The 243793-nt window shown below is 39.3% G+C and overlaps 11 protein-coding genes, 2 long non-coding RNA genes and 1 other non-coding gene across 22 annotated transcripts; 8 read left to right on the top strand and 6 right to left on the bottom strand.

The window, feature by feature from the left end:
- The first annotated feature begins 1066 nt into the window (after window positions 1–1066).
- slc28a1 (solute carrier family 28 member 1) lies at window positions 1067–7831 on the top strand. Its single transcript, XM_051382367.1, has 18 exons — window positions 1067–1199; window positions 1438–1517; window positions 1606–1682; window positions 2086–2177; window positions 2315–2504; window positions 2606–2747; window positions 2988–3101; window positions 3690–3764; window positions 3871–3951; window positions 4076–4156; window positions 4360–4485; window positions 5651–5781; window positions 5874–6042; window positions 6363–6539; window positions 6687–6768; window positions 6868–6966; window positions 7056–7161; window positions 7339–7831. The coding sequence occupies exons 1-18, from the start codon at window positions 1196–1198 to the stop codon at window positions 7457–7459; spliced, it is 1947 nt and encodes a 648-aa protein (XP_051238327.1). The 5' UTR covers window positions 1067–1195; the 3' UTR covers window positions 7460–7831.
- A 1-nt stretch (window position 7832) lies between these two features.
- On the bottom strand, window positions 7833–21428 carry alpk3a (alpha-kinase 3a). 2 transcript variants are annotated; one of them, XM_051382365.1, is made up of 15 exons: window positions 21121–21428; window positions 20539–20818; window positions 20073–20105; window positions 19579–19700; window positions 18959–19076; window positions 17466–18810; window positions 12281–14738; window positions 11843–11990; window positions 11146–11273; window positions 11019–11054; window positions 10630–10904; window positions 10434–10522; window positions 10114–10331; window positions 9987–10035; window positions 7833–9904 (listed from the first exon to the last, which is right to left on the bottom strand). In XM_051382365.1, exons 2-15 carry the CDS (start codon window positions 20676–20678, stop codon window positions 9568–9570), a joined length of 5496 nt encoding a protein of 1831 aa, XP_051238325.1. In that variant the 5' UTR covers window positions 20679–20818; window positions 21121–21428; the 3' UTR covers window positions 7833–9567. The 2 variants fall into 2 exon arrangements, with proteins under 2 accessions (XP_051238325.1, XP_051238326.1); XM_051382366.1 differs by lacking the exon at window positions 20073–20105 and having other exon boundaries at window positions 21121–21427.
- A 1495-nt stretch (window positions 21429–22923) lies between these two features.
- On the top strand, window positions 22924–31368 carry malt3 (MALT paracaspase 3). Its single transcript, XM_051382361.1, has 15 exons — window positions 22924–23039; window positions 23311–23384; window positions 23475–23599; window positions 23861–23999; window positions 24178–24353; window positions 24574–24670; window positions 25610–25645; window positions 25778–25981; window positions 26844–27021; window positions 27182–27256; window positions 27457–27584; window positions 28922–29071; window positions 29684–29838; window positions 30433–30549; window positions 30675–31368. Exons 2-15 carry the CDS (start codon window positions 23342–23344, stop codon window positions 31011–31013), a joined length of 1962 nt encoding a protein of 653 aa, XP_051238321.1. The 5' UTR covers window positions 22924–23039; window positions 23311–23341; the 3' UTR covers window positions 31014–31368.
- A 1817-nt stretch (window positions 31369–33185) lies between these two features.
- Window positions 33186–33257, top strand: trnah-gug (transfer RNA histidin (anticodon GUG)). Its single transcript has one exon. It is a non-coding gene; the product is annotated as a tRNA-His (tRNA).
- Window positions 33258–34368: 1111 nt separating this feature from the next.
- LOC127352945 (FERM domain-containing protein 5) lies at window positions 34369–94023 on the top strand. 4 transcript variants are annotated; one of them, XM_051381854.1, is made up of 14 exons: window positions 34369–34777; window positions 74587–74691; window positions 76220–76262; window positions 77006–77084; window positions 79457–79554; window positions 80353–80476; window positions 81526–81613; window positions 81766–81854; window positions 82573–82636; window positions 82750–82841; window positions 83804–83878; window positions 84909–84977; window positions 85178–85284; window positions 88579–94023. In XM_051381854.1, the coding sequence occupies exons 1-14, from the start codon at window positions 34676–34678 to the stop codon at window positions 89163–89165; spliced, it is 1722 nt and encodes a 573-aa protein (XP_051237814.1). In that variant the 5' UTR covers window positions 34369–34675; the 3' UTR covers window positions 89166–94023. The 4 variants fall into 4 exon arrangements, with proteins under 4 accessions (XP_051237814.1, XP_051237817.1, XP_051237815.1 ...); XM_051381855.1 differs by having other exon boundaries at window positions 34370–34777; window positions 82759–82841; XM_051381857.1 differs by lacking the exon at window positions 84909–84977.
- A 75-nt stretch (window positions 94024–94098) lies between these two features.
- Window positions 94099–103112, bottom strand: blm (BLM RecQ like helicase). 2 transcript variants are annotated; one of them, XM_051381853.1, is made up of 22 exons: window positions 102754–103112; window positions 101924–101984; window positions 101185–101833; window positions 100935–101070; window positions 99980–100083; window positions 99750–99864; window positions 98981–99660; window positions 98579–98755; window positions 98338–98456; window positions 98115–98228; window positions 97893–97991; window positions 97654–97802; window positions 97446–97552; window positions 96992–97152; window positions 96690–96885; window positions 96292–96482; window positions 96050–96194; window positions 95735–95934; window positions 95141–95336; window positions 94927–95049; window positions 94647–94851; window positions 94099–94517 (listed from the first exon to the last, which is right to left on the bottom strand). In XM_051381853.1, the coding sequence occupies exons 1-22, from the start codon at window positions 102846–102848 to the stop codon at window positions 94352–94354; spliced, it is 4188 nt and encodes a 1395-aa protein (XP_051237813.1). In that variant the 5' UTR covers window positions 102849–103112; the 3' UTR covers window positions 94099–94351. The 2 variants fall into 2 exon arrangements, with proteins under 2 accessions (XP_051237813.1, XP_051237812.1); XM_051381852.1 differs by having other exon boundaries at window positions 101185–101984.
- Window positions 103113–104613: 1501 nt separating this feature from the next.
- Window positions 104614–107939, bottom strand: ctsh (cathepsin H). The gene is made up of 12 exons (XM_051382276.1): window positions 107762–107939; window positions 107613–107644; window positions 107323–107428; window positions 107164–107234; window positions 106980–107084; window positions 106563–106649; window positions 106395–106450; window positions 106210–106291; window positions 106043–106111; window positions 105857–105963; window positions 105000–105125; window positions 104614–104916 (listed from the first exon to the last, which is right to left on the bottom strand). The coding sequence occupies exons 1-12, from the start codon at window positions 107823–107825 to the stop codon at window positions 104847–104849; spliced, it is 975 nt and encodes a 324-aa protein (XP_051238236.1). The 5' UTR covers window positions 107826–107939; the 3' UTR covers window positions 104614–104846.
- On the top strand, window positions 105019–105920 carry LOC127353208 (uncharacterized). The gene is made up of 2 exons (XR_007881249.1): window positions 105019–105143; window positions 105777–105920. It is a non-coding gene; the product is annotated as an uncharacterized LOC127353208 (long non-coding RNA).
- Window positions 106990–111221, top strand: LOC127353207 (uncharacterized). The gene is made up of 2 exons (XR_007881248.1): window positions 106990–107103; window positions 109270–111221. It is a non-coding gene; the product is annotated as an uncharacterized LOC127353207 (long non-coding RNA).
- Window positions 111222–111993: 772 nt separating this feature from the next.
- rasgrf1 (Ras protein specific guanine nucleotide releasing factor 1) lies at window positions 111994–131996 on the bottom strand. Of its 2 annotated transcripts, none has more exons than XM_051382274.1 (27): window positions 131295–131996; window positions 127529–127635; window positions 127078–127225; window positions 125454–125546; window positions 125116–125369; window positions 123501–123580; window positions 123189–123382; window positions 121724–121833; window positions 121305–121423; window positions 120611–120771; window positions 119685–119748; window positions 119194–119336; window positions 118994–119076; window positions 118663–118911; window positions 116779–117149; window positions 116564–116683; window positions 115312–115482; window positions 115020–115126; window positions 114718–114830; window positions 114535–114595; window positions 113804–113907; window positions 113619–113703; window positions 113326–113523; window positions 113144–113223; window positions 112932–113049; window positions 112771–112839; window positions 111994–112121 (listed from the first exon to the last, which is right to left on the bottom strand). In XM_051382274.1, exons 1-27 carry the CDS (start codon window positions 131568–131570, stop codon window positions 112029–112031), a joined length of 3771 nt encoding a protein of 1256 aa, XP_051238234.1. In that variant the 5' UTR covers window positions 131571–131996; the 3' UTR covers window positions 111994–112028. The 2 variants fall into 2 exon arrangements, with proteins under 2 accessions (XP_051238234.1, XP_051238235.1); XM_051382275.1 differs by having other exon boundaries at window positions 116779–116894.
- A 37752-nt stretch (window positions 131997–169748) lies between these two features.
- On the top strand, window positions 169749–173700 carry ankrd34c (ankyrin repeat domain 34C). 2 transcript variants are annotated; one of them, XM_051381516.1, is made up of 2 exons: window positions 169749–170060; window positions 171052–173700. In XM_051381516.1, exon 2 carries the CDS (start codon window positions 171056–171058, stop codon window positions 172640–172642), a length of 1587 nt encoding a protein of 528 aa, XP_051237476.1. In that variant the 5' UTR covers window positions 169749–170060; window positions 171052–171055; the 3' UTR covers window positions 172643–173700. The 2 variants fall into 2 exon arrangements, with proteins under 2 accessions (XP_051237476.1, XP_051237475.1); XM_051381515.1 differs by having other exon boundaries at window positions 169750–170060; window positions 171005–173700.
- LOC127352819 (retinol dehydrogenase 13) lies at window positions 173366–178029 on the bottom strand. Its single transcript, XM_051381518.1, has 7 exons — window positions 177740–178029; window positions 176561–176701; window positions 176283–176474; window positions 176005–176166; window positions 175720–175836; window positions 175410–175614; window positions 173366–173958 (listed from the first exon to the last, which is right to left on the bottom strand). Exons 1-7 carry the CDS (start codon window positions 177810–177812, stop codon window positions 173862–173864), a joined length of 987 nt encoding a protein of 328 aa, XP_051237478.1. The 5' UTR covers window positions 177813–178029; the 3' UTR covers window positions 173366–173861.
- Window positions 178030–181827: 3798 nt separating this feature from the next.
- Window positions 181828–193807, top strand: idh2 (isocitrate dehydrogenase (NADP(+)) 2). The gene is made up of 11 exons (XM_051381517.1): window positions 181828–182065; window positions 186933–187024; window positions 187644–187809; window positions 188694–188854; window positions 188964–189107; window positions 190113–190249; window positions 190537–190688; window positions 190845–190957; window positions 191247–191344; window positions 191428–191520; window positions 193395–193807. Exons 1-11 carry the CDS (start codon window positions 181957–181959, stop codon window positions 193477–193479), a joined length of 1350 nt encoding a protein of 449 aa, XP_051237477.1. The 5' UTR covers window positions 181828–181956; the 3' UTR covers window positions 193480–193807.
- Window positions 193808–194032: 225 nt separating this feature from the next.
- znf710a (zinc finger protein 710a) lies at window positions 194033–200843 on the bottom strand. Of its 2 annotated transcripts, none has more exons than XM_051381513.1 (5): window positions 200738–200843; window positions 197190–198710; window positions 196320–196511; window positions 196050–196224; window positions 194033–195632 (listed from the first exon to the last, which is right to left on the bottom strand). In XM_051381513.1, exons 1-5 carry the CDS (start codon window positions 200780–200782, stop codon window positions 195463–195465), a joined length of 2103 nt encoding a protein of 700 aa, XP_051237473.1. In that variant the 5' UTR covers window positions 200783–200843; the 3' UTR covers window positions 194033–195462. The 2 variants fall into 2 exon arrangements, with proteins under 2 accessions (XP_051237473.1, XP_051237474.1); XM_051381514.1 differs by having other exon boundaries at window positions 197220–198710.
- Between the last annotated feature and the right edge of the window lie 42950 nt (window positions 200844–243793).

Below are 243793 nucleotides of genomic sequence, written 5' to 3'. Positions count from 1 at the left end.
CTGAAAGCTGTACTTTTAAAAAATAATGAATGTTTATTGTATCCATCAAGACAGACTGAGCCCCCACTGAGTGTTATGAACCATGGACAAACGCCATTTTATGAGGAATCAGATTATTTGTGTGTAACAAGATCACAATCAAACAGCAGCAAGTAGAACAAATAGCTGCCATTATATCCAATCACGAATCGTCACCCTGAAAGTAAAGTACAAATTGCACTGCAATATATTTAATGGCCCAGATAACAGCTTTACCTGTTTTGGAGATGACGTGATTCTACAGCGAATACTCAGTGTACTTATTCTTCAGAACAATCGTTTAAAGAGATTCTTATGTGACATTGTTGACTTTGATCCATAAAAGTAACTGTGTGTGTATCACAGTGCACATAGCATATAACTTCACATAGTTATAGTATCATCTTTCATAATGTGTGCTATGTTTTCTGAAATTACAAGATGACTAGTTCTATCTTAAAAATAAAGTTTAAAGTTAAAAATAAGTTTATTTACTGTTTAAAAATGTGAAGGAAAACTAACAGCATTTATAACTTATAGTATAATATACCTGAATGTATATCTGTAATAGAGTAAATTTAATATTGATATAAGGGGAAACTTATCGAATCTACCACAATCTAAGTATATGTGTAAGATGTTTAATATAGTTTTTGTGCACACACAGTAAATTATCTAATTTTAGCACATTAAAATTAGAAAATAAAAGGTGCTTTTGAGTCTTCATCCTCATGTTGTTGAGTCACACGCTTCTGAGAAACCTATTTTTAGAAACTCTTCTTTGAAAATAAGAGCTCAAAGCATGACTTTTTATGACTTACTTAGTTGCATTATTCCACTATGTTTTCCCCTGTATTGTCACATATCAGTGAATGTATATTATTATATCTGTCAACAAAAATTCACATCTTATCATCTGTTGCTCAAGGGATTTGGTGAACATGGTAAACTTCACGTCCAATCGAAGGTTGCTTCATAAGGTCTATTAAGTCATCTCTGTTGCATTATCACACTTATCTCACTTATGCTTACGTCCTGTATTTCCTGAAGCAGATCAGAGTGCTACGTAACCTGTCTGTTAATTAATGATAAGACGCTTCATAAAGGACAGAGTATTTTTGCCCGCAGTGATTTTTTACAGCACAGCACTTGGCAGTCGGGTTTAGGAGGACGCACAATGAGTAAGCCATTAGCTCTGCTTTTTCTTGAATAAAGCTGTTTGTTTTACAGTATTTTTGTACGCCATTCTTCACAAGCTAAGCCACGAGGACTCTTGTGTGGACTTATTTTAAGGTTCTTTTATCTCACAGTGTACATAGAAACTCAGCTTGTCACTTGTTTTGCATTCCTGGCTGTTGAAGTTGAAGCTGCTTTCCCAAAGGCTGCTGCACAGAAGTGAACAATGATTGTGTTTTTCAGCGGAAACCAACGGTATTCAGCTCAAAAACATAACCCATGCCAACGGAAATGGCGTGGACAACCAGGCTTTTGAAATCGAGGTATGTATTACATAGGCTATAATTTTTTAAGAAAATGGCACTTCACAATATTTATTTTTCTTTAAATTAAATGCCTTTATTTTCTTAGGAGGACAACATTTCTGATACAGGGAGTGTCAAAAGGCGGACTAAAAAGACTAAAAAAGGATTGGGATCATACATAAGGTGTGTCAGTTCAAGTGATTGCATTTTGGAAAACAAAAATAATAAATGTTTTATTGGGGGTGCAATATTCGGGGTGCAATCAGTATTAAACAGGTGCACCGTATTAAGCCTCTGCAACTTTGATTGAATTTCCGCTAGGCTATATGTAAATGTGCAGTACTGTATGTGCAGAATTAAAGTACATACAACAGAAAATCTGTGTAGTTTTATGTGCAACTGTGAAACTTTCTAATGTATTTAACACAAAAAACAGCTTTGGGGTAAATACACATTACTTGATATTTAATCTATAAGTATGTGGAAGACAATATTTTTGATTCACTCAAGTGAAGGATATTTCACATATTCAAAAGTGTATTTTGTACACAGTTTGACCTTACTTCTAATTTATCCTGTACTTCAGCCAAGTTTCCAAGCCGATTAATGCCACAGAGGATTACATCAAGGCTCACTCAAAAACCTTCAAATATGTTGTGCTGGGTATACTTGGAGCAGGTAATATTACAAGTCTGTTCAGTTGTGTTAAAATTTTATAAGCAGTAGCAGTTTATTGTCCTGCAGACTTTGACAAGACAATAATAATCACATGAACATGGACAATGATTTTTAATCAAACTTTTTCTGTTCTGTAGGTTATGTGGCGTACTTCATTGCAGCCTGTGTATTGGATTTCCAGAGAGCCACTGGTCTTGTAGTCCTAACCAGTTTGGCTGTCGTTGCTACATCCTATGAACTTTTGAAGGAATACAAGGGAGAAAGCATCAGTCGGTGTTTCAGACCGGCAGTTAGATGCTTTAAATCTAACTTGAAATGGATAAAATGGTGAGTAGATGTCTTTCATTCAGTTGCATTGTCCTCAGTATGATAAGCTACGCACAACGGAGTCTGTTAATGAGTGAAGGTGTGTTTTATTGTCTTTTTAGGGTTTTCATTTTAGCGGCTTTGGCCTTGTTTGTGGTGTGGCTTGTCTTGGACACGAGCAAGTATCCTCAGCAGCTTATCTCATTTGGAGGTGTGTGCATGTTCGTCGTGCTTATATTCCTCTTGTCAGCACACAGGACAGCGGTGAGTTTTGCACTTTAACAACTGACTCATCTCAAGGATGAATATTGACAGTGGTTTCGAAACATGCTTGGTCATTATCTCACAAGTTATCTCTGGTCTGTTTTGCTGAGACTTGTGTATCATTTGGCCTTGTGCCTCTATCATCTTAAGGTTTAGCAGAAGTGCTTCCCTGCAATAGCATACGCCTTTATGGAGACTCCCTGATAGTCTAACTATTTTCATTTTTAAACACACTTTTAGGTATCATGGAGGCCTGTGTTTTGGGGTCTTGGGATGCAGTTCTGTATTGGCCTTTTTGTTATAAGAACACAACCTGGACTCATAGCTTTCAAATGGCTCGGACAACAAGTGCAGGTATTACACTTGGATGTTATAATAAATAGATGAATAATAAATAGGCAGTAGGAATGTGTGTGACCTGAATATATGAATTATATGATACACTGCGATGATATTTACACAAGCTTAGACATAAGAGACATACCATTTAATACCTATTTGTTCATTATAAAATCAATTATTATTGCAAATTGCTGTGAAATGTGTGATCCATCATTTTTAACCAATCATCCTGAAACTCTTTGTTTGCGCAACAGACTTTACATGGCACACAGTGTTTCTTATCTACTAGGGCACAATATTCTTAGTGAATCATACATGCTTATCTTTAGAGCTACTTTATTATGCTGTTCACCCTCATCCAAGGGGTGAGTTATAACAGAATGTGTGCACGTGCATTTGGTCTGTTAATAACTTTTTAATGTAAAGTGAAGTATTATGAAGCTTTAATTCAATTTTTGTTCCTGTTCCTTCCTGTTGTAAAAATCTAAATAAATTTGTAATTGTGTCATAAATGTCATAAATGTATGGAATACGGAAACCAGTAATCATTTATAAATAATATAACATGGGTTATGCTTCCTCATTGTCCTATAATTACAGATATTCCTGAACTATACCAAAGAAGGGTCAATATTTGTTTTTGGGGATCTGCTAGCAGACATTTTTGCCTTTCAAGTAAGTGGATGAATGGATGTATTTGTTCTTAAATGTTGGCACTTAACCAAGATTATAAGTTATTAAAATTGAATGTGTTTAACTTCAGTTTTGATTTCTTCCTCAGGCTTTGCCCATTGTTGTGTTCTTCAGCAGTGTGATGTCGATTCTTTACTTTTTGGGGATTATGCAGTGGCTCATTCTGAAGGTAGAGAAAGGTTAAAACTTGTACCTTACAACATCATAGGTTCCTGTAGGTCTGTACGTGTATATTGCTTACTCCACTGCAGTGACAAGCTGCGACCAAGAGCCATGTGTTTTTGTCCATGCAGATCTCATGGGTTATGCAGATAACGATGGGAACCTCTCCCACAGAGACCTTGAGTGTGGCAGGCAATATATTTGTTGGGCAGGTATGTCTGGGCAAGGCGTCATGTCTTTGCAACTCTTTCTTTTCTTTGACATTACTACTGTGTCTACATTATTAAATGTAATGAGCTACAGTACTTACATTTTTAAATACATAACCTCTAACACTAACTGCTATAAAAAAAAAAGAACACTACATTTCTTCACCCTGCTTATTTACTTTTGCTCTATTTTTTCTGTGCATCAGACTGAGGCTCCGCTGCTGATTCGCCCGTATTTGAAAGACATGACAAAATCTGAGATCCATGCTGTTTTGACTGGTGGATTTGCCACAATTGCAGGCAGTGTCATGGGGGCATTCATCTCATTTGGGGTGAGATTAAGCTGTTTTTATACCACCACATAATCCATACAATGCTAATAAAACTAGATTGTTCTATCACACGTCAAATAAAAATAGATTCTGCTTAACCTATTATTGACCAACAACAGTAGTAACAATAGATACACAAAATTTGCTGTGGCTACACATGACAAAATAAATTTGAATTTCACATATTTAGCATGTTTTAATTGGCAGCCAAAGTTGTTTTTCTTTTAAAACAGAGAAAATCACAACAATGTATTTGACACATTAAATATCGGATTTACACAGGATCAAAGCAAAGCACATTATTGAAAATGTAAGTTGTTTTATATCCAGTGGTACCATATAGCCCTTTAGTTTTTGAGATAACCACATTTTATCCCAAAGAAATACTAATATCTCTTGGGTCTGCACAATGGCAATACTGGACCAAGAAAAAGCAATGATGAGATTATCATTTTGCTGCATGTCAAAAATGATGAAAATCTGAAAGTCCTAGTCTGTTCAAAAGGTGTTTTCCTTGAAAACAAAAACCCAGCTACTTGTGACTAACAACAAAAAAAAAGATGAAATGTGCACTGTGGCCATATACTTTGACCAATTAAAAAAATGTCAGTGGATTTGTGCTCAGCTCTGCTGGTACTTTAAGTGCTGTAAAGGATATTATTATAGAATTCCACTTTAGAAAAAAAAAAAAAACACATCTAAAAAGACAAATAACAACAATAACAATCAATATTGTGGTTGTTAAAGTAGGTAAAAAAAGGTTTATGTTTTCTTTCAAACGTTAGAAAATGTAGGTATGACTCTAACATCAATGTTGTGTTTTAACAGTATATTTGAATAATTTTATTTTATCTCAGAAAAAAGCTGCACATGCATGATATCTGTATGTTACAGCCACAAAATAAACATGTTGGCCTCACCAGTTGTTACCAGTAACATATAAAGCAAACACTGTAACCTGATAATTACTTTTAAAGCAAAATTATTTTATTTAGTAAAACTGCAATATTCATTTTGTGATGGTTTTGTTTAGTTAATTGTATTGTTTAAACAATAAGAAAGTCTTGAAATCATGCAGAATATCATATACTGTATCTGTTGTTGATTCTTGCAGTAACTCTACCACAGTGCCTTGAATTAAATGGCATTTCATTGTATTTTGCAGATTGATGCATCTTCCTTGATATCAGCCTCTGTGATGGCTGCACCTTGTGCCTTGGCCATCTCCAAACTATCTTACCCAGAGACAGAGGAGAGTCCCTTCAAGTCAGAGAAGAATGTTAAAGTGTCTTGTGGGTATGTATATCTGTCCCTTCATTTATTCTCTTCCCGTTCATGATTTTTCTACTTTTCTCCCCCAATGAAATTAACTCCTTTTGACTCCCTAGAGATGAACAGAACATTCTGGAGGCTGCTAGCAGTGGAGCATCTGCTTCAATCGGTCTTGTTGCTAACATCGCAGCAAATTTGATAGCCTTTCTTGCCATCCTCGAGTTCATAAATAGCGCTTTGCGTTGGCTTGGAAGTATGGTGGGATATCCTTTACTCACATTTCAGGTAAATTTGAGCAAAAGACTGATAGCTCAAATGTGACCTTTTGAGAATCAGAATTTTTGTTTTATTGTGTTCATTTTGCACAAACGTAAGATTAAAGGGGGTTATCCAAACATGGTGGTCAAATAATAAAAAGCTAATAAAAAGATCTATAATAAACATTTAAATAAATAATATTTATTTTGTTATGATATTTCAAAATGTAACTAATTCAGACATCCATATATTTATTAATGCAGCCATTTCACAGATTTTGCTTGCTTGTACTGTATATTTAGTGAGTCTCTCAGTATCCAAATAACCCTCTCTCTCTGTGTTCATAGCTGATTTGCTCTTACGTGTTCATGCCTGTGGCCTTTATGATGGGAGTACCATATGATGACAGTTTCATTGTGGCTGAACTAATTGGCACAAAGCTCTTCGTCAACGAGTTTGTGGCTTATGAGGAATTATCTAAACTGAAGGAAAACAGACGCAATGGAATTGAAGAATCGATATCTGTGCGTAAACTGGAGTTTGAATATTGTCACTGTGGGTGTGCTACAAGCATGAATTAGTATTTTGTGAGCACTGCAAAGAAACGAAATTTAAGGGAAACAATTTTAACGCAAAACAAAATTACATGATTTGGTTTTTTCCTGTTTCAGATTCGATCAGAAATAATAACCACTTATGCACTTTGTGGGTTTGCCAACTTCAGCTCGCTTGGTATTGTGATTGGAGGCCTTTGTGAGTATTTCATCATCCTATAGCCATGTTTAGTTCTGCCCCAGGATTCTCTCTCAGCAATGACATCTGACACAGTATTTTCTTTTCTTTTTCTCAAAGCCTCCATATGCCCATCCAGAAGAGCAGATATCTCATCTCTGGTGTTGAGAGCTATGCTCACTGGGACATGTGTATCTCTAGTCAATGCTTGCATTGCAGGTAAGAGCTTTTGAATTAAACTGGAAGAGCACTTTAGCTTGTTTCCTGTTGTACTGTACCTGAGTAGCTTTTTCACTTTTATTTTTCAGGGATACTCTATGTTTCTCCAATTGACTGTGTGAACCTGTTCAACGTATCTGCCTTCAATGCCACAGATGTAAATATACAATCTTGCTGTGAAGACCTCTTTAAAAAGTAAGCATGCACATTTTAATTCTAAAGATATTTTTTGGTGGGTGGCTTAAAATGTTAGGAAAAACATCAGTGACTCACAGGGTTATTAGATACTTGAATTTAACTTCCACTCTGTTCACTTAGGCAGTATCTGATATGGGGTTTTTGGACTTACATCTCAAATTGATTCTTTTGCAGCACTGTAAACAATGGGACCGTCTCATTTGAAGGACTGTGGAGCACAGTAGAAAATGCCACTGTGTTTTTCTCTAAATGCTGTCAGTGTTGTGATCTCTCTGCTGTGGACGTTTGTAAGTAGAGGAGAAAAATACATGCTGCAGTGTCTGTTTTTATGCTGTACTTACAGTAATTTTTCTCTCTGTGTTTTTATATTTTTGTCATAGCTCATGTAAAAATGTAAAGTCTATATACATACTATGTTTTAAAGATGAATGTAACTTTCATGTATTATATTGTAAATTAATTCAGATATTGGTTTGTATTTAAATCCAAGGATTAAAAGGAAACAGCTTCAGAAAAATACCTCAGGAAATATTCAGGCATCAACAGTTTCATGAATGTCAATATTTAAAATTAAATTGAGTAACTCAGTAATTTCATAATGTTATTGATAATTATACACACATACTGTCATACTTTATGAAAAAATAAAAACCTATGAAAACGTGAACTATGCTTGGACACAAATGTTTTACATATTTATTTTTTAAAAATTAGCTGACATAATGTGACATAACAACGACAGCACACATTGTTAACACACATTTATTCTTTCTTAATTAGTCATTCATTTACTCACTCGCACACTCACCCACGCATTTTACATTTTTCTTCACACGACTTTAGGTATTTAGTCCTTTGACTTTATGTACACATAAATACAACCATTTGTTTGTCGTCTGCTGATAAAAATTTTAACCTCATTGCAACATGTTTTTATAGAATTAGGGTTTTCTGTGTTAAACAATCATGCAATTAACTAACGGCATCTGAAGTATTTGGACTCATTTGAAGACTCTCACTGATCATTAACCAATAATACATTTCAGAATTTCCGAGAGATTTCAGTCAGTTCTGTATTAATTGTAAAAGATAAGTGACTCCAGTTAAAATTTAACCATGAATACCTGTGCACACTCATGAGATAACAGACAGTTTTCATTCTTACTCCTTAAGTCCATGCTGGCTTTGTAACCTAAAAAAAAGAATAGAACAAATAATAATAGAACAAAAAGAAAAGGCAATACTTAAGATTGGTATGGTTTCCTTCTGACCAACTGCACACAAGCAAAACTCACCACTCTCTTTTTCAGCAAAATGTGACTTGCCATAAAACTTGCAAGGCAAGGAGCCTTTCTTAATGATCAATAGGCTTCTGAAAGCTCTGAGTTTGCTCTTTTGTTTATTTTGTTCAGTGTGCCATTATCCCACAGTACATAGGTCAGGTCAAAATAACTATCTGGAACTCAATTAGCAGCTTTCCTTTCTACTCCTGTGTTTGCCATGTCAATGAGTGTGAGCATACCATAATTAAAGAGTTTACTGGTAAGCCCATTAGTGCTCATTGTTTTGACAATATCATTCAACAGCATATATTCTAAAATACTGTAAGAGGACTGATTAAAGACACAGACACAACAGATACAAAGAGCTCAAAAACAACTCAAAAGTAATGCCAAAAACAAGGTGCACGCAAACATCTTTGACCTAAAAATGGTGCTGTAATTCAACAGCGTGAGCAGTTCAAATGCCAACCATAAATAACATCTCCAAAATAAACTTTATGTCCTACACATACTGTACAACACAGATAAACATGCAGCATCTACTATGAATACATTACCTCAACCCCCTGTGTGGCTGTGGGTTTATTCTCCATAATGCATTAACTCAAACCACTAAATTGTCGACATTTGTTAAAAGAAAAGAGCAAAACTGTATGGTTCAGTGATGATGAATTTGAGTTGACAAATATTGCTTGCAGAGTTGTTTGTCCACTCATAGAGCTGATAAGACTCTGAGGTAAGTGTTTCAAACCATTTAATAGTGGTATGTCACCTGTTATGTGGCCCAGTTTTAGCTTTTTTTTCATACTGTTAAAGTAAAAACACAGATTTTGTTGTTTGGTGTCAATGAGATATAAGGTCAAAACCCTTGTACCCATTGCTCCAAATAGTCTCATAAACCTTTTAACTACAGGAAATAGCTGGACGATTGATGGCACCGTAACTGTAATGGCAACTGAGTTCACAGTAATTCTTTATGACAAGACAGGTCAACACACTATTCATTTTCTTATAATCTTACTCTTCAAGTCCTTGCTGGCTTTGGTAACTGGAAAGAAACAGGTAATACTAAACCATTAAAAGTAATAAAATCTTGCTTGACACAAAAGAGCTTCTTTTCCTACCTCATTTCAAGAACGTCAACAATTTCTGCAGGCTTGGGTTTGGCACCTGATTTATTGTCCTCTGTCTCCTGCACTTTTCTAGTTACCTTTGGGCTAGAATTTGCCTTTCTTAACATCTGAGGGCTTTGTCCTTTCCGCTGCAGCTTTGGGCTGTTAGAGCCCAACTTGCGGTTGAGCAGGGGGCTCCTAGAGCCCTTCATCTTGGTGGGCTGCAGACTATCCATAGTCTTAAGTGGTTGTAGGCCAAGAAGTCCACAGTAGTAGTTGCACTGATGGTGTGTCAGGAACTGTTCAAATACTTCAGGAGAACCACGGTCTGTTAGTCCTTGGTATCTAAAAAACAAGGGACAACTTTTCATACCAACTATTCTAATAGAAAACAATAACAGTTGCATGTATTGATATAGATACAAACCCTTTTGACTTGGTCACAACTTGAACATTTGTAATCTTCGTTTCAACACCTGTAAAAATAGATCACAGAAGATTAGTAATATGATCAATACCACAAATAGATAAATGACCGCTTTAGGGTGTCTTACCCTCCAGCCGAGTGACCAGCAAATTGCCGTGCGTCCACTGATGGATCCAGTGCTGGAAGGTGCTGCATTTCTGCTCCACCTCAGAACCAGTTCGTGTAATTAGCCTGCCTTTAGGATCCATCATACAATACTTGAGAAAGACACCCTTGATATCAGCCTCCACTGTGGCATATGGCACAGAGTTTGCAGGCCGGTACATCAGATACTGAGGAGTCACTCTGTGGGCAACACAAAAATATAGTGAGTTTATGGCAAGCAGTGTTGTACATTTTAACAGGAATCAATTATCAGATCTACTGTGTAATAAGGGTGGCACTTACTCTAGTGAAAAGCCAAAGTTCTCATTAACTCTTGCTTCAGCAGCAAAGATTTTACAGTATTCTCGAATCATGTTTTGGACTTTGCATTCCTGGCAACACAAAGAATTTAATTGAGCATATTAGTGTACTGCAGTTAATCCCTGGGAATTTATTGGTAGCAACTGACCAAATAGCAGACAATAAATCCATTACTTACGTGTTTAGTAATCTCTAGATTCCTTTCTGCAAGGTTGCTCTCCTGTTTGGTCCCGTAGGCAATGGGGTTTTGAATTTTGATGATGCAGGCGCTTCCAGACTCAAAGACAGGATCCAGTCCATAAATGACCTTCACTCTGCTGGCTTTGTGAGCACAGCCCTCCCCGATGTTCGCCGTCTCGGTCATGATGCGGCCAAAGTACCTGTCACCCCAGGTGCCACAGTTGGCCAGGCCTTTGGTGAACTGCAGTGGGGTCATCTCGATCTCCTCTCCAACTAAAGGAAAAACACAACCCAATATTTACAATGAGCAGCAATTTACTGACAATGTGTAAAAAAAAGAATAGAACAAATAATAATAGAACAAATATTTATGAGTGAAATATTTACCTTCCAAATCATCTCTTAATAATATCTCAGACAGAACTGTAAAATAGAAAGAAACACTCATAAAAACACTACTGATACTATAAGATTCAAATTTCACACTGATTTCTCCAGGCATACTGTATCTTACTGTCTACACTGAGCAGGAAGTCAGTGGTGTCAGTCCCATATTCATTATTGATGGAACAGCCATATACCCCACAGTCTTGGCTGGATGCTAGGACAATAGCCAGAGCTACTTGGCTTTCATCTCCTCCACTTGAGGATAAGGAAGGGGAAAAACACATAATCATGAATATGTCAAGTTGATTGGCTCAGAGTTATACCTAACTTCAAAGATTCAACAAGATTCAACAACAACCCACAAGGTGTCACTGTGAGGCAGAAGGTCACACTGTGTGGCAGTCTGCTGACACAGCAGCCAATAGCACATATATAGGCTTTTAATGCTCCCTGGAGATGGGAAAAATATTGTGTCAAGTTACAGTTTCTGTGTCTAGCCAGAGATTCACCTCTCTGTGTCACAGCTGTGGGGTTCACAGTCACATGAGTGCGACGTCTCTGCAGTGAGAATATGAGAATGACAGAAGGCCATGGGATGCACTCTGAGGCCCCAAAAAATCTTGTTCATCCTTGTAGAATTATGGTTTCATATTTGGAACCTGTCCATTTTTATGCTGGGTGGAAATCCTCAAAATAATAGCAGTGAAAAAGGTGACAAGTAATAATGTTAATACAAACTGAATACCAGGTGATTTTGCTGTTGATTTGTGTTACAGGTGGTTAGAGTAGTGTTTGTGACATTGTAAGACAAGAAGGGGATTTACCTTCTCTTCACCTCTAGTATTTCCTCCTCATCTCTGAACCACTTAACGGTGGAGTCACTAAGCACATTGAAGAACTGGCACCAGAGCTTCAGGTGTCCGGAGGCATCCGGGAATGGCTCTCCCCTGATTTTGCGGATGACCTGTGGAGCTGGTAGTACATGAGAGACAGAAGGGGTGCCCGACAGGGGGGCTAAAGTAAATATATACTGTACTGGAGAGTGGAGACTTTCTAATGTTTCCACTTCCTCGAGCACCGGTGTACTGATTCGACTCCTGCTGACAAACAGCAAAGTATTTCACAGAACCACTATTGTGATATTGTGATATTTAAACAAACACATTGATACAGCCTTAAAGGGAAACATGCAACTTGTTCCCACAACATAATATCTTTACAAGATTTTAAAAAATCCTAAGGAATGAATGATTGATTCTTACCTTTCAAAGGGTCTAGCTTCTTTTCAGCAGGTTTCTCCTCTCGTTTGGTGCTGACTGGCTCTTCTGCGGGAGTCTCCTCCACGACTTTTGGCACCTCCAAGGTGACCTTTCTGCGGCTCAGCAGGGGAGAGCGCCTTTCCATTGGTGGAGTATTTTGTCCTGTGGAAGCTTGTAGTAATGCTGCTCTGCGAGCCTGGCTGGGCGACATGTAGGGGCTCTCCTTCTTAACTTGAGTATCTAGCGCACCAACCACTGCTCCCTCTCCATCTTCTTTAGGTTTTGGGATGAAGATTTTGCGACGAGCTCCGGAGGCCAACTCCTCAGGTGTGGCAGAGCGTATGAGGGACAGACTGTCTCTGCGTTTCAGCCGAGGACTGCTTTCACAGGAGAGGGATGATGTTGGTGTTGAGCCTCCACTCAGATCTTCGTCTGCTTTGTCACTCTGACGATCACCCACAGTGATTACAGGGATAGCCGTCACAGCCTCATTGTCTGAGTCTGGAGGAGCTTTGGACATGAATTTCCGGAGACTGGCTGGACTCAATGATGGATGTGTTGGGGGTTTAGAGGACAGTCTCTCGACAGACGATCTGTTTCTTTGGAGCTCCTCAACAGAGACAGAACTCTCTGTTTTGGCCTCTTTAAGGGGTCTTGTCTTCAAGATTTCAGGGACAATGTTGTCTTCTGTTGTTTTACTGGATGATGGCACATTGTTACCAACGTTTGGTGTTAGAGCTTCATATAGCATTGAGAGACTGTTCTCTTTTACACTCTTTTCTGCCATTTCTTCTTTTTTCTTGTCATCATCATGCCTTGTTCCGTTTTGCTTGACAGCTGAAGTTTCTGTTTCTGTTGACTCAATGTGAGAGGACAGATTAAGTGCAGAATCACTTTCGTGACAAGTGACAGAGATCGGTGGCACCACAAACAAAGGCACAGTTGGAATTTCAAAAGACTGTGGCGTATCTGAAATGTGTCTGTTTGCACTTGCATCGTCCTCCTTGTCATCAGTGCACGAAACATTTATCACAGGAATTGATACAAAGTCCATCTGAGGGAGCTGTTTACTGCTTTTAGGAAATGGCTGCTCTCGCTCAAACATTTCTGTCTCATCATCTAATTGCGCAACTTCCTTTGTTTTCTCTGTTGGTAAGAGGTTATAATCATTCTGCATACCTTTCTGTGTGGGCAACAAACTTGAAGAATCACTCATGCTCTGTTGTTGGATTTTTACTGCTGACACATGAGTTGCATCATGTTTTTGCAAAATAGCAGACTCTGATTCTTGCTTGTTTAGTGCCAAAATACTTAGTGGCACAGTGTGTTCTTTTAGCTCAGGCTCCATTATTTCAATTTTTGGGATTACAAAATGTTCATTTGGGTTCACATCTGGCACAGTTGGTTTAGTATCTGGGGTGTCTTCAATAGTAGATATTTGGATTTGTGGAATATTCTCTGAGGGCCAACCCTGTTGTCTCTCACTGCTGTCTTGATGTGGAGCATTACTGTGTTCCTCCAAAACATTAGCATTACCTTCCTTGTTTTGTGTCACTGAAAGGCTGTTTGATTCATCAAACTCCTCTTCTTTCACTGGATTTATCTTTTCTGTCTCCTCTTCGAACTGTATGCTCTCATTCCTTGCTTCAGTGCCCTCAGCTTCGAAAATGTCTGGCTCTTGTGCTTTTAGATTTTTGCACGAATTAACTTCTTCTAAATCTTGCAATTCAATTCTGTCTTCACTATCTCTAAAACCTGAGTTTGAACTCTCCAGTGCGCTGACATTGTGGACTGTGCTTTCCTCTACTATAGAAGAACTGCATTCTTGCTGTATTTTTAGGTCACCCATCTCCAAACTCTCTGGGGCCGCAGTGGGCGGAAATCCTACATTCATTTCCTGAATCAGTGAAGTACTTTCAGTCGCTTCTTTTTCGTTATATCTCTCTACACTGTATGCTGCTACAGCAGACAGAGATGCAAGCACCTGATCTGGTGTTTTAGATTCACATGGCTCTATTCTCTCTTCCAGTGAAGATGTTGTTAATTCAGTCATTTCAGATCTGTTTATATCTGAGCACGGCTGTTTGTTTGATTTCACTTCTGCTTTCTCTTCCTCACATAACGTATTGGACAAACGACCCCCCTCTGTGTCTGGTTCACTTTCTTTGTCCATCTTATCAACACTCATCTCCTCATCTCGCAAAGTCCCAGTGGGTGCTTCTCCAAGGCTGGGGCTGTCTGAGATAACACTGTGGGGGGGAGTCCCGCTTTCTTCCAAACTAGTGAGGGTGGGTGTGGGGGAGGATTCCTCTTCACAAGGGGGTTGGGTCTGTGGTAAGACAGATATATCTTCCCTGGGTGAAGACTCATCTCTTGCAGCATGGTGATAAACTACCAGACAATCTGGCTTTTGCTGGCATATGGAAACTTCTGTGATAACTGAGTCTACCTGAGATTCAGCCTAATGGAAAGTAAACAAATAAAGCATTTTAGTACTTCCTTGCAGTGTTTGTCTTTCTCAATAAAGTCCATGAAACCCACATACCTGACACTGCTGGTTTTGATTCTTAGCCATGCAAAAATATTTGTTAGTGGTTAAGAGACCATATAGTACAACCTAGTGGAAAAAAACATTCAGTGTCATGTTGAAAATGTAAAGTATTTTTAAGAAGCTTGTTACAACAAACCTACTGCAGTGACCTTTGACAGTGTGTTACATTTTTAGACGTGTTTCTACCATAAATCAACAGAAGCATGAACACTGACAGAATATGACAAATGTAACATTGCAACGCAGTGTTATAGCCTTGAAAGAAAGGAATAGCTGTGAACAAAGTTGATCAGGCAGACAATAAATAGTTCAGAAAATAGGCAGAACAACTACAGTGAGTCAATATATTCTTGTGTTTTATGATCTGTCAGCTAATTTCAGCAACTGCTTTACATGTCACGTGCAAGGTAGCTGAAACCAAGTGTTTACACATGCAAGAGTCCAATAAAATGTTTAAATAACCCTAAACTTTAACAAACAGGGTTTATATTTTCTTACTAACTAACTAATATCTATTTTGTACTAACTTTTATGTATTATGCAAACAGTTAAACTGAGTTTAAAAGTGTACTCTTATGTGTGCCTCTTATGTTGAAACACAGACAGGGGAATTCCCACATGATTTACAAACACAAAGAACTTGCTGAGTGAGACTGAATGACAACTCAAACAAGTCATAACATGTTTGATTCACATAAACCTGCACACAATGGGATATTATAAAAAATCTTAATTATGATATTCCTGAAAAAAAATTACATTTGAGTATACATAAAGTATAAGTAAAGCTTCAAGCTTCATATAGAAGTGTTGTTGGGTTTCCCCCCTACTCTCCCCGTTTTTGCAGTTCACACCATTACAATTAATAATGAAGAGTAACGAAGGCACATGCCGCCCTCGTGACTACGTGTTCGGCCAGCAGGAACCGCCAAGAAAAAAAGAAGTTGCTGCTTTCGATGGAAAGGAACTGGTGTCACATTTAGTCTAAAAATGAAGCTGTGGTCTTCACTACACCTTGGTGCTATAGGTGTCACACTCACATGAGAAAACATTATTCAGATAAAAGGTCTGACTTCCTCCAACCAGTCATCCAGCAAGTCTCACATTATCACATCACCATAACAAAGGTACAAATGTAGTTCCACATTATGGATTTACAATTCATCTGCAGGTGCTATGTTTAAACGTAGCAGTTCCCTTTTCCACATGTCATTGTGCACCACGTTTTGGATGTTATTGCACAATGTAGAATTCAATACATATGCTGCATAAGTGCATTTCACCGAACAAAACAATTGATAAACGCATAACATATTTGGATTTCAATAAGTTATAGAATCTTATTGTCTATCGGCAATAACAGACGTTCAGTGGAATTTTGATTTTGATGGGTTAAGATAACCACATTACCTTTTGGAAATTATCACATATTATCACACAATCGTACAAATTTTTCCCAACTATCTCAAACAGGCAAATTAAAAAAAATGTGCAGAAACAGGAATAACCTTCTAATAACTCTAAGATTTTAGTGATTTTTTAAAATGTGCAACTAAAACCATATGTCTACAACTTCAAGTTTAGATTGGATTTTTGAAGTGTGTCTAACATTTAGCCATTAGTTGGCTTTCAATTTAAAATGGCCATATTTTTTAATTATTTTCATAAACTATTATAAAACTCACACAAACAAATGTCACTCTGGCACCAACAGAGACAATTTTTTCTTATTTTAAAAGAGTTTCAGTTCAAATTAATACTTCAAAGAAAAACATCAAACAAAAAAAAATTCAGTCTCACAGTCACATGTTCAAACTGAACTAAATCAGTGCATCCTAACATTATTGTTACTGTATGGGCGCTTACTGTACAGCCCGTTAATCATAGCATGATAATCCTAATACCCCACACACGACAGACATGAAACAATTCTCAAAACAGAAGTACTACCTTCTTCCCTCTTCTCTAGACTAGATGAGGAAGCGGTTTATTTTAAGAGATTGTGGGGTGGCAGGGGGGAGGAATGTGTCCAATGTGACAAGGCCCTCCTTTCATGCTCAGACCTGCGGCAGAACTCACTCTACTCCCGCTCATCCATACCACACGGCCCTCTGACATGCAAAGCCCTGTCTGTAACGTGAGAGCCGCCTCTGATATTCAGGTTTCATCACGATCTCTGACGCACTGTTGTCCCACTCATCATAGCCAACATCTGAGTTATTCTCCATCCTATTTTACAGTGTGCAGTGTGACACAAAACATCCCCCACCCCCACCTCTATTAGGTGAAAGTTGCCCCATCTTCCCACACTGTCTTGCGTTCTTGAATGATATCAATGCATTGAAACCACAGTCTCACATGGCTGACTCACTCCACCAGTCGCTGATTGCTGATATTATACTGTATGTTTAAAAGTGGTTGCATTGTCTGACTGTTCTACACTGCCCCACTATGAGTTGTTTCTTATCTACCACACTTACTACCAGCAGCCGTTCAAAGCCTAAACTGTGCCATAGTTGACATACTTCAGGCTTTGGCTCTGAAGTAGCTCATCTTGTACTATCTTGTCACACAAATGCAGTCTATATATAACTCTCAAGGGTGCAGCCAGCTGCCCTGCAAGACCCCTGTACGTACCTCAGTGAGAACTTGAAGCCCAGACAATGACATTTCTTCACCTGGACTGCTGCTCTCTGGGCTCACAGACACCTCCATAGCCACCACAGCATCATCAGCCTCCTTGGCGCTCAGCCCGGTAGACTCCTCTACGTTCTCAGGTGACAATATATGAGCTGGTGGCAGGTCTGTGTGTAGAATACTTTCATCATGCTTATGTTCATGTGGCTCCAGTGACGCTGACTGCTGCTCTATATCCATTGTTTCTGAAGGCTCCTTTGGTTTACCCATTTCCATAGGCACAACATCTTCTATCAGGGGCTTGCACTCTTGTTTATGCTCTGGTTGCAGCCGCAATGATGGTGGTGTTTGCGGTTGTGGAGGGAACGTTGAGGCATGCGAGTGGTCAAACTCTCTCTCCTCAAAGTGATCATGAGAGTCCTTCTTACTCTTACCAAAGAAGAAGTCTTTGACTGTGTGAAGCATAGAGGAGATGGAAGCCTGGATGTGGTGGTGGTCGTGATCCTTATGAACCTTGCTGTGATGTTTGACTTCTGAATCATGTTTTGTGGTGGGTACTGTGTGCGACATCACCAACGACCTTTCCCTTTCCTCCTCTCTCTCTGTGGCCAATTCATGTTCTCTCCTTTTCTCTCTCTCATACTCTTCCTCTAGTGCTTTTTCTTTTTCTTCTCTCTCTTTCCGTATCCTCTCTTGCTCTTTCTCTTTCTCTTTACTGGCATTTACAATAGGAATATCCATCTCTTTATGTTTCTCCCCTCTAGGTGAGTTGAGTTTCTCCTCAGCAGCCTGGGACTGGAGAGTCTCTGCCAGAAAGTGTGCCAAACTGATTCCGCCATCATAACAATTTTCCCCTCCATTCCCCATCATATGACTCCTACTGTTGCTGCTGCTACTGCTGTTAACACCGGCATCTACTCCATTTGAGATCTTTATTTTCTTTTTGGCCAAGGTTTTCTCGGATGGAGAAAGGTCACTGTCTTTGACTGTGTCCTTGTCTTCAGAACTAACTCCATTAGGCTCTGCAGAGGCTCCCAGTTGTTCCACAGCCTCAGGCTCCTTGACCACTGGGCTCTCCTCCGGCGGTGGGACGTGCCGCTTCCTCTGTGGACGTTCTGGGCTTCTCTGCGGTTTCTCTTTCTGCATGTTTTCTTTATCCTCCTTCTTGGGCTGGATTTCCAAATCGTTCTTCTTCTTCTCTGCTTTCTGCTTCAGCTTGGCAAAGAATCTCTGGTGAATCTTGTACTCGTTCATAGTGCCAACTTCCAAAACTCCCGAGCAGGAGACAATACCTTTGCTATTGCTGGCTGAAACCTGATAGATGGCTGCATCATCCAATGTGCAGCTGAAAACAAAAACACTTATTACACTCATTTCTCACATTGTAGGTACTCTGACAGCGTTATGACATTTACAACAACAACAAATAAAGCAAACAAACAAAGATACATTTCTAATCATTTATATTATTCTAACAAAGTTGTATTACATACTTGTAAATATGAAGGGTATGGGTTTTTCCATTACGACGAATTTCATATTTTGGGAGTCCACAGTATCGGTCCATTTCCATATCATCTTTATACCATTTCAGTTCTGGAGCTGGGTAACCTAAAGACATAGATAAACTTTAATGAACTGATTGCCTCTGGGTTACAAACAATCCACTCCGAAACACGCCACAAATCACTATGAAAGCACTATGAACATTTGTTACACTGGGAACATGTCCTAAGAGACAGTTTGCACTAAATACCCTTTTTATTACTGTTTAAAAGCGTTGGCATGTGTTTTAGGCTGTTGCATAATTTTTAGGATGTGTCACACAGGAACAGCTGCTGCTGTTGGATGGGCCCACCCATCCAATCTGCCTGCAGTCTATAACACAACATCTTGTAAAAACCAGTTTTAATATTATACGGCCTGATGCGTTTTTATGGAGCAGTTCAGGAAGAATAAAGCAGTTCATTCTGATGCCTTCCAAGTGAAATCTTGTTTTCAGATTAGTCACATCCTGTTTCTTTACACCACAACAATCTGAAAAGTTTCATTTACTCCAAGAAAGAACAAGCAAAGACATGCAAATGAAAAAGGCTGTTAAGAGCAGACCTACCTGATACCACACAGGTGAACTTCACATTACAGTTTTCTGACACTGCCTTTGATTTCAAGGTGGTCTCAAAGCAAGGCTGTATGTCCTCGGTCAGCTGAGCCATGACGCTGCACAACGTGCTCCTGGAAGTTAACGCTATTGCATTAGAAAGTCAATTTCTTGCTTTCAAATAGTAAACAGTTTTAACACTTGAGTATCATTTCAGGGACCTCTTCACCTCAGTACATTCAAATTGACTTGCTCAATTAAGAGGACAAGGTTGTTAATGTAAATTTTGGTAGTGTGAAAGTGACACGGGGACTTGTGAGATGTCAAGCAAAACAAAGGTGTCAATCCAACACTAAAACCGATGTTCATCACTAAAACTGAACTGAACACGAGACAAACTGGACACTTACATTTCAGTTCAAACGTTGGTAGGTTTAATTCTTAGGGTAAACCAGTTTTGTGGTTAAGATGTTAGTTGGGAGGAATGTTTTAAAAGTATGGATTACCTCGTTGGCCTGTAGTGAGAATACCTTGAATAGCTATTCAGAGAGGAGGCAAATGAAGGGACGTCGTGATTAATTAAGATCTGCGTATATGGAACCAACCTACATAAAATAGTTTAATAACTGCCCCCCTCTTTGATAAAAGGAGCACATTCTTATTCTTATTTTTTGAAGATCAGAAACAGAAACACGATTATCACTATCGATGTGATAAATGTGATTTGTGACCCACAATGTGATATGTTGAACAATGTGGTATCATTTACTCTTTCCAGGTAAATTAATTTAAGTATACAGAGACATTTCTGGTCATGTTTTGAGACTGTTACTTAATCTGCCTGACCCAGATGACCTTTCTTGACCACCATGCAATGTTTTTTTTGTGTGTTTTTTTTACACAAATCTGCTTCACAAGAAACAAAGACTTACATGCTCTGCATATACAGGGATTATAGATAAGGTTGTTTACCTGTTTTCAGGCCTAACATTCGAGAGGTAAGTATTGCGGCTTTCTGAGCGGCCATTGGAAGAGCTGCTGTCCTCCTCATTGAAGCTGCTTGTCCTCCCATTGCCAGAATAAGTGCGAGTCATTGGCCTTCTGGAAGTCATCGTCCACTGAAGCAATTCACAAAAATGTTTAAATCCGATATAAATGTATCACCCACAGTATAAAGCTACTTTGTGGTCACGTCCAAAGCTTGTTCAAGGTTCAAAGCTCAGATTTAATAGTGTTATCCATGTAAAAGCCCCTGGGGAAGAAAAAAAAAGGCTTCAGAATGACAACAAAACCTGTTGTAAGTCAATCAGACAAAGTATAAGATACACTCTGGGTTATTTGCTTGTACAAAACGCAAAGCCTCAATGCTCTTTCTTTCTAACCAAGCAAAGTACTTACATTGGAGCAAGTTATAAATAGGCTCAGCTATCAGGTTGTGGAAAGGCTGTTAGTGGTCAAGCACAAACCTTAGATAAGTTATACACTTGTACGTGCTAGGAATATAATTCAGGTGTTTCTCGGCCTTCTTAAAACCTGGTAAATCTTCCAACTTACCACTGAGATGTTGTCAGTGTTGCTTTAGAGCCAGAGTCTGTGAAGAAAGTCTCTGTAACTGCCTATCATAGACACGCATGTGTTGCCAGCAGGGGCCTATTTATAGCAGCCCTACAAATAGGTGCAAGAGCACATCAGAATTTCTGAAACTAGACTTTAAACTTAGCAAAGAAATTTAAAAACTAAACTGAATTCATAGTAACAGCTAATCATTTAAACCAGAATACATTCCTAAAAAGCTGCCATTTAATCAGTGGTCACACTGTTAAATATGCTCTGCTTTGTTTTGATCTGTCCTAATAAGTTGAAAAAGAGTGTCCCATCTTAGTGTGAAGCTGTAGTGGATTGGATGTGGACTTGCAAAACATGTCTGTCTAATATGGTTTATGATGACAACCAATGGTTTATGTCCGCTTTGCTCAAGAGTTGCTTAAGGACAGCCCCCCTGACTTTGTATTGCAACACATGGTCAAAACATAGAGACCCCCTTGCTCACATTTCAATATCAATGAGACAAAAACAGGCTCAGCTGACAAAATCTATACTTTGATTTAACGAGGTGAGGGTATTTTCAAATACTGATTTATTTGTTATGTTATAGTTTTCGATTGGTCTCATTTATTTGTTATGGTTTTAGCTCGTTCTTAAATTGTTTTAAGGTGATAGTTTTTTACTAGGATGAATTGTTTTATACAACTGGATTTAAAATTGTATTCATGATTTCATAATACCATTTCTATCTAATACTGGTTTGTCTGCAAGTCACTGTTGTATACTGGCACTCTCAACTCTGAAAATTAGATTTCAGGCTTACTTGGTCGTTAAAACTTTATTTAAACCTAATACCTTTTTGTAAAAATGCCTTACACCTAGCTCTATGTCTGCAATATGAAAGGGACGCTAACAATAATACATATTCAATAATATACTTAAATGTATACAAAAACTAACAGACATTAACAAACATATTATTTGAATATAGTTTATTTTAAATGATTTTCTAAATGGTCAACAAAGGATAATAAACTCTTTAAAAGGACTGGCAGATTATATATTTAAAGACATAACATATTATGCTGTTTAAAAAGCCAAAACAACCAAAACACAAAGTTAGCCGTACTCGCACCCTGCCCCCTACCTACTCATTCAATCCCAAACATGTCATTAACTCACAGAACATTTGACATTATAACAGAACATTACTGCAGGGTCGCTACAGTATAGCATTTTTACCCTTCTACAATGAGATACTTTTAAAATATTTTACACGCATCTGAACATACAGTATAAAGGTCATTTGCTATACTGTTGGGCAATTCGTGAGAGTGAAAGGTTGTTTTCTGTGTAAACAAGCCAAGAATAGAAGATTTAGAAGAATATTGTGATGATGGTTTGTATTTGATCTTTTTGTCATTAATATAACACAAAGCAGACTGAATCTACATTAGCCTATGATTTCTCAGTCTCAGTGAAAACGCAGTGTGAGTTTCAAAAACACATTTTTGTCCCTAAAATCAACCCCAGCCTGCGATTGTACAGTACCTGAAAAGAGGCCAGATTGCTCATTACCGTAATGTCACGAAAAGTGGTTCTACCGGCCTCTCCCTTACATTCTTCCTAAAGACTTATCCGGCGTTAATTGTTTTTTTTTTTTTTTAGCTGTTTTTGAATTCAAAACATACTGTTATTTTCAAATCAAAATCAATATAGGCTATATATTGTTCAGCATACCATAGGTGAAAGGCTTTTTATGTTTTATTAGATGCTCCCATATTATGGGCTGGTCGGTAATATGTGCGGGTAAGCAGTCTCGTTCCGGGAAAGGGAAGAGTTTGCTCAATAAAATACAAGTTATGAACATTGAGAGGAAGAAAACATACTCAGTGCGACAGAGTCAACTGGTACGAGGCTGACGGCAGGTATACATACAACATGTGTATTTAATGGAAGTTTTACACTTTGTCATGTATATATTAGGACATTTCTAATTGAATCTACAGCATTGTTAACTGCGGTGTACATTAAAGGCTTTACTAGAAACGAGAAGTTAGCTGAGATTAGACATGAAGTTTACTGCGATTTCCTGTTTTTTAATAATTGCTTCGTTTTCGTGGTTTTTCGATTTGGGCCGGTACAATAGGGAGTCCACTCAGAAATATGAATGTTAAACTTTGATTTAACTTCCCACAGTCTGGTGTAAGAAGAAGCAGAAAATGCACTGATGACTGGATCCCGACCCAAACCCTGTCGAATAATGATCAGCGGTATGTTATATCTCACACACCACCTTCCAAATATGCTCTGATTTTTCTAAAGAAAACCAAGTGTGATTTTTCTCCCTGGATCTGTTTCAGAAATTGTCATAGTGCGACATCCTGTCTCTGTGTGTGTGCCTGTGAACCATAAGGTGACTCTGAGCGTCCGTGCTGAGGGCACAGGCATCCTCAACTACCAGTGGTTCACTGATGATGAACAGGAGGTATGTGGATTTTACTTCACTGTGTGTTACTGTGTGTATGAGCTCATAATGGACATTTTTATTCTGGTGTACTGAACAGGTGGGTGTCTTCTCATCAGTGAAACCACCCATTTAAATAAAGGATTAACCAGCTACTTAAAATAACAACTTAATAACAACGTAAAAATGTAAAAATGTTATATGGAGAAGATCTTTGATACAGTCTTGCACAGATTTAAAGCTTGGTTATAATAATAATAATTATTATGTTTTGTTTTCAAGGTGTGTGGTGGCACTGAAGCAGACCTGACCATCAGAGCTAAAAAAACTCAGCTCTATGTGTGCCGAGTGAATGACCACTTCTGTAACTGCGTGTTCAGCGAGTGGGTTAAAGTCAAGGTGTTGGACATTGATAAGTCAGGTATGCATTGTTCTGTTTTCATGTTGATTTATACTGTAGTAGTGTGGTGGTTGTTTTTCATACTTGCAGCATGGCCCCAGCCTGTCAGCTGGTAATTAATCAGTTTTGTGCCTTTTGCTAGTTTATTGCTGTGGGTTTGAATCTCTCTCTCTCTCTGTCTCTCTTAAAATATCACCAGGTTTGCCAGTGCACTGGCAGGGGGAACCACACATTGCTGTCAACCCAAAACCCCAGACAGTCCGAGAAGGTAAAAAAGTCACTCTCCGTTGCACTGCCTTTGGCATCCCCACTCCACGCTATCAGTGGTACAGAAATGGACAGCCGCTGCTGGACAAGACTGGTGACACTCTGCAGGTAAGGAAGTGTTTACAAACCTCAGTGATGGGTGCCTGTGTAAAGAACACAGAATCATATTTACTCTGGATGATGCACCCTTCACCAAACATGTGATTCATTTTGAAAATGTGGTTAATATTTTGCCAAGTTTTGATTTATGGTTGAGTAATCTTACATGTGCGGGAATAGCCAGAAAGACAAACAGTGGTTGGAAGATAATTTATTGTTGTATGTGCAGATTGACCATGCAACAGCTGAACACGGAGGATCATACCTGTGCTCCATATCTAACGTGCTGGAAGAGAGATGGACTGAACCAGTTGATGTTGACATTGGTAAGTCATAACTGAAACTTTTATCAACTTGGTGAAAGTCTTTCCCCAATTGTATAATTAACCCCCCCCCCATTTCGAAAAAAGATAACTGTGATGATAAAACTTTTTGTTACACTGCTTTCATTCCACTGATTTAGCACTTAGGCTTTAAGTTGTTTCCATTATGCTGGAGGTACTTTCCCATTTCTACAGAGTAAAAAGGAAGTTGTTAGACTCCAAATACTACTTGATTCGTGCCCTTCACACACACAACAGGAAAATGATACAAAGTGAAACTAGAGGTACTGACCCGCATGTATGCCACCAACCAGTCAAGTCAATGTCTTTCCAGACTCATATAATAGTGAATACTTGGAAAGAATTATATAAAAGATATAAAGTGTATTTTTTGGCTAAAGTACTTAAGGAAGTTATCACTATATATATATATATACAAGTGTATTAACAGTAACACATCTACTTCATTACTATGTAAAGATGATTTTTTATATAGCGTATAGCTATTAAAAAAATTGGTATTTTTAGATGTGAAGCCTCTCTATGAGCTGTAGATGAAACTCGATCACAGAGTCATGATTAGCTGGGTGTGCTGCAATACATTTGCAGTCATGTGATTCCAATGACGAAATTCAGACAGAGGCAGTAAGTGAAAGGCAGAATGCATGAGATGAAAGGCCATGCTGTGCTAGTCATTGTTTACTCATTGTTTCGTCCCAGTCAACATGTGTGAAATCTGGAATCGCCCAGTTCATTCTTAAATTATGGCAAAAAAAATATTTTTAATCATTGTTCGTATCCCATTAAACATCTGTGTGAAATACTGTGTGTACAGTGCAAATCATAAAAATACTGTATGTGCCCTGTGGACTGAACCAGAGTACTTCAGATTAGATGTCGAACTAAAGATTATGTGCTTCTCTCTTTTTTTTAATCCTCTAGTGCAAATGGATCAGCTTCCTCCTGCAGTACTCACAGGTACAGTTTTTTATGAAGAAACTTTGTGTCAATGCATGCTACTTTAAGTGTGCTAGAGAGCAAAACTACCATGGTATGTCTTTGAATTTTCTTGTGTTTTTTAATCCAAATTCTACTTTGACTTTGCTTTAGCCACTGATAAAGTTGCCCTCCTTATTGGCAACCTGAATTACTCCAACCACCCTGACTTGATGGCCCCCATTATGGACGTACATGAGCTGGCCAACCTCCTGCAGCAGCTTGGTTTCAGAGTGGTTTCGCTGCTGGATCTCACCAGGGATGAGATGCTGGCCGCTATTGACAAGTTTACTCAGCTCCTTGACAGAGGAGTTTATGGTGAGTATAATTTGCCGATACAAAGTTTCCTTTTCTGAAATAGCTACGTTTGTCAGTTGATTCATAATTTCAACTGCACTCCTTGGAAAAAAGCTGACAAAGTAATTTGAAGGATCTGAAATATAACATCGTAACTTCCTTTGTCGTGTTTTGTGTTTGTTGTCTGTGTACTTGTCATCAGAAATGCTCCCATGGGTATAGTATCTTGGTTTACACATATGTGTGGCTGAGTGGGCAGATCAGTGGTAAAAAGAAGCTTAAGTGATGTTCACAGCTCTGTATACTATGTATGGCAGTTTTTGAATACCTGTAACACTTTGAGAGGGTAGATTTACATAGTATTTGTAGAGGTTAAAGGACAAACAGTTATCTAAACTTAAGTCTCTCTGCGTGTGATAATCAGTTATATAGTCTTAAAAAAGAAAGTTGGCAATGTAGTCAATGAAAACATTCAGCTAGAGCATGTAGCATCAACAACTAGTTATATTTTTTTATTGTTATTGTTCTGTTATGTGTTGTTATGTGAAACTCAGCCACCACTATTATTTAACACACACTTTAGTCATAGAGCTGTAATATGAAAATATGTTGACAATGAAATTACTTTCTGATACTAACCTCTAGTTTCTTTTTTCTAATAACAAAAAACAGGCAGAATTGAATAAGCTTGTGTGTGTGAAACATATACTGCATAGAAATCATTCTATTTGTTCCCCAGTGTGATCTTCCTCTAAGCTGCTCCAAACATTACGTATTATTTATCCCAGGATTGCAGAATATATGCAATGCAGCATGCAATTACTACAATTCTTATGCTCTTACAGCTGCAACTAGTAACTGTATATTTTACCACTCTTGACAGGCCTTTTCTACTATGCGGGTCACGGGTATGAGCACGCTGGGAGGAATTACTTGGTCGCTGTTGATGCTCCACAACCGTACCGACCCGAAAACTGTGTCTGTGTGCAGAGAATCATGCTCAGCATGCAGAAAAGACACACTGCACTGAGTGTAATCCTACTGGATACCTGTAGAAAATGGTAGGTGCAGTTATTCATTTCAATTTCAAGAGATAACAGTGACACATGGACTTTCACATTTTTATAAAATGATTATTGTACTGTCCTTATGAGTTGATTTTGTTATCAGGATTTATTTTATTGCTTCCTTCTTCTGAAAACTGTATTTTACTTTCTAAAGGTACAACCAGGATTGCATACCTTCATGCATCATGCCATTGGGACCCAGTGGGAACACTGTTTACGGTTATGCTACGTAAGTACTTCCTTATTACTTGTTTTATAAATATTTCAACTCACAGATTTAACAGTGCTAGCACAATTATAATTGGCCTGCGAGCTGAATATTTTTTTGGTCAACATGCTATAGAACGGAAAGGTATGTATAATTAAAAAGCAGAACTAAATCTTTTGCAATTCCTTTTTTAGTAACATTTCCTTGATTAACCAATGCAGATGTGAAGATGCTGAGGCATTTGAGGTCCAGGACGGGGGCAAAAGTACTGGAATCTTCACAAAGTACTTGAACGCGCACATCCTACAGTCCGACAAAGTCACACACGTCTTAGAGAAGGTGTCTGAGGGTAAGTACTTAATATGTATATATGTAGCCTACGAATATATATCTTGCTTATCTTGCTATAACGAGGATAAGTGTAATTTGACCTGCTGTTTTATTCAGTAGGTGAGTGGACATGTGGACATCATTAGCGTTTGTTAAATTGAAGTATAAATCTACTTCAAATCAACTCAAAAAGTAAAAAAGCTTTTCAGCTTTTTATTTTGACTTTTATCTATTCAGTAGGTTGACGGCTCTTGAGGTCTGAGGGTAACCAGATCTGAAGGAACAGGTCGTTCTTTGGTGTGCTCGGTGGACCACAGACAAGTTTTATAATCGTTAGCAAATCATTTTAGTGTTGTTTACTCAGGACTTGTAAGTATAACTGTGACTGAGCCTGGGTGGGCAGTTTTCAAGTTGTCCTGTCTTGAGAGGATGTTTGTCTGTTTGATGGGTCTCTCTGGTGGAATCATTTTTTTCGAGGTACCGTTAGCATGTGACCTCATTCTCTGGAAATTCACACTGTTGGCTAGAGAACAGCAAGAAACCTGAGAGCCGCAGAGCGCAAGACAGCTGCTCTGCCGTTTGGGCACTCCCTGCCACTGCTCTCATGGGTTCACTCACAAAATCAGCTCTAGCAGGACAGGACGCCCTGCTGACAGCACTCTGTGTGTGTGTGTGTGTGTGTGTGTGTGTGTGTGTGTGTGTGTGTGTGTGTGTGTGTGTGTGTTACAACAGGATTTTTATCCTTTTAGCTCTTTGTACTTTTTATTTGAAATTCACAATATGGGCAGTAACTTAAAATTCCCAAGCCTGTGTTTTTGTTATCTGCACATCTTGTTTGGGACTTATTTAAAGATGGAGAAATACATGTACATCTTCTCAAAAGCCAAGCATAAATCTATACTAAATTACTTGAACATGTTACTGCATTGAATCTTGCGAGAAGGGGTTTTCCGAAACTAATTCACTGCAGTCCATTACTGTGAATATTACTATCTAATATTTCAAAGTTCCCTTAGTTCCTCAAAGCCAGCCATGTGAACGTGATTAACCTTTTTTTTTCTAAAACTCTTGTTCCTCTCTTCCTGCTATTGCAAAACTCAGGCAGTCCAATGATCTAATAGTATGAGTGCACAGGCTGTTGTGGTTAATGATTTTATAAAAGTTTGAGTAGTTAATGGAGCGTTTTTCTTGACATTGGTCAGAGTGGGCTGAGTGAAATATTGCAAAAACACCCTGGAGTTTTTTTATGTGAACTTGCCGTAAATCATTTTAGTGTTGTTTACTCAGGACTTGTGCCGTGTCCTCAGATCATCCGGCATCACATTTAGCTGCATTGTCTCCCTCTCTTTACACCAGATCTAGGCAGAGACCCTCTTGTCACAGGCAAACAGGTGGTGGAGATCAAACACACCCTGAAGGAACCACGATCTCTTGCAGATCCAGTAAGGACCACAGGCCACACAAGGGAACTACACCTGCGAGATGCCTGCTGGAGACAAGCAAATGGTAAGTCGAGGAAAAATTCCCCAAGCCTACATGGTTTTTCCTGTTTACTAAATTCCAGGTAAAATTGCATTGAAGACAGGATATGTAAAATACACACACACTCCAAATGTAGTTTATTTTCCATCAAGTTAACCACAATTCCATTTCTTGATCAGTTGTTACCTTGAGTGAGACCGAGAGATACTGACCTGTTTACTCTTCCTCACACCTCCTACACTTCAGCATGTGATAAATCAAGTGCAACTCATTGTGGTTTATAGTGATATTTTCAGCACCATGTGCACCAGCTTCTCATTGTATTTGATGTATCAAAACAAGAAACCAGTAAATTTTACAGAGTGTCTAATAACAGTAAGTTTACCTATAACACCTTATAACTTTACTTTGTTAATTGACTGAAACCCTTTTACGGTGGAATCTTAATATCTTGACTTATCAGTCAATGAAAGATAAAGGAGTTGAAAGTGCCTAATGCGGTTAATTAAATCAGCTGCTATTTCTCAGTAATTTATTGCCATAATAATACAAAATACTAGTAAGTTAAACATTTTTTTTTTTTATTTTTAGTCTTAATTTAAAAAAAAAACAACCCTTTTTCATATCTCCTTTCAGAGCTACCACGGAAGAAGAGCCTGATGTTTCTTTGCAGAGTAGAAGTGGAAGTCAGCTTCTCAGCTATGTTCTCTAATGTCCTGGTGGCTTTTGCCACTGTAAAGACTACCGGCCCCCGAACCCAGGACTGCACCGTCACCCTTAGTAGTATACCTGTAAGTGTTTATTTTTTTACTAAAAAACTATCACCCTGTCAAGACATTATTGTAGCAGGGCCCTTTCAGTATTGATGAAGATGCACACAAAACACACTATAGTTAAATTATGAATGTACAGTATACACAAATGTCTCCTTCCTACTACATAACAGTTTTTCTGGCACCTTAATGAACTTGCTTTTGTAACAGTTACTAAACTCAGCACTGCAAGTTGTATCTACATCATAAATTCCACTTAGCTCACAGGACGCTGTCAGTTTCCATTAGCCAGCGGAGGTTTCTCAATGATGACCATTCACTCCCACGTTTCACATGTCTGAGGAAGTTTTGCCCATATATGGACTTCCTGCCTGCTGCAACCACAGACAAAGCAGGAAATAATAAGACTTATGTGCTGTACTTCTCTTAGTGTGTTACACGCACACTTTCGACCCATTTTTTGAACTACAGAATCTTGGATCATACTGACATCTAGTGGCTGATTATGATTGCATCTAGCAGTGACTCAATGCAAGGGCCAGTTTAAATGCAGGTTTATTGAGAGTGAACTGAGATGATGCTAATAAAATCTTTTATGTTTTGAATCCTTAGCCAATGGAAGACATATTTTCCCGTCCTGGCAGATCAGAGGAAATGGACTCACTACTGTTCAAGAAGTCTGATAACCCAGACTGTACTCTGCGACTATGTGCTCTTCAAAAACTTAAGGTATGCAGTCAGTGACATGTCTCCCGATTCTGTTCACATGAAGTGATATTTTAATATTTTAGCAAATCCTTACAAGACAGTCTGTATAATAAATGTAAAATAATTGTATCATTTGCCTCTCTTAGGAATCTCTGGTCATCAGGGTGGATCTACACTATACTAACACGGACAGTAAGTTGCGCCAGACAGAAAGCCAACAGGTGGACATAGGAAAGCCTCTGGTGGCATCCTGTAAACTGTACAAGAGGAATCAGGCAACATCGGCCAAGAGACAAGAAGGTGCTTCTGCTCAAAGTATGGGCAACATTTCAAGCAGCAAACCACTACTGCATCAGACTCCGGCTGGTCCATGTCGTCCTTTCACCAGAAAGGCAGAGTGTGCTGCTAAAGTTGCCGTCACAAGAAGCAACGAACCCGAAGAGAACGATGAGACTGAACTGCAGGACTTTATTCTTCGACCGTAGCTCTTTCTGGTCCCGTTATTGTAAATACGTATTCCAATAACTAATAATAACTGAGGGAATTAATTTGTGTTTGGTGTGTGTTACCAGCCTTCAATTCTTTGCTCAACACTGAAGAAACATTAACACTTACTTTTGTTAACCACAACATAAACTGTAAAATACTTTAAAAATATTTCTTTATCATATCTGGCAAGCTGGCTAGCCTAATTTATCAAATAAAGACCATTACAGTTAATAATTTATCTAATAAATACTACTAGTTTCATCACTATTGTGATTGTCAATCTTTTGTAACATGCTCATCTCTTTTACTGTGAAATCAACAGATTAAATTATTGTTTAAATGGATTACAAAGTCTTTTTAATTTTATTTTATAGACTGCATGTAAATAAATTATTATGATGCTAAATGCTGACTGAAAGAGGAAGTGAACAAGTGCGCTCATGCTACTTTTGGCCAAACTGCATATCATAAAGACCAAAGGACTGCATTTGCTACCCTCATTGTGTGAGGTTACCTGGACAAAAAAGGTCAGAAATGTAAAATCAGGTCAAGATTAGTTATGCTACGTAAGCCAAAGGAAAATACCACACTTCCCATTTGGGGTTTTCAGTGTAGTCTTTGGCGTAAAGGAATAAATGTAAAAGCAGGGCGCAAACAACAGGCGAGCCAGGGGGAGCTTGGCCCCTCTTAATAACACATGAGCTTCCCTGAAAACATGGTTCGTGAAACTTTGGGGGGGGGTCTCTAAAATATTGACAATATGCTATTTTTACCATGCATTTCTATTTTTCTGTATCTTTGTCATCATAGATCAGGTGTATTATTATTGGTTTATGATATTTAGTCTTATTTTATTTAATCAGGTTGAGATAAAACCTCTTTTTCAATGGTGACCTGGCCAAGAGGGCAGCCAAGTTTCAAGTCGAGTGCCAATTACCAACAACATATTACAAAACAAAAACAAATTATGCAGGATAAGAGCTCATTTCCACATATTAACCAGAAGGGTTAAATGAGCACAGAAACTAATTAACACAAATAATTGTGCATTGTAGCAAGAACATTTTGTAATAAAAACTTAGTAAGCTTTTGGTTAAAACTGGTTAGAGAGACGAGGGAGGCAAGATTAATCCACATAAAATAGACCAGATTTACAGATTCAGTCTGCACAGGTGGTACCTTTAAGCCTATTGTTGGATCCAACAGTGTAGGTATTATATACAAGTTTTGATGTATGTATGAGGGTAAATAATCAGTAATTCACAAGATACTGGTTTCCAGGCTATTCTATCCATCACAATCAGGCTAGAGAGAGAAAACTAAATCTTCTCAATCTGTGGGCCCAGTTGCAAGGCCTTTTAATTCTAAGGGGTGTGAGAAAACTTGAAATATATACACAATAAGCCTATATATTAGTATTTGGTTCACTTCTGTTAAGAAAAGTAAATGTGAATTGTCTAATAGAACAATGGCCAAGCTCCAGGGACGTGAAAACACTTAATTTGTCAAGAAAGAAGCCTATTAAGTATGTTTGATTGTTAAAAAAAATACATTAAAAAGACAAATAATTGTATACAAAATTCACTATTTGAGTTCATTGTACAGTTTTGAATATAATATGAAATATCCATAAAATAAGACACATAGTCATCAGTTTACTAAATGATAGAAAAGGGGGTCTCTAAAGGAAGAAGATTGGGAACCACTGCTGTAAGTCACAGTAAGATCTAACTATAGTTAGCACACAGTGCAAAAGTTACTTATAGCATTTTACAGTGTCAGGCTAGCGTCTACGTTATGTCGAGAAGATATTATTTAACGCTACTGTAAGAACAGCCTTGTTGTTTGCACTTTACTAGCTTATTAAAAATGTCCAGCAGACAAAATAAAGTTATCAATTTTAGTCCATTGTTATTAGGTTAAGTTAGTGAGATCTAAATAAACTTGCTAACCTAACCTAACTACCGTTAACTACGGATCTAAACTTTGCAAGTCCTGCTTCATTTTCTACAGCCTCAACCGTTTCCGTTACAATGGATTTATTTATTTTTCTGCAAGGGAACAGACCTTAACGCTTCCTCCTTTCATAATATCGTAGGCAGTATCTGATGGCACGCATCACTCTTAAAGAGAAACCGTTCGCTTGCCACACCAGTCCCAGTTAGCTCGCCGTGATCGTATAGTGGTTAGTACTCTGCGTTGTGGCCGCAGCAACCCCGGTTCGAATCCGGGTCACGGCAAGAGTTCAGCACATCTGAAGGGCCGCTGTTTTGGATTTAATGTATTCAATATTACAGTATTTCGACCGCCGACACAATATTATACCAATTTTATGTGAAATGTGGTATGCTTTAATACACACATTGGATTTTTTTCACGTCTGACTCCTCAACCATAAATAGTGTTTTCTGTTTGAGAAAATTTGGTAAACTCTAATCATAATGTTTAACTCTTTAGATTACGTGTAATGTTAGTTTGAACATGAGGGGGGAGATTTGAATCTAATGATAGCTATGAATTAGGCCTATAATGAATATAAAGAAGCCATTCTTTAATGCTGTATTATAGCCTACTGTATAGATAGATTTATTGTCCTCCATTGAGGAAATTTGTTTTGTTTTTTTACAGCCTGTACACACACAGAATATAACATTACAGGGTTGTTAATTTTTCTGGAGATCCTCCACCTCCTCTCAGAGACCCCCGAGGGTCCTTATACCAAACTGACAATTTTCCTCCTCTGGGGTCCACTGATGGCTGTTTAAAGCGCACTAACGACGACTGGCCTGCAGGTGGCAGTCGAATACATTCAATATTCACCCACTATGACAGGAATAGTAAAAATAAAAATAATGCCTTGCCCCCCCCACCCCCTTTCAGAGGGGCTTACCCTAAGTTTGAAAACACTACAAACTCATCAGAGTGCAGAGGTCACTTGAGACCAGCGGTATAGGTCAGTGTGGCACTGGTTTTGGCTTCTTTGCAAAGAATTGACATTGAAGCCATCAAGTGCTGCATATTTTTTAATCAGGTATTGCTTCTGGAGCCGGAGCTAGATAATATATAATATATATATATAATATATAGAGTATTTAGGCGTAATCACACCCCCTACCTCTCGTCCCAAAAAGCCTATCCTGGGTTTTTCTGTATTGGATGCACATGCACTGCAGTAGTTTTGCATTATAAATATTTCACAAATAAGAGGCAATTTGGGATATTTTCTGGAACTGGGAAGCTGTGTGTCAGGACAAATCGCGATGTAAGAGAAACAATATTGGATATTAAAGTGCAGAGAAAATGCCACACACCCAGTTGGTTCACTTTGACGTCAGTTTTCGTTGGGACCCGCCCGCTCGCTCAAGTGGCGGCGGTGAATGGTGAGAGATAATCCTCGGCTCTACCACAGACAACACAACGGGGGTTTTAAGCAGCTGCCTCTGGATCTGGATGCGGGCATCCTTGGATTCTGCTCGTAGCACGGGCCCACTTGCACGAAAACTTAACGGGACAACAATGGTGCACGCCTCGGCGGCTAAAACCGTGGCTGCTGGTCGTGTAGGGGACCGGGGATTGTGGTCAATGTGACATTCACTTGCACGCTGGTGTTGAGTTTATTGTTCTGGTCCTAGACGCAGAGCAGCGATTCTCCGAGAAGATGTTGAGCCGATTCATGAGTGGCAGCATCAGGAATCTTGAGCGGGAATACAGCTGCACCGTGAGACTGCTGGACGATACGGAATATACGTGCACCATTCAGGTTAGTCACCTGTCGACCACAGTTTGTTCACTCCGCAGAGCTCTGAATAGCGCAGCAATTGTGTCTGACCTGGCAGACAGAAAAGAAACGCGAGTGTTTGAGCAGAGGGGCAAGCCAGTGCCTGCATGTCCCGTTGCTGGTGTCTTCCAAGAGACATTATAGACCCCGAATAGAAATGTGTTGAGTTATTTCTGTCATTACAAATAGCAGGAGGAGGATTCGGGGGGAATGCATTTCCTTCACATGACCCTCTATTGCCAGAATACATGAGTGAATTTGGTGGCAGGACATGGCATTTCTTCAAGCTTAGGTTGTTGGGATGTCAAAAAAAACACATAAGCACATGTGTGTCTCTTAGCTTAAGGTAGCCGTAGTGTTTCTTGCTTGATTATTTCTTGTTGAGTCATCATTTAGTGTTGTTGCTTATGCAGTTTCTCTTGAACCTGTGACATCAATAATGCACATGGGGTATCCCATTGCTGCTCTGGAAAACATGCCTACTAAGTTACACAATGTAGCCCTTGTTGATCCCAAACTGGTAGAGGAGTAGCTTAAATGTGCTACGTGATTTTGATGCAGGATTGGATGTTATGTGTATGGTATTTTTTTTATTTTTTTTATTAAAAATGATCATTTACCACATTGGGAAAAAAATAATTTTGTATTGGATATTGACAGCTGAGACATTGTTTGTAAAGATGACAACAGAACTAGGCCCTGATATTAAAAATGACTTTCTCTCTCTTTTGTCTTGGCACTACAAGCATTGCTTTGATGATTGTGCAGTTTTATGTTCATGCTGATTTCATAAAAAGAGAGGGCCTGTCACATCAATTACAAAACAAAATTGTTCCCTTTGTAGGTGCTGTACTGTTGTAGGAGAGGGGTTAAAGGAAACCCTTAGAGAATTCCCTGACTAGTCGGCAACATGTAGATTATATCTACATATAGCATTAAAGACGCCCCATGACATGCCGAGAAAACATGTAACCTGCAGTGTAAAATATTAATAAAACATAAATTATTCTTGTCACTTTGATATTTGTTATCATTAGCTGGCGATACTGCAAGTGCTCCTCTGTTCTCCCACGAGCGGGCGTGAAATAGATACTGCAATTACTGTAGGATCGTGACTGTGTGCCCAGGTTGTAAACAGACCTGCATTTCTGCTTGGAGAGCTGAGCCAGAGATGGAGCTGGGCCAGATGGACTGTGAAGCCAGCAGGTGTGCTGTTTGCAGCAGAGTCGTGTGGTCTGGGTGGCTGACGTCAGCAGACTGGAAGGAGGGGAGTGGAGTGAAAGAGGAGAATGCTCTGGCTCTGCTGTGACTGTCTGGCATCCTGACTATCTTTATGTCTAACCTGGCCCTGGGAGGGAACAGGCTAATTTACCTGACTAGCCACACACCGCTGGAGCGTTTTTCCTAATGTAGTTCAAACTTTGCCCTTCCTTCCTTTCAGGCTTCTGGCAAAACCCAAAATCACCCTGGATACCAGGACACCTAGACTAGGGAATGCAAAGTAAGAGGCATAACTAGGTCATATATTCTCAGTCTCTCATGAGCTTTCTCTACCTCACTATGTGTTTCTGTCCTTCCCTCTTTCTCTTTTTCACCTTCCTATCCTGTTTCAATTGCACTCTGATCCCTTCCCCAAACAATTTAATGGCTCAAAATTTGTCCCTGACATGCGTTAGCCACTTTACTTCCTCTGACATTGAAGAGGGAATCAACTTCTTCAGTGACAGGGACATCACCGTGGTATTTGTGCTAATAAAGCCACCTTCTGCTAAAAAAATATCCTCAGCAGAAATTAGAAACACAAAATATGCATGCATCGCAGCCGAGCATTGAGGGCTTTTTAGAAGAAGGGCAGAAAATGTGTCCATTTTAAAGCAGTGGCAGCTGTAACTTAAGTTTTGCTTTAATGAATTATAGATCTTCCCACTATGTTTGGGGGAGGAAGAAGTGAGCACTCATAATGACACAGCCCTGTAGATTTAGCTCTCATTTAGTTGCAGGTTGATGGAAGTGCCTGAAATCCTCTATTGCCCTGAGGCCCCTTCTGCTCTCTGATTTTAATGCAATGCTGCGGCAGAGAGGCAGACTGAGACTTCAGCAGTGCCTCATATTTTTATCATTTACATGTCCGAATAACAGATAAATCAAGTGTGAAGAAAAGACCAAGTGGATTCACAAGACACTATAAATACAGCATTGACCCTCAATTGTTTGTGGGTCTGCTCCTGAAGCAAAAACCCAAACATTATTCTTATCTAGTTCTGTCAGATGCATTATTGATGAGTCTAAGGCATCTAAATGCAGGTTGTTTATCCCGAGTTTACTTTGAAAGTTCTTTCTCCCAGCTTGTACATAAAAAGATGCCTCAAACATGAATATATGTTATGTAGGCAGTTGCCAGGATATTCCTTCTGGATTTCTGTTATTAGAGTATTTGTATGTCTGTTGTCACATTGAAACAGTTGAAAAGGTATTGTGAATTTTGTGTGGGGAGAGGAGACAGAAAGACAGCGAGAAAGACAGCCTCTACAGACATGGGGAAACTATTGTTTATCCCTAAAAGGATTGTTCTGCTCTATAGAAAAGAGTAGGGTGTGTTTAAGCTCCCTTTCACCCAAGTCCTGTTGTTTCTGAGGATTTGGATTGTCTCAGGTTTTTGCTGATTATTATGCTTCAAATACTTCAATGAAGAAATTTGATGATGCAAGACGTAAATCATACCTATTTCCTCTTTCTCTAGTCTAGATCTGTTACACGCTCTGGAAACCTCCAATGTTTTGTGGATGTGCTTCTAATTAATAACAGATTTATTGAATGACTGTCAGCACAGTGATATGGCTCCTCTCTATTTTTGGCTTCCAACCCTGTGAAACCTGAAATTACCCTTGGGTTTTGTTTGAGGAAACCCCAACCATCAACTTTCAGGGCAGTGTCACTAAAAATCAATAGTAAAAATGTAAAAAAATAAATAAATAAATAAAGAGTTAGTGTGGGACTTTCTGCCCTTTCACTATTGCTATGAGGTCTGAGGTCTGCTGACATCTTGGTGGGGAGACTGTCGGGGGATGGGAGCCTGTGTGAGTGTATTGAGGGGTGCTTTACTCTAAAGCATGGTGCCAGGTTCTCAGCTGTTGCTACGGTGACTCCACAGTTACTCTTGACAAAATGTGAGATCACTCACTGGTCAGGATTCCCCTTCCAAAAGCCCTGACAAAGACTCTGTCGTTAGCACCCCCAGGAAAATCATTGGAGGGCACTGAGGTGACTGACGCCATGCCCACACCAACCAGGACAAGCTTGGGACTGTCCCACTGTTCCCCTGACACACATTCAGTCTTGTACCTCCTGTGATTTCATAATCGTCACAGATACTTTGTGCGTGGTGTTAAAGCCTACATGAATATTTGTTGGAATATTGGATAAGTGCTTTTAGGGCTGGGTATCTTTTAAAATCTTTCCATACTAGTGCAGATATAATGCCTAAGTGTTGGTACTAGTAAGCCATGTTGACATATCACAGTAGGAAAAGCACACATGTAAATAATAAAAGTAATGATTGCTGAATTCCATTTCGCTGCTACAGGGTCCTGGTGTTGGGCATGCTGACTCATGGTCAAACTATCTTACTTACTCAATTATCCCACACTTGAATAGAACAGCCATTGTTACTGTTATTAATAACACCTGTTATAAGCTGAACCTGCTTTTCCTACTAGCGGTGATGCCTTATTTTGAGAAGTATAAGCATGTTTTTTGGTAAAATCCTTCTTTCCTTTAACATGTAAGAGGCCGTCAATACTGTTGCCTTAGTAAAATTGTGTTGTAGTGTAGTGTAGTGTGTTGTAAGTGTGTGTATAATCACCTGAATATAGAAATCCTTTTGTGTTCATTACCTTAGAATTAGTTATTGATATCTACAGATGTTGCGGGTTGCCTTTCATGGAGTCCGCCATGTTGAGCCGGTTTCGCGGCCACCGTAGTTTTTCTCCTACACACTTCACAGCCCGTTATCATTCCCAGGTTGTTAAATACCAGCGCGAGCAGTGTTCAGTTAGTTGCAATCTGCAATTTCACTGCTATGTGAGATAGTAATTTTGTTTGCTATCAAAAACATATTAAGGTTGGCTGGATAACCAGCTCTTAAGTGCAATGGATTTCCACTGTTTATGTTTTCAGTGAGTTACTTGTGTTTTGTCATTGCTTTCTGCCTCATTGTATTTCAGTATACTCATATATATATAAACAAAACATTCTCGTCAAAATAATTGTGACTCAAGGTCAGAGGAAACATGTTTTATCATATAGTTGTTACAGTTATAGCTCCAGTGTCCTGTGTGACACCTCAGGGATCCCTGGTGACTGCAGGTCTTTGCTGACTTTACACTGTCAGGCCCTTGAGAAGTGTCCTTACAGTATCTATATATCTATCTATATACAACAAGTCAGCCCTGGTTAAAAAAGTGCATACTTCTGTGTGTGTCTGTGTGCAGGTGTGTGTGTTCAGAGCTCACATTGGCTGACACACTGTTGCTTTGCTTCATATGAATGATTAAAATGTGTGCTAGGTTTGAATGTTTCATGAGGAGTAACCTCAGGAGAACGTCACTTGTGTTTACCAGCATCACTGCGCAGCAGCATCACGATTGGCTGAACCTGTGGCGCATGGCTGGTTGCGATTAAGGATTACATCACTGTAGCGACTATCTATCTAAACAGCAGAGCAGGGCAGGACAGACCCGGCTTCACAGCCCTCTCCAATCTCCTTCATGGGTATTTGATATGTGGTAGCAGCCACTTGCCAGTTACACTTTAACAGTCACGTCTTGTTGATAATGAAAAGGCTGATGCATCGGGTCAAGGTTCCAAAGGGCTGCTGCTCTGTTGCTGCCTTTGGATGTGGTCCTTAATCTTCACCCTTGCGTTTCATTGCTGTCTCACTCCCAGCTCTGATTTTCCAGCAGCGTATTACAGGGAAATTAAACTTTGCCTGACCCAGGATTCATGAAAGAGTTTAGCTGAAGACGAGATGCCAAATGACTCTTTTGTTATGCACTCGTTGAAACATGAGCTCACGCGCATTAACACTTTACTCTCTCAGAAATGTCATCAGCTCTTTTGATGTGTTGCACTGTTGTATCAGGATGCTGAGGCCACTAAATGTGGGTGCAGAGCTTGTTTGGGTTCTTCTCACCAAATGGCCCTCTCATATTCCCCAGTGTCTCTTTGTGTGTGTGTGTGTGTGTGTGTGTGTGTGTCTGTGCGTGTGTGTGTGGGCTGGATGGAGAGCAGGCAGGCAGCCTGTCAGTGTGTCGGTAGCAGTCTGCTGAGCCCTCCATTGTGCTGTCTGGGATGTATTGTGTGACAAAGAGAAACAGAGAGGGGGCCTGAGGTTATGCTCCACCTGGAAACATGAATATTAAACTCCCCCTACCAAAGCAATATATTCCTGTGGTGACTGCTCTGCTAATTAGAGAAGTGGACAGATAAGAGCAGAGCAGTGTCGATGATCCTGTTCCCCCACCAGGCCAAGCTTCACTTTAAAAGGAGACAGCCTACAGCCATAGTAATGCAAACAGATTGCACAGCTTGTTGGTGATATTTATATACTTCAGTGCCCTCATAAACGAGTTAACATAGTGCAGTTCTTGGTGGGGAAAGGGAGAGCCTTGGATATATAGCTTAACTAATTTAAAAGGGGGGAAACCAGTGTGGAGCTAAGTTTTGATCAGATACAGATAATGAAGGGTGTTTGTAACCTGCAGTTATGATGCACAGGAATGATGCGCCACCTCAAGCCAGAGAGTTAATCAGATAAGAGTGTTTTTCAAACGCTGACCTCGAAAGTTTGTGAGCTCAATTTGGTATCAAACAGAATTTTAATTGCCATGTTATATCGGGCTCAGCATTTACTGAAGGATGACAACGTAACAAGCTTGGTTAATATTGGATACTGGGTTATGTTTTATAATGAGACACTTTTTGGGCAAAGCTATTTTTGTTGTGTAACTGGCCGAATGTTTTTGTTTTGGGACCCCAGCATGCTTAATCGCAGCTTTCCAGACAGCTGCTAATGGAGGGCACAAAAATGGGATTTTGTATCAGCAGTGATATAACTGATATAACTGGAATAAATTTTTTTGCCTCATTGTTGTCTCTTAATTTTAGTCTAGGGATTTCACACGTCCCAGAATACGCTGTTTAGGAAGATTTTTCTACAAAAACTTCTAATGAGTGTTCGGATTGATTATTTACTATTTATTATGATGTGATTGTTTTACTTTAGCAGCTGTATTACTGACCTGTGTGCCTTTCCAAAAGTTTTAATGTCGCTGTGTGCTGCTGTCCATAGTCAGACTTTACTTTTTGTCCTCTCTTCTCTATACGTCCTCCTCAACGCTGTGATCCTGTTTGTCTTTGGGCCTCGGGGCTCTCTGCTGTATGAGAGAATTCATCCTTTGTCTCGCTCTGTACTTCAAGGCCCTGTGCCTCTGCAGACTAATGAGGAAACACAGGGATATGCTCGTACTACTACACTCCGCGAGAAAAACAGCAGAACTGCACTTTTTGTTGACCAACAGCAGGCTGAGAATTTATCCATCTGCAGTATTTTTGTGTAAATTTAGATTCCTATTCTATTATCAGCTATGTGGGATTTTGTTTTTCATGGTAATAAAATCAGAGCATGCATGCATTTAGTCTCTGTCGGACCAACAATGTTGTTACTTGTGAATTATCCTTGGTCACGCTTCCCAATACAAAAGTTCCTTTGTGATGGAGATTAATAATAATGTGGGTGTCATCAGCACTCAGACCAGGTGCTGAACTGATATCAGATGTGGTCTGACAGCCGTGACACTCTTCTGTTAGCCAACCAGCCAAACAGAGCAGTGGAAGTCAGACAAGTACTGATATTGAGTGAGGTAGAGAGATTAATTTAATCTTCAACTCTCAGTTCAGTCTTCATAGCATCACTTAAGTTTGATGTCCTGCAAGGGAGTATTTCTCAAGAGAAAGAGTGAGCCGTTTTATTTATGAGACACATTTCTCCCCTTTGTCCTCCTGCTATTTCTCTCTTTCATCGCACCCTCATCTGCTCCACGGGTCACCTCTTTCTCTGTTTGTATCATCAAGCTTGTGGTTCTGCTGCACACAGCCTCACTGCAGGGTTTTCTGAGCTAATGATTGCCGTTCCTCCCCCTCTTCTTCCATCTCCCTCTCCCTTCATCCATTCCTCAGTGTCTTATCCCTTATTTGTCTCTTCAGCAGATTTACCTACTCAATGTGCTCTGTGGGATCTTACCTCTGTAATGTTTTCAGTGTGGTCGTTGCTGTTTTTCAGGGCATAGTGACAATGAGTTTATCGCTGTCTTCCAGCAGTGGCATTATACATGTTCCTGCTTTGCCTTTCAAATAAACAAGAAAGCCATTGCACATACAATTAATAAACATTACTTGATTGCTATTGATATTCTCTAATTAAAAATGTTGTATTGTATTCTCACTCTGGGGAACAAAACATCAGAGCTCATAATAGAGTTGGGATTTTGATCAGGCCAAGGTTAATTCCAGGGTTGACTGTAGCCTCCTCTTTTCAACGTTCATATAAACTAGATTGGTGGTTAAATAGAACTCGATTCACAGATCCTGTCCCTCAGGAATTTAGCTTCATAAGATTGAGGTATTACTACTTATGATGAATTTGTGTTGGCTGGATAATGTCACACATAATGTATTAGATAAAAGGTAAAAAGATCCTCAAACAAAGAGCTGTCAAGTCCTTTAGGCTGTGCATTCAGCATACAGAATTGCTGTTTGGTAATAGCTTAATTTCTTCTTATATAAACAGTACCTAATGTAAGCTCCGTATCCACTTTGTACATTGTTCTGTCTTTAAAAAGCAGTTAACTCTACCAGACATGCATAAATAAAACATAAGTGTAAAGCATGGAGACGGGGTTGAGAAGTTCAGCAGCGGACTAAATAGTGCATATAAGTTCCATGTTTTTAGCAGTGTTTAATGTGTTTAATGACGGTGTACCAGCTTCTGGCAGCTCAGAAATGACTGGTGTCTGATTTCACGCGCAATATTGGTTTGCCAAGAGGGGTGTGATACACAAAAGCATAATGTCATTTAATGTGGATGGGTCATGCCATGGTAAATACCCAGTCTACCTAATCATGCCGGTATCGGTGCTGTCATGATCTGGTATATCATATTGGCACATTGGTGCCTAGTGTGAACAAGTATAAGTGGTCCAATCCATCAAGAAATACAGGCGTTACAGGTAGAATATGACTTGATTTGATTTGCACTGATAATTCCCGCTGGTAATGTGGGTCGTGTTTTGTTGGCACACATTTAGCTCCTTAGTGCCAAATTACCATTGTTTTAACACCAGCACAAACAATAATAATAATGATAATAATAATCATGGGCAGCAGCAACAGTTTAACCAGCAGTACGGCAGCTGATTGGTCATCTTACAGATGTGGCTAGATGGCTGTAAAGAGGGCTGCACTAAGAAAAACAAGTTCTGTTCTCTGCGGAACATCTCACTCCTGCTCTTCTTTACTGTCTTTCATCTCTCTGTTCAAAAGAGTGACAAGACACGCTGTCTCTCAGGTGTACCGCAGCGCAGAGTTGAACAAATCCGCTTATGAAATTGAGAAAGGCAGAGAGCAGAGGAGCTTGAAGAGAGCCGTGTGTATTGGTGCAATAAGACGAGGCGGGCTGGTTGTTTTTGGTATTTAGACTTGAAAAATCACCCTTTGAATGTTTAATTCATCTAAGTCTCATTTGCCACCCACTCTGGATAATTTTCCTCCTGAGAAGGAGTTGTGTTTTCCTGGGTAGATAAATGACTGAGTTGCTTTATGAGAGTCATTATTTGTGTGCGTGAGTGTGTGTGTGTGTGTGTGTGTTAGCACTGCATTGCATTGTGTACGTGTCTGTGCATATATATTTGAATCCCATATCATCCATCAGTCAATGTTTTATTCCATCTTACAATCAAATAAATGCTTGGGTGGCTCCCGTTGTTCCACGTGTGTCTGGGCCTGCAGATTACACTAACGGCTATTTGTGCATGCAATCCGTCTCCTTTTCCTTTGTGTGTGTGTCAGCGCAGCAGTCAGAAGAGATGAGTGTCTCTGGAGAGGAGATAGATGAACACATACAGGAGACAAAGAGGCTGGCCAGTGGAAATACACAACAAGCCACAGACACAAAGCCAGCTGTCCACTGCAGGTTCAATTCAACAAATGAGTTTTAATTTAAAAAAAGTAACAGTAGTGTAGTGTTTGCCATTACAACATCTTTGTGTCCAGTTTGTAATGATATTTAGTTTTTTAATATAATAAATGAGGGAAAAGGTTCTCCCATTACACCGTTTTGTTTGTTTAGCATTTGTTAGCAACACTTACTACAAGGGCAGGCATCTACAGGCGCTGTTGCCCTTAGCTATCTTGGATTATCACTTGCTCCTTGTTGACATGTACGTCTGCAACAGTGTTTTTTATAGTTCAGCTGATGTACCATAAATTTCTGCTTCTGCTGCAGCCAAAGGTTAGCCTCAGTAGTCTTTTTTTGACATGTTTAAAATAGATGAAGCTGTGTTTAGTTTGCAAATAGTACATTTATTCTAGATGCTTGTAGTAATTTAATAAACACCAATGGGCTAATTTTGTTTTATTTTATTTTATTTTATTTCATTTTTTAAGGTATTTTTAGGTTTTAGGAGCCTTCGCAAATCTTAAAAAAATGAGTGTTTTGTGTGCTTTGTGTGATTGTTCCATTAACACCACTGTTGTCATGCTGTCTTGTTAATGAAGTCAGAAAAGATGGCTTGTAACATGATTGGCTGTTGGGAAACAGCAATGTTGCTGGTGCTTCTTTATTTCTCCTGAATAAGGCTCATACACTGCCTGCAGGTAGCAGCTGGAACAATTAATTAGTCAATTCATAGATTATTTTATTGACACAATGTTTTGATAATTGATTTATATAGTCACTTTTCAAACAAAAATGCCAAATGTTTGTAGGTTTTTGCTTCTCAAATATGAGAATGTGCTGCAATTCCCTGTCTTATGTGATTGTATACCAAAATATATCTTGGCATGGGACTTTTGGTCAGACCATAAAAGCAATTAGAAAATGTCACTTTGGGCTTTTGAAAGTACTTTTTTTAAATTTTATAAAATAAACAATTATTGAATAAAAAAAAAAATGATGATGAAAATTAGGGAATTAGTTTCATCCCCATTACTTTATTTCAGATCTAAGGCTTAGTAAGAGATTTCCTAGCCATTACATAACAGCATCATAAAGAGAAACCATAGGTAATTTATACCATTATCACATTACTTCTCTAAATTACTCCTGTGGCAGCCTGGAAACCAGCCAGGTCAGTCTCAATGACCAGAACAACCACTGCCTGTCACAACATATTTCCCAGGTGTCCTCACAGGCCACAACAACTGCTGGAAATCAGTTTAGGAAAAACATTCTCATTATTCTTGGTTCATTAGGTTGTGTGTCTGAATATGTTAGACAACAAGCCAAGATAGAGACTTGTATTTTGGATATCTCCTCTCCTTTCCTCTCCTCTCCTCAGTGCTCTCTGTATCCATTTGACTGCATGCCTCAGTGACCATAGTGGAGAGTGAGCACAAAGCAGACTCAATCACAGGCATCTTTTCATTTGGTTCAGAAAATTCCATTCTGTGTCGTATAATGTTTGTAATTGTAACAGGAGACTATTCCCACATCTAGCACAAGAAAATCACATTAGGAACAGCGTAAGCACTGAATAACTGCACTGCTGTCTTGAGGAAAATGGGTTTTCAGGCCAGGTAGTGACATGGGTTTAGGGTTTAACAGTTGTGCATATGATTGTCACTGTTAATGTCTCTCTGGGGGTGTTTATGTCATGACTGACTGAATAGAGCATCTGATATCTTCTGAGCCATCAGATACACTCCCTGCTCTCTGATATCTAAAACTACAGATGACTTGCTGCTATTGTGTCCTTTCTTGTGTTTTGTCTTTGTATTTCTAACCAGATTGAGACCTCTCAGTGACTAGAGTCTGATGCCAGAATTGTCTTTAAGATACATCTTTGTAAGAACTGGATATGGGATAATGGTACTTAAAAGCCATATTGGTTGCATAGTGTATATACCTCAACAACCCAACAATATGGGAAAGTAAAAATTCTTGTGGCATTTACAACATTGCAGAATCCATGAAAAGGAAGTACAAACTTTTTTGTATGGTGAGTCTAAGAGTATACAGCTAGGCTAGCACCTCTGGTACTTAGGCACAGCAATGCTTTAACTTAAATGCTAATGCTAGCATGAAAACCTAATGACAATGCGGGTATAACAGGAATAATGCTCACCATGTTCACCATCTTAGATTAGAAATTTTAGCGTGCTGACAGTAGCGAATTAGCACTAAACACAAAATACACCTGAGGCTGGAAGGAGTGTCATTAGTTTTTGCAAGTCTGGTCACAAATCAAAGTATTGGGCACATTGCAATTTTGACCTTATGATGGCGCTAGATGAAAAGTCAGGGGATCACCAAAGCCAGTAGGGTACATCATGTGGGAACCATGAAGCTAGTCTTCTAGTAGATATTCAGATATTTCAGTTAAACCAAAGTGGTGGTCCCTTGCTATCCCTAGAGTCTGGCCAAAAAATAACACCAGCATCTTAAGAGTGTCCATTTTTGTGGCATGCACATGCTTAGTGTATTGTGCTTTCTAATGTAACTTTGATGTTATTGAATACTTGAAGACCATGTGACAAAACACTGAGATGAAAAATGCCGTTTAGATGAAAACATGACTGCATTTGGCTGCAAAATGAATCTGTAGACAAATCTTCTTATTTGTCTCATTGTGTGTGGTGTGCATATGATATGAGCTGTGATGGTACTGAAAAACTGCAGAATTTGTACAAAGACCTCAGGAAATAATTTAGGCTTTGGTCGCAGCTCTGTGTCTTTGTTTTGGCTGAGTACACAGACAGAGGTGTGCCATATGGCAGCAGAATAGTAGTCTGGAGGGGATTGTTTCAACAGTGGTGCTTTCCTCTCAGTAAATGGTGTTCATGGAGCTCCCCACTGTCCCCAGGGTGGGAGACAGGTGCTGCTGAAGGGAATAAAGGGGCTGTTTGCACAGCTACCCAGCATGTCAGTCTCCCAACTCATTTGGAAGGAAAGAGTGATTGTTTGCCCCAGGCCTCTTTGGTTGCGTATAAAGTGCAATAGAAGAAACGCCTTAGTAGAGTTTCATATAATATGAAATAGTAAGAGGACAGTACAAAAACCCCTCACACATCTTCTCCTGTGTTTCTGTTTGCATAATATTAGACTAGATTAAATATTCAGCTTTTGTTCTCTTATATATGATATGCCAAAGTTGTTATGATAATTATGAAGCACAGCTATAAATCTAAATTGGAAACAGGGCTTGTTTTGCTAGATCATAACCCTTCATGTATCATAGGAGCTGTCCTAATTGAAATGCAATTACAGTAAGTATGGATCAGTCCAATCAATACAGAGATCAATTAAGTATCCTGTGGGCTGTTGGGACACTGATGATGCTGTGGTCCAGTTTGTGGTGAGCTTAGCTATTTTTAGCACAAGTCATTCTTCAGTGCAGGTACAGAGAATAAATTCTACAGAGGAGTTGGCCTAGCCACCTCCGCCCACATGCTGCCTCAAGCACAATGCAGAGCTAATGAATCATGAACACATTCTGTGACTATCATTATCTGATCTGTTGGTCCCCTGCGTACAAGCGCTCTGGGAAGATTTGTGATATATATGTTGGATTGATTGCGTTGCTCATACCGTGCTACAATTTTATTGCCTTTCAAGCCAAAGGAGTCTTAAAAGTTTACCTTGTTGCATAATATGATGCCTGTGGCCTTCTACAACAAGGCTCAAAGCAGCTGCTCCAGTTGCTGTTTTTTTTTTTTTTAGGCTGATCCAATGACAGCACTCATGACGTAACAGCATAAATAAGATGCAACACAACAAACATCTAATCAGCAGTAAAGCTGCAAAACAAACAAACTGACACAAACAAGTAAATTAAGAAACACTTTTGCCACTTTGACACCATAAATGCGACATAAAGAAATGTGATGCAAATACAGATTTAACATTCTGATATTACTGGAGATATTGGCTATACACCTAATGTTAGTACTATTGCACTCTTTCTAATAACTATCATGTTCATGGGTTTTATTTTTACTCAAAGTTTCTATTGTGTTGACATGCAGCGTTTCTCTGTTTGCTCGTTTTCTGTATTTGCATTTTCACTTCTTTATGCTGCACTTGTTCTTTTGTTCAAATTCGGAAATGTCTCTTTTTGCTCGTGTTTTATTTATTTGCATTGTTTTTTTCTGGATGCGATGTATGTGTCAAAGTAGTGAAGATGTTTTATTCATATGCTTGTATTATGTTTATTTGCTTGCATTTTCTTGCAGAGCATTGAGCTCTCTCCACCACTGTAATACATTGATGTTTACATGAATAGATATAAGATGTTTTCAGCATGCTTTGTAAGTACTTTATACTGAGAGCTGCTGGGAACCATGGTCCAATTTCTTGTGTGTGTTAACATGCTTGGCCAATAAATATGGTAATTGCTTTGAGCATTAGGCATCGTCTGATGCTGTAAGGAAAACAGATGCTGGTATCTTGTAGTATGATCAACTTGTAGTCTGACTTGCAAAACAAACTCTTTTCAGAGCACTATTGTCACACCTAGACATTACTGATGTTAATTAGGTTGCTCTATTCCTGGATATTTGGTTTATAGGTGTTGCTTGACTCAGTTTATACTCAGCACATTCTGCAGAGCGGCAGATTTCCCTCTTGAATGAATGGCTAAGTTTTGCTGCAGCATCTTCATTGACCATTCCTCTCATTCTCGGCTCCTTTGGGCTTTCCTGAAACGCCTCTTATACAGTAGGCATTAACTGGCCTCTATAATTAATGAGGGTTGCTAACTGAAGAGTGGCAGCACAGCTTTATAGAAAGCCCCCAGGAGTGCCCTTCAGGACATCCCATTACCCCTCTCCTTTGGTGGGAGCAGACTCTAACTGTCGCTGCTGGCTTGGTAATGATGTTTTGTGGTAGCAGGGTGAGGAGTGCTGTGGTCTGTTGGAGGTACAATCAAGTTGGGGTTATTCTTTGCTATAGCTACAAATCTAGTGTAACTGCCCTCAATACATTCATTTTTCTTTAATAAAATGTTGACTTATATTTACTGCATCAGCTGTGTGCCTTTTCATCCCTCTATCACCAGGGTCTGTAAGGTTGATTCTTAGTCATACTGCAGAAAAGTTTTGATCTTTACGCAGGGACATCATTAAAAACAAACAACAGTAAAGCAGGTTTGGCAGCCACCAGGGAAGTGATGAAATTGTGAGATGATGTGGCACATCCTCCCTTTGCATTAATTACATCATTGCCTCAGCCAGACTGTTTCTTAAAGTTGCAAGCGGATAAATAATAGATGAATGAATCCATAAATTATGTTTTTTTTTTTTATGGAATACTGGGAATGTTTGATATTCAGATAGTACTATTCTTTAACAGCAAATGGATAATGCACTCTCAGTTACATTAAGAAAATAAATGTTGGCCACTTCTCCTCGGCCAAAGCCAAGGTTGGTTATTGCTAATTTGGCAGAAATCAGCATATCTCTGATATTTCACAAGTTTTGAACTTTCATCTTTTTGAACTGTAGTGCGGGCAAAATATGAGCGTTTGAGTCTTTGCCAAGGCTGTGCCCTTCTGCGAATGGTGGAGTAATTACCACCCAGCTGTCAGGCCCTGTTTGCTCTGTGACAGTTGGCCAGTCTTCGCAGTCAATACTTCACTGCCCACTTCATTCACTGCAAACATCACCTTGATTTGATTTATCACCAAGACTCCTGTCTCTGAACCAAAGCACACAAGACGGAGCTATGGAAGATGGGCACTTTTTTTTTTTTTCTTTGATTAACCTTTCTTTCAGTCCTTTCTTATGACAGACGTTTTGACTTGCCAATCACTGGCGTAAATTACAACAGTAATTATTGCTGCATACCTTGCCATGTGGGCCTGTGTAATTGTAAATGCTGGCTCACTGGTATGACTTTCTGTTACACCTAAATGGAACAACATCATCATTAATCTTATAGAGCTGCAAAGTGTGGGGGGGGCTGTTCTGTAACATGCACTGCTAACAGCAGACGGAAGCTAAGAATTGCACTGTTGAGTAATACAACCTGCAGCTTAAAACACTTCACTTTTCATTTCTGGGTCACTTCTAGATGAATTCAAGTAACTATACCACCATCTTTTGTTCCCAACTGCAATGCCAAAACATTTTGAATCTTCTACCACTCTGGTTTGCACCTCTGACTGGCTTCTTCTCTTTGGCAACGGCAACCGAGGCTCACAGCTTTTGTATTTTTGATGGCCGTCCAGCATGCCAAAAGGACAAAGAAAGCAGGATTTTTGAGAAATAGAAATGTTATAATTAAAATGATGATCTTAGCCTAAACTTATAGACTCGTTACATTATCCCAGAGAGTCCCATGTTTCTATGTTGATAATACTGATGCTGTCGTTTAAAGAAATGTTTGAAATGCGAGTGCAGAATAGGGCAAACACTTCCGGCACCAGCTTATCCTCCAAAAATGTATGACTAATGAAAGCATTAGCTGTGAAAAAAGTCTATTAGGATCTCTGTTCATAGTTTTTGCTAAACAACACAAATCTCTTCTATGTCCGTCTCTGTTAGTGGCGACTGATGCACATCTTTGTTAATTCCTCAGGCTTTCTGCTACAGAAGGACATAGATCTATGATTATGTTTACATCATGGATGTATTAAACATTAGATAGAGCATCCAAACCGAGTAGCTCATCCCTTCCAGTAAAAGCTGCTTAGCCAGCACATAGCCTTTGCTGAAAAGGTACTCTTACTTACATGTCCATAATGCATGTGCATTGGTGTCTCTCTCGGCTAATGCTCCACACAGTCTCTGTATTTGCACTGGTTATTTTATACTCAAAACAGCAGCAGAGTGTCCTCAGAATAGAATATGTGCATTTTCTCTAGGCTACATGAGGTGTTCAACACAAGCATGTTTCTTTGGCCCAATTCAAACAGGCACAGGCATTTTTGGCAATAATGTACATGCTGCACATTGCATTTGTCCCTCAGGACAGTGCTTGGCATATTGCACTGCTCCACTTTTCCTCCTTGCGTACTCTAAACCACAGATAGTGTTGGCTTTATTTTTCCTCATGACTGACAGTAATCCTTATTCATTTTAACACAGATATAATATCACAGCCCTCTACTGTGTGAAACCCAAATACACAAGGTTGACCAGTTGGTCAACAAGACTTCACCAACTCACCAGCAAGCCAGGTACAGCATGAAATTGCGTCTAATACTGTATTTAGTCAGGCAGTATTATATCTCTATAGTGAATCTGCTCACAGGTTTCATCAAATTCCCTGGTAAATGTTCAGAAGGTGAATCATGAGTATATAAATGTTTGGAGATTCATATAATTGGTAGGATGACAGATGGGAGGAAATGAAGGCCAATTCTAAAATGCTTTGTAAATCTTGTCAGTGTTGCTATGCCGAGTGTGGGTGCTGAAGGTCATTTGTCAAGGTTATTGCCTGATGAGTCACCGTGGGGAGGCAGTGAGAGAAAGGAAGAGGGGGCACAGCAGACTGCCAAACCAACAATATAATATTATTTAAGCACGGTCACAAATCCTTCAGTGTGTCAACACTGGAGAAAGACAGATGATGCCTCATTCCTTTAGAGAATAAGGTCACATAAAGGCAGCAGAAATTGAATTCACATAGAATTAAGTATGCCTGATATTGAAAGTTGGTATTTATTTTGCTGCTATCTCCTTTTTTCTACCATCCTTGGAAGCAGAGGACTGATCAAGCTCCATGATCCTCTCACACATAAAAATTAGAGGTTTTATTTTGCTGTTGAACAGCAGAGAGATTGTGGGCAGTTGTAGCTGTGCAGGTTTAATCCAGGTTTTCTAGCTGTTGTGCATCTTCATCTCCACTTCCTCCAGCACACAGACCGATATGTTTAGATGACAACCCACTCTACAGGTTTATTTCTCTGTGACCCTGTTCTGATATCCAGTAGTGGATTATTTCTCTCAATCAAGATGTTTTATGTAACCACTAGCCTGAGAGGATTATAAAAAAAAAAATTCCGCTTTTAGAATTTAGTCCAATGAACCATGAAGATGCGGCCCTACTTTCATATGTTCTATGTGAATAATTATCCTTCTGGTGTGAAAACTGGTTTGTTTAAAGATTCTAAGTCATCATTGGACAGATGATTAAACATGTCTTCAAACATTTCCAAAAGAAATATGAGCTAGAAATGCTCGACCAAAATGCCTTTAAATTTGCATACGGTTTACACTGAAATTGATGTATAGCAGCTTAAACGTGCACTTATGTTGTAATTTGTGTTCTCATCTCATCCTTTATCTTTGGTGTTCCTGAGTGGCAGCCTAGGAAAAATTATATTTCCATGTCCTTGGAGTTCTGGGATGCTATAGCCCCTCATCACCATGGCAACTGCTCATTTCGTCATTGCTCTCCAGGTGTGCTGTGTAATGTGTGCCCAAACTCTCTCTGCTCCCAGCTACGTCTCACCTCATGTTGCACTTCTTCGCTCACCTCATGTAACACTCATTATACCTTTATCATAACAGCGCTAAATGTTATTCACAATTTAATGATTATCCCATGATTACGCCAAGCTTTTCCTTTTTGTTTTCTCACCATATCACCCAAGTCTGTGAGTTATCAGCATAGTTGACATGCAAGCTGGATACCAGACCGCTATCTCTGAGATTTTCTATTTGGCTTTCTAAACAAACTGCCATCTTCCCTTCCTGTATTTAGAAATTCAGCATGCCAGTAAAGACTGGAAAACAATAGCAAGTGGCGGCACATCACAGTGAGCAATACAGCCCGCAGATGAAAATCCACTTGTTCTGGTACAGTAATTAGTGCCTGAAGGGTGCAGCATTAGCGCATTCTGCTAATCCAGCACCGGTGCTCCAGTGGGCTCAGGGCTAGGAGAGTAGGACTGAATCCTAGTGGAGCAGATAGATGATGTGATCCGAGGGAGGCTGAAAGGGGCCCTGATCATTAAAAAGGCTGATTACATGGTGGTAATGAGATCGGCATTTTGGGCTCAAGGCTGGTGGTTTGCAGAAGATCCAGTTCTCTCTCTCCTCTTCTACAGCAGAGTTTACAGGGCTTTTGTTTTAAAAGTTTTTTTATTTTTATGAATTTGACTCAAGGTCGTGTTTCTCTGGAGGGAATTTAATAATCTCTGCACATTGTGTTGTGACATTGCCTTCATTAACCAAGATCACAGGACAAAATCCCTGCCGTCATTAGATGTAAACCTGTCCCTTTTTTTCACATGACATTTAATCTGTAAATCCTTTTTGGCCAAAGCAAATTACACTTTTTCCCCATACAACAACCCTGGGAAAAACTCGGGGTTCAGTGTTTTGCTCAAGGACAGTACGACATACATGTTCAGCCACCAAACCTTTTGATTAATGGCCAGCCTGCCTCTGAGGTACAGCCGCTTGTTATGAGAAATTTCTCTTTTGAAATTATGAAGGACTGCATAAAGAAAACTTGTAATTATGATAATACCAATAGTAATTAACTATATAATGTATGGTCACTTATTAAAATCAACTGTCTATTGTTATTTCTGTTTAAATTATTATGATCACAGAATCACATTAAGCGATGACAGTTAGTTTAAATAGGTGATGCATCATTAGCCTACCTTCATTCATCACTGTCATCACTGATGCCTGTGTGAGTGTGTGTGTGTGTGTGTGTGTGCCAACCCTCACTGTATTTCCACTGAACATATCCAGTGTGGACTGTGTACCTTCTGTGTTTCTTTGTTTGACTCCTGAAGTTTTACAAGACCCTAATGATGTGCCCATAGATCAGTATTGCCTGTATCTGTCTTGTCATTAAGTTTCAAAGAATGAAGATGAATGGATGGTTGTATATCCCCTCATTCATCCCAGAACAGGGATTACAATTTGATTACAAGTATTTATTAATTAGTGAAAGTCAAAAGCAGCAAGAACCTTGTTTGGCAGGATTAAAACAGATTTAGCGGCCGTGTTGTTTCTGTGGGATGGAAACAATTTAGCTCTTTTCTCTTTCGAAACACAACCCAAACCCCTTATTCCTCCAGTTGAAATAAAGCAACCAGTGTTTAAAGTGTGTCTTGCTTTTTTCAAATTGTCTAGAAAAATGCTGCACTGAGAATTGAACTGAAATCTAGGATGATCACCATGTATTTGACTTTCACTTGTTCTTTAAGTTGTTTCCTTACAAGCTGAAAATTTCTCAAGCCTCAATCAGATGTGTCATATTGTGATTTCATTCATACATTTTTCATCCATTACAAATAATCCCTTTTGCCTGTCATTATCCCTGACATTTTGATGGTGGGCAATCTGAATCGCACTAGAGGCACAAATTCAGGTATGCTGACAAATCTATCAGCATACTTCGCAGTTGCAGTTTTCCTTTGCTGACTAGGGAAGTTCTCATCTTATTGGCTGTGAGATTTTCATCTTACAACAGCTCATCCATCTAGAGCATAACAGCAGCTGCAGTACAGTGGGCAAAGAAGGTGGTGATAACGTTGAGACACACCTTTTGCTTCTGGGACCACTGCGCTCTATGCACTTGAGGTGATGGATGTTCTCTACAAAATCCACAACAACATCATATTCAGCTCAGTGTTGTTATGACGTGTAGAAGGGTGACTCTTATTTAGCTTTTAAGGAAATGTGTAACCAACATTAATACACAGTAATGTTGCGTACAGATGGAATATTTTTTAAGTTTCAGATTGCTGTCAGTGGCACTTGCTAACTGGCTCCGGACCATCTTCCACTGGGATTTGTACTGTCTTTACGCATGTGAGCACCACAAATATCTCAATTGGCATTGAGGATGACCAGGCAAATTGTTCTCATTTAACAGTGGAAAGCATAGGTCACAGGAATTAAAGACAGGAGTATTTGAGCCTGTCTTTAAATTTCAGACTTTGCACAGTATTTTTTGTGAGACTCACCAGGGAAGCTGCCCACTGCCTACAGCGCTGGATGACATCATTGCTCCCAGAGCTGCATGACTGAGTAGAGGTTGGAAATACAGGGGGAAAGGGCCTGCAGTAAAAAGTGCAGCCTCCCACGCCACCCCGGTCCCAGTTACACCAGACCACATGCCACCCCGTGCAGCCAAGCCATGCCATTCTAGCTTCCCCCTGGGCAAACAAAGACCCCTTTCAGGCCAGTCCCTACTGTGATCATGCAGAGCAGAAGCAATCTGTTCCTCTTGGCTGCTCACTGTGAAGTGACCCAGCCTTTTTCTTGCTACAGCTTTACTGGTTTGTGCACCACTCAACCAACCAGGCTGATTATGCTTTTTTGATTTTTCAGCTTGGTTGTGTCTGTCTTGAAAAGGACAAGAAGGCTGCGTAGAGCCATCTTCTCAAGTGTCAAGTGGGGCAATGCATCAGTGCATTCATTCATAGGTTCATAGTCTATGGCCTTTAACGCAAACCATAAACAAATGATTGTGACATCTTATGGGAAAACTACCATCGGTTTGCGGTGACAACGCTTTAAGTAGGTCCAATGGGGCAATAAACACAAGACAATCGTACAGGTTGTAAAAAAGCCACCAGTTTAGCCACTTTATGTGAAACAGAACGTGAATACTAATAATCCCTCATTGCACAGGAAAATCATGCATGTGCACAACTACACCAAGTAGAATCATTTCAAAATGAACAAATTCAGATTCTCTGATCAGAAAACAAACAAACAGAGGAAAATCTCTGGGAGTTGCAGCTCTTTTACTAGAAAAAAGTGAATGCAATAATTTGGAAACATGTTTCAATCTTCTGCCTATATGAGAACACTGAAATAAAAGTGAAATGTACGATGTAATGTCCATATCCTGCAGCTTTATAGCGTTTCTGTTAGCGAGAAAGTGGAACAGTAGCTGAAGGTATTTCGCTATTATTGAGTGACTTCCTGAACTCACCTTCCATTTGAAGGTTTAGGATGCTCTTGGGCCAAAATGCTATTTGCTTGACTGACAAGGTCCGGACTGGGCAGTCTGGACCAGCATGCACCTGTACTCCCATCAGCCCTCTGGGTTGATGTCACATCACCACTATGTCAGTCAGTGGACTTCCATTTCTCACTACCTGCAGCATCAATCCACTGGCCTCATTCAGTCACTGTCTGCAGTAGTCAAGGTGTTCAAGAAGCCTCGACCTACAAAATAAAAAAGGCTTTGAGCCCCCAAGACATTTTTAAGATTATCAGCGAAGCATTTGTTTGCAATAGAATGAAGAAAATTGCAGTCTTCTGGAAGACAAAAGGGAAATTGAGCACATTAGTAGCAAAGGAGAACAAGTGGAATTATAATATTTCACATAATAATGTTTATGCAATCAGTGGTTTAGAACCATAGTCACTGTAGATGTTTAACTCTTCTCCATTGACAGGTTGTGTATTGTTTAACTCTCACTCTCTTTTTATCAGTAGGTAATTTGCTCCTCATCTATTGAGCAAAATAATCAATTTCTAAGTAAGATGTATTTATCATGGAATTGACTTGATTGGTTGGTATTCTCTCTCTGTTTGTCAGCAAAGAGTCATAGCTTTCAGACCAGAGAACAGAAAACCTGACTTATGTAACCCAGCACTGATTTATTTTGCATCCCCCTGAGTATCAATACATCCATCACAGTATTTAAAGACTTAAAGAAGGGCTGATCTAGCAATACATTACTGATGAATATTTAGCATTTTGTATGAAAGGAGTTTTTGTGCTGACACTATTTCAGCTCTTCATTATCTTTGTGGATCTGGGAAACTTTTCTTGAGAGCAAATTCTCAGTTATGTTAATTATGTTCATTTGGTTCTGTGTATCCTGGTCAGTGCCTGCAAGTTTATAACAACTGTCTGTGAGAAATCTGCATTACCAAGGAGCTCTGCATTTTTGGTCACAGCCTACTTTTTCCACTGTGGTATCACAGTAAATGGATTAGAATAAAATTTTATCTCGAGACACTTCAAGACTCTCTCACAATTGTGAAGATGCAGCTAACTTAATTAGAAGTTGAAGATTTTCACGCCCACAGTGTAGAGAATAAAATGAAACATCGAAGTGGCCTGAACAAATGTCATTTCAGGGTTTGACTTCCAAAAGTTGTAATGTTATTACTGCTCTGTTTTGCATGTATTGCTAAATCATCGATCATCTTTCTGGTGTATCTTTCTATGTAGTGTGTAAATATACAACCTGACCAATGATTGTAGCAGACTGAGATCTCTGTTTACATGTATGCATTTATTGGAAAATAAGAAAATTTTATACAATAATAAGACGAAAATAATACATTTGAGCAGTTAAGAACATGAAATGTAAATAAAACATACCTCTCATCGTTGTCAGTTTTAACACCAGAAGCAGCAGTCCTGTTGACTTCATATTTTAAGTTGGGTATCATGGCTTAAAAACCCAATGTCAGATCACCTCAAAAAGCATTCAGCTACATACATATACTGCATCTCTAGAAGATGGGCCGAGCCAAACCAGCGTGACAGTACTTGAAATGTGACAAAGGCTGAACTAAGAGAGTGTCTGCTGTCACTGCCAAACATGATTGTTACAGAAATGCAACTTCAGTACTCTTCAGGGAAATGACATGCAAAAGTCTTTTTTTATGGTAGACTAGACCAAATCATTTTAGAGTAGAGTAAACTTTATTGCCTCCGAGGTGACATTGGTCTTGGGCACAGTGGTACAATCCGTTGCTTCACATAAAAAACATCACAAAACCATCACAAAGCCAACAACTATGCCAAAAACACGAAAGAGACACTTTCTGACACTGCAGTTTTCTGCTGTAAACGGAATGAGGAAACTATACTTTTAGTAATTTCTTCTTTGGAACACGTTGTCTACTTTTCCATTCCACTTCCACTTGCTTAGAAAATACACCTGCAGTCTTTGTCTTCTGGTTCAACATGGAATATTTAATTGTATGTGTCACAGAGAAATGGTGAATGGGTGTGTGCACTGTAAGTGCCGAAACAATGATACCCTCAACTTACAAGCAGCATGTTTCTGTCTTTTCCCTCGTAGTGTTTTCCATATTTGAATTATTGCTGTCTCGTCCAAGGCATTTGCAATGTTATGATCTATCAATGTCACATAATGGGTTTGGGGATGCCCCTTCAAATTCCATTTTCAACAATTTCAGCTGTACAGTTGATTTATGCCAGATGATACCAATCTTCTCGTTAAACCAGTATATTTATTTATATACCAGTATATGAATTCTGCTTTCTGAATATAAAATTAAAATAGTCTTCCTGAATATCCATGTTTTTTGCCATTATTTTCTTATGACCCATTTGCATCTTGATTAACAACTCTTTGCTCAAATGTTATGTTTTTGGGGACGCATGTCTGGGTGAGGCTGGCGCCTCATTGTTTTGCTTCAGGCGAAAGATTCTTTCAGAGCTCACTCGTCCCAATCTTGAGATGTCATTTTGCTGTCATTCTACAGTGAGGTTGAAAGCAATAATTTTGTGTCAAACAGATCATCTTTGATAAGACTTAAATATTTCAATTGCAAAGCTATTTAGAGTTGTGTCTTACTCATCTTACTTGTCTTTCCATTTGAAGTCTGGCACACTCAAATCAATACCTTATGTAAGCTGTGTGGGAGACAGCTGAAGATGAATTTGAGACTCTGTTACTTAAGAAAACAGAGTGCTATCTTTACATTGTGTATGTTCTGCAAGAAGTCGCCTACCTTCATTCAAAGGGCATGCATTGAACAGTTAGGCCCTGCGTAAGAGATGCTTGTAAAAAGTGCCGTTCATAGATACCGTTGTTGCTATGAGACTGTGGAAAACGTGTTTGAAGCACATCTATGTTTTGAGAAAAGTATTTTAATATATTTAACATCCAATGCTTAGGTTGGTGTGCACCAAAATTATGCTAAGCCCTCTGCTATGAACATGCAATAGTGTGCCCATTGAAAGCAATGCGAAGGTTTTCTGCTCAGCTCCCCTCCTGTCTCTTTCACTGTCGACTGCTGTCTGATCAGCTTATGAGGGACAATATTTTCACACGGCATGATTAACAGGGAGGGAAAAGGCCATGTTTGTCCGTCCTGATTTGTGTTAAGTTTTAGGAGGTTGAGGGAAGTAGTTAGGGTAATACACTCATTGTCAGTGATGGTTTTGGAAAGGGCACAATGTTTCTATCAACTGTGCTTCAGTGTGTCATGTTTGTTAATATATCCTCCTTTTACCTGCTCAGCTATTCGTCATTCTCTGCTGAAAAGCTGCTGGAACCCTTCGCGACATATTCAGTCTCTTACCACAGGATGATGCTAGATCCCATATTGCATGGAAGGTTTTTAACCTTCAGTCACTGTGGGGCTGTAAGACAATCAGCACCATGTGTCCCACAAGGAGAGCAAGCTAAGCTGCATAGGATTGAAACTGAAAGTCGGCTAAAAGAGTTCTCACAGCCGCCTTTTGAATGTTCTATTTTTTGCTCCACTTCTGGAGATTCATCCTAAGAGGCTTGATTTATATTAGCTTTACAATCAGATTGCTCTCAAAATACCAGCTTTTAATTAAGCGTGCAGACCAATTAAGTTGTGCTCTTCTTTGTTTGGTTAACCTCAGACAAGGTTAGGTTGCAGGGGCGTCCACTGTGACAGAATTTGTGCCCAGATTCATAAACCTCTCAGCTTCAAAGTGAACAAGCTGAAGTACTCCAGGTGCAGGTGACTTATACATACATTAATTGTGCCTTGTAGTAATATCTTGTGGTCAGTGAATGCAGCAGTGAGATGTAAAAAACACAGAGACTGAAACTTTTCTACTTTGGATGTCAAGAAGGTGTTACGCTGTTGAAAAGCAGCCTTTTAAATAAAAATGGGAGGTTTCATATGCTCCTATAATATATCCTTTTTGAGAAGAGATAGCACAAGCTTGTCATGGGATTGACTTCATTCTCACATTTTGTTCAACAGATGGCCAGTTTGTTTATTTTTGTCCTCCATAAAACATTGATCAAAGAAATATATTTCCAGTGTGTCCAATGTAGCTCTAACAGTGTCATAGATTAGGCAATTGGGAGACTTCTCCTTGAAGCCTCATAAATGACACCACAGTAAATCTCTCAAATAAGCTGTCACTCCAAATCCCCAGCCAACAACTCAACAGCACTTTTTAACTTGTCCTGCCTCGCTGTTTGGTTGCCAAGTACAGCACAGTGGGTCGTAGACAGCAGCCGCCCTCGCCTTCTTATTTAAACTCTTCATGGCTGTCACACTAAATAATCAATGGAAATAACATAATCTCAAAGAAAGGATTCTGCTCACTACTGTGTCTATAAGATGAAAAGTAAGTAGAGAGCTGTTTGGCCCAGTTTAGAGTGTGCAGTGTTTGCCATGAAAACTAGGCAGATATTACATCAGATTAGATCAAACAAAACAAGGGTTTATAGATTTTTGGAACATTACTCTGTTAAATCTCTTTCACTTAAAGTTCCAGTGTGTAACATATAATAATTTGTTATTTTCCTTAACTATGTAGTATGTAGAACTATGTATGAATGAGACATTAATTAGTTCGATATAAGTAGCGATCACAACGATGCGCTGTGATCCTCTCCCCGACGCTCTCTCGTACCACTAGTAGTAATAGGAAGGCACCGCATGTTCATGTTGGTTGAGGGTCTAGGGAGGGATGGAATTTTTTTGATTGGATACTTTAAAATCTAGCCATCTTTTGCATGTTTCTACTACTAGTTTTTCCATTACTGCTTAGTTGAGTTAAGGGGTTTCAGTTGGTTGCAATATGCAATACCAAAGAAAATTTTGTTTAAAAATATGTTTGGTAAAAATTGTAAAACGGTCATGCCAGTGGGTTTGATGAGGCCTAATGGCTTTGTCGCTTACAGTAAAAGGACTTATTACTGTGTCCTCTGGGAGTTTTCAAAGACTGCTCAGTTTTTTTAGGGCACTGGAGAGCTCAGTTGCATTGAAATGGCCTTTTCCTTCCCAGTAGGAGATCCAATTGTGTGTGACCAATATGATAATTTCCTAATATCCCCCATTACAGTGGAGCCAGGCATTACTTGGATTTAATGCGAGCTTCTGACTTTGGAAGGTTATTTTACCTCAGTGCAGCCCTGACAGTACTAGGCTTCAGGGAGCGCTGTTGGCATGTTTTAGCCCATGTTCTACATATTATTTGTAATGTAATATGACTGCTGTCCATTGTTTGAAGCAAGCTAAAGTGTTTTTTTTTTTTTAAATGTGTTTTTAAAAATCACTTTTCAGAGACTTCATCCTTGCCTCAGTATGGTAATTCTTTGCAGTCCACATTATGGCTGACATTGATTGTTATTTTCATCATTGTTTAATTTTCTGTTTAATTTTTCAGTTAATTGATTGATTTATACTTAAGTCTATGATTTTCAAAACTATGAAACATGTACATCAGAATTTCCTTGCGTGACATATTGCTTGTTATCTCTGACCAACACTCCAAAACGACCCCAACATTTTGTTTAGTATCATATAACAGAATAAAACACCACTTAACATTAGAGAGGAAAAAAATACTTTCACAATTAAATTACAACTATTAGATTTATTACTAATTACCACTTGTTACCAATTGTCTGTCAGATTTGGTATTTGTTGCAATTTGGCGCCCCAAGTTGCAAAACCCCTGTCGTCAATATGGACAACTATATACGTGCATTTGTTGCTAGCTAATAATACATACTAGTCCAGCTGCAAAAGGGCCACTTGCTGTCTGTCTGCAGCCTTTTATTTCACAAAGCTCTCGCGTACGACAAAAAGCCAGTCCATGATTTACAGACGGCTTTACTCTCCTTTTCTCTTCTTAGCTTCCTCCATCGGCATCCTCCTTGGTCTCTTTGTCTCTGCCATTAGCTATGTCCATAGAAGCTGCTGAACCCAGTTACATTGCCCGCTCACCCAGCTCCAGTTCTGGCATTAAGGAATGACAGAGGCACCATTCACCCTATTACAACTCAGTGTATTATCAAAAGGATTTCAAAACAGTTATTTTACGGTATAAAAGTTACATATTGTTGTTTTAAGAAACAGTTACAGTGAATATGAAGATCTTAACATCAGGCTCTGTCAGCCTATGACATTCTCCACTCTTTGAATTCCCTGTGCTGAACTGTTGCTTCCCTCTGGATTCAGTTTCTTCAACCATTCAGGGCAACATCTAGGGGCAGGTGTAGGAGGTTTGATGACCCACCAGATCCTGTCGTGTCATATGTGGGACTGCATTCTACAAAAACCTTGATTTTGTGAATCATTTATTGAGAAGATTGCGTCTCCCTTGGGCCTCCATTAGAGCACTGACACATAGGGGCAGTGGTGGGCCTTTCACGCCTGTATGCACAGGCAGCTAGTCTCCAGGGCCAAACAGCTTTCTGCATTTTTATGGCTGAATTCACCACTGGAAAGTGATCTTTCCTGGGGCTCTTGAGACAATGGAGAGGGTGAAGTGGCACCATGGAGGGCCCCTCTGCTCAGCATGAGATGTTTAAAACCGCTTAAGAGTGCTGAGAAATGAAGCTCAGCATCTTTCCACCAGTCAATCAAGAACTGCTTTTACACCATATACAGACCCAGATCTTCAAATATGTACACATAGTAAATCCGTCAAGTAGACAACCAACTGTGGTAGCTGTTACATTTTAGCAAAATTGGTTAACTTAAAAGGACTAAACAGACTGATTTAAAGTACACTGAGTGCCTCTGGCAGGCTGGACTCAGACGCAGCTACAAAATGTGTGGGAGGTCATTATAAATACTAAAGGCACAGTGTGTGAAATTCAGGCATCACTACAGTGAGAGGGCAACTGCATTGTTTGACACTAACAATATTTTTTAACAAGAAATCTAAAACTTTTGATGAGCCCTCCGACTACAACAGAACATCTTGTTGTGTAATATTATCATCCTCTGTGCTCGTGTTGATTATGTCCAGTTATCACAGTGATTAAAATGTCTTTGTCCAACCAGATACATACATACATGTTATACAGTACTAGGATTGGCCTGTTTAAATATATAAAATTGTCTACCATCACAGATTTTGCCACATGGTTTATAATATGATACAGTTATACTATCTCTTGATAGCTTGATGTGGTGCTTTGATTAGTATAGTATTGTGGGACAAATAAAGAAATATCTTATCTTATCTTAATTTGCTGGATTACCCCAAACAGACAGTCTTGTCTGGGTATTTAGGGTATATATGAGCTCTATATGAAAAGGGTCAGATGTTATGATTGAAAAACTTAAATATTTTGGAGGATCTACTGGCAGAAATGGAATATAGTATTTATAGGTACTGTATGTTTTCATTAGTGTATAATAACCTGAAAAGAAGAATCATGGTTTTCGTTACCGTCTACGGAGTCCACCATGTTCAGCTGGTTTGTTTTGTTTTAGGAGGAATGTTTTAGTATATAGAACTATGTATGAATGAACCGTTAAGTTGCTACAGTAGCCCAGAATAGACAAACCAAACATTGGTTCTAGATAGGGCCGTCTGTGTTTTTGTATGAGTTTCATGGTCACCATAGTTTTTCAGAGGCGAGTGGGTTGTCTACACCACGAGATGCCACTAAATCCTACACACTGGACCTTTAACTATATCATGATATCTATCAATATTGAGATATAAAATGACATACATCATGATAGAGGATTTTATCCATATCATTCTATGTTTTATGTTTCCAAATACTAAAAAAAAGAAGTCTGACAAATTATTTTTGGTTGACTGACTTTGGGTGACTTCCTCAGTGGGTCCACACTGTAAAGTCTGGAAGTGACTTAATCAGCAGAACCAGAAAAATCAAGCTTCCGCCTACTCGCTGCAAAAAAGCTTGAATTCACTCCAAAGGATTCTGCTTTCTTTGCCTGTTCTTGCTCAATTTAATGTGTTGCCTGTGACTTTACACCAGCAATCTTATCGCTTTGCCTTGTCAAATAATAGAGCCTCTGTATGCTTTGGGTTTGAAGAAACACAATACTGTTACAATACAATGTTTTTGCTGCACGGAAAGTAGGAAAGTTGGAGATCCTGTCTACAGAAGCTTTTACATTAGAGACTCATGCATTTACTGAAGTACAAAAAGATTACCCAACAACCTATGTATGACCTTTACCAAGGTGATAAATTAATCATAAGTGTTTAAAAGCTCTTAATTATGTAAAAGGGAAAGAAGCTCTCACCTGCTCTAACCACAAAGACTGTATCCGTGATCTGCAGATATACCAGAGACGCTGAGCACAACAAGAGAGCAGAGCCTACCGCTGCAGGTGTCACTCAAACTTTTTCAGTCTTTCACTTGGTTCCCTCCTGAGGAAACAAACAATGAAACCAAGAAAGGGCTCCATTACAAAGGATCTCTTCTAGAATTCCTGCCTCATAATTTCACGCTTATTTACATTCCCGTTCCTGCAATGAAACAAGACATAAAGAGGTCCCATCTTAACTCCACTATTGCTGTTCTGAAGCTATTTATTAAAACCCCAGACTAGGTGAAGTGCTTGTCATCACCTCTCTGGTCAACACTGGTTCTAGGCTCTCAGACAAGTTGACTGTTTTAGACAAGGTAGCCTCACAATGGACTAACTTAATGTGACAGAGGAGGAGTGTATCTCAGGAACAAACATCTCTATAGATGGAGCCCTGGGGCTTCTTCTTCACTGGAATCCAACTGATTCTGAAGTGCAGAACTATTCTCCACAGGTATCCAAACAGAAAACTAGTGTTCTGTATTTTTAGGAAAAGTGTGCAAACTTGTGGGAATAATATTAATTTTCTATCCTGATTTAATGATATTGAATTTTGTCAAATGCACAGGTAAGATGGAAAAAGGGCCATTCTCAACTGATGTTTTCTCCTGTGACTTCACTTTCAATCAGCCCACTTGACAAAAATAGGAGAGGCTGCGGCTGGAAATATCCCTCTTCAGTAATAATAGAAAAAGACCAAGAAATCAGAAGGGAAATTACAGTTTGACAGTAAAAAGATAACTGTGTCTGAGTGAAATTCTCTTCTTCCCAGAAACCCTTTGTCTTTCTGCCCTCCATCTCGTGCAGTGTTGCTTTTCATTAAAGATTTGACGCCAGCACTTTATTGAAGGAGACACACAATGCTTTAACCAGCAGTTTTGTTTGTGTCAACACATTCTTTAAGTAGCATCAAAAGGGACACTTTTGCAAGCGAACCGTTTAGTGTGATAAATAGGAGGAAAATTGAAAGCAGTGTTTTGGAAGTAAAATCAGTAAATGTGCAGATGAAATTCTCTTACACAGTAAGGCAATCAGTGTTCATCAGTGAACAGTCGGGAGGGGATCAAGAGATGACGCCAGTGAGCATGCGCCCTCACAGAAAGGGGGTTCCTATTATCAGCACTGTATCACCGATAATCATGCCAAACAGAAGTTGTTGTGGTATCGTTGATAAATTCAGCCTGGAAAATTACAGCTGCCTTTGCCTGACGGGGGGTTATCTTTTGCAAAGAGGATGAGGCTCATTGTTTAAAAAAGCACAGGGTTGAGATGCACTTTGGAAGTTATAGCCTGAGACCAATTACTAAACCACATAGTGCAGCTTTTAACAACTTCTCCCAATGAACCTGCTTGGGAATAGTTTCTGTTGAGGTCTAATGTTCTTAAATGGTATTTATGAAATGGATGAAAAAAACACTAAAGGCTCAGAGGCATTAACAGATACCCCTGCCAACAGTGCAGGGCTAATAGCCATTGATGAACAGACAATAGTCCAGAGTGTGTGAATTAGTCTTTGCCAGCAACTCAAATGTGCATGTCGACAACAACATGTCATGCCTGTGGGCTAAACCTAGATGTAGTTATGATAATACTGCATGCTTGTAAGACTGCCCAGTTCTCATTTCATGTAGAGGTTAACAGTGCGTGAGAACAAATGTCAGTTCTAAGGGGCTGACACACTCTGAATTAGCGACACTGAGTCATTGCCCAACAGCCTTTCATTAGACTGGGGGAGACCGAACTGGCGCACCAGAGCTGAAAATGCCAAAAATGAAGCATTGTTTATATGCTAATCCCAAGCATGACACCAATTGTGCGGCTCATTCTGTTTTAGGGGTATTTGTCACACTTTTTAGTAAGAAAACCTAACTGTTGTACAGAGGGGGAACTACTCATTAAAAATATACTGTATATCAGATATGTGGATAATGAAGAAAACATTTAAATTTAGTATTAAGCTGACTGAGCCAACCAGCCAACAAAAGAGCAATCCAATGCCTGGCAGATTTCTTATGTTATCCTTGCTTTGATTATTTAAAACATTGCTCTACATGGTGGTCTACAGAGGGTATATTTTGAAATAGTTGTACCCACAATGCTCAGCTTTTTTCGAGCAGCTGAGAGATGTGACAGAAAACCTATTAGAGCCAGGCTGGCAGTGTAAATCCATCACCGGTGGGCTGAAGGACTAATGACTCAGAAATCGTCATTGAGAAACATATTCATTTCCTCCCCTGCAGGGAGACGCAGAATCATTTAGGCACATGTCACAAACAACCCTCCATTAAATGCACATCTACTGCCACTTTCCACGTGCTGAGGGTACAGCCTGTCTGTATCTCAGTAGTCATGTACATACAGAGTGTTTTGCAGTGGCTATTTATGAATGACAGTGAACGCTCGTCACTTCAGAGTGATGACACGGCCTCTCCTTTCTTCCATCAGTCTCCTTTAAGAACCTGAGTGAACTTTACAGGATTAAATGAAGACTGTGGCAAAGATTTCGTCCTAATACTCCGTCTCTTTTCACAGAGACACAGAGGTTAAGTGTAATATTTCTCTTTGGGAATGATATATTATGGATTCCCTATGCTGGGTGGCACTCTGCCTGTCGGTCGATCCATCTTTCGATTTTGGTCCAGACTGAAATATTTTGGCTGGATTTTCATTAATTTTGTTTAGTAGAAATATTCATGTCCCCCTCAGGATGAATTGTAATAACATTGGTAATCCCACGACCTTTCCTCTAGTGCAACCAAATTTTCAATTTGTCAAATATGTTGGTTTATGACCAAACACCTACAAATCATATTCTCACCAGCTTGTACTTTGTGTTTAGTGCTAATAACCAAATGTTAGCATGCCATCAAATATAATAACATTATACCTGGTTTAGGGATGCAAGATATGGATTTTTCTTTTTAGTCGATACAATAACTGATAATTATCAGCTTCTCATGGCCGATACCGATAAGATAATCGATAATTTTGGTATTTAAAAAAAAAAAACTTAATAACCTGAAGTTTTTACACACCTGATGGTAAGAAAGGATAAGATGTAGAGAGCAAAGATGGATGATTTACTATCCATAGCTCTGACATGAACTAAATCTAACTGAAATCATAGTTGTTAATGCAACAAAAATAAACAACAGTTTCTTCAAATGTTCCTTGTTCATGTAAAGTTCATCAAAAAACTTAACAAACATAGTTTGGCTTTCACAGAATATAAAACTTATCAAACATATTAAGAATTTAAAAAATACATTATTATGATTATTTTGGACCGATAATTTATTGTCTATGATTTAATCATCCTAATAATTCATAATAATATAAATTTCCCAATAATTATCGTGCTTCCCTAACCTAATTAGTATTAGCATGCTAGCATTACCATTGTTAGCATGTTAGTATGAAAACATACCCATGAATATTATATTCCATTTATGCCAATAGATTGTCCTCAGTGTTACACACTGGACCTTTAAGATAGATTCCGCAGTTCAAATGGAAGATACATTTCCTTTATGAAGTGTAACAGCTGGCCTCGTTTTGCAGATCTCTGAATGGATTCTTTTTTATTTGTGTCAAGGTACAATAACTTTGGTCATATTAGCATTCATTTGATTAAATGCCCTGTGTGTCAAGCAGTGTTACAGCTAAACATATCAATTATGAATCATTTTTGAGGGGTCTTAAAGAGATGCCTTTGCATTTATCTGAATAGAACATTCTTCTATCATGAATTCCTTTTTTAATCATTAATTCTAGCTCACATTTCACCCATTCCATCTTTCTACCGTCGAAAGGCTTTAATAGCAATTATCCATATCGCTTTTTCCACAGCTCTCTTTTGCTGTACTTATTCTCTTGATTCATTACATTTCTGGGGCAAATCCTCACACATTCTCATTGATGGCCCACTTTTCGCCCAATAAGATTATACTGCAAACTGTTTCTCTGGTTCGCAGCATCATCTTGTACAAACACTCATAACAACTGCATCACATTATATCTGTGTACCATTAAACCAGTCAATTTCTTATGTGAAATAACTACCTGGAAAAAAAAGAAATTGTGGAAACTGTACATTTGCTTGTGGTCAATATTTCTTACATTTTTGTGTCTTTGCACTTAATGCTGTATTTTTCCTTGAGGCGTCACTCTTGACATCGTGATGTCAATGTTGTCTTGTCCTTTTAGCATCCGTTTTCATGATTGATGATTTATAATTGTCTGAGTGAAACATTTTAATCACTCATGAGATATTCTGTCACCATCTATTACATGTTCTGTGTCTCCTTCAGCTCCCCGGGGTTGCATATAAGTTAATAAACCAATTTTAAATCTGCCATTGAGCTACTACAATGCATGTCTGACCATATGCTGATTAACTGGTTCCACACCTGAAGGAGATATGCCATTTTTGGCCTCACCTTTTCTTTTTCTGATATCTATCTGGTTGCAGTAAATCGTGTCAAATGACATCCAATTAAGCTTCTTTCTCTCCTACTGACCAGTGGGTCCCTGTGAGGCTGATGTTGTTGATTAAGTTACTTCAACCATATATTGTCCTCATCTGCTCCTGTCATCCTCGGCTAATGAGTGTGATGTTTGCTGGCTTGCTGTGGCTCAATGGGAGAGGACAATTTTATAGTTTTATATTGAAGACGCTCTCTTTTTGAAGGCTGTATTGTTTTCCCCCCATTATCCACAGGAAGATTTGAGAAGTGTATTTGCACTAAAGAGTTGACTGTTTGACAATTAACCCCATGAATGCAGTTCAGTTCAGTCTTTTTTTTTCTTTCTCCAGTTTGATTTTACAGTAGTGTTTTAAAACATTCTTGGCATTTATTTTTTGAATCTACTGCTGCTGGAGGATTCTGGAAATAACTCAACTGAAGTGTATCACTACGCACTGGTCTTGTTTTCAATCATTTAGCCACAGTAATAATTTCTGTTGAAATCTGGTACTTAAGCAGTGTGCCTTGAACGATTCTAATGAAAACATACCTATGCATATTATAGTCCATTTATGCCAATAGAGCTTCCTAAATGTCTCACACTGGACCTTCAAACACCTGTTTGGTAATAACTGTTTATGTATGCAGTTGCTGAAAACATATTAATTTTATTGTTATGCTGTTTGATTAATTCATCTAGACCAGGCGGGAAGCTTTTCAGTTTATGACTTGTAAGAAACAAGCCTGATTTTGCAGTGAACTGTAAAGAGAGCTTCATATTGACTGCAAGCGCTTGTGGGTTGGCCTTTGTATGCTCCCAGTCCCAGCTGAAGTGGCGGGTTCATGACATGAACTCTGTGCAGCTCATTCAGGAGACTGAATCGCTCTGACACATTAACCAGTGCAATCGCTCAGCCTCCTGGGACAAAAGAAAGTAATCTGCTTATGAAACCAAACAAATCACCTCAGGGTTCTAGGTACCTTTAGCTTTACATTGCTCACACACACACAAACACAAACACACACACACACACACACACACAGTCAATGGCATCATGTTCCCATTCCTCCCACTATAAAGTGACACAATCTTTTATTAATGGTCTGTGCTCCTGTGTTGACATGGAGATAATTTTAATGATTAATCTGAAAGGAAAGTGTCCATTGTACACTGGGGGCTCTTTAGGAAGTAAGAAAACCACTGTGTTGTTCTCAGAAAGATCTTTTTAATTCCTTTGTTTCCTTCTGAGCCTGTGGGAGATGCAAACAAACATGGTTGAGACCTGCATACCCAACAGTGTGTGAGTGTGTTTAATGGGTGGAGCAAGTCAAACATTTATCACAATATTTTGATTCATTAATTGGTCACAAACTATTTAAAGCATACATAATAATGCAAAATAATGAATAGATACAAATGTTTTATTAATTATGCATGAGGCCATTTACTTGTTCGGTTTTTTTTATGGAGACCCGAAGTGTTAAGAGTTAAATAAATAGGACAATACAAGATGAATAATCATATGGATAAAACAAGCAAAAATATATATTTAATAATTTTGGGAAAAAGACATTTTGAAATAAAAATGCTGCTGAAATAAAATAGAAATTACCTGCAACAAAAGATGCAGGAATAACATTTAATAATAATAATGAGCTGAATTTTAAAAATATATTGGTATACAATTCCATGATTATATTTTCTATATTTTAACTATTTTAGCGCTTCAACTAATGATTGTTTTCATTATTGATTAATCTGTTTATAATCTTCTTGATTCATCGTTTACTCTATAGAATATCAGAAATCTACGATGACGTCTTCAAATGTCTTCTTTTCTCCGACCCACAGCCCAAAAACCAAAGATATTCAGTTTGCAATGATATGATACAGAGAAAGGCAGTAAAACCTCACATTGAATAGTACTGATTCATTTTCTGTTGATTAAGTAATTGCTTAATCAGTTACTGGTAGCAGATCTACATTGTTTTATTATGTATTTTTATTTCATATTGAACACGTTGGTTGTTACCATATCTATTAAGAAAAGGGGTTCCGGGTGCCCGGTTAGCTCAGTTGGTAGAGCTGGCGCCCCATGTACGGAGCTGTCTCTATCGAATAAAGGCAATAAAAGGCCAAAAACATAACTTTAAAAAAAAAAGGTTCCTAACCTTGGGATGGGGCCTCCAAAATGGGTCACAAAATGAATCTGAGGGGTCAAAGATGATTTTGAGTGTTGGAAATAAGAAAATAACCAAATTATGCAAAACCATAAAGATTTTTTGAGCAAGCAACTAGAAGAGAGCAGCTCTTTTTAAACTGAAAGGGTGAACATCGCAGTCTTGATGAATTCTGTATTTTCAGAACAAGACAGATTTTTTTGCTTTGCTATTGAAGCCAAGATCGATTGATTTACATCGCCTTTGTTTTTTGAATAACAGCTCTTGTTGCCTCAGTAGCAGGCAGCGACATCTTAAAAGATTTCTCAAGAGAAATGATTCACTGATGCTGTTTGAGACTTATTCTTTCAATCATTTTCTGTATAACTGGGATATTTGGCCACAGGTGATTTCCTAGTGAACAGACTTGTTGTTACATTTGCATTCTCACAGTTTATCTATTTTTTTATTTTTTATTTTGTGGAGAGGAGACAGAAGGGGTTCGAGGCTATGACTGTTTTTTAAACAAATACAAGACAGCAGGACTGGTAATTAGGGTCACACCTGGTCACCTAGTTGTTTTTAAAAACTCTTTCAAACCAATAAAAGCTTTCTTAAATCTGTGGAGGCTCCTGTAGGGCTATATTAAGATGCCAATCTAGGTAAGGAAAAGGTTCATTAGTGTTAATTAGAAATTTCAGGACTTCCTTTCTCTCCTGCAATCACCTCAATCTTGTAATTAGAGAGATCAGCAGGGGAATAATGCAGCTGTGCTCGGTGTGGGGCAGAAACAAAGGTAGGGGGCACCGGGGAGCAAGAAAGGGGGAAGGGCAGGGAATGCTGTTGAATACTAACAAACTTGCTTTTTACCTTGCAACAAAAGAGCAGATGTCTTTTCTGACTTGGTGTGTCCTCTCCACACAGAACCGTTTTTTAAATTTGTGGTAAGCTTTGTTGCTCCCTGTGGCTCCCTATAGCGGGGTCCTCGGCCTAATGATAAAGCCACTGGAAGAAGCATGCTTTACACTTGAAAAACATACATATTTTTTAACTTTTGTTGTGTCATTGTATTTTATGTGCGCACAAGCTGAACATCTTCAATTTAATTTACATTATGCAGAGTTGGCAGATCATTTTACATGTATACTTGGCCAAGAAATCAGCTTCTAGCTGGAGAAATGATGTCCCTATTCGAGTGTTTTTATTTTATTTGTGTGTATTCATGTTTTCTTCACTTTATCATGGCCCTATAACTTAGCAGGCACGTCAGATTGGTTAGTAATGTTGCAGCAAGGGAATAATCTCAAAGTGACAGTGGTGAGCACCCATGAAGCCTTTCAGTCTCGCTACAGAAAGGTCAGTTACCTCCAGTGGCGGCACTCCTATCGGCATTTGGTCACAGAGAGTCATGGTGGTTAAGGAACAAGCCCAACATCGACAGGCCTTTGTCCTAATGAAGTGCCTGTTATCTGCAGTCTGAGTAATGACGTGGAGGAGAGTGCTGCCAGTGACACTTCTATTTGCCGTCAGAGGGTAAACGAGCAGAGAGAGGAAGGAGGAATGAGTCGACCGACTATGCCTGACCTTGACCTCCTCATGAGTCATAATGATGGCTGAGACTTGAGTGGGCGTCAGACTGCAGCTAACATGTGATCTAGACATGAATATGACGGGATATTGTATTGATTTGAATACCTTAGTTTGAGGAATATGAACCTTTTTCTACAAATTTTCCATTTTTATGTAACAAAAAACAGTTGTATGTTAGCTGAAATACAGTTATCAGAGACTAATAATCTGATACCTACCTATCGATCTTTCTGGCTTCTTAAGGACCATACAAGCCCAGTATTCCCTGTTTTGGTCTCCACCAACTTCTGAGAGAAATATCTCACTTTTTAGCCTCTAAATGCTCCACTATGTTCATCTGCTAGTCACTATGTGTCTTTGCTATTTGGATGGGTAGTGCACATTTGTTTTATAAGAGCTTTTTTTTTACTGGAAACAGCTGCTTGAGGAGAGCACTGCGAGTGAACCAAAATGGTTGCAGACTGGAAAACCAAAACAATGAGTTTAAAGACGCTAAAATGCTTCATAGATCTAAAAGGAACTGCAGATTCAGGGAGGTACGTGATTACAAGGGACAGCTTTCACATTTGACCCATTATTCATGTAAAAATACATTAGTGCATTAGTACAGCTTTAATAGACATACAACAACTACTGTTAGCTTGTACAAAGATGTTAAGATAAGGAATACTGTGAATTTAAAAGAAAAAACAACCCTTTCCATTAAATAAAGAGTTGCTTTGACAGTCGCCTCCAAATGCCCATGAATAGTGTGAGAACTCATGGGTGTATGTGCCGACTGCTGAGCTGACTGACCCATTAAAGCACTCCTTCAAAAAATCCTCCATTGAGATGAGTCTGTTATGTGGCACGTGGGCCTGACTTCTCCCTGGCATGGAGGGAGACGGTGAACAGCACCAGCACTGGAGTGGCTCTCGGTTTAATGTTTCCTGATACGGATTAATCTCACCCACCTTCTAATTTCAACACGTTTACTAGAAATATGCTCTGACGCAATGCTTTAATGCCACATAAGTCAAAATACTGAAATGTCATAGACAGCACAGAAGTTTTACCTATTTAATTAAAACTATTTTGAGGTATGTAACCTTCTACAAGATGTGTCAGTGTACGTGAATTTACATAAAATTTCAGTTTTGCATATTCAGATTTTTCCAATGTGATGGTACTGAGTTTTCATGTTTTCTCTGTCTTTAACACTTGATTCTAGCTCTCCACAGTGACTGACACTGATTTGCAATGTGTGGCACCTCCGCAGCATTTGATTAGTTGAAGAACTGTCACTTATTATTCTACCTGGCTCTCCGCAGAGATGCGCCCAGTTGTAATCATCACTCTTCATGTACTTATGCAAATTATATCTGCATCCCCATAGGTGTATAAAACGCTTCCAATGGGAAAGTAACAAATTATAGCTCTTAATGTGTTTCTGTTCTGGCATCTTTTAAGAGGAGTTTCTAGACAGTGAATGCTATGGGATGTTTCAAGCATTATTAAGTGCTATTGTTGGATCTCTACAAGAAAATATGTTTCAGTCTGATTCCAGGATGTTCAGCAGTGTTATGCAGGTACATCGTTGTGAATAGGGAGGGTATCAGATATTTATTGGACACAGTGGAGGACAGCCAGACTTCTCTTTTTGACCTGCAGTATACACAAATGTTTCTCTAAGCACAGCTTCCTCATGAGGTCCAGAATGGAGAGTATTAGCAAAACCCTAGTGAGATCTCAGCATATTTAATCCACCCTCTCTTTGAGCTCCTCTTTTAGATGTGGATGGGGTTTATTCCAGACACTTCAGATGGCTCTGGCTGTGTATTAATATTGGATGAATCTGAGATATCTCTGGCAGGGTTTTAAAAAAAATCTGAAGCACATTCTGCAAGCAGGAATTATTTCTCATGTTTGAACTCAGGACAGTGGCTTTTCTTTGTTGAATCTATTCCTGGCCACATGTTCGAATATGTTTGTGATTTGTTTTCGTGGGCATGCTTGCTGAATTTCTGTTTTTCTTCTCTCCTATTACAGCGGGATGCAAAGGGACAGTATCTGTTTGACCTCATCTGTCACCACCTCAACTTGCTGGAGAAAGACTATTTTGGCATCAGATATGTGGATCCAGACAAACAACGGGTAAGTATATGTGTGTGTGTGTGTGTGTGTGTGTGTGTGTGTGTGTGTGTGTGTGTGTGTGTGTGTGTGTGTGTGTGTGTGAGTGAGTGTGTAAGCATGACAGGGAGTTTTTGTGTATACTCATGTGCATTTTTTTCTTATGTCGCGAACATTAAAGCCAACCGAGATATCATTGCTTTAAAATACTTTAGAAGGATAGGAAAACATGTTTTTGAATTAGATTATTCAACTTATACAATGAATAGCACAATATAGTATTCATATTTATAATTAGTTTTTTAAACGAACCAGTCCTGCTATTTGGGGCCATTGTTGCTGGTTTAAATCAATAGTTCGACATTTTGGTAAATACCCTTTTTTGCTTTCTTGTCGAGAGTAGATGAAAGCATCGGTACCACTATCATTCCCGTACATTTAGTATGGAGCTGGACTCTGAAGGCAATTAGCCTTGCTTAGCATAAAGACATTTTTGTTTGTGTCTGGATTAAACAAAGGAGATACAACATGTTTGTTTGTGAGCTTTAGAGGCGCTGATAGAGAGAGTCAGGCTAGCTGTTTCTCCGTACTTCCTGTCTTTAATGCTAAGCTAAGCTAAAAGCCTCCTGCCTTTAACTTTGCATGTAGCGCGTTTCCAAAACGTTTAACTATTCCCTCTATAATCCGCAAAAACAGAGCTGGAAAGCCAAACTTTGAATTAAAATTACAAGTTTAAAATCTGTGTTGTTGTATCCACTGCATACAAAGTAGAAGTGGTTGAACGTGAACTCAGAATGAATGTGTTGCTTATAAAAATCACATGCCTGGCTATACTTTAAAAATTGATCGATTTTGATTTAGTAGAGGAATAAGAGTAAGACTGCAGGCCAGAGTGAAAAGTTGTGTTTTTCAGTTTCTCTTATTCACGCCGCCTTTCAGACCGACGGTTGTTCCATCAGTCTCCTCTGCTGTGAGGCATGTAGTGAGCACTGCTTGATTCATGAAGTATTCACATGTTCACAGATCATGTTGTAGTCCTGCAGACAAGAGCCAAGTCCTGCTGATGCTGCATTTCCTACGCTGTCACTCAGGACTATTTTGGTGGTTGTTGCTGTGGGTGGGTTGGGTTGGCGGGAAGGCAACCTGGGAAAAAGATGGAGAGAGAATATGCTCCCAGACAGAATGAAGAGTCTGAATCTGGCTGTAGACACACAGGGCCTGTGTAATTGTCACCACCAGCAAGGGTTCACTGTAAACGTGTTGTCTAATCAGCCTTCATGCTCTAACAAGAGACCTCTGCTGTCATTTTCTGGCAAATTCTTTATATTTGATGCAGCTTTGGCATATTGCATATTGCTCGAACCGTGCTGCTATGACAACATAAAATAATATAATTTGTGCCAGGAACAGGAGTCAGTAGTAACAGCTGAGCAACATGACAACTGATATTGAAAGTGTCAGTTCAAGGATTTGATGTGTGGATAAGGGAGAGAGGATTTTTTTTTTGTGAGATTTAATTATTTGCATTTATCTGTTTTTCTTTCTAATGCAGCACTGGTTGGAGTTCACAAAATCAATTTCAAAGCAAATGAAATGTAAGTACTTTAGGTTTATGTTTATAATCTTGGAAGATGGGCGATCAAATGCTCCAATGAATGCCTGAATATATATTTGAGTCATACGAGATACCGTACACAAATGATTAATCAAATGATTAATCATTTGTGTACTTTTAAGTTAATGATTTTTTTTCAAGTGCAATTTGCTTGTTTTTCCCGTTATTGTAAATTCAATACTTTGGGGTTTAATACTGTTAAACAGACAAAAAAAGACTTCACTCTGGGGCTTCTGTACCTTGTGATGGATCAGTATCATTATTGTTTTAGGGATGATACACATTGCTCAACAGAAAAAACAACTGTCATTAAGTTTGCCTAGAAGGCTAATATCCATCTGTTGTCCCAGGCCACACGTCAAAAGGCAGCCTAAAAATATAATAATATAAAATGTATGTTTTATAAAATGTAGATATACATACATACATAATAAATATACACAAATAGTACAATAGTACCAATACATAATGCCACAGGATAACATTGTAGTTACTGTAGCTATAATCCATAATAAATGAGTAAGTAAAGACCATAAACATGCTTCTCTAATAAGCTTTTTTACATTGGAGTACTCAACAACATTGAATCTTCTAATTCATGCAGATAAATCTATGTCCCAAAACAATTCTGCTGTCTACCGGAATCTCCTGTTGATTGTTTGATCCCTTTCAATGAAAGTATTCTTGTCCATGTTTTAAATGTTTTGTGTTTGTTTCCTCCAGCTCAGCCTCCATTCACCATGTGTTTGAGAGTCAAGTTCTACCCTCCTGAGCCTGCTGCTCTCAAGGAGGAAATCACTCGGTATGACCTCCTGTTGTTGCTTTAACTTCAGATGAGTTGATAAGGACTCTGCAGCTTCAGCTTACCTTTGTTTCAATTTAAGAGTAAAGAAGAGAGGCAATTCTTTCATAGGGATACTCATTTGACAAACGTGAGAAAAGCAGTTGTGCTGTGGTCCTTGTTTCTTTATTTCTTTATTTCAGATTTGTCTGAAGATTGTGCTCTAAAAATTTTAAACAGAATAAACCTATCTCCTTCTAAAACATTATTTATGGGCCTTCATAATTACAATGCCTGAGTACTTTACTGTCTAAAACATTGTGATAAATATTACACAGAACACAGTTTGCGAGAGGAGTTGTGAGGCAGAGAGGAATATAAAAGCCTTCCCTTGTAGCTTAGTCTCTGAAAAACAATGATTAGAACTAATTAAACAACATCATGTCCGATTTTTGTGTATAAATGCACACATTTAGTTTTTGTCCCATGGTTTTGCCTTCTAAATATCTTCCTCTCATAAAATTGTTTTCAAATAAATTTGCAGAAAGGTGAAAATGAAAAAGAAAAAAAGAGTGACCCCTGCCTCCAGATAATGCTGAGAGTATCTGGTATATGTGTGCATGTGCCGTTTACTGATGTATCCATCACTGACCAGAGTAAAGAGGAGACCGCTCGCTATCTGAGGTGTAATGAGTTGCCACATGTAGAGTGTACATAATGAACAGAGCAGCTAGAAGAGATGGGGGGGGGCAAAGGGTGCTGATTGAGAGTGGAAAGGAAAAGGAGGCAGAATGAAAGGCTGGGGCGTGGGGGTGAGGACGAGAGGGAGTAATACATGATGATGAGAGTGGAGAGGGCAGACCACAGAGGGAGGGAGAGGGTAATCAATCACGTGCAAGGCTCATTCAGTGGGAGCTCCCTCTCGTCACTTTGCAGAGGGATCTTTTTTAGAAAGCACGTTAATGCCATATAAAATATTCTATAGACACCAAAAACAGGCAGCTTTTCCATTAAATACATTTTGACTGGACATAGTAGGAAAAGCACAAATGTTACTAATGACATTAACAATGACTCTGTGCTATTCAAATGTCCCATTGAGCTAGCATGTACAATAGCAGGACCCTTAAACTGAAGCAGCTAGACAGAATTAAAGCATCATTCATTTTATTATTTATGCCTCTGCTTTTCCTACTGTGACATGTATACATGTCCTATGTGACATAGGCCTATTCAATATTATGCATTGCTTGGATGCATGGTGTGTTTCTGCAAAAATAATTTAGAAATGTAATGGTTAAAAAAATCAAAATAATCAGCTCATATCCTGACTCTTGTCTTTCTTTTTTTTTCTTTTTCAATCAAGTAATGGTTTGACAAAACTGCTGACATGAGAGCATGTATGACAGCATTAATGAAAACGTCGCTATTACAAATCCATCAGCTCCACAGTCAGCATTTATCAGTACAGGCTATCAGGTTACTGATATTTACTGACATTAATCAGCAATCTTTTTTAAATATCAGTGTAGATGTACCAGAGTAACCTCAACAGCTAATTTCCCCATGTTCATAAAATAGAAATAAACTAAAAATAATAATTTAAGAGCTTATTTACCATGTACTATATAGATAACATAACTTGACAGAGTGCTTCGTCTGTGAGTTCATGTTTGTATTTAGTCATCAGCACTGAAATGTATGTTGAAATAGTATTGATTTATTGTTTTTGTATTTGAGTAAACAACATAGGAAATGTAAGCAGTTTTTTTATGCGTTTTTCCTCCCAGGAAGTGTTATTAGCCCTTTGTGGAAATGGGCTAGGTGGAGGGGAGCAAGTCTGCCTGGCTGATTGTGAAAAACGAGATGAATGTGTAATTTCCTCTTCAAGGTTGGCAGGGGTTGTGAAAGATGAATTCTAATGATCTAACTGAATGTGCTGTTCTTGCTTCTAATAAAAATAATAATTAAACAATAACAATAATAAAGGTCATCACCATCATGATATATGTTTCAGATGTTGTCTCAAAGTAAATTTCATGCTTATTGGTTTGAGTCTGAAACTAGGCTGGAGAAGCACTGTATCAGTTGAAGCTTTCCCCTCAGGGCCTTCCTATCCTCTTCCCCCCCCCAATACAAAACCCTAATTTCTGCTAAATCAAACAGAAATATTCAAACCACCCATAGGGAACGTGAACTCAACAGCCTTTGAGGTTTATCAGGTTTGTTGTTTTGCCGCTCCTAGTCTCTTCTTATTGTTTTATTCCTGCTTTTTTTCGCTCGCTGGGAAATGTAACCGGATGAGTGGTGTGGGGTATTTATGAATATCATCAGTATTCTTAAAAGCAGGCCTGTCAGACCATTTGACGTGCTTTTTGTCCTTTGGTTTGTAGATACCTTGTCTTCCTGCAAATTAAGAGAGACCTCTACCACGGTCGGCTCCTGTGTAAAACCTCGGATGCGGCCATGCTGGCTGCTCACATCCTTCAAGGTAATGGAAAGTGACAGATGGAAATTACTTACGCCACTCTCTGCTTCGCACTCTGTTCATGACCTCTGTTTTACCATGCGCTGTAGTTCACCAATCTGATGAATACTGCCAGCCAAGCAAATAGATTTTTATGTGGAAAGAAGCTAAATTAGGTGATAGCGTGAGAACGTACAGTATAATGTTCCTCAAATGATATGTCTGCAGTGTTTTTCTTTTTTTTCTATTCACACATAAGATTGTCTATGCTTTAAGACATTTAATAAACATTTCACAGTCATCGGCTGTGATTTTCTGATATTGATTCTAAAACTCAAACAAAGAGGGAGGTTACTCTTTACTTTGTATGGTAGTTACTTCAGTGATTTGCACACTAATAAGAAGAAATCACGCTCAATTATGAAGTCTTTGAAGTGGTTATCTGGCATCTTATCATCACATAAACAAACACAACACACAAGGTTCTGGTGGCAGGATAACATCACAGAAAGCACTGTTTGAGGAGAGGCAGGTCCTCTGGAGGAGGGGCTGATGAATTAAAGATGGGCTGCCTGGTCAGCTCCTCCTTGCGGAGAGAATTCAGCGTCAGGGTCATCCGAGGGAGTGCAGTGTGGCATGAAGGAACACAAATAATCCTGGGCATGTTAGAGGTATATGAGCCTGTCTCCACTGGTAAAAGCACCACTGTGCTGAAAACTATCTAGACATCATATTTAACTTTTATTTGCTCTGAATGTTTTCTGCTAATGTTTAATTATATTATTTTTTCTGATTATTATTTTCTTATTTTCCCTCCTCTAGCCGAGATTGGTGATTATGACCCTGGGAAGCATCCCGAAGGTTACAGCTCCAAATTCCAGTTCTTCCCTAAACATTCGGAGAAGCTGGAGCGCCGGATTGCAGACATACACAAGACGGAGTTGATGTAAGGGCCAAAATATAAAACTGCACCTCCACTCTTAGTCTCTTTTTTGTTTTCAGATACCAGCAGATCCTGCACTCATACAGGCTAAAAAAACACCACTCTTCCTCTGACATTTATGTAATTGACTGCAGTAATAAGGCACCGTTGGTCTGTATAGTGTTATTGTCGCTTATTTGAGCAAATGGTAGAGAAAAGCACTCTCTTCTCCACTATCCACTCAAATAACTCAGGTCAGATTGTCTTAAGCTCATAGCCTACCCTTTATTACAGCCATTAGTGATGGGCACTAGCCCAAGCTCCAACTGGAAGAACAGCAGAGCACAATAATCAAAGTGATCAGATAGACGAGGTCAATGCACACACACACTATTCTCACAGACAGCAGGTAAGCTTATGAAGTGTTTCATTCATACACTGACTGATCAGTCCAACTTCCCCAACTGATTTGCTCTAAAATAAGTGTTTAGTCAGTTATAATGTAAATGAGGCACTGCATTATATTTTATAATAGGTAGTTTAAAAGTTAATGCTGGTTGGAACAAACTTTCTTTCTCAAGAAAAAACAAAAGATGTACGTTTAATGATGAACATGTACACAGTGAGACACAGGAGATGCAGAATGGCATCAACAAAGTCCAGTTTGGATGCTGTAGGAGCAGGGCGACAAACAGTACGAGACTCTGCCGCCCACTAGTGGTTCCTTCTTTCTTCACCACCAAGTGTAAACAGTGCTTCACTGTGTATACTTGAATTGATTTGACAAATTGAATATAGACGAGAGTTGAAGCTGAGATAAACAATAAGTGCTTTTTAAAATACATCATTCCATATTTTCTTTGCTTCAGCTGCTCTTGTTATTGTTTGTTCTAGTTGGCGTATAACCTCTGTCTGCTTCTTTCACTCTCTCTAAAGTGATGTATCGCATCAATGGAAATTAATTTGTGCGTGCCTCTCTCGCAAGTGTTTGGCCTTTCAAGACTTTTATGTTACATTTTTTATGCTTATGGTGGACTGACACAGATGTTCGGTGTGTTGTTGCTCTCCCCCAGTGGACAGACCCCTGAAACATCAGAGCGAAATTTCCTGCAGAAAGCCCAGATGCTGGAGACATATGGTGTTGATCCGCATCCATGCAAGGTTTCTCAAGCACTTCTGCACTATATTTAGATATGTTTATATACAGTTTGAACATTCATAGTCCCATAGAGTATGCAATACATGCTAAAACATGTGGCTGATTTACATTTAAATCATGTTTAAATGTCTTCTATTTTAAAATGTCTTTTTAGGATGTGTCTGGGAACCCAGCTTTTCTCGCCTTCACGCCATTTGGTTTTGTGGTGCTTCAGGGAAACAAGAGAGTTCATTTTCTAAAATGGTGAGCCAAATATGCAACATTCTCTGATGTGTGCCAGAGACAGCTCGCTCCTCGAAGTACTCACAGGAGGCAAATAGACAAACACTTCACTGTGACTTTGATTTTCTCCTGATTTGACATACAGTATGTCAAATAAGGTGGTCTGCATTGAACATCACGCACACTACAGCTGGTTGTACAGTCACAGTTAACAAAGCTCGTCCATCTGCTTCTACCTGTGACCAGACCCAGCAGCTAGCATGTGCACAGATGGCTAATTACACCAGCTAGACCAGGACAATAGCTTGAAACCAGTTTGTGGTAGAGGCCTACTGATTTAAATTCAGCAAGATGCTTTATTGACAAATTGAAAATGTATACAACATGGTGCATCTCTGTGTAACATTTGTCTTTTTGTCTGTTTGCCTTTAACTGAGGTTCTTGTTACAATAATGGAGACAGACCTATTATGTTTGCAGTATTTATTCTGGGTTTGTTTGTTTGCCTTCTGCAGTGCTCAGGTTTCCCCCCATTCTCCATTCCCTGTCTGCGGGGAATATTATCAGTTATTTGTTTTGTCAGTCAAACATAGAGCTCTGTGACTGTTTATGTGATCACAAAGCGTTTTGTCATGAATTTTTAAAGAGGCTGTGGCTTTCTGTTTCCGCTCAATGTATGTGTAACTGTTGCTGCTCTCTCTCTCTCTCTCTCTCTCTCTCTCTCTCTCTCTCCTGGACAGGAACGAGGTGACCAAACTGAAGTTTGAAGGAAAGACGTTCCATGTATATGCAAATCAGAAGGAGGTGAGAGTATAAATTGTTGGATGTGCATGTTTTAATGACACTGCCTGTAGAGGGTGGCTTTCTATTTCAGTTTGTTATATTTTCCTGCACGCTCTCTTATTTTCAACGTGCAGGACGAAAAGATCATCTTGACATACTTTGCGCCCACACCGGAGGCATGCAAGCACCTTTGGAAGTGCGGAGTAGAGAACCAAGCTTTCTATAAGTAAGTCCATGTATTTCTTCAATTTCAATGTTTCTTTAATTCCCCCCGCGCTGTCATGATTAAGTTACCTGCTCTGCATCCTTGAGTGCTGTCAGGCAGGTTACCGTCACGGTTCCTTGGTGTCCTTAAAAGCCCTTTCCTCCGGGTTGTTTTTCAGCGGGGAAAATGAGGTGTGAGTTGCCTCTGACCTTTTATTGAATGAGTGCGCGCTGGCACGAGACTGCGAGCACTTCAGTGCTCCCTCTGAGATATAGCTCCCCTGTCTCAGCAATGAATAATAGTGCAGGTCGCCTCTGCTCTCTCCTGCTCAGAAGAGGTGATTTAAAAAAACAAAAAGCAGAGCTCAAGAGCTCAGTGGCCCGGGAGTGGTGTAATAAAGAGTCGGGCTGATGGCTCAGGTGATGAAGGGTGTGTGTGGGGGCTAGCAGATGGAAAGAGAGAAAGAAAGGGGGCGTTGGAAGGGCAGAGCATTGATGGTGTTCATATGATGTGACCTTTTGATGACTCTCTAAAGTGGCAGATGATATTTTATGCACCGTCCACTCATTAATATCTTGCAGTAATATGGAGTCTGGGAACTAAAATGCATGATAAAGATGATCACACCCACATATCGCTTGAAAGCAAAATAAAACATTAAACATTTATGTCTCACTTACTCTGACAATATAAACATATTGAATACTGTATGGAGCCGTGTCATGGATGCAGTGCCTATAGTGAAAGGAGAGGACATGCATAATTTAATCACTTCTCTAATCAAGGTATTTGATAGTTCCTGCTTTGTTCTGGGATTCAGAAAGCAAAGATTAAATGTATTCACCATGCAACAGTGTGATAGTACGACGAGCTTCTTGCAAGAACTGAGTTTTGGAATTGTTTATATTGTGCTTACTAGTAGTTTTCTTTTGTGTAGGTGCAGTAGGCTTAATTTTTCTCTTTTTGTTTTTTTGCTCCATCAGGCTTGATAAGTCAAGTCAGGTTCGCACGGTGTCCAGCAGCAACCTGTTCTTCAAGGGCAGCCGTTTCCGTTACAGGTAGAGTACACACCAAGACAGTATGACTGATGACAGGGAGGGGAGAGCTGCAAAAAATCCCCAGCTGGAAGTGGAGAGAGATGTTCCCAGAAGACGTGGCCTCCTGGCCTTCTGTGCTGTAACGTCAGCCTACTGTTGCCCGGAGGATAGTACTGACACATCACAAGATAGAGGACACAGAGGGGACAATGAAGGGGACTTGATCACATGAGGCATTATCACCTTGTATAAGCTTTAAACCTGCAGAATGGCCAAGAGATTGTCTTTTATCAAAGGATCAGTTCACCCAAACTGTAAAAAATGTTCTCATTTAACTTTATTGGTATCCAACCTATGTATAGTTTTTGTTTTAATTGCTCAAATTTTGCCTCTGAAGGTGAATTTAATTTTGTTTCTAGTGCTCAGCATTGAAAAAATACGTTTAATATTTTTTAACAGTGTTAACATGTCATTGCAGAAGGGATGTCCTCATGGACATCTGAAACCTTAGCAGTTAAAACTAAAACTATCTGCATAACTTAATATAACTAGAGGTATATAAGAACATATATTATAATTTGGATGATCTGCCCCTTTAAGAAGAAAATAGTCATATTTGACTATTGAAAGGTCAAGTTTAAAGGGATGGAAAGTGATTTTGCATTATAAATATCTGATAATATCTATATATAGAGACTGTATATGACCTGAAATCACAAGTTCAGTTAGTTAAATATTAAGTTTACCTTTTGAAGGGCAAACCATGATCATTGTTTTGATATTTTTGCCTGCAAGTCTGTGTGTGCATTTGTGTGACTGGTGGTAATTCAGTTATGCAAAGCTGAATTCACCAGGATATTTCTATCATGATGCTCATGTACTGTGCTCATCCACTGCAGTGATGGCTTTCATGGCATTGGGTGACACTAGGGTGCCTGGTTGTGTGTGTGTGTGTGTGTGTGTGTGTGTGTGTGTGTGTGTGTGTGTGTGTGTATACGCATGTGTGTGTATGTAAACTCATCCTGAGCATCGTCTCTGTGCTTTATAACAGTGGACGAGTGGCAAAAGAGGTGATGGAGCAGAGTGCCAAAATCAAACGCGAACCTCCAGAAATACACAGGTAGAGTTGTAAACTCAGGAGAGGTCAGAATGTTCTTGATCAGATTTTTCTTTCATTTTCCTCCATTTTCTTAGGCACCAAGCTACTGTAGATGTCATTATATCAGCAGCACCTACTGGCTACAGTATGAGTTACCTCCACTGGTAGCTGTCTCTCTGTACAATGATGTTTGTGCATTTGTGCTGTGTTTGTCTCTGCAGGGCTGGCCTCGTGCCCAGCAGAAGTTGTCCATCCATCACCCACGGGCCTCGACTCAGCAGTGTACCACGCACGCGTCGGAGAGCTGTGCACATATCCATCATGGAGGGTAAGAACCAAGCTTCAACACCGTGCTTCACCAAGCACAGTTCCCCTAGTGGTCATTGTGTTCTTTAGAAGCCTTACAGTGAGTATTGTATTGTTTACAAGTCATCCTCTTCCACTGAAGCACGTAATTTGTTCAGGAAGTAGTTATGATACCACTCTTCGGATATAATCATGGATAATGCGTAATAACAACAAACCGGCTGGCACAAAATAAATGAATTAGGGAGCCATTAGTCCTGTTTGTGAGAACTCCTCCTCTTCTTGAGAAAACACACTTGCGCACAAGTGGCACACTGGCATACACACACATGCTGTAACTAGAGCCATTTGGCCCAGTTCATGCTTACAGCACTGGCAGGGCATGCTGCAGGTGTGTGCGTCAGTCAGCCTGCTCCATTTCAATGCAGGGTTTCAGAGCTTCTTTGTGTGTTTGAGCAATTGTGTATTTGATGTCCCAACACAGTGGCAGCTAAAGTCACTTATTCAGCCCACCTGCAGGCTCTTTGCCCAGAACAGGTGGCCTCACTTCCTCTTGTACTGAGATAGACGCAGCAGGTGTATTGTCCAGCCTGGCTCTGGGTAAAACCAGCAGTGAGACCCTTTCGCCCTGCCTTTCAATACTTTAACTCTTTGTACACTAAGATAAATAGAAGTCAAAAGCAGGTGTACTGTGAATACTGAGGGTCCTTTTCTGTGGGGTCAAGAGAGCCATAAGAGCTTCCCACCCCCAGTGTGTGCTGACTGGGTGTCTTGCAGTGGTATTAATACCCCAGCTGAAAATAGCCTGGGTCTTCTACTCCATGTATGTCACTGGCCTGGGTGGGGCCAAACCAGGCCAGGCCAATGCTGGCGATTGTAGCACTGCTGCAGAAACACACCGTTTTACCTCACACACTCCTCTCCACAAACGGCAACTAAAGCAGAACCCCTTGGCCTAACGCATACACAGTGAGACTGTGGCCTGGACTCCGGGAAAGGGACCATAAGGACGGGATAAACACGTGCATGCTGCAACCATGGTGAAGTGTCTGATCCGTATCACCACGCGGGTGAATGTCCACCTGCGTATGATCAACCATTGCTACCGGGATGTGAAGGTCCGCGTGCTGAGCCTGGGGCCTCGTATGCTGGGCAAGGCCCTGGGTGTCCTGCCCCTCTACCCTGCCCTGACAGGGCAGCAGGAGTCTGCTAGCGTCACCCCTCTTCCTGGCACTCCGCTGCCCTGCGTTCAGCCCAGCAGCTCTCCAGGTAAACTCACCACAGAGTCAGCCAGGAGTGTGCTTTACATGGAGATGCCAATGACTTTCACTATTCTAAATCAGTCTCTGCTACATCAATGTTGGCGGGGAGGGAGGGACACCATTCCTCTGGTCGTCTGTGTCTCCTGGAGGTCTCTGTAATTGGACAGGCATTTTAGACTTTTATTCTTGGTGCTTTTGTCTAGTGCATTTTGTTGATTTAGAGTAGAGGTCTCTTTATGTAGCAGCTGTATTTGTTTCCAACCAGTATCTAGTATTTCAAGGCGTGTGGTGTGTTTATTTGGTGCATGCATTTCCTTTAAAGTTATGTTATAGTGTTGCAGATTAACACCGCTTAACATGGGAAATACAACTATACAAATACAATTAAAACGATACCTTTTCCACTCACTTCCTCACTGTTGTAAGCATAACATAGGGTAAGCTGAGGCAGATCATCACTGGGTAAAGATGGCCGCTGACACTCATACAGCCGTTATGGCTCCTTCTTTTCACTTGACAGGAGTTTATTGTCAGCAGAGGCTTAGACACTGGACATAATCTGTCCTACTTTTACTGCAGTTTTTAAGAAGTCCTTTTCAAGATTTGCCTCCTCATCAAAAGATGAATTTTAATCCCTGCTCTTTATAGTGAAGGTGTACTGTTGCTGCTCTGACACTCGAGAAAATGTAATGTCGTCAGCAAAGGGCTCAACTACAGCTCATCTTCACTGACATGTACAAAGTGGGGAGGCTCTCACATACTGTACTGTAACTTATACTACAGAATGAACAGTACAGTTGTACAGTAACAGTAAAGTATACGTCATGGCTTGAAGCTAATGCATCGTTAGATAGTTTTAAGCAACAGATTTGGACTTTTCTATGGAGATAGCTTCTGTACTATACTCCCTTCAGTTGCATATGTCCATTGTGAGCAATGTTGCGCAGTCAATGAGCAATTACTGCTTCATGGCAATATTGGATTTCTATATGGTTTTAGCATCAATCTCATGAAGTAACTTGATTTGTTAGGTGTTTAATCTGCTTAAATTAGACAAAAACAGACATTGCTATCTTGTTACTCATCGATAAACAGATTTTCCAGTAATGTTTTCCTTTATCAGATAACATGTACTGTAGTAGAAGATTTTATCCAGATAGCTCATTCATTTTGGTTTGATTTATTTAGGAAATGCAAGTGTTCTACAGGCATTAAAGGAAGAGGCTCACATTTTTTAATGTCTATTTAAAAACCACACTCAAACACCTGTATGTACATTGAAACAATTTGTTGTTGCTGCAATTGCTCTTCTGGTGTAGTGATAATACCACAAAGAGGGACATTTTTACTAAAAACACTATAATTCTGGAAAATACCCACTTGTCTAACTAAGACTGGTAGCCTCATATTAACTTCAGCTGAACCTTTTAATGCAATTTTGCATCAATTATTTATCACTTTCACCAACCAATGTGGATAAGACATATGAGTGTTGTTTTAAGTTCAAATCTGTCCTTTAAACTAAGAATAAGTCTTGTGGTTTGTATTTGCAATGTTAAGAATATTAAGCATCCTTATATAAGCTTTTAAAACATTGATACGTTTGGAAAAATCCAATATCCAAAGTGCGATCAGTGATGTAACCTTTAGCATGCGTTTGTTGAGAGAGGATGTTGGCTATTATGCGCGGAAGTAGGCGTGGCTTATTTTATTGTTTCTAAAGTATACTTTATCTTAATGGGTTTGTTTGCGCTGTGGTTGTTGGATGAGATCTACACTTCCAGTGCAAGTAGAACATTTCCTCCATTACAGATGCTGATTAGGCATCCCATTAGCTCATGAGCACGACAATAATCCACCCGGTCTGTTAACCTCTAACATTTCAAACCAGAACCACAGAATATTGTGTCTGTGAATGTCACTCTTGTATAGTGTATGAATGGCCACATCATGCCATGTCAGTAATCTTTATTGATTCTGTAAAATGTGTGTAATTTTCCTTTTTCTTCCTGTGTGTTTCCCTCCTCCTCATCCTCCCTTAACCACTCCAAAAGGTCTGGAGTCGTTGCGTGACAGTGCCCACTCTACACCGGTGCGTTCAGTGTCCCATGGGGATTCCTTCATGCCACGCTCCCGGAGCCAGGCCACAGACGCCAGTGAGAGGACTGCGGTGATCTCGGACGAGGCCTACAGCCCCTCCGACAGCGTCCTGCCCACCCCGGTGGCCGAGCACAGCATGGAGCTGGCTGCCTCGCGCCAGATCAACGGGGCGCCCTGCAGTATCGAGGAGGAGAAGGAGTCGGAGGCAGGCACCCCCATGCAAGGGGAAGGGGGTGATTTTGGTGCGGACGGTAGATCTGCACACGAAGGGGCGGGGGGTGACTCTGCCCTCAGCGAGGTGGAACAGGTGAATAAATTTGTCTTAAGTGTCCTCCGTTTGCTCCTTGTGACCATTGGACTCCTCTTTGTCTTGCTCCTCCTCCTCATCATCCTCACCGAGTCAGACCTTGACATTGCATTTTTACGTGATATCCGCCAGACCCCCGAATTTGAGCAGTTCCATTACGAATACTTTTGTCCCCTCAGGCGGTGGTTTGCCTGCAAGCTCCGCTGGGTGGGCGGGTTGCTCATTAACAAGTGAGAGTGAGGTCGTAGAGTTCATAAGCCCGTTCGGGGGTCTGGGAAGACGGTTAGGACTCCGGAGCGATGGAGGGCAGCCTCGTCCCAACCATGAACCCTGCTTCTCTCATCATCCTCCTGCAGACATACAGCTTGGACCACTCTTGGTAACACCGGGCCAGGATCTCTCTTCCTCTCCTCCACTTTGAGTTAACCCCCCCACCCCCCACCCAACCACCTTCTCGTTTCGCTTGATTTCTTCTCTTTTTTTCTACAAAACCAGAAGACTTTTTTTCCCCCCCTTTTTTCTTTTTTATTTCAAGTCATTTCAGGCATTTTATTTTTTCAAATAACACAAAGGAAAAAAATTAAAAACTGAAATCAAAGAACTGAAGAATTATAAACAGTTCCTTTTATAGGAACGGAAAAGTTTGTTGCAACGGATGAACGTTGCCTTCATTTATTATTTATTGCTTTTAAACATGTATTTGCATAAGAAAAGGAAAAGAGATGATGGGATAGAAGTTGACTTGAAATTAAGATGGAAGTAAGTTATGTGATAGTTGATAGGCCTACTGCTGTGACACGTATATGTGAGGCGAAGTAGTGTAATATCTTTTGATATTGATTCATCCTCATCGGGAGTCAGCTAGACAAACAGCAGATTCACCTCATCAGGAAAAAGAGAACAATCTGAAGGGAATAATAGTGAAGGTTCATGAAGCAGAGAACAGACAGGGTGACTACCAAATGCCTTTTACGAGAAGATGCCCATGACTGTTGGCAGGTTTGAATTTTGTGGATTGTTTTCGGACACAATTACACTTTAGTACGATGGTGTACAACGTAAACTGGTGAAAGATTCAAGTTGTTTTATAACATTTTATAAGGATACAGTAAAATAAACCAGTACCAATAGTGTTATGTGACCCAGTAGTGTCAGACGCGGTTAGTGAAATATTCATGACGAAGAGAAAAAGATTCACTGGCACCAATAGATGATAGTCTAGATAGATGTGCAATGCTCATACGGTTTTAATAATTAAGTACTTTTTGAATGTGCTCATTTGTTCTGTTGTTCTTTTATTTCTCCAATTCATTTGATTTGCATTTTTTTTCATCAAGTTGAAATTCGATGAATTTCGATAATGTCTTTGTATGAAGAGTTTATCATTTATTTTGGTTTCATATCAACCTTGCTCTTAGGTTTATGTAACATACTATATTATTATTATTAGAATAAGAATAATGATGTACTTTTTGTACAAATTAGTTTGTTTCCTAATATATATTGACAGGTTTTTCATGTATATTTTAACAGAACTGAAATGTTATTTTGTTATTGAAGATTAAATTATACCTTTTTTAGCGCTGTGTTTCAAGTAAGGTCAGAAGCATTTATGGAAATGTGGAAAGGGGGGACTAAAAAAAAACAGGGTTTTTATCCAGATCCACTTAACACTGATCACACCTCTCGACACTCCACCAGCAGTGAATCAGCCTTCAGTGTGTGTACAATTTTAATGATAATTTTAAAAAAATTTCCAGGAAATCTGGAGATGTCATTATGCCATCACAAATACCAAATAATTCAAAAACACATTTTCATCCTTCATAACATCTTATTTTTACTTGAAGAGTTTGGAGAGGTGACTCTGAGCCTGACCGATACTGGATCTGCACTAAAAACTAAAGACTTGTTCCTTGACCCACAAGGTCTGTTGTGTAACATTTATTTGAAGACTTGAGCTAAAACGATTAGTTAATCGATTGATAGAAAATTAATTGGCAGCTATTCTGATAATCAATTACTCATCATATTTCAAGCAAAAATACCAAACATTTTTGGTGTCAGCTTTTCCAATGTTTTCTGCTTTTCTCTGTTTTATACTGTATCGTAAAATGAATTGGGTTTGGGTTCTAAGAAATTATAGTGGGTATTTTTCACTATTTTCTGACACTGTCTGACAATTAATTGATTAATCTAGATAATAATAGGTAAATAATTGTTAGTTGCAGCCCTAAACGAAACATATTGTCACCAATAAATTAAGAATGAACAATTAAACGTTTTAATCTTTGGTTGGGGTAACATCGCAGTCTGTTTGACAAACTACAGCATGTAATTCAGATACCAGTTAATCTGTGATAAACCAATATTGGCCAATGATATCTGCCCCTTAGATTTATCGGTCAGGCTCTGGACTCTTCTGCCTCTCAGCTCCAGGGAGCAATAACTGTCATGGCTGCTGGATTCTGGGTAAAATCTGTTTTTTGTACTGCGTGTCTACCTCCTGTACCAAGTGCAGGTGTAAGTGTTAGAATGTCTGTATGTAGGAATGGAAACAAGATTCAAGGTGATTGAAGTGGAGCTTTTGACAGAGAGGGAGAAAAAGTCATTATTTTGGAAAAAGCCGAGAAGGACTTAGAGGAAAGAAAAGAGAGAAAGATGTAGAGACTGAGGGATATCAGAGGCCTTCGAGAGAGGTTCAAGTGATCAGTCTGCTTCTTTGAAAGTGGGATAGAAAAAAACAAATTGGATATGGAAGACACTTGGTGACTCATCACTCTAATGGCTGTACAGGGTTGCTTGTTTTTGGCCTGCTATTTCAAACACCACATTCTCATACCAGCATCTGCAGCTGCTCCACTGAAGCCCCGATGGTGCTACCTTCTTTGTTTTGCTCCTGTGTAATTCGAGCATGTCAGTCCTCGGCTAAATTGTAGTCCTGACCACAGAGTAACATGCACTTTGGCGTTGTGGCTGGATCCACTCCTGTAGCTCATTATCCCTCACAAACTGCGGTTATCTGTGGTGGACGGGGCTGCACCGACATTTCCCAGCACAATGCTAGAGGGAATATCAAATCATTAGAGCTATGTTAGCAAGAAACCTGTCATGCGTACAGTGTAGGAGCTTATTTATGTCACGTGAATCAACTTTTGACTCGGATACATCCAGTAAAATAGCAGATGCAAAGATGAAGAACATTTTTTCCCAGTGGTGTGGAGCAGGGTGGGTGGGTTGACTTTTTTTTGTGTACATTCATGCTTCATATTTATTACTTCTTTACGGACATGAAAGGTCAACATAACCGACCAGTCCAGCCAGGCTGAGTTGTTAGCAGGACATCGTTTAAAGGTCAGTCTGCAAAGGTGTTTCTTATACATCTATCAGCATTATGTAGCTTCAGTGGTCTCTCTGAACATGCAACAATTAAAACAAAATCAAGGCAGCATTATTCAAGGAGCAATAATCAGCCGTGAGAGCAAAAATATGTGATTTACAAACTTGTGTATGAAAATCCGATGATTAATAAGTCAATTATGTCCTTTCTGTTTCTAGAAAAAACACTTACCAAATTGCTGTTGTGCTGACTCTAATGATGATGTGACCACTGAGACACTTAGTTGCCGTTGCATTGATTAGTGATATTTTATAAAAGATATCCCATTTTCCTTAGAGACCTCTTGTGTGGATGTTTATTCTGCTGTTTTCTTTGCTGTTTCATTGTTAAGTGACAGATTGTTTTCTGTGCCTGGATCCTAACTCTGCAGTTTACCAAAGTCGCAAAGATGAAGGAATGGAGAACGAAAGACACAACATCCCACAACAACTGTATTACAGACTACTCCATCCTTAAATCTCCCAGGCCGAGAGGGCAAAAACAGTGTTCATCTCTGTCTGAAACCGTTTGTGATGTACACTGGGCAGCCCCGAAATCTCTGTCTTAATGTGTCTTTACAGGCACGATTCCTTTGACAAACCTGACTTTAATTTTACATTATAGTTTGCTGTGTCATGTTTACATACTTTACAGTTCTTTTTACCTCATGGGAGATGGCTACAGTTTCAGCCAGATGTGTGACTTTTGATGAACGAGTGCGATTGTCATCCATGGTTTATAAATCAGAAACAGCTCGTCTGTCCCTGAAAAGCAGCAGTAAAGGTGCAGCCATGCAAATACAATGTGGTCCAGTGGAAGATTACACATTGATCCTTGTGGTTAAATTTAATACACAGGGGATGGACTCAATAACAGAAACACCCACGTGGTATAATGTAATTCCATATAACAACCAAGCAACAAATCCTACATTTGTGAAACTTATGTTCAGTTTTTACAAATGCAGTATCAAACAGATGTTTCGGTTCATTTCGATCATTTTTTTAGTGTTATTGTACTGGACTTAACTGTGAGGGGTTTTTGTTACTTTGTCTACTCCCTGTGTTTTCCTACATATTTCAGCAATCATAAGATAGGTAGCGTAAAAACCAGTATATGTATGACATAATGAGGAGTTTCAAAGAATGTCATTAGTTGTCCTTCAAACATAACTTCTGAAAGTTTTTGTTGACATTTATGATGAAAAATAATTACGTAACCAATTTAGATGATTGAAAGAAAGCGATTTATATGCAATTAGCTACCTAAATTTCATTCCTGGCCAAGATCCCTAACACATGAATGTGGATGATGCATGTGAGGGGTTGATGGATGTAACTAGTCGTCATAACTGAAGACTGCTTTTTGCCCCGGTCAGCTCCCAGTAGACAGACCCTCACACGACCATGCGTACACATCAATCAGTGTATCTGCATATCCATGTCTGGTGGTGTGCTATGTAGTCGGCATCGTTCTACCCTGGGATTGAAGATTGCTGTTTAATTACATTATATATACAAGTATATATATATATAAATCCATGTGCCAAATCCAGTTCTTGTTCAGTCTGATCCATTCCGAACCCATGTTTGTACTGTAGGTAACCTTCTGTACAAGTCAGTATAAAATATTGTTTCTCTCCAATAGTCCCTTGTAACTGGTGCCATTAAATAAAACTATTCAAACTTGAAATAAACATTGAATAAAAATGTGTCATGTGTCTCCTTGTGGCTTTGTGGTACAACACAAATTTAGCACAAAGGTCTGTTCTGAATGTAGAGCAAGTAATTGTTCAAATGTAAAATTGTCTTTAATATGAAAAATGAAGATGTACATCACAATGGACAGTAAAAAACAGACTTTACAACAATTATAAAACCATGTACAAACAATCAATATTTAAATCTGGACAGACATCACAACAGTAACTGTACAAAGCATAAATACACAATAAGTCACATTTGACTTACTGGACTAAGTGGTTTGAAAATGTAGTGAGAAAGTAGTTTGCTATCCTAGAAAGTCAGACCAGAAAACATTCCTATCCCAAATGTGAAAAGGATGGCTTTAAGAAGGGTCGCTGATTGGTTTGGGGGGTCGGGAGGGACATTAAGCCCGGTGTCCTCCCTGCTGATGCATGTCCCGCTGAACTCCTATGGCCTCTGGAGCTGGACGATGACCACGATTTATTGCTGCTGTAGCCACGACTGAATCCGAAGCACAACAGCACGACATAAGAAAGGAGGGAAAAAGGAAACAGGTTTTGAGCTATGTAGTGAAACTTATAGCTATATCCCCAACTATATGATAAACTGTGAGACAAATACACTACACACCCTTTAGAGTTTGTACTTGAGTTGCCATATGCTTTTCTCTTCTTGGAATACTTGAAAAATGGAGCTTTCTTTCTCTTCTGTCCCTGTGGGGCCTGATCACGGAAGTAGGTGGAGGACTCTGTGTCGTCCTCGTCATCGTAATCTCCTGTGCGACCTCGTGTCGTGTCTATCCACGCGTCTCCGCCACTGTCAATCTGCTCTTGCGCTGCAGGGACAATATAGGCTTAATACCAAACGAGGTCCAAAAAAGCAGAAATGTGCTAAAACTATAGTGTCTTACCAGGCAGCTGCCACTCAGAATATTTCTGCAGGAGCTGAATGACTTCAGCTCCATACTTATCCAGTTTGTCTTCTGTCACACCATCAATTTGTAGCAGGACTTCAGGGTCAGAAGAAAGCTTCTCTGTGAAAAAAAAAGTAATAAAATGCAATTTATATCACATGAGCTGTTATGCCTTTCAAAAGACAGTCTTAACTATTTTTTCAGTAATTACCAGAGATCTTTTTCAAGGTGTCAGTGGAGAAGATGTTGTAATAGTGAATGCCAAACGCTTTTCCCAGCTGCTTGCACAGATCCGTCAGCTCCTTCAGACACTCCTGAACCTTCTCCTCTCTCTGGGAGACATTCTTGGCCACAGAAGCTCTATGTTTCCTGATGCTAGATGCACTTTCTGTCTCGTAGAACTCCACCTGCAATGAGACAAGTCCCAGTTAAGTGTTTTGATTAATAAGACTTAAGCCTAAATGTGGATATATAGTTCAAGCTGTTCATGCTGCTGTTAAAAAGGTCCAGTGTGTATGATTCAGTGGCATCTAGCAGTGAAGTTTTCCCCTTAAAACCGCTCTCAGTATTCTAGTCTGTAGTCTGTATTTGATAACCTGGGAATGAGAACAAGCTTTGAAGTGTGTACGAGAAACGACTGTGGTTGTAAAACTCGCGAAAAACAAGAAATCTACTGAAAGTGTTTGGTTTGTCCATTCTGGGCTACTGTAGAAACATGGTGGCTCATTCTAAGGGAACAAAAACACCATCTATGAATATTATAGATAGAGCTTCCTAAATGTTACACACTGGACCTCTAAATTACCTGCATGTGTCCAGACAACACGTTCATGGCTTTGGTTCCAGCAGAGATGTAAGACACAGCTTGGCCGTTGTTAGTGATGTAGAGATCCTCCACCAGGATGTTGTCCAGAACCAGTTTTTTGAAAAGACGGTCAGCATTATGCCTAGAGTATGCACCTCCCATCCCAAACATTCCTGTCTGTACCTTGGCAGATTTTGACCCTGAAAGAGAAGAAATGATTCCCCTCATAAGACCATTCACAGTCAACTCTTATTACATGTATCATGCAAGATTAAAACTTGGAAACTCCCATTTCATTGCGAGCATGTACTTTACCTATAAAGATATCCACCAGCATATTCAGTGTCAGTCTGTTTTGCTGAGCAGTCTTGCCAAACCTTGCTCCAACTTTCTCACAGTTCTCCTGGGCAAACTTCACAATCTTCTTCACATCTTCTGTAACATTTCTCATCTTGTATTGCTGCACAAGGGAATAGTCAAACATTTGTCCAATCAGAAACGGCCAGGTATGTTCTTAATTTGAAATAATAATAAAGAAATACTGAAATGATGCCTACGTTGGGTTTGGCACAGTTGTCACAGCTGACGTCTGCGTGGTCCTTGCAGAAGTTTTTGTTGAAATTCAGCTCCCCAAAGTATGCCAGCAGCTGAATTCTTCTGCACTCCATCAGGTTCTCACAGAAGTGCACCATGCTGTGTAGGTTGTTGTAATGAGTTGCTTTGGCGTGTCTGTCACCCTCTCTATCCACTGTAATAAAAAAAGAACCATCTAAGTCTACATGGCTAATATATACAGTTAGACACTTGGAAAGAAAACATGGTTTGAATTATTTCATACACTTAAAAAAAAAAAAAACTGGACGTATATATATATATATATATATATATATATATATATATATATAAAAATCACAAAACCAAAACCAGGAGAAAGGTCCATATTTTTGCCACATACTGCTGATAATCCTCTTGATGCGGTGGACGTCAGTGTAGGAGTAGAAGAGAATACAGTGAGAGATCTCTCCATCTCTGCCAGCTCTCCCAGACTCCTGATAGTAACCCTCCACTGACTTAGGCAGACTGGCGTGGATCACATAGCGCACGTCAGGTTTGTCAATCCCCATGCCAAAGGCTATGGTGGCACAGATGACCTGGCAGACAAAAAGGAAACGGTGAAACAAGAGCAATGTCCACTTTAAAAACTTCTGAACAGCTACTGGTTTGCTAAATGTTGCAGTGATTGAGAGGTGACCTCACCTGGCAGCCATCCTGATTGATCCACTTGCTCTGCACATATTCTCTGTCATTGTCACGCAGCCCTGCGTGATACGACAGAGCCAATATCCCTGCTCTCTGCAGACTCTCAGCCATGGCATCACAGTCGTTACGGGACAGGCAGTACACAATGCCAGAGTCACCTGCAACATGAAGAGACGCATGGAAAATGTCCTAAGTCACAGCCATTAATTTAATTCAATGGAGAAAAAAGCAACAGCTTTTAAAAGGCTCATCTTTAGTTTGCTGTTTGCTCTATAGTTACTTTAAAAAAAGAAGGTAACAGCGGCGGTAAAACTGTCACACTATGATGGCCCCCTCAACATTATTCATATATGACAGACAGAAAATACAAATTTGAGTTGAATTTGACAAAAAAGTTGCAGCAGTGCAATAATGCAATAATCAGGATCAGACGTATCCTTGAATTACTTACGTGGGTAGTGCTTCTTGATCCAGCTGATGCAGTCCTCATCAACCTTTTTGGGTTTCTTGGGTAGCACAGCGTACTTCAGGTTTGTTCTGTTGAAACTCATGGTAAACCTGAAAACATATTAGATGGAAAATGTACAGGTGTTGGCTCTTTGAATACAACAATGAAATAGAACTGATTAAAAAATCTGAGACTGAGATGGAGCACTTACACCTGCGGGCGAGTCATATTCAGCTGATTGAGGATGTCTTTCTGAACACGAGGGGTGGCAGTGGCTGTCAGGGCCATCATCGGCACGTTGCGGAACTTCTGACGCAGTTCATGCAACTTCTTGTAGTCTGGACGGAAATCGTGGCCCCACTGAAAGATTTAAGGTCACAGGATGATTCCCAATGGCCGTTGCAAAAATAAAAACATAGTGCAGACTGTATATACAGAAGACAAACTCACCTGACTGACGCAATGGGCCTCATCTATGACAAACCGGGCCAGAAGGCCTCGCTCATACAGGTTCTGCATGGCGGAGATCAGCTTGTTACTTGCACTCACCTTGGGGAGAAGAAAAGGTGCATCAGTAAAAAAAACATGGTTACTGCTAACTTTATTTATAGCAAACAAGAAAACACAATTACAGATTCCTATATATGTGAGTGTAACTCATCCATTTCTCACCTTTTCAGGAGTGACATAGAGCAGTTTAATGATGGGGTCTTTCCTAGAGAGCTGCATATAGATCCTCCCTGCTTCACTGTCACTTTTCTCACCAGACAGGCTTGTTGCTGGGATCTGAAATGTGGGACATTACAAAATAATCAATACACCTTGTGACACACATATTATAACAACATCACACTTAATACTGATCCAGATGACCAGCAGGAGCACATATACTTACATCCAGTGTAGTGAGTTTCTGGATCTGGTCTACAATGAGAGATTTGAGTGGGGAGATGACCACAGTGACTCCTGGTGACACGCAGGCAGGCAGCTGGTAGCACAGGCTTTTACCCCCACCTAAAAATGCATCAGTGACAAATAAAAATTGCCATTTTTACTGCAGTTGGCATCTAACCCTAAATCCTGAATCTGCTCTCTAAAAATAAAAAGTGTTTTTGTTATTTATATTCCCCACTAACCTGTGGGCATCAAAACAAACGTGTCTTCTCCCTGAAGCGTTGCATTAATTGCTTCTAGCTGATTGAACCTGAACTGATGAAGACCAAAACGCTTGTGAAAGATCTTCATCATCTCCTGTGAGTAGGGGAAGTTGAACCCTCTGAACCGATCATGGGCTGGGTTTCTAAAGGTGGGTTCTGCAATGGAAAGAATTAATATTCAGTTAAATGCACCAGAAAAGCATAAAACCATTAGGATAGGCTGCTGAAAATTATGCAAATAGGTTTGTTGGACATTTGTTAGAAACTACAACTGAATCTGCATTTTAAGTTCAACTTAGTGTTAGCTGTGAATGTGGAATTAGTTATGAGAAAATTTCTGCTTAAGTACAGACCCAAATTTTCCATGGCATAATGACTTACCAGGAGAGCAGATCTTCGAAGGCTTGGGTGCAGATACAGGTGTTGTTGGTTTCTTCTCCCACAACGACTTGCTTGGTCCCCCCTCTTTCACTTTTGTGGTCACAGTGCGGGACTTTTGTGTTGACACTGACACGGTTGGGGGTTCGTCAAAGTAATCGGGGATATCTGAGTCATTCAAGTCATCTATGTCAAAGTCGTCAATGTAAAAGTCATCTGGTTCTCTTTCTCCTGCAGCTGTAATGGTGGAGGTGGAGGTTTTAGATTTGTTCTGAACAACAGTCTCTGGCATCTTGGTTGAGAAGAACAAATCTGAAGCATCCAGATCTGTACTCGTTTTCTTTGAGAAATCAAAAGATGTATTTGTGAGGCTGTAGGCTGATGGGGAGTCACAGATACTCTCATTTTTCACATATGTTGTCCCGCTGTGTTTACTGTGGATGGGTTTCACATTAATAATACTGTCAGAGTGATCAGAGTCATAGTCCACAGAGATGGCTGAAGACCTGCTGATCTGAGGAGGCATCTTGGAGCTCACAGACACAGAGCCGCTGGATGATACGACATTTGACGTATCATTGATAAAAGAAGATTTTTCTTTAAAGCTGGGTACAGAAACCACAGTGCTGTCTGGCTGCTGCATCTTCAATAAACCACCACCACCAGTTGCAAGAATCCTCTTCCTGTGTGAGAAAAGCAGATGACTGCAATCATGCTCAGGTATAATTATCATGAATAATAATGAAGCCATTTTCCACTCAAATGTACACACCTTTGAGCCCTCTTCAGCAAAAGCTCACTTCCACAAGACAGAGCTATTAGTTCATATTCGGGGATGGAATCAACCAGAGCACAAATGGACTCCATAATACTGACGAGTTGTTCATCTGTAAAGTGATCAGCAAAACAACAAAATGAATAAACAGGGACAACGAACAAAGTCCTGATTTAACGAATAAAATGAGCACAGGATACAGAAATCAGAAAAAGTATAACCCTTACTTGTTTTGTCTTTTTTTTGATTATCAGAGAGTTTATGTAGTGTTGTGACAGATCCCTTTGATTGCACAGGACTGACTCTGCTTTCAGCCCCAGTTGATTTAGATCTGTTTGAAATAAAAGAAAGGTTATGTCCCATTTCCTTTTAAAAATTCACCTTAAGGTCAAGTCTATGTAATATCCAAAAAAGCAAATGCACTTAAAAGAGGATACTTTGCTAAGATAACCTTTACAGTAATGCAAATGGTGTGAACCCTTGGCATCAAAAATATATCCTACTTTAATCGTTGTTTTGTCAAATGTAAAATTGTTTCTAAAACCAACATGTGTATCTCAACTGATACTTTTTCATCAGTATTCATAACCTAAAAAAACCCCAACACAGCTTAGACACTTCCTGTTTACAAGAGTATGGATGAAAAGCAATAAAGCACAGTTAAATATCAACAACATAGCTGTCATCTGCTTCTGACTGATCACATTTCGTAAATAAAAGTAGGCATTGTAAAGTGGCTGGTGTTTGTCTGAGCTCAGAGTTTAAATGGAAAAAAGAGGAAAACAAAATAACAATGTTATGTCTGCGTGGGGAGGTGTTACTATACTAGCTTTGTTACTTTGTCACTTGTCTGAATTAACAAAGTAAGCTTCATTTGTACTGTTTCTCACAAACATTTCAGGGTTTAGTAAGGTCAAACAAATGTATATCACACAGTTTAAAGGGGAACTCCTCTGATTTTTCACATCAAAGTCTCTTTACAGGTCTTGGGATGTACTACAGCATATACAAAGAAAAGAGGCAGGCAGCTGGTAGCACCAATTTTGACTGTTTTCTTTTCTTTTTTTTTTTACAGATAATACACATAAATGTTATTAATAATAATAATATAATAATAATAATAATAATAATAATAATAATACATGGTAGTAGTAAAATACATCATTAATTGAAAGAACTGACCTCGTCTCCAATACAGAAGTGGTGTAAGACATCTCATCAGGGATTGGAGAGGGAGGAATATAATCAAGGTCATCTTCAGGCTCTGAGTTGTCATCAAGCTCTATTATCTTTGGGTCAATAAATTTTTTCTTATTGTCTAAAAGGCAAAGCAACATAGTCTTTGTTTAGTGTATAATGACATGCTTTCATGACCAATATCTGCTCCACAATGTACAAATAAAATACCAATGCTGCAATAAACAGTTTTTACCTGCTGTTCCTTTAAAAGGCTCAAAGTCAACATCGTTCTCCTCTTCACGATCACTCATGACAGACTTCAGTTGAGCATGAGGACGTCTTCTGGTATTTTTAATTGGAGAATCCTCAAGTTCACACTCAGCTGGGTCCTGATTCAAACTAGGTCCTGGTGAAACAGCTTCATCGACAGAAAGCATCATCCGTTCATCTGTTTCTATAGATTGTTCACTTCTGGAAAGACCGTTCTTGTTTGCAAAACTGTTGCTTAACTCTGGTGTCATAAGAGAGGCATCATGGTTTAGTTTCCCTGTGAATTGTGCTTTTTCTTTACAAGGAGATGACACTGGATTGGTGCTCTTCCCTGATATTTCTGAACTAAATGAGTCATTTTTCGCTTTGACAGGGGTTTCAAAATCATCAAAATCATCCCAGTCGTCCATTGGGAATCCAAGAGATGCATCCAGATGTGCGGAATTGCCCCCATTGCCACGAGTAAACTGATCATCAGATTTAGTTGGAGCTGTAGTCACCTTAATAGCGGACACTGCTGAAGGAGTCTGGCTTGCAGGAGCCGAGTTACCTGCTGGGCTGATGGGGTCCAACTTGCCTTGTGAACTTACAGGAAAGAAGTTGTTGATTTTGGACTTTTGAGGTCTCTCAAGCTTGTTTGAAAACGTTAAAGGAGATTTAGTCACCAAACTGTTCTGAGGGACATTGACATTCCTGCTTGCCAGAACATTAGAGCTGATTACCTTGGTCCGGACTTCCACCTTGGTTGTACCCGATGAGGACTTCTTCTTGAAAGAAAAGGCTCTGAAAAATAAACCAGTGTGAAATTATAAAAACGTGATTTGTCAGTTAAAAGCATCAGCATCATGCCCATTCGACTTCAGATTTATAAAATGTTAGACGATATTCAAATTCTCTTTTTGTGTTCTTAGAAATGTCTCTTTAAATCTGGAATCAAAAATCCCTTTTTCCCGGTATTGTTTCTTTGTTTTGAATGTCACATTTCATTTTAATGTAAGCATACAGGTACCGGTTGCAGTTGAGGCAGCAGGAACCACAGGATCTCAGAGGTTCAGTGTTCACATCAGTGGTTACAGTAAAATCATTATTGATATGATTTAACATTATTAGCACTTAACAATGTTAAATCAGTGTGTGTAGTGTCTACATTGTCTGTTAGCAGCTGCAGGAAACACAAACAAATATTACTTGGACAGACACTTAAAGACCACATTACTTATTAGGACTATTTGGACTCTTATATAGTGCAGCATTCACTAACTAAATCCATGTACAGTCGACCATTACAGTCTCCAGCAACATTGTTTAATATTGCCTGACAGATTAACTCTCTTCAGGATGAACTAAACGTGTTGACTATTTGCTCTGGGTGAACGAATCCCTTTGGTAGAGAGCAAATACTCGTTTTGCAACACGTTAGTCACCTCTGAGAAAGCTAACATATCCTATCTGTGTTGATAACTACCACAGCTAACACAGCTGACAGCTCAAAGCTAACTGCTAGCTGCTGTTATCTCCCTGCTGTATTGTAAGCTCTAAACTCTAAACTTACCCCGGTTTGGGTTTAGCCAGACACAACTTGCTCTGAGCAGCATTGCTGTGCCTCGCCAGCTGCTCCTTCAAGTTGTTTTGTGGAAGCCCAGACATTGTTGTTGAGAAGCAGAGCTAGCGAGCGTTGGCTAGCTAGCAGTCCGAGTTCAGTTCACGAGGTTGCGGACAGTTTCTTGCAACACTGCTCGCGACACGGGATGAGACACGCGACCGTAGGCTCGAGTGAAGTTTTTTTTTCTCGCTGCTGGGTTGTTTTTCATCCCCGTTCATTAAACTTAGACAGTCTTATTTACTAGTTTCTACCACTACGTCTGCTCTCTGCTGGACTATGAAGTAGCCAGACAACTGATTTAGCGCCCGTTCTACAAACTGACTCCTTATTGGCTGAGGAGGAGCAGTGAGGAGGATTCTGGGAAATGTAGTGTAACAGAATCAGAGCCGTTAAGATATAAGTGTATATAAAATAATATAAATGTAGATTTAATTTGATATCTTAACCCCTTCAGACCCGCCTTATGTTCCAAGGTTGTGACAAATATAATAATGACTTTTTCCCATCCTTAATGCAACCAGAAATGAGAATCAATAAAAAATATTTTTTTTTTATCAAAACTCTTTAATTGTTATTTTTTTTGTCCATTTCAATGGACATCAGATCCAAACAGTTGTTAAAATACCAACATCATATGACAACATCATAGCTATTTTTTGTCTTATAATTGTCACATTGACATCACATGGAACATGAACTTGAACAGTTCAAATTATGTTTTGTTTGTAAGGTCCAAACAGTTTTAAAATATAATTGTTTTCTTTTTCTTTTTCTTTATCTTTTTCTTTTTTTTTTGTTTGTTTGTTCTGCATATGGAATATTTTCAACTGATTATCAACTCATTCTCTTGTTCTGATGTACTGTTTTTATAGTAATAAGGTCATTCATCAATTTTGGCCAATTGAGTTCAGTAACATGGTTTCTGACCCACTGTCCATTCTAATGGACAGCGATATTTGAAAGAATCCTGTGTAAGGACTTGCACTGAAACATGTGATATTACACTTCTATTCATACATTCCATCAAAACTATGAAATCTTGGCACAAATATCTATAAATGTGAGTAAAACTGTTGAAAATGATCCTTACTTCGACGTGTGGGGTAAAGCCCTGCCATGCCTCTCTTCCGTATTGTCCAATTCAATGGACTTGAGGGTTCAAGTGGTGTTAAATGTTGCAAAAAGTAAAAAAGAAGCCCCTGTCATGTGACGTCCATTTTAATGGACACAGGGTCTGAAGGGGCTCTGAACAGAATATGCTGCCAAGATAGCAACGTAATGTAATATTAATAATAATAATAATAATAATAATAAAGCTACAATACTAATAACACAGTTTAATAATAGTTTCCTTATGGAGCGGTCACGCTCTTTCCTCTGACATTTTCAACCACTGGAGCCTGTTGGGGCACCATGACTGTGACCACAACTCTCATGGGTCCTTAAATTACAGAACAGGTGTTACAGGTATATACAAAATGATACATATGCCTTAATAAAACCATTTTTAAGTATTTTGACCACAAAATGATTCTAGGCGAGTCTTGTCTGTTGAATGAATTAGAAGATCAGTAAAAATGGCGTTTCATGTTTGCATTAAAATATATCTTAGATGTCACAGTGTGATAAAACATTTTTAAAATTAGTGTGTGTGTGTGTGTTTACTCTCTTTCTAGAGTTGTTTTGTGTAATCAGAGATAGAAACGTGTCACTTTGGATTATACCTTCTTCAGTCATTATTACTGTAGCTGTCACATTCAGGCATCTTGCAGACAGCTGCAATATATTGCGATGAAAGACTCAAACAAACAGATTTAATAGATTTTATTTGTGAATACAACTACATTTAATACATTTAATTACTGGCACCTAAGTGATCATTTCAGATTTATTGATCAATCTGGATATGACTTTGATCTGTCATATTAGTGCTTACTCCATTGTGCAAAAACCCACTGTACATAGAGCTGGCTACTGATTATAAAAAAAATCACTTTTTGGCTCCCTTTTCAGCCCTTTTGTAGTTTGCTGTCATACAGAAATCACACCTCTGGGAAAGACGAGCAGGCAGCGAGTCCACACATGTTACTCCCACGTTCAATGAGGAAGTATCTGTAAGCAGAGAACCGTGTTATTATCTTTTTCTGGTTGATATACATTCAGTATTTTTTTATGTGATTAAATACAAGACTTACCCGTCAATCCCCCAGGTGGGCCCCCATGAGTTCTTCACTATCCAGTAAGGAGAGCCATTTTCATTTCCGTACCCGACAGCTAACACAGCATGGTTCACCTTGTCTGTGGTTTTATGGCATTCAGTGCTGAAACCAAGAAGAGAAGTAAGTTGAATCCAACTTTATATACATGACTGTTTTGAATGAGGAACTAAACCTCCGCAATCTTGTTTTAGTTCTATTTTAATTCCAGCACAGTGTTTGTGTGTGTCTAGCTTGCATTACTTAAAGAAACATAGCCTTTTTCTTACAGTGGTATCAGTTTACTTAAGGTTATCCAGTTCTGATAAATGAGAGAAATGGTTACTAAGGCAGAAATAGACAATATTTCAATGGTGTAAAATGTCAACTGAATAGAAAGACCAGTCTGTCACATAATGTATAATGTCATTATAAAATATAATCCTTGATGAAACAGCTAAAAAGAGAGGGATGCATTACAAATCTAGCTGTGAGTCAAGATGTTGTCATATTTTATTGAAATGAACATAAGCCGGAAGGACTGTAAAATACACCTGAAAGTTCAAGTAAATGTGATATTTATACTATGAAATTTTAACACCAGGTGAAACAAGACTTTCCCCCTAAGAAAAACAAACTCTGTTTAATGTTTATTAACCATTTAGTTTTGTGTATATCCATGAAATGGACTGCATCTTTGTATATGTTTGTGTAAATGTAGCGGCAATACCCTCCCACTCTTAACCACCACTTTTTTTTTTTTTTACCAATTTACAGTATGAGTGTCAAAAAGCATAATAACTGGCCGAGACATGTGTTTTCAAGAACATGAAAACTTTTCCATGACTTCTCCTCACCTGGTGTACACGCCCTTGGAGTAATGCATGAAGTCAGAGGTCACCTCAAATGCAAAACTGACAGGATTGCGTGTGCCGACTGCATCCACCATCTCCATCTCATTGTACTGTAACAGAAAGACTTCATCACTCACAGGCATTTAATAAAAACATAAGTCTTGAAGAAAAACACTCATGTTCACTCACTGCTGTTATGTTCACCACATCCTTCACAAAAGCTGCTGCCTGCTTTGGTTTGTACACACAGTCACCCTCCTGAATTAACAAAAACAAAAGCCATTAAATATGTTTTAAATATTTCAAAGTCAGTTTAAGATTTGTTTATAATGTAGGATGGCAAATTATTTAGTTACAAAAGCTGTGTATGGGTAGTCTTCTTCTGTCATCAGTCCCTTGTTGTACATGATGTATTCAAATGCTTGACTGGGGAGGCCGCTAAAAGCCAAAGCCAAAGAGCTTGTTATAAAAATGTGTCTGCAGTGGTGCACACAGGAAATTTATCAAAAGAGGAAGGAAGGAAATTCATGTTGGCTCTCACCCCTTACATCCATGGTTGTTGAAGTTCTGGGCGCAGTCTACCAGCTGTTGTTCTGACTAAGTATAGATAAAAATGAGTTACAGTAAATACTCTTTACCCTACTATCACAAAGGAACAGCTATTATATACAAGAGCAGCAGTTTTAATAGAGAAGTGAAAGAAAGTCACCAGTGGTACGAGCTTCCCAGTTTTGATAGCGATTACAGACTCCAAACAGCCGGTTGTGGAAAATGTCCAGCAACTGCCACAACCTCCCTTTGGTGCAAATAAAACAAACAAACAATAAGAATATTTCTGAGTATTTTGTGAGATTAAATGAAAGTATCACAGTTGAAAAAGCACAGGTGGAACTAATAACATTAACAATGGCACCAGTCCAAAAACTAATGCAAAGCAATGCAGCAGTTAATGATATTATAGTAACACCTATAGAAACATACTACAACACACTAACTGTAAACTGTATGTATCCTTATAGTTATCAGTTAGAAACTCTTTGAATCTGCTGTGTTACCCGGCAACAACATAGGGTGACCTTTGAGATCAGTAATTGAAAATAAGATGTGCGTGTGGATTAAACTTTACCTGATTCTTCACAGGTGTCACATAATTTCCTTTCTTTCTCCAGTCGATGGAGTCTGGGTGTGGTCCGTTGCTGCTGAGGAAGTTCCCCCTGGTAGCGGAGCAGTTCTGGAAAAGGAAGTAAAATGTAAAATAACTACCCTCGCACCACAAAAACAAAAATGACTTCCTGTATGGATGGCATTACCTGTGGCTCAGACCAGAGGAAAGTCTTTCGAAATTCACCAAATGTCATGTCTGAAAACTGGTTCAGCCTCACTGCAGGAGGAGATTAAAAAAAGGGTCAACACATTTAACTATGAAACATATGAAAAGAATAGTAAATGCAATAAGAAGCCATTCCTACTTGTGAAAGAGTGATTTCCTTCATTGTGTTTGTCAACCCTCCTCTTGTTGTCACTGAATATCTGGAGTCTCTCATAGTACTCCTTCATGTCGTACATTTTGTTGTGCTGTACATTGGAGAGAGTGCTGTTAACTTTAATTATGCGATCAGTTTATAAGCATGTAGCTCACATTAGAGCTTCACTCTTATCGTTAAGTAACACTGTAGCTGTGGTTTTTCACTGCAGGTAACTTCCTCATAACCACATACTGTATATGTTACACAACGTGAGATAAAGCGATATAACCTACCTGCACCATCCATGATTTGAAGTGAAACTCGTCTGAAAACAATTCATACAGTAAAAACTTTGAGATTTCAACAATAAGAACAAACAAACAAAAATGTAAAAACTTAATTTTGCAGAATATGAAAGTGAAAGTTAAAGCACGCAGCTTACCTTGTTCAATCACATGAAAAGCTGAAGCTGCTGACAGTAAAGCAAACAAAAACAAAGTGTTCATAATGATCACTTATTAAAACTTTCAGCCGGTGACACAGAGAGAAGAAAAGAAAGCGGAGTGAAGCAGATCACGAGGTGAACTGCTGCCTATTCAGAATTCCCCTACTTAAAAAAATAATGATGACTGAATCAACCAATCAGTGTCAAACATAATACCCATAAGCTTAAATAGTGTTTTCTTTTAGTTGACCTGCAAATCTTGAACCACTATGATGACCTAGCCTACATAATAAAGTACATAAGTTAAAGCTGCAGTAGGTCATTTTTATTAAAACATTTTTTGTCATATTTGTTCAAACTTACTATATTCTGACAATATTACATGAGACAGACAATGTGTTAAAAAAAAATCTGGTTCGTCTGCCTCCTTGTTGCGCTCCTAATGGCATTTGCAATTAATTAATTGATTGTTGAGTCTCACTCCCAAGTCGGCAAACCTCATCTTCAAACCTCAAACCCAAAACGTCTTTATATCTTTCTCTGCTCTGATTGGCTGTTCCACTGGATTGTTGCAAATACCATTAGGAGCACTAGGGGGAGCCAGAGGAACCAGATTTTTTTCACAGATTATCTGTTTCATGTACTACTGTCAGGATATAGTGAACATTTCACCAAATATTACAAAAAGTTATTTTTCCAGAAGTTGTCCATCATTAACATCATGCCAAAGGCACTTAATTTGTTGAGGAGCTGGTATTATTTTAGGTTAATTTTAGATATCACATGAGACATGAAACATGTAAGGAGACAAGGACTTGCTTTGGTCAAATTGCTTAAAAGTTAGGTCAGGGGTCATTTGATATTTTTTGGATACAATAAGCAACAAAAAAACTTCATCAAGTCTGACTTGTAGAGTAATATTTTAAAATAACACGACATAATATAAAAAATGGGTGAAATGAAAATGTTTTTGCTTAAAGGATAAAAAACTTCTTGAAGCACCAATGTCCTGCTAGTTCTCCTTTAAATGGCACCAGGGCCAAGAGTCTCACTCTTACTGTTGGTTGAATAGTTGTATTTTATTTAATTAACAAATGTTGTGTTTAATCAAACTGCCTCAAACTCTAACTGCCACAAAGAAAGCGGGGAGGGAGAGAAAGGGGGCCAGGAAGTATTTCAACATTCGAGTACAGGTTGGTATCTGGGTATATAATAAATTGTTTTTCCTCAGGGCAGGTTTATCCAGCCATGTGTAAATGAAAACATTAATATGATAAATTTACATTTAAATATATAAAAAATAAAGGAGACAACAAACCCTCAAATTAAGTGGTTTTCACTTTATCGTCTAACTCTGTGACACTGACAAGTGACTCATTATATCCTCGTGCTAACTCACCAAGAAAGATTATCTGTTTTAGCATTTAACTACAAGTAACAAATGTATACTGTATGGCATTTGTGGAAACTTTGAATTTTGAATTTGTGTTTTTTTGGTTTTTCAGATAAAGCTGGGACTTTACACACATCATCACTTGCTAGGACAGAGAGATGCTGATGTTAAAATACTTTCAGATTATATTTTATTTCATACTGAGCGAGCATGATGTCAACTGATAGATGATCTACAAAAACACTTGAGACAAAATGCCCCTGATATAAAATGGATTTATTAGCAAGAGGTAACTGGGAAACATGTTTGTTTGTTTGTTGTTATTACCATCATCATATATTTTCTTTTGTTGTCTTTTCATTTGTTTTCTTACAAAACTGTGAATATTTCTTAAGGTGTGGAAACATGAGGGCTGAAAGATAATTTTCATACCACTGGGTATTGCTAACAGCAAAAGGTTTATTTGTTTATATACCTTATAAGAGTATGTGCATGTATAAGTGTATACAGTATAAGTATAGAGTATTATTCTGTATGTGAAGGTGTTGCATGCCTGCCATATGAGCTTCAAAAGTGTACTGTACATACATAGTAAAAATACATACAAATATTCACAGAATAAGCACTACGTTACTATATTCCTGCTAACAGAAATGGTTATAGACAGGATTACAGTATAAATGCAAAACACTTTGATGTTATCTTCTGCCTCTAAGTCATGGTTTCAGGACCACATTGTTGTAGCGTTTTGTGTTTAAGCTTGAGATACAACTTTTTTTTTTTTTTTTTAAGGATTACACTGTTCCACATTGAGAAATATGCAGGGTTGCATGTACAAAATGTACAGCACATCGCAGTGAGGTGAATTAACAACAAAGTACAAAATACTTTCCCATGTTCATATAAAGAGCAGGTCACTCTCTCTTATACTACTACAAAAATAGTGTTTGAATGCTGCAGGCAGAGGTCATTCACATATGTTTTATCATAGTTTTTAAACAGCAATGCATATAACAGAGTGATATACAGTCACGTTCCACAATCACTGGAACAGCAAAAAGGACAGATTGTCTTTTAATTACAGAAGAGCAACAACCTTTTACTCTACATAGCCTAAGTATCGCCAAACCTGAAGGTACAACACCATTCCATCGCATTTAATCTTTAATTTTTTAATGATTGATGATGATGACTAATCTTTCACTTTAATTCATCTAAAGAAATCACTGTATGTTGTTACACAGCTTATAGCTGATTATAAAATAAACTGAGTGAGTTTTGTCGCTTTATGTGACAACAGGCTAAGAAAGGAGCATATTGCTTTACAACAAATAAAAAGACACTTAAAATTTTGTCAGTTTTAGGTGAATGAAGACACGCCTTAGAGCCGAGGTTCCCGACCCCTGTGGACCGCTACTGATGCTCAGAAAATTTGCTACCCGGCAGCGAAAAAACTGTGTGATTCTGCTGGGGAAAAAAAACCTAAATAATTATAAAAGGATGTCTGTTCTGCAGGTTTCATCACTCCCTGTCACCTTCTCAACAACAATATACTTAAGCCATGCTAGTGGCCTGTCAGTAGATCGGTCCACCACTTTGATCCTCGTATACATATTTCAACAACTATTTTATAGATTGTACTGAAATTTGGTTCAAATATTCATGGTTCCCAGAGCATAAAACCTCCTGACTTTGGTGATCCCCTAACTTTTCCTCTGTTACCACCATGAGGTTCATATTTGTGTTTTCCACTGAAATTGAACTGTTGGATGGATTGCCATGAAATTTGATACATTCATGTCCCTTTCAGGATCAATTCTAATAACTTTGCATAATAACTTGCATCTAGTGCCATCATCTGGTAAAACATTTTTATTGGTCCAATATTTTGCTTTGTGATCAAATACCTGCAAAACTAACAACATTCCCACCAGCCTTTGTGTTTAGTGGTAATTAGCAAATGTTAGCATGCTAACACACTAAACAAAGATGGTGAACATGGTAAACACAAGCATGTTAACATGCTGATGTTAGCATTGGGCTCAAAGCACCGCTGTGCCTAAAGTGAAACCTAACAGAGCTGCGAACATGGCGGCAAACTCTTGGTCATGTTAATCAAAGAAGGTTATGAGTATGTGAGGTAACATCCGGCATTAGCACATTGAGCATTCATTCAGTGTTAGTTGCTTTGTTTTTATTTTCTAAATTCTAAATTTTCATTTAGTTCTCATCCCCTTTTTGTCTGATTGGGCTGGTCCACAATGACATAGCCATAGATGGTCTGCAGTGCAAAAAACAGTTGGGAACCCCTGACTTTAGAGTAGTGAGCAGAAATTAAGAAACAAATCCCTCTAGTTTTGGTTTGGGAAGCACAGGGATAGTTATGCTTCGGATACCTGATGTCTTCTCCACTGATCATTGTTCCTTATCTTTAAATACAGCTATATTCTCTTTGCTCTTTTACCTGATTTGATGCAGTTACATTTTTACAATGCTACATTGGTTGCAGTGAAACTCAGTCATCGATAAAACTCAAGCAAAGAGAACAACGGCCGGCAGCACGGGCGCTCAGAAAGTGCAAAGTCGACACAGTATGAGATGATGCAAAATAATGTCATTGGTCACTAAGAAGGCACAGCTGTGTACAACCAAAGTGACCTCTGTTATTATGCTTGAAATATCCCAAAGAAATGTTGAAAAAAACTCATGGCAACAGTAACAAACAGAAAATATACACTGAAAGGTTTTGTGTCATTAAACATCTACTGTACAGAAGAGCAAATATCTTAAACATGTACAACTATACAAAAGTTGATGTTAACTGATGTGTGATATTAACAGAGAAAATAATGTGGTGGACCAACTTCCCAATCAGTTGGGCACCTTAGGCTCAATTCTGAGTGAGGCTTCGTACATGCTTTCTTCATCCAGAACAAAGCTATTATCCAGTAGATACTGGGCTACCTGAAACATGAAGAAAAGACAGGCATGTTTAAGGAATTTTGGAAACATATTAATTGCATTATAAGGACATTCATAAGACAAGTTACTACATATAGCCTTGATATGGCTTCATAAAACTCTTTATAAATGTTTTTAAGCATACATGACAACTAATAAAAAGGTTTATAATGTATATATAAAGTATGTGTGGGTGGTGTGTGTATATAGTTAGAACATTCTTGCAATCTAAAAAGTGAGAAAATTCTTGCCCTGAAGAGGTTACAACAAAGGTCTGAGTGGTCACAAGACGGTTAACAGCATAAAAACATATTTCTGATTCACAAATTCTTTTCAAATTACTGGATAATTTAACTTCTTCAAGCTTCTGAAATATATTAAAATAAAACAAAACAAAAAGGAATAATAACTCTGGTTGAATTGGCCACAATAAGTCACATACAGTATATAACCTTGTAGTGGGGTCATAAGTAGACAAAGCTTCTTTTTACTATTTCCATCCTGATAAAGACCCTTTAAGGTCATAATTGTTAGCTTTTAAAAGCAACATGTCTGATGAAATTAAGGCTTTTAATATAACTTTTCTAAGAGTGCCTAAAGAACTTAGCCTCTGCATTTGTTACAGACTTAGCTTTTACCATATATAATTTACCTTTGGTTGCAGGTCAATCTTGTATGCTGTTTGCTGAAACTGCCTGATTTCTCTGATGATGTGAGAAATCTGAAAAACATGAGAAACAGGATGTTAAATTCTGACTGTAAAACACACATTTACACTAAGTCTCTCGTGTGACAGGACACTGAACATCTCACCATTCTCATCTTTGAGAAGTTGACCAAGTTGTCTTCGGTGTAGTTTGGCGTTCCCTCCTCGATGAAAGCCAGGTCAGTGAGGTACATCCCAAGATAGGGCACGCAGGGAGGATCACAGCTGATGGGAAAAAACACACACATCATCCACTTGTACAGTACTGCATGTTTGCTATATTGATCCAGTACAAACTATGTCCTTGAATTAAACTCACTTCTTCAAAGCCTCTCTCAGGTTTTTGAACCTCCCCTCTGATGAGACCAGCTTCTGCAGCTTGTCAATCACTGCTTTTGTCTAGAAGAAAAGGTTACCAAGAACACAATTAATAATAACATTAGATAAGAAGAACATTAGGAAGAAAATAACTAAACAAACAACACATCAGGAGATACACACCTGCTTGGAAACCTTGAGCCAGGTCTTCTTGAGGCGGAAGACAGAGCTGCGGTTAAGGGAGGAGGTTATCTCGAGCACGGCGTTGTAGTTGTGGAGACAGCGACAGATGTCAGCTACAGCCACCCATTTCTCAATGACCGCTACTCGAGTGACCACGTCCTCACAGCGCAAGATCTCTGTGGCAATAAGGTTGCTTATCTTGAAGAGGAAAAAGAGAAACAAATGGATTACACTCAACACAATGTTTGACAATCAATACAAGTTATAGGGGATGACTTTTGACTGGAACATACATCATTGAAGTGCTTTGTTGTTCTCATGATATAAGGTGTCTTCTCGTTTTTGTCATTCTTCATCCAGCCTTGTCCAAAGAATTCCCTGTAAGGTGAACAGATTAACAGAAGGACAAAGTGAACACTGAATTGGCCTGAAGTGCGTTATTGTTGGTCACAAACAGCTGAGGTGTGACGGCACTCACTCATACGGGATGACCTTAAACACCAGGTGGTCCAGCAAAGTGAGCTGTTCTGCAATCTCCAACGCAGAGTGGCTCTCAAAGGGATCGGCCTTACCTCCTTCCACCTAGAACACGCAAAACAGCCAGAAATTATTAAAACTGTAGCAAGCAATTCAACACAAAATGGCAGGTACTGTACATAAAAAACAGAACATAAATACTCAAAAATCTGTTAATTTGATTGTTGGTAAATTGCATCAGAATGCTCATGTTTTTAAAAAAAATGGTCTATCTGTGATCAGAAAAATGATGAGAGGCATAAATATCTAACTGCTTGTAAGGCAAGATTTTTTTAGACTGGGTAATGGTTCACTGTTTAGATTTTTCACTCTCTTTTGGTAAAGAAATGTACATACAAGACTTCAGAATTTCAATTAAGTGCTGAAAATCTTCTTCTCAGTTAATGTGGATTAAAACTGAAATTATTGGTCGATTAATTGCATTAGTTAAGAAAAAGCAGATCATATGGACCAAATGTTTAATCGATTAATTGAGAAAATTATTATCAGATGAATTAACATAATAATGAAAATAACTGAATGAAACGCTCTTCTCCATCATTGCCCCACATTATGCTCCAGGCTTACCTGCATAAATGAATTTGCATATTTCTTTGACAATCTTACTTCCTGCTGCTTTAAAACTGTTCCACACAGTAACAGTCACTTACACAGACAGCAGACCTCACTCACCAGTTGTGTCACGTCTTCAAGGGTGATCTGATTGTCACCATGATCTTCCTGAGTTAGAGTCCTGACAGACAGTAAAGGAGAAGGTCAAGCTTTCAAGTATGTACTAGTGATATAACATATCTTTTAAATGTTGGGTTCGCGTAATAAATTGTAGTCTTACGATCAAACGTCACATAACAGTACCTGATGATGTTGGCTGCAGCTTTCCTCTCCTGGGTCAGCAGCTCAGGGTCATGCATCACTTCCTCCAGGAAGGCAATAACTTTTGTCTTCAGCTCATTGTTACTCTCAAAGTCCTGGAGAGGGATAGATAGCACACATATTGATGGCTTAAAACTATTGAATAATTACTTTTAGTAATTCAGTTTCAGTTTGAAAAGAGGGAATTAGTTTAAACTAGTTTGTGAATATATGACCATAACCAATAATAATATAGTAGTGTTATGAACTAAATGTGCCTTGACTTGTGTTGGTTGATGATTTACCGGAGAGTGTTTGGACACCCAGTGCCTCAGGACATTCAGGACTCTGTTGGTCGCTGCTCGTCTGATCACAAACTCTTTGTCTCCATTTCTCTGATCTGTTGGGAAGCCTGCAGAAAATATATTAAATGAGATTTTACAACAAGCTCTCATCACTATGATACATACAGCTTTGGCAACAAAGAGCAACCAAGGTTGAAGAATAAACCTGACATGGTGCAATTTTTTAATTCTTAGCAGTCTGGTTATGTTAATCTGTAACTGAGACTAGACTAGAGTGGACAGTTGTGTATACCAGTGCTGGCGAGGGACATCCGCCGATATTTTTCCTTGGTAGGTGTTCCCTCATTGGCTCCAGCTGTAGCAATAGCAAAGGCAGAGGCAGCAGACAGGGCACTGCGGTTGTTATCCAGCTCTCGACACGAAGACATCACCATGCCATTGTTGTAGGAAAACAGGGAGAACTCTAGAGGGAGGCACAAGTTAAAGAGAAAATAACCCTCTGGAAACTGGCAAGAGATTGATTTTGGTGTCATGTAAATTAAATTGGTGGTCAGTCTGAGGATACACATAACAAATGATGAGTTTTCACATTATATAAAGCACAAAATGTACATAAATCTGTTGGTAAAATGTTATTTTATATTACTTATAGTAATAAGTAAATATAATATATAGTATAGTATAACTGAATCTGTACAGACTGCAGAATCTCCTGCTTGTTGTTGTGCAAGCCTCCACTAGGAGGCACCACAGGCCAACACAACTGTTTCCCTCCAGACTTTCCTTTACAAGAGGCTTTGATATTCAAGATGGTTGCAGCTAAATATAGCCACCAAATATCAGCATAACAGAGGAATCAACAGATTCTCTGCAGTCTGCTATGTTTAAATCCTGGGAACATAGACAGATCATAAACAGCTAAGAATCCTACACCAATGCGAGACACTCTCTGCTTCATAATTTCTGTTAATGCTTTACTTCCCACAATATATTCTTTTAAAATCTATTGTTTTGTCATACGATTTCAAAGGCACAGATAATCTTGGCTCCAGTGAAACAGCCTCATTACTGGGGGCGGAAGGGAAAACACGCTTTTGATGTAGTTGCTATGACACAAGTGTCCCTAACACCTACTTTAAGCCAAGCATTGGCTTTCCCCACATGATCATAACCATCAACCAATTTATATTTAACATGAATTATGCTTCACAGTGGCATTTTTTTGTTTATCTGTACAAAAAGTATTAACAAATTGACCACTGCAACCTATGTCAAAGTGAGAGCTATAATTTATATATATAAAATGATTAATCCACAACCTACATTTTCCAAACCTAAGAATATTGTTTCATAATAAGCTTTTATTTTATTGTTTGTTTTATGCAGTCTGTTACTATAGTCAAACAAAATAGTGTAGTCAGTGATGGATGTGGAACTGGCTGAGGCAGTGGATACAGGTGGTATGTCAGTGTGCAGTTTAAAGCTTGGATATGACACTATGGAGTCATAATTATGTCACTGAACATATCTAGGACACAATGTACCTGAGGAGTTTTTGCATTTGACGTTTTTTGGGGTAGTTGGTGACTTGGTGGGAGAGGCTTCTGGGTCTCCGTCATCACTCTGGTTTGGATCATTGTCACTTTCCTCTCGTACAGAGAGATCTGTATCATAACAAAATTACTCAGATTATTGAAAACATAATTTTAGCAAATCAAAATTGGACTAATTTGCTGTGGATTGGCTCTTGCTGGCATACCTTGCTTGGACACTGAGGTATCCTCCACCTTGTCCTTCTTGTCCTCTCCCTCATCAGGGATCTTGCTTGCGATAGGGCTGGATACATACAGTTTGTTGATGTCCAAGGTGGTCTTGCTGAATGGAGACATGGATGAGTACATGCTTGCATAGCCATTTGACGAGCAGCTAAGGGCAGCCAGGTCAAGAGCTTTGCCCCCAGTGATGATGGGGATGTTGAGGGAGAGCTTGCGTCGGCGGTTTGGGGATGAATTCTTGGCAATAGCAAGAGGAGGAGGTGAGGAGAACTTTCTGCTGGCCCTGGGGGAGCTGGGAGGCTCTCCATACAGGAGTTTACTGTTCTGACTGCTGGCAAAGAATAACTCCAGGGACCTGCATCAAGGGAATATATATGCATTTGAATTTAGGACATAAGAATATGTGTTTGATATTTGGTAAGTATACTCTATGTTTTAAGAGCTTAGCTAAATACCCAACACTTCCTAAATAATTTATGCAAACCCAGTCAGCAACCAGAAGCCTCTTTGCAGCCGCGTCTCGTTGTTTTAGAGCAGGATACAAGCTGCAGTGTTGCAGAAAACCTCTCCCACTCCCTGCCACCCTCCTGGCGACCTCACGGGTTCCCATAAATAGCACAGCGAGTGATAGTGCGCATGGCCACTGCTGACATAAGCAGCCAAGTGTAGGTGTCTCACAGTGACATGACAAGCGCCATGGGAGAGCATGCTGCAGGGCGTGGGCATGGGGAGCTCCCCATGATCTGAAGCCCACAGTGGGGCCAGCACTCTAGGCCTGTGGAGCAGTGAGTTAGCGCCACTGCAACACTCTCTATAATCAAGTCAATATTTCACACTATGGATCTTTTGCAGACAAGGAGAGAGGGAGGGAGGGGAGGGTGGGGTCCTGCAGCATCGAGGTTGGTTGCCATAGAGCGACAGAGCCCAGTTGAAACACTCCCAGGCAGGCAGGAGAGACTGGACCCAATTACTGCCTTTGACCACTGAACACACACATAAATACACACGCACACAGCGATACTGAAGCTTCCTAGAGCCTGTCTTCCTCTGCTGCTCCATCTGCTACTTCTCTGTGCTCACATTAACCAACAAAACAAACAACCCCAAACGCACACACAAAGCTTCTAAGATCACTGGTCTAAACTGTTCCAGTGTCACTTACAGCATCTAAACACTAACAAACGTAATTATTCCTGTACACGGGCTAGACTCATGTCTCACCATCCTCACATCCATCCTCTATCTAATTCTGATCCTAATTTAAAGTCGCATCATTGCCAAGGTCTTAACTACGTTCAATACTGTCAGATGGAATTTGAAGAACATTTTAAAGGTCCAGAGTGTAACATTTACGAGGATCTATCTATCTATCTATCTATCTATCTATCTATCTATCTATCTATCTATCTATCTATCTATCTATCTATCTATCTATCTATCTATCTATCTATCTATCTATCTATCTATCTATCTATCTATCTCACATCAAAAACCAAACATAAAGTCATTGGCTCCTCAAGTTGTTTTACTCATCTACATACAACTGGCCTGCAAAGAGCATGTATTGCCTTTATGTAAGATTCCTAAGGTGAAACTACTCAATTTCAGAAATTCTTATGTGTAAAAACAGAAAGAAACAATTTATATGGATGCAGTTAAACTTAAAAGTTCAACCTGAAAGCTCCTTGGCTCTTGCACATGCCTTGCATTGATGAGAGGATAACAAAGCGTCACCACATTTTAGATAAATCTCATCTTTATGCAGCATGGTATGGTCTGGAAGGATGCCAAACATATCAAATGAGATTTGTTTGTTTATTGTGAATGCTGTCAACAACCTGGCAATATCCAAATGTAATGTGACTCACCGAGCAGGGATGGCACTGATGGGCTTCTTGTAGATGGTGATGAGTTTGTCTAACACCACATCTGCAGTGGTGAACACACGATAGGAGTGCAGGAAGGTGTTGAGGAAGTCGATGGAGAGGAACCGGAGGTCGGTCAGTCTCTCCAGCAGGCGCTCAACGCTGGCGTAGCGGATCTGCAGCACCTTGCAGGAGTTCATCATCTTACTGAAGCGGATGTCCACATCATCGCAGTACAGACTTGAATCTGACCTGCTCAGAAAAACAGACAAACAAACTTAGAGAGAGAAGCCGCAAAGTGTTGCATATACACATATATATAAATAAGGCTTACTTGATCATCTGTGGCACTGTGACTTTGGAGTTGTCTTCAAAGGCGTTCATCATCAGCCCATTGCAGCGGATGTTATCTATGCACTGTAGGACAGATGCAGTAAACAGAGAGGACAGAGGAAATGTTAGTTCGTTTGTAACATGCACGCTTTTCTCTGCTTCTCATTTGACTGCTAGAGACTGTGATGTGTGTTGACATGCCTGGCTGATGTCACTGGTCCATGCAGACTTCTCCTGCCTCGAGGAGGCCACGAGGATGACTGTGAATGACTGGCTGTCCTTTGGCTCCACAACAATCTTGAAGTCCAGGTGCTCCATGTCCTGGCCACTCTTGTCTGATTTGGCTTTGAGGCAAACACAAAGACAACTACATTAATACTCATAAACAGTAAAGACATAAAAAGGCAAACATTTGATGTGTTTATACATATGTATGTACATAAATACAAAACACAAAGAAAAGATCAACATTTAAAAACATGGGAATCAGTCATAATTAGAATTTTATTTAAAGTCTGTATTACTTTCTAGTGGCACAATCTGCCTTTGAAATACTATTCTTCAATTCTTCCAAATATTATAAAATATTAATAAATTCTGGCACACTCTAGTAATCATATATTATATACAACACTGCATGTGGTACATATGATGCATATTTATGTAGGGTACTATATGAATAAAACACTCACACTCATCATCTGTCCCCTCAGGGTCCTCCATAAGAGTGCAGTCTATAAGCGAGACTACTCCATTCTGCAAACAACATATAATATACATTTAGTTTCTTCACACTGACCTTCTTTTACTGAACATGCAGTAACATTGCATAAGCTGCTGCGGATTTACACTACAGTTAAACATCTCAGCTTTTGAAACATACAGATGTGGTTGTAGAAAAGGCTCAGCAGCAACTCTACTGTCGATGTATTAATCTGTGATGGAATAGATTGGGAACATTTTACACCTTTTTTAGACTTTTAGACATGGTCAGTTTCCCTTATGTATAGATTGACAAACACGCTTGTATGGATTTATGTAGCTTTATAGTGAGTTTTCGTCCACTGTCACTACTCTAGTATCATTTTTGGCCACATCAGGCAGCTGTTTTCAGCGAAAACGCCCTACAAACTCACTATACCACCAAACAGCAGGCAGACAAAGTTAGCGACTAGCTGAACATAGTGGAGCATTTAGCAGCTAAATGGCCACATTGTTTCCCTGAGGAGTTGGTAGAAACAAGAAAGCAGAGCTAAAAGAGAGTAAATATTGGACATCAGGTGGCTTCAAATGTGTAATGTTGCTTTGTAACTGCTTTAAATCTTTAAAACATCTCTCATAGTTTTACTTTAAGTATATGTAAGACCATGTTAAATAGTGTGGAGAAATATAACACCACTAGACTTATCAAAATGATATCAAGCATCTGCTTTAAACACGTACATTAAGCCTGTCTGTGTGAGGTATGGTCACTGACACAACATCGCTAACCCTGTAGCTTCCATCTCCTGTCTATTAATCGGTTCAGTTTTAGCTCAGAGATTCAGGGTTTTGTGGTGCGACTGTGATGTTTGAAATAAAGAGCAGCTCCACTGGTAGCTCAGCAGCACGGGCCCACCTTGGTGAGATGAAGCTTTCCCCCAGAACCCCTGGTGCAGATGATTAAATGCTTGGAGAAGAGAAAGCACTGCCTCTCCCCCTCCTTCTTCAGAGACAGGGAGCCCAGTCGCCCACGGGTGATCTTGCCCTTCTCGCTCATCGGCACCTGGATGAGAGAGCCTGTATGTTGGAATAAAAGAGTGTGTGCAAATAGGGGGAAGAAGGAGGGAGATAGAGGGAGAATGATACATATATAAGTGGAAAAGAGGCAGGGACAGGGGGAAATAGAAAAAAGGAGCAAGAGGAGTGGAGAAACTGAATAAAAGAGAATCATTGTCAAATGCTGGTCTTGTCTTCCTCTGCATAGGAATACATACGGATTCACTTCATTCTGTTTCTATTTTGCCTTTCCTCATCCATCAAGGCCTGTTGGGGATATGTGGCATTTACAGTCCCAGATTCATCATCAGTTTGCCTCTGAACAGCCTAATTACACTTGGAAATTAAAGGCTCTCCTCACAAGGAGCACATGTTGATCCCTAGAGGGAGAGCTGGGTCTTTTTTTAAAAACTGAGTATTCCCCCCCAATACAGTGCTGAAGATGTGAGATGAGGCTGCCAGAAAGGTAAGGATCCCCCTCTGCTGCTTTTCTGCAGAATTGGACGTTTCTTTGTTGGGATCTTAAGTACAACACTTTTTAAAGCAGGAGTTACCTTGTCTTACAAACGTCTGGCTGGTATCGAGGAGAATCTCGCAGCCCTCCACGATCATGCGCTCTATTGCCAGGTTCTTCCTGATGTTTTCAGTCTCGCTCACTTCATCATGCATGATTCTAGGGAAAAGGACATTTCATCATTCTTATTTGACTTTTATAGGACTGTATAAGATCCAGTATAGATATAAGTCTTGCTGTAAATGTTCATTTAATGATTTGGCCTCCCCACTACTACATATAAATAAGAGAAATAAAATGTTTTGGGTTGAAAAACACGACTTTTTTATGTTTCCCCACTTCTGAAACAAAACCTAGGCCCTTGATTGTGTATGTGTTGTGTAAAGTGATGTTGATTGATGTCAGTTGAAATACTGTGTGTGTGCATGTCTTGGCTTTACCTATATTATACAAAATTACCTGGAAAGCTCCTCCAGCTTAGATTTGGCGTAGTCCAGACTGTTTCTCTCTATATGTTCATGGGGTGTGTGGGCCAGGAGTTCGTGGAGCGTAAGGATGTAGCGGGGAATCTACAGAGACAGAACAGAAAGCAACAGGGGAGTCACGCTCAAATATAACAGCTTACATACAAGCACAAATGTAACAGCAACAACACAAAAATGCACACACAGGAATATACACATGCACGCACACTAATGAGAAGTAGATCAGTGGAGAGCACAATCTACACTCATCAGCAAAATTTATTATCAACGCAGCACTGCCTTCAGTAGGCCCCAGCAGAGTGGACTGTCGGGAAACTGTGTGCCTCGCCAGAAAGGAGGCATAAAGCCTGAGCTCAAAAAAACAAATGCTTTTTATAGACATGAAAAACACTACAGGGATATTCTGAGCAAAAGCAGACAAATGCCTGCTGTTTCTGTTCTTGATCAGCGCTGCTACAATATGGGACATCACTTGGAGAGACAACGAGTGCTCAAGAAAGGGGTGGGTCTTTGAAGCCAAGTCCTGACTGAGCCACGATGGTAAGAATTGAGTGAAAATTTGTCAAATTTGGTTACATGGTTTGTATTTAATCTTATTTGGTATTTGCCATTTTGGGCAGTACACCAAAACACCAACACCAATAGGTGGAGCTACAGATGCAACGAGAACAAAAGGTCACAGGAGGTTAATAGCAAAAATGGAAATAAGTCTATGATATACTTTGAATGCAATAAATAAAACCTGAAAATGATGGAGTAGAAGTTAAGATGTGGGCAATTTGCTGTCCAGTGTTAGGATATCCGGGCAAGACACGATTACAACAAATCACATCTGCATGTATAACTTAGATAAACAACTTAATAACAATAATGTTAATATTAGTCAGATTCGGTTGCAAACTGACAAAAAAGACTACAATTACTGAAAGGTCAAAAGTCTAAAGACAAAAGTGACCATTTTAGATACATTAGAAGAGACAAGGCTTTAGATTTCAAAACTAAAACTAGTGACCATATAAATAACTGGAAGAGTATATAAATAATATTCAAGAATAAGAGTTAAAACTAAAGATGAAAAATACCTGTTATCCATTTTGGGAGTGATATCACATTGCAGTTTTTGTTTTGAATTTTGGTGTGGGGCCTTCAATTTGTTTACATTTGGATTATAGACAGTGCCTTTCCAGAAAACAAAGCGACCAACTGCTTTACAGACAGCTACAACTGGGTTTCAATGGCATAGCTATAGCCAACTAGTATTAAGTTGGTGAATTATATGGCCCAAGGGTAGCATTTATATATAGAGAGAAGAACTTGGCCCAGAATGGCTGTGAGAGCACAGAATTAACGACAATATCTGGCTCCAGGCTGCAGCTCTGCAGCAAACAAATGGGTCTGCCTTTATTTCTTGTGTATATCAGTGAGACAAACGAGCTAACCTGGAACATGGGGTAGGTGAGGAAGGTCTCCAGAGTCCTCTCCTCACAGTCGGGCTTGGCCTCGTACTGTTTCAGAAGCTTGTCAAAGTCTCGGTTCTGCTTGCAGTGAGCCAGGATCTGCAGGCTGTACTGGTGGTTCCTTACAAACTCCTGGTAGATATTCAGCATGGGCAGCAGGATGTCGAACAAGTCGGCTAAAGAAAGATCAGTACCAAAATACTCTCAGAATGACACAAACAATACCGACAACACAAGCTTCACAGTGGTTGAATATAAAAAATAAGAAACAAATAAAGTAGAGATGTTTCTTACCCAGCACTAACGTTGGCCAGCTCGCTATTCTGGCTTTCAGACCCTGGTAAAATATCTGATGTAGAAACATGATAGTTTCACTGAAAAAAAAAAGAAGAGACAAAATATGAACCAAACAGAGTTTTTTTCTTCTCAAACAAATATAGAGTTTGTGTTTATTCTCTCAACATCTAGAGAAGTTGTGGTAAATCAGAGCCCTAAAATCAGACAGTGTATGAGAGGATGGGTGCACAGGTTTTGAGCATGAAAGTGCTTGGTTGAGTGCGTGGGTGGATTTTGAATAGGCCAATGAGGGTGCATGCAGATTACTGTCTTTGTTGTACTGTGTGTCCAGCAAAGACCTTTCTGAAGGGACACAAAAGTAAATCTGGAACACTGAACTCAATATTAGAGCATCCTAGTATGTCTAGATGATACAACATACAACATACAGCTTGTAGAAACTAATAATTCATTCTTATTCCTACTTTATAGGAATTTTAGTTTATATTGGGGTTACAGTACACATACGTTGTTACAACCTTTAACCTTGTTGCTTTTCTTCCTGTAAAAGTAGACACAAGACTCTGCTGTCAAACAAAAGAAGGGATCCTCTCAGGAGCATGAATGTATTCAGCACATCACTGTTTCTTAGATTTTGAGGTATACCATGTACAAGTTGAATTATTAAGATTAATTTTATGTATGCCATTGTTATGTACCACAAATTTACTGCAAGAAAAAATTCAATCACTATGGACAGAAGTGCTGAGCTGACAGACCAACCATCACTAAACATTTCTAAATGGTGACATAATTCCTTTATGAATTGTCAAGAAATGTGTTTCAATCGTGAAGCTAAACTGAAAAAGCAGATAGATGAATTTGTATCAGGATAATGACACATGAAATTAGTGGGTTTTGTCAGATTTTTCCACTTTTTTTCCCACTGTAAGGTCAAGCAGTAAATAATGTCTTTCTGTCCCCTTAACGTTGCGGAAACTTTAAGAAAATTACATTTACGGTCTCAAAATAACTTGTTAAAGGTACTAGAGCTGCCTCATAATAGTTGACCAAACCAAGTATTCATTGTTCAGTTAGTCACAGAAAAAATCTTTACTAAAACTCCATTTGGGAGCTGCACCCTGTCGGCCAGGACAAAAGTAGCAGGAGGATGGTTTGACGTTACTACAACAGTGAAAGGCAGCAATGCACTAAACTGTGTCTAGTCTTCCAGAAAGAAGAAGAAGAAGAAAGGGGATGGTTGCAACACAGACCTTTTCTCTTGCAACACAAAAGTCAGGAACAGGCCGTGAAATCCACACTTATACTAACAAATACACCAGACAGTTGAGACTGCAGGTGAAACTCTGACCTGATCAGTTTTTCCAGTTACAGTAGAAAAACTGATTTTTGAGAGGTGACCAACAGCATCTGTAGATATAAACGGCTCATTCTAAGGTGATCAAAACAGCGATTCCTATATTCAGTTAATTACAGTATTGAAAACATACCTATGCATAATATTCCATTTCTGCCAATAGAGCCTCCTACATGTTACACACTGGACCTTTAAGATGAGTATGTTGTGTAAGGCAGTTAATGGAAGTGCTCTGTGGGAACGAAAGGATCCAACCTGTTAAGGAATATGCTGCTAACATCATCGTGGGTGATGGGTGGTTTCTTGGAGCTGGCTGCCATGCGGAGCGGCCTCAGGAAGTTGTTCACCAGGATGTGAAGCTGCTGGACGTACTCGGCCTCTGAGTCCAACATGCTGAACACCACCTGGTTCCTCTTCCTCATGCTCTCTGCATGTGGTGAGCGGATGTAATCCTGGATGATTGTCTTCCACTTCCTCCTGCAGATCCAGCCTCGCAGGAAGCTCTGGACCTGGAATTTTAAAGGTTGTAGTTATATCTCTCTATTCTCAGTTTCTCTGAACATGTAGCAACAGTTTTAAATCATGTGCTTTACTTTTTTGATTTTCTTGATTTCTGAGTCGTCGTCGGTTGGGGCGGCTGCGGGGCTGGCGTGAATCTTCTCGTTGTCTTTGAGCAGCCCAGCAATCTGCCAGGGAAGCAACCACAAGAAAGACCAATCATTCCCACTGACACACTTCTCTTCTTCTCACTTACTGTACTAGCATGTAAACAAAGTGACTAAGTCAACAGGACAGGACCTGTCAGCAATGTCAACACTGAGACATTGGCCTAAACTAGCTGTGTTCACTTAGCTAGTATTTCTGAATCAATATTTATTTACATTGGTCATTTAGATTCAATATGTACCGAACTGTCCTGTGTGTCGACAAGAGGTAAACAGCCTGCTAAAAAAAAAGACAGACTGGAGTTGCCTTGAACTGTTTGAAGCTAAGTGTCTCTATTTACTTTGTAGGCGATGAGAGAGTTAATTGTCATTGTATTTCATAGAAGAGATGCAATATAAAGCTGACCATGCATATTCAGCACTTAATTTGATTTCAAGCATCACATTTGCACATTAAAGTAAAATGACTATTTGATCTGCAGAATACAGCAGGGAACGCAGCCCTATTGGAGGCATTGTTTCTGCGAGGAGATGCAAAGTGGTTTGCCCGAACACGTCTTTCTCTCTGTGACGAGTAGTGCTTCCATTTCTGTCCTCTCACGTTACTTTATTCACATTGGACAAACAATAATCAACATAACCCATCATTTTCCCACTAGTTCAGCTGTTATTTGTTGTACTGTTTTTTATACTGTTTTTTCTCTATCCACTTTGCTGCTGTAACATTGGAATTCCCCCATTGTGGGACAAATAAAGGAATATCTATCTATCTACTGGCAGGATGAGGCAAAGATGGGATGCAGACAAATTTTTGGAAGGAATGAGTGTGCGATGTAAGAAGAAGTGATATAGTACTATTGGGCCGGTTCAGGAAGTCTATTTGCAGCAGGTCTGACTGATATTGCATATGGCTGCCACACATCAGTCTATAGATGAAAAATCCTGCAATGCCTGGTTATTGTGATTCTGCCAGAGAGGCAAAATTCTGGATATTTTAACAGCACTTTCGTGTTGTGGACCTTAATAGAATAAAACATCCGAAGACACAGTTTAGTCAAGGTGGTCCAAACAGAGTAAGGGAATAATGCAGGGCTACTATCTGTATGTGTTTATTGTACAAAAATATGCGTACACAAAAAAACTGGTGAGGACTAATGAGAAGATGAGGATAAACCTTGAATATCTCAGTATCAAACTTAAAACTATCTCTCTCCATATTTTTAGACATTTTGGCAGATCTTCATTATGTCATGCTGGATTGGCTACTAGCAGTCCCTGATAACCTGTATACATAAAAATCACCTGGATTACTTTGATACTGATGATTATGAACCAAGATTGGAATCAAACTCTGCTACTGTAGCAAGGTGTGTTTAGATCTGATTGACGTTTGTAGCAAATTGTGTCAATTGTAGGATAGCGAATATTACTGCAAAATTCTGATGCTGTTCATATACGTTGTGAGTGTATTATTATGATATTATCCAAATAATGTATTCATATTTGTTTACATCCCTTCTCCTCAGTGTAAAGGCATCATAGTGAATATTACCTCTGACTTAAGCCTTTCAATCTCTATTTCCCCATCTTCTATCTGTTGTCGAAGTTGCTTAGCAACTGTTTTCTCCGTCTCCACAATCTGAAGCAGATGAAGATATTTCTGCATGAGAGTCTCATGCTCGTTGGCCAAGTTTCTGTAACTGTAACACAAACACACGCACACGCACACACACACACACACACACACACACACACACACACACACACGATTTTATATTGTAGCTCGAGTAATGAATTCAACATCAGTGTGTATTTTCATCTCACATCAAAGCAATCAGGTTTTTCTTGTGAACAAAGCATTTTTCATTGCTCATATTTTAACCCCACTTATGAAACCATGCAACATGCCCTACAGACTGAACAGTCAAAGATTACTTACCCTCTACTGACTAATTTAACTTACAATGACCATGTCTGCACATTTCACTGACATGTGCCTTTACCTGGCGTGTGATATTGCAGCCACCCATTCATCGCAGTCCTTTACATCTTCTGTGCGTAACTCGAGCGCCTTTTGGTTTTCTTGGGTGAAGCTGACAGTGAAATAGTACTGAAACAAACAGGGGGGAGGGGTTGGGGTTCTAGTTAGAAACAACAGGACTATCATTAACCTGACATGTTATATGTTCTACACAGAAAGGAACATTCCTTATTGTATACCTCCTAGATAAATCTATTATATAGTGGCTTAACTGAAGCTTTTCCACTGCTTTTGTCTTTGTGTTTGTTCCGCTGCCTTGCTGCTGCAGACATCAAGCGGGTGATTTAAAACCACACTGGGCCTGGGGAAGCCACATCTTCCTCGCCCACCAGTGCAATTGATGGAGCACAGTGAGGGAAGCCTCCCCCAGCTCAGTTCCTGTGCGATACCTGTTTCCTAGCAACTGAAGCTCAAATGAAATTATTATTATTAATAATAATAATAATAATAATAATAATAATAATAATAATAATAATAATAACAATAATTAAGTATTTTACTGAGGCTAACTTTATAAATTTAGCATAGGTCATTCTTAAGGACACATTTTGGGTTTCCAAATTATAAAACATCTAAAACATCTATCTATTCAATTTGATTACTTTTGATACTAAATACGATTGTTTTGATAATGCTTTTGTACTTTTTTAAAAATACTATTTTGAATATAAAGACTCAGAGCATTGCTGTTTCTACTTATAAATAATTTTACTAGCGCTCTTTAAATGATACAATGGTTTAAGTATTTGGATAGATGTAAAAAGAGCAAACATTTCCTTTATATCAAATAAAGCGATGTTTAAGGGTTAACACCACAAGAAAGTGCTAAAAATAACTATAACAGTGAAAATAATTTCCTCATTCAAGGAAAGAATAACACATTGCCTGTATTTATGAACGCAATTTTCCAAAAGCAATTTTCCCTTAAATTAAACTGTAATAGATTTTCCTTCTTGGGTTTTTGTTATGTTTATGATGAGAGCTACACATAGCATATATTTCTCTCTAAAACATAACAAAGATTTCAGAAAGTGAGCCATGATAAAACTATACCACAACTCTCATAAGTGAAATGTTATCATTCCATGGTGAGGGAGACCAGACTGTAATCTTTGGCCTGCAGATGTTCAACAGGCGCCTATCAACCTGCAACTGATCATTATTCATGGCTGACTGCTCTTCCATCTTCACATTCATTAGGTATTCATCCTACCGTCAAAGAAAATCTATTTCGGGCAGAGAGGCATGCATGTTGTTGTAGTTTTCCCTCATGATTTCTCTAAGAGAATGTCTGGTGTGAGGGAATGTTAAGCACAGTGTCTGCTCCTTGCTTTATGGGTATGGCTGAGTCATGCACCTTTAAAAATCATTACTGATCTTAATGGACGTATGAGATTGACACAGAATTGATAATAACTATTTACATGAGCATTATTTGCTCTTAAATCAATGATACATGCTTCTTTTGTTGTGGGGGCAAAACACACTTGTCAGTCTTGCTGTGCTGTGGATTTGAGTGTAAATAATTAATTAGACATGTTTTCATTAATTGTTCTTTCTACATGAGTAGAATAATCCCTTTGCCTTGTATAATTGCTACTGGCTGATAAACAGCTCCATTTTTATTGCAGCAATACTATAAAAGGACTTTCCTGAATCACATAATGAGATCTATACTGTAATATATTCCCTGGAGAACCAAGTGTTGGTAATCACTCTACTTGCACTCACTTTCATTTTAATGAGGAGCTTTAGTTTGGATGTTAGCCTTCTCCATACCAACATCACCGACCCTAAAGAGTGCAGGGTGTTATTTCTTTGGCCAGGTCTTTTTATTTACAGTACAGTTTGTACCAAATCAATCATCTCTTGCTGCCGTAGCTTCTTGTGTTATTGGTTGAAGTGCTGCTGTTTCCCAGTGTGAGCGAGCTGTGTTTTCTATAAATGGACTCTGACCCCTCCAAGGTACTGCAAGGAACAAATTTAGCCCAGATAGCGCTCGCATTTATAGGAGAGATGCGACACACTACTTCTCCCCTCTCTGTTACCCCCGCCTCCTTCAACTGCATCATTCTTTAGGATGCAAATAAGGGTTGCCATAGAAACCTTGGGCTCAAACGCATTATCATTTTCACACTAACTGCATTTGAGGATAAATATAATGTAGGGATTATAGTGGATTGCTAAAACGTTGCCACAAAACCATAAATCCAGGTGGGGATAGGAGATAGAGGTGATATTTTCTTACTCTTGTTTGTCCTTGTTAAGGATGTTTGTTTGTTTACATTGAGGGATAACTCTTCAGCAGCCCACCAAATCAGTCACATTAGTCATTCATTATGTGTGTGCCTCTTAGTGCTTTCTCTCTCTGCAAACAGGATTCACAAAACAAAGAGAATCAACTATCTTCTCTCTGGTTTATCAAGAATTCAGTCCAAGATGATCTATGGATCAGGCTCTTCTTAGCATGTTTCACATTTATGCCTTTAAAAACGGCACAAGGCAGAGGAAGCAACACTGCTGACAAAAATAAAAAAAGGAATCCAAATCTTTCAGGGAGGTTTTTTGGGTGGCGTTAAAGCAACTGTGAGAGCACAACATTAGCCAGTGTGTTGCATTCTGCTTTGTCAGCACAAAGGCAGCTGTTCACAGGAAGAGCCTGGACTCACTTTGGATTGCAGCCCTACCTACAGAGTTAGGCACAGAGCCTGAAGAGAGGAGAGGAGGTGCCGGTGGCATTGAAGCATTCTGTTTCTCAGTAATCCTTCCAATCTTCACTGTCATGTTTTGCTTATTTAAAAAGCAATCAGTTGAATTTCTTTAATGATGAAGTGAGTATGCACATTTGCAGGTACGTTTACAAACCCTTCTGCATGTAGTCTTTACAACACCATAACCATAACAGGATATAAGATGTAAGAACTGATAAAACAATTCCCATCAATAATGCAAAACTCCAGTATTAGACTGAATAATTTCATTTAGGTCATCTAGAACAGAGCTGATCACTGGCACCCTGCTGTTTCTTGAGCTTCAACTGTAATTTCATCATTTCACCACAAGATGGAAACCTTGAGGCAACAACTTTTTTTTTCTTCTTTTTTTTTTGCATGTTTTATTGGAAGGAGCATTAGGTAGCCTATATCACTCTCCGCCCTAAAACGTCAAAAATATGATGACTGAAAGTCAAAAGCAAAATAGGTGACCGACCAGGATGCAAATGCATCACCCTGATAAGAAGTGAAACCCGTTTACATTTTATGCCTCAGTGAAAACTATCCACCAATAAAAAAAAAGAAAAGGGGATTAAGCTCGGGTTTGCTGCAACCTAAAGCAAAACACTGCATAGCCCATTGCCATGGCTGCTGTAATATCATTAGGTGTTAATATTGTTACCTCATCATTAATGCCATGCATGGATTACATAACGAGCAATACAGCAATCTGGAACCTCGTGCTATTCTGCTGCGCTGGATTTGAGGTCATCATGCGATGGATGGGATGTAAGAAGAATATATGCATAAGAAAAGCGCTTGGTTGGGGACTAAAATAGAGTTCAAAGGCGTTTGCGGCGCAGGAGCAAATTTTACATTCAGCGTTGCACCTCGTCAATATTTTAACATAAAGCCTGAAAAACAATAAAGCAGTGAGTGAGAGAGAGTGTGTGTGTGTGTGTGTGTGTGTGTGTGTCGTGCGTGTGCGCGTGTGCATGTGCACGCTCTCCAAACCTGCTTTTCCAAACACTCCTTGGCTGACTGTGAAGGTTTCGGTGAAGGCGCCCTGTCGCATATGCATCCCTCCAACAGGTATAATCCCGAGGGTCGAGAGCTGGACTCGTTCTCAAAATAAAAGAGCATATTTTGTAGCAAAGCAAACCACTTTGTGTGCCATTTCGTGTTGTCAGAGCTCTTTTTGCTCAAGCACCCTCGTCTCGTACCATCCTTTTTTGCCAAAAGCCCCAGGTAGGTGACATGACCATCATTAAGTCGTATTCCCTTCTGCATTTTGATGAGGAGACTTCAGCTGCACAAGGTGGATCGGTCGTTACATCCTTCTGAAGTCGCTCGGGCAGAAAAAATAAAAATCAAGAAAAAAGACAAGATGTTGACTTTCTGTATGCGGACCTCTAACAGCAGCCTTGTCCACTCTGTCCGACGCATTCACCGTGTTGGCATTTAAGTAAAAAGAGAGGAACAAAACGAGCAGCACAAGTCCAGCATCCCAAAATCTTTTGTCATACTCCCAGCGCTTTGAAGGTCCACATTATCCGATCGAGTGAAAAAAAAAAAGACGGAAGGGGGGGGCGAAAAAACAGTCTAAACAACGCAAGATGAGAGGGGAAGGGGTTCGGGGTTTGTCCTTTTCTTACATGAAATCTCCAGAAACCAGGAGGCTTGGTGCTGAGCTAGGCAGTGCTGGGTGAAGTCACATGACGCATGCTTGGGAAAGCAGATTTCAGGACCTTGGACAGGGACGTTTCAACAAGATGCCGCATAAGTTTCCTCTCAAGCCTACAGGATCAAGTATTAGAAGGAAAATGGAAAATGACAGACGTTTAATAGAGAAATCAACCATTTAGCAGGCTGCTGAATAAATGTATTTCTTCCTTATTTCTGTCCTCTTCTTTTTCTTTTCTTTTTCTTTTTAACTGATTTTCCAGTTAAAGTTTCCTCAGTGTTTGTTTCTTTCTTCTTCATTATGGCAAAGCAAGCAATTCATGTAGACATTTTGAGTTTTTGAAGTTGATACTAGGCTAAACGTTGCACTATAGAGAAGTAAATTAAACCTGAAAGAACACTTAAATTAATCCCAGTTTAAAAGCTACAGTTTTTTTTTTGGGGGGGGTTTAAGTAAATGGACCTCCAAGATCCAATAATTAACTTCCATGCTAAAATAACATACCATTCAACAGGGACTGGACAAAATACCCTCGGCAGAAATCAAAAGACAAATAAAAACAACATAAAGGACCAGTGTTTTTGCATGTTTTGCCCATTTACTACAAACCAGACTATGAACACAACACATTACTCCCAACAAGTTATGCCATCATATCTTATTATAGTGCTCTTGTGCACCTGTGCTTTTCTTACTATGACACTTGTCTTCAGTAAAAAAAAAACCCTGTGGTTGCCTGGAAGTTGTGAAGATAATAGTAATAACAATAATAGTTATAACAACAAAAACAACCCACACCACCACAGTGTGCTTTAAGAATAGTTGCAGTGTTAAGTATTGTATGTGATCTATAAATAGGTTAAAATGTGTGGTATGTTCCTTTAACATGTGGTCTATCTGTTTAAGATCAGTTGTTGCTGTTGCTGCAATTAAATGAGTGCAGTCAATGGCAGGAAGTAGATAGTAGAAAATAAACTGCTGTCCCATATTGGCTCTGTGGTATCTTGCAGTAGGATGTAGATTCTAGAGGATAGCATTGGTCAGGCTCATTTTACTATCATATCCTGTATATGGATTACACTGAAAGTCTTTGAGAGACATTATACACAACAGAAATAAATAATACTTTTTAAAAAATGTATTATGAGAATATACATAATTTCTATATATAATAAGTATTGATCTCCAATAGTAAATCCGCCCTTATACATTTGAGAATGGTTTACCTTTCACAGCATTCAAGAACCCTTCAAATATGACTTTCCTTCCTTTCCTTTCCTATAGAAGTTTTGTCACCTGGAATTCGTGTATTTATTATTATTTCAGCAATTTTTAATCTCATTCCTCTTACTCTTTCCTTATTATATTGTTAAACTTGGCTCTGAACACTTTTGCAATACAAGCAATATAGACAGCAGTTAATAGGTTAATTAGTTAATAAGACACACGCACACACTCACACACCCATGATGTCATGTGGGAACTGACAGACTTGTGTGTCTCACAGATCTCCACTATAAAACATGCCCGAGCACACAGCCAATATGCTTCTTTGAGCACCCAATTTGTTTAAAAGGCACAGGCTCTAATCTGCCGCTGTCAGTCCTCCGGCTACTTCTCAGAGAGGAGATTTATTTATTACTCCATCTCCGTTGTTATCTGCGCTCTCTCTCTGATCTATTCTGCCATGAATCCCTGCAGGCTCTGCAGCATCTTCCTCCACAAGCCCCTTTTTCTTCAATTAGTCACTCACTAGTTAGATATTAACCAAATATATATAAAAAAACAATGAGTGAGACTCACAAAAGTGAGACCCTGCCTGAGATGTTGAGAAATGAGAGTGAACATCTGTTTTGCAATAAACTGATCCAACATTAGCAACATGTGCTGAGACTAAGTAATAAATGCTGCCATGTTTTGAATAGATTTGCATAGACACACATGTGAGAGGCTGATAACACTTTGGGTATTTTTGGTCTACACTGTATGAGCCAAGGTGCAACACAACAGGGCTTTTGTACTTAATGTGAGGATTTCTGAGTCCATCCAGCTCTGTGGATCAGTGAATTCTGAGAATAGTGCATGTAAAATGATGTGTCTGAAAGTAACGCTTACCAGATATTTAAATGAATGTGTGAGGAGGGAAGATGTATGTTTTTTTTTAGATATGTTGATAACAACTGATCAAGGTGTATTTCTCTTTTTATGAAAAGCTTTTCACATGAAGAATTTTTGTGTATTGTGCATGGAACAAACAATTATTTTCATCATTGACTATTATTATTATTATTATTATTATTAATAATAATAATTGCAGGGCAATTGTGAAAAGGTAGGTGATGTCTTCAAATTGCTTGCGTTGTCAAACTCAATTTATACTGATAAAAAACAGACAAGAGCAGCAAATCCTCACATTTGAGAAGCAAGATCAATCAAATATTTAACATATTGTGTGTGGCAAATGCCTCAAATGGTTAATCAATTCTCAAAATACATTTTCTGTAGATTCACTAATTGATTAATTAACTAATCGTTAAACCTTTATAAAAGGCTCATGTGGAAATCCACACTTGAATTGAAAGCACAAACCTTTTCTTGTTGGTTTTTAAATAGAAAACATGAAAAAACAGTCAAACATAAAAGATGTCAGATAATATTAAAATATTACATAGAATTTCATTAGATTAAAAACTTGATTTTCACATGTGGAAACCCAAATCTTGCCTAAAAGCTCACTCTATATGTTGTTGAGTCCACATGTGGTTTTTCACATAATTATGGCATTCATGACATCTGCTCAGATAACACGAGACAAAACAACTACAGCAGTCATGTATCACTGTCAGCCTTGTTTGACATTGTGATCTGCATCCTTGTGTGCATGTGTGCAGTAATGTGCTTCTCTGTGTGTATGAATATGTGTATGTGTCAAATGGTGTTTTCTTGCCGTGGTGTCCTCGTCCTTCCCTGAGCCGCCTATGAAAAGGCTCCAGTCCTAATTACATGATCCACTAGGCTTCTAATTCGCCATACTCTTCTCAAATGACATTTACTAATTACTCCTTCCTTTTTTTAGAAACAGCTTTCTGGATTTTATCCAGGCTCCCTCATGCTCATTGTCATGTAGAAACAAACAAGTTGGCTGTTGTGGCAGTCACAGCCTATTTGATTGAAAGTGAGTAAGCAAACATACAAACAAACATCTGAAATCCCGTTAAAGCATGATGTTGTGTTAAACAATCTGGATTATCTGTAGAGAGGAATTAAATAAAAAGAGAGAGATGTGAGGGGAAATCTGCAATGCAGTAATGTTGACAATGACAAAATGACAAAAAGCAGAGTTGTCAGAGCCTGCACAACCTCTTCAATGAGGGCAACCAAAATGTTCTTCAAAAAACTGTGGAGCCACATTCATGCTGCATGTAAATGACTGCCATGTGTGCTATTGTTTGACAGAAAATTAATAGATCCATATGAATGATAAAGCACCATTAAAAAATATTTTTTTCTTGCAAAGATGAATCCAAGGCTCTGTGATAGATTTAAGACCTCTCTGTGATGCTTCAATAGCTTCTGCCAAGCGCATGCTGGGAAAACCTCTAGCCAGTGGTGTGCACAGACTCTGAAAGTGGCAAGGGTAAAAAGCATGTGCAGGGTTAGGGGTACTGCTTTCTAGTCTAGTTTATATATTGTAACTAATTGCTTAATTAATGGGTAATAGTATAGTTAAAAGTAATTGACAATAATTACTTTTGCTGTTGTTTCTCATCTTCATTAATAATAGTTAACTTTAAGGTCAAACTTTTTAATAACTCATCAATTTTGCAGTTACAAATGTTAATAAAATCACTAATAAAGGTTTTATTTTATTTTATTTTGAACATTTTTACAATAATATCTCCAGTTGGAAGTTGTCAATGTTACTAAGTTTTCCATTAGGTCAGAGGTCAAACTGGAGGGATCTTGCTGATTAATTAATGAGCTACAAAGATTAAGCAAGAAGTGTCATGGAACAGGAGGATAAATATCCACCATAGAGATGTAGTATTTTATGACCTGGCAACCCAAAAGTTGTTCTTATTAATAACTTATAACTGAACTAAGGCAGTAGCATATCATTCAAATTCATTTTTACCCTCAGGTTGCATCAGAGTGGCCTTTTTCTGGCAGCACTTGGGCAGCTCAAGGACTTCTTGAGTGTCCAACTGATTGAACGATTGAATGCATAAATGTTAATTCTGGTCAACAAAAATCTTGGAAGAGAGGTTGCATTAAAGAACATCAGATCAACATACTGCAGAGACATATTGTTTTTTCTGTATTCTGTTTCTATGTTTTAAATGCCTAGCTTGGTTGCAGTACAGTACAACACAGTTTTGGGACTTTAACTAGAATGAAGGCTGACATGTCTCCAATGTGGCAGGCAGGCATTGCTCCCACGGCTGCTCCCTCTCAACTCAGGCTGATTCTCCTGTGTCAAGACCGGTTAGCTGGCCTGCCACTCACAGCTCATGAGTGGGGGGAGTGGGAGAAACTGGACCCACCAGACACTGGCTGCATTATGTTCGGGCAGTACAGTGATACTACTGGCCATGGCACACAATATCTAACCTTCAAATCAAGTGTGTTTAGTTAGATTTTCAGGGCAAATGCCTTGGTTTTCTTCTTGTTATTGGAGATGGCTGTGACCATGTGTTACTCGCTGACACTCCCTTCGCTCACAACCGTTGTATAACAGCACAGAGACGTTCCAGGATCCCCAGGGGCCACAGTCTTGGTCACATGTAGGAAAGTCTGGGCTTGCGCACATGCAGATTTCATGTCTGCCTGGTTGAGCCTTCACCGACAAGAAGGATTCTGCTTTTATTTACCCTCACATGAGCCAATTCCACTTTGATTTGATGTCCAGTTATGTAAAGCGATGAGCCACCATACTGTTTACTTAACCTACATGTTGTCACTGTATACATCACACCTTAAACACAATAAACCACAGTCATTGTCAGTGTGTTAATATATTCCCCCTTTATCTAAAAACATGCAGCTTTTTACTCCACATGCATGATTCTATTTTTGCAGCCACCGATGAAACAGTGTGTACTGTTCGAGTACTCTATTTTAGGAGCAGGACATGAATTATGGAGCAAAGTGGTCAACAATCTGTATAGCATTCGCTCTCTACTGACCTGAGTGCACTGAGAGAGTTGGAGACGCGTGGAGAGTGTCTGTGATGAGTGACCATGAGCTGCTCTTGGAGTGTTGGTGGGCTGTGTGATGGCAGAATCCCAGCTCTTGGCAGCGACCCAGGCCATTGTGATTTGTGCTCGCCTACAGGGTCGCCACCTGGCTGCCGCTTCCTTCAATCTCCCTGGGTTACACAGAGTGCATCCACAGCAGGTCTGTAATTGAATTTCGCACATGTCACAGTCAGCTTAACTGTGTTTTCTGCAAGGTGCGTGTACCTTGAAAATTTTAATCTTGATATGCTTGAGAATTATCGTGATGAGGGAGGATATACTTCAGCTCCCTCCACGTAGAACTACGATAAAATAAATATCGTAAGTGTGGTGCCAAAACATTAAAAATTTGTATGTTTTCGAATGGTTGACCTTGACCTGCCAGAGGTATGCCATTATCTGGATGTAATATTAATCTCCCATACCCTCTCCTACAGGGCCACAGGGTTTAATTCCTTGTTGCCTTTTCATAGTAACTGAAGCCTTAACCAACATGATGAAACACCTTTTGCAAGTGACATTTCTGACCTTTAGCCTTGCAGGTAGTACCTCCTCCCAGGCTCTGTGCTATTCCACAAATAACTCTGATAATCTATACACTGCATAGAATGTGCTATACGGCAAAGTAGATAGGTGAGGTATTTGGCCATGTTTGCGGTTAGTGTTGGCCAATCCATGTGAACGCAGCCTGGGAGGAAGGTCTGCCTGGGAGGCAAAATGTCCCATGGGCTTGAACATTACTAGCTGTCCTTCCAAGCTGTCACATCTCAACTTTTCACCTCCTCTAATTCACAAGTTTTAAAAAGTGAGTTTATACAATTTAAATTCTTGACACAACCCGATGGACACCCTCTACAGTTGCGGATTAAAAGTCACTAATCAGGGCGGCATAAACTGGAGCTACTGTGGTTCTCCACGGGTTCGGAATTGTGTTCTTCTCACATTTTTCATTCCTATATTTGTGTTTGCACTTCCACGTAGCGGTTTTCTATCCCTTTGCCTTACTGTACAATTCCACATAAGAGACAAACGCTTGCCTCAAAGTAGGCCAATTACCAGTCTCTATGAATAAAGACATTAATGCAATGTGGCAGAGCCCAAGAAGAGCTGCAAAGGCAGGGTGTCTTCCTTCAGCTGGCATGATCTCAGAGGGGACATGTAAACAAGTCCCTCCATTACATAATCAGTCCCTTTTTCCTTGAAGCATCCTTCTTCTCTTTACACACCCCTTCCTTGTCATGTCTTCTCTCTGCTTGCTGGCTAAAGTAGAGACTGAAAATGGCTGATGTTTAATGCCATACTTCCTCTGGCATTCACAATGTGTAATGACTTTGACGATCCCCATGACTTTTCTTTTAGCCCCCTCACGAAGTTAAAAATTGTAGTTTAAAGTGAAATATCCTGACAACTATTGGATAGATTTCTGTGTAATTTGCTACATGAAGCTGTAGTAAAATCACAGTCAGGAAGACAATCATTTAACAATTAACAATTAACAGGCCTGTCGTTAATTTCTCTTTCCATCCTGCATCCCTCAGCTCATGCATCATTTCCTTGCTGTCGTTATCTGTGGCTGTCAATCCTGATATCAGCTGTTCTCATCAGCTGGTCAATAGCACAGCCACACACCTGCATCGTTAGCCTATCATATTGCTGCTCTTTTTTAATATGACTCTCCCTCTCTGCTTTCAGTTCATTCATGCTGCTGTTTTGCGTGCCGCTCCATCTCACCACCACCACTTAGTCTTCACAGTTTCGTCTCATCAGCCTATCAGCCTCAGCAGAATCATCAGCCACCAGTGTCTGGACTCCATGGGGGATTTATCTTGCTGCTGCTCATGGCAGAAGCCCCTCGATCACAAAAATCTCCCTCTAGAGTCTAAGACTATAAAGACTTTCTGTCAAGACTCAATCATCACATATCATATGTCATAATAAAAAAAAAATCTTGATTCACGTCTCTCCTGAGTGGAATTTATTGAGGTTTCAGTTTTCATTTATTGAGTAAAATAGCATGTGTAAATTGACGGATCCAAGACAATGTATCCTGACCCTGAATGACTTTCGTGTTGCTCAGACTTTTCATCTAGCAACATCATTGGGTCAAAACTTTCAAACTTTTTAAAATTAAAATTTTAAATAACAATTTTTACAGCATATGGCACTCTCTATCCTTACATAGATAGATAGACTCTCACCAACCCCCCAATATTCAGTCTAGTGTGTGTTACCTTTGGCCAATGCCCAGGATCATGCTCGCTTGCACCTGCTGACTGTGTACAGAGTGTGAGCAAATTTTCTAAATCTCTGCTATATTCTTGGGTTTGGGTGTTTGAATGACTGTAACTTCAAGTGGAAGACTAAACAGAAATTTCCACAGCAGGCACTATTCACTGCCTAAATGAAATGGGCACAGGAGACAGTTGTGCCATAACGGGTGGCAGCCGCAGATTTCATCTGGAAGAACAGGGGCATTATGACGGCCCGCAGGGGTTATTGCCAATATGGTCTCTGCAGCACTCAATCACTGTTAAATTAAATCTAAGGATGACAGATGCTGCCAATCAGCGATGGGTTAGTGAGGTCAAATTAAGATCCATACGCTGACCTTTTCCTTGGCTGCCTCTTTTCAGAGTGCCTATCATCAGGGCTATCAATAGGGACTAATGAGCCTTAATGGTCAGATCCTGGCAGAGTGCCATTGCTTACACTACAGCCCAGTGCTCACCAGGCCCGGGCAAGGTTATACCACTGTTGACGAGTGCTCTCAATAAAAACGCTATTAACTCAGCTGTTGCAGTGTATCAGCAGCTCCTTCAACACACCCATCCCACCCAGCATGAATCCATCTTCAAGCTACTTCATTGTACTGGTCTTTGTCTTGTCTGGATGACAGGACAGATGTAAAGAACAAGGCTGGAGGTGTTATGTATTTTTGTTATTGTCAAATCTACCCATCCAACATTTTCATCTACCACAAGATCGATATATCTTATGTGCCATAGATGTCTGTTGTCAAAAAACTATTAGAAACACACTGATGAGCCACTCTGTTGCACTGGGCGACATATTGCTTCATTACACCATAATGACCATGGGCACTGTAGTTTATTTTGTGTGGCTGTGGCTCAGAGGTAGAGCGGGTTGTTCCTAAATTGGAAGGTTGTGGGTTCGATCCCCAGCCCCTGGTCCCACACCTCCAGCTTTGAGTAACATTTTCTTAAAACTACAGTGTCCAACTGTTTCAGGAAACTACCGAGCCCTTTTAAAAAATTAAATATGGTTTCATTTACGTTTGTGTCCTGTTTTTAATGATTTAGGTCTTTTGTTCGAAAACACCTGGCCACATAGCCTACAGGATGGGGGAGTTGGAAAGCCTTTGAGAGACAGACTAATGCATTGCTGTTTTTAAATATTTTTTGCTCACTATTGTTCATGGCTTAAGAGCTATTAAGATGATTATAGCAAAGGACCTTCATTTTGGTAAGAGGAAGGATGCTATCAAAAGAAATCATTGTTCACATTAAATAGCTAAAGCATCTTGGGGGCACCACCCTACCAAAAGGGAAGTGGATAGCCAATTAATTAATTTTGGCTCCAAAGAGTTATTGACTTTTTCAGTGTACAGTGGACCTACAAGCAGGAGCAGCGTAGTTTGTCTGTGTGGACCACGGTCAGCATTCTCGGGTATATTCGGTTCCACGTGACTTGAGTTGTCTCTCTCTCTCTCTTTCTCTCACTCTCTCTCTCTCTCTCTCTCTCTCTCTCTCTCTGCAGCAGACATCTTCACACACACCCCTCGGCTAAGGAAGTGAGGCAAAAACAAGTGTGAGTGTGATCCTGGGGTCACTTCTGGTTCTTCTGTGAAAAGTGGTTCGATTTTCTGGTTAGACATGTACACATTTAGCTGTTTTATTTTGTTATTTAGTCCTCCTACATGTAGGAAAATACTTCTAATTGACATTTCTTTTCTATTATTTTATTCACATATTTGGTGTTGAGGTAATCCTAAAGTAATGGAAAGTAATCAAACTATGTTACTTTAATATTGTGATACTTGGATTAAGTTACTGACTACATTTTAACAGATAATTAGCAATTGTACCAGATTATATTTATAAAGTAACCCTCCCAACCTACAGTGTTCATGCTCCGTGAGTTCTTGCAGGCCTGTCGTAAACTGAGAAACTGTTATTAAATTTTCCATTAGTGACCTCTCGAGTCCCCCGAAGGTCACGGGACAGCAGATGTTCCTGATGGAAACTTTATCAGTTCTCAGGACAGATGTAAAAATCACGCTGCATTGTATTTAAAGGAGCATTCCTCCTCTGGAGTTTGTTAGTCACAGACAATGTGGTTGGTATTTGTGATTTTACATGCCAACCAGCACAATGAGGATGACCTTCTCACGCCAAAATCCGCTGGGTTAAAATTGTACCTGCCACAATCAGCGGCTTGCCATCTCTGATTTATATTTGTTTATCAAACTGCTGCCCTTTCCAGTCTGCTGCTAATGAGATACAGATCATTAGGTATTCAATTTGTCATTCATGTGTCAGAGTTTTTTTATGGGTCATGTACAAGCAACGTTCTGGAAAAATATAGTTTTTTTTGATGATGATACAGTATACATAATACAGTAAATTAATTATTCTTGTGCTCCCTCCTCCTTCATCTTCGTTACCTTCTTGCTGCTCTTGGTTGTAGGAACAGTAATCTTGGAAGTAGAAACCTCCTTCTACTCTTTCACTGCAGACGGTTATCTTTATCTTTTATCTGTGCTTCAAAATGCAGTTATGAACACATTTAGACACTTGGGTGAGCTTTTATGCATCGTAATACAAATGTGCAGGCTCACCAAGGCTTGCACAGAGTGATTGAGCCGTGAACTGTGAAAATGTCAGTCCCTATTAATAACAATGCAAGTATGCTGGATCGTCTGCACTTCATACTGTATAATTACTGTAGATGATCAACATTAGAAGTTTATGTCACACAGTGAGTGAATTTTTTTCTCCCCTGATTGTGGCCTTCAGAGTGAAGCTGCAGCCCTGGGATTAATAAGCCTCTCTCAGTCTGCCTCGGTTAGACTCAAAGCCACAAAGCCACAAGGGAGCCAAGCAGCAGCCGCCTGCAGTGCATAAGAACAGCTCTCAAATCTGATAGAATTGGACAAGTCAATGTGAGGGTGTAAAAAAAATACTGTTTCCATTAAAATTTTATGTTTTCATGCATTGTAGTTGTAAAATTACTCAAAAGACAGACACTATCTCAAATAACTTGCAACTAATGATCACTCATCATCATTATTTTTCATTATTATTTTTGATCAACTGGTCAATGATTTCATCTCTGAAATGTTTAGAAAATGGTGAAACATGCCCATCACAGTTTCCCAGATCTCAAAGTGATGTTTTCAAATTGATTGTTTAGCCCAAAACCCAAGTATAATCATAGTATTAGACACATTTCCACATCCTAAAAACAACCATCTTATGAAAAAACGGACACACATTTTTGGAAAGAGTCATATCACATCTTTCCAGGTCAGATCTTTTCAGCTTTTCAGACTGGATTTCTTCCAGCAGCGTTGAAGCAAAGCAATGCCATCTCGGTTCACTGGAGATCTCCTAGGAGTATGTGGACACATACATCTATTTATTTCAGCCTACACTGTGCACATTCTGCCTGAGGGCTAATTACATTTGCACAGTCCAGAGGTCCTCCATTGTCGCCTTTTGAGAGACCTCCCCGACACAATGGCAGAAAAGAAAATTTGTTGAGATTTGACAATGAAGCCTTTAATTGCGATCTACTGGTGTCTGTAATGAACACACAGACATCATAGAAAGTTTATAAAGTGCACAATGCATGAGCACATTTGCACATAGTTCAAGGTTCATCTTCCAGGCTTTTTTATTAGCATATCTGAGGTGGAAACCCACAATCATACACTTACATGTGCTCACACATGCAGTGAGGACCATGAAAGATACAGAGGAGCAGAAAGAGACACAGAGAGGGAAGCACAGTTGACTTCCTCTGTCGTTACTCACACCTGCAGTAGGATGCAATCTCCATAGCAACAGGACTTGGCAACACTGTGCAGAGTTGATATTTGAGGTTGTGATCTTTAATACCCCCTTTCTCTCCCTTTTTACTGCAGTATTTTGTGGAAATCCATTTCTCTCTGTGCTTTTTTTCCCACCTTCACCCTTAATGCATTTGTGTCAATATTACCAAGAAATTAGCTCTCTGCTGTCATCAGATGCCATTGATCTGTTGTCTGGAAATGACCATTAAAGTGAAACAATCATCCCAATTCAAGCTCATACCCAAGAACAAACTGATATTATCATTTCTCATTTCCTGGCTGCCTCAGACCCAGTTTAATGTACAAGGCATGAAGATATGTTGCTCAGATTTGCATGTTGTGCTGGTTATATGATGTCATTTAGTAAGTAACCATTTCCACCGTCATACCCATAGTTTGACAGTCAAAGGCTTGTGTGAAATATGATCTACAAACATTTACTCAGCCCAGTCAGTTTTGTCAGCACAACCTTGTTTATGTGAACCTTGACCACTGATCTGACTAGTCAGTAGAGAAGGCATAATCAACTGTGAATGTTTTTCTATTCACCCAGCCCAAATGAACAGCCACACTAGTCTGTTTTATTTATTTAGAGTTAAAAGAACTGCTGTACTGTTACAAAGCAATTCACAACAGATGTGAACATGCTTATTCTATTGTATAAGCGTGTGTCAGTTCTTTCTCCTGAGTGGCCTCCATTATTATTAATATTTGTGTTAGGAAAGTCATTTAAAAAAACTCCCAGCAGGTTACTTGAAAAGTGTATAGTTGGTTAAATCTGCACAGCTGGAATTCTTCTTCATAACTACTTTAAAATATATGTTTATTATGTATCATTACATGCTCTGAACACTACTTACAGTATTACCCAGCAGGGTTTTAATGCCCTGTGATGCCAGCGTGTCCAAAACCTTTGTGACTTTGAGTCTAATTAGTTGAAAAACGTTGGAGATAATTGAAAATACAGATGTCACAAAAGAGGTCACTACAAACTGTCAGTGACAGTTCTATTGAAGATGAGATGAGGTTGTTATAATGAAATACACTAATAACACACAGCAGATGCACACCTCAGAACTGTCTATAATTTATCCATGATGAAAGTAAAAGCTGCTGCTGAGTCGAGAGCCTCAGGGGTGGTTTTCTTATTTCACAATGACCTTGGATGTCCACTTGTGTTGAATGTGTTGCTACTCAGTTTGTTTCCTTTATCCCTCTTAAATATTCATCTAGTAGACTGCATTTGCTTCTTTCAAGAAGTGCAGCCTCATCATGTGCTAATAATGAGCCTGGTGGCCACACAGCCCCAATCCAGCAGATGGTTGACTTGTCACTGCCATCTAGTGGTCATGCAAAAGGAGCAGCTCCTGGTACATCAACCAACACACACAGTGACCTATCAGTGTGCCTAATACTTTAGCACTAACCTTTCATTTAGCATGTATTAACACGAACAATTAATAGATGGTTTATAATAATGGTACTATAGACGTAAGAACGATGTATTTGTCTACAACTATAATTCTTCTTATGAAGCATCATCATAAATGATACATAAGGGAATTACAGTTAGGATTTTGTCAATAATTCTACTGTTATGAAACACCCATAACTGTTTGTGAATAATTACAACACATAGTTGTAAGCATATTCTGATACAATAACACATGAGCAGACCTTACAGTGTGTTTCTTCACTTTTTATACACGTGTACAAATCATTAACTTAGGTATTTAAAACTGTTCCTAGCTACATCATTAAGTATGATCACAAATATTTTATCAAGCATGTTTATTGTTTATTCACCCATTTCATAACAGGAGTTGTTGACATTAATTAAGATTATAGTTTGTTTTATTAAGTGTGTATACATTGCTTATAAATTCTAAATAGGGGGATTAACAGGAAGACTTATCAGTGTGTATTGAATGAGAAACATTTATGGATATTAAAAATAAGCAACATAGTTAACAGTGGATCATGTCATATTTTTATGCATTACAAATCTGTTATGTCATCTGAAGATTTTGAGAATACATTTAAGGGTCACACTTAAAATGCATACAATTTCCTGTAACAGCCATTTTGTTGTCATGGACACAGACAGAAAAAAAAAAAGATTGAAAAAAGAAAACATCATCTGTGTCCATAGCAACTGAGTCAAGTTTAGTGCTGCCAAAAATGGTTTAGGCAAAAGTCTTCTTAGAGATGTGAGATATGTGTATTAGATGCCAGCGCCGTGCAGGGCACAAACAGCTACCAGTAAACAAATCTTACACATTCAGTGCTACAGTATTATCAGAAACAAATGCATTTTATAGCACCACACCTGATGAAAAGATTAAATTAAAATGCTAAATTCTGCTGCTGCTATAGGGTAGAGGTAAACATGACACAAAAGACATGCAAAAATCCATCCACAGAGAGAGTCTAAAAACTGAAGAATAGATAAATGACTTCTTAAGTCTCAGTCAGAGAAAATAGGCCTTTCCCCCCTGAAAACAGAGCAAGGCATCCTCAGGAAGCCTCTAATCCCCTTTAGAAATCTTAGTCAACTACTATAAATAGAAAGCATCCATGGTGCCCTCTGCTGGAGCTTAATTTGAGCCACTGACGTGCACTGTACTGTATTTTTGAACATCAGGCAATACTGCAGGACTGTTCACACACTGCTGATATGTTGGATTTCATGTAAACACAACCGCTGCTTGTTTCTTGCAAAAATTAATCATAAGGTTTGCACTTTTAATTTCACTGCAGCATTGATTGGCTGTCTGTGCTTTGTTATGTGATGAAAGACAGGTTGTTTCACCACACTTTCCCACATGGATGCCTGCATCATCCTGCAGTCAGCCAATCCCCAAGCTCCCCTTGCTCTCTCTCAGGGCATTATTAGTGGGAATTACCTGGTCTCCCAAGGAAAGGCCTAATCAAGCCTCCACTAAACTGAGTGCCTCTTTTGTTTGCAGACAAAATATCACAGCGGATATCCCCCTCTTTCTTAGGCTAATCATCTATCGTTATTTAACAACTGGCAATCATGACCCAGGAGGATGCAGTGGGTGTCCAAGGTCACTCCAGGCGCCCTCCGTTGGGATGCGACCTCAGACTGGCTGAGGAAGAGACAAGGAAGATAAATAGTGACAGGTGGTGGTGGTAGGATGCGGAAGCATAAAAGAAAGAAGGGAAAGCTAATTTATTTCACCAAATGTGTTGGGAATCAGGAAGCTTCCTGTCTTTGCTTTTGAAGAATGTTATGAGGAAAAAATACCATGAAGTCAGTCAGGATGGGACTATAAACGTTAGACTAACTAACATTTCTGCAGAGATGAATGACATTTTTCTGCAGCTGTCTTGCAGATCATGATCTACCTGTCAGGGCTACAAAATAGATTATCACAGTTTTAAATTCAGCAATGGATGTGTGCGGTTTAAGACCAGAAAGGGAAGATTTCGCATAGCATTGCAATGCTGCAGCCTTCCAGCGGTATGTGATGATGTGTGCGCTGACCTCTTGTTCATACAATCTGATCCATCGTCCCCAGGGCAGGTGAGAGGAGGGGAGAGGGTCTCTATCCTGTGAGTGAGGGGAGGACGCAACAAAAGCACAATCTTTAAAAACTTTTATCAACCTACAGCATCACTCTGTGTCTGGGAGGAAGTGCATTTTTGTCTCATAGGACAAACTATAAAGTGGATGTTGCCGTAGACTGATTTAATACTGTGTGTGTGAGAGTGAAACAGAAAAGGTAAAACCAGACTGGTGTGAGTCTGTGGGAGACAGAAAGACAGAGAAGAGAAAGAAAAGGAATTTATGTGTGTGTGTTTGTTTGTATAGACAACCCGCCCCTGCCTACACTGAATTGTGCGTGTGTGCATATGATGGCCCCAGTGCTGCGGATGGTGGGAATGCAGTGCAGCTAATCCCAGAGGAGAGCATAGTACTGCAGAGGAGATGCTTGGCAGATCTCCCCTCATCCGTGTGACTGCTGTTGGCGGCTGGTGTGGAGAAGAAATCCGGAACTGGATCAGAAAGCGAGCCAGCCGTGTTTAATTTGCACAGGACTTTTCACACCAAGGGGAGGAACTAGGCAGACATAACCAGCACCAAAGCATACAGAGACGTCTGCTGTCCTTCCTCTTCCAACTGCATCCACAGGAGTGACTATAGATAACAGACAGAAGGGTCAGAGCATGTCACTGCACTGGATGTGAAGCTATCCAGTGTCAAATGTGTTAGTCTCATCTGGTGACCACCACACTTTCTATTCCTACAAATGTGATAGCTGCCTATGATACAGTGACACACAAACTTTTTGTTCCTTGTGAAAGACAGGAGATAACTGTGATAAATGTTCTTATATCTATTTTTTATTCTAGTTTCACAGTTGAAGTGCTAAACTGTCTGCTTTTGAAATATTAAATGTTTAACCTCAAAAAAGTATTTATTCCTGAGGACCTTGAATGAATCAAGCTCCCTTATAGATCCCTGTGTAGCTTCTAGTAATTCTATTAATATTTCTGCATAATTAATTAATTATGATAAAATAATACTGACACATTTAATGCATTACTGTTTTTGTCCATCCTGTGTTTCACATTATAAATTGACTATCTTTCCTAAGGCAATAAGTTAAACTCATTACTGACTGTTTGATCGACTAGACTATGCAGAGCAGCTGAGGGGGTTGAACACTGAGCACCCAACATGTTGTAGTTACAGAAGCATTGTTAACTTTTATTATTTACTTTTGGTGTATTAACTACAGATTATGTGGACAGAACAGAGCCTGCCTGTTCTCGTTGGACATAGGTTCACCATCGGTTTGATTAACCGAGATAGGTCTCTTTCAGCCTAACACAAAAACGTCTTTCAAAGGTTTATCCTCGCCGATCTTTGTCGGGCACAACCCGCAGTTTCCCCAGAATGAACCACCCAGTCATGGCGCTGTGGAGTTTCAAAAAAAACACACACCACAGTCTTTTGTCTCCAAATCTACTAACCACATATACAAATGTTTCGCTAACACTGTTATCTTACTCAACATCAGTACAGGATTTAGACAAATTGAACTGAACCATTTTAGTTAATTTGATCTTTTCTAATTTTTTTCAATATTCTAATCTTATCTAATGTTGTTTATGAGCATCTACTGAGAAGTTTGTATAACACATTTGTTCTGCGCAATGCTCTCAGAGGGTTCAGCCAGGACATCAAACCTGACACTAAACCCTAAACTTTCCCAGTTCTTACATGTTTTGCAGTGCACTAACCAGTTATTGTGCTTTTGGGATCCTGCCGACAACGCCATTATGTGAAGGAATTCTTGTGATAGATGATTTGCTCGTAATTGAAGAAGTTTTCAGGAGACCTTGATGACTTACACAGCACAGTTTATTGAGGCTCGATCGAAGAGAATAGAGATCAGCTGTACATGTGGAGTCACTGTAGATGCCAACCCAATTCTGAAGTCTACCTGCTGATGGGGGATATTTAACACAAACCTAGACCCAGAATATCTACTCATGTCCCAAATATGGTCTTAACCAACTAAATATGTGTGAAGATCCAACTGGACATTGGTTCAAAACAAATAACTATGGAGACAGTCAGTGTGTCTGTTAGATTTATCTCTCAACCTTGGTCTTCTGTAACAAAGTGGAACTACAATATATTACTTTTTCATCCCTTTTACTGATTTATTAGTATTTTACTGCAAAGCACTTTGGTAACACTGAATTATGAAGTTAATACTACTATCATCCTTTCCTGTTACAAATTCACCCCCCTTGGACCACAATGACTGACAAAGCACAGACCAGGGAGTGAAAAGATAATCTCAGTACTCATTTTCAACCAGTAAGAGACAGGAGAGCACCGGGGATGAGGTGGGGCCAGAGGGACATAAAACTGCTCATGGGACGTGTCCTCAAAGTTACTCAGCCTGTGGGATGCAGATGCTAAATGGACACTGAGCTGCACTAATGTGAGTGGACAGAGACCGCAGCTGGACGGCATTTTGTTTATATTGATGAAGTTATGCAGCTACTAGTTTCCTCTGAGGACATTTGTGTTGATCAACGTTAAATTGTGGACAAAAAAAACTTTCCTAAACATCTTGGATGGCCATTTTGTGGTGATAACATGAAGACTAAGTGAGACTTTTTAAGCTATGTTTTTCTTTGACCTTTGCTGAGGTCAGTTTGCATTTTTCACTTTTGCTTTATTAGAAAATACTGTTCAGGTTATAATGTTGTCGAGCACATCTCCTTATCACTTTTCCAGCCCAGCTATCTATCAAATGTTTGTTGGACGGAGAACTGATAAGGGTATGTGTCTGGCACTTTCCATCACTGATAACTGGACACAATATGCTGCCACTTGTAAAAAGTTCATTATGTGAACCAGTGTCTGGGTCATTAGGACAGCCTGGTCTTAACCTTCTCTAGTTTTGCTAATAATCTTAAAAAAATATTGCATGAATGATTGATTTCATTTGGCCACCTTTTCATGGCTCTCATTAACCCCTTATCTGTCATATCCATGTATAATGTAATTGCTGGGATACAAAAAACATCATAAATCTAATATTTTATGAAATTTGTGTTTTTATTTCTGTTGAAATATTTCATAATTCTCTGTGTTTTAGGAAATATTCAACCATATTTATGGTTATAAACCATTCAAAACCAGTTAGGGAGCTTTAACCCAAAACAAGACGTTTTTTTATTGAAATTTGGCTTTTTTGGAGAAACAAAGTTTTCGCCTAACAGAGGCTATTTGCCTAAGCACGCTTGTTAAATACTACATACAGCACTGGTATATATGTATAAGACCCTTCCTTTGTTTTAATACTGTAGTATGTTATTTTTGATCAGCTGGAGGTTTTCATCATTTCACCATTCATTGTTTAATGTGGGTGTATGGTATGGTGGCATATTGTCAATCCACCCAGTTTATCAGGCTTAACGTGCGTGTCTGACTGTTTGCTCATCAGGGTTTTTTCTATGGGAGATTTAATTTTACATTTACTATGTAGACATGCTCTTACACATCAATGTGCAGGTACAGCTATGATGAAAAGATGAATCAACAAAACATGTTTTCGGGTAAACATGATAATGTGATAAACTGCTGATTTGTCCACGGTGCTGCATGTCCTATAATGGAACCCCCAGAGCCCTGCCCAGTATAAAGAACCAATACACAAAGGATTGAAACATTTTGTAGTTATGAAACGGACAGCCTGGTTTCAGTAGCTTTTGTAAAATACAGCAAAATGCTGGTTTGTAAACATTGCTGTACTGAATCTTTATTGAAAAAGATGAGACCACATCTATCTACAAACACTGTTTTACTGAATGTAAATCCTAATTTGGTCTCTAATTCACCAGTTCTCACAGCTAATATACAAAATACTTTGAGGTAAGAAGAATTAAAAAAAATGTCACTAGCTTTTTTCAGACTCCATGAAGCAAAAACTTAAAATGCTTTTTATTTATTTTTTATTTTTTGCACTTTTTTCAATATTATGAGGTGGAACATAAATAAATGTCTTAACTATTCTTTAAAAACATGTAATTATTATTATTATTTATCATATGTTGTGGCAATAAATCCAAATAAATCATCAATCTAACGATATGTCTAACATATTTGTGCATCATGTTTCAAATTAAAATCCTTCTGTTTTCAAATCATCCTGATGCATATTTTAATGATAATCACTTAATTTCAATTTCAATGGCAAACAATGTGTTAGCATTACTAGCTAAATGTAAAAATGGACTCAGTTTCATAATGTTTGTCTGTATGAAAGACACAACGGCAGTTTAACCCCTCAATCAGGCTCACTGTTATGTTGTCTTTCCTGAAACTTTTTTTTGCAGCAGTAAAATGATTTAAAGTCGAGTTTCATTTGTATGATTTTATGCTTTGCTGGAATGTTTTTGCGAATGTGAAATGTAACAGTATAAATATTTCAGTAATTATAGGAGTATTAATGAAATAAAACATACTAACAAACACTTCAGTACTGAGATTTAAATTATAGAGACTGCAGCTGCAGCGGTCGACACAAGAGGGTATTATTCCACCACTTTTGCAGAGCAGCTCGCTGGTTGTCAGTTACAGGTGGAGTGGACGTTGTACACACAGGACACACACCAATGATACACCCAAAGCTTTTATAATGACATCCCTAAGGAGCGTGAATGCAATCAACTTAGATTAGCCAAATCTAATACAATGACCATCAATCATATCAAAATATGCAAGGTCAGCCAATGTCAACTGAAGTTGATCCGTGGAACAGGGTAGATTTTAGGCTCAGGGATTATTAACCTGTGTTTTAAGCATCCTCACCAGTCGAGTAAAGGACCCTCCAGCTTTGTTTTGCCTGATTTGTTTTCCAAATCTCTGTTACGCCTTAATGGAAAAGACAAAGCTTTTGAATGTTCTAGGAATAGCTCTCATAATCATATTTACAATAAGGCCTGTTGGATTTTATGTGCAGCTTGGAGAAAGAAAAAACTTCTGAGTAATTATTTCTCAAAAGATTGGGTGCACTATATTTGTGAGTAAGTGTAGCACGAAGATTAACTCTAAGATTAATAGGACAAACAAAGATGCCTCAATTTATTTAAAGGTAATGCAGTCACACAAAACAATGATGCTACTTTGAAGTCTTTGTTTTGGCTCCACTGCCACCATGCTGCCATTATTTATTCTAGTTTAGAGGCAATTATGACTGCATTTATATTTGAATAACAATAACTGGTGCATTTATGGCACGTTGGACTGTTCAGTTACACAATTTTGTTTCTCGGAACAGCTTGGTAAAGAGTGAGATGGTCTGAGGTATTAAAAACCAATTAAGGAATGAGCTCAACCTAAAAAAAGTGATGCTGTCCCTAAAGGTCACAGTCATGATCAACAGCCTTGTGTTACATAATATCCCTTCTAATAGGAGCCATGGAAAACATGACGTGAAAAGCCATGTTGAAACTGGAAAGCTTTGGCTCATCCTTCCTATTCTCCTGGTAACTATGGAAACTATGTCTTTTAATTAAGAACTTGATTTTTGATTGCTGACACGCTCTGGGATAAATTTGTGATTTTCGCACCTCCAGAGATGCTCTTCTAAAAACAAACTTGTTTACTGACAGCAGTGTCTGTCAGCAAAGGTCACACAGAGTTTATTTGTGAAAGCGTTCATCACAGAAGGAAGGATCTTCTCTCAGAGCGTAAGTAAATCAACGATAACAGTTTAACTTAAAATGTTTAACAACGGCCATCTCTGTTCCTGAAACTACTGGTTTCTGTCCACATGATTCTGCACGTTGTCTGTGGCTGCACGTGGATGTTTCTAATTACAGATTGACCGTTGATAATGACGACACGAGGAAAGGTATTGGAAAAGAGGTATTCTGTGATCTGAGATAGTCAATACATCTAAAGCTCTCTCTTTAATTAGACACAAAGACGAAAACCCATCACCATGACGACACAATAAAAAGACAGAGGCGAAGGAAGATGGGTTGGTATGCATCTCTGGAAGCAGAAAGGGCACTGCATATCACCATACATTTGGCTATAATGTGTGATATAATTTGTGATATGATCTCTGTGTCCTATTAATATCTGCTACTAATTTATTTTGACATGGTCGTCAAATCAGCCACGACCACATCTTGACACATGATGTCCTTTTGAATGGTTGGCAGCTCCACACTGGTCAAACTATAGAACAGTTAATGAGATATGATTATGTCCATGATATTGAAAAGATGAAAAATGGCCTGCTCATAATTTTTTTTTAAGGAAGAAAAGAGGGGAGAGATGAAGCACACCTTAAATTGAGAGGGTAATACATCCCCATCATTTCAAGCTAACAACAGACCACCCACTGACGCTTGGAGCTCCCTGCCACCATCTGTTGCCATGTACTAAGTGTTTACCCAGGCATCCACTGCCTCAAAAACCGTGCCACAAGACCAGCTTTTTTCAGACCTGCATCATCCGCACACCAGCCAACCACAGGGGACAGGTTGAATGACAGATCCCATTGAAACAATCCCGGGGTGGGTTCAGGACACCCGGAGAAGGAGCCCGGCAATTAATTTTTGGAGAGCAGCACAGTGCCTGTTGGGACTGGTTTGTATCCATCTGCTTGGTATGGAGCTCAGCAGTTACTATGGCTTGACACGCGGCAAAGCGACTGCTGCCACTAATTGCTGTGAGCTCTTACGTCAGAGTCTTACTCACAGGAGGAATCTATGACACCGAAGATAAGGCTGCAGGGCTCCGACTCTAAAACAAAAATATTTTTAAAAATCCGGGTCGATCCAGAATGCCTTTCCTTTGTGTATACATCTCATACAAATAGTAAGAAGGATACACACGAGACCATGAATTTATTCAGTTGAATCATCATTGGCAGTCCTTGTAACTCCATATTAAATTCTGAACCTTGTTAAAGTTATCTCCCCCTAACAAATTGAGTTTTGGAGGTCCCAAGTGGTCCCCAGCTGCTCTGTGACACTAAGTTTGCATTTTTCCTTCTTCATATGCCAAAGACCTGGGAAGGTGGCTCATGAGCAGTCTGCCAGTGACATCTTCATGCTGCTACGTGTCTGATTTGACAGGAAGTCTGGCAAAGTGCTAATAAGAGATGTGCTGCCATACACAAGCATATTTTTGCCAAATATTATTTTGTACTCCTGTTTGCCACAAACCAGTAACCTATAACAAGGCAAGGAGGGCAAATTCATAAGACGAGCCACCAGCAGTGGAATGAATGAAACAGCTATTTCAGCTTTTCCTCCCACTGGCCAAAACCTGCACTCCATTGTGTTTATTTGACAGTCTAAGTGAGGGACCAAAGGGCCAAGCCTTTGCCATTCACCTTATTGGCCTTTCACAAACCAAAAGCAGGAATCAATTGACCTTTTCAACTGCATATGACATGCACAGGAAAGGTAGACAAACTGTGTAAGCCCATCAAAATATAGATGAAAAAAAGAGTCACAATTTGCTTAAAACGTTTTTCAAGCTGTAACACAAACTGTTTCAATCCAGAAACATGTGATAAAAGCTCCACAAATGTCACTTATTTCAGCAGCGTTACAAAGGTGTGTGTCACAGCTGCCACTGTGGCAACAAGTGACAATTATGGGATAATGGTAAATGTCAAAACATATTCTGACAGGAGCATAAAGAAAGAAGAGTAGTGGGGTATGGTAATAACGGGCCCCAGTGCAAGCTATTATGATGGGCCCTAGCTACTCTAAATAGTACCATCTTGTCACATGATCAAATAAAGATCAGCATACAGTACATATTACCCATCAATAATCATTGCATATCAATATGTGATACAAAAAAAACACAGAAAAATAAGAAATGATTTATTTAATTGAATAGCTTTTATTTAGTATTTATAGTATGTAGACTAAATAAAGTACAAAATCTGGATTCATGTGCTGTATATCAGTTGACTTAAGCTGAACATTTTATAGTACTGTGATTTCTTTAGAAACTGTTTTCCCTGTGCAATGTGATTCAAGCAGACTGTGTGCTTTTTCCATCAAAAACAAGCTAATCAGAATGATGCCAGCTGTACTTCCAGTAACAAGAGTCTCATCATTTGATGTCATATTTGGGTGTGAAGTAGGCCAGCTCTGTGGGAAGAGTGTCAGCACCAGACTGGATCAGCTCCTCCCTCCCCTTTAAACATTAACCAGCCTATAAATAAAAACAGTACAAATCCAAGCATCTCCTATGATATCTAAAAGACATGTTACATATTCTTAAATCAACCAAGACAGATGCAGTTCATCCAGTTAGTTGCATGTTCAGTTTTACACTGAATGTGCTACTTTTATTCCTGCTTGACCCCACAACAGCACTGTGAACTCATTGTCACATTCAAGGACAGCTCAGCAAAGTGGAAGAGCCTAAAGTAGATCCTCGTGTCCTCAATACGCCTGTTTCTTCTTTGTACCGGATATATGCAGTAGCATGCAGTTTTTCTGACTCTCATCAGCTCTGAAAAAGGTACCAGCACTTGAAGAGTACTGGGAAAATGGCTGCTATTTGGAAGAAAATGCAGCCTTGCAAAGTAAACCAGCGAGCATATGCAGTGTGAATAAAGTCAGGTTCATAGTAGATGTCTAATTGTGAGAGACTTTTTAGTCGTACCATTTGTTAATTTTTGTGGCAAAAGGGCAACCTTAAGAGATAAACATTGTTCACTTGGCTGTACCCACATTATAATAATAATGAGCTCTCTTTAATGAGTGAGCTTTTGAGGTTCTGCACAAAAATCCACCCATTAGCTGCTGATTTGTTTTTTTTATACCTTTGCTGTGCATATTTACCATACAGACATACAAGTGGCATGAATCTTTTCATCTACCTCCCAGCAAAAAAGCAAATTTCCCGAAAGGTTCCTATTCCTTTAAGAAAAACACTGTCAAGCACAAATATTGTGTTCAGATAATGATTTAAACAAAAAAAACACATCTACAACATTATTAATTTGATCCAATTTTGGACATTGCCACCAACAAGAACAAGAATCCTGGAATTTGTGACGTAGGAAGCATGTATAGACTGGATCAATGATAGTTAATAATATGTTGTTGTTTTCTTTTCTAGGAAACAATAATGTTGGACCTCTGAAGCACAGCAATCTTCTAGCTATTTGCCAACTGTCACATTTGAAAAGTTGAAGAATATCTCTGTGTAAAAGCTCTTTAGATGACTATTTGTGTGAGAGAGGTCTAATGACAGCTATGGCAAGCTAACACATCATTATCCAACAAAAGATGCTTGATAAGATGAATGATTTTTTCTCCTTTTTGTAGATCACTACAACAATTGACTGTAACACCATGAGTGTTTTTTCTGTTTTAGAGCCTGCATGTGCTGCAGAGCTGCAGTTTCCAGAAACTGATTGTATTTTGAGCCTGCCTGGTGGTCTCGGCTGGATGTGTGGTGCAGCGTGGTGGTCATCTCCCCTCAGAGACATGATCAGAGCGCTGCTTCTCTCTAATGATGCTATTCTGGGCTGACTCACCTCCCAGCTGACAGACAGTGCTTTATTAGTTTCTTCAGGATAAACGTCTGCCTTTCCACCCCTTCCAAAGCCACATCTCAAGGGTCACTGATGCCACCGTCCTTTATTTGGTTTATTTATAAACCCTGTCCCTGTGCCTCACTGAGCTTCTCCACACACCTGGCTGTGCATGGCTGATCACAGTGATTGAGCCAAACCTCTACTAACAATGTGTGCTCAACAACAACTGCAGCATGCCTTGAACGCCTCAAATCCAATGTCTTATCTTCATTTTTAAATGTCCTCTCGTCAAATGTCAATCGTATCTCTGTTGTCAAATGTCAGTAGTACAGTACACTGATGTTGAGATAAAAATACAGCAGGATATGTTTAGACAGTTATGAAATCTTTTATTGTGTTTGTGACATTATCAAAACAAAAATCTTGATTATTCTTTTTCAGCAAATACAAACGCAGAAGGACACTTATATATATAATAATGTATTATTTAAAACACAGATATTCATTTATTTAGGGGACTGTATAAAAATGTACAATATGTTTTGGGTTTTTTTTGCTGAAGGCTGGTTATTCTAAATTATTTGAGAGAACAGGATATAATGTATAGTCTGACTATTTCTCATGCTAGATTTAAATTTTATTCTCTTTTTACCTTGTGAGATTACTGTAAAAACAGAGTTAAGTCCTCCCAGCAAAGATGTTTGGCTTTGCAAGTACCAGAAACACAAAAACAACATATGTTTACATTCAAGTGACAAAGCCTTCTTAAGACTATAGTAATTATGAGCAAAGGAGGAAGTCATGTGACTTTATTATAGAGCGACAATGGGAGGAGGGATGGGCCAACAAAACATTTGACTTTTATATTGTAGACTGTTTTCCTACTGACAAATTAAAACAGTTTTAATTTTTGGAATAACCCTGTTGCCTGCTTATATGCGTTGTTCAAGAGGACACGGAACAGTGACATACTTTGTCGAAGACATACCCAGAAGGACAGGTCCAGTTTGTGACACTGAGGAGGCTCTATTGGCAAAACTGGAACATAATATTCATAGATATGTCTCTCATTAGTGTATAATCACAATTGGTATCGTTGTTACCTTAGAATGAGCCTTTTATATCTACAGACGCCTTGACGTCTGCCATGATGAACAGCCATATTTCTACAGTAACTCAGTAGAGATAAACCAAACACTGGCTCTAGATACAGATGTTAGCAGTTTCTCCTTCACACTTGGAAGGGGAGGGTGAAGTAAGAGAGTTGCAATCTGCAACCACACCGCTAGATGCCGCTAAATCCTATGCACTGGATCTTTAATGGCTGTTTTTTAATGTGAATGTCACCATATCAACTTAAAAGGCGATGTTATGTCAATGTGTTCACAACTGCCCCTAAGTGGCCAAAAAAATCTGCTACAGGTCTTATAAAAATTAAGGGTGACATTATGCAGCATTCGTCATAAAAAATTATCATGCAGATATTTGAAATTTAATTAAATATACAGACACATACGCAATACGCAATGATAAACATACGCAATGATAAACATAACAAAACACTCTAATTGCAATACAAAGGTCAACTGTATCTGCACATTTGCCGATTATTTTCTTGTTTATTTCTATTTTGGATGACCCCATTCAGTTCCATCCACAGTCCCTTATGGATTGTGCTCTCTAGTCGGCTGTCCTGGATAGGGAATCACATTAATCATCCCTAAAAATATACTAAGACATTACTCTTGTTGGTGTTACTCCTGTTGGTGTGAAATGTCCATTCGCTCCTCTGTGTTCATTAGCTGTTATAGGGAATGATTGTCTACTTAAGAGGAAATTTGTGAAATTTGTATCTATTGTGTCCGGCATCCTAGGGGTCCCTGGGCAAAGGCACAAACCGTGTATTGTTGATACTGTGGATTACATAAAACTCATGACAGACAAGACATTTAATGCATGTGTTAATCAAGGAACAGTAAGTAATATATATTTATGTTATAGATGAGATAACAGAGATATTCACATTCAAAAAGATCTAAGAATGAAATACATCCATTGTGTGCACAGGAGAGTTGAATATGAATGAGATGATCACAGAATGAGCTGCTCACTATCAAGAACCTTGAAGCCTCTTTTGCTGTCTAGTTTACACTGGGAACATTTCAGTTGAGGCATTTGGACTTTAAAAGAGCAATTAGATCAATAGCTCCAGTGGGAGCAGCAGGAGGACCAGGAACTCGGCATGGCTACTTACATATTTATTTAGGGCACATCCCCTCCATCTGTGCCAGTATCAACAGTAACACTGTACAACACAGAAACAGCCACATCTCCTCATGACTGTGGAGGTGCAATACTCGTGATACAACAGATTTTTAGCTGGCACCTACAGTATAAAGGCTCACAAGCAGTGACACAGTAAAACTTAAATCAACATTTTAAATTCGGAGTTCTGCTGCAGCATTGATGTAGAACAAGTATCATTTGATAAATCGCAGGTTTGGAGCTGTGTTGTCGCAGTGCAACTGCAGAGCGTGTAATTGATTTCACAGTGATGACCCAAAATCTTCCTCCCCGATATCTACTTAGCAATTTGGGTGCGAAGACAACCACAGCTGGCTGTGAGCAAAGATGAGTGAATATTTCTAAGCCTTTCTTTAGAGAACTGTTCACTAATAACCATGAAAAGACACAGCCTGGTCGAGGTTCATATGTTAACATGTGCTTGTGCATTCAGTATAGATCAATGGGAGTAAAACAATATGTAAGGTTTAAATAAATGACGGAGTTATGTATCTTCTGTGTTCAATAACGCTTTAACTGCTGCATAATTTCCTTGGAAACACAACTTGTTGTCCTCTTGTGTGGATCAAATTTATTGCCGTGGTATCACAGCCGCCACAGATTATACTGGGTGACCATTTTGTCAAGGCACACATGGACAATGAAATGCACGGTGAACCCTTTGATCAGTGCTAACTAAATCAGGTTCCCACTCCATTCAGCATTCAGTGCGTCCCACTGAATAGAGAGCAGCATCAACACACACACACAGCTAATGTGTTACCAGAGGAGACAAATTAATGAATAGAAAGAAGAAACAGTCAACAGAAAGATAATGAGTATTTTATTAAATATGTATGTTTCAAAGACTCCCTTGTAAGCGTACAGAGTGTAATTTATATTTTATATGATATAGGATATAGATTTAATCACAATAAATCGTCTGATTGATTGTTTGACATTCTTCAAACCTCATATTAGAAGGAGGCACAATAGGAGAAAAGATGATAAACATGAGTCACCACATTGTGATACTGACACCATCGTGCCATGGAAAACATCCCAGCAGCACTCTGAGTGTCTCCAACTCCTCGGGATGCGTGCCATTAGAAATGTGGCTTGAAAGGAAAAGAGGATCAGGAATCCTTGAGAATAGCCCAGACAATTGTTGAAAATAGAAATAAATGGCATATCAGGAATGTAAACTGAGTGTTATAATGAATAAAACAGACATCTAAATAATATCAGTAAGCCTGGGAAAGGGACATAATTTCAGGGAAAAAGGTCTCCAAACTGGAATTTAATTTAAAATTTCCCCTTGAAGGCAATTTTGAGGTCAAAGCAAAGAGGTTGATCCAACACTTTCCCTGTGTGACCCTGCAGAATGAAGTTGTGCCCTGGATTAGCGCTACGCTGAGCAGATAGGAAGTCTTTATCTGGACAGAGTGGTATACCTTTGAAAGCCTTTAAAAGCATGACACAATGCCGTCATCCTACCACACAAGATATTGTTCTCAAAATGTGCCAACTGGATCTCTGTCACCCTGAGTTTAGAGCCAAACCAATCTGACTCCTCTTCACACAAATGCTGGGAGAGCCCAGTGTAATGAAAAGGGCCCACACCAGTTCATCCTCCGTCTGCTCAAAGACTGAGTCATTTAAAAAAAAAACTTAGAGCTGGCATTAATATTTCTTATGTTAACAATGGATCAAATGGCTATGTGTAATATAAAAGAATTATCACAGAACTCTACAAAGCCTTTAACCCTATTTTGTATCATTATTTTTGTTGTGGTTTGTTGTTTTTTTTAAGCAAAAATGCTCTGATAAATCGACTGTTTGCTTCACTACCTGTCCAAATAGCTGACAGCTTACTAACAAGCTGGTGAACAAAGTGGAGCATTTAGCAGCTAAAGAGACAGATATTTTATCCTACATTCATGTTCCAAATGAATACTGTTGCTCTGTGTTTGCTGGATGTATAAATAAAAAAATGTCTGCTAACGCATTTATCAACAACCTTATAAGGTGATAATATGTCAGTGTTTTGTTTTCATTCCCCAAGTGGCCAAAAAAAAAAAAACAATTAATGTAGCTTTAATGGTGAAGCCTGGCTAGAGCCATAATGGGTTTCAGAGACTTTAGTGTGGTACTTCACATATGATTAGTTTGGCATCAGACTGCTAGTTTTCATCTCTGAGTCTGCAGGTTATAGTGTTTAAATGATTGATATATTCTGTGTCTTGTGTATTGTGACTTTCATATTTTACAGAAATTAATGCACTTACTTTTCTGTACAGCAGATCTGTCTGTGTTTTTCAGTAATGTTGTCATTTAGATGTATAATTAGGTGAATTAGGGCTTTAAAGTGATTACAAATTCAATTTACAAAGTTAAACATCATATCACTGTATACAATGTGTTTATACATCAAAATTAAATGGAATGGTAAATGGACCTGTACTTGTATAGCGCCTTTCTAGTACTAGTCTAATACTGTAACTAATCTAATCTAAACTAATAAACATAAACATAAACTCATCTAACCTGCAAATCATTTGGGAAGAAATGGGATTCAAGCTCTCAAAGCAGGAACTCTTAACTCAAAACCCTCTTCTGTGATTACTAGCAATTAATGACATTTCTGTACACGCCTTCTTTTAAAGTGACTGCAGATGGAAGGCACAGAGTAAATGGTACTGTTCTGGTTTGATTGAATCCCAGGCTGCCGTATCTACTTAGAGAGGTGATCTCCCTCTGGGATGTGGAGTGCTGTGAGGCAAAGATAACTGGTTCATATCTTGATCTGCTCAGTCAGGTATGAGAGCTCCTGGCCCAAGGGAACGCTAGCAGGGATCTCAGTGCTATGGGTCTCACGAGCACACTGGGAATCAGGATGTAGATTAATTTTCCTTTCCTTTAACTGAGCGCTGTGCATTTTAATTATGTCTATTATCTTCCTCGCACCGAGTATTTTTGCCAACAGGCTAGCAGCCAGATCACCGTGGTGGTGTATTATTGTCATGCCTGTTTTGAATTGAAATGATACAGGAAAAGGGATTAAAAACCGAGTTGTGATTCAAGCAGAGAGAGCCCTCACTCGCTTTACCTCCTGTTGGAAACTCTGATACGAATCATGCCTGTTCTGTGTGCGCAACCAGCAGGACACAAACATAGACACCTCAGCCAACTGTGTCAGCTAAACCGTTCAGATTTAGAGAGTAAGAGCGTACGTGAGAGATACGCAGGTGATACTATGCTTTCAACACCAGGGTACTGATTTATTGCTTTTTAAGGCTTCTTGTTCGGCACCCAAATGCAGTCATTTGACATAAAAAGACATCTTGAAGATGCGGTAACCTCCCTTTAGATAAATTCAGATCAATGCCTGCTCATTGACATGACTGTGATTGACTGAATGGTAGCAGTGTGGTCCTAGGGATGGCAATGTTGGTCAGTCACTCCACCACTTTGGTTAAGACTGAAATATCTCAACTACTATTGGGTGGATTGGCATGACATTTTTGTGTATTTATGGCCCCCCAAGGATAAATCCTACTGACATTAGTGATCCCCTGACTTTTCATGTAGCGCCACCATGAGGTTGACATTTAGGGCTCTGAGTGAAATGTCTCAATAATTATCCGATGGATTGCCATGAAATTTGTTACAGACATTCATGTTGATGAATTGTAATAACTTCTATGATTCCTTAAAGGTCCAGTGTGTAACATTTAGGTCATACATGGAATATAATATTCATAGGTATATTTTCATAAATGTATAGTCTGAAAGTCAGAATTGTTTGTTACCTTAGAATGAGCTGTCTACAGGGGGAGGGAGTCCACCATGTTGAAGTACCATGTTTCTACAGTAGCAAAAAATGGAAAAACCAAACACTGGCACTATATTTTTAGCATTTTTGGCAAGTTACACAGCCAGCATCGCTTCTCCTACACACTTAGAAGGCGAGCTGTATTCAGTTCGTTGCAGTTTGCAAATTCACCGCTAGATACCGCTAAATCCTACACAGTGGTCCTGTAACATCAAGAACCATCATCACATAAAACATTTTATTTGTTCAGTTTGTTTTAGGACCAAACACCAGCAAAACTAATGACACTCCCATCAGCCTCAACTGCACTGTTTATTGCTAGCAATTGTGAGCAAGCTAACAACAATATACTAAGATTATGACCAACCTGCTACACATAAGCATGTCAACATTGTCACTGTGAATATTTTAACATATAAATGTTAGCATTTAGCTCAAAGGGCTGTCGTATACCTACAGCCTCACAGAGCTGCTAGCACAGCTGCAGACTGTTAGTTTTAGTCCTATCTAACTGTAAGAGTAAACCAGAAAGTGTGCGTAAGAGCAGTTAATCTCTGAGGAGTTGGAATGCATTCAGTGTGACAGCTTTCATTGTCTCACAGCTCCTTTCTTTTTGCACCCAGCAATAATTACTGACTAGTGTTTGTCCTCTGGTACCTGCCAGCTCTTCCCACCTCCTAGCAGCTGATCTGACCCAGCTGCAACATGCTTGTGCCGTCTTCCACTTGCCATACTTTCTTAAACTGAAGAACAATCAGTAATATGAACAAAAGCTCCATCCACCAGTCTTGGTGTTAGAGCAGGATTATGATCAAACACTAAAATTTGTTAGAGAAGATATATAAGGAGATGTAAGATTTAGCTTACTATAGGTTGATGAGGTTGATTCAGTTGCTCAGTGAATAATTATGGATGTACCTGTTGGGGTCTTTAATTTATAGGTGGCAGGTATCCTTCCTTGCAGCCTTGTTTATGAAGCTTCAGATTTTCCAGATCTATTGTTAGTTCTGTCACCTAGAGAGGACTCATTTTGCAGAGGCCAGGCTGATCCTGTTTGGTCCTGTCATGTCTGATTCTGCAGATGAGCCCTGACATCCTCAAGCATGGACAGGAATGATTTGACGTCACCAACCACAGACACGGAAAAAGCTCTTTCCTCACCTTGTGCTGCAGAGGAGGTGTATTTTGGTCAGAGTGTCTCATGGTGTCAAAGACGTCACAATCCCAGGGGTGTGAACCACGAGCAGAGTGAAGTTCTCTAACTCACTGTCAGAACATCCACTCATCCACACTGATGTACCCACATACTCTGACGGACCCAAACTTCTGACAGATACAGCTCTGAAACTGTCTGTGATGATTTCACAACGCAAAACACTGTTCACACTGAGACTTATTTATAGTCGCATCAACATTTTCTACGTTATTCTACAAATCTGTAACTAATAGACATAAAACACTGTATATCCAGTTATTAAAAGGTTTAGATGAACAGAATCTTTAAACAACAAGCTCAGTAATCTAGATACATTAATAGGTATCCCTGGACGTTTATTGATGGCTGTGTATTTTCTTTGCAGTGTTTCATTAAATAACTTGTTTGATAGTGGAGAGTTGCAGCTCTTCGCTCGATGGGGGGCAGACACATTGGTAAGCTTTTGATATGTCGGTGTGAACAGAGGTGTGACAGATTTTACCAAAACATCAATTTTGCCACTAATTACTCAGTGAGGCGGCTGTACAGAATCTTAAACTCTGCCCGAAACTACACAAGACACATTTTTAAAGCACTTGTCGATTTAGTGCGCAGGAAGAGCCATGATCATGAAACCTGAAGAAGAAAGTGAGAGTGCGTGAGTGTTCGGTTTGGATATTGATGGTAAAATTCTTAATGATGTTAACAATACTGTCATCTGTGGATATATCTCGACCACTTGATTACTGACAGGCCATTAAAGTGCCTCCAATTCCAATATCCAATTAAAGGCTCTACAACAACTCCTAATAAGTGGGATGTAGAGTTGATAAGCAACCAATTCTGAAGCTTCAAGCTCTCTGCTTCATTAGGAGGATGTTGAGCTGAAACAGAAAATTCAACACGCAGGACATCAAAGTGCTCACTCTGCAAAATGAGTAACAAAGTCCTTATTAGATATGCACCAATCTCCTAGGATACAGCCGACATACACAATGATCACTGAGCAAAATTGTTGCTTGCATCTATAATGCTCTTGAATAATGCTCTCCTCAATTACTGCTCGCCAGAAGGGCAGGTGTTGGTTTGCACTGTGAGATGTGAAAGAACAGAAGGAGTGATGAAGGAGAAGGAGGCAGAAGAGAGGAGGAACCATTTCAAGATTTCAAGTATGAGAAAGTAGCACTTCTCAATATGAAAAGATCAAAGTGTCTGAAAATGTGTTATACTTCACGGGACATAATCATGACTGGATGAAGGAGAAAAAAGGCACTTGCAACATATGTGAGGGGTGGCAGGTTTTTAAGCTGCACTGGAGGCATTTTCCTAAATTTGCCGAAGTAGGAGGAAGGCATGGAGCAGTCCAGTGCAAAGCTGCAGCAGGGTTCGTGCCAGTTCATTGCTGTCGCAGCCCACACATTCGCTTGATACAATCGCAGAGACACCAAATGCCATGAGAATGTCAAACTCAGTCTTTAAAGAGACAACCCGCACAGAGGAAGAAACACAAACAGCACCACAGTAACAGAGGATATACTCCCTGGGAAAATCAACGAAATGCAAATGAAGTTGTCAAGATGGAAAAGATGGGCAGGATATAAAAAGATCTCCCTTATGAGTTAATTGTGTGTGTGGATTTTTCTGTATTCACAATATCAAACATTGTTCTGTATGACAGCAGCAGATGTCATACGACAGAAGATTCAGATCATGCTATACAGCAGCAGTTCTCAACCTGGGGTCTGGGGACCCCATGGAGTCCTTGAGAGGGTTCGACGAGGTTCCCAGAAGAAAATGGGGAATGCTGTATATTAATTTCACTAATATTTCATTAACTAGACGCCCAATGAGATACATTTTAAGAATTACTATTGTGTTCATAGGTTTCACAGTCTTCACTGTTAATCTGTCAATCTACAGAATAGAAAGTTATGTAATAACTAAATGCTATCAGGAATCCCTGACACTACGTCTTATCAAATATGACACCAAAAAGGTTGAGCAACTCTGCTCTTCAGGACAGTGGAGATGTTTCTGGGCTCTATTAATTTTTACAAACTTAAAGCTCCAGTGTGTAGACTTACTTGACATCTATTGGTGTAGTTGCAACTCCCTTGCCCTCCCCTTCCAAGTGCAAATGAGACACTGCGGTGCCTTCAAAACATGAGAATGCCCCAATCTAGAGCCAGCGTTTGTCTGTCCCTTCTGGGCAAAATTATACATGAATGAAAACATAGTTATGCATGTTCAAGTGTGTAACATTTAGGAGGCTCTATTGGCAGAAATGGAATAGATATGTTTTCATCAAACAGTATTCAGTTGGTTGCAACTTCATCACTACTTGCCACTTTATTCTATACACTGGTCTTTTAAAGGAAAAGTTTAACATTTTGGGATATACATTTATTTGCTTTCTTGCTGAGAGTTAGAGGAGAAGATTGATATCACTGCCTGTAACCTAAATATAAAGCTACTGCCAGAAGCCAGTCAGCTTAGCTTAGCACAAAGACTGGAAACAGCTACAAAAAATTGTAGAAACAACAAATCAACGTTTTACAGGAGTTATGTGTATTTATTGTTGACTCTGACCTGTGGAGACTCGGGAAGTTACTGGTCCTGACAGATATAGTTTGGCACATATCCTCCAGACAAACAGCACATTTTTGTCTTTACAGGTAGGGTTTTGTATGGACTAAACAAACACAATACAATGTGTCGATTAATAAATGTGGGTGTGTCCAATTCTTCTTAATGGACAAGTTTTTTGTTGTGATGGTTTTGTTAACTACTTACATTCTTGGTTTTGTCAACCCTTTAATGTTTATTGTACTTTCAATGAGTTTTTGACAGCGTTATTTATTGAGGCTATTGTAAGCCCCTAGTTTCTCAGCTTCAACCGCACAGATTTAACTGATCACTGTTGAGCTTATATATCTGACATCTTCAGAATTCAAATAAACTGTGACAGAAACTTTCTTAGTGGATCTAAATTCTTCATGTATGTAAAGATGTATGTTTATCCTGAAAAAGAGAATGTCTATTTCATCCATATTTAAAGCTAACAGACTTTGAAAGTCAGATATATGCAAGTGGTGTGAAATTTAAGGGTTAAAGTCTAAAAATATAAGGAGTGAGAAATATCATTACAAAATTTCTAAAAGGTTTGCTGACATCATTGTTGAACTGTCCTCTGATAAGACAGCAAAGCCAGACATTTAATCAACATAGGCTTTTAAAAATAGAGGGTCCGCTACCATAAATTGGTTTCATATTCCAGGTTTCGTATATTCATTTTAAGGTTATTTCCATTTTCATTTTACTTGAATCCATTTCCATTCATTTTCTTTTTTCTTGAAACACTGAAATGGGTTGGGGAATAAGGCCAGACATCTGTTGCTGACTATTTTTGCAGACATTTTGATCAGACTCTAAATTTAATAACTGTTGATAACTTTTACGTGTACTTTGTCAGGATCTATAAATAGGCTCAGAGCTACTGTAGTCTGTTGAGTAAAAATTTCACAATGCAGACAGAAGAAAAGGTTATATTTAGAAAGGAGAGGAGGAAGAGCAGCAGCTGCGATGTAAGATATCTGAAAATGGAAACTGCTCCCAGGGGTGACAGCGCTTATTCCCTCCACTTTAATTATTTATTTTCCCTTTAATATACCGCTGACGACAGCATCGCTGGGGTAGAGATCACGCTGAATGAGGACTGCTGACGTTTCTGTGGCTTCCTGTTCTAATGAATGTGTCTAAACCAGTGAGCTTTGGCCTTGTTTGGGTGCCTGGTCGATCGTGTCCCTGTGGGCAGCAGGTCTGTCCATAGTACAGGTAATTTACACATAATTAAAATTCTACATACACATACACCATTTAAAGCTGTAAACTATAAATATATGTATTTCCGCATTAAAATGTCTATCAACACTAGACCTATGTTATATATTTTGTTGAGATGCATAGGCAACTTATATTTTCCAAAATGTTTCCAACAATGTTTAAACAGAAATACTTTTCTCAGGTAACAGTGTGTTTCACCAGTCGCTTGTCAATGGCGTCATATCCCCTTTGTGCATGCATCAGCTTTGTGGTTGTCTGCCAGAAGCTTAAAGTCATAAATTGACTTTTTATCCAGTTTTAAGCCATATTTTTACAATACACTTTTTAGATCTTGGTCTATTTTAACTATTTATTTTAACCGGATGAAGGATTCCAATCATCCGACGTCTGGATCTTAACTTATCAAAGAAACAAGCTGAGCTAACATTAACAGCAGCTCGGGGCTCATCCCTTGTTTTGTCCACTGAACATGGTCAAAGAAACAATAGTTTTTAAAGTGAATCTGCTTTATTCAGTGTTTTTACCGGTTTTAATCTGTTAAGTCTGTTTGTTTTGGAGAGGAGGAAACCTCTGCAGATCATTTGGCTCCTGTTAAAAACCTCCTGAACAATAATCACTGAAGGAATTCTAAGAATAGTGGGAAAGACAACAACTCCTATGATCCCACACTACCTCCTGATATCATCAAACTTCCCTTTTGTTATTGTTTTAATATAAGATACCCCTTAGTGGTAGAAATGACATATTGTACTATTAAAAGGACTATTTATGTTTTCTATGCCCAAAAGCATTGAGAAGTTATTACAATAAAAACTGTTAATTTGGGGGCATGTGTCACAGGTTCCACAGGTTGTTTGATATTTACAGTAACAGTTGCACATAAAAACAATATTTTATACAAGTCCTTCATCCATTTACCAAATAAAGGTATGTGACCAAATCCAGACCAAATCTTTGAACAGACATTTCTTTTACAGTGTTTCTTGAATGGGAGGGACAAATTCTTTTGACTCAGCGACTACAGTATGTGCTGTTTTATAAAACCACCTTCTCCATGTGCCTTGTAAACAACATGTCCCTGGGGGCTGAGAAGGCAATCAGAGGTGAGAAATCACTGCCAGAATTGACGACTAGAGTCCTGAGACGTCAAGTGTTTGGATGGGTCACAAAGTGATTAGTCCCAGTCTCAGAGGAAAGGAGCAGGGGTCAGAGGACTAATGATTGAACGTGGTAGTGATAGCTTACTTCTGCATGTGAAACCCCCCCCAAAAAAAAAAACCCCACAACACCTCCATCAAAAAAGTATTTGAACAAATGCCATAAAAGCCTTGCGGTCCTTGGTGGAATGTTATGTGTCTGATTTACCTGTTCCTTGCAGGGCTGAGAACATCACTGTTCTCATTAGAAACTGCTTCTGTGCTGTCTCATAGCAACCTAAAAATAGAAATGTCCCTATTAGGCTGTATAGCTGTGATGGCTGCTACAAGTTTTGGCCTCTTTAATTGTGCAGTTAATATATATATATAGGTGTGAAATGTTGCTCTATCTCTTCATTTATTGAGCTGTGAAACAAGCCAATCAGAGAGACAGTTGGTTGGAGATTTGGATAAATAAGCTTGAATTATTAACTGATGTTAAGTTACGGAAATAATTACTGCTTATAAAACATTATTTCTGATTTTAATATGCTAGGAAGCGCATGAATGTACCATATTAGCATTTCCTAAGAAGCAGTGTGATGGTGACCCAGAACAGATTCCTTTGTCATATTTTCCAGCTGGATTGTCTTTGCTGTTCCTTTTTTTTACATGACAGATAGGAAGACTGTCTTTATTGTAACAACTGGCACTGATTTTCCACACCGCAGAAAGATTAAATCTTATTTATAGAACAGACTTACTATCTGATGCATGGATTCACGTTTTAAAAAAGCAGAACCAGTTACTATAAAAAATGTTATCTTCTAATGTCCATCACCTGTAAGCCCAACAGTGTGCATCACTTTCATTTACAAATTGCCCTTTTGAAATGATTAAACTGAAAAACACACGCAAAACATTAACATGTGTTTGACAGACAACAACTCGTTTTGTTTGTGTCCTGCAGATTATAGATCAGGACAGAGGTTTTTTCATCAGACGCAATTTATTTTGGTCGACTCTGACGTCAAGAGAATACACGTTTCATTCAACATGCAAGAAAGTAAGTTATTTATAACCCGCAGCATCTCCAGGTTGTGATCCTTGAGTGCGCAGTGAAAGGAATACTCCCCATTGGACTGATGTAGTGTGCCTCCATAACAAAAGCCACGCAGCTCATGTGCTATGGTGCCAGAGAGGTACAGCACCCTGTAATTTAAACTAGGACGCGTCGATGGGAACAGTCACGGCTGAGGAAAAAATAGGGATATTTCGAAGAACTGCAACAAACTTTCTGTTTTGAATCATTAATTTCCTCCCGATTTTCTAACATCTTACATGACAAAGCACCGGGTACTTTGATCATGGAAAACCTTTCCTCTGACCAGGTAAGAGAATTAGCAGACACTAAGTTCTTCGGCGAAATTATTAAACTACAAAAATAATGAAAACGAAGGTTATTTAATTCAACTTTATGTCGTTATCTTGTGTCGCTTCTTTCATCATCTCAGAGGAAGCTGGTAAAAAATAGATTGCATTATACATAACATCAGAGGTGTGGATTCTGTTATAGACTGTATATAATGTATGTTATTATGTTATTTATGTTATAAATTACATTTCAAATGCGGGATTTAACGGAGAAATAGACGACCAACCCAATAATATGCAATGGAGCGCGTCTCGCCAAGTTATACAAAATGAGAACCATGTACAGCGACTCATCACAGTGTGCTATTTAATGTCGCCTGTCTGGGTGTTCGTATTGTCACTATTTAAATTTTAGATATCCAAAATTAACGTTGACGTACAGTCTCTTGGACATATTTTTGTTCAATAGAAACAGGTGAACGAGGTTGGTGTTTTTGCGCACTTAAAGGTTGGCGCATGTTTTTGTTCGTAATTCAGCATTGCCTCCATAAATATGATGAAAAAAGATACAATCAGCTGCTGCCACGAGCTAGGCCTAAACTTTGTTTTTGATATCCAAATATCAACGCTTGATGATCTATCAGTATCAGTATTTGTTTGTGAATCTAACAGGTGCTGGTACCATGCTGTCTCCTGCATGGACATGGTTTTTGGGGCATGGGCATGGTCATCTTTCACTTTGGGCATCTGCAATTTTTAAACATTATCTTCGTCTGAGTTATTGTACAAAGAATATATTTCCTATATCATAAATGTCTAATAGGTTATATTTATTACCTTTAAGTTGTAACAGACTGCCACCTGCTGGTGTTGATGATTTAGCAAAACAAAAAAGGAACAAACAATATGAGTCAAAACGATTTTGCAATGTAAACTGAACTACTTCAATGATTTGTTCAAGGGGCTGTGAGCTGTAAGTTCAACACTGAGAAGATCTGTGATTGGCAGGGAGATGGCAGATATACTGGAGCTGCGGGCCGATGGAAACTCTCTCCTGAAGGCAGTGTGGCTCAGACGCTTGAGACTCACCAGGCTCCTGCTGGATGGAGGTGCATATATCAACGAGAGCAATGAACGTGGAGAGACGCCACTCATGGTGGCCTGCATGTCCACACACATTGACCAGCAGAGTGTCAGCAAGTCGAAGCTGGTGAAATATTTGCTGGACAACCAGGCTGACCCCAACATACAGGACAAAGCAGGTAGGACGGCTCTAATGCACGCCTGCATCCACAGGGCTGGGCACGAGGTGGTGGATCACCTGCTAAGCAATGGAGCTGATCCCAGTCTGGAGGACAGGAGCGGGGCCTCAGCCCTGGTCTACGCCATCAATGCAGATGACAAGGAGACACTAAAACTGCTCTTGGATGCGTGCAAAGCTAAAGGCAAGGAGGTCATCATAATTACCACAGACAAGTCACCATCTGGCACTAAAACTACCAAACAATACCTAAATGTCCCCCCATCACCAGAGATGGATGAGAGGTCCCCGGCATACTGCACCTCTCCGTCTGATATTGATGTTACTGCATCTCCCGCACCTGAGCAAGAACAAAAAAACACAGTCTTCAGTTTCCAGACAAAGCTGAAAACCTCTAGTTCAGCTACGAAGCTTTCCAACGGGCCCACGTCTCCAACACGCCGGCCTGCAAACCCCAAACGTGCACGTCTGCCTCAGCTGAAAAGGCTGCAGTCAGAGCCTTGGGGGTTGATTGCTCCCTCAGTCCTGGCTGCAGCCGCCGCCCATGAGGAGAGTAAGAAAGCCAGCTCTGATGAGGATGTTGTTGCAGGGGTGAATGGACTCTCTCTGAGTAAGAGGTCAGCTTTATCTCGACAGAACAGTGTGGATGGGAAGGACATCTTATTCCCACCGGTGGGAGAACAACCCTGTAAAATGACAACCTCAATATCGGTTCCTCCGACGTCCAAAGCATCATATGAGAGATCTCTAGGCCAGCACCAGCCACTGGCACGGCGCAGTACTGTGCCCACAGAGCAGGAAGGCAGCAGCTGCAGCAGTGGACTTGCCAGTCTGAGAGACACAATGCATAGGAGACGTCTGGGGAACGATCACTATGACTCAGACTCACAGCTTTATTCAGACTCTGCCATGTTAGACTCTCCTAAGGTCCCCTTAGAGCGAAGGAAACTAAACACGTCTCCACTAGCGATGCTGACCAGCTCCAGAGAATCTCTAGACAGCAATGCCAGCCCATCCTCTCCCAGCACAGCAAGCAGGCGTGCACCTGGCCTCCTGGAGAGGAGAGGCTCTGGCACACTGCTGCTGGACCACATCTCCCACACCAGGCCCGGCCACCTGCCCCCTCTCAACATCAACCCGAACCCTCCCATTCCTGATATCGGGGCTTGTAGCAAGCCCTCGTCACCTCTGGCAACAGGTATTAGATCTATAGCTCCAGTAGCACCAAACACACCAAAGAGAGGGGGTCTCAAGTCCAAGAAGAAACTTGTGAGAAGGCACTCTATGCAAGTGGAACAGATGAAACAGCTTTCTGATTTTGAGGAGCTGACTCATTAGTTAGTGACGGTGTTTATGCAGCACATATTGTGGAAGTGGAAATGTTAACACCACAAATTGTCAGGAAGTACGTCCATAGGTTCAGCTGTGTAGATTCACCGCAATCTAGATGTTGAATAATGTATAATTTATAAATATATATATATATATAGTATATATATATTGAAACTGAGCAATATAGATAGAGAGTCTTTGTGTTACACCCAACCTTAAGGATTATTATCTTTTCTTCACAACATCTGCTGTATATGTACTACCGGTTTGAATGTAAATGCCAAGACATGGTACTTTTCCTCTGAACTAGCTCTCTTACATGCTTACATGATAATGTAATGTGTAGGGAACATACAGGGTCCATTTGTAGCCAGCAGGCCACTTGGGTGCACTTTGTGCATATGTAATTAGCACTGTTAATGGACTTTTCTTTGGAAAAGAAAAATGTGATGCACTTGTCTGAGATGTAGCTTTGAGTAAAATGAAATTTGACTGTTTGTAGCAAATTTGTACAAAGTGCCTTCAAGATAAAGAAACCTAAAAAAAAAAAAAAAAAAAAAAAAAAAAAGTGGACAGATACATTTAATGTATTAGGAGCATTTTTAATTCATGATGATGTAACCAAAATGTGTTTTATTTCAATATTGTTGGTCTCACATGGAAGAAAATGAATAGACGTGGTGTGAATGAATGAAAAACATGCCTTAAGAAACAGGTAAAACCATGGGCTATGTATAACAGCACTTTATTGCCCAGGAGGGAAAAAAACGAAAATGATGCTATCAACAGTGTTACAAAAAACTTTAAAAGCACACATAATTCTTTTATTATAAATTCAAGTTACAATGAATGACAATTGAGCCCTTAGTCAACACAGACATTGGTGAAACTTGTCAATTAAAATGTCATTTCACGCTAATGGCAATCAAAACTAAAGATCATACAGCTTCCATGTAACTTACCTGTGAAGCATTGCTTCTGTTTAGGAAAAAACATAATTTAATCCATAGTATTTTTGCAAGTAGTTTGTTGTATAATCTGAATAAATGTCTATCACTTGTGAATTTCTGTTTTCTGTTTGTTTACTCATTGGTCATATTAAGTAGGAGCTCAGCTGATAGTAACCACACAGATGCTCATTAGAAAGCGCACCAGTCTTTCCTCGGGCCACTTGGCAGTCCATTGGTCCTGATGACGATCATCAGCATCATCAATGTCACTGTGATTATGTCAGACCAACCATAGAGGCACTTAGATCCCACAGCTTCTTGGCAGCTTCATCATCCAGACCCTGAGGGGCTGCTGTTTTAGGGGCGCAGTCGCTGTAATCAGTGCAGAATTTAGTGTTAAACATGTTACTCGATCCCTTCCCACTGTGCTGATTTAGTCACAAAAATAAGTTATCATTCAGGATATAATATGAACACAGATTGGAATCACAGGGTAACTTACAATATAATACAATTGCAGTATTTTGTCCAACATAATAATGGTAATTTAGTTAATTCTGTTATAAGCATCATATTGAAATAGTTTCTATATAGTGTCTATTAGGAAAAGAGTAAAATACCCCATTGCCAGCAAAATATTTTTTCCACAAAACTAGACTCAGTCAAGATTTTGTACTTATTCACTCCGTTTTCAGTTTCTTACATTCATACAGGGTCTGAGCCTTTTTTTAATTCACGCAGAGCAAGATGAACTCCAGCAAATGGCTTAACTGCGAGGAAGCAGAACATTTCAGAGTTCAGATAATGTCGGCGGAAATGCAAGTAAATATCACTTCTGCCAAGAGAGATAGATAGATATTTATCCCAAGGGAAATTCAAGAGGCAGGATTCCTAGCCGGGCAAAACAACTGCCCCTTGTTCCCCCAAAATGATGTCCCCAAAAACCCCAGTTTCACTGTGTGGCCATTAGTTTATAGTTATATCATTAATTGTTCATTTGTTTGGGAATATGGAGATATGCACCGTTAAAACACAATATCCACTGACTTGATAAGGGCCTTAGTTGAGTCCTGATCTTGACATGCTGTCTCGAAAAGGATCCTTGTGCTAATCTAGTCTGTATGAACATTATCAGTATAAAATGACTGCTGTGAAGTATGTATAATGTGAAATGGGTTTCTTGTAGTTGCAAAACCAAAAACAGTTATAACCCAACTATTCAGTCGCCCTCAGCTACATAGAACCTTTTATCTATTTTAAAGAAATGTTTTGGTTTTCTGGCCCTGCAGCTCTACTCTTATTAACTTTAGTTTTCACCAAGAACTATCTCATAAACACACTGTATGCTGCCTGCCCAGCATCAAACAGCAGGCCCACAAAGTTAAAGAGCTGGTGAACATAGTGGAGCATTTAGAGACAGATATTTCCCTCAGGAGGTACAAGGAGATTGGACTTACATTCATCAGGTGGGCAGCGAATGTGAAACCAGAATTAATACTGTTACTATGTGTGTGCTGAATAAATAGACAGTTGTTTACTACCCCATTGTCACCAATGTTATAAGGTGATATAATATGTCAGTGTGTTTACAGCTTGTTCTGCTGCCCCCAAGTGGCAAAAACACAATCATTATCACTACATAGTGCACAGAGAGGGGGAGCAACAGAGGTTAACAGGGGCCGGGCACCACACATTTGCTCCAGGGGTCCCAAGCAGATTAAACCGGCCATGATTGTAACAGAACATCAATAGCAATATGGATATATTTTGTTTTGATACCGGCTGTCTCACCTCTAATAATGAAGTTACCATCTATGACTGACCTGTAGTAGAGTCCGCTTTCATTCTGCAGGCTTTCCTCAACAGCGCAGTAGATGGTGGTCTGGGCCCCTTCAGTTGGAGACTTGATGAGGAACATGAGTGGTGTATACACAACTCTCTTCCACAGGGACATTGAGGGCCAGAAGTGTCGGCCGAGCTCAGTCCGGATTACTCCAGGATGGAGGCTGTATGCTGTTACTCCGGTACCTGCAACATGACAAGGCATAGGACATAATGTAGTCACTTTTTAATATATTCACTTTTAAAAAAAAAAATACTGCATGTCTGTGAGATAAAAAAAAGTTTCAATACCTTGTAGCCTGTTAGCCAGCTCCCTTGTAAAGAGGACATTAGCTAGTTTACTTTGCGAATAGCTTTTCCAAGGGTTGTAATCTTTCTCCTGATTTATGTCATCAAAATAGATTTTACCTGTTGAGTGAAAGCAGTTCATGCTTATTCACAGACGTGCTGTATTAATATTTAATGAAACTGAAAAGGACGACATTCCTGAGAGAGAGAGAGAGAGAGAGAGAGAGAGAGAGAGAGAGAGAGAAATAAAATCTCTTGAAGTGAAACAGAAAAAGAGAAAAACTGCACCTCTTTCATGAGCTAAACTGGAGACATTGACGATGCGGCACGGAGACGACTTCTTCAGGAGATCCAACAGGCAGTTAGTTAAAAGGAAGTGGCCCAGGTGGTTCACACCGAACTGCATTTCAAAGCCATCTTCAGTCTGCCATTTTGGACAGCTCATAACACCTAAAAGCCAGAATATTAGTTTGTTGAACACCTCCTTCCTGTTTATGTGAACACTGTGCACTGTCTCAAAGCTGTGTACGATATATCACACCATCACGTGTCATTTATACATCTACCTGCATTATTGATGAGAACATCCAGCCTCTCTTCACTTCCTAGGATGTCTTTGGCGAGTTGTCGCACTGACTGTAGAGATGCCAAGTCCAACTTTTTCACAATAACATTGTCATTTCCACTCCTCTTCCTCACGTCCTCTGCAGCTTTATTAGCTCTGTCCATGTCTCTACAGGCCAGAATGACCCTCGCGCCTGTAACACAGCAGCAAATGTCGCACATTTCAAAATTAAATTAGATAATTAAAGGCCAACATATAAAACCCAGTTAAGTTGCTAACCCCTTCTAGCCAGGTCAACAGCGGTTTCTTTGCCAATCCCAGTGTTGCCTCCGGTGATCAAGACAGTCTTTCCATCCAACCGGGCCTTGCTGTGACACACTCCACCTGCCATCCATTTCTTCACGCTGAAAAGTCCCACTCCTGTAAGAGAGTCCACACAGTAAGTTAATCAACTATAACCATAATACCTGTTTACCTTTCACAGACAACTGAGAAAACCATTCACAGGACTACAGCTTTTTATGTTACATCATTACTATTTTCAAATATTTCAAATCAAACCGAATTGTTTCAGTTATTCTTCAAGCAAAAATGATGGATGAAGCTCAAACTGGTTCCAGTTTCTCAAACATAAGAATTTGCTGCTTTTTTAAATGTTTCTTTATCACCATAAATACAGTTTATGGAACTATTTTAAGAAATTATGATAGACATTTATTTATTTAATACTTTTTGACATTTCATAGATTAAACAATCCATTAATCAACTGATTTCATGATACTGAAACACTGCTACTGCTTTTTGTGTGTGTTCTCATAAGTTTGCCTTGTCTGTTTATTTATGTTTGCATACTGCATGTGTTTTAACCCTTGATGATCTCTAGCTTTATTGTGTTCTTATGCTTCACAATTTAATTGTAGGTCAGGACCGGGGGACTTCAGTGCTGTAATTACCTTAATCATTGTCAAATCTATCTATCTATCTATCTATCTATCTATCTATCTATCTATCTATCTATCAGACTAATGACATATAAAGCTGTCAGGATTACATATGAGACCATAGTGACAAAAATCAAGACAAACATGTAAATGCTTTCATCTGTATAACTATAATGAAAACTCACAGTATTGCAGCTGTAATCTAATCTAGTTATTACAGAGGCACAAAGCAAAAAAGGAACCTGTAAAATGATTTCCAACATCTTTGAATTTTAAACAATGGAACTGTTTGGGGTTTTTTTTGCCATATGAAGTGATGTTCAATTGGCATTTTACATATATGAAATCCCACTCAACAACAAGGCAACTGTCTCAGTGTCCTTTAACCGAGACACCACAGACTGCACAGTGTTATACATTACTGTCAATCATTAGCGTACAGTGAGCACACAGACTTTAAGAGTTAGTTGTTTAACACCCCCGCTTTACACAACATTCATTCAGTGCATACATTACCTGTTACTGTGACCAGACCAATAGTTTTGGGATACTCGAAAACAAATGATCTTATCGCTGTGAAGGTCTGCATCGTCCTACCAACCCTTACCCTGTTTATTCTACTGAAAATAACTTTCCCTGTTAGTCCGATGACACTGAATTTCTATTCAAACTCAGTGTCTCTCTCACATGAGCACAACTACTAAAAATTACTGCAAACCAAACTACCGAGAAAAAGCGCCCTCAATAACAGCTCCCAAAGTCGGTAGAGCTACATAACACGCTACCTTTCACCCGGAAGTACCGCCTACTGTCAGCATATTAGAAGAGTCCTATTGGTTCTTCTTATTAAAGCTCAAGCAAGTTACAAAACACATTCAGATAACAATCTTTTTACTCTGTGCTTCATGGCGCACCACTTTTTCATATTAAATAATAATAATAATAATAATGATAATAATAAACTATATGTATATAGCACTTTTAATTCACAAAATATAGCCTCAAAGTGGTAAGTAAAATAGCAGTTAGAAAATAAAAGAAGAAATGAAAATGAAATACAATGAAATGAAAATATAACAAATGTAACAGCCATCATTACTACCACTGCACTGCAAACATTATCATCTGAAATCATCTTTCTTTTGCATTGAACAGTACCCTGTAACATTGCACATGTACAGGTATCCACCTGGACCATATTCAACTTTATTGTATATGGTGTATATATTTGATATGTTCTAGATTTCTATTAATTTTTTTTCATTATTATTTATTTATTATTTTATTTTTATTATATTTGCTGTTTGCACAACATTTCCCCTGTGCTGCTGTGCCAAAGTTGAATTTCTCCTATGGGGGATCAATAAAGGCATATGTCATTTTATTTTTAACTTTTAATTTCTGAAGGTTGAGCAGAAGTGAACATAATCCAAAAAAATAAAAAAATAAAAAAATCTAAATTCTAAGTAAAAGCAAAGCTAAAATGTGAGTTTTAACATCCTAAACACATCAAACAATGTTGCTGATGTATATGTATGTGTTTTGGTGCGTTGGTGCCTGGGACATATCTGCATCATATTAACTAATAATGTGGGGAAACATATGAAGTAAAATAATCTTAAAATTAAAATCTTAAGGTCAGTAGTGGTGATGATGTTTTAACCACTGATTACTAGGTTGGATGATGATGACTGATCTCCTGATTACATGTTATTCCGTCACAACACATTGTATTATACAATGTCAGCTTGTGCTGGGGTTTAAGCATATGTTTTACATATTAAGATTATAATATGTGTATTTTATTAGGGTTTTTTTTGTAAAAGTCTGTGTTTGTTCTCTGTTTTCCCCTGCTTTAATGCAAATGAAGTTAATATATGTTGCAATCGAGATCCTATATACAACATTGCTACAAATCCTCCAGCAGAGGTCACTGTAGGCTCACCGACACTGTCTAAGTGCCTTCTAAAGGTGTCCAGCAGATGGCGTACATACATTATATCAGACCCCAGACTTATGTTTCATTTTTTTACATGCACAGTTACCAGTCAAGTCTAAGAACACTGGGGAAGTACTTAATATAGCATCAAATTATGTCCTAAACTCCTACGAGCAAATTAAAATGCTCTTTGCTGTTGTACGCGCAGACAAAAGAAGAAACCCACCAGCAGCACCAAGATGACAGTAATAATAGCATTATGCCTTCAGATCTTAATCAAAGCCTGATCAGAGCTGCAGCTGAGCGACTGACTCTTGAAATAAAACATTTAGTTATTTTTTTTTATTGATGAGAGTGTCTCTCAGTTTTGATGTGTCAAATCAATAAGTCATCCCGCTTTCTTTAAAGCACAATCAAGTGGCCTAGCGTTCTGAGGCCGGGCGAGGTCTACGTTTAGAGTTTTAACCTTGGAGTTTACAGAGTGACATCTGAGAGTAACTGTTCACACTGTGGAGGACTGCTGGGTGTCTGTGAAGGTGGGCAGCATGTGGTCACTGCTTACATACCATGAGGTCAAAAGTTGCTGTAGAAAGCAAGAAGATTATGTAACTGCCACTGTCTGACCACAACAACCACAGTCTGTATTACAGTCTCTCATTACATGTGCAGGACAAAACTGTGCAACAGCTGACCTTCACTGACCTTCTCATGAAGACAAGTTGAGGAATGTTTTTTTTTTTATACAGCTCAAGACCTCGTATGTTTATAGATTATTGCATTTTTACGAGGCCTTTGCATATCTGACTTTTGTCAGCGCAGGGCCCCTATCCTCAGATGTATTTCTACAGAGGTGACCTGGCTGTCTCTTTTGCTGGCTCACCAACAAGCCCGTCATGTGACCACTCTGCACACGCTTCCCAGTCTTTCTCCCAGTATGGTAACCTTCCCTTGCTAAAATTAGAGGGCCCTCTGCCGAGACATTTTGGAATGTGACTATCCTGTACCCGTCCTGCAGATGATATGGGATCTCAATAAATTTCACCATATCTGTCAAATTTTAACCTTTACTTGTTAACTCCTGATACGCCATTAAAAAGTATGGGTTTTGCTTACTAATAAAACAAACCCTGTGAGGCTGTACTTTTGCTCAGGTCAAATCTCTTAATCAGTTGTTTCTGGTCTGGATGCACTTTATATTTGTGGGTCTTCTTCTGCACAGTAGCACATATACATTTGCTTTTAGCTAAATCTGTAAATATTACATTATCACATTATCCCTCGGTATGTTTAGCAAGATAAACAGCTAGCACCACATAAATCCATGTTCTTCTAATAACTCACATCTTTAGGAATACTTTCCATAGTTTGCATTTACCCTACATAATAATGTATATCTCTGCATAATAAAACCTCCTATTGACCTTGAGTATGGACAAAGCACACACAGACAAACACATAATATACATTTTGTGGGTAATACAGAATACTTTTAAATATTCAAAATGATAATATTCCTGCAAACTCACTGTTGAGTGCAACAGACATTCAACAGGTCACATAGGAAAAGTGTTGGCAAGCTTTTTAAAGGTCACTGATTTTACACATCAAGCTCAGGGAGTACCACTCAGCCTGTGACAACAGTTAAACAATGTCATCCAAAATCTGAAAAACTGACCCTGATTATGTCATCAGGGTTTGAGTGGCGTTATGCAGGATACAGTGTGTTGGGGGAGCTTGATCCATCTAAAAATATATGTCAGGATATTCTGTTTAAAACTGTTTCTTGTACGCCCTGCAACTCTAGGGAAGTGTACTAAATCACACTGCCCCTTTATTAAGCATTAAGTGTCAAACAGCCATGTAGTGGGAGTTTTCTGACGAAATCAATAACCCACATTTATACAGCGGTCAGTGACCTTGATATGCTCACTCTGGATGGGGTCACTTATATGTTCCCATTAGTGTCCTATGTCCCTCAGACTTTTGTGGCACATAATGGGAACAAGCCAGGGTCCTATACCTCCCCCAGTTCTAGGGTTAGGGTTAGGCAGTGTGTGAACTGTACCACGGCTACCAGGGGAGCTCAGGGTGCATATTTTAGTCAATTATATTGGGCTGCCATGCTTCAATGGTGATGGCAAGAACAGAAGTATCCTTTTTAAAGTGAATGAATGATGAGTCATTAATAGTTAACACATAATCCAAAAATAGGAATGCATGGCAAAAATAGCATATTGTAGTCCCTCCAGGAACAATTGAGCAAATTCCACCAATCCCTGTCTCACTGGAACAAGTTGCCTTCACTTTTTTTAATGAATTATTTCACTTTCTCCTGCAATTTCATTGCAAGAAAAGCCTAAAACATCTCAACATGCACCCCAACTGTTTAGAGAGAAAGAAATGAGACATTTTAGGGATTGTTGCAGCATAAAATGTCTTTTTGGAGTATTTTAGAGACCAAACCTTCATTAAAACACTTATGTCTGATGAAGAGTACTTCGCAAACTGGGTTTAGGGGAACTTAGGACCCTGTTTGGTGTCTGTCCGGTGGAGAAACTGCTCGAGGGTTTTTAACCGCTGTCTTGTTTCTCGTTTTCGGTCCCTCCTCTGACCCTGACGTAGCACCCAGCGTGTCCCGCCGGGGAGGGAAGAAAGGCGGTGCTGAGCTGCTCGCTATATTGCAGCGAGCCAAGGAGCGCTTTGCCCCCTCTTCGCTCGGAGTTTCCGTCGAGTGTCAACCGCACAACAACAACAACAACAAAAAAAGAAAAGAAAAAGTGATTCGGGCCGAGACATGGCTGGATATTTGAAAGTCCTCAGCTCTCTTTCGAGGTCGGCCGCTGCTTTCTCCAGAAACCCCGCGGTGCTTGCGCCGGCTGCAAACTGCCAGCCTCAAAGAAACTGTGAGTGGAGAGAGTGAGAGAGAGAGAGAACCGGTGCTATCCTCAGCATCAGTGTGTTGCTCCATATTGGTGTTGCTCCCGTTACATTTGGATAATGTCAGACGAGCACAGACAGCCACAAATGATTAAAAAAATAAATAAAACAACAACAGCCTGTAGAAGCTGGGGGCGCCGTGCTACGCAGCCATGCTAGCCAAGTTGCGTCCGCTGCTAACCAGCTGGGATGCTGTTAATAGTATTAATGATTTGAGCTGAGGGGTTAGAGATGCTCTTAACGCCCCTGGACTCACTTAGTGGTTGCTTTATGGCAGGTGAATTGCAGGTTGTTTTGATAATAATGTGGCTGTAGTCGTCGAGAGAGAGAGATGAAGGGGGCCGAGAAAGCGAAACGACGAGCCGAGGGGGAGAGAGAGCTCTCTTTGTCTTCCCCATCCAAAGTTTGGAGGAACAGTTCGTGGCGATATGGAGAAAATGCGGTCGCATTAATGAATGGGATGTTGATTTTAATGTGTCTACTGTTAAAGCAGATACGACTGGGCATGTTTACTCGACACTTAACCTCGAAAAAATAGAGATAAACCAAGGAGGCGAATTGCGCCGCAGAAACTGGCAGCGGATGAATCAAATGAATCTTCCGTTTTTTTTTTTTTTAAAGCTGTCTGAGCGGAAATGTCATTGTTCACGACTGGGGGATAAGATTGTGACTATTACATGCAAAATTAAGTTAAATCAAAATGTCCTAATTGTGAACTGATGTGCTGCTCTTCAGCCATCGTGTTTAGTGCGACACTGACTTGGAAAACTTTTTTTTCTTCCCGAGGTCAACCACCGCATACGAGACTCCGCTATAGAGAGCAATGGCTGCCGCTCGCTCCGTTCTACATAATGTTTTCCATCTGGGTTACATTCACTCTGCAGCTTAAACCTGCACGATTCACCACTTCTGATTCTAGCTTTGTGGCTCTTAACCCAGCTCATATCGTTATTGGGTATTGACTTTAAGCGTTTGCATGTGAATTTATTTAGATCAGTGCCAGGAGATTAGCCAAAATTAGTTGCTTTTTTTTTAATTATTTTTTGGGTGGTCTGATTTTGGAGCAGGCATCCAGGATTTATCACGTGGGGCATCTGCAGAAATTTTTACCAAATTTCATACAGCAGGAATTTGAATCTATGGGCTCTGCTGTGTTGTAGATACACGTCTCCATGCTGCCCAAACTAGCTACACTGGTTAGTGTTTATAAAGTAGTGGGTCAGTTGAAGGGCACTTTGACTGTGGTGTGTGTGTGTGTGTGTGTGTGTGTGTGTGTGTGTGTGTGTGTGTGTGTGTGTGTGATTGAATCAACATGACATTTGAGCTTTGTAGTGTACCCAGCTGTCAGTAGTGAATGATAGTAGCCCAGTTTTCCACCATCAGGAATGTCTCGGGTAGATAAAACTCAACTCAAACTGTTTAAAAGTGTACTCCCATTACTCTTCAATCCAATTTGTAAGCCAACCTGTGGCAGCATTGTCCCTGCGTTTTGTGGTTTAATTCATGAATGATCAGGGATACAAAGCAGTGTGGCACTCTCTCTCTGACCTCGCTGTGATTGTGACTTTAAGATTAAAAGCTTTTTTTAATTTAATTTTTTTAATTGCAGTCATAGTAAAGTCACAACATGCAGTTGATAGCTGCGGTTACAGGCCCTTTTAAATTTCACACGGTCATAAAATTGGCCAACGTGCTGTTTCTTCTACAAAGGGAAGGTGTAATCCCCCCCGCCCATTTGTCTCCAACTTTATTTTGTCAACTTTGAAGCCTTGCATTTGCCACAGCTTCCTTTTTTGGTGAACATTTCGAGTATGGTTTTAACAGTTTATTAACTGACCTTCTCTACCTAGTGAATGTCTTTTTTAGGTATAGGATTAAAACTCAAGGGCTTTAAGGCTTGCCTCCTTGTGTTGAAAGTTAACCAGAGAGGACACATCGACAGAGGTTACTGGTGTCATCTTGTGCACACATTGTCTGAGACACTCTTTGACTGCTTGCCAATAATGTATATTGCACAATTCAGTGTTGAGCACATAGTAAAGATCACAGGCACCAGGCTTACAGTTCTTTTCTCAAATTAGTTGTAAAAACCCTGTGCTGCAGACAGGATAGGGTGTTTAAAAATGCTAATACTGTAAGTTGGCACTGAATGCTTGGTTATATTGTTAGTCTTGTTTACTTTTCTGCCACTGACCAGCTTCATCTCAAGCTACCAGTGGAGGGAAAAATCTTGCAGACCTATCCTAAATGTATGTGCCAATGATGGCAAACAGACCCACATGACTTTGTTTCAGTTCGCCCTTCAGTGTCCACTTTGTTGATACATTCAGAAGTTACATAACCTACTCAGCTCCCTCATGCGCTCCCCTCCCCCCGCACTGTGATAGTAGAGCCCTGTTTTAGCAGATTTAGGTTAGACGAGTGAGAAATTATGCCAAGCAGTGGCTGATAATGACTGACCCATGATGCACTACGGCAAATACTGTTGTTCCAATTGCAGCGGAAATGAAGAAGGATCATTTAAAGGAACAAAAATTCAGCTCATCTCTTAAGGTGCTTACAGTTTTCTGATAATAACACCTAAGGGTTAATATTTCTACTGCCAACCTCTGTCATGAACAGTATATACAGTAGGAGTGATGGAAAATATGTTTTCTAGTCTATTTGATGGGACTGTTTTCAATATTCAATACATGTTGATGACTAATAGGACAGCAGCTAATGGTTATTTTCATTATTGATTAATCTGCCAATTTCTTTATCAGTTTATCATTTGATTTATATAATAGTCAGAAAATGGTGAGAAAATATCTATAAGCTAAAGTCCAACTAATTGTATAAAATACACAAAATATTCAGTTTACTGTCCAGTTTCACAAAGAAATAATTACATTACATCTGATAACAATGGAATATTGCTGCAATGACATTATCTCTATACAAGTTACTGTAAACATAAAATGTGGGACAGGCACAATGATTCTGTCCATTTCCTGTTGTGGAGTAACTTCACTCATCTTGGTGGATAAATTTAAGATATAACTAACAAAATGATTCTGTTTCCTTTTAGACATCATCTACTAGGCTAAAATGATAAATTCCCTAAACAATGCCCAAGTGGTTGCTGCTCAGTAGGTTAAGGAGTATATGATCTGCTCAAACAATAGCTGGTGAGGACAACTCTGATGTTGTCTTTCACAGTCACCAATGTTGGTGACAAATTCTGTGTTTTTTGAGAAGCAGGTTGCTCCAAAATACTGACCCGAACCAGTAGCACTAGGATAATGCTTTTACTTTTGTCATTTAGTTTAGTCTGTCTCATTCTACTGAGCAACATAAAGGTCACGACTGTCTTTGCTATGAGGTTATTTTCAGTGCGTCATGGTCACCATGTCTCGGTAGTCGGTAGGGCGCATGTCATATTAAGAGCATGGGGACAGAGCACAGGCTGTTTTAACAGGTGTTACCAAGGCTTCATAATCCCAGCTAGGTCAAATGTCCCATGTGGATGTTGGATTTTTTTATTGAATTCACTTAATATATGTGTGTGTGTGTGTGTGTGTGTGTGTGTGTGTGTATAAGTAAAATTTGTTGTGTAACGGTTTCACCAGACTCCGTATGTTTACTTGGAATATTCTAGGAAGGCTTTGGTAGCAGTGGGGGAGCATTAATTTGGCTGGGAAATAGTCACTTGATCCTCTGCACCTCCCCCTGTACTTTTCTATTCACTGCAATGGTCCTGCTGGCAGGACTTTCATACACTGTCCAGAATGAGAGCTGATATGATTAGAGATCCTAATCTAAGGTGATCCAACTGGAAAGCAAAGAACAGCTCACTTTCTCAAAAGTCATGGTGGTGGGAAAATAAACCCCTCTTTGAGTTATTAAAGTTTAAATGTGTTTAAAAACACTGAAACAGGAAATAATACCAGAATTTTGAGCAAAATGACATTCTGGATCCAAATAGTTGTAGAGTAAAACCGTAGACTGCATATTAAGAATTAAACCAGTACAAATCTTTATGTAACTGGAGACCTTGAATTGGTTTTTTCTCATGAAATGTGAGTTATAATTAGGGTTACAACTACAGCTTAAAGGCACCCCGTGGAGTTTTTGGCAACTAGCAGTGGGTTGTAAGTGGGTCCCGTTTTGTTTGTATCACATGCAGACGCTCGGCAACGCAGCGCTTTCCCGATGCGAAATGTAGGTTATTCCACTGATTGACTGTCTAGGACGGTAATGCATTAAGAAACAAATCCTGACAAAATCCAGGGAGCTAGACTGCTAGCAAGAAAAACGTAAATATGACCACTACTAGTTGAGAAATACTTGGTTATTCAAATCTTTTGTGAGGAAGGAAATACATTCATCCCGTTTGTTGACCCCACATAATGCATTTTGGTAAGAACACTAAATGTAAACATGTTTACATTTGTTAGCCTTTTGTTAGCTTACAAGAAAACACCACAAGGTATCCTTTTGATAATATCTAAGAAGAAAAGATATTAGAAATTGTAATGATACCTTTTTTCACTACTTTATGACACTTCATAGCCTGAACGATTCATTGATTAAATAAGAAAATAGGCAAATTAATCTATGTGAATGATTGGGAGTTGCACAGATATTATCTGGCAAACGTAAAGGAAATAGGAAACGGAAAATGCTGCTGCCTGTCCTTTTGCAGATAGCCTAAAAACAGGATCTCTTTTTTTCCAATCAGTGGAGTTTCCTGTGTTTTATTCAGCAGTAGTTGTCCCATAAATAAATAAGCATTTTGTGGTGAATGAAAAGCTGCCTTTACTTGAACTCTGTTCTATGTGTGATTGACAGATGCCGACAAACGCATCAAAGTGGCCCAGCCAGTGGTGGAGATGGACGGAGATGAGATGACCAGGATCATCTGGGAGTTCATTAAAGAGAAGGTGATAAAGTGGCACTCAGGGGTAGAGGGGTGAACACAGAAACACTGGAGTGAGTCTCAGAGGAGGACTTGCCCACACTGTCTGACTCGCCTATTTTTAAATCACAGACTGACACGTGGATGTGAGGGGAGGGTTACGTGGAGGATTATATATGTATGATGTCGGGGGGAGGGGCATCTGTGATGTTTCATTCAGTCACTGGCTGATTGCCTACAGAGAGAGCAGATGGTGCGTTGACTCAGGAAGAAAACGTGGGGAAGCATGAGATTTTAAATGCTTGAATGTTTTCTGACAACTGATGAGTTTGATTCTTTCAAAAGGAAGCATACCGGTAAACACATAAATAATGTAATCATGCACACATAAACACACTTTGCAATGCATTATACACCATATAAATAAGATTTGTTTAGCTGATTTATTTTTATATTCTTGATATGTTTATAGCCTCTACTTCAGTTTGATATCTCAATCCCTGTAGTCCCAAAATGGATTGCATTTAAGGATGTTTTATTTAGTCTTCGGAAACCAGACTGAATCTAATTTTCTAGACAGCAACAAGTGTAGTTTGTTAATGCTAATGCTTGTCTTGTGTATTTTTAATGTTGTGCTCCTTCAGCTCATCCTGTCCAATGTTGATGTGGAGCTGAAGTATTATGACCTGGGTCTGCCGTACCGTGACCAGACTGACGACCAGGTCACCATCGACTCTGCCCTGGCTACTAAGAAGTACCATGTTGCGGTTAAGTGTGCCACCATCACACCCGACGAAGACCGAGTGACAGGTGTGGAACAAGCCTTCATTGCTAGTGGTTTTGTTACTGTTATTATTCACCTCAAGGCAAACTATTTTTAATACAATGTAGGGAGCAACACAATCTATTTGTCTCATAGTGTATAATGAAAGCACAACTGGTTGAACTTTAACAAGCTCTGAAATCCTGACTCCCAACTAGGGCATTATTATATTAAGTTCTTAAATCCATAGATTGACGTGGAATAGTTTAGGAAGTTTTAATGGAGAAAAATATTCACAGGCGAGATAATACAAGGTATTTACAATGCAGTTTACACAATTAAAGTGTGAAGAAGGCTGATTTGGAAAATGGCCTGGGTGTGTAGGTTGCTACAGGGCTGACAGCAACTGATATCAAAGTTTGGGATGCAAGGCTGATTACAGTTTACTGGTTTTGAAAGATTTAAGGCATGTCAATGATAAAAAACCTAGCTTGGTTAAGAAAGAGACTGCTTTAGAAACATTGACTGTCACAAAACAAATCCCATTTCACTTTCTGTATAACTATTTGCATTTTAATTGTATGTTATTTACAGTTTAATGACAGAAGTCCAATTAAATTATTTATTATTGTACAGATGTTGTAGGTAAATGCAACAGCAGGATTTACAATGAGCATGCTGGGATTCAAATTCAAGTTATTTTTAACTGTAAAATGTCCCGTCCAGTACATTTGTTGGCTGCAATTGTTACAAAACAAATTTTAAGGGAACCCTTCAGATATTTTAAAACTTGCAAATATCCATTTTGGTATAAACCTCAAAAATTCTGTGTTGGTTGGGCTAAAGTTATGATAGTACTCTAACTAATGATAGTGTTGTGTGGTGCTCTGTAGCATGTTTCCTAGAATAATTTCAGTGTCTTTATATTTAGAGTTTAGCCTGAAGAAGATGTGGAAGAGCCCCAATGGAACCATCAGGAACATCCTGGGCGGCACCGTCTTCCGTGAGCCAATCATCTGCAAGAACATTCCCAGGCTTGTTCCAGGCTGGACGCAGCCCATCACCATCGGCAGACACGCCTTTGGCGACCAGGTGAGTCTCATCTAACAATTGAAGACAATGTAACAAGTAACAAACCAGTCAATTTCACTGATAATCAGATTTCTTAGAGTTAATGAAACTGGCTGTGTTTCTTCTACAGTACAGAGCTACAGACTTTGTTGTGGACCAGCCCGGCAAATTCAAGATCATCTTCTCACCCACTGATGGTAGTGCAGGCAAGGAATGGGAGGTCTATGACTTTCCTGCCGGTGGCTGTGGAATGGGCATGTACAACACAGATGAGGTGAGTGGATACTTTTATTTAAAGGTTAAGGCTGACAGTATTCTGTGTTTGGTATTCATAACAAATCTCATAAAAAAACAAAAACAAAGTAGTCTCTCAATACTTTTCTTACTTCTTGACCTTTCTGTGGACATTTAGTTCCTACCGAAGACGTAAATCTTGAGGGTCAGGAATAACTACGTCAGGCTAAATCATTTCCCTAAAACAGCTGTAGTTTTTAGCAAATGTTACTCAAGCGGGAGTAAATGGTGTATTTGGAGGGGGCTATTTTCCACTGCATATTTTGTGTGCTAGTGAATAATTATGTGCTCAACTCAGAATACTACTTGTTGATGTGTATTTAATAGTTGTCTATTTTTTACACAGATGAAATACTAGTTAGCAGTTGGCAATTAATTGTTGTTTTTGTTCTTTTAATGGGATTGTGGGATAATTGTGTTCTAAAGCCACTCTCTGGATAGAATATATACGAGTAAGATGCTTGTCAGAATGTCTGAATGCTAACAAAATGTAGGTGTAAGTGTGTGGGACCTTTTCTCTGTATCTATTGCTTTAAAAAAAATATATTCATTTATCATTGAGAGGAACAAAGGAAAAGAAAAATGAATACAAAATGAATTCATTCTGCCAGTAGTTACAAATTTTTTCCCAAATATGTGCCCATTTAGGCATATGGAGTGTTTATGCAGTTATTCCTCATATTACTGTGAGATTGCAATTTGAATTTTAAATCTCTTTTGTGCTCAAAGAAAACCTGAGATTGCTTTTACATTCTGCCTAAGGCTTTCTGTAAAATTGACACAGCAGTCGTTGGAGTAGACTAACCTCTTGTCAGCCGGCTTTGCTACTGTTTAGTTTTCCTTCATCAGCACAGGTCTGTTTGTTTTAACAACATCAGAGGTCAGAATAGATGACTTTCAACTTGACAAGGGGAAGGTTGTTAACCTCTGTACTACTGATAAAATGCTACAGTAGTTGTGAACTGTTTGTATTTCCCCCCAACAGTCAATCACAGGCTTTGCACACAGCTGCTTCCAGTATGCCATTGGCAAGAAGTGGCCCCTGTACATGAGCACAAAGAACACCATTCTTAAAGCCTATGATGGCAGATTTAAAGACATCTTCGAGGATATCTTTCAAAAGTAAGTGTCTTCTATCTTTGTGTTTTTATTGGTGTTTCAATCTTCTATACAAAATTGGCTGCAAAATGTTTTGTGGAATTACTTTTTTGCTCAATGGTAAAATAGAACACTGTAAAAATACTTACTACTAGAATTGCATTCATGCTTATGTACAAAATGATTACAGTAATTAGGATTTGGTGCAATATTATAGAAAAATGAAACCACTTTTCTCACTTGTGTTATAAAAGAAGGTTAAAAAAAATGGAAAATGTAGCTTTAACTTATTATGTTTGTGCTTCCTACAGGCACTACAAGCCAGAGTTTGACAAACTGAAGATCTGGTATGAGCACAGGCTTATTGATGATATGGTTGCCCAAGTGCTGAAATCTTCTGGAGCCTTTGTGTGGGCTTGCAAGAATTACGATGGAGATGTTCAGTCTGATATCCTTGCACAAGGTGAGAAATTTGGAAATCAACACAACTACTGCTTCATGGGAAATGTTCGTAATGTTGTTACGAAATACTTATAAGCATTTGGGATGCTTGCCAGTTTTGAGCAGATGTGAGTTGCTTTAAAGAACGGTTTGTACATTTTGTGTTTCCCGATTTTAGGTTTTGGCTCCCTAGGTTTGATGACATCAGTTCTCGTGTGCCCTGACGGCAAGACTATTGAGGCTGAGGCTGCCCACGGCACTGTGACCAGGCACTATCGCGAGCATCAGAAGGTTAGTAACCATCTTTATCCATATTGGAGCTCTATATTTGGAAAACATTTAAACCTGGGCAATGAAACTGAAAATGTCAAAGGCAAAATTATGGCCTTGCAAACAGTGTGTGTAATCTGTGGAGTTATACTGCCATCGTGTGGTGAAAATTAGATATATGCTTAGATGTCTAAAACTAGCAAATAAATGCTTTACATTCATCATAATAATAATAATAATAAAAATAAACATTATAGCATTATAGTTTAGTGGTTAAAAGCTCTAACATGATCCTCGACTCTGCTTTCAGGGAAGGCCGACCAGCACCAATCCTATTGCCAGTATTTTTGCCTGGACCAGGGGCCTGGAGCATCGTGGCAAACTTGATGGCAACCCTGATCTAGTGAAGTAAGAGATGTTTTAAATTTGTAGTAAACATACTAAACCTGGGATAAAACATGCCTTTTCTAAATGTCTTTGTTTATCTGCAGGTTCTCCCAGATTCTGGAGAGGGTGTGTGTCGAGACTGTTGAGAGTGGCACAATGACCAAGGACCTCGCAGGCTGCATCCACGGCCTGTCCAAGTAAGTTAATTTACGTATTAATACTTTTATATTATATTATACAGTGTAGTTCTGACATCTCAGTGTTAACGTTTTGCTTATGAAGATGATGGTGATATACACCTAGTTTTTGCCCCTCTTAGTAGTTTTGACTCCAGATCAGCCAGAGATTCAACAAGGTGCTGAAAATATCCAAAAGAGATCTTTGTCCACACTGAGTATCGTACATGCATCACATCCATGACAGACCCTTAACATGTTCAATTTGAATGCCGTCATCAGTGAATCAAATATTCATGGCTGAACTATAACAAACTTAAATGTCCTCGAGGTAGAGCAGTTACATAAACAGGTTTTACCTGTGAGTTTTCTGAAGGTGTAAGGAAGGGTTTGGGCCCCAGAGAGTACTTAAATAAGTAATGGAAAGCTCTTATCTATAGGATATCACCACAAAAATATGTAGAATAAATGTGTGCAACTATTTTATTTTATTTTATTTCATGATTGCAAAGGACATAGATGTAAATTTAATGTATAATAAATATTTTGGGAACAAAAAAGAATTGGATACATTGTAGATTCAGTATTTCATGTAATCCACGAGTGGGGAATAAGATTGAAAGTAGAGATAAGACAATTAGTTAATTAGTAGATAGAAAATAAATAGAAATCTGCAACTATTTTAATGATCTATTAATCAACGTACCATAGTTCTAGTATCTCAGTTGTGAGGATTTGTTGATTTTCTCTGTCCTACTGTATAAGATAAGATATAGCTATAAGCTTCAGGAAATTTTTTTTTGTCCATTTTTCACTCTTTTCTGATATTCTATCAACCAACCTCGGAAAATAATGTGCAGGTTAATCAATCATACAAAAACTCATTAGTTGCAGCCCTAATTTGAAGTATGTATCCATTTAGTCCATGGAGCATCTTTATGTTTTGGGACATTAAGCCTATAATGGCACACAAGAATAAATGTTTGGTGTTTCACTTTGAATGAAACCACCAACATCAGTCTGAAACACTGACACAAGACAGGCTGTTATTTACCCTTTATACTGACCTCCCAACTTGTAATACAGGTTTGTAAATCGAAACTTCATCCCAAACATGCCCTCATCTTGTTTTTCGTGGTATGTCGTATGTCGCCCACACGGTGTTAGGTTTGAGGAGTTTTTTTTTTTACGTTTGGAAAGTTAGGCTGTGGTCCAAGAAAAAATGTATTAATCAGGAAATTTTGAAGGATCCTGAAGATTGTGAAATATTGATCAGAAGAGCATTTTTGCTTATTTCTAATGAACAAATGCACATTATGTATTGCACAATTGTCCATTAAGACCCAGGTACAGCTGAAAGATTTACATTTTATTAAACCCTTGCGTAAGGGTTGTGTAACCCTGGTTGGAGGTTTGTGCCACCTTGTTCACCAACTTGTTTCTGCACAGGACTGGTGTAATGTATGTACTACATTAGCTATTAGTTACATTGGCTCACCTGCTAGCTTGAGCACATTTAGCCTTTTTTCCTTTAAGCGTTTTTCCTCCATTAGGCATTGCAGCTGACACATCTGATTTAATGCAGGAGGGCAGCCATTTTTATAATAATAGTAGTAGTAGTAATAATAATAATAATAATAATAATAATAATAATAATAATAAAAGTGTCATGTAGCACCAAGTCATATTGTGTTTAAAGTTTATATCATGCATCTTGCTCATTCTAATGCTTAGGTAATAATGATAATGGTTATAATGATGTTGCTCTTGTTATTAACCAACAACATTAATTCATGCTAAACTCTAATAACTAAGGTAGCTGATTGTATTGCTACAGTTCTGTGGTGTTTCCTAAAGTATGGTATTGAATTTTCTGATCTGTCTTGTCTTCTCAGTGTCAAGCTGAATGAGCACTACGTCAATACTACAGACTTCCTCGACGCCATCAAGACAAATCTGGATAAAGCCCTCGGCAAGTGAAGGACTTGAAAGAATATGGTTAGCTTGGAGATGGCAGTGTCACTCATCTGTTTTTGTACCTCATTTTTAACTTAAAAGGTCAATAAAGTAACTTGCATTTCCCTGAAGTAAAACAATGTACTGTCTTTAGGATTACGTCGTATTCTATTAGGTTATTAAATGGTTGACAGCTGTCCCTCCACCTGATACCTCCCTAACTATCTGTCCCATTATTTGCAAGGTTTTATTTTTGTAATGTGAAGTACTGTATTCAATACTGTGTAATGCCTTGGGCCGGACAGAAGCCTATGTCAAACATATTTGCCAATAAATCACTTGTTTGACCCACTATATGTGTTGATATTGTTTTAAAACAAACAAAGATCAATCATTTTAAATGTAAATAAATTTATTATTTTACAGTATTGTCTGGTACACAACATTGTACATACATTTCTATCCATATTATCCCCACACTAATGTCTAATACAGAAAGCCATTTAAGTTGGAACATCTTCCTCTTTGTATCACCACTAAAACAGTGATGGAATGAACACAGAAGCTGAAAAACTCACAAAATTGAGCATTTTTATTTTAAATGCGCTATATCAACATTGCAAATGGATACCTTGTTTGCAGGTTACAAGTTTGAAAAGCTAAGCACTGGGAAACTGAATATATTGAGCATTTCCCAAATCATTTTCCACAAGGTCCATGGCCCTGTCACATGTTGGGAGGTTGTCGTTCATCACTTGAGACCAGTGTACAGCATGATGGATGGCATGCTCTCGCAGACACACTGGGGCACTTAATATTTCTGTCCGAGTTTTTTTGGGACAATTCTTGTTGAGATTCATCCATAAAAAAACAAATGCAGGGTTTGCATTGCTTTTGAAAAATGTTGCAGTCTTGTCTCGTGAAGGCCTGTATGGGGGGGGTTAGGTTTGTTGAAAGAGAAGCTGTACCACAGTCTGTTCTCTGTGGTAATCTTTTGAAGAGATCTACAGATGGGTGGGAGGGGAACCTGAATGTAATTTCATGAGGTCTGCGATTGGACCCCAAGAAATCCAATGTCCCAGCTCAACACAACAGCAAGGAAAAGAGACTTGCAGTGCCAGTAGCTGCAAGATTTGATCCAATTCTTTGGTAAAGGGGTCCTACCATTAAAAAGGGTATTTTGATTTTCTTTTCATTAGCGCTTTAAAACATTCCACAGAAACAATTACATTCATAGACTAGAGATCAATACAAGGTGATGCTTGTTAATGCAGAAACCTAAAAAGTAGACACAGTGGTCCTCAGTGCAATGCACTGATTACGGTACCAGCCAACATACAAGATGACTGATACATTCTGTACAATAATATACAATAAAACCCGGATTGCAAATCCAGTGGACTTAAACTCATTTTGCGACCTCAAATTTAATTTATCACAGTATGAATTAAAAAGAATTAACCTCTGCAACCTGATTTGGTTTGGCAAGTGAAATGAACTGTAACACTTGTTCCCTTCTTTAACACTTCACATTAGTTTAGTCCAGCAGACTGAGAGAGACAGAGAGACAGGGATTGTCTGAATGAATAAGTGCACTACAACACCATATGCTTTTAATGCTTGTAGCTAAAAATGTGCTTTTCAAATTAGGCTCAAATGATGTTCCCGTAGTTAAACTTGTACTTATTTATATAGTTTTCTTTTTTCTTACCTAAATCTCCTGTTTTAGACAGTCCGCTTTTCTCATATATAATATATTTATTCAGTAGATTTGCTGTGTTTTAGAGATGAGAAATATGTAATGTAAAAAGTATACACATCCAAAGTTTGTATCTTTACGAGTGATTCCAGTGCATATGAATGTGCAGTTTGCTGGGCTTCTCCATACCCTTGAAGAACAACCCAAGCACTATGTCTTTAACAGCAAAAAAAAAAAAAACAACAAAAAAAAAGAATCCCGTTTTCATTAGTTCACACTTATATTCAATTTGGGGTCATTTTAATAATTCATGCTGTGCTGAAGCGCCCTGCGCCCTTCCCATAGGTGCTGTAATACTCCATTTGAGATAGTTTAGCAATGTCTGGTGTGTTGTTGTTGTTAGCCCGGTTTTCTCGCTCGCTGAATTCAAAGCTCTCCTCTTCGTAGTCCTCCTGGCCTTCTGTGTCTTGGGGGGGTTCTGAAGAAGGAAGCAGACATAAATATGATCCCACACTGTCCTCAATAACACACACATACAGAGCTCTTCCTAAAGACACATGGCCTCATTGAGGACAGCCCCTCCTCCCGTGCCTCAGTATCAGTCTCTACTGATAGAGACAGGCATGTCTAATCCAGGCACTGCTATATTTACTAAACACACAGGGAGGGAGTGACAGAGAAACATCAAAACACTTGGCCACTAGATTACAGTACATGCTGAGTCAAAGTGCATTAGGGACAGACCGAGTGACAATAATGCGACATGAAGCCCACCGAGCAGTCTCAGTAGGAAATTTGCCACACATAACCCATCAACAAATTCAGCTGTCATCAAGGAGTTTGATATGTTTCAAATCAGAGTGTGTAATTAAGCATAATTAATGGAGGTATTTACCTTGTCCATCTATCGAGGTGTCCATGATGCCGTGTTTGACCTTCATGTGTCGGCTGAGGTTACCCTTCAGGTTGAACTTGCTGGTGCAGTAGGGGCACTTGAAGGGCTTGCTGCCGGCATGGAGATGCATGTGTCCGAGGAGGTTGTACATTCTGTTGAACGACTTTCCGCACACCTGAGAGACAAAAGCCCAATAGTCAGTACCCCTCCCCGCTCCATCACAGCAGGACACATTTTGTCTTGAAGTAAAACTCCACTTGCGCCACTCACCTTGCATTTGAAAGGCTTGACCGGGAGGTGGACAATCATGTGTGTTTTAAGGGTCTGCTTCTGGACAAAGGTCTTGAAGCAGACGTGGCACTGGAAGGGCCTCACACTGGCATGGATCAACATGTGTCTCTTCAGGTTGGCAGACAGGGTGAACTCTCTGGCACAGACGTCACACTTGAATTCTTTCATACCCTTGGAAAACAAAAAGTGTTTGGTCCTTTTAATTAATTTGGCTAAATATATGGTTTAGAGGAAAATAAATAATGAGTCACAGAGAGAAAACACACAAGAAGCTTGCATGTGTGAGCATTTGCATTCTGGCTTTTGATCCAACTCATGTAGATTACATTAGCCCCCCCAAGTGTTGAGAGACAGAGTGGAAATAGTCTAACAATGGAAAGAATAAAACTTTTTTTTGGTTTCAACATTTATTTAACTTTTATTTTAATATTTAACAAAAGCAAATGCCATGAAAAGAAATGTTTTTTTCCCTATAGAATAAAACAGACAATATTATGAAATGGAGAGAAAGACCAGGGTGATTCATCAGACACAAAGGGAAGTAGCTCTGCGAACACCACACAACACAAAACACATGCAAGTGGGGGGTTGAGCCACACAAAAAAATTCAAGGCCTTTGAAGACTATGTTTACAAAGCAACTGGTTTTGAAAAAAAGAGGTTGTGTGCAATATACTTTTTTGTGAGAATTCAGACAGAGGACTCTGACTGAGTGAAGCTAAAATACTTCCCTACCTCCCTAAGTGTAAAATTGTCTTTAAAAAAAAGATGTAGTGATCTGCGGGTTGCATAAGGTTTTGTTTCGAACACATACACTGATAGACAAAGGCACATCATTTGGTTTCAGTACCTTCGGTGCGAGGGTGTGCGCAGCCAGTACCTTGTGAGTGAGAGCGTGTTGTCGGAGATGGTGGATCTGGACAAACTCCATGCCGCACTCGGGGCAAACATAGGGCCGCACGTTCTGATGTTTCATCAAGTGGTTCTGCAGCTGGCTACGATAAGCAAAGGACTTGTGGCACTCAGTGCACTGGTACGTGGTCGGGCCCTGATGGCTGGTCAGGTGGCGCTTCAGGTGCGCATAGGTTGGGAACTCAAGACCACATTGGGTGCAGACATGGCACTGCCCGTTCTCGTGTTTGTTTTCATGGGTCCTCAGCTCACTTGGGTAGGCAAAGCCACGGCCACAGAACCGACAGCTGTAGGGCTTGACGTCTGAATGCTGCAGCATGTGCCTCTTCAGGTGGCTGGTCTGGGTGAAGGCCTTTTCACAAACGGTGCACTTGTGAGGTCTGGTTCCCTGGTGGGTGAGGAGATGAGTCTGGAGGTGGCTTGGCTGCTTGAAGAGCTTTCCACAGTGTAGACATTCATGGGGCTTAATTCCATTATGGCCTAGGATATGAGTGACAAGGTTATATTTGGATGTGTATGACTTCTCACACATGCGGCACTTCCAACGTTTCAGACCCTCTCCCACGTCTACGCAGTAGGACTCATCAATCTGTACATTGATGTCCAGGCGGTCAATCTGCATTCGCCTGGCAAGGCCCTCTGGGTCTGACCACAGCATGGCCTGGCTGTTCTCCTCATACTCTCCTGGCAGCGCCATGTCAGCAGACTCATAGGCCACTTCATTGGATTCATAATAGCGGTTCTCCAGCGGACTGCCAGTATCTCCACTGGTCTTGAGGTTAAGTGCCTCTTCCTCTTCTTCCTCCACCACCAGATCTTCTTCCTTCCTCTCTCTTTCTCTACCAGTGTTTTCTTCTTGTTCCTGTTCTGACTGTCCGTCTGTTTGTGGCCTGGATGTATCTCTCACACATGAGGGACAGTTTCTGCAGGCCTGCTCCTCTTTCATAGAACCTTGTTGGATGACTGGATCCTCTGACTTTCCAGGGCTACGCCTGCTGTTCAAGTGAATGCAGGAAGGAGGCGTATCAGACTCAAGCCGTTCACCTTTAACTTGAGCTTGTGGAGTCTGTACTTTGTGTGGGTGACCCTGTAATTCTCCGTCACTCCTGGGCCTCTTGGTCCTCCCACGGGGTCCGGGCCGTCTTCTTTCACTGCAGTGAGGCTGGGGCTCCGGCTCCCCAGCAGGCTCTGCCAGGTAGTCCCCGTTGGCTCCTATCAGCTGGTCAGCATACTCATACTCCATTGCCTCAGATGGAGGAGGGGGACACTCTCTGGGTTCCCCTGTGTAAAAGCCATTAGGAGCAATGGTTGCCCCAAAAATTTCATTCTGGGAGATGAGGCCAAGAACGGCAGCCTGAGCCAGAGATAGCACCACCACAGGCTCCGTCTGTGTGCCCACATCCACTTGGCCCTCAGTCATCTTGGGGTAGGTCCGCACCAAGCGGCTACTCTCCTCCTCCTGGAAGAAAACACATAACATATAAAAAACAAGTTAAAAAAATACCTGACGAGAAATCATATGTCCTTGTGTCTTTTTTTTATTATTATGTTCCGTTGTTACAACTGTGCCTTACACAATCTTTCATAAAACCTAATTTCCCCATTGTAGCCTTATGATATTGTAACCTTCCTATTAATAGAAATAAAAGGTTTTGTGTTGCAATCATATTGAAATGATCATATAATTTTTAAGGTTCAGTTTTCCAGACTGAAACCAGAAGCAATACAATCTTCCTTCACCAGGACTCCAGGAGAGTATTAAGATAATGTTTTTAAGGGTTACTCTGTGTAAGCCGCATTCGGACTACGCCTTGTTTCTTTGCTCTAAATCCACAGAACATTCGATTGAGGAGATAAGGCAGATCTGTGTTAGCACCCCGCTTCCTTCCTTGACAGGCTTTAGAATAATAAAGAACACAACAAGGGATGCAGGTCCAGCCAGGAAGTTGACTTCCGTGGACTGTCCTCAGTACTTCCTGTGGGGTCCCGGGGCAGCCTGGCTGACCAAAGTCAGCTCATCACTGGAGCTATCTGTCCCATTCATGAGGAGCAAAGCGCCTCAGCTCTACACTCGCCGTAGCTGACTTCATAATGTCTGCCACACTGGGCTTCCTTAACAAGATGATATATGCCGCCAGGCAGTCTCATATCCATAACAGACATTCGATTGAGCTTCGAGCTCATTCTGTATTCCAGACCAATGCATAAGACTTGCTAACATAATTGTACGGTTCGGAAGTGTTTCAGACCCACATGCACATGTTTACCCTGCCACCTGTAAAAGTGGAACAGTGGAACTATGGGGAAGAAATTGTGGTATGACCGAACTGGCTCTCTGTGGTGAAGGAGATTTTGAGTATTGTAGGCCACTGGTTTTAGATTATTTCTCAGCATGGATCTGACTGGTAGGAAAATGTATAGAGAGAATCTCTGACCCCTACTTTCTTGTCAGACTACACACTAGTCTTTACTCTGTGGCATACACACCAGTAAGAGCTGCTTCCTTTCCTGACACAATACTGAGAGAGAAGAAAAGAGTGGATGGAGAAAAGGGAAAAGGGAAGAGGAGATAGTGCAAGAATAAAGGTGTGTGTGTGTGTGTGTGTGTGTGTGTGTGTGTGTGTGAGTGTGTGTTGGTAGAGGGGAGTAGACCTGGATGCCCTGATAACCACGTCATTTATAATTACTGCTTTTAAAGTAGTCAGACAGAGACAGACTGTGTGTTTGTGAGAAAGAAAAGGAAAGAGACTGGGTGTGTATTTGAAAGTGTGTGTGTATGTGTGCGAATGAGAGAAAAGAGAGGGAGGGAGGTATGGAGAGAAGGAGAAAGAGCTGTGGGCGGGGGAGGAGTGGAGGGAGGGAGACGGAGACAGAAATGAGATGGAGGGGCTGAAAGATAAAGAAAGAGGGGAGGAGAGGGAGGGGAGGGAAGGGGAACGAGAGATTGAGTGAGCATGTGAGAGGAGGGAAGAGAGAAAGGAAAAGGAGAGGGAGGGGGTGTGTGGGGGGGGCTGGAGAGAGACAGAAAGACAGAGTGAGTGAGTGAGTGAGTGAGTGAGAGAGAAAGAGGGGAAGGAGGGAGGGAAGGAGGGGGAGCCGGAGAGAGAAGAAAAAGCACAGGAAAATGAAAGGCTGACAAAATGAAAGAGAAAAAGACAAATGACAAGGAGAAAGAGAAGGTAGGGTAGTAATTGCAAGAGTCCGTACTTTCACATTTAAAGTTGCATCTGAAAGACACCTAAGGACAAACAATTAGAGCAGCAGCAGAAAACATGCAGCAGAGATAGAAACACAACTCTTATCTTTTTGAAAAGATGTTCCCACTGCGGTACTCATATGAATGTGAAAAGTAATCTCGCTTCCTCTCACACTCACACACAGACAAGAGTGTAAATACCTCACTAACAAACTGCAAAACAAGTAACCACCGCCCCTCTAACCCTTAGCAGCAACACATCTTTCTCCATCTTTAGGTTACAAACTCACCACATTGTTCCTGGAGTGATGTTTGAGGTGTTTCAGGGATCTCATCCTTCAGGAGAAATGAGTGGAGTAAAAAAATCCACCTCCTATTTATATCTGTGGGAGAGTGGGGCGGTCCCACGGCTCATCCTCCTCCTACTGTTGCTGTTATCAGAACTGACTGTGCCTGCCCCCCCCCCCACCACCACCACCACCACCAGCCCTCCACCCCACCACACACACACACACACACACACACACACACACACAAGCATCACCCCATTTCTTTCTCTTCCTCCCACCCTCTCCTTCCCATCTCACTTCTCTTTCTCTCCTCTTTTCTCTTACAAACACACACACACACACACACACACACACACACACACACACACACACACATCTTATCTCCCTTTCTCACTACATACAATTCAGCATGACCCTTCAATACACATTTCTCTTTAAGGCACATACAGACACAAGCTCTATCTTTTCTTGATCACACTTTATACTTTGTATTTCCTTTTTTATGAGCGTGCGCTCACAAACAATTATAAAATCTAATCAGTAGTTTCTCTCTATGCGTGCGGACAGATAAATGTGAATTCACGCATGCACAAACATGTTTATATATATATATGTATGCAGGCACACATAGAAGCACGTACACACTTTCACAACACGCACAAACACTCAGAGAGACTATGGGTGGAGGTGCATCTGTCAGTAGCAAAACAGTCAGACAGATAATGTCTGAGAAATGCTAAAATTTTAACTTTCCAGAGACCGTGTAGTTTGCTGCTATTATTTCTAGATTCAAACTAATTAACTATTGAGACAGCCTGAAGTATACTGTCTGAGAAATTCAGAAGAAAAAAAATGAGTGACAAAAGAAAAGAGAAGGAGAAAGAAAGGAGAGAAAAGCAGTTAGGAGAGAGGGAGGGAGGGAGACAGACGTGGGGGAGAAAGAATAAGGAAGAAAGAAGCATAGGGAGGGGGAGTGAAGCGGAGTGGAGGAAGAGGAGGGGGGGGGAGGGGGTGAGAGAGAAAGAAAAAGGGAGAGAGGAAAGAGAGCTGGGGTGGGGGGAGGGAAGAAGAGAATGCAGCAAAAAGGAGGAAGAAGGGAAGGGGGGGGTGGGGGGGGTCTGAGGCATAAGAAAGGATGTGGCAAAAGAAAGAGAAAGAAAGAATAAAAGAGAGAAAAGAAAGAGGGGAGGGGGAGTGGTGGAGAGGGGGGTAGGGATGGGAAGAGAGATAGAGGGAGGTTTGAAAGAAAATGCAGTGAAAGAGACAAGCGTGGGGGGGGGTGGGCTGGAGGAAAGAAGGAGAGAGAAAAAGAGAGAAGAAAAAAGGGGGATGGTGGAGTGTGAAAATAAAAAAGAAGAGTCCATCAGCAAGAGAAAAGAGAAAGGGGGGGGCGCAGAATGAAGGAGAGGAGGAGGTGGAGGAGGAGGGGGGGGGGTGAGAGCAAAGGGAATGGAGAGAGGAAAGGAGATAGAGAGACGGAGAGAGTGAAGAAAAGGAAAAACAGCAAGGGAAGACATTAACTATTGAACTTCCAGATTTCTTTCAGGCTGTGTTGAGAAACAGTGCGGCAGAGTACCTGCGGGCTAAGTACAGGTTGTGTGCTTAAGTAGTCGGCACTGAAGATGATCCTGATAATTAGACAGGTATTCTATTATACCAGAGCTTACCTTACCTTTTAACTAGTAAACATTGGCAAAATGTGTGGAGAGAAAAAAAAAAAGTGTGTTTAAGAAATATATGTATAGGTGAAGGCGAGCGTGACAAACACTGTGTGGACACATGCCAATTGTGACTGTAGGGCTGAGGACTGTGCATAAACATTTCCTACTAAATAACAGGAAAGGGCAAACCTTGAAAACCTTGATCAATCATCAGCGGCTGGGAGTGCTGCGAGAATGAGAAAGATAGAGAGAAAGGGGAGCGGAGGGGGAGGAGGGAGAGATAGGGAATGAGAGTGAGCGCGAGGGAGGCAGGGAGGGAGGGAGGGAGGGACGGGGGATAGAGAAAGAGAAAGAGATTGAGTGAGGGTGTGAGTGAGGGGGAGAGATAGCAGGAAGTCGAGGGAGAGAATGGGAGAGAAAATAGAAGGAGAGCAAGGGAAGAAACAAAGAGATAAGAGGCTGAAAGACAAAGAAACCACATGGAAGAAACAACAAGGGACACGTACATAAAACAACACAGAACTAGCCTATGGGGAAAATGAAAAAGACACAGACAACAAAAGTTTGGGGAAGAAATACACTGGCTCCTTTCCAGGCCTAAATCTTCATAACAGCAAAACCTGCTCACTTGTCCATTTACTTTGGGTACATTTGCGTGTGTAGGGAAAACTAATAGTGGAAAAGGCTACGGTGGATAATAAGCATAAAATTTCATTCAGTTCTTAGATTATACAGGTTCCTATGTGCATATGAGACAGAGAGAGAGTAAGGGAAGTAAGCCATTGCCCTGCTCTCAAGTTTAGTAACCCTCAACTGGGATTTCAAATGTGTGTTTGTGCGAGGTTGCGTGTGCGCATTTGTCTGATGTCTGAGATCAGGGACCAGCACACACACACACACACACAAACACGCTTTCAGTTCCCCACAGCCCTGAAACAACACACTTCTGACACGGGTGTCCGTATGACTTACTGTATTTCCAACGGCGACTTCTTGTCTATTTCCAAAACCTCGGCCTGGTTCTGTGTTGTTTATCTATAGGAGGACAAACATGCGGTGCAGTGTCACATCCTCTCTGTGATATAGGTCAAAGTTATAACTTTTTTTTCCAGCAAGAGGAAGAGAGCAAGCCAGAGAGATAGTTGGGGAGGGAGAAAGAGAGACAGAGAGGGAGGGGGGAGGCAGATTCAGATATCAGCTGTCTGTTTTACCCCTGAGAAAAGCTCAATGAATCATAAAACTGCACAGGACTCATTGATGACAGCTCCCTGTTTTATTTCTTCTTTTTTTTTCCGGTTAAAACAAATGTGCGTACACATTCAGAGAAATGCAAATGACAATATACTGGAGAAACTCAGTTTAGCATTAGCCGTAGGTTAGTCTCACTATATATACACCTCACTCCTCTCGCCGTACGTTACTGAGCCCACATTGTTGGTGTTGTTTCTTCATCCAGCCCAGTGACAGGCTGCATACAGCCTGAGTTTGCTCTGACTGTGTTTGAGACGCTGTGCTGGGTGATGGCTATAATTCAACATCCTTTCACTGTCAGGCAAACTGTAAGCTGTGTAGGTTTGTGTGTAGGGTTGTTCTAGCTACAGTGTTCAGGTGAGGATTTTCTTATGATCAGAAAGCGAGAAAGAGAAGTGAGGAATCTGTTTGCTCTGTGTTTTGAACTTTGAGTTATTGGACTGATGTTGATGTTTTAGCCGGCCATTCCTCTCAGACCTGTGTCTGAGGAAGCAAGCCCACACACCTTCTGTTATTTCCAGTGCTGGATCAGTCTCACCTCTGCACGGCATGCTGATATAATAGTAAGTCTAAAGCATGATTAGCTGCTGTAATTAAGCTTTCACAAAAAAGCACAGCAGGCTTTTTCATAAGCACAGAACAGACAATCACACAGCTTGAATCTAAGCAATGCAGATGGAATATAGCAAAACTGTATAAAAGCAGCCACACCCTAGTTGCACGCCTCCAGCTTCTTCCATTAAGGTCAGTAAGAAAAGACTGGACACACAGACAAGAGAACACAAACTGAAAAAAAAACAAAGCTTCAGTCTTTATCTGTATTGCCTCACTCACTGCTGCCAATGAGTGCAACTTTAAATGTAAGGCATTCATGATCAGACAAGGTAGACTATAGGTGAATCACAACTTAAAGCAAATAAACAAACAAGAATCTGCAGCATATTCTGCATTTCTCTTTCAATATCGATGCTTTCTATGTTTGTTGTTTTTCCCTTTTGTACAGTATATTTAAACAAATCAAGCCTTAAATTAACGCAACAAATCATTCTTATGCAAACTGCAGACAGGATGCAGAGATGGCCAGAGCAAAAAACCCTAAATAAAAGATTACTCTCCCCATTTTGTAGTGGGGGTACTAAATGGAAAGACAGAATATTAGCAATGAAATAGCTCTGCTTGGAGACAACATTGGAGAAAGGAGTGTGGGGAGAGCTTGAAAAAAAAAAAGACTGAATATAAAGGAGAAAAGACAGAGTTGAGGGAGGAGAGGAGAAGAGCATTCAGCAAGGAGGATATAAAAGGAACAGAGAGGGGGGCGAGGGAGTGAGACAGAGAGCTATGGAAGGAAAGAGAGAAAGAGAAGGGAGAGAGAGCATGAGAGAGCGAGAAAAAGAGGGGGGCATGGGAGAGCAAGAGAGAGAGGAGGAGAGAGAGATCAAGAGAAAGAGGGAGGAGGGAGGGAGGGGTAGCGAGTGAGAGAAACAGAGACAGAGGACGAAAGAGAAAGACAGAGAGGAGAGAAAAACAGAGAGGGGGAAGGGAGAAAGAGGGATAGCCACAAGAGACTCAAAAACCACAGAATAAAAACCCTCTGTCTGTCTGTAACTCTATATAGATATACAAATATGAATCCTAATATATGGGTGCATTGCATTTATTCAGCGGGAAAGGATAGTCAACAGCACAGATTTCAACATGCACCTCAAGTTCATTCAATAAGTCAGCAAACACAATGTAGGACCACGGAGAACTCATATCTTCTTATCTGGAATGCAGTTTTTCATTGCAGTAAGGTGGGAGAGGAATTTTACCAAGGTACTTTATCCTATTTTAGTCGCTCTGAAGTCTCTTCCTGCAATGTGATTCATGGGAAAGTATGCTTATAAAAAATATACTGTAAGGTCTCACCATATTCTGTCTGAAATGTGCAGAAATCTTTGGGCGACAGACAGATGTACATAAAGGAAACAAACGATTTTGGCGATCGTGCAAGTGTCCTACATAGTGAAATGGCCCCAGATTTACTCAAGGTGAGGCCCACAATGAACCACAGAAGCCTATTAACACTAGAGGTCTCTGGAGTGCCTTATATGCTGGTTTGAGGCGACCACATTCAAACTGGCTAGAACAGACAGTGGGGACATAGCCACTGTCCCTCTATGGCCGTCACTCCTTTGTATTATTCCTCCACCTCCCGGTAACAAATTTCAGTCGGAATTACTTTTCTTCCGTCCAAGTTTCATTCTTTTAAATCAAACCCTTTGTCTATCTCTTCTTTTGTACCTTCCTCCTGTTTCCATGGTTACCTCTCTCTCTGCTCTGTACACTATCTATCTCTTCCTCCGTTTCCCTCTCTGTCTCTCTCACTCTGTTCTTATCTTTCTCATTTTGCTTTCATCTCTGCCTCCCTTCCTCCTGCTTTATCCCACACCCTCCTCACTCCGGCTTTTATCTCTCTTCACTTTCATCTGTCTTTCACCTTTCTCTCCCCTTCAAGCCTGCCATTCCATCATGCTGGTTTTTGGTTCTTACTTATAGAGAGAAAGTTTTATCGGTTTCCCTGTCAATTCTGCATTTTTAATCATTTCCAATTTATCCAACCCACTTTCAATGCCATTGAGTCATGCATTAAATTGTCTTGAGCAGAATGTGTGAGTGCGTGTGACTGTGAGATGGAAACCATAGGTGCAGGAGGCTGTAGTCTTTTACTATCATAAAGAAAGAGGAATGATTTCTGTCATGATATCTGGAGATTAACTGGCTGCTGTGGTTTTGTCTTTCAAGAGTGCAGTAATGGATTTCTCTCCCCCACATGTTATTTTCCTATTTCCATATCGACGGCTAGTGTACGTCAACAAAATTACAAACTGGCGCTTATGATTTTATTATTTTTGATTTACTAGTGGTCGCACTCGTGCTTATCTGAGTGGAGTCCCACTGAGACGGAAGCCACTGAGGAGGTAGTGCTCCTCGACATGGGGCTGCCTCCTGTAAGGTAGCCTGTCATTTCTCTGCAGTGATGAAGATGTTCTTGTGAAGCACAAATGCCTCCCTCTACGCACCTCAGTTGGGAGATAATCGTATTCACACACAGCTGTGGTTGGTTTAACGCACCACCACATCATGTGTCACTATGTGATACTGCACACTGAACTAACACCGCTTAACCACAAACAGAGACTGGGACACAGAGGCTCTACACAACATGCCCCTTTGATATTTAAGAGGACAATCATCACTATAGAACATGTGTATGTCTGTTGGCCTAATACCAATTCACTGTAGGGTTGTCATCCATGGTGGTATACATAGGAGGGGGAGTGTGTCTTCAAGTCAGTGACAAACTCATTCCAAGAGACACTGCATGTGGTGTGGGAGGAAGTTTTGTTCTGCAGCTTTGACTGAAACTAACCTCCCTCCCCTCTCCCTCGCCTTCCCCTTCCCCTTAAAGTACCACAACTATTCAGAAAAGAGAATAAAGAAAACCTGAATAGAGGAAGAGAAAAAAAATGGGGTCCCTAGGCGAGAAAGAAAAGAAAAACAATGAAAGAAAACAGAATGAAAAGCAGCCAAAGAAAAAAGGAAGGAGAGAAAGAGAAGGAGAGAGAGAGGGAGGGGAGACAGAAAAAGATACAGAGCAAAAGGAGCATAAAGCAGAGAGAGAAAAAACACTGAAAGCTCTGAAAGACAGGAACATTTCAGTGGAAATAAATTCTAAGAAGAAAATGAGGGGAGCAATATATTGGCAAGGAAAGGGGTTATTTGGAATTGGCCAAAATGGGTTTGAAAAATCGATAATTACAGTAGAGATTGTGCAAATACTAAAGAGTAAGCTATCTCGATTTGCGTTAAATGAACATTCACACTAAATTAGACTGGCTGAATGCCTTGTTTTCGATCATAATAAGAGGAGACAAAGAGAAGACAAACCATATATACAAATGCTATCTGAAACTGTTCATATTATGTCAAATATAGAACCAAACAGATTTGACCTTTTAAATTGACTACATAATTTGACCTTCCTGCATTTTTACTTCACATTACTCATCATCAGTGTGTCTGCCAGAGCACTGTTATTATTATCATTATTAGAGCAAGGTGTATTCGCACCAGTAAGATAGAGTACATGTGGTTTGTACTGTTTATGTTGCATGAGTGAAATTAAATCTTTTATCTTTAAATGTTTTGTAACTACAAATTTAACTACTGGCAAGTACAACAGTTTTTGTCATTTACTGATCATAATAAAATAATATTTTATGATTTCCATAAGGTTGGCATCTGTACTGTTAATACCACATTGTGTAGACTGTACTGCATAATTATATATTCAATATACTAATACTTTTATGGATCTATGTAACATCACAATGCTTTACAATGATTACACTGTTTTACAGCAAAATTGGCTTGTAGTTTTCATGACAAATAGGCTAGATTAATTTGTTTTGGAGCTTTTCATCTATGCATGCTGCATGAAAGAAATGCACAACTGGCCAGAGTTGACCTCAAGATAAAAAGAAGTAGTTCGACATTTGGGAAATGTGTTTATTTCCTTTTCACTAAGAATTAGATGAAAATATTGATACCACTCTTCGGAACAGTAAATATGAGGTTACAGTCAGCAGCCTGTTAGCATAGCTTCACATAAAGACTGGGAACAGGGAACCTGCAAGCAAAGTTAATCAGATCTGTTCTTCTAAAACTCACTAATTAATACATCATATCTTGTTTGTCTAATACCTACAAAAACCACAGAGGAAAAAAGTTGCATTGCAGTTTTACAGGGGTTATGTGCCTGTGTCCCCACTGGTTGCCTGGCGACAAGTAGACTCCAGGAAGTGACTGCTTCTGGCCCAAAAGTCTGTCACATAAACCCCCGTATAGCATGATGATTAGTGACTAGTGTACCGTACAGACATAAGAGTTGATCTTTAGGCTCTCAGCAAGAAAGCAAATAAGTGTCATCCCACAATATAGAACTATTCCTATAATTCAAAATTTAAAGCCGCCCCCATGTTAACGCATACATTTCCATTAGAAAAAATAGAATATGTTTTTTTTTTCTCTCCATGAAATACCATGAAATGAAATACCCAGTAAATGTTCCTGAAGTACTTTGTAAATTTAGAGGTTACATCTGTAGATGTTTTGTACAGAGAATTTATCCCTGAAGCAGAATAATGTATATTATTTTCCATTATTCTCTCATATGGAGTAGAATGGGCTATTTTTAATACAATCAGCCTATGAAAACAAATAATAGAATTGTTACGATTATGTTTATAATATGCTTTTTAATAACCGTTATACATCACACCTTTTCCCTTATTGACTTACCTTTGTGATTGCAGCCACTCAATCTGACTGAAGTAGGAACAGTGCTTAGTTCTCAGTGTATGTGGCCTTCAGGAGGGTAACTCTGTCCACCAGCACCAATGATGTCATGATCAAGAATCTGATACTAGGTATCAGCAATACAATCTGTAATTGAAAACACTGACCTTCCAGCTCTACTCTAGCAAAGATGCATGTGACAAACAATAATAATTGTGTTGGCCAATATGAAAGATCATGTAATGAGTGGCTACAGCTGTGTGCACCTTCTACACACTACAGGTATAATCTTCATTTCATTCCAACATTATACTAAAAGCATGAATGCTGAAGTTAGAACTTATTTTCTCTTTGTTTACATAGATGCTATATGTATGTGGTAGATACTGGAGTTTATTATCTAACGTAAAACATAGGAGCCTTTTCCCTAAACCTAAATTTATCCAAATTTAAAATGAACAAATTAACAATTTCTTGGAGCTATTGCAAAATATGTAGACCAAAATTTTAAATCAAGTCAAGCCCAAATTATTGCTGCACAGCAGCATTGGGTATAGCAATAGTGAGCATCATTAGTTATACTAAGTAATGCGAGGTGTGGCAAGTTTGTTACAGACAATCATTATTGGACCTGATCAAATGGGTTCTGGAGGTAGAATCCAGAATAAACATAAACATACATTTAAATGCACACTAATATCCTAATGTAAATTATGCAGATTTTTGAGGGCATCTTTATGCAACAAATATTATTAATATTGTTGAGGAGCTACACAGGACACTGTACTAAACTCAGTTGTTCTCATGCATTAAATATTTTGACATGTTTGTGACAATTGTTACACTAAGAGATAACCTGGGAAACAAGTGCCATAGAGTTTATGCACATAGAAATGTGACTCAATTACAGTTAATACACATACTATGGTAATAGTTTGTGTTGACATGGTTCACAGAAAACCGACTTCGTCAGAAGCCCGAGTGGAGTTAATGTCTGGTGGGGTGTGTGTTAGCCCATAGGCTAACAGGAAATATGAATATAATGGTATGGCATGGTATTGTTGTTATGTGTGTCTTTATCTGTATTTGTACTGAGCAATTTGCTGGGTAATGCAAGTGTGCTTACGGTGTTTTTTGCAACATGAATGCTGTTTCACTGTTGCTATGTATAAACAAATTGTTTTCGTACCAGTGCTGCTCTTATGTCAAATACATCACCTTTCATTTGGTTTATTTTGTTACCTTTGTGGCTGAATCAAAACATTGATAGATATACATGCCAAGAATAATTTTAATGATTGACAAAGAAGATCTGTTTCTTGACCTGAAACCAAATAAGATAACCTAGTTAATATTGTTATCAGTTGCAACAGACAATGCATACAAATTAATCTGATTACAAAAAAATTAAAAGTGTGCATGTTTATGTACATTGTTCAAGTTATTCTACTATCTGGTTGTTTGATTTTGGTGATCATGCACCCGCCATGCTTTATTTCTGAATGGAAAAATAAAAATATAATTTTTTTTAATATTCAATCTTTTCCTGGCCTGTTCAAATTCAAAATGTAGAGCAATGAGCACAAAAGACTGTCTGAAGGAGTTTGCCTAATAGTCCAGGAAAGAATGCTCTTAAAATTCACTGGCGGGTTGACCTTTTTCATGCAAGGTCAATAACCTATCAGTAAACTAAGCGTAATAGGAAACTAGCAAGCAAAGCCATGATGATTGGATAATAATAATAATAACAATAATAATAATAACAATACCAAAGCTTTTGAGAAGCAGTGTGTGGAAGTGTTTTGGGGTGTACACTGTAAAAAGCTGCTGCCTTACTCTAAAATGACTCACCTGCTAACGTGCCACCCAAGTGAAGCAGTGGGGGCGGCAAAAAACCAGTGGAGCAACATCAACCTCTCTGATCGCCGCCTGTTTGCCACACTCATTCTCAAGACCCTCACCAGAAGTTCGTAAAAAGGACATCATCAATATAGCAACATTGCGCTATATGGGTTGTTTTTGAATTCATTTGAGCGAATTACGTGTTAGTTCGAATTCTTTAGAACGTGACATTTTGAAGTGACAGCCTTATCAGCTGTTTCTTTGTTGTAACTTCCTGTTACCTTCTGTGTCTGAGCTTATCTCAAATTAATTCTCCTCTACCCACTTAAATCACAGAATTTTAGTCCTCGAATGACAACTGCCTGGATATTTGTTTCTTTAATGATTTTACGTAATCTTTTAGAATTGTTTCTTAGCTAGTAAATTTCATTAAGACCAGTTAGCTTAACTTCCTTTTGTTTCATACATATTTAGTGGACTGAGGACAGGAGTGAATGGTTTGGCATTCAGTTACTGAAACCTTGTGCCCCTTTTCTGTTCATTTAATTCCTTAAAAGAATCTCAATACCAAGATTATATTAACTTATATTAAGTTAGTTTGTCATCTGTAGTTCAACAGCTAGATAGCATGAACACAGACTAAATTCGGTCTGCCTGTCTGGGACTAAACAATTCTGCAGCAGTTACTGACAGCTCAACCTACCTCACCATCATTCAAGCCAACTACAGTATAGGGTATATACAACACCTTGTCTTTGACTGTAAAATACAGTAGATTTGGACAATGGACGTTGTCCTATATTCCATGAATGATTATTTCTGTATTTGTTTGGTAAGGGCTTGAATGTGTCTAGCGACCTCACGTGTGTCAGATACAACTGACAATGTTAGCAGAGATTTTTTTTTCCTCAAGTTCACTTGATGGGTAAGTGGCTGACTACAAAGGGATTCAGTATGCTTAAAACAAACGAGTTTGTAGAAGGTGTCATCTGACCATGTCTAAAGTCATAAGTATCTGTGTCTGTTTTGATTGGCCAGACTGGAGGTTGGGGCAAAAAGCGTGTTATCAGACTGATTGCATCACACTGCCTCGCTGATCTCTCTCCATTGGGCTCTGTCTTTTGTGGGTTTTTCTTGTTGTACAAATGGAAATAAGGGGGCACACTTTCGTTAGTCCTGCTGGCATTTTTGGTGTTGCACTCAGTTGTACACAAAAAAAGAACAGAACTATTAATGAAAAAGGAGAGCTTGAGAATTAAGTTAAAACTCTACCTACTTTCTCACCTCTGCACACCTGCTCTGTTGCTGTTTGAAGTGCTTTATGGAATTATTGGAAAGTGCTGGAAGCCATCAGCAACCTTCTTCCCCAAAACCTTATCTTCCAACGTTAGAAGGTGCGCAGGACACTATTTCTTTGCTAGAAATGGTAGCTTCCTGGAGTCTGCGCAATTGGAGAGAACCAGGGTAGCGCACCCTTTCCACCAGAAAGGAAATACACATATTTCTTCTGCCACTGCTGTCCAGAAGTCATTAAAGGTGAGGTTAGCGATTCTGGAGAAATCCAATACCATGACAAATACCATCATATAGTGTGAACAATGACACAACAAGTAGTGTAAAGCCTGATTTATACTTCTGCATCAGATCAATGTCATGGGTACGGCGTTGCCTCATACCTTACGCTGTAGCCTGATGTGCCCCATAAATCTAACTACACGTCACAGTGATGCAGATTGCAAAAACTGTGATCGGTCCACCTGATGGGTTTGCATTGCCCTGGGCAGTGGGGGAAAAAGGAAACAAAGAAACACAAGACAGACTGAGGAGAGAGATGTCTCCGTTTCATGTTTGAATTGTACTTAGGCACAGAGGGAGAAGAGCAAAGCAGAGGAAAAGCACACGTGATGAAGGAAAATGAGTCGAGAGACGACTTCACCAGTGGGAATAACAGAAGTCCAGTAATGTGACCAGAGTCCAGAGTGTTACGAAGTGACACAGAGGCAGGGGCAGAGCGAAGAGCTCTGACTGTTGTGTAAGTACCTTTTGATTTTAGTAACACTTTGGCACGAGAGACTTGAAGTTAACAATAGTGGACGTGTACTCGGTTACTGGACACATTTCTGTTTATCCTGGTGTTACCAATGGCAGATTGAGGTGTGGGCGTGTTCCCTTATCTGTGGAGGAGAATAATAATAATAATAATAAATTTTATTTATGATGCCCTTTTCATCAAAAGATCTCAAAGTGCTACAGGTTAAAAACAAAAAAAGATAAGCAGTAGAGAAGAGGCCTAGATGGACCCCAGCGTGCATGAGGCACAGCAGGACCAATAGCTAGTATTAGACGATACTTCCAGAATATTTGGAATTTTAGCCTCCACTGATTTTAGTAGACCCTTATTTTGGAGTGGTTCATTTTTAACTATTGTACTTTTAAGTCACTGCTAATTTCATCACTCATATTTCAAATACATATATTTGAGCCTTTAGCAGTTGATTTGGTAACCCTGTTGAAAGAGCACATAAATCTTTTATTCACCTGCTAAAAATACTTCTCTGTAACTGAAACCCTATCGTCAGGTGTTATTTGGAGTGCAATGCAGAAACACCAGCACACAAGTATAAATGCTCACCACGGCATAGGTAACTTGCTCGACGTAGAGCTTACATATAACTATATTTAATAAGCCTTAATTAACGTTAGCTATGTTGTGGGTTAGCAAACTGTTGCGTGAGTGCAGCTAACATGCAAAACCTTGAAATTAAGCTGAATGACCTGACACACAAACCCTGGCTGGAATGGCTGCAATAACAAGAGCCAGGACTATGCACAACTGACTGATTTTCAGTGCACACACAGAGCAGAAAGCTAGTGGGCTGTAATGAGATATTCACTGAATTTGAAATAAGGGCTTCAGGGTACTTCAGGGTACTGGCATAATCAAGCACCCGGATCAGGGGATCATGTCATTGTTCCACCAGACAATAATCTGAATCAATTTTGAGAGTGTATTGTGTGTAAATGGAACGGGACTGGAAGGAAGGTTTGGTGTGGCTCATTGTCAGCTAGGGAAGTATCATAGGAAAGCTCTGAATTCAACCCGAATAAGCTGGAGTTTTGCCACACTGTGCATTGTCCTTTGGTATTTCTTGTGAGATAGTTGGAAAACCACTGAACCACATTAGAATGTTTTGACCTATGTGAATAAATTACGGCACAGGTTGGAAGTAATGCTGGTTAGCTAGGTGTCTCCCAGAACAAAGTGAAACATCTTTTTGACTGTAGGTCAAAAGCACAAAAGTACTTTTGCCTATTAAGGGTATAACTCTCAGGCCAGGTGGTCTTTATTCTTTTATAGAGGTTTCAGATCTCAACAAACTGACAATGACTTATAACAAGATATCATCAAGATGTCATGTCTGTTTGAGGTGCCCAAGCATCAACAGGTTGTGCACAAGAGGTGGTGTTAAGTCTGCTGAGTTGAAGATTATGGACAAATCATGTGCCTCAAATGTCAATGTCTGCATGCAGTACAAATGTATGTAGGCTATATGTTGAGTGAATGTTTGAATGTCTGCATATGCATCCACCCAATGTGGAACAAACAGACTTGCAGACTTGGTTAGGTGGTTACTTGGGTGTCAACTTCTAGAAGCTGGTGTCAAGCACCAGAAGCAACATTTCAAGAATGCCAATGTGCACCTAGTACTATAATGGCAGGTGAGGTTGGAGTCATGACCATACTTGAGGTGCTTCTTCTCCAACCTCATTCGAAAGAAACAGATGGAGCCTCTGCTTTAGGGCTGAACACTGATACAAGACAGCTCCCCACTCCTATATCTGTAATGTATGTACCTATGAACACAAACTGGATCAGAGTGGATCAGGACAAAAGATAGATTAAATGCTGCTAAAGGTCTTGGGATGCCTGGTTTTCCATTGATGACCACTTTTCAAAAACAGGACGAGAGGCAAGGGTCTTGAGAGGACCAGACAAGGTACTGTATTAATCCCCTGTAGGAATTTGCAAAACCCAAGAACCCCTGAACCTTTGCAAGAAGAAGATGCTTGCCAATTGGAGACTGCCTTAACCATGGCTGTATCCATCTGCACACTGCCTGAAAACACAATGAACCCAGCCTGAGGGCAGAGAGTACATAGTTTCCTGGGGAGAGAATGCACACTTAAGTCAATGGTCATGGTGACTTGGGCTTTGTTGAACTGGATTTGTTTTAGTTCCATGTTCTCAGGAGGAACCTCAGAGAGGGGAACTCAGAAGGAAAGAAACAGGAAGCAGAAAAGACATGAGGAATACAGGAATTCTATTTTTGCAACCAGAGTTTTTATGGGTTCAACAGAATTGTATAATCTAGTGGTGATTATCAGACATAACCAAAGAGAGATATAAAGTCTTCTGGGTTTGTTACTTGGGCAGGTAACAATCCAGGGCACTGATCTCCAGGGATTTTTTCCTGCAACTCAAACAATAGGACACTGGGCCAGAAAGAACCATTCACTACAAAAAATATTAAAGACTGAAACTGAGGGTGACTGTTGAAACAGGCGTAACCCTATGATGAGCATGCAACAAAATCTGAGAGGGCATTTTGATTTTGTTCACCAGAACCCTCTCTTCCACTGCTAAGTCCCTCCTTATACCAGACAGATGAACACAAACCTTCCTGAATGGCTACAAAGGTCCACTGGATTGACTGCCGTCCACTGCGGTTGACTACTAGCTGACAAATAGCAAAGAAAGGCATTAAAACGTGCGGTAGGCTAAAACATAAAACTCATGTAGTTGCGTTTCTACCTCAGGAACTGCTGATAAAGGAGTGTGGTGCAGAACTGAAAAAAAGGAACAAATCTTTAAGGTGATTCAATTCTAAGGGTAGGTACAGCAATAGAATATGCCGTGGCTCATAAACAGCCGATCATATCACTTGATAATAGAGGGGGCTATGAGTGAATCACCATAGCCGCTTCCACCCATTGGAGTATGCAACATGTCCTTAGTCAAAGTCTACCTCTGTTACATCTCAAGAAACAATCCACAGGCAGTCCACAATGGAGAGGTACTCCGCAACAATACCGTATGGCAAAACATTTACAATAAAATTATTACCTGTGTGCCTTGATAAACATGTTAAATTCAACCTTTTTTTTCCATTGGGTCTTTATTAAGAATAGGTCATAAGAAATTCTAAATAATTATTTATATCGACTGAAATGATACATTTTACCGGATGCATTTTCAGCTGTTGCCCAGCCCTAGTTAGCAGTCCAGATGGTTTGATTACTTCTCTCACTTGGCTGAATCCCAAGGCCTTCGGTTTAGCAGGGAGATGAGGTACAGTATGCTACTTGAGACCTCTCTGAAGAGAAAGAATGAAGCTGAAGGTCAAAAATCAGGAAGCAGTTGTGAGGAATGGCTGGTACGAAGGTGTCGTGGTGGCCGTCATTGTTGTTTTTTTTTGTGGATGTTGCTGCTAGTAGTTGCTCATAGAATGCTGATTGGTCCTGGACCACAGTGGAAAGAAGCACATAGCTTGAAGCTTGGCAAAATGGATTCTTGTGCGATCTTGTGACTTCATGATCTTGTGAGTCCAGCTGTCTTGCAAGGTTATCTTTCAACAGCATAGAAATTCAAATTGCTTTACATAAGACAGACAGGCAAGCTAGCGGCTAATGAAGCCTTGGGCTGCTAACCTTCAAGTCACTAGACTCAAGCAAGATGAGCAGTGAGCACTACAATGGTCTGGTAAGCTGATTTCTTTCCAACTTAACATCCTCAGATGTTTTCATTTTTAAACCTTCAATCTTCAGCCCCAACTGATGCACAAAACCTGATGAACGATGTCTCAATGGATGTCACGTCTTGACGTTCCCTTTTAAGCCACTGACCACAAACAGTAACAGCCCCAGTTCATGTCCAGCCAATGACCTCTGTTCATTTCCTGTCATCTTCTCCATTTTCAACTATTTAGTAAAAAAGGACTGGACACTGTGCACCTAGACCACCAGAACAGTGCTAAAGAATTAATAGCAGGGTGTCAATGATGCCCACAAAGAGGAGACGGAAGGGGGAGCCAAGGAGCAGCAGAGGAAGCAAGTCGAGAGCTTGAATGTCCAGGCTCTAGAACACCAAGTCCAGTTTCTTTTGGCAAGGTGGAATAGTTTAGTATGCACAACACAGAAATGAAAATGATAAACTACAACCAGAACAGAAAAGAGAGGAAGAATGGGTAGCTTTTCGTAGGACAACCACTTGCTGGCAGTGGACTGAATCTTAGTAGAACTGTCTTGTGAAGTGTATCCTCTTCTCTTTCTCCTATATGCTGTCTGAAAGAAAAATACTGAATATAAGTACTCACCGTGGTTTAAAAATAGAACACACCACTTAAGCTCATATTTTTAAGCCAATGAAATTGCGAGGAAAGAACATTTTCTGATGTTTGATGTCTTAAATTGTCTTGAGGATTTTATTCTAAGCATACAGTGATGTCACAAATTAATTTTGGATGGACCTACAGCCTTTCCCAATACAGGGTGCAAAAAGTATTAGAGGATTATGCATGAATCACCACTAAACTCTTATTGGCTTTCAAGCTATTTAGAATATCACTGCATCTCACCATATACTGAGAATTTGGTTTTTACTATACACCAAATGACTGTTGTAGTCATTCAGTCATTATCACATCATTCAGATCTTATTCACTGGCTGCTGGTACAGAACCTTTTTTCAACAAATCTATTCAACTATGAAATAGTTTTCTTTATATCCAGATATCATCCACAGGACTTAGCCATATGGCGCTCCTGCAAAACCATAATGTAATTCATATTAAGGTGAAACACATTAAAAAGACCAGTAATGTGAACAGATGACAAGTTGAAAAGCTGAGCTTCGTTCTTCAAATGCTGCTTAACAAATCTAGGCTCACACAATGTTAGAAGTGATACTGTAAATTTGCATTATTCAATTTAAATCAACCCAATGTAGGTTCAAGATTGATTTGTCAATCTTAGAAAAACACCAATAATAAACGCCAATTTTGAGCCTTAATTTCAAACTAAGGCACTACCATATCTGAATAAGGTAGAACCCTGCCAAGTTCTCATAAAGCAGATTAAAGGCACTCTAAAACAAGAGATTACATTTCATGGCAAATTTCAAGCAGACTGAGATCAATCTTGCTTATGTAATATACAGTACATAATGGCCTCATTTATAATCAGAGTCAAAATTAACTAAAATGAATTGAATGCTTCAATTCAAGTGCATTTAATACATTTATTGTATTAAATGTCATGTTTCAGAGCTTTAGTTCAATGTATCTCCTTTGCCCAAAACAGAATTGATTGGTATTTTTTTTTAATGTGGGCATATTGTTTAATTTTATTTTATAGCTTATTTAACATGGAGTCTCTATTGTGAAATTCGGGAGGCAGACACCCTCTCCGCATTTAAGAGTAGGCTTAAGACATTCCTCTTTGATAAAGCTTATAGTTAGGGCTGGCTCAGGTGAGTCCTGAACCATCCCTTAGTTATGCTGCTATAGGCCTAGACTATCGGGGGATTTCCCATGGTGCACTGAGCTCCTCTCTTCCTCTCTCTTTCTTTCTGCACTCATTCATGTCCCTTAATGCATGTTACTAACTTCACTTCTTCCCCGGAGTTCTTGTGCTTTCTCGTCTCGCAGGTTCTCATGGATCCTGGTGGAGCCTCCTGCCATGGTCCTGGTTTACTGCCATTGCTAATATCACTGATATTATTGTTATTATTAATATTAATATTATTATTACTACTACAGTTACTATTATTACTATAATCAGTGCTCATTGTCCCCCATCATTGTTGTCATCACCATCATCTTCTTCATGTTCATCATCATCAGTCACCACTATTAGTGTAGTTGTTGCTACTGTTGTTGCTGTGCACCTCTGTCTGTCTGTCTGTCTGTCTGTCTGTCTGTCTGTCTGTCTGTCTCACTCTCTCTCACCCCAACTGTTCGAGGCAGACAACCACCCACCTAGAGCCGAAGGGTCTGTCCTAGGTTACTGCCTTTTAAAAAAGCAGTTTTTCCTTGCCCCTGTCACCAAGTGCTTGCTTATGGTGGTACTGTTGGGTCTCCTTAAATAATGTTATAAGGAGTTCGGTCTAGATCTGCTCTATTTGAAAAGTGTCCTGAGATAACTTCTGTTATGAATTGCCGCTATACAAATAAAATTGAATTGAATTGAATTGAAATTGAATTGAAAATAAAAAAACATGGTGGTGATCAGTGACTTACATGCTATTATCTAAAGTCATAATTACATCAACATTTTCCCTGTGTGCCTCTAAGGAAAGAAGTCAGTTGCATCTTGACAAACTTGTGTGCGGTCCACCTTGAAATGTTTTGGTCATGATCCAGCCAACTGCAAACAAAGGCTTTTGCCAGCTTTCTTAAAAAACCTGTTGCTCTGACAACAGGTCCAGATACATTTTGAGCTAGCGCTGAAGAACTGAAAATCCAGGGTTGTCTCAAATTATCAACAATAGAATTAAGATAATTCATTCATTCATTTATGAAGTGCAGGGCCCTGCAGGGTTTACAAGGTTTTGCAGTGTTACTGAGACAGAACCCACTGTCCTCAGTGCACTCAGAAAGTAATGTTGTATCAGAAGTGATCACAGCATACAGAAACACAAATTTACATTGGTAAATTGGTAAGTAGACACAGATACACATTTCATTCTGCTTAAATATCTAGAAATTGTGTGGCACATTAAATGTACAGAAACTGAATTACCAGCATCTACTTCTCCTTGATTTACTTTTCATTGGTAATTTAACACTGACCATACATCGTTTGTCGTGGATGCCCTCCAGTGCTACTCTGCTTAGCCAGTGCTTCCTCAGAGAGGTGCTGTTCCCCTAGGATTCACACAAAGAGAGAGAAAGAAAAAAACTTTTCTGCTATTGGTTGAACATGACAAGGCTGCCAGCTCTCACCCGCTGAGTGTGAGATACACCAAAATGGCTTAGATCCCCCACTCTTGCTCTTTGCCTCTTGCACATGCAGAGAATCGCAAAATATAGGGGATTGCAGTATTTTATTTGAAATAATGCTCCCAGTGAATGAAAATACATTGCTTAGTCTTGTCCTGTTAAGTGCAACTGTTCTCTTGCCATAGGAGCAAGCAAATATTGAAGGGATTTGCTTACTTTATTATTTTGGCAACATTTTTCTTTATAAAAAATAACTTAAACTATGATACTGAAATAATTTGATAGGCATATTTAATTGAGGATTTAAAAATGAATGTACGGGCAATTTTATCTTATCATGTCTTTGTATTATTTTGTATACATATACAAAAATTCTTGAATCTGTAGACATTGAAATCAGACTGAAACACACCTCTTCAAAGCAGGGCCCAGTGTGCATTATTCCTGTTTCCAGGAGGGTCATGTGCATCTTTAGCCATTTTCTTAGTAGGTGTTATCATTTCCTGTAAAGTAATGATGAAGGGAGCTGGGAGATTAGTTCTTTGAAGGGCTAGAGACATGCTTCCCCCTCAAGATAAAACACACAGGCTCTAAAATTATTATTTGTTGAATGGGACTGCAGTTATGTTAGGTTTGGAAGAGATGTAAAATACTAGTGAGTTAATATATCTGTTGATTTTTACAAAGACAAGGAATCGTATCCTGTACATCTTGAATCCTGTACATCTTGCTTGTTTTAGTAGAGTAGCTTGTTGGAATTCAACACACCACTCTGCTCATTCTGCTTTTTTTAAATTAGTAATTCTGCCTTCCCTGGTCTTGTGCTCAGGCTATATATCAAAGGAGGATGAAAAAAATACCCATATCAAACAACAATTGGTGTCACTTTAAACCAAAAGCCTTATTGTAATATCTCCTAGACTTAACAGGTATGACTGTAGGTATATGTTGTACTGTTTTAATTTTTTTGTAATATAAATATTCAGTTTAAACAGGTATATGTAAATACTTGAAAATTATACACAGTGGATTATTATTTTGCAACACTCACCGAAAGAAGCAACATTACCTCCATGATTTATCAATGATATATTTACATATGTATCCTTATGTACATGTTAGTACATGTTAATTTAATCTAGTTTGGTATTTATGTAACTGATATTATTGAGTTGGAGCAATAATAAAAAGGGTTCAATGAACAACGTTCTCCTCTTGTATGGTGAAGGCAGCAGACAGATGCTTAAAATGCAGTTTTCATGTATAGATGCCTATGTGTACATGTGTTTTCAAATATATGCCAGTAGATGGCACTGATGCTCAGTTTTTAAAACTGCACTTGGCTGACTGGGGCTGCAATATACAGTATACGTGATTATACTGTTGTGTATTGTCCTTACAACACCTGTTGGTTTGTCAATCATGCTGTTATACTCAACTTACCAAGTCAGAGTCAAGTACATGAGACTGTTAGGTAGGACTGCAACAAATTATTTCAATTATATTTGTTCTTCCGATAACTTTGTCAGCATCCTGACTGGAAACATCACAAACTGGCATGTGCACGGCACGGGACAGGAGGACTCTGCAGTGGGTGATTAAAACCGCCCAGAAGATCATTGTATACTCTATAGCTACCCAGCATCAGTGATATTGGTGAGGAGAGGTGCCTGCGCAGAGCCCAAATGATAGTAAAAGACACCCAACCCAGCCACAGCCTGTTCACCCTGCTGCCATCTGGGAAGAGGTACAGAAGCTTTCGCTGCTGTACCACCAGACGTAAAGACAGCTTCTTCCCTCAGGTTATGGGACTGTTACATTTTTCCTCAACAATTCATCAAACAAATAGTAGTCAGTATTTTTTCTTTTCTTTTTTTTTGTGTGACTCAATCAATTTTTATTTTGTTTTTTAAGAGTAGCATAAAGGGAACTATATCTAAATTTAATTGTACAACCTTGTGTAAAAAGAGAGAAAAATGCCCATCACAATGTCCAAGGTTAACATCCTCAAATGTCTTGGTTTGTCCAACCAGGGGTCTATTAGCTGTAAATACTCACATTTAAGAAGCTGATAGCAGCAAATGTTTGACATTTTCCTTAAATAAGGGACTCAAATATTAAATTGATGATCTGACAATTAACTTCTTGATTATTTGATCAATAGTTTCAGCTGTCTATGTTTTGGGAAGAAATTCATAATGGCAGTACTGCTCTCATAAGAAAGACAATATTTATGGCTTTCATGATTTCATACCCCCTATGGATTTGTGTGTGTGTGTGTGTGTGTGTGTGTGTGACATCGGGTGTTCAGCTGCATGCCCTGCTGCTTACTTTTATCTTAATAGGATAATTAAATGATGGTAAGTTATGCAGTTAGTTGGTCTTATTACTCCAAACTAATGCATCAGATCTGTTATGTAATTAACTTTAAAAGCTTCATAGACCTTTAAATTACACAACTGTTGAGAATTTATATAATGAAAAAGTGGCATTAATTATTAATGAATGATCTGTTTATATTATATTTTCAGCGATGTGATTAAGCATTTAGTCAGTACATTTGTTTTTTATGACCAATGGTCTAGAGGCCTCAAAGCCTGACAGTGACATGGAACAGACAACCAGCAAATCCTCTCATTAGAGAACCCGCTATATTAGGGGTTTTTACTGGATGTGGCTGGAAAGATTAGTCCATTGTCAAAATTGTTGATGAGTTAATCAACTGTTCCTCTAATTATCTAGCTTGACGATTCATTCTTCTTCATGTGGTGTGATATGCGTAATATATGGTTCAGATATATGACAAAAATCCACTTTACATTAGCGTTTTAACTATATACTCCTAGAATGATAAGTGAACATCGTTTTCTGTGGAGGGAAAACATCAAGCCCCGTCCCTTTCTCTGGTGCCAGTAAAGACTTCATAGTGGGTTACGTTAATATCCTCCTAGATTACCATAATGCTGTCCTCCTGGTCTACCCAACATTTCTACACACACTGATCTGTAATATTTTATATTATTTGCTGTGGTGCATATTACAGCAGGTAATAAACAAAACAAAACATTCTGAATGTTGACAGAGTTCAGGAGGCCACTAGGGGGAACCCAATCCATCATGATGGCATAATTCACTGCAGTCTACTTTGAGATGTGGGTGCAGTGTGAAATGGTAACACTGTATCTTGCAGGGGTGGATACAATAAAAGCAACCTCTGTACGATATAAAACAATCAAATGCTAGAGCTCTGCAATGAATACTACTAAGTGAAGCCAGATTTTTAATGTGATCTTTTTAATCATTTAAGTTGAATCAGTGCCTCACCGACACAGACTTGAACAAAAATGTATATGTATATTTTTTTAAATCTACTTCGGATATACAATATTGTATAATTATATTATATAACTGTTGCTTATATTGTGTCTACCCCCGAAGGTCACTCACTCATGGTAGGCAAAATCAGGATTAGGTTTTTAGTTTTAGTTCAGTTTATAATAAATTAGAGTGAATGACTTTGCTCTAGTTTATTTTAAAATGTTTTAAAATAAATCGTTGTATGTTTATATGACTTAGCTCTCAAAATGCACATTTCCTGCCTCGGACATGTTTTAGACTAATCCTTGGAATCTATTATTTTTTCCTAAATGATTTAATTGTAATTCACCCACTGTTGAGTTTATTGAGTGAGTTATAGTCACCACGTTTTAGCACCCAGTTCAGGTAATCTGTTACTCTGTGGATAAAAGCATGGTAAAGTCTTCACACAACGTTTTAATCATTTTATTGAGAAACCAAGGGTGAAGAATTCAAATTTTCTTTCGCTGCATCTACAAATCCAGAGAGTCATAGATAACCTCTGTGTGCTTTTCATGATTGATGTGTTTAGGGAGGCTTTGGTATACATGAGACGCTGCTGAGACTGACATTGAACAGATGAGGCAGGATAGAAGTAGACAATTCATTGGTCTGGCTGCTCTCAAGATGAAGCTCTGCATGAAAGTGTGATAGTAACCTTGACTGTAAAGCACTGGACACAAGGAAACCGCCAACGTTTTGTGCTATTTGAAAACATATTTTTATGGAGGATAAAAAGATGAAAAACTTAAAAGCTACAGAGCTGTTTTTATAAGAAAATTGTTGATTTATTTCACTATTGCTGTTTTGGACCATGCCCCTTTAGGCTGATATTGCTCACAACAGGGCTGGGGATTGTGTTACTCTGCATGATGTCATGGCCTTCTGCACCCAGCTGTACAGGTGCAGACCTGTCCTGCCCATGACTTTGTTGTTGATTTACTCCTTTTGTTCTGAGAACAGCCAGTGCCTTAAAGCTTAATGCAATATTTATGATCACAGCGTCAGGGACTTTCTTCCAACTACACACATGGGGGTATTAGGGCTTAGTGAATCCACCTCCAACACAATAGGTTACTGTTAGTTATCCACACTAACCACTGAAACTGGATAATGTTACAAAGGTTATTGTATAACCTTGTGTTATTATTAGTAGAGCTATCAATCAGTTGTTTTTAAAAGCAAGTGTATGCATTTCTCTGTCATATACTCCTTTGGGAAAGGCTATGGGAAAATTATAATTAATGTTATGCACTATTTTCTCACATGTTATAGACAGAAAGATGAATCTATTAAAACATATAGCTATTAATTAATTATTAATAACAAACTAATTATTATTATAAAAACTGTCATCAAATTCTGATTCAAATGTTTCAAAATCATGGTGGTGGTTGGGAGTATTTGACATCACATTTTTTCCAACTGAGCCTCGCCTGCTTCAAAACAGTGATAATTTCACAGACAAAACTCCACAAATACAATACAATGTGCAATAACCAAAATGGTTATAATGTGGGCCGAAAGTAGTGTGCTCATTTACCAAAAGTGAATTGATCCTACTAACAAGTATTGCCTGTGAAGCCAAAGCCTGTTACAGTTTATTCATCTCTGCAATAGACCTCCATTTTTGTCAAAAGAAACTTTTAAAAACACATCAATAAGCAATAACGTTGCAGTGGATGACATGTTCCTTACCATGAGTTTAATTTTGAATCAATTTGTACTACTGCGTTAGAGGTCCATTGTGTAAGGGGGTCTATACAGAATATGGGAGAAATTAACTATAATATTGATTGGTATGTTTTCATTAGTGTATAATCACCTGAAAATAAGAATCATTGTGTTTATGTTACCTTAGAATGAGACGTTTTTATCTACACAGGGAGCAGATCTTCTTCAATGCAGGCTGCCATGTTGAACAGTTTTTCTACAGAAGCCTAGAAGGACAAACCAAACATTAGCTCTAGATTTTTCGTTGTATGTTATTCACACGTTTCGGGGCCACCATAGTTCCTCCTACACACTAGGCAAGGTGAGGTAAGGGGGTTGCAATCAGTTACTAAACTGCGAAATGCCACTAAATCCTACACACTTTAGATAAAACTCATAAAATCCATATAAGCCAATTTGTGGGCTTCTAAATCAGTAGGCCAAAATACAATGGATATCACCTAGCTTCGGTGAATGAATCAGCTGTTATGTCACAATCCTGAGTGTGCCTACTGGTTTAATTCCCTAATTGATCTGTGTGTTGGTCTTTCCCTGAGCTAAAGCCGATATCAGTACATGGATCTGCGGATGGATCAAGTGTTGGAAGTCACCATTGCTACAGTACTGCTTTGGTTTCTTGGCCTTAGAAGCAGACAATATAGATTTGATTAATTTGCCTTTATTTGGCATTTACATTTGTCTTTTAACTCCCCTTGCTTTCAACCATGAGACTAGGTTTTATCGTTTCAGGCTTTGACTTGACTTCTGTGGTGACAAGCCAAGTAACAGACACAGCGCTTTTGTTTCAACCCTTCTGATTTAATCTAGCACCTGTTTGCTATGCAAAGCCTCAAGAAGGGCTCTTTGATATAGGGGTGTGTGTATGTGTGTGTGTGTGTGCGTGTGTCTAACACACTCAAATGCGATACTATCACTTATATACACTCACTAATCCGTGCTCCAAGGGTGGCCACAAGTATTTGATTTTGCGTATTTATTTCCTAAGATTACAGATACAGCCTTCATTATAAACCAGCTAAGTGGCTGCAGCCGCTAGGGGTCCCCTCAGCTCACGCTAACCCCACTTATTGTGAGAGTTAATTAACCACGCTCATGCACTGTTAAGTTAAATCAAACCTCAATATAAACGACTGAAATAATAGAAAGGGGCACACATAAAAAAAAGAAACGATGCCAGGCGGAATTTAAGTTTCACTTTCATTTCCCTTGACGCTATCACATTGGCGCACAGAGAAAAAAAAAGAAAACGGCGGTAAGCCATCCATCTGGCTCTATAAGGTAATGATGATCATGAGAAATAACTAACAAAGGATACCCACCCAAGTCAAACTAACAGTATCTCGGAAAGCAACTTTGTAAGAAAAGGACCTGAACGGTTACATTTTTGGGACTGTGAACTCAATTCAAACTTCTAAATTGTGGACTGAACTTTCAGCTTGTGAACGTGAACTTGAAACACTGGCTGCAGTAACTCTCCAACCCATGCTGCTGATGTCTCCAAGTATTCATCTGGCGCTGCCAAAAGAAAAATGAAGAAAACAAGACAGAGTGCTGAAGTCAGGATTCAGGTATTTGCCGAGAGTGGAACAATAGATTGCAGGAATGTTGTAGTAGTTGTAGAAAGTTGTATATTATAAGGGTTGTCATGTTGTCCTCATACGAAATAATGTGTGGCGAATGTAGATAAAAACTATTACTAAAAATATTACCCACTGGACATTTAATTGAGAAAATAACTGGCAGATTAATTGATAATAAAAATAACTGTTGGGGCCTTACTTTTTACATCCCATCCCCACATGTCACAGCTGGAGTTGGCCGTTAGCCACGAGTGCGAGAGAGAATTAAAAGGGGGGAATAATTGGACTTTGAGGTATAGTTTAATTTCAGACGATATTTCAGCTTTTATGTGTTCTCATTTGGATTTATTAGGCAGGTCTAGGGTCATAAAAGAGGTGGTTAAAATTGTTTGGCCTTAAAATTTGTACAAGCTAAGTATTTAACCTGTGTCAGGTCCACCTTGGCCAATTTGAGTGTGACTGAAGTCTGGTCAAATAGAAACTACTTTGTTTGATCTGAATACAGCCCTGTAAGTGGATATGTGCTGTATCTAAAATCCACAACTAGAGATTAAAGGGAAATATCTCCCAGTGTCTTGTACTTTGGTTGTACTTTGTACTATGATTCTGACTGAAACTCCATCACAAGGCCCCTTCAGGCTACTGATAGTCAATAGGCCTTTGCGCTATGTGTGATGTTGTGCTGCAGGCCTAATTCTCTGCTTTGATAAGGTATTCAGTTACTTCAGAATATATCAGTTTCAGGTTTTGTCATGGGTACATCTGTAGTAAAATCCCCCTTGTCTCTCTGTAGTTGCTGTTTTTCATCCACAGTCTTCTTAAAGCTGTAGAAACTGTGGTCATTTGTCATGGGGGAAATCTGTCATAAAGTTATGATTCAGGGGTGGCATTTGGCTATTTTACCTGCAGTTGCCTCAGGACACCAGAATGAAAGGCCATTAGATTAAATACATGTTACACAGCACAGTGTTCAGCACTTGATGTTTTAATGCAGGTTGACTGAACATGAGTTCCACCTACATTTGACCCATTTATAAGACCCATCCCATCCACGTTTACAACATATCTACATATCTGCAACGTATCAAAGTAAGAAGTCTGCAAGTGTAGTTCTGTAACACATTATAGGTGAATCATGCTACATTAATACTTTGTATTTTCAAAGCAGATCAGATTTATTTATTTTTTTCTGTTGTTTTCTGTAGATTGTACAGTAGTATTCTCAACCTACATTCTGAACCCTACCCTGGCTGCTAATGGTACGGACATTAACGAGCTAGAAACTGCCCAAGACAATGGTGATTGGTTTAAAGAAATGCAAACAAGCCAGAGCGGTTTTTGGATAATAGATTCAACCAGACATTCCTCCAGTACTGGCACAGCACTAAAATGAAGAAGATAGGTGTGGCTATTCAAGACTAGTCTTAATGGAATAATATCTAGCTTGCCTGTAGGTTTCCTACTTAGAGCTACATAAAAAAAATATTTTTGGATTTCTTGAGACTATTCTTTTAATTTTTTTCATTTTATAGACATTATATTTTAATTTGTTTCGAGCTGTTCTAAAGGTGATATTTAAGGATTCGTGTGTGCTGTGCTGTGTGTAGCTTATTTTTACATCCATGTCATGGATAATCGTACGAGTGTGAAATAGGTTGGAGAGCTTACTTACTGTATACAGCTAGGTGATTTTTATCAGATGGTTATTATTGTTCCACTGTTTCACACAGGAACAAAGATGTTTATACACCTGTTCTTTATTTTTGGACTAAAACAGAAGACCCCATACCCATACAGCGTTGGGAATATATGGCTGTCTCAGCTTTTCTTGTAATGGAAACAGACATGTCATTTTAACCCCTATCGGATCATGCACCTGGATCCGTGGATGGCCTTTGTTGTGCACTTCAGGCACAACATTGTGGAAGTTTGACTGCCACTTCAGTGATTGATGTGGTTTTATCAAAGCTTTGCCGGTAACTTAAACTTCATCCTCTTCTCAGATCACTTGTCTCAGATGAGAAAACAAATTGGACAGACCAGGTACAATATTCGGAGAGGGCAATGTGGCGATCCCATATATAAATTGTAACTAGAAAAACTGTATGTTGTGGAATTGGCACCAATACTTGAGTGGAGCCATTTTTAGTCATTTAAAACAAATTAAATCCCCATTGATAATTATGCAGCGTAAACACATTAGTTTTGAGTGTTTTCCTTTAACTATTTGATTCATTACTTGCAACTTGACATTAAATGGACATTAAATGCCACAATGATATGTATTTGTGGGTATGTTGGCCATAGTGCTATTGTAAACTAAAGATGTGACTTGGACTAACCATCTAAAGACTTGAGACATGGAATAAGAAATATTTTTAGAAAGGAGAATTGGATTATGGATCCAGGCAAAAGTGTGCATGTATGGATCTATATTTGTGCTATACTGCAGCAGCATCACTGGTCCTGTAGGGCTGAGTGAGTGTGTTGTGCTAAAATTATAAAAAGGAGCCCGGAAATCATCTCTGCAGGCTCTTCTTGACAGTCGTCAGAAGTAATCCTTGTAGATTGAGTCCTGTGTTGTCAAAATATATCTTTTCAAAGGATGCATCGTAGAGTGATTTGAAAAAAAACAAAAACAAAGGTAATGTTCATAGGAGGTGCTAATATCACAGGGGCCTATAATGACAGATGGTCAGAAACTAGACTGCCCAGGCAAGATCACAGCATGTAGCAGTTCAGAGCTTCCACTGTCTCCGTGTCAAATGCTGTAGCATTCATCTGAGAGGCTTTCTCAAACTCCAAAGCAATGGGCTATTTGTAGCTTAATATGTCACTGTTGTGTTTTTGCATCCTTCCACCCAAGATCTCCAGCAGACATGACAGGACTTAAATGTGATGACATTACTGCAAATACAAAAAAAGCGTCTTTATTTTTTTGTCATTTAAACTAAAATAATCCAACAGATCAACTTATTATCAGCAACTGTTCTGATAATTGATCCATTGTTTAATTCATTTTTTCAGGCATAAATGTCCAATAATCAATGGTTCCAGCTCTCAGGTTTTTTTTGGTTTTAGACTCTTGGTCAGACACAACAAACAATTTGATGATGTGTCCTTGGGCTTCAGGATAATGGGCTGGGTACTTTTCACTCTTTTCTGATCAATCAGATCAATTAAAAAGAAATTGAATAATCAAATGATTAATTGATTTATTGAAAAAATACTAGGCAAATGAATAGTGAGTGAAAATAATTGTTAGTTACAGCCCAAGTGTGAATTATCTTTTAGAACGTGATGAGCTGCTTTACATGTCAAAACAAAATCGAGATTTTATTTTTATAAATAAAGACGAATTGCAATGAGTTGTAAAGTTTGATATATCAATATCAATATCAGTCATTTTCAGCTTACTTTGTCACATGCATGACAACTAAATAACTGTAACTGTGGTGTTAAGTCTGCAGATGAAACTGTTACAATAGTCAAATAAAGTGCAATTGAACAGAGAAACACATCTGTTTCACTAACAATTACTATATTTATATGGTATAGTAACTGCGTCTGAACATGAAGCTTTTTGTATTTCATAAGGCACGTAGGCAGTAAGCATTATACAGTGGATTTCTGTTTAAAATGTTATTGATTCTTTTCATATATTTTGACGTGTTTGCTCTTATGGCAGTATGGCAGGTTTATATGAAAAAACAAAACTGTCAGTTCTCATTGATTTGTTGTCTCTTAGTGGCTGTTAATGATAATGTGTCTCTGCAAGGTTGTACTAGATGCTGATAGGGTTGCTTTTCCTGCCTATAACCTCTCAACCTTGTTCCAGGACTATGAAAAAACCCATTTGTTGCAAATGTTTGTCTGTGAGTGAGTGCATCTATTTTAAAAACCACTGAGAGGTCAGACTCAAACTACGCAGTGCTTTTTGCAGCTCCTTCTCTGTATACATGCAAAGGAAAAGCTATAGTCTGTTGTCTGAATTTAACTAGGCTATATGTTAGCCTAGCTGAACAGATCTAACATTGTTTTGTTTAATCCATGATTCAGGTGTGTCTTACTTCTGCTGACTAACTCACTATAATTAATTGCGTGATTCATGTTCACTGTCTGAAGACATAATCTAGGGCTCCTTGGCTGTCTTCGCTCCGAGTATACACAGTGCTGGTCGTCATGGCAGTGTTAATGCCCTTGGCAAGATCACGCAATGTTCAGCTGATAGATATTCTTAAACTAAGACCCAAACACAATGTGATCATAATGAACTCAGAGGAGTCTCTCTGGTGCCTTTGGTGCGGATCCTGTAAAGAATACATGCATAATACACCGTATTTACTATACTGTATGAATAGTTTTCTTGCTTACTTATTTGATTTACTGACACTCATCAATAAAGATAAAGACACAAAGTCATTCTAATACATTTGATTACTGATCATTCCTCTTCCCAAATCCTTCTTTTCCATCCCTGTGATGGAGAAAAGGCATTGACTTATAGTATTGTCGAGACAATTTCAGAAAGGTTTTCAAATATCTGCCTGCTTTATCTCAGTTCCACATCTGTAATAGCATTTGCATGACAATTGTATTTGTTGCTGCATACTAATTGCTTCTGCAGCACGGTACAACCACATGCTGATCACCATTAACACTGCTGATATTCTAGCATGTTGTTAATGCAGTGCCCATGTCTGCCTGTCCGGTATCATGTGCCAAAAAACCCATCCACTCTACTACAGAGTCATTAATTCTGTTCAACACACATCAACCAATGAAATGCCCTGTAGCGGTTTGCGTGATTCTTTATTAATTAGAATGGCAGGATCAATGTCAAGCATCAGTCAATGAGGATGCGTAAGCCTATTCATCTGCTGGAAAACTTGTAACCATCACATCCCTAGTATTGACCAGGTATCCTAGTGTGGAAGCTCTGAGGGAGCATAGTATACTGTAGCTAAACAGAAATGAGAGGGTTAAGGCAGTGGTAATATGAAGGCAGTGGTGACTGTCCACACATGGTTTGACTTGTCTGCCAAGGACAGACCAGGGAACTTCTGTTGTTGGTCATTCTGCAGAGATTGTCATACTGAAACTGAAATTAGATGACAATAATTATTTGGGAAATTGTTTGTTGACTGACTAAGAAAGCCCCATACCTCTGGGGCAAGGATTCAAGACCAAGACAAAGAAGTAAATATGATAGGTATTGAAACATTGTGTTTTTTAGACACTATGGTAAAACCACAGAAAAATCACAACAGACAATTTTGTTCTGTAGCCTTTAACTATTTGACCATGACTAAGTTATCCGCAGCTGTAGAGAAATAAAGAATTTCACCCTGACTGACTGATCTTAAAGATTCCTATGCCTTAGCAACTGGGTTATGGTTAAAATGTGTTTAATTATGTCATTCTTTACCCCTTCAGAATGTTTTCTCCTTTGTTTCCTGTCATCGGGACATATTGGCCATTGCTCATTCTTATGGGAATTAAAACTGTTGTTGTGGTTCCATGTTGTTCATAATGTTGCCTGAGATTGTGAGCAGTTGTCACATATCTTTGCACCCTTTGAGGGATTGCCACGCGACTCAGCAGCAGGCAGACATCCTCTGATCTGGTCTGTTTCTGGGCTGAGCTAAGTTTAGAGGCCTGCAGAGAGGAGTGACCTGAGAGGATTTCTGGGCGAGGCACAGAAATGGAGGCTTCAACTGCTGGCGGTGCCCTGCATGCTCTGGTCAGCGTATTATTAGGCCTGGCATGGGACTAAAGTTTGCACACACTGCATAATTCAACTTAGTGCCTGGCTTAACCTCAGTAAACTTAGGACTACTGTTGGTTTGTATGTGCCCTCCAAAAAGTTAACAGTGTCAAACTTCATTAAAGTTTTTGTGAAGTTGTTGGACAATTTCACAAAATAATATGCGTATTTAGTGTAAACTGTTTTTGTTGAGTTGCTATTGTGAGGTAATCCTGGCTTTATTTATTACAGCTTTCAGCTCATGAATGAATCCAATACCAGAATAGGACATAGTTTCTAAATCTGTTACCCTCTAGAATGACTGTCATGTACTACACAGAGCTATTTTCACTCCTGCACTTCTGTCCTTGTCGCATGCAATAACAGGAGCTTGTAATCGTTACAGTAATATTGGAATAGTATCTCATCAGTTGTTCAGCTCATGCATCAGAATCATATCTTTCTAGTCCCTGTGGTCTCTAGTATTGATTTTACAGTAAAAATTAGGGTGTCAGTGACTTAAAGTATGGTGCGCAAATTGTACCTTTATTTATAAATGTGGGAACAAATGATCTTGTCTCTCTCGGCCACTATATACGGCCACTCCGGGGCTCTGTATTGAAGGACCAGTATGTAGGATTTAGTGGCATCTTAAAGTGCAGTTGCGGATTGCAGCTCATTCGCTTCACCCTCCCCTTCCAAGTGTGAAGGAGAAACTATGTTGGCCATGAAAAACTGTAGAAACATGGCAATTTAGCACGGGGGCCTCTGTGCAAGGCTACACGCAACATCTGTAAATGAAAACGGCTCATTCTTAGGTAACAAAAACATAAAGGTTTTAATGTTCTGGTGATTATACACTAATTAAAACATACTTATGAATATTACATTCCATTTATTTTCCATTTCCGTTTAGATCCTCCTAAATGTTACACGCTGGACCTTTACACCTGCAGTGTGGAACTTTTGGCAGTAAGTATAATTATACAAACACAAAACAGTGTCCACACCACAGTGTATTATACAGTCAGTGTTCAATACAAAACCCATAGTTCAACTAACAATGAATGAATGAAAACAAACAACCAGCCAACAAAATTAAACTATAGTGACGCCTTCAAATAGACAAGCTCTGTGATTCTCCGACCAGTTACCTGCTGTGGATGGTGTGCTGCTCATACCAGGGCTTGGCCAGCCTGGAAACTGGGTGATTTAATGGTGAAATTAAAAGGGGATGGAGTTAGATAATTATCTGTTTCTCGAACGGGTAAACTATGAAATACAGACTATTTGGCTTGATGGGCAGGGGTTGGCAAGCTAACCAATTACTTTTATCACGGACTGGGCCTCTTCCACTAGTGAGTAAATGCATGTTTTTGGGTTTAAGATGCAGGCATTGCTGGTTGATATAAAACACTGACCCCAGATTTAAAAACTGTATATCGCGAAATACATAGAGATTGTAAAGGACATTCATTTATATATAAAAGTCCCACACTTAAGCTTGAATAATCTAGAAGTCAGGTTTTAACTCACAAAATAAAGCAAATATAACCATTGCTTCAGCATTTTGTCATTGCTGAACACTGTGCTGATAATAGGACAGAAAAACCTGCTGACAGATGCTGACAACATGTGTTGTCTCTTGAACTTATTACAAATCAGGTCCAGTTCTACATTGTGGGTAGTTGGTATACTCTTCCATCACATGGCTTTAATACAAAAAGGCATAGGATTATCAGCAGTGCTCCAACTGAGAAAAATCTCACATTGCGTTATTCTTAGTGTGTTCACTAACTTAAAGTGAAAGTGCTGCTCTTTTAATAGAGATCTGTTTTTAAGTGTTTTCATTCAATTTTCCTTCCTCTGAACCTTTCATTGTATGTACAAAACAGATTTTAACAGATTGTGTAATAGGTCTCGATACACAGCCTGCAGATCAACATAAAATCAGTGTTGATATGACAACTTAAAAAAGATTGAAAGATAATGTTGAGCTAATTGTTTTAAATAAATTGACACAGACAAAAATATTGCTACAATTATTAAGCATACTGTGATTATTACTTTATAAACTATTTTAAATAAGACTATATTTCTTCCTTACATTTTAACTTCTGAAATTGTTGTAAAAACATCAGCAGCTCCCACCTGAGCTGCCTAATGTGAGTGAAGTATGTACTTGTGCCTGCATCACTGTTAGCATGCATTATATCCTAAATATTTCATGAAATGACTCAGACTGATGATGAAGCCACTCTAAAGCATATTGAAGCCCTCTGCACAGTCCTACAGCTCTCTGCTGCATTATAGCAGGTTGTCCCTATTTACTGTTCTTATGTGGAAATAAGCTGTAAAATAAAAATAAACATATAATAAATATTGGTAAAACTGATTGAAATGAATAAATTTACACATTCCTGTCAACACCCCTACTAGACACCATACTCTATTTAAAATGCAAAATGCATGAATCTGTGAATCAAAGAGATGCTGCCACTCTTCATATCAGAGTACTTTCTACAGATGTTTGTAATAAAACTCAGCTTTTGAGTCCCGACATACACAGTGGCTTACATTTCAGCATCATTGTACATTATGATGAATATACTGTAACCTTTTAAATAGACAGTAAATTGTTATGAATCTTCATAGGTGTTGATCAGAAGTGTTGCCCTGTGATCTTTAGCTTCAAATTGAGATGGCTGATTTGCTTTTTTTATTGGAATTACACTCTGTCATTAGATGTGCGGCAGACAGGCGCTTGCAGAAAATAAACAGGCTTGCAATGTGCTTACAGTATAGTGTGCTCCTGACATACCTGCTTTTTAAGTAGAGCCCTCAAATTACCGTTTCTCAAATGGCTCACCTTAGACAGAGACAGAAAAACAGAATAATGTGTAGTTTGGGAAAGAGGTAACTCTGAAAAGTGCAGAGGAGTCTCCAGGGCTCCAGTTAGTAGGACTAATTAACTATTTAATTTTGGGTAATATTTACCTTAATTGGGCAAGCATGAAAGCGCTATAGTCAGATACTGATGGATACTAACTATATAATAATGGTATTACTGCTTTTAGTAGTATATCTCAGGGCCAGGGCAGATATAATGGATAAATGAAATGGCTATTACCTTTTACATTCACATTCACATATGGACACATATGGAAGTTTTTGGTGGTAATTAAAACGTTTTAAATTGTTACGGCCGATTTTCACATGAACTTTTCCTTAAGGAGCTTTTGTTCGTGTCAACCACTATTACTTTTAATGGTTGTAAGGACCAACTTGGGTGGTTTTGCCCCTAAATTTTATATACAAGTGGTACTAATGACTGCTATTGTGATTCTGTACAGTAGAACAGTACAGTATATTATACTATAATAGTAGTATATAATAGTAGATATATAGTAGATAGGAATTTTCCATTTAAATCTTTTGCAGTACAAGTTGGTCACATTAGGATATATAAAAGCAACATTCCAGTATAATATATGCTGTTAATGTTTAGAGGATCTTATACTTCACTCAGTAAAAAAATAATTGTACGTTTTTGTATCATTTTCCAAATCCATAGACATGGGGATCTGTTTGATGTAGCCTGTTTCACCTTGCCAAGGGGCTCTGAGCTTTCTTTAGATCAACCTAACAATGCTTATTGTAATATGCCTGCTTTGTCAAGTCAGTGTGGTGACAAGAAGAGTGTTTCTTGGGGGGACGAGAGTGGGATGTGAATGGAAAGGCGAACATAATCGCTGTGTTGCCGCGGTAACACAGAACATGATACCGCAGCGAGAGTTAATAAACAAGGTGACTGGTTAGGCAGCGTTGTAACCAAAGAACCAAAAGTGGTTACTTGTAGCCTCTTAGATCAGCAGCAGTCAGCAATAATCAAATGGCATTTCACTTGTATAAGGCATTTCCAGAACAGTGTCATAGCTGTTTCCAGTTCCTTTAATCCAGACATGGCTGAAATGATTTTATATAGAGGAGGAAAAACTCCACATGTAACCGTCATTGTCATTTACAAAAAAACCCCTTTCCACACACTCCTCCCTGTGAATTATCATTGCCCCAAGGTCAAGAGCAAAATAGAAGTGTGTCTTTTCTTCTCTTAGCCCGGCATCCTAGAAGTAATACACCTGTTCCAACTGTGTCTGCTGACCAAAGCAAACCATATTAGGACATAAGATCATCAGTGACATCCATCATTAATGCTAGCCCTCTTGGTGGGTAAGCAGAAAAATGAAAAATATTCATGTTTATAGATTGCTCTCTTTAGCTAGCCATACTGAAACACACGGTCAAACATTTTCCACATTGCCAGAGCTTTATCAGAGCAGCTGTACCAGAGCCCCCTGAGACCCTGGAGAAGGGTGCCATGGGCGAGGTTCTGTTATCTTTCAACTGTAAGTGCTATATGCCGGGGATTAACATCACTATTCCAAGACAGAGTAATAAGATGCAACTGCTGCGTTTCATCTTTTTACTGACGGCAGCATCTGCACAGATTGCCCTTTTATAAATAAGTTAGAGATCAGAAATAAAGACCATTAGGCAATATTAAATATATCAAATGACGCCTTTATAATGTGAAAGGTTTTCTAGTACTGCCGATCACACTAAGAATCAACACTCAACTTAATATTCTTTCATAAGACAATTGTGTGATTATCGTAGGCTGGGACGTGGAGACGTTTACATAAGAAAAGGTAGTTTATTCACAGAGGTCACTGCAGTAACACTTTTTTAAAACAAATATTTAAGCTATCTGCTGATGGCGTCTGTGCTGTATATGTGGTTTTATATACAGTAGGTCATGTGTTTATGTCGAGTTCAGTGCTGATTGAAATCACCTGTTAAGACAGCTAACATTTATCACCAGTGGTTAGTAGAACAAGCCCATTAGGGTCCAAAACATGGCATGGACCACTTGTCAATGTGGAAAATCAGTTCATCAGTTTAGAATATTAATATTATAAAGAAAATATATTTATGTATTTTGCATAACACATCAGAAATGTATTAATATCCTTAGTCTGGATTTCCTAGACCCATCTCACCTAGTATAAAAACTCTCTTGTGCAGGAATCTTATGAAGAAAGTCTGTTTGTGCATTGCATTAACCATCTCATCATTAATGACACTGTGTTTTCCTGCACAAGTAGCTGTGTAAGGCTTGATATTGCTACACTAATGCTAATGTAACTCTTAAATCCTCTACTGCATGTGACACATCGGTAGGATGAGAGTGTATGTCATGATGGTTGATTATTCCTGCTGCTGTTTAGTGACTACTGGGGGGGGGGCAGCCAACCACCTTTAACCTTTTAATTTCAGAAGTAGTCTCTAGGGCCTGGGAATGGGGGAAGGGAATGACGATGCTGCTGCTAAGTGTGATCAATCAACACCATGTATCACAGTTGACCAACTCTTCCTGCATGTGAATTTGAATAATTCATTGACACCTAACCCTTCAGGGTACATTTTCTTAAATTGGATTATGAAAATAGACTGCTTCTGCAGTTTTTGAGAACATTTATGTGCCTGGTTATACAGTTTAATGTTTATAACAAAAAACATTGCTTTTTGATTTTGTTATTTTTTGTTTGGCAACATACTACATAATACTTTTTACATGCACATAAATTTTTTTGTTATAAATTATGAGCTGCTTATCAGCAGCAGTGCTATGAATAGTAGCAGTGTTAAGAGAAGTTTGGCCAGTGTGATTTTCACTACTTGCATTGATAGAACAATCTGCAGATGGAATATATAAATTATAAATATATCTAAAATATATATTCCCTGTAGCTGCTAATGGGACTTTTTTCAGACACAATGAACATGCTGTAATGGGAACATAAATCAAAGCATTACCACATCTGTGGGTTTTTTATCTGATATTCATAATTGGTTTGTCCAAATTTCACATCCGATTGTGTTAGAATGCTTAAATTCATCTTCTATAATTTTTATTTGAAATAGCTTTTTGTGTTCCTCGAGAGCACGATGGTCTCATGTTAAAGTCACTCCCTTGCCTCTGAATACGGTCATTGTATTCTTTTTCACCGCTTTTGAAATAAAGTGCTTGAATCTATTTGCCACAGTGAGACAGAACAGCTCATTGCGAAAGAGGCTTTTCATTGGGAAGTAGAATGATAGTCTGTGTGCCGCAGTAATAATATTTCAAGACTGTTGTCCCCTGCGGTCATAAGGGGTTCAGCCAATTTGTGTTACCAAAGGTCAGGTCCATCTGGAGTGCTGTTTACATTCTGGGGTACCGTCCTTCTTCAGGCATCATCCGCTGAATAGTGTCACACACACTGAAAATCACACAGCCTTGTCCGAGTACAGTCTGCATTCCCGCCAACCTACAATACTTGGCATCTGAGGAATGTTGTACGCTCCATTTTAAAAAGAGAGAGACACACAGACAAAAGAGCGATTGGATTGATTTTTTCTTCTTTCACTGTCACACTTATTAATGTCTTTGCTGCACATACAGTGGCTCCTTTATTTTCCCCCGAATATGGTGACTGAGATGATATTGTTATTGCTTTTGCGAAGGTCGCATTTGCAAGTTATAATGGTGGATCTCTATTCGGATTTTTCTGGTCTGATTATTTAATTATTAAGTAATTATTTATTTTTCAGCATTCACAATGCTCATACTCATTGCATGATGTCACTCACAAGAACTTTTTCTGAGTTTTCTCTTGCATGAGGAACGTAATGTACATGGAGAACAGATTACAGATGGCGGATGTGAGTTGTCCATGGACATTATAAAGGCCAGACCTCATCCTTTAGTTGGCCATCAGGCCTTAAATTAAAGGTCTCTGTGGTCTGTCATTGCTGTGTCATCCTTGCTGCAGTGTAAACTGGTAACCTTTACTTGGCCTTGACTGCCAAAACATGCTGTGACAACTGTCCTTGAAAGACACACTAACCCTTCAATTAGTTTTCTTGTTATATTTATAGAACCCTTCAATGATAAATAAATGTGGAGATTTTAAAGATGCTGATTTAACACTTACAGTAATTCCTGTCAGTTCTATACGGTACATGAGATTTGACACATATAGCAGAAAACAACTATTTGCTACGTGATTTAGTGCAATCATGGTGTTCTTATCAGAGTATGACGTCACCATTACCTTGCTTGTTTTTACAAATCTGGTCTGGTTGTGCGTGGTTGTTAGTGAACTTGAAAGAAGTTACGATGAGATGCAAGGTAAAATTATTGCTTTTGTCTATGGAGTCTGGTTGTAAGTGTTTCTGGTTAAACAAAAGGTCTATCTCTGTAGGGATCCTTTTTCATAATGTTGTACACTTAGAATAACAATCTGAGCCCATCAGTTGCAAAAACAACCACTTTCAGTCGACGTACTTTGATGGCCGTGTTTATCCCCAAGGGGGCCAGCTAATGGCAGCCATAGCAGCCCTTTTTTCAGTGAATTAAGGATTTATTTCGACAAAAAGCGTTGGTGATTGTTGGGAAGACTAACAAACATGCTTTTGGTGAGTTTTATTTTGTATCTGTCCAATTTGAACTGTGTTTTATGCTTATCTGCTAGGTAAAATGACTGGTTTTGTCAAAGGAGTCTGGTTGGCTGTAGTGCCCATTGTTTTGGTCTGAGATGCTGGGGCTCTAGTGCGACATCGAGTGGCAAGGGAATTTCATATATATATATAACATTTAAGTTCACCACAAAAGACATGCAATATTGCAGGGTGTTTCTGATTTTAAATTAGCTTTTTTAAATAAATTATTTTATTTATAGAGTGGCTTCGTCATTAAAAACATGATACAGATGAGTTTAACTTTCTTCTTCATTTATTGTGTTTCTTTTGACAACATTGCTTGCTTGCTATGAACAACAAATCTGCATCACTGTGTAACCCATTTATCTAATACCTAGTGTAAATTGTTTGGGTTGTGACAGATGTCACGCTGATAACTCAGCTGCAGTCCCTTTGCACAATGCATTACAGTCTGTTTACTTTATGTATCTACTGCTGTGCCACTGAATACATTAATCACTGCAGTAGATAGAATTGTTATCATTATTAGTATCTTCACAGTAATTACATTTAGGATTGGGTCTGAACCCTCCATCCATTACAGAAATATTTGGGTCTTAAGTTTATTTCAGCACAGCCACTTAAGTTTGTCTTTCTTAGGTTTGGTGCACAGCAGGGGTCTGCGAGGGCAGAATCACAGGGAATGACTTGTCAAAGTTGTCTGAGTTGTCAAAAAAGAAAACAAAAACAAAAGTGTCTCCTGGAGGTCAGTCTTTGGCTGTCTGTGTGCCTTAGTCTGTAACATTTGGGAGGATCTATTGGCAGGAATGTAATATTCATAACTCTGTTTTCATGTGTGAATAATCACGTAAATATAAAAATCTTTGTATTTTTGCCTTCCATGGAGTCCGCCATGTTGAACCGCCATGTTTTTACAGTAGCCCAGAACAAACAAACCAGATGCTGGCTCTAGATAGAGCCTTTCATGTTTTTCACGAGTTTGCAGCCATTGTTTGATTTTTATAATTTAATATAAAAAAAGATCAGCAGAATAATCAATAATTTTGTTAATATTAGAATAAAGTATATGAAAAGGCTGTTTATCTCCAATCTCTGCATACAGCAACTACAGAAAATTCAAATCAGTCAGGGGATCTTTTTCACTGTGCTCCTGACAACTGTAGCTGGCAGAGAATTGTTTTTTCTGCTATTTTAGCCTGTTTCAGTAATGTCTGTCCTTTTGACAGCATGCACATACTTGTGTCTGTTTGTATTTGTTAGGAAGTATTCAGATCATGTGGTTCTGATGAACCATTGTTGGGAGTATTGTTGTCCGTGGCGGTGTGCCAGCGTGTAGGTGGTTAACAGCTGACAATTGGGAAAAGGCGACCATTACGTCTGTCTCATTATGGTCGGACTCCCAGATGTGCTCAAAGCATCGGCATATCCATACAGCAGTTTTTGACAAATTTGTTGTGACAGCCAAGTTTAAAAATAATCATTGTGAGCAGATGTTAAGTCCTAACAAGTGTACCTATCCACTCACAACTGCCGCAAGGAATCTTAGATGACCTTTTTCAGAGGGTGAATATCAGCATGCTTTTTGAGCACTGGTAACCAAGCACTGGTCACGCAATCGAATCACTACGCAGAACAGACATTGTGTGCACTCCCATGCACTGGGCACACACTCATGCACACACACACACAAACACACACACACACACACACACACACACACACACACACACACACACACACACACACACACACACACTCATCCTTTGCCCTAGAGGCACAAGCCACATTATAGTGTACATCATATTATATCCATTCTGACAACAAACTCCAGTGATGGTACACAATTTAAGAACAGTTGATCTAATTATTTTATAGGTCTGGCTTTAACCACTGAGGGTATTTTATGGCTACCATATCATAAATATTACATTTGGACTTGCACTGAAAAGAGCTCAGCAGTGACAGAGAGAGTGCTGCTACAAGGAGCACCTCCCTTCCTCCGTCCACTCCTCTCCCACCCTTCCACAGAGGCAGTCTATGATGTAATGTTCCTGCTGCTGATAGAGCAACCCCCTCTCCTGCCTTTTTTTGATATTTTATTCCCCTCCCCTTCCGATTTGCTACTGCTGCTGCTGCTCTCACTGGTGGTGATAGTGGTGGTGGATGCGTGTGTGCGGTGCCGGTTCAGCTGCATCTCTGGGCATCTCCCGGGATCCCTGCAGAGCTTCTTTTCCTCTGTCACCACTCGACTGAGAGCCGCTCCTACTGAGCACTGCAAGATCTTGTCCTCTGCTCATAAAAGGTAATTCTTCTAGCTCATGACAAAAGATATTCATTGTAAAAAAAGAGAGGAAAAAAGGGAGTAGAGAGGAGGAGAGAGAGTGAAATAGGGAGTGATAGACAGAAGGTTGACTGAGTGTCCTGTTAGCTGCTGAGTAAATTGGTCTGGTCGCTGAAAGCTCCTAGTTGCCACAGCGCTGGATGCCATGGCAATTGCTCCCTCAGTGTGTGTGCATGTACTGTAGTATGGTGTTGGTTTCCATGGTAAAGATGAGACGGATCCCCGTGCTGGCTCAGAGGTAATTCAGCATGTGTCGTAGAAAGCTGCAATTACCTTTGGTTTTACTGTAAGTGGTTTCTCATCTCCTGTGCATATTTTATTAGAGATGACAGAAAGCTTTTTTTTGTTCACTTATGTGAGAATCTTTTAAAATATCACTGCTTTGTTGTACTTTTTATGTAAAAAAAAAAAAAGATTTGCATCAGACAATCATTTATCTCACTTCCTTGTAACATATGTCTCACTTTGATTCGTCTGCGCTACAAAAACTGGGCGTGTACAATGACAGTCATGTAGCAGAGATGAATGATTCTGTGGGTGTTATCTGCATGCAGATTTTAGACCGCTTCAGAAATGTAAGTTATTTAGGGTGCGTTACGTTGACACTAAGTCAAACACTTTTCCTTCTTTGTCACTGTCTTTTAACAAGATGTGTAGTTCTAGCACAGGACCATAGTGGGTTGGCTGTAAATGTACAGTAGGCGATTTTTCAGGAGTTGTTTAACCTTAACTCTTGCACTATATCAGATGCTAACTTAATATTTCATGTCTCGTCTGCCCCACATGTAGATGGCCTTATAACTAATTCATCCTCAGGATTTTCCCTGTGTTTGAGTCATCACTCATTTCCCCTTCCTTTTGTCTAATACTATCCATTCATCTCATTAATTAATTTCCCTCCGTAGACAGTACAATAATGGTATAACATTTCTTATTTGTTGTAGTCAGCTCGATGAACTAACACAAGTCTAAACCGCAAACTCATTAGTGCTTTGGGATCAGGATATATTCTGGTTCCTGTTCCAGTCAAGAGAAACCATGTGGTACTTTAAGGGTCATTTTATGATATCCTCATGGGGAAGGGGTCATGTTTACAGTGAAGGTAATTGGTCTTTGACACACAGCATATTACCCCTGAGGCGATTGAAAAATAGGCTATAGCCGCAGCATGTGTGTAATTAGAACACCTGAAATTGAAAGCAAATGTTCCACTTTGTCATCTTCACCTTCGTCATTATCAGCTGACAGACAAGGTGACGTCAACACACGAGTGGATTGTTATACTGGAAATGCCCATTGGGTATGACTGCGTTTGACTCTAAGATCTTACTTCCTAGGTAATAAGTGATGCTGTGTAAAATCATTACAAACTGGCTTATGTTGTGGTTTTCTACTCATTTTTGTGTAATGTGGATATATGACATCAAGTGGTAAATCTATCTATTGATCAGCTTGGACTAGAACTTCCTCTGAGTGTATAGGCGTGGTGGTTGATGCGTTTGTATGCAGTGTTGGATGGTAACTCATTAATGGTAGTAATAATATTACTTTCTCTAGTAACTTGTAGTGTAACTAAACACATTTCAGTAATAATATTACAGTTACCCCGCAAAAAAATTATTAGTTACAATATTACTACTAATTTGTAGTGGGGTGCCAA

Source organism: Dicentrarchus labrax, unplaced genomic scaffold (assembly GCF_905237075.1).
Source record: "Dicentrarchus labrax unplaced genomic scaffold, dlabrax2021, whole genome shotgun sequence".
NCBI classification, from domain to species: domain Eukaryota; kingdom Metazoa; phylum Chordata; class Actinopteri; family Moronidae; genus Dicentrarchus; species Dicentrarchus labrax.
Note: the sequence above shows the minus strand (reverse complement) of the source record. Positions and strands in the feature narration are given on the sequence as shown.

Coding starts and splice junctions, on each gene's coding strand:
- slc28a1 (XM_051382367.1), top strand. Junction 1,683..2,085: donor GGATTGGGATCATACATAAG/GTGTGTCAGTTC, acceptor CCTGTACTTCAG/CCAAGTTTCCAAGCCGATTA. Junction 5,782..5,873: donor AATGTTAAAGTGTCTTGTGG/GTATGTATATCT, acceptor TTGACTCCCTAG/AGATGAACAGAACATTCTGG.
- alpk3a (XM_051382365.1), bottom strand. CDS start 20,678: ATGACTTCCAGAAGGCCAATGACTCGCACTTATTCTGGCAATGGGAGG. Junction 10,523..10,629: donor ATCTAGAGATTACTAAACAC/GTAAGTAATGGA, acceptor TTGTGTTGCCAG/GAATGCAAAGTCCAAAACAT. Junction 10,332..10,433: donor AACTTTGGCTTTTCACTAGA/GTAAGTGCCACC, acceptor TGTTGCCCACAG/AGTGACTCCTCAGTATCTGA.
- malt3 (XM_051382361.1), top strand. CDS start 23,342: ATGACTGGATCCCGACCCAAACCCTGTCGAATAATGATCAGCG. Junction 23,600..23,860: donor TCACTGATGATGAACAGGAG/GTATGTGGATTT, acceptor TTTGTTTTCAAG/GTGTGTGGTGGCACTGAAGC. Junction 27,022..27,181: donor CTGGATACCTGTAGAAAATG/GTAGGTGCAGTT, acceptor TACTTTCTAAAG/GTACAACCAGGATTGCATAC.
- LOC127352945 (XM_051381854.1), top strand. CDS start 34,676: ATGTTGAGCCGATTCATGAGTGGCAGCATCAGGAATCTTGAGCGGGAA. Junction 74,692..76,219: donor TGGATCCAGACAAACAACGG/GTAAGTATATGT, acceptor TTTCTAATGCAG/CACTGGTTGGAGTTCACAAA. Junction 82,637..82,749: donor TATATGCAAATCAGAAGGAG/GTGAGAGTATAA, acceptor TTCAACGTGCAG/GACGAAAAGATCATCTTGAC.
- blm (XM_051381852.1), bottom strand. CDS start 102,848: ATGTCTGGGCTTCCACAAAACAACTTGAAGGAGCAGCTGGCGAGGCAC. Junction 97,553..97,653: donor AATATGACTCGCCCGCAGGT/GTAAGTGCTCCA, acceptor ATATGTTTTCAG/GTTTACCATGAGTTTCAACA. Junction 94,518..94,646: donor TCAAGTACAAACTCTAAAGG/GTGTGTAGTGTA, acceptor CTTCGGATTCAG/TCGTGGCTACAGCAGCAATA.
- ctsh (XM_051382276.1), bottom strand. CDS start 107,825: ATGAACACTTTGTTTTTGTTTGCTTTACTGTCAGCAGCTTCAGCTTTT. Junction 107,429..107,612: donor TCAAATCATGGATGGTGCAG/GTAGGTTATATC, acceptor TCCAATGTACAG/CACAACAAAATGTACGACAT. Junction 106,292..106,394: donor AACAACCATGGATGTAAGGG/GTGAGAGCCAAC, acceptor TTTGGCTTTTAG/CGGCCTCCCCAGTCAAGCAT.
- rasgrf1 (XM_051382274.1), bottom strand. CDS start 131,570: ATGCAGAAGGGAATACGACTTAATGATGGTCATGTCACCTACCTGGGG. Junction 125,370..125,453: donor AAATCAAGAAAATCAAAAAA/GTAAAGCACATG, acceptor TTAAAATTCCAG/GTCCAGAGCTTCCTGCGAGG. Junction 112,840..112,931: donor ACTTCTCAAAGATGAGAATG/GTGAGATGTTCA, acceptor CATGTTTTTCAG/ATTTCTCACATCATCAGAGA.
- ankrd34c (XM_051381516.1), top strand. CDS start 171,056: ATGGCAGATATACTGGAGCTGCGGGCCGATGGAAACTCTCTCCTGAAG.
- LOC127352819 (XM_051381518.1), bottom strand. CDS start 177,812: ATGCAGACCTTCACAGCGATAAGATCATTTGTTTTCGAGTATCCCAAA. Junction 176,702..177,739: donor TGGTCTGGTCACAGTAACAG/GTAATGTATGCA, acceptor ACTCTCTTACAG/GAGTGGGACTTTTCAGCGTG. Junction 175,615..175,719: donor GCTGGCTAACAGGCTACAAG/GTATTGAAACTT, acceptor GTCATGTTGCAG/GTACCGGAGTAACAGCATAC.
- idh2 (XM_051381517.1), top strand. CDS start 181,957: ATGGCTGGATATTTGAAAGTCCTCAGCTCTCTTTCGAGGTCGGCCGCT. Junction 189,108..190,112: donor GCATGTACAACACAGATGAG/GTGAGTGGATAC, acceptor TCCCCCCAACAG/TCAATCACAGGCTTTGCACA. Junction 190,689..190,844: donor GTCTGATATCCTTGCACAAG/GTGAGAAATTTG, acceptor TCCCGATTTTAG/GTTTTGGCTCCCTAGGTTTG.
- znf710a (XM_051381513.1), bottom strand. CDS start 200,782: ATGAGATCCCTGAAACACCTCAAACATCACTCCAGGAACAATGTG. Junction 198,711..200,737: donor ATCACTCCAGGAACAATGTG/GTGAGTTTGTAA, acceptor GTTTTCTTCCAG/GAGGAGGAGAGTAGCCGCTT. Junction 196,512..197,189: donor CGCACACCCTCGCACCGAAG/GTACTGAAACCA, acceptor TTGTTTTCCAAG/GGTATGAAAGAATTCAAGTG.